This window comes from Natrix helvetica (genome assembly GCF_964273705.1).
Source record: "Natrix helvetica genome assembly, chromosome: 7".
Lineage (NCBI taxonomy): Eukaryota > Metazoa > Chordata > Lepidosauria > Squamata > Natricidae > Natrix > Natrix helvetica.
The window spans coordinates 30,258,683-30,530,985 of record NC_138558.1 but is presented as its reverse complement, the minus strand read 5'-3'; the positions used below and the strand labels follow the sequence as shown (position 1 = coordinate 30,530,985).

The 272,303-nt window shown below is 40.4% G+C and overlaps 3 protein-coding genes across 7 annotated transcripts; 2 read left to right on the top strand and 1 right to left on the bottom strand.

The window, feature by feature from the left end:
* The first annotated feature begins 40,357 nt into the window (after positions 1-40,357).
* Positions 40,358-86,343, top strand: SMAD1 (SMAD family member 1). Its single transcript, XM_081959951.1, has 7 exons — positions 40,358-40,741; positions 55,031-55,610; positions 72,440-72,697; positions 75,151-75,267; positions 79,464-79,685; positions 83,006-83,262; positions 85,120-86,343. The coding sequence occupies exons 2-7, from the start codon at positions 55,211-55,213 to the stop codon at positions 85,261-85,263; spliced, it is 1,398 nt and encodes a 465-aa protein (XP_081816077.1). The 5' UTR covers positions 40,358-40,741; positions 55,031-55,210; the 3' UTR covers positions 85,264-86,343.
* A 6,154-nt stretch (positions 86,344-92,497) lies between these two features.
* Positions 92,498-101,287, top strand: MMAA (metabolism of cobalamin associated A). The gene is made up of 7 exons (XM_081959952.1): positions 92,498-92,633; positions 94,455-94,923; positions 96,504-96,626; positions 97,301-97,471; positions 98,314-98,399; positions 99,481-99,630; positions 100,930-101,287. Exons 2-7 carry the CDS (start codon positions 94,491-94,493, stop codon positions 101,215-101,217), a joined length of 1,251 nt encoding a protein of 416 aa, XP_081816078.1. The 5' UTR covers positions 92,498-92,633; positions 94,455-94,490; the 3' UTR covers positions 101,218-101,287.
* A 30,429-nt stretch (positions 101,288-131,716) lies between these two features.
* ZNF827 (zinc finger protein 827) lies at positions 131,717-267,970 on the bottom strand. 5 transcript variants are annotated; one of them, XM_081959338.1, is made up of 14 exons: positions 267,517-267,970; positions 218,724-219,740; positions 200,188-200,360; positions 198,793-199,273; positions 193,003-193,236; positions 170,997-171,236; positions 169,786-169,843; positions 166,913-167,013; positions 149,775-149,912; positions 147,690-147,861; positions 145,456-145,646; positions 142,077-142,268; positions 141,802-141,979; positions 131,717-137,204 (listed from the first exon to the last, which is right to left on the bottom strand). In XM_081959338.1, the coding sequence occupies exons 1-14, from the start codon at positions 267,557-267,559 to the stop codon at positions 136,397-136,399; spliced, it is 4,026 nt and encodes a 1,341-aa protein (XP_081815464.1). In that variant the 5' UTR covers positions 267,560-267,970; the 3' UTR covers positions 131,717-136,396. The 5 variants fall into 5 exon arrangements, with proteins under 5 accessions (XP_081815464.1, XP_081815465.1, XP_081815466.1 ...); XM_081959339.1 differs by having other exon boundaries at positions 145,480-145,646; XM_081959341.1 differs by having other exon boundaries at positions 137,071-137,204; positions 141,793-141,979.
* Positions 267,971-272,303: the final 4,333 nt, after the last annotated feature.

Sequence of the window (272,303 nt, the reverse complement as noted above, 5' to 3'; positions counted from 1 at the left end):
TAAGGGACAAACACTTTTTGTGCTCATTGCTGGGGTGACTTCCAAAGTCACAAAAAGTGTAAGCTTTCATGATCCCCACATTTCTTAATCGCACAAAATGTTATAAAACATTTTGGAATGAGCAAAGCAGAAAGGAGAAAATAAATAAGAATTCCACCGGACACTATATGGCAGGGTGAGGACTCACTGTAGTACCCAGCAAGCAAAATAATTGGTGATGTGGGTGGCACAGCCTCACGGTTCCTGGCTACCCCCAACCTGCTGGCAGCCATGGCCCAGGAGCTGCAGAGAGTCCGGGGGGGGGGGGTTGCAAGATGCAGGCTGGGGGAGGGAGCTGAGCAATGGCTTGTTCTCCATGTGCTTGGGTTTTCCCCCATTCCAGCCTCCTGATTGTCTGCCTGAATCCGTGGAGGTGAGAGAAGCGGAGAGGGCTGGTTTTTTAACATGGGTTTGCCTGGCAGCGAGGGAGGAGCAGGAAAAGGGATGGCCACTAGCAGGGAGGGGAGAGTATGAAATTGGTGCTTCTGGGACGAGGGGAACCAGGAAGCATCTGGGTACAGCTTACCCAGCCTCTCTTCCTCTTGCAGCCACGTGTGTAGTTGCGAGGCGAACCCGTGTTCCCTGCCGCTGCCAGGCCTAGCTGCAGAGGCCAGTGTGCACCAGATGGCATTGATGCTAGGCCTGGCAGAAGCCGAAAAGGGGAGGAGGGTTGGAGACCTACCAGGAGCACAAGCCATGCCAGAACTTCCTAGGGTGGCTCCAGTACAGTTGTTGGTGGCTCGTGGCGTTAGTCACATGGCTCGGATGCTAAAAAATGAAAAAGAAAGGCTGAAAAGCACAGGCGCAGTGAAAGGGAGGGAGGGAGCCTCCCTGCTCCCGCTCCCCTCCCCTTGGGTGATGTCACAGCATGAAGCGGCTCTAGGAAACTCAAGTGAGCAACTGGGCAGCGAGATAAAGCGCCTGGCAAGGAGAGACTGGGAGGATGAGGCGAAGCTTCAGCCGGTTTTCCAAACTGAGTTAACAACTGGTTCTAGTGAACTGGTGTGAACCGGCTGCATATCAGAACAAATCATGCATTACAAGGATTGCTTGGAGGTGGGAGAAACTTCTAACGTAATTTACTGATTCCCTGCATGGACAGTCCCTGTGACAATGTGAGATAGACAAGTAGGAACCTCACCACCAGATTGCAGGAACAAGCATTAGACGAGAAGACCTGAACTCATTGGTAACCTCACATTGTAATGAAGAAGGACATACATTTGATTTCACCACTACTAAGACTGTTGGCCAAGCAGAGACAAAAATAGCCAGGGAAATTATTGAAGCCTGGGAAATGGGCCCCTTGTTAGTCAACAGGAATGCTGATTTACCCCCCAGCTTAACAACACTTAAGGCACAGCAATGCAAGGAAACAACAACCAAAGACTTAATAGCTGGCCACCCCAATTAACAACTAAAAGCCACACACAACCAGGCACTACTTAAATACTATACATGGAACAGCCCAGTGCATGCATTCTGGAGAAAAAGAGTGAGTGCATTCTAGAGAGAAAGAAGTTCCTTGAGGATGGGCTCAAGCATGAGTCCGAACGTTTGGAAGACTAAACCTCTGGCCCCGGTGACCGACTCAGACTGGATCCCACAACATTATCCTGGGAAACTAATATTTGCCTTCATTTGATAAAGGAGAAAGCTTGATTTCATGCTGAAGTAGGTATCATCAAGAACTTACCCCAAACTATGCTTTCCAGATTTGGACTACAATTCTATAATTCTGAGGCAGAAAAGTCATACTGGTAGGTTTAAGTATCTGTATCTTGCAGCTTAAAATGAAATATAGGAAAAGATTCATACATGCAAATTAAGACTGATATATGTTGATGTCACTTTTGTTTATGAATTTTTATTGTCATTCAAGCTGAGATATGCAAAAATACCCTTCCTGTTAAACATGCAATTGGCTCAGGCAGCCAACTCTGAGTGTCTTGAATGGCTGGTACCTCTGTACTTATTTAACTTTTATTTTTTATTACTAGGAAGTGGGAGACCTGTTTGTGAAATTTTCTCCTTGAATTTACCAAGCTAACTTTACTTCTTTTGCTTTTAATGAATGTTTTCATTGGAGGTGTCATTTAAATAAAACAACAATTGATTAAGGTTGGAGTTCATGTTTTGTTTTGTTTTGTTTTGTTGTTTCCTGTTAACAAGCAGAGAAAGGCTTGGGATTAGTTCTTTCTTGTGCCTTTTGTTTCTTTAGCCAGCACTGCTATCCCTGTACCCTACAACACAGTTTACCTCTGCATCTCTAGATGGGCTGCCTCAGCTCATTCTAAAAACTTTGTCCAGCTCGGATGGTTTAGTCCCGTGATGGCGGTCCTATGGAATGCGTGCCAGAGGTGGCATGCAGAGCCCTTTCTGTGGGCACGCGGGCCTTCGCCAACTGCTCTTCTGGTTTCCAGAATGCACCGGAGCCCTGGAAAACTGAAGACCAGCTGGTGGTGCGCATGCACATGCCAGAAACCAGAAGTCCAGGTGGCCGGCACATGCATGTGCACGGGCCAGCTGGTCTTTGAGTTCCTGGGGCTCCGGCGTGCATTCCGTGGTTTGGGCACTCGGTGCTGAAAAGGTTCCCCATCACTCTAGTCCATTGTATTTTGATTGTGGACCATGTGTAGAAGATGAACAGGCTCAGCTGGAGGGCGGGATTAAATGCATTATCAGTTTGGCATCCCTTGCACCACCACAAGAGACCCAAGATCAATACCCTCTCCCAGGACCATGATTGTAGAAGAGACAATTATTAAGGAAGCGGACAGTAAGAAAATGAAGACAAGCAGATCTTTTTTCTACTCTTTCTTCATCTATTGAGTTGATTAAAATTCCATGATATAGAAATCAAAATATATACAGTACAATAAGTACGAACACATTGCACTTAAACATAATTCAGTAAGAGCTGAAGCTCTGTATAAAAAAGCAACTAGTATATGTCTCTTACCTATGACTACCGGTATTTAAGAAAGTGAAAGAATTTATATTTTTAAATAGTCACACAATATTATTGAGAGTAAAAGATGCAAGCAGCCTAATTATTTTCATCACTGCATTGACTAAACTCCTTGGATGTACAAATATGCCAAACCAATCAGAGTTTTGCCTAGTTGTTTATTTAGCATAATACAAAATAACTTGCCTTTATTTTTTTATTTTTTAACAAAAAGTGAACTGGAAATGCAACAAAGTGGGGTTGGTTTGCTTTCTGTGGAGATGGCAGAATCTGCCAAGGATTTCCAGTAATTGTGGCCCTAAGCCTTGTTTTACTTTGAGAATCTTTCTTGGCTACCACTTCCACAGACTTCAAAATTTTCTTACAAAATTGAAATGTATTATTTGACCAAAGGAAATCCTGTTAAATATATGATTGCATACTATTGATAGCAACAAAATTTAATGACAATAATGCTAAAAAATAGTTTTTTGTTGGGTCCCAATTCAATACATTCTGGCTGGCCCTCAGTCAAAAAAGTTTATGCAACCTAACTGATTACATCTATGCTTTAGCATGATCTGTACAAAAGTTGTTTGCGGTTTCTTGAATTATCCCTGATCTGTTTCTGTGTCCTAACAAAGTTTCTAATAAGTTCAAGGCTAGAGAAGCTAAAAGAGAGAGAGAAACAAATGCAAGAATTACTCATACTAGCCATGTGAATTTTACTGCTCTGCAAAATTGTTTTATAAAGATGGGGAAAACAATTGCTTAGCATGACATATTAGCTCAGGGAAATGGATCTCGCATGCTGAGCTATTTCTGGTACTTACTTAGAGCCTTCAATAAATCTTTTTTTAATTATGGGATTATTGGTTTGATACATTATTATAGTTTCGATTTTAAATATTGGTTTTTTATAGAATTAGAAAGAGCTAATATGCACAAAAATCATCTTTAGATTCTTTATTCCAGTTTTAGATTTCAAATATTAATGGAGCAGAAATGGCATTCCAGACCTTTACATATAAGCACAGCTTGCAGGAGGAGAAGATAAAATAACTTGGGACTGACTTTCAATAGGTGTTTTTTCCCTATCTGCTGCATGAGAGGCATAGAGGAAGATGATGTAATGATGATATCAGTTGCACCATTTTCTCCCCGATGAATAACCTATCACACCATGAATGATCTCATTTTCCATTACTAGAATTGCATCTGTAAGCCACAAGATACCAATGAAAGTTTGAAGGATTTAATAATGCGTGATCCCACTTTGCGTAGCTAACAGTTAGTTTTTCAATAGCCAAATTACCATGTATATGAGCAAGATAACTACGTATTTTGATATGCTGATAGGGATTAGGATGAAAGCAATCGCATGTTTTCAGTTGCCTGTAATCTTGTAAGAAAGTCATACTTTAGGGTAGGGGTCACCAACCTTTCAGATCTCAGGGACCACTAAATTCATAATTTTAAATCCCGTGGACCACTAATATGATCTGCCTAATGACCAGATGGGAGGGTGAGGCTGGGGGGGTCATGTGACTGGGTGGATATGGCCAACTCGATGTCACACACATCAAGGGGCGCCTCCCCAGCCTCTACTCGCCCCTCCCCTCCCAGCCACTCCTCGCCTGCCCGCCCAGGCTCCTTAAGGCCCCAACAGGAAGCAGATGTTGGAGCTAAGCAGCCACCATGAGAAAGAGTTGGCAAAACAGCTGGCTCAGTTCAAATTGGATCTGACCAAGAAGGAGGCTCAACAGAAGCACCACACTGAGGACTACGAGCATAGGCTTTCCAAGCAGAGGGAAGACTTGCAGGAGTGCCAGGCCAGATACTGGCACCTTGAGGCTCAGCAGGCTGAGATGGTCAGCCAGTTCCAGGCCATGATGCAGTCCCACTGGAACAAGGCCCTCCAGCTCCTTGCCACCAGCAGCACTTCCCTCCAGCCTTCGGCCAAAGCCCCACACCAGGAGGCTGAAGCAGACCCGTCGGAATTTCTGCCCCCCCCCGACCCCTACAAAAAAATCCAGAAGGGCGAGAATCTCTGCAGCAACACAAATGTTCATTGCATGTATCTGGCCCAGGGACCATAATTTTATAATGCAATATAAAAATGCAAATAATTTTTCTGCAGACCACCAAAATGTTCTCGCGGACCACCACTGGTGGTGACCACTGCTTTAGGGGACATCTTTTATCTCTCAATCTTTTGGGAATACAACTCTGGGATTATTATTATTATAAAGATGTGATGTCTTTACTTTAGCTAAAACTCTGTGACAACATAAGAGGAAAAGCAAAACTTACATTTCAAATTAAGGATAGATGTTTCTATTCCTGTTCCATTTCTCACTTTCCAGGAAGACATTGTTTAAAAACAGGGCAGTGTTTCTCAACCTTGAACTTTAAGATGCATGGATTTCAACTCCTAGAATTCTGGCTGGGGAATTCTGAGAGTTGAAGTCCACACATCTTAAAGTCGCCAAGGTTGAGAAACACTGCATTAGGTTTTTTTTTTAAAAAAAAAAACTCCTTCTGCATTCTAACAACTCACACTACCTAAACATTTTCATATTTAAACCTAATCCCAAATAAAACTGATATGACGTGACTGAAAAGCAAATGCCACCAAGATTATTACTCAAGTATAAGTAGCTTTAAAGGTAGAACTGAGGTTTTTTTTTTGTAAAACCAAACACTTTTCCTGTGGTAGCTATTAATATGGAAATGTGGTATTCTTTTTTTAACTCTATAACTCCTCCCTCCCTCCCCCCCTCTCTCTTTCTTTCGTTTTATCTGACTTTTCAGTTTGCTTTGTCCCCTTCCCAAACTTGTAGTCATTTAAGATGTAGTTTCCCAGCTAGAAACACTTTATTCCAGTTGCTAAGCTACCAAAGAGCTTCTAAGTTCCTTTTCCTTGTTCCCTGCTTCCAGTAGGTCTGCATGCAATATTCAAAACTGTTCCAGAAATAAAATATTAGTAAAACTAGTTCTGATCATTGCAATATATGTTTTGACGTTGCAAACCACCCAAGAGTTGTTGGTACGAGTGGCAAATAAATTTCATAAATAAATTTTGGATTATCCCACAATACACAATGCTGATGTTAAAATAGCCCTATGATCGGCTTCTTTCTTTCTTCCAAAGCTCTTTCTAACAATGTCAGCTTTGGAAGTTCAACTGATGTTCCCACTCAATGCACAAACTGGAACTGTTGCTTCCTGCTTCATCCACTTTCGAACTAGTCTTACTTGAATCCACTTAAAAAAATAATTCCTGGGACTTAACAAATTTGTGGTTTGCTTAAGGGGGCAACTGACTGGCACTTATCCAAACAAATTAAAAGGTTCTCTGTATACCACTTTGTTGTGCTTCTTTCAAGCCTTTCTTCTTACCATGCCTGGCACCTCTTTCTTTGAAAGCTGCCAAAATTGTTTCTCTTACCTGTTTTTGGGTGCTAATTAATTCCTCACACATTCCAGGAACATAGCCCACAAGGATGAATTCAGTCTTAATGATGTGATTCTTGTGTGGGAAAAAGCTATTATGTCTCTCATTATTAGTCACTGAATAGCCCAGCTCACAGTTTAGCTTCCTTAAACTTGTGTCACATTTTGTAAAGTTGTGCCACATTAAACAGCTACCTAGGGAAGAAATAAGCTTTATATATATATATATATATATATATATATATATATATATATATATATATATATATATATATATATATATATATATATATATATATATATATATATATATATATATATATATATATATATATATATATATATATATATAGTATATGTACCAAACCAAAAATTGGAGACATTTTGTTTTCTTTCTTAACATGAGCTTAAAAAGTGAAATGTCTTCTTCATACTGAGTCAGGGGGTTGGTGGGTTCCCATGTAATTCTTTATTATTTCAGTCTATATGCCACTACATTTCCACATACTTTAAATCAGTCACAGTTAACCACATATAGCAATATAAAAATATAGAGGACAGTCACCATCTGGTTCACAGCCGAGTATGATTAATTTTTAGCTTAAATATCAGTGAACCTAACGGTTAGTGAAAGTTGGACGTTGAAGAAGCAAGGTAAGAATATTGATGCTTTTGAATACCATCACTAGCCAAGACAAATGACCAGGTTCAAATTATGTTCTGGACTCATGTAAAGACTGCTCTCTAGAAAAGGCAGTAATGCTAGGAAAAGTAGAAGGAAAGATCCATTCAAACTGTCTCTGATTATCTGTAATCTTCAGTAAATTTTGTTTATACAAATATTCAACCAATTTTTCCCAGGAAGTTTCTTGATTTTTGTATAAAGCAGTATAATGAAGATTTTTTTAACATATTTGTATTATCTGTTATTATTTCTTTTGTAAAATCACTTTCTTTTCTGAACATAATAGCTAATATGTATAAACCTTTGTGGAAATCAGAAATAGAGGAACAACTGATAAAAGAATGTAGGATAAAGTGGCCTAAGAATTTTGCTTATTATATACAGATGGACCAATGGGAAAATATGTGGTTAAAAGGGCTGAAATGTACATTATGATCTTAAACAGAATTTTAGTAAAATGATGTATCATTCGTATGGCATCAGAGAAATTTTCTAGAATGTATAAAGGCACTTCAAAGGTATGTTGACATTAAGGCACATTTTATCATGCTTAGTGGATATGTAAAAACAGCTTAAAATGGATTCAAATACATACTTTGTAACAGAAGATTGTAAAGATTAATATTCAATTGAAACCAGAACTTCCCTTTTAAAATTAATGGATAAACAGTTATAAAAAAGCTATGGAAGATTATTTCAGCATATGATTACTGCAGCAAGATTATTATATGCACAGAGGGAAAGATTCCACACTACCCACTATGGAGCAATGTTTGGTGAAGTTCACAGATTCAACCAAGATTGATAAATTTACTTCTCTAATTAGAGAAAAGACATTATCTACATTTATTGGTAACTGGAAGTCTCTCATCATTTTTTTTGCATAAAAATGAAAAAAAAATGAAGCATGATGGATAGATTCAGCTACAGTAGCAATGAGAAGCACTATTGGAAGAACTGAAGGAACAGATTGGCACAGATTATCATGGAGAAAATCTATGTGGTCACTAAGAGTCAACACCAGCTTGATGGCACATAATCAATCAATCAATTGGTGTCAACAGCATTCTCTGAGCAGAGGGTAGGAGATCAAAACAGATGAGATGGCAGTTATAGCAGAGTGTTTAAAGCCCCACTCCTTTGTGCATGCAATGCTGATACATGTACAAAAAATCACACAGCCACAACTACCATCTTGTCCTGGGCACTCCAGTTGATACCATTGCTTCTCTTGACATATATAAATATTAAGTTGGACATAATGCTGCTTTCTTAGTTTTTAGTTATGTGTTCTGTATATGTTTGACTTTACCCAGCTGTGTATTTGAGGGTAAACGTTAGTCTTATGTGACATTATAACTGTAAATTTTGTTTATAGATATTTTTAAAGGAATGTATGCTATATTAAATACATTTATAATCTTGCTAAAATGTAAATCTTGGGGCTATATCAAAAATTTTGAAATCAAAGTGTTTTCCATTGTACCTCTTTGGAAATTTTGTAGTGATGATGATATTTCAGAAGTAATAATGCTACATACATATATCCTACCTATAGACCCAAAGACAGGGCTGGTACAAAACCTGATTCCAAATTTTATGTTTAAGTGTAGGGAAATGGAAAATTATTAAATACATGGGGAATTACTGTAGAATTGTTTGGTGTGTGTCTGCATGTGTGTTTTACTCCTAGTAATTTCACGCACAATTCTGTGCAGTCTTCTTGTAGTGTGTGTTTTTTATCAGGGCAACCTGGTCTACCCAAATATGGGACAGAGCATACTGCTTCCACTTTTGCCTTTCAGCCCCAATCCAGGAGCCTTCGCAGGCAGTCGCTTTTGCAACAAACTATTTTTTGTGTTAAATGTATATTTACTGACAAAGAAATAAAGGGAGACTAGTATAGATCTATTTCAAGCTATTTAGCTCACATCAGCTAGCCATACCCTTCTGATTACTTTGATTAACATTAATTTTGAGTTTTTTTACTGAACATTTTTGGAATGCCATTCAATGTCTTTCAATGCTCATGCCATTCGAAGGTTAAAGTTGGCTATCGGCCCATATAAAGTTGTACCTCCCTGTTGTGTAGCAAATTAAATTTGCACATATGTACTCATTTGTACACCAGAGTAATTAATCTGAATAATTACAGCCCTTTTGTTAAGGAAATTGCTTAGGGATTTAGAACTCTTGACTCAACAGGTGGATGTGGACCAATAACCTTTCATACAGTTAGCCAATTTAGTCCCAAGCCTCCGCTTGTGGCCCAGGAACAAATTCTGTTATGTCTGATTTATCCATTGTGCTAAAATGTTCATTATGTTGTTTCTGTATCCATCCATTATGTCTTATCATTATGTGTAAATCTGGCAACTTTTGCCTGTTTCCCAAGGTAAAAAGCCTCCTCAAATCAAACTTGTCTTTTCACGATTGCATCTGTGCAGTTTTCTTGGCAGTATTATGGAAGTAATTTCCTTTGCCGCCTTTGGGATGTTTTTCAGATTACTAATCTACCGATAGTTCTCTAATTCCCAGGTGATTCCTACTAACCTGGTCCAAAAGCTATGATTTTAAAAAATCCTGGCTTAGCATTGTTATGAAGTCAGCCATTGTCTCTGACAAATGGCTGCAATTAGAGTATAATATATTGAGGAAGTCATACCTTTCTTTCCTTAATCATAAGTGCTGTTTTGGATCTCGGTCAAGACCCCTATCTATATATATTTACCTCTTGCCTTCATGAAGGGATTGGAATGTATTATTTTTCATTTGATTCATCTCTACAATTCTAAAGCATGTATTCAGTTCTGTACTTGCTGGCAGTGGAGCAAAGGAAGAATCAAAGGATTCAAAGGCATTAAAAAAAATACTCCTTGCATGTTTGCTTTTTCCTCAGTATCCAGTGGACTCAGTAGAAATGATGCAGCCAGATAGGTTCTACTTGGATTGATATTCTACTTCCTCCAGTGCAGAGCTGTCTCCAACTCTGATCCATGGACCAGATGCATCATGTGCTGGCCACACCCACGCCTAGTTTACAAAGGGGAAAAATGTCCTGATACATCATGTGATGCTGCCGTGATGACGTGAGTTTGACACCCCAGCTCTAGTGGATGGTACTCAATATGGCTATTCCAATAGCCTTTGTAAAAGTAAAAAAATAAATACATCCTTGAGTTGATCTTCAGTCCTGAAAACTTTGTTGATGACTTTATTGAAGTTTGAGACTTTTAAAAAAAATACAATCTGTTAGTCATCCCAAAATTTGTTTTGCAGGTTGTGCAGCCTGTAAATTCAAATGACTCTCCTTGTGTGGCAACCCTATAAACAACCTCCCATATATATAAGGTATCTCTCTTCCTCTCTTTTTCCTCTGGTAATTACTTAGGGGCAAAGTTGACCTTATTACCAATCTGTGAATTTGTAGGGGAGTAGTAACAGCAATTGAGCTAATAGAAAGACGTTTTGTAGGCAACCTTTCTTCCTAATCACAGCATAGGAATAAGTCATAGATCACATCATTGTATCTAAACATTAAAACACAAGTAGAAGGAAGGAAATAGCTTTGGGACCTATTATATCTATTCTGGAAGGGGAAAATTATTGATGCACAAATTAGTGTCCCACTAATTTAGGGATATGTGTAGCAACACACCTGGCAGGAAATCATCATGGAAAAAATGCAGAATATACTGTATACTGCACATAACTTGCTTATGACACAGTGGTTACAAATTACATAATTTGTATAATTGTCCTGATGACACCATGACACACTATGTCATCATGTTTCTGCCAGACATATATTTCACCAGGAAGAATTTATTTATCTATTGGATTTATCCTGCCAAATCTGAGCAGACTCCTGGCAGTTTATAGAATAATAATTAAAATATTCACAGTATATCATAAGTATCTGTAATATAAATTAAAATGAAAACAATAAAGCATCCATAATAGTCATAAGTAAAACTTTCATGTTAAAGAATGCATGCTGAAATTACCAGTAGTAATAATTAAAATCTATTATAATACTTTTATTCAAACATTAACAAATAACATTAGCACGCTGAAAAGTCCTTTACTAACACATGTAAACAAGTAAAAGTGTCCCTGTGGGTTTTACACAGCTAGTCATGCATGACTTTAGGGCTAGTACTGATCTCTGTTTCTTAAGCCAAACAACCAGCATTGTCTGGAGATGTTTCCAAGGTCCTGTGGCCGGCATGATATCACGTTGCAGCCTGTGGTGGGATCCTGCCAGTTTAACAACTGGTTCAGTGATTGTGTGTTGCGTGCGCATGCACACGTTTTGCGCGCCCCTGCACTGGATGCACCCAGCACATGCATAAACAATTTTACCAAAACTTACCTTCCACATTACTCCTTGCTGAGTAATACAGCTGAGGCGTGGCAATCCGCTCTGCTGCGCTAATCAGCTGAGAGGATATAGGTAAGTAAAATGCAAAGGCGGGTGGGCAGGCCAACCTGATCGTTGGAGCGAACCGGTTCGCTCTCAGCTGATTGTCAGAGCTACCGGTTCGCCCAAACTGGTCCAAACCGGCTGGATCCCACTCCTGGCACAAAGCATACGGCGAAACATAGAACACTGATAATAATACATGTATTAAAAGCATAACTTAAACAACTGCTTTAAAAATGGGATTCTGGTCTCAAACATCTTGCAAAACCTTTACTGCTTTTCCAGAAAGCCATCAGAGTTGGGACTAATTTGAGTCTGTGGGGGGACTGTTCCATGATTAAATTAGATCACTTTCAAGATTGCAGTCCCCTTACGCCATGAGCAAGCAGAGTTGTTAAAAGACTTATCCAGTGATGGCTGTACTAGTTGGAGGAAATAGTCACCTTCAGGACTATTTAACTTTCAGTCATCCAGATAGATCCTTAGAGATCAAAATCAGTTCTTTGATCTATACTCAAAGACCTGCTGGGGAGGCCTCAACTACAGATGTCATTTGCTTGCAGGGGTTAACATCGAGCAGCAAAGGGCATTTTGAACCAACTGTAGTTTCTGGTTGCCTTCAAAGCATATTGCAGTAGTCTAAGCATTTAATAAAGAGGGAGTTACTGTTATGCTGTTATTGGGTTAGACTTCCTCAAAAGAAACCAAATAAGATTTCCCTAGTCAGAAATATCATTGGTTATGCTAAGGAAGTAGGAGAAAAACATTTTGTTATATAAGTTAACATACATTCTGAAAATTCAGGTAGCTGTGAATTTTATACTTTATAATCATTGCTTTATTAACCATTTTCTTAAATTAAGAATAGCGATGCCCCAGACTAGTAAGAGAGAACGATCAGCGAATTAGGTGAGCAAAAAATTAAATGCTTCTGAACTTATATTTCTGCACATGAACAAACATTAGCTCTTCATACATATTACAGGGTGCCTGCCCAAACTGGAGACAATACAAGTTGTTGGAGTCATCTGTAGTATCCCCTGTTTTCGTTGACTAAAGCAGCATCATGCTGTTGTGACACAGTTCTTATGTACATGCATGCAACATTGCTATGCTTATACAAAAATGGCATTGTTGTTGTCAAACCAGCATAATGCTGCTTTTGTCATCTAATAACCTCTGGATCCCCCATGGATGGGAGTGAGATTATTAATTTAGTACCTTCTGTATAATCTAATGATTGCAAGGCTGCCTGCTGCTAAGGGGGCTTGCTGCCCATAAGAAGTGGGAATATAGAATTGTCTTGCATTCAGCAATTATACTGCAATACCTGTCTGATGCTATCTATGGATATCCATGCCCACAGCATATCTCAAGTAGGATATAAATTTGATGTTCCATATTTCTCTTTGAAGAGGCATTTGAACAATAGGCAAAGCCGTTGAGCTGGGATTGCTCCTTTTCAACTGCAGTGAGATTATCTTCCCAATTTATGTCTACCTGCCTCTGATCTTCTCATTAACATATGCTCTCTACTTTCGGTTTTTTTTTACTGTAGATCACTGTCCTCCTAACTTAATGGGAAACTTTGTTTGAGAAATATTATTGCAGGCAGAATATCTCAGAAGCCTATCTTTTCAAAAACTGCTTTCGGCCAGAATATCTACCCCCAAAAAGAGAGAATAGCAAACTATAAGTGACTATGGTATGCTGTATACTGCTGTGTCTTGCAATTAGTACTAAGCTACACCTACTGGTAGCTGATTAATACTAACACATACTGTAGCTAGCATATCATATTAATGCATTCCATGGCTGGATTTTCATGGGGTTTTGAAATATTTATTTATGTATGTATGTATGTATGTATGTATGTATGTATGTATGTATGTATTTATTTATTTATTTGGTGCCCACCTGAAATGTAAAATTGTGGGTGGCTAATACTAGTTTAAAATTATACAAAAAGTATCTAACAAAACCCCCCATATATTATCAGCATCAAGATAAAAACCAACAACAACCCCATACCTTGCTAGATAGGCCATAATAACCTGGCTCACACTTCAAACATAATTCCATCAAAAGAAAATATTTGCAATCAAACATGATTACATCATTGATTAGTATGATAGGCAAATGAATTACGTATATCCCATGCTTGTAGGACTTGTGTAAACAAAATCTACTTAAAACTCCATAGGGATGTATTAAAATAGCTACCTGAGTCTCTTCAAGACAAGTGGGTATCTATGGATGACATGGGAACAAGCTTATCTCTGAAGGCTTCAGCAGCACACCATTCACAAGGGACATGGTGGACACTAGCATTCAGAGGCCTTCCAAAGGTTTGTGACAGAAAAAAAACATAGTACTAAACTTGTAGGAAACAGAGGAATTAAGGAAGATCTATTCCAGTGATGGCTAATCTTTTCTGGGCCAAGTGCCCAAAGCGCAAGCGTGCCAGAACCCCCAAATTGCAATGCGCAGCCCCGCACATGCCATAACCCCCTTGCGCATGCGACCCCCTAGCACACCCCTGCATGCATGTGTGACCTCCCTGCATGCGCCCCACCCCCGCGCATAGGCGGTAGAGACCCAAAGGCCAGCTGGCCAGCGGGAGGCACGCACACATGCGCATCGGAACTGAACTGGGGCAATGGCTTACATGCCATCAGAGGATGCTGCGCGCCATAGGTTCACCATCACGGATCTATTCTAAACAATGCAAAGACAACCCAAGGGTAGGGAAGATGATTGCCAATGGTTTAAATTCACATGAAAGCTAAACCCAGGAGAATGGTGGACAAAGTGAGAATTTCCTGGAATAGAGGATCCCCTTGACTGCAGAAGTACAGCTAAAGCTGGTGAAACAACAGCACTGGATTTTAAATGTTTTTTTTAAATGTTTTTTTCTTAATAAAAGAAGTGACAGCAGGAAGACATATACCCTGTAGTAGACACAAGAAGGCTTTTGTATGGTGAAAATTTCCATAATGTATGACATTGGCTGGCAGACTAAAAAGAATGTCAGGAAAATCTTTTGGAAGCTGGCTAGCATGATAAATGATATTTGCTTCAGTGCTGTAGATGGTATAGTATTCTCCATTACACTTCAGCTAAAATGGACTTTCTTACATTTATGGCTTTTTTGACCTGTCCAACTGCTGTAATACTGAGGAAGATAAAATAACCCCACAATTCCAAAAAGCATAGTAATATCTAAATCTGGAAGTCCATGTTTTTTTCTAACATTTTCCTCACAAATGTAAGATCCCCTTTTTCAGATTAACCAGGTGTTCCATTTGTTATGACAGAAATTGAAGGCAAGACTACAACTCAGCCTCCTGGTTTCTAGCCTGGTGTCTTAAGCACTAGACCAAACTAGCTTTCTGATTGTTTTATTATTATTTAGTGATTTATTTATTATAGCCCCCCCATTGCAGAAGACTCTGGGTGGCCCACAAAACAAATAAAAACAATTAAAACTACACCACCATAGACAGCCCAGATTAAAACAATTATAGCAATGACAAATCAGATCAGGGGTATCCCAAATAGTCCTGGGATCAAAGCCAGATTTAAGAGTTTTGCAGAACCCATGGAAGGATGGCACTATTCATATATCTGGAGAAATGCTCTTCCAAAGGGTAGGGGCCACAATAGAGAAGGTGTGTTTTCTCAGTCTCATAAGATGACAACATGATACAAAAAAATAAGTCATGATGGATTGCGTGAAATGCTTATGTTGCAGATTTTACTTAAAGTTATAAGTCTAAATGAGTCTGAATACAATCAAACCAAAATATTTTCTACAAATATGAGACAGGGTGTTATTCATTACAAACGTACAGGACTAAACTATGTGGACTAGTTTGTGTAACAAACCCAGTTTGTGTTATAAAATATTCATTTGATGTAAGAATGTGAGACACTTATGAAGGCACAGGAAGGAATATATTCAGCATCTAGCACAATTTCTTGATACTGCTGCTAAAAATTATGGAAGGCTTGCTGTACATTCTGTCTTCCAAATGCTTTGTGATTTAATTTCAAGCAGTCTGGAACCTGAACTGACCTTGCCTTGACAATCCAGGATGTTAAGAGTTCCAAAATTTTCCAGCCAGGTTGCCATTCAGTATAATTCAGCATCAATGTGCCAGAACAAATGGAATAATCACAGATTGATTTTGGAAATTCTGGGTAAAGACAGATTTATGGCAGGAGAAGTGAACATGATAAGATGACTATTAGCACTGAAAGCCAGAAATTGAAGAAAGCAGCTACGTAGACTGGACTTTAAAATGTGGCCCAGAAAAAAGTAGAAAAAGGAAGATTATATCAGCCAAAGCAAAAGTTGTCTGTAAACTATAACCCTTGTCTATTAGGAATGGACACTGAAGACATGGAAATAATAATTGCCACTGAGCAGATTAAAATCCTGTTCTGTAGCCTTGTTCTCTTCTTTACTGTTCCACTTCCAAGTTTCTCAAATATGCCTTCCTTTCACTCCCCAGTTACACATATCATACTAAGCTATAGAGTGGCTTCTTTGATTTCACTTTAGCATGTTATATGAATCAAGGCACTGTTGTTTGCAAACTGTATTTGAAGTTTAGCCAGCCAGTTGTGATTTAGCCAGTATCCCAGTTTTAAGCATAAACCCAGCCAAAGAGTTTTTAATTTGGTTGCATGGGGGGGGGGGAGCCTAAAATTAAGATTGTTTTTTTAAAACCCTTAAAAACAAGTATTATTTGGTTCCCCAGCTAACCTTTTTATTTTTCTCCAAGCTATCCTCTGAATTAAAGCTTCGCCCTAATTAAACCACCTAATTCATGGGAATTACACTTCCTTATTAGTTTAGTCCAGTCTTTCCCAAGCTGATGCCCTCCAGATATTTTGGATTACAATGTTCAGAATTTCCAGCCAGCAAATTGAGACTTTCTCACATTGGTGTGAATACAGATAGTCCTCAATTTACAGCTGGTTGTTTAATAGAAAAAAAAAAAAGACCATTTGGGAGCATGGACTCAGACTTATGACATTGGGATTCACTTAACAACTGCTGTAAAATTAGTAAAAAAAAGTTGAGTATGCTCTTGTGGTGCCTCAAGTTATGCAATGATTTATGACTGGACTTCTGATCCCAATTGCGGGAATAAGTTGAGGACTGCCATTTTGTTATCAGTTATACCCCCACATCATTTTGTGATATCAGAATTCTAAAAATGGCCATATATCACATCCCTAGAAACAAGGTTATCCATCCCTGCTTCATGGAACAGAAGAATCTTCACTACTGCATTATTAGCAATTCCTTAACACAGAATATTTCACCAAAAATACATTTACCGGTAGTTCAGACTAAATGTGGAAAAGGCCGGACTAGACTGCTAAACAAATAATACAATTCTCAGGATCAATGATTTTGGAAAAAATGTAATATTGAAGGATTATTTTGTATTATTTTAAGGAAAATATTAAAGAACCAAAGGCCATTTTATCTAGAAATTATAAAGGTTGTAGTCTAGCACATTAGTGAAATCATCCAATATTACAATACAACATAGGAACATTTAGTTCATTGTACAAAATTTGAATGAATGGGAATGGCCCATTATTTGTAATCTAGCAATGTAATCTTATAAATATTACTCAGAAGTAAACCCCTTTATGTTTTTCATTATTTTATCTTATTAATCTTGATATATCTTTAGTTTGTTGCTAAAGTTACTTTAAAAAAACAAAGATAAACTATAAAAGTTCTCACAAAATATGAAGTTTGAATAGCATCTTGGAATCTAATCTACAGGCCCTTGACTTTGATATGATATTATGATATACTTAAATAAACATTATAAATGTCCCAAAAGTGCTTTTTCAAGAGGCAACTGAATGCAAATGAACGGCTGTCTGCAAGTAGTATAAATCATTCTATTCACCACCATTCAGTCAGAACTGAAGAAGCTTCTTGGATGGGAAGCGAAACTTCTTCAAAGAAAAACCAGAAAGTCCAGTTGCCTTTTGAAAAAGTACCTTTGGGACAACCATGACCTGGATGACTAAGAGTCTCCATAGAAACATCCCAAATGCATTATTGAAACCCTACTTATCCATAATAGAATATCTCAACAAATTCTCCATCATGTACACATGGAGAAGTACACAAAAGTGTCTGCTTGATGAGACTGTGATAATGGCACATATTTGCATTTGTTTAATAGAGCTCCTAGTATTTGGGGGGAATATCTCAAATCCACCAAATGCCTCAAGGTACTCCAATTTATCCTTTTATCTTTGATTTTGCATGCAGATGTGGAAAAACACATGGAGTTGAAGAACTCCCTAGGAACTTCACAGCTGCAGAGGCCTAAATGACTACAGTCAGCATAAACTTTATGTTCAGACGCTTCCTCCCTTTGGTTAAAAAAATACAATAAAGGACACACTCCAACAGGAAGCTTCATTTAAACATTTGCATGTTACTACTTTTGCATGGGTTCTATTCATAGGAGTATGGTTTGTGCAGGATAATTTTCTAATAGATAATCCAAACACAAATGATGTATTAACAATACTGATTTGTAATAACAATAAAGATTAAGAGTTAATTATAAACATACTACAACAATATTAGTAAGAAGAGGATGATATTGTTGATTTTATTATTTGTCTCTCCTATGGCCTGCTCCTTTTGTTTTAGAGAAATCTCATATTCTTCCCCATCATTCTTGATTCCATTTTATTGTTCTATTTCTTTTACACTTACATCTGTTGGACACCACGTTAGGCAAGGGTGATTTACTGCAGGAACAGCAAAGAAAAAATGGACTTTTCATGCAGAAACAGGTAGTATTCCAGTCAAAAACAAAAATGCTTAAACACAACTGCCTCATCCTAGCATTTCCAATTTCAGAAACAGGTAGAATTTTTCTCTTTTTAAAACATACTAAATAGATGGGTTTGCTTGTTGTTCTAAGACTTAATATGGTTTGTTATAGTATATGAGCCCAGACAATGTGGTTTATAAATCATGGTAAAGGGATGTGTGTAACCCAACTGATGGTAGCTTATTCTACCAAGCCTAACTTATCAAGTAGCATCTACTTATAGAACTCCCGCTCTTGAATTAAGTGCTGCTAGTTTTAATCCTCATCTACAGACTTCTTAGAAGCAGCTACACATTTTAGAGGACGCTCATAACATCCAGATACTCAACACATTGTGTTTTGAATCTCTGGATCACTCCTCTGCATGCTTTTGTGTAAATGTTATGAAGCACAAAAACGATAAGGAATTCTGTGGTTTCCTACCACGGAACCACTTCCTGAAACCAGCTACTCTTTTAATTTCTTAGGTGAGTGAATAGAAGATCTTCAAGGGTCATTTCTGGAAGGAATACTCAGAGGTGTCCTTTCACTCTACTTCATGCACTCCCTATTCCAACTGTGTATACACACACTTATATATTTATATCAGTTTTTACAGACATTGTACTGTGCATGTTAACTGACATAATTTAGAGGTTTACATTATTTGAAGATTATTTCATTAGATATTTCAAGCATCCTTGAATGAGGTGCAGCAGCGTTCCACATATTTTGGAAGACACAGATGACCTTCAACTATTATATTAAATATTGTTAAATAAATATTGTTGAAATTATACATTCAACAGGCATATAATTCACAATAGAATAAAAGTCTTGCATTGATGTTAGAAAAATAACACACACACACTCTTTGACCCCCCTACTTTTTAAAATCAAGTCATACAACAACCTCAACTATCTCGATCTACCGGCAACCTCAAATAAAGATACAGAGAAACTGTTTAAACATTTTTCCACTCGCATTTGACAATTGGGCTGCAATTGATTGAGCACACCTCTCCAGGAAGTCAGCTGACACCAGCAAATGATGCCACATCCCTCATAAAATTTCACACCAAGGGAGAGATTTACACATCTAAGATCACACACACCATCGGACAAAGAATGAACCTTCCTGTCCCAGACTTCAGACATTCCCAGGGCAGGAATATCTCAATTGGCACCTCTAACATATTTCATGTCAAAGTTCATTACCTCAAGTTCAAAGTCCATTTTTGCTATAAGTACTATCACTCTCAGTGATCTAATTTTGTAGTCTGTCTTCCGTCAACTCAGATTGTGCATTCATGGTTTTGCTGTCAAAATAAATCCTCCCTCCTTAAGAGGTGTCCCATGTCATTTACCCAGCCAACGAAATGGACTAGAATTTTCTTCTAACATTGGTTCAAGGGTTTTTGCTGCATGGAGGAGAGTATTAGTATTGTCCCTGTGGCTACTACTAAGTTAAACTCTTTTTTCTTATGAGGAAAAGAGAATTTTTTTTTAAAAAAAGAGAGAATTGGCTGATTAGAACAGCTGATAAGTGATGGTGAAAAGAAAAGGAATAGTCAATTTTGGTTCAGAAAAAGGACTGCGTTAAAAAAAAGCAAACAAAAAACCCCCCACCTATCAGTTATCATGGAGAGAAAAGACAACACCTGTAGTAGCTTAGCACAGAACCTGGGTGAAGAAGAACCAATCAGACAGATTATTTTTCCTTTTGTAATTGTTCTATTGTTTTTATAGACACTTTTGTAACTGCAACCTTGGGTTCACACACTGTAAAAGTATTTTTGTCATTTGGCTCAAATGCCCATTGAAATTACTCCTCTGAGTATCATGCCATAAGTTTCCCATCATTATCACAAGCGTAAAATTAAAAACAGAAACATTTCCTGTTTTTCCAGGAAACTAAAATGGCAGCCTGTCTTGGAAGAAGGAAACTGCTTGCACCAAAGCAGACACCTTCGAGATCTTTTGGTAAGCATTTGGTTGGGAAGAGCCTCATGGCATCAAGTAGGCAGGAAGAAGGGGTAAGAATGTGAGATGGGGAAGATACAGCTCTCTCACTTAGGAGCTATTCTTCTCCTACCCATAAATCAGTGGTTCTCAACCTGTGGGACGGGACCCCTTTGGGGGTTGAACGACCCTTCAACGACCCCTTAGGGGTCGCCTAAGACCATCGGAAAACACATATTTTCTATGGTGTTAGGAACCGAGACACCAATTTTATGGTTGGGGGTCACCACAACATGTGGAACTGTATTAAAGGGTCGCGGCATTGGGAAGGTTGAGAACCACTGCCCTAAATGAACATGACTGACATTAGGGGTGGGTGACGTAGACACTTTTGAAGGGTTTTAAACATACATAAGCATCACTGAACTAAAATGAAAAATGAAACATTCCCAAAACCTGCCCCTGGGTCCCAGTTACAAAATTTACTTTTCATCTAATAGTTCCAAATATTTTCTGATTTCTATTTTGATTCTGAACAGAAATGAACAAAATATGCCTTTCCTTTGAAGTGGTATTATCATGCACAGTTATATTCAGTCAGTCAGTCAGTCAGTCAATTTCTATAGCAGCCCTATATAAAAAGGAAGCTGCAAGCTTTGTTCCCAGAATCTCCAAGCTTAGAGAAGGGATGGGGAATCCGTAAGTCCTTGGTTCCTGAAATTATTACTACTAAAAACTGATTGCACAATTTTCTATTTTAATGAAAGAAATACGTGACAGCTGAGGTGTAACCTTAATATAGATTTTTGGAAGGGGTGGAACTATAACCTGAAAGCATACCCACCTTCATTTTTTATAATTGCTTACTAGGACACTCATGCTTTCAAATCAAGATTTTGGCATGAGAAACAGAAAACGCATAAAACATTAAGAATTTGCTTCCATTATAATCATGTTAAAGATGCTGCTATTCCCCCTTCAAACGTTCACCAAACATAAGAGAGAAAAAGTCACTAATATTTCAGGAGTGTGAGTCACCTTTCTCTCATATGCAATCTTTACCTTCAGTTTCAGAATAGTTATAAAACAGCAGGATCCATTTCTTTTAATTCATTTGGTTTGTTCCTAGTGCTTTAGCTTCAGTTTCAAGCAGCTGGTTGCTATTAGAATGGGGCAAACTGCAGATTTTGATTTCTCCTAGGATTGCAGAGAACTCAAGACATCAGGAAAAAAACATTTCTATCTAGATCATAGGCCAAAGAATCATGTACTTGTTCTATGATGTTAAAAAGCTACAGATTGATTTTCTGTTCAACAACAACTCCATACCATATGTTAGATTGGCGAGAAGCAGCAGGCGAGAGGCATGAGTGAGTTTCAGCACTTTTTATTGCAAGAGTAAGTGACTGTGCTCTGCTGGCCGGGCTGCTGGAGCTCGCCTTTTAAGGAACTCCAGCAGACCATCTGGCCAATGACAGTAGTTTAAACTTCCCGGGATTTGGGCAACCAATCCCTGGTGAGCATGTGAAAATTTAACAACGCCTATTCCGCTGTTGGCCAGGTCGTGGGTTGTTTTGTCTCCCCTGTGGAGCCGTGGGTCTTGGATGGGACGGGGTGGGCTGGGATGCTCTGTATGCCTCGGCAATGTGGCCTTTCCGCTGGCATCTACGGCAGATGACTTCCCAGAAATAGCACACCGCTCTTGAACGGAATCCCATGGAGGCTGGGCAATGTGGCTGTCTGCCCTCTATGTCCCTTGTGCTTTGTCTCCTCTCTGGGAACACACGGTGGATGGCGTCAACATCGTCTCCTTCATCGTCATACTCCAGAACTTCAGATGCCCAGTCGGGTTCCCTGAATGTTTGGTGTACCCCACTGGTTTTCCTTACATGCTTTGCCAAGTTATCTGACGACTCAGCTGCCCAGGCTTCCTCGACCACATCCTTGAATGAGACTCCCCTTCTGATTAGCAGTTTCTTTTGCAAGAAGAGATCTCTCAATCCTAGGATGATCTGGTCCTTCATCATTTCTTCTGGGTTGATGAATTCGCACCAGGTCACGATTTCTCGGAGGCTGGCCACGAAATCATTCACCGTCTCTCCTTCCTGTTGGCGCCAGTGGTTAAACTCGTTCTGGCTCACCATGGGAGAGGCGGATGGCGCGTAGTGGTCTTCCATGGCGCGTTGTAGGGTTGTCCATGTGACGGTCTCTACGTCTGCTGAGGCAATCAACATCTGTGCCATCTTATAGATTTTCGTTCCATGGTAAGTTAGGAATAATGCCTGCTTCCTATTGTCCAACCGGTCCTGGTAGTCGTTGGCTTCCAAGAACATCCGGAATCACCCATGTATGTGTGCCAGTTCTCACTCTGTGGGTCGAAGATCGCTGGTGCAGGGGATGCTTGTGATGCCATCTCTTGCTGTGGTGCAGGGTATTGGTCCTTGTGCAAAATGGCTGCTTGTCCAATGAGGGTTCTCATGTCTCTGTCCTTCATCGCCAGTGTTAGATCAGCCAGAAGCAGCAGGCGAGAGGCGGGAGTAAGTTTCAGCACTTTTTATTGCAAGAGTTAGTGACTGCACTCTGCCGGCTGGGCTTCTAGAGCTCGCCTTTTAAGGAGCTCCGGCAGACGAGCTGGCCAATGACAATAGTTTAAACTTCCCGGGGTTTGGGCAACCAATCCTTGGTGAGCATGTGAAAACATGTAAATTAAGGAGCTCCGGCAGCCCAGCCGGCCAATGACAGTTGTTTAAACTTCCCGGGGTTTGGGCAACCAATCCTCGGTGAGCATGTGAAAACATGTAAATTTAACAACGTACATCTGTACGTAACACCATACCTGCAAAATTTCAAGTGGCCAGCACTTTGAAACAGAAGAGTTTCCATAACATACATCCCTTCGGCCGATTCGCTCTCACAGGGAGGGACTCCTCCGGGTGCCATCCACTAGGCAATGCCAGCGGGCGACGCCCAGGAGTAGGGCCTTCTCTGTGATGGGCCCGACCCTTTGGAATGACCTCCCCCCAGATGTCAGGACTACCACCTACCTCCGCTCCTTCCGTAAGAAACTAAAGACCCACCTGTTCAATTTAGCCGGCCTGGCCTAATTCCTAATTCCCAATTTTAGTCCCTCAAGCCTGCATTTTTTAAATTTTCTAGGGGTATGCTTTTAGTTGTTTTTAATTTTTACTTTTTCTGTACAGTTGTATGAGGTTTAATTCGTTTTTAAGGGTATAGGATATTCGTCTTTTGTATTCGTTTTAATGAGACACCTGTACACTGCCCAGAGTCCCTTCAGGGAGAGGGGGCGGTCTATAAATCCTGAAAAATAAATAAATAAATAAACAGCTCATACTATGCCCACAGATGAATTGCTTCAAATGTGGGAGCGAGGTAAAGAAGAATTATAGCAGGCTAGCCCTTGTGTCAGTCTAGATCAGTGTTTCTCAAAGTTTTTTTAACCATCGCCCCCTTAAGACACAATTTGATTTGCCACCGCCCCCTAAAGATTATTTAATTGTATAATATACAAAATGTATTAAATTGCAAAATGTATTACATGTAAATAAATTTTTCACCGGTAGATCTATGAACATGATGTCATAGAAGTATTAGGAAATTCTATTGATAACTCTATGGCTTTTTCTTCATTCTCATCGATGAATCATAGAAAGGTGACTTTGCAAGCGCCTCCAGCTGCATGCAAATTTGCGAACGGCTTTGCAAGCGGATTGGAGGTTTATGTTACATTGCCAAAAGCAAGTGGTTGCATTTTTTACGTTTGCGTGTGGCTATGCAAGCAGTTGCAAGAAAAGACGTTTTATGTTACAGGAATGTTTGCAAGTGCTTGCTATATCCTAGTTTGCAAGCAGCTTAGCTTTTATGTTACGAGCCCCAGAAACAATAGGCCAGCTTTATGACTGAACTCTATTAATTTATAACAAGATATTGAAGCACGGATGTTGTAATCTTGTACATCGACTTATACAAAATATTTATTTAAATTCTATATCAATAACAATAGTTCTAACGGTTAGAATGACCATAGAGGTGGTCAAACACTCACCTTATCTTAGGATGGCTGATAGTACAATTAATTTGAAAATCCGTCGATTAACAACATCATCATCCCGGTGGAAAAAGCCATAGAGTTATCAATAGAATTTTACAATATTTCTATGGAAATCTATTCATAACTCTATGACTTTTTTCCACCGGGTATATGACTCAAATTTCTGAAAAATCCCAGTAAAAAAATATTCATAGAAATATCAATAGAATACCACAGAAATTTGATGAAATTCTATTCATAACTCTATGGTAGTAATTACTGGGCATCTCCGACGTCTGACACACAAATGACGATCTGTAACGTGATTGGCTGTTCAGACAGAAGGGAAGGACGTATCTGAAACTCTAGATAGAGAACATCATAATATTTTGGACTTCCATTATATCCGATTGCTGACCACAATTGGCTGATGATCATGGGAAGTGAAGATCAACAACCTCTGATGAGATGGTTGTTTCCCCCTTATATTTAATTCTTTAGATGTTAGAGTAGGAGACTATCCTCAATAATTTATTATATTTCAAGGAATATAAGGCTGTGGTATGTTGGTTCCCCTATTTTCTCTTTACATACCATACTTTCCCTGAAAAACCTATTAATGTGTTATAAGAATTGCCAATAGTTTAGATTTTAATATCTAGTTGTGAGGAGATGTCAGCACCCAAACTTGTAGTTTGAGATCAAAGCAATGAACATTATATTTATGAATTAACAAATGAATTGAATTATATTCTTAATTAAGTCCAGTTGGTTAAATTAACTGTTCTAAATCAGAATGGATACCTATAGATAAAAATGTAGTTACACGTCTATTTAAGTAATAATTCCGTATTTGTACTGGATCCATTAAATACTTAGGTATGGGTTACCAAAAAAATATAACTAGATCACTAGCATGTAACATAAATAAAAAAAATATAGAAATGTTTCTTTAGATATTAATAGATGAGAATTATTAAGCCAAATATATAAGTTTATTTAACTGGGAAATATTTTTTTAAATAAATTCTTTGTTTACGAAAAAAATATAGAGTTCTTTGATCCTAATGTTGGAAGAAATGTCCTTCTGGGTTCGGCTCCAAGTGGGGAAAAAGACACTGGAGACATGGAGGCTGCTTGGAAAGATGGTTTTAATGGTGGACAGGACCACATGGCTTGAGCCCTGAACAGAAAAGGTGATCACATGCTTCAATATTGGTGGAGAAGAAGAGAAGGGAAGAGAAGGGCAGAAGAGCAGGGCTTGCAGGGATTTTTATAATCTGTTCAGCCCCACCTATCTGTTTCCTGTTCCTGTGTAAGAAATGTATTCTGATTGGTTGCCAGACTCCCATGGGCCCGTGCAAGGGCAACCCTCTAAGGTGAGTTTTGAATTCAGGTTTGATTGAGTTCAGCTGCCATGTGGTCAGTTGAGTAAAAGGCAATATTATCCTGCCTTCATTGTCACTGCCAGAACTCTACACCCATCCCCCTGGAGCTGAACTCTTTATTATGTAAAGTGGACTAGCTTGGCCTTCTTAATGGCCCATTGACAAAGTGGGGATGGGCTGGAAGCTGTAGGAATTTACTTTGTGTAAAATGTGTTTCTCCCTTTTTCACATCCAGGAAAATATAATATTCTGCCTTTTCAATATTTCCCAGGATTTTTCATTTTTCTGGGAGAGGGCTAGGTGATAACTTCCTACACTAAGAATATTAAAAATTCAATTAGGGAGGATTCAGTTTTCCAAATTTGGAGCTATGTCATCATGTTCATCCATTGTCAATATTAAATAATTGAAACCAGAAATTGGTGTTAGTTTTCTGTTATATATGTTTGGTTGGATGGAAGTATTAAGATTCAAATGTACCAAAACTAATATCTCTGGAAACAATTACATCAGTTAGAAAATTATGGAATGGAATGTCTTTAAAAAATGACTCTTTTTTTCTATGTTAAATCACTTTTATGGGAAAACCCGATTTTAAAAATTGGGGGAAAGGTGATTGGAAAAATTGGATGGAACTGAAAATAGTGATTTTGGATCAATTGACAGATAATGAAGATGAGTTTTTAAATATTCTGAGTTAAAACACAAATATTACCTACCAGCTGTAACTTGATGCTAGTACTTATAGATGCAACATTTGTTAACAACATAGTTTGGACTAGCGGCACTTTCAGCTTCTCAGACACCAGAATCACAGAACAAGTGGTTAAATAATTTGAAATTAAAAACCTACTAATAGTTTCTCTAGATCAGGGGTGTCCAAACTTGGGAACTTTAAGACTTGTGGACTGGCATGGCTGGCTGGGGAATTCTGGGAGTCGAAGTCCACAAGTCTTAAAGTTCCCAAGTTTGGACACCCCTGCTCTAGATAGTTGTTATCAATATGATATGGAGATGCTGGGAAATAAATGGCATAAAGGACAGATGTCACTTTCTCTGTGTGTGTGTGTGTTTTCGCATTTCTTTAACAATGTATGAATTTTTATTTTGGGATTTTATTTTTTTCTGTTTCTCTGCAATTATTTTAAAAACAATAAATAAATAAATAATTCAGTTGTTTAAAGTGAAGGAGCTATAATTGATTTGTTCAAGATTCTGAAGGATATAGAAAGTATAATTGTCTAGTACCATTATAAATTTAATTTTAAACTCTTGCATACGTGTTAGTAGAGACATTTGTTTCATAGTCTCTTTACACGGGCTTTCTCCAACCTTACACTTTCCTTGGCTAGGAATTCCGGTCATTGTAATTCAGAAACTCAGAGGATACTACGTTGGAGAAGGCTCCTTTACCTGAAAACAAAAATGTAAGGTAAACAAATGTTAGATTGTTTCCCCCCAAATTCACCTCTGTTCTTTTGGGATTGCAAAAATCACACCAGCGTCTTCCTATAGAACCGTGATGGCGAACCTATGGCATGCATGCCAAAAGTGGCACGCGGAGCCATTTGTCAGGGCATGCGAGGCGCTGGCCAGCTGAGTTCACCTTTTTAAAAGCTATTGTTTGCCTTCCCCAGGCTCCAGAGGCTTTATAGGAGCCTGGGGAGGGCGAAAAGAGCCTCCCCTGCTCCCCCCAGAGGCTTCAGGGACCGTCCGGAGGCTTCCCTGACCCCTTCGGACCGCTTAAAACCACCCTCCGAGCAAACCGAAAGTGACTTCCGGGTTGCTCGGCGGGTCGTTTTAAGCGTTCCGAAGGCTCCGGAGGGCCTCGGGGGGGCGGGGGAGGCTCTTTTCGCCCTCCCCAGGCTCCTATAAAGCCTCTGGAGCCTGGGGAGAGCGAAAAAAGCATGTAAAAATTGGGGGAGGGGGCGTTGTGTGCGCATGCGCACTGGGGGGCGCATTGCATTATGGGTGCGACACGCCCGCACATGACCCCCCCGCGCTCCCCCCACTTGTGGCACGCGAGCCAAAAAAGGTTCGCCATCGCTGCTATAGAAGATTTTCCATGGCAGCTATTGCATATCCACTTATGAATGGCTGCATTCATCTGTATTGAGTCTGCTGATACGGGCCTAATACAATAACAATACACAGGCAAAACTGAGAGGAAGTATAGCAATTGGCCTCAGGAGTTTAACAAAGAGAAAATGCCAGTGGTTTTTCTTTTGATAACAGCCTTTTGCTATCATCAAGTCATAAGAGCTATGTTAGTAAAAGATAAGTTTCTGTTATAAATGGTAGCATGGCTGCTAGGAAACCAATTGACCTATCTTTGATTTGATTGTAACACTCAAATCAGTACTTCTTCTGCTAACAGAAAAAAATAAGAACTTGGGAGCTGATGACTGAATTTGCTCTTCTAAGAAAAGCACAACAGGAAGGTCAGAAATTAGAAAGTAAAAATTCAAATAATAGCCTGCCTGCTTTGTCTTGTAGCTCAGCTTCCAGTATACGTTGCATTTCTCTCTCTATGAATTTCAAAATGAGAGAACCCAGATTATTGTAATAAATACTTAGCATCCAAACTCCCTGCTCTAAAGGATATAAACACTGCAATGATGCTCTGACCTCCCACTATTTGCAAGATGTAGCATTTAGTAGTATGCTAATGAACCATTTAAGAACTTTTGTGTAGCTTGAAAAACAACCAGCTGTAAAACTAAATAAAATCAAAAGTAACCCATTCTGATATTTATTTACTAATGAAATTGAATAGCAAATATGACAAACATTTAACATAATCATTTAGAAATAATATTTAATTATTGTTTGGCTCTCTGAAGCAAAGGACAAGGGTGCTTGGAAAATTGGTTTCAAATGACAGCTCTATGGAGAGAAGTAGTCAACTTTTAAGAAAACCAGATTGTTTCTGTACAGCAGCCTTCTTCAACGTAGGATCCCTCAATCAGCTAGGTGTCAGTTTCCATAATGTCCCAATAAGTGGGGTTTATAGGAGTTTGTCCAATATTCTGGAGATTACTGGTTAAGGTTCATTTTTAGGCAGTCAAAAGTATATATTCTCAAAATGGATTGTCACAAATTCCTAAACTTTTTTTTTTCAGATTGATATTGGGCCTGACATAAGATTTCCACAGCTCCTTCACAGTATTTATATAACAATATACCCATGATGTTAAAGCTAAAATCAAGAGCTAGTCAAGATCACTTGGAGACCCTCATTGCACAAAATCCTATTCCTTCTCAAGACTTCTCTTTTCATTTCTAAGTCAGTTGGTGTTTATGAGTTGAAAAAAAAATATTTGGCTCTTATATGTCATACATGAATTCATTCATATTCATTGATTCATATGATTTTCACAAGCAAATAAAGCCTCTAACACACTGGCCTAAATACTGCATGTGGGATAGGCTTATTAGTTTCAAGGCTGAAATAATGCCTAAAGTCAATGCAGCATGAGTTCAGCAAGTCAATCGTGAATCATGGTCACCCTCATTTCCTGCACTACTCATGCCTACCTTTCAGTAATTCCCATCTAGCTACCAACCAGACTTGCTCTGCTACTCAACTGCAGACTTCTTAACTACAGTATATAAATACAAGCAACAAATTTTAGTTGTATTCCTCCTGTACATTATTCTGACTAATAGGTATTATGATTGAATTTAATGAGGATTTAGAGACTATTCATGTTCTGTATACTTCTGTGGTGTGAGTGTCTGTCTCCAGGTAACTTACTATGAGTAATCTATTTATTCAACAGATGTTAGAAATGCTACAAATAACATTCACTCATAAAGTCATCATATGCTGTGCCTACATATGCTCAAACTTTCAAGTCTCTGCTTTTTTTATTTCCTAGTTGTTTTGATGATTAGCTTTTGGCAATTATGGATCAGATAGAATAGAACAGAACTGAACAGAACAGAGTAGTTGGAAGGGACCTTGGAGGGCTTCTAGTCCAATCCCCTGCTTAGGCAAGAAACCTGATACCATTTCAGACAAATGGTTATCCAATCTCTTCTTAAAAACTTCCAGTGTTGGAGAATTCACAACTTCTGAAGGCAAGTTGTTCCACTGATTAATTGTTCTGACTGTCAGGAAATTCTTCCTTAGTTCTAGTTGTTTCTCTCCTTGATTAGTTTTCATCCATTGCTTCTTGTCCTGCCCTCAGATGCTTTAATGTGTTCCTGCATACAATAACCTTCAATACTAGGGTAGTATCGTTTTCATTTTGGGAGGTTACTAAGGAAGTATTAATGCTACTTCTACATGCAAGGGAAGTCAAACCAGGATATTTTCTATAAACATCACTCAACTTCAATAAAAGTGATTCAAAATTGATTAGAAGATTCTAAATTGACTTCTATAAGATTTTTTTAATGAAATTGACAAGAATTTCTTGAAGAACCAAGGAATTGGAGGACATTTGATTTATTTTTAAAAGAAGCTATTAAATGAACAGGTGTTCAAATATGCATAGTCACAAATGGAACATAGAATTAAAATAAAATATATACAACAATGGCATCTCTGCTTTTTAAAAAACTTCCATAGACCAACAAGCTACCTGGTGGAAAGGAATTAGCCTCATATTTACATTATGCACACAGTGGATATTTCACTATCCTGTTAGCTATGCGCCTATTAAGCAGCAACTGTACTGTGAGAAAATGCTGCAATTCTGTTGCCTTATAAATGAAAGGGACTCCTGTTCTCCTACAACTGTCTGTCGCAGGTAAAACCACATGCTCTTTGGATCTTAACTACAGCACCATGCAGCTTTCCATGGATGTGTCTCTGTCTGTGAGAGGGAAGGAGAAAAGAAGGAAAACTATGACCATACTTTGAGTTGTCCAGATAGTAGCCATTCTCCAGTATTCCTTAGATTAAGCCCTTGCGGGTTGTATGCCAGTATTTTCAGAATAGCATTGGTCAATATCCTGTCAATGAATGCCTTGAAGGAAGGATACATGATCAGGCCTAAAACACAGCTCTAAACATATTGCACAAAAATCCTTGCCTTCCTGAGTGCAGTGTTGTGATTCTTTCACAGCTGTGGTGAGACTTCGGCTGTTTTTAAAAACAAGAAGGATCAGCCTAAGATTAATTTCCAGACTGGGGACAAAATGAGGCTGGCCTTGTGTCACTGAGAGAAGATACTGGGGCTGATAAGGTAATCTGGTGCTGAAATAAATTGAAGAAAGGAAAAGGAGGTCTTAATAAGATGTTTCATCATTGAACTGACAAAGAATTTTGCCAGTAGTGAGGTTTGCTGTTTGAAACTGAATCCACATTCCCTACTTACTTTGTTCACACTATATCTAGATTTTTAACGTTGTGTAAACGTGAGCATGTCAGGATGCATGAAATCAGGAGTGCATTTTCCTCCAGGAGAACAACGGGAAGCAGATTTCTCTCAAGACCATCTGTCTTCAAGTACCTGCCAAAACGCCACTGCCCCAGGACAGATAGTTAGACAACCCACATTTTAACTTCTACTTAAAGTTTGGCTGCATCAAAGTTTGATACAAAGCCAAGGAGCCCTCTAAAGAGTAGGCACCTAGTCCCGAGTAAAATGAGTCAACGTGGGTGGGCAAGCTGTTTATATTGGCAGAGGACTGGTTCCCATATGCCTGTTGCTGGATACATTTATATCTTTGGGTGGGGAAGAAACCACTATTATAAGTGAAAAGTCAAAAGATTTGAATAGAATATGTAGTGCTATACAACAGACGCTAGAGACAGAGGAATATAAAGTAGTCTCTTAGTTTTCTGTGAAACCAAAAAAAAACCTGTTAACATTTTTCTGTATGGTATAAAACAGTGATGGCGAACCTTTTGCGGATGTGCCCTGGAAAACCCAAACTTCTGGGTTCTGGCGCGCATGTGCACCCAACAATCAGCTGGCCAGTGTGCATGCGCACACCGGTTTTCAGCACTGCCGTGCACGCAAAGAACAGCTGATCGTTGCACACACGTGCACCAGAAACCCAGAAAACAGACAAGGCTGTGCATGCCACTTTGGGCACACGGGCCACAGATTCATCATCATGGGTATATATAGACTGAAATTTTGCACACACAGTTACCTTACAGCAGAGAATTGTTGACCTTGAACTTAATATTCTTGCAGAATGCTCCTCTTGCACAAGGTTATGCATTTAGCACACACTCTAACTTGTGCTCTTTCCCATCAATTCATATTTCCTACCTTATTTATGCAAAAAGAAAAGAAAATCCTCTATTTGCTAACAAAGAAAAACCACCAAACATGTGATTTTGTTTGAAATTCATTAATGAGGAGGCCAGCAGGAAGTCAGAAGACGGTCCCGGTCAACTGCTTTTTCTGCCCACCTATGGTCATTTTGTTTCTCTACTTAAATAAGGAAAGCTCTCTGAAATGAGGAGCCAATGGGGGTATGATTGCCTAATATTAAGCTAAAACCAAATGAATAACTTTAGGGTAAGTGCAATTTGAAAAACCAATAACTATCAGAACCTTTAACTGGGATTTGGTAGGATGATGTAATTATCTATACTTTGGGTTGCCCCTTTTTATGACATTTATCCCAAAGACCTGATCACAATATTCTAGATTTACTTTGTTTTCTGTACTTCCTTTTGTGTACCATCTGTTTCAGTTGTCCTTAATATCAGATTGTACAGAAACGTGTCCAGTAAAGTTGGACAGGATACTACTAGCATAGCAGTAATTTCTGCCTCAGTAGAAATATGCTGAAATAATTTATGTTTGTTACTAGATATGTCTACAGCTACCCCAGTTTGTTAATGAGATATAATTAGAAGGGATTGTGTTATGTGGGAAAGCGCATTATTGAGATGTACAAACTGGACTAGTCCTTTAAAGTTGTCACCAAAGAGTGAAAGCAGAAAATGCCAAATGACTACTAAGAGAAAAACTTTAATTTGGTGTTTGCCATATGTTGAAATGCATTTTAATATATGACTTTGCAGTTTTTAATTAAATGTAAGTAGGACAGAGCTCATAAGAAATGAGAGAGTGTAATTAATGAGTCAAACTAGGTTTATAATACGGATGTTTTTCAGGTGAATAGAAGACCATGATAATCCAGTTATGTAAATAACTTTATATACAAAACTTACAAAGACATAATTTATTTGTATAGGCTCTCTGCAAAATTCTAGGTAATGTCATTTGGATTCTTACTCTATTTCAATTTAAATCCTATATCAGTCTTGCCACTCTGAATCAGATTAAATGAATCAAGTTCATCCAAGTCTATATCTTTTAATAACTTTTGTTAGTAAGAAAAAGTGCTGGCAGACTCCTGATTTCAAAATTAAGGTATGAGCTACAAGGAAAACAGGTTTGGTTTGGTTTACACATCATATCAAATTTAGGTCTACCAGATATGGGCTACAAAAATCTGGACAATTACGAAGATGAAAGCAAATAATTAGAATTTTCTTTTATTGAATTATAATAGGGAGGATCATATCAAGACCTCATTTAGTCATGAAAATGACTGCATTACTTTGGGCAAATCATTGAAATGTTTGTGCATTACACTGTAAAAGATTGAATCAGGGTAACAACTACAAAGGATAGATAATACATTTTAATCTGAATCTCATCAGTGGATAAAGACAAAATGAGTATGCAAGTCAAGCAAAAAAAATTTGGCATCTAGATTTCTACACAAGGATTATTTTATTCAGAGAAGTAAATGTTAGGTTGTTCAAATGAGTACAAGTTTATTCCATGCTAGATCTCTGCAAGAATCTATCTTGCAGACAGTCTGGGCAAATTGGCATTAGATAAGAGTCAACAGAATTCAAGGAAAGCTGGTCTTAGATCTCTTGTGAGACTAAAGTGACTCCAAATTGGTGACATGCTTGACCCCTCCCTGTTTTTATTTGTTCTTTGTTCTGTCTAACTCTTTAGAAACATACCATGTTCATGGATTATATGAGATGCTGATCCTGTGTGCTTTTGGTTATTTGGAACTTGCATCCAAGGGACCAGTTTTATTAGGTGTGTGTCACTCTTCTACAGATGATCTGATTAACTCTTAACATACTTCCTTGTTTCTCAACTATTCTGCTCACAGCATGATACCTTATTATCATTTCACCATAGTTTTTTAAATTGAGTGAACAGAATATTTTTTCCTCACCTCAGAAATACCATACAATGAGAATGGGTGGAGCCCTCATTAAAAGCCGATTTTTGCACTCCTCATTGATCAGCTGAGGGAGTGTAGCCAGCCTTTGTGCTCTCAAATATGCTAAGTATAAAATATATTTTCTAGAATTGAGATTCAGTGAGCCAGAGCTTAAATGTGTTGCCATTATTTCATAAGAATTCCCTTGCACCAGCGGTTCTCAACCTGTGGGTTGCGACCCCTTTGGGGGTCCAACGACGCTTTCACAGGGGTCGCCTAAGACCATCGGAAAACACGTATTTTCTAAAAAATACAGAAAACATAAAATAATTTTATGGTTGGGGGGTCACCACAATATGAGGAACTGTATTAAAGGGTCACAGCATTAAGAAGGTTGAGACCCACTGCCTTGCATTTTATATATCCAGGCTCAGGGCTGGTCAGGTATGATGCAAAGCCTTGAGAATTCTGGTATAGCATCATGCTTGCTTACTGCTGTTCCAATGTCTCTGGCTTAATTCCCTCAACCAGTAGAAACTATGCAAAATATGAACATATCTTCAGTGATTGTTTTAGTTTAAGACCTAAAGTAGTGCATCTGACTTTTGTTCTGACTTACCAAATCATAAAATTTGAGGCACTGGATAAATCTACAATTAACACTGCACACTTTGAAAATGGTGGTCAGAAAAAGTTTTTGGTATGTTATTACTATCTCCAGTGTCAACAATGGAATTATAAGTATGATTGCGATGGTTCTTATTTACTTATACAAATCTATATTGCTCCCCATTTTAAACAAAAACATCGTTTTACAATATGAGCCACAAGGACTATTTAAATATGGAAATAATGATCAAAGTAAAAGCTCAAACAACAATATGAATCATCACTACAGCAACAGTGGTGGGAATAATGCCAATATTGCTAACTCAGAGAATCATGCCAGGATAGGTTATGCCTCATTACAAAAGACAATCTTTCTCCTTTTTAACACAGAGGCAAACCCAGTTATTTTTGTCCATCATATTTGGATTTTTCTTATCACCCTTTTCCATAGAAAAATAGCATGGTGAGATAGGAAGCTTAACTTTTTAATACTTATATAAGAAGCATGACTACATTACTTTCTGAAAACAATTAGTGACGTGGAAGGCAGATTATTTGTGAACTCAAACTGAAGCAATGAATTCACTTTTTCTGAGCTTGATCTTCCTCAACATTAAATGAAAGCAAAATTGCTTCTCTTGGTCTCTACGATGCTTCAGTTCTGCTCAGAGACCAGTGTCCCATTCTTCCAATAATTTAAGGCTCCAAATAATACTATATTTCCACATGTACAAAGAAATATAAAGTATAATCTGAAGAATAGGGGACAGGGAATTGCTTAAGAGAATCAGAGGCGCCAATGCTAAAGTAAGCCGATATATATCTACAAAAGTAAAGCACAACATATACTCTCAAGTTAAGAGAATATATATTTATTTACATGCACAGCTGACTATTTAGAAATCGTTACTCAAAACAGAAATATAAAAACTTCTCCCTAGAGTGTGAGATTATGAACAGAAGATCTGTGCTTAATTTGTAGTTCAGGTCCTGTTGATGAGCATCTTTATTTTCTCTCCATTCTTTTGGAGTAGGCTAAACCAGATTAGGACATACTGGTAGTAGCCATTCAAACAGAACAGGGCATGGTAGTTTGCTCTGAGTCTAAGGAAACACGGGACAGACAGGTAAGTTCTGATCCTTAAAGAGTCCTGTTCTTGAGCTGCAGGAAAGTCTCACTCACTTCTGGATGAAACTAGAACCCTGCCCACTCCTAAGGAATACAGGTTGACATGGACAGTAACTCTTCAGATAAAGCTCAGCTAATAGAGGTGACTTCTGAATATTAGTCCATTTAGAAAGCAACTAGCACTGAAAAAACAGAACAGAACAACAGAGCTGGAAGGGATCTTGGAGGTCTTCTAGTCCAACCTACTGCTCAGGCAGGAAACCCTACCATTTCAGACAAATGGTTGTCCAATCTCTTCTTAAAAACTTTCACTGTTGGAGCATCCACAACTTCTGGAGGCAAGTCGTTCCACTGATTAATTGTTCTAACTGTCAGGAAATTTCTCCTTAGTTCTAGGTTGCTTCTCTCCTTGAGAGAAAGTAAAGCAGATTTTCTTGAAGCTGGCACAGCTTTTCCAACAGAGAACTTTCCTCTATGGACAGGGAAAGCTTCATAGCTTCAAAGTTTTTCTTAATCATCCTAATATTGATTATAAACAACAATGACAAAACACACACACAAAATGGCACCAACAGTCTTTATTCAATACAACTGGGTTCCACTTATAAAGTTTACCATTAGACTAATCTTCCAAATAAAGGGATGTGGTGGCTTGGTGGCTAAGATGCCGAGTTTGTTGATCAGAAAGGTCAGCAGTTCAGCGGTTCAAATCCCTAGCAATGGTTAACGGAGTGAGCTCCAATTACTTGTCCCAGCTTCTGCCAACCTAGCAGGTTTGAAAGCATATAAAAATGCAAGTAGAAAAATAGGAACCACCTTTGGTGGGAAGGTAACAGCATTCCATGTGCCTTTGGCGTTTAGTCACATGACCACGGAGACGTCTTTTGACAGATGGCTTTTCGGCTTTGAAATGGAGATGAGCACCGCCCCCTAGAGTCAGGAACGACTAGCACATATGTGCAAGTTTTTAATCTTTTAATCTTCCAAATATTTTTTAATCTTTTGATGTTAAACAGTAAAACCTTTATGTCATTCCAATTTTATCTCTCCACTTCCATGTTCAATATTCATATTAGTATAACACCTAGTTTAAGAAATCACAATTGGTGGATTCATGTAAAATGCTAAGGTAAATCCAAATAAATCACACTGTAGCTTAGTGTACTATGAAGTAGACAGGTAGGTAATCAAATTCATCTACTGTACTGTATCAAATGGGAACGTGGTTTAGTTGACGGCTTAAGATATTGTGAGCTAGTTAATTGTGGTTAACTCAATAAAACATGATTTTAAAAGTTTTGTAATTTGTTTCCTAGTTACTAAACTTTACCAAAGTGTGGAAATCTAATCTCCATTTGGCAAGATGGGCCAATACTGAGCAAGATGATATGCCTCCTGTATAAAACAAAAAGTAATTTATCTTCATGCCTACAAATCCTTCCAAACTTATAAACCTATGTTGAAATACTACAAGACCATTATATACAATTTCAAGGGCCTATTGAGTTATTGAATGACTCTAGTAATATAATATTTACAAATATACTGTTGTATATTTGGACAAATCCTTTTATTATTTTGTATCCTTTTCCTAATTTTTTTGTACTGGATTTGATTGTCTTCAGTTTTCTCTTCCTTTTCTATCAGAAATATAGGTTGATTACACAATTTCCTGGCAATGGTCTTTCCTTAAGGCTGCATGACTATTTGTTTTTAATTATTTTCTGAAGCTCATTGCCTTTATTCCTTACATAATGGAACGTATGTAACTGAAAGTAAGAAATAATTCATAACATGCTAAGTTATATCACAGGAGTGCCAAATTTGCACCTTTCCTAGGCCAGGAAAAGTAAATTCTCACACAGAACTCTTGAATTCATATCTCTTTTTCATCTCCCAGAGTAGTTGCAATATTGCATGGGAAGGACAGTAAAATATTTTTAGACAAGAAAAAGATGTTATTATTAATTTTGCAGATTGTCAATGCCAGTCCAGTTGCCTCTTGAAAAGGCACCTTTGGGATTTTATCTGTTACATTTCAGTGGTCCTTTTAAAAATTCTGCCTTAATATATTACAGTACATATGATGTTGGTAATTATTTCAAAAACAGGATTAAAAAACAATGCAAACCTGTAGACCTGCCTTTCTTCAATATTTGGGACTGCAACTGCCCAAATTCCCAGGTTTTGCTCAAAGTGGCTGGTGATTTGGGAGCTGATGTTCAAGCACATTCTGAGGAATCAGCTTTGAGACAGATCCAAAACCTTCTTGGCACATGGAGACACTTTCTTCCCTCTTCATCTCACCACTACTACCATGCTTATGCTTGTCAGCCAAACTATTTGGGGGCAAGAATTTAGTATTTTTTTCAAAAGAGCTCGAGTTTTTGGATTCTGAAATCACCGCTATTTGCCTGATAGTTTGGTAACTTGAATAGACTTCAGTAGGACTTGACATATGGCTTAATCTGCCATTCAAAGCACCTACTATATTTGCACAGCTTTGCTCCTTACCCATCCACATTAAGGAGACCAGTTGGTAGTAGTTTTCATGTTGCCAGGTGGTTCTTGGTAAGAGGGGAAAAAGCCAGGGAATCCATCACTTTCTATAACATATCTTGGATTAAAATTGTGAAGATAGTACCACGTTCAATTATTAAGGCACAATAGTATCCACCATCAATCAGCAAATGTTGACATTCAAAACCTTGTGGATTGCGTTTTAATATAACCATCTAACTGTCTGTAGGATAAAAATATACATTAGGAAAAACAAATTCTAGAGATGGATGGAATATTGGCTAGCAGAGGAATATTAAAGAAACGATTGTAGAAAAGATGAAATAATTCTTTGCATGTCCTTGAAGGTTGAGCAAATAGTGGGAAGATTTCATAATTTGTTGCTAATAACAAATTACGAGTCTTTTTTCTATCATTCTTCTTCACTTAATATGAGCTCTCCTATTAAGGAGAAAGGAGGCTTAAGAGCAGCAATAGTGGCAGTGACGGGAGGCTCTGTCCACCTGTCTGGACGCTTCTGCATGCGTGCCTGAGCAAACCTGTAGTAAACCGGTTAGAAACCCACCACTGCCTGTCTTTTAAGATTGGAGAAATTCTGGAATATTGTTCTAATCCCATGCCAAATTCAGTCCATTTTTAAACTGGCTTTCTTTTGCCTGCTTCTACCACAATACCAAATTCCAATCTGTTCTGTTTTCAGAGAATTATCCTCCTGCCAGATGACTGGACAAAATCCTAAATCGTTACATAATTTATTTCAAGTATGCCATTGAGGTGGAATTAATTAAGAAATGTTGGAAGATCTAGAACATTATGGAAAGGTCCGTGCAATATCTGTACTGTGCAAACTGGTAGAAAGTGTGATGAAAGAAATTACCACTGTAAAAAATAACACTTATAAGAACAATCCTAACAGTTTCTGCAAAGGCAAAAACTCCTAGAAACATATGGTGGGTGTCTCATAGGATGAGTAAAATGTTGTGCTTAGATGAAACTTTGACCTAATCAAGTACAACTCATCTGATTTCTTAGAAGCAAATTGACTCATGTAGCTTTTAAAGTATTTTAAGAGTGTAAACAAATACATGGGCCAGGGATCATTGATCGTTTACTTACATTTTCAAAAGGTGTTCCATATGTAAACAAAATCCTGAGCAAATCTAGCTATCAATGAGAAAAAAGGAAGCACTATCATGAATTCTGATTACGAAATGTAAATGAAAAGTAATAGATCCGCACAAAAAAGTTGATGACATGTTTAGTTTGTGAATGAAGGGTTTGTCCAGATTTGAACCTCAAAGCTGCAAAGCAGCTATAGTTGCTGAAGGGGGTCAGAGAAGTTGCTTGGACCTTTATGGAGACTTTTGAACCCAAGAACCAGAAGACGGCTTGGCCAGAATGTTAGACACTCATACAGAAGAAAAAGCATTTTGGAGGGGAGTATTTCTCTGAATGATAGTTTTGGCTAATAGGAAGCTATGATGCCTCCTGTTCTCCTTGTGATCCTCCTAGAAGCATATGATGTCCCATGAGTAAAATGCTGTGATTAAATTTTGGCCTAATCCAGGACAACTCATTTGATGTCTCTGAAGCAAGTTCTGAACCTATTTCAGCAGAATGGCACCTATACTTGTGTGCACACCGATGCGTGAAATTATCTGTCTTTGGCGGTGTATGTGTGTGTGTGTGTGTGTGTGTCAAACGAAACAAATTGCATTTCTGGGAAAATGGGAAATCTGGCGATAGCACCATATGGATGCCGGTCCATATAGACAAACTCCTGAACTTCACATAAACACCAATTTTACCAGCTCGGAACCCACTGCTTTTTCTGATCCAGGGCCCTCTCGGGATACATACAGCTCCCAGGCTTGCCACCGAAGCCGCGCCCGAGTTCCAGAGAACTGGAAGCGAAATCCTCTGCCCGTGTCTTTGATAGCCCTTGGCAAATGGCTCCGCCGAAGTTGCACTCCCGCTGCAGGCCGCCGCTCCGCTCCGCTCCATGGCTGCGAGTCCTCCTGCGGGCGGGCCGGGGAGCGGAGCAGGAAAGAGGGAGGGAAAAGTCGTGAAGCGGTTTCTCCAGCCGAACCAGCCATGCCTTCTTTGTCGACGCGGGGGCGGGCATTTGGAGAAGATCCCTAACTTGGCCGACAGGCAGAGCGTGTGCATGTGTGTGTGTGTGTGTATATATATATATATATATATATGTATGTATGTATGTTGTGTATTGGCAGTGTGGGGTAAGTGGAGGTTGGGTGGCTCCGACTCTCTGACGCCAGCGAGACCAGATCAATCCAGGCGCAGCGGCGGAGCGAGCGCTGGGCTGCTCAACGGCGGCGGCTCTGGAAGCGAGAGCGAAAAAGCAGCAGCAGCAGCCGCGGCGGCAGCGGGTGGGACTTTGCCCGCCTGTCCAAGCAGCTGCGACGCGCTGCCCGGACGCTTTGCATGATCTTTTCCCTTATTCCCTCGCCTCGCCCCTCGCGGACAGCTGGTAAGAGCTGGGCTTTTTTTGGCGACTCTCTCTGCCGCTCCGAGCTTGCCTTCCTTGGGGAGTCATCCTCCCCCCCCACCGGCTTTTGTGTCCTTTCTCCTCCCTTATTATTTTTTATTTATTTATTCTTTTTTGGGGTGTGGGGGGGGAAGCCTCCATCCCTCCTCTTTTGTCTTTTCTGCCGTTTCCTTGCGGGCCTTTATTATTATTATTTTTAACACCATGCGGCTGCCGGAGTGGAAGAGGGGCAGGCAGGGTGAGGCTGAGCGGCGACGATCTTGAATCGCGCGCGTGTGCGGAGCGATTAGGGCAAAGGAGAGCTTTCGTTGCTCTCATGATGGCGGCTGTGCTGTTTAGAGGAGCCGAAAAGAGCGAGGCGGTTTGCAGCGGCGGCGGTTTTAACGCTGTAGAAAGTTTCCTCTCCTCCTCCAGAGGAGGTGGTGGTGGAGGTGGGGAGACCTTTTTTAGCTCCAGAGGTAAAATAGACCCTCCACCCACCCACCCCCTCCGCCTTCTCTGCTTTCCACTTCCTTTCGGCTGCCACTTCTCAAGTGGGGGAGAGGAGAGGAAAAGCAATGGAAAAGCCAGAGTCTGGTTGGTTCCCAGTCAGGAGATCCTCTCGGTATTCCGAGCCAAAGTGAAGAAATTGGCCTTCCAATTGGGCTTCAGTAGTTAAGATGAACCAACACAATGGATTTACCCTCTGCTTTGCAATTCAGCATTTTTCCTTTTCTTGTCTGATGCGCTCTCTCTCTCTCTCTCTCTCTCTCTCTCCCTCTCTCTCTCTCTCTGTCTGTCTCTGTCTCTCTGTGTGTGTGTGTCCTCTGTATGTGTGAAGGGAGACGCTTCCCAAGCCCGATTTCTTTCCTTTCTAAGTGGCAGGTTTCTCTGCCCAAACTTCCCTTTTTGACGTTATTAGTGATGACCCACTCGGGAGTTTTTTGTTTGCTCACAGTAGAAACCTGGCTTTCTCCTCACACCCATCCTCCGGGTTTATTTGGTGAGGTTTATGGGAATTCGTAGCGGAAAGCTATGATAAACGGAGGATAGCCATTTCTTTCTGCCCTTTGTTAATAGTGGATGAGGCTGCGTGTGTGGGCTGGCTTAGAATTTCTCAATACAGGGTATGAATATGAAAAGCTGCTTTAATTTGAGGAGTGGCTTCATGCTTAAGGATAAGACAACAGATCTTTACTGTGGCTAAATGTATACAGATACCAACCAGGTTTAATCCACATTTATTTTCATTATACTGGGGAACAACTGTTTGTCTTAGGAAGGAAAAGCAGATATAAACTCATGGAAGAGTTCCATGGTGGAAATGGCCAAAGTCTAATTGGGTCTAGGACAAGTCACTCCAGCATTGTAACAAAAAGAGTTGGTGCTTGAATTGCAGCCATAAAAAAGCTCAATCCCCTTTAAAAATAACTGGCAGAGGCTTTGTTCTGTCTAACCTGCTGCCCCTTCAATTGCGTGTCTTTATTTAAGAATTTAAAATGAACTGGAACTGCGGAGGTTCACTTCCAAGCAGGATCCCAAAGGGGCTTTTTCAAAAGGCAACTGGAGTGGAAAGTCCAGGTGCCTTTTGAAAAAAACACCTTTAGGACAATGGGGATATGGATGACTTGAGGATCTCCATAGACTTCCAAGAACTAGTTGTTTAGTTCCAGCAACAATGAGACAGCCTTCCTCTAGGCACTTGCCACTTTAAACCTATGTAATTCTTATTTTTATAGGTGTGCTTTGCATCCAGAAAGGGTTGAGGATGACCTGCTGAGGGTTGAAGAGGCCATTTAGCATAACTATTGTGGCTTCTATTTGAAAAGCTTTTGGAAATGCCTAAGTCCTCTTGATAATAGGAATACTTGGGTCCTTCTTTTCTCAAAGTATAACTAAGTTTTCAGGGCATGATTGCAAAAGCTAAAACAGCCTAAAACTTCCTAGCCATGGTCCTTGATAAGATCACTTTGGTTCAAGGCCAGATTGTGTTACAAGGGTACTGATTTGTCCTTGTTTTAATTCTGACCCTTTCAACCCCCTCCACATAATCAAATACAGTTCTCTTCTGCAGTGTCCTTCTCTTTACTTGTGGAGGGGGGGCGAGGTTTGTGCATATCCTTGATCAGATGACTCCACTGTTTACAGAGGCTAAGACAATAGCGATTTGAGATAAGCATACTGATGTTGAGAATCTCTAAGGTTACAATTCCATTGAAGGAAAGTAGAATATATATTTACGGATGAAAACATTTGTATTTTTCTGCTTTTTCCCCCGACATCACCCCTCCTTCTTTGTTAATGCATATTTGCCATTCGCAAAGGATGCTTTTTTTGGATGCTGCCTTCAGACTCTCCAGTGAAATACATATTTGTGTATGTATTTCCATAGCTATAGATTATCTCACCCATCATTTAATTGTACTTGTCTTTTCAGTAAAATTGATTGTGGGAGAACTCTGTGCAATGTCTCTAATAATGCTATATACATTCCCTATTGCAGTTATAAGGAAGGGAGAGGTGGAAAGGGGTGGCCGAGATTTTAATTTTTTTAGCATTGATGAAACTGAGAAGGTGCTTCTCTCTTTCTCCTTCCCATGTGTGTGTGTATGGTTTGCTGGAAAGAGATATCCTAGGAAGAAATTGGTTCTCGATGTGCATAAGCTGTAGAAAATAATTCTGGTGGAGATATTCACATGTAATGAAGACATGTAGGAAAATTGAATTATTGATGGCTGTACAGCAACATAGGCAATAATTACCCTACTATCCACTTTAAATGACTTTGGTATTAGCTTTATAAAAATCCCAATGTTTTTCACATATACAGCATATGCTGGCAGAAAAAGAAGTGGCAGGTAACATTCTAATTCTCAAAAGAAAGGCATGAACTTGTAAATTGACAGTGATTATTTTCAAATAAATCTCTCATTGCATTCCTGCTTAATGTGTGTAAACAGAAGGCAAGATCGGTCTAGGGAGTAGGTAAACCTGAATTAAGTTGTGCTGGTAATGCAGTGTAGCCTGTCTTGTCAAGTATAAGTGGTTTCTCTTGGTGTGTAATCTTGCAGGGCTAATGGAGGCATCATCCAACTTTATAAATAATGTACGCTGTGTATAATTTGGACTCTCTAGAGACTGCAGAGAGCATCATTACTAGCCTCTCCAACCTGCTGTAGATCTCAAATTGACTTACAGCAGTAAAATGCCAAGTGATATCTCAGGATAACGTGAGGCAGTCAACTTGTGAGTGTGTTAGTTCAGTTATCATAATTAAATATATTAAGAGATCAAATATTAAAATTGTTACCTTATTTATTTGTAGGCAATATAGGGGTGAAGAATTTTAAAAATACAAAGAGAATATTGTTTGCTTCTGCAATACTTTTCTCTTTTGTTCCCCAAAACAGAGCAGGTAGTAAGTTATTAAATAATAAACAAGAGAAAACCATTGAGTATGACTAAAGGCATTTCTGAAAAGTTGCTGTATCTTAATTTTCCAGTGGATTACCACATGTTCAATAGCTTTGTAACACTAAAAATAGAACATTGGGGAACTTAGCTTTAAGTCCTTGGTCAGCTACAGAATTTAAGTTTAGCTTTTGTCAAGTACTCTATCCACTGTGTTTGGCTCTAAACTGTATATTTGAAGAGTTGCTCTAAGGGGATTAAAGTGCAACAAATCTGCTAATGAAAGCAGCTTTGTCCTTAGGTAGATATTTTGTACTTAATTCAGATTGCGACTGCAACAAACTTCCTGGCAATTATGAAATTGTAGTATCAAATAACACGCATGCAAAACTAAACTCTGTGTTACTCTTTTGTGTTTGCAGTTCAGTTCGTGTCACTGGTAGATTCTTTGTACACAACAGATCCATCAAGGTTTCTGCTAACCAAGAAAGATTTGCATCAACAATAATTATGTGGGCCACTACAAATTTGTTAATGAGGTTGGAAAAGAGAAAATTGAATTACCAGAAGGCCCTAGAATGTACTTTCACTTGAATTAGGAGAGTTTGTTTTTCAGTCTTGGTCAGGAAATGATTGTACTGAATGAAGGACGGAAATCTTTCTCTAACAGATTTCTTTCTGGTAAGCATGTGACTAATCACACATCCAGATTGGTATGAGATCAAAAGGAATGAAAAGCTGTTCTATCAGCTGCTTTAGCACATGTCCAGCAGCTAAGGTTTTAGGGAAAGGCAGATGCGAGTTTAAGTCCACCCTCAATCATGGAAGGTCTCTAGTGACTTTAGGTCAGTCTTCCTCTCTGTCTAAACCAACATTAATAAAGCCACTGTTTCTTTAGACTCCTAGGAAGAAAGGCAAAATATGGCTATGTGAGTAGAAAATAAAAGACATATTTACTTATTTGGCTATGGAATCCCAAGCTGGGCTATACAATCCGCATCTTATGTGTACACACAGATGGGTGGTGTATAACCAAACATTCTTGAATTCAGGGCTTTATAAGATGCCGAAAATGTATTTCCAAGTATACATCTGGGAGCTAACATAGAGAAGCCCTGCTTCCTAGTCTATGACTCATTTTTGGGGGGAGCATTATCCTCAGGCCTTTCTAGATCTCTGCCAAACAGAATTACAAGAAGGCCTCTAATATCTCTGGAGTTGCTCCAGTTGGGGCTCTATATGATCTGCAGGTAACCTTCGATTTATAACTCTAATAGAGCTCAAAATTTACACCATATGTCCGTTTTTAAATTTTGGTCTTAGGCTAAGTTTTTAATTTTTATAAATTTGTACAGGGGTTTAAAGTTTAATTCAATTTTAACTATATTTATGATTATTTGTAAGGTTTTTAATTTGGTATCTGTACACCGCCCCGAGTCCCTTCGGGGAGAGGGGGCGGTCTAGAAATCAAATCAAATCAAATAAATAAATAAATAAGTGATGGCAAACCTATGGCACGTGTGGCACGCAGAGCCCTATCTGCTGGCATGCGTGCCATCACCCCAGGTGAGATCTCCGTGGCGTTTCTTTCGTGAGCTTCTCCTTGCAAACGACGAAACAGAAGTTCACAAAAGAAAAAGATCTGAACTCTTGCTGCACTGCTGATGTTGGGATGCCCAGCCTTCCACCAGCCAGCTGGCCTTTGGGTCTCTGCTGTGCATGCATGCATGTCTGCGTGTTTGTACCCATGCGCACCTTTCAGTTTGGGGATGCAGGCACGCAGTTTGGGCACTCAGAGTCTAAAAGGTTCACCATTGCTGCCGTATGTCATGACAGTCATAAGTTGAGGCACCTGTTTGACCGACCCAATTTTATGACATTTTTTGAGTCTCTCATTAAGCAAACACCACAGTCACAATGTGAACCCATTGCACTTTTTTTATCAGAAACTGGAAACAAAATATTGGTTTGCAGCAAAAAAAAAAAGAAGTAAATTGCATTCATGTGATCACAGGATGTTACAAATAGCCATAAATTCAATCTGGTTGTCAAACAAATAAGTTCAATCTGGTTGTCAAACAACCAAAATGTGACATGTGACAGCATTGACATTGTCTATGAACAGAAATTTTAGACCATCGCTACCTGTCCAGCTGGAAGTTACACTTAAAACTTTTTGTAGATTGATTTGATGGCAATCATAATAACTTGTCTTTCTTTCAGATGGTTTGCTGAAATCCCCTTTTTTCTATCCCACAATATTTATAATGTTTTAGAATCTGCAGCTTTAATTGTATTTGACTCTTTATCAACCACAGTTATAATCTAATAAAATCCTAATTGATTTAGGCATATATATAATATATATTAGATGCCTGGATGGTCTCCTGCAATGAGCCGATAGACAGAAAGAGGGAGTCGTGAGTTCCCTCCCATATTTGGGCATACCAGGGGTTGTAACACAAATACATACCTATTTCCCTCACTCAGCTGATAAGGAGGAGAGCCTGTGGCTTAGTGGCTAATACATCTGCCTAATATGTAATACAGCCCGGTAAGGGTATCGCTAGCTGATGAGAGCTAAATAGCTTGAAATAGATCTATACTAGTCTCCCTTTATTTATTTATCAGTACAAATACAACATATATATATATATATATATATATATATATATATATATATATATATATGTATGTATGTATGTATGTATGTATGTATGTATGTATGTATGTATACACACACACATACATACATACATACATACAAGTATAAGTCAATTAGGATTTGGATTTTATATAGAGAGTTGTAATTATGAAGCATATTCTATTGTTTTTAAATGTTATATATAGAAAATATGATTATTTTAATGCAAATACTTCTCCAAAGTACCTGGAATTGGATTCCAAGATGTCACATAATATATTTTAAAAAACTAAATTAATAAAATGAATAGAGGATCTATCTGAAAGTTTAGACAGTTGAAAATGCTGAGCACAGTACATGACTCCAAACTAAAGAACCCTTGAAGGATAGACATTACCTGTTCTTGAACACATTCAGTGAAGCACAGACCACACCTTTAGGTGTTTTTTCTGATGTTCAATCAGAATCTATCTTCGTGTAACAGAAAATTCAAGTCCTGCCCTTTGGAGAACTGGAAAATAGGACCTGTCTTTTTCTGTGAGTCAACCTTTCAGTTCTTTTTCTAGTAAGGCTAGTTATGGCCAGCTCTTTAACTTTCTTTTCATAGGAGTTTCTTATTCCCTGATCATACACTTGCCCTTTATTAAACCTGTTTTAATTTCTTGTTTAACTATTTTTAAAATATTGTGCACAGAATATTGGGTTAAGGCCTGATCACCATCAAATGGAATGGTATTAAAACCTCCTTTTTGTTGGGAGCTTCACTTCTGTTAATGCAGACTAAAGGTTCACATGTATTTTTTTGTAGCTAAATCAGACTGCTGAGTCATGGTTGATTTGTAATGGGCTACTATTCAGAACAAAACAAAAATTAACAACCACTATTACTGTGCATTTGATTTTTATTTCTTAACCAAGAACATCCCTTTTTTGGTTAAATTTCATACTGTTACTTATAAACCTTTATAAAATTATTATAAATTATAATTTTTTCTTATTTAATGGAACAAAATTTCACAGTAATATTGTATCTTTTGCAAATTAGATAAGCATTTCTATATCCTTACTGAAGCAGAACTAAGATTGAAGAGTCAGCATCTCTGTTCGTGTACCATAAAGTATAAATTCTGCCCTTCGGAGAAATAGAAAGTGAGACTTGGCTTTTACCGTGAGTTGTCCTTTGAATTCTTTTTCAGAATTTTGCCTTATCAGATCTGATTGGATACCTCAGTTTGATTTGATGAGCACTTTTTATTTCATTGCAGTAATAATCTAATGACAAAAAAGTAAATACAAAAGAACATATCTTTAAAAATACCCCCCCCCCAAAAAAAAAAAAACCTAAGAGGAAAAAAATTCATATATGGACATAAATTTTAAAAAAACCAGAATAGATACATAATGGCAACTCCATTTTTAAGCAACAAATTAAAACCTTGCTCATACAGAATCATATTGATAAGTTTTTTCCCAATTTCATCAATAAAAAGCCGGTTTAAGAACTGAAAGCAAACATGTATCTTCATTCTAGGATTTTAAGTAGTTTTTTTTCCCAACAAAGGAAAACCATAAATTGACTATACACCAAGGTCTCTAAATCTGATGTTTAAAATAAATTCTAATTTTAGGTACACAATTTAACATTACACCAATCTATTTAAATCATATGAACAGTGATTTGAGTATCAGACTAAATGAAAGTCACGCAAACCCAGTTTGTCTTCAAATAATTAATGGGTAGCATAAAAAGGAGGATACCCAATATTCTCCAAACTTTTTGACATCTTCACTTATTGCAATTTCTTTTTCCTTAGCCTGCTGAAATATTTATATTTAATACTTTTACTTAATAGGATTCAAAATAGAATAGATTTGTTTTAACTTCTATTTCTGTCCTGTTAGTTCAAAACTTGGTATCTTATTTCTGGAAAAATGCATTTTGATCCCTTTCCCTTGCTAAATTAACATTAGAAATGCTTTATGGAAGGATGCTGGGAGCTTTATGATGGATCAAATTGTAGATAATAACTTAGTTTTAAAGGTTTTTTTCTTTTAGGATAAATATCGTTTGTCAGTTGCTACATATTGGCAGTATTTACTGTTACAGCAGTGATTGAAATCTTGATTTGGATCAGTAGCATTTTCAGTTGTTATATGAGATAATTTATTTCTGTGAAATCAAAAAGCCTGTACTCATTCTTTATAAATATTTATTATAAATAACCTAATATGAAGCCTTTAAATACTGGATAGAATAAAGCATTGGAGAGCCCCATTTTCCATAAGCAGTGGGATAATGTTTTATCTTTAATATAAAAATCTTTTTAGATCCTGGATTACAGTATATGCAGCAACAATTATTTGGAAGTATTAGATTCCATTGTGTTTATACAAAAAGGTATGAATATATCACTGTTAATAAGTTACAAAAACAGGATATTGATTTATTAAGGTTTTACAAGTATATTCTAAAACTTTTAAGTTGTCTTAAAAAACATTTATATTTAGAAATCTTTCAAAACTTTTGAATAAAATGAGTAACTTGAGAGTTTCAAAATGCACTAATACAGCCAGGCAAATGGAGGAGAAAAAAATGATTTAAATCAGTATACTGCCAAATGTATCAGCCCACCCTTTATTACCAGAATACAAGGTACTTTCTTGAATAATTTATTGAATTCAAGAAATGTTACATCTAAAATGTCTGAAATCCAGTAAGGAATTAATTCAGTCATAAATAAGATACAATTAGTCTGGCAAGGCCTGTTCCTCCTAAATTTATGCTGGCTTTTGGTAATTATCAGATGGTTTTTAAGGTATTTGGATCTGCCGTAGAATTTTTTCAAGGATTTTCTCTGACTGGCTGGTACGGTATATAGTCCTCGACTTATGACCCAGATTTGAAATCCCCTCCCAGTCATATGACTGCATTTAGGGAGCTCAGCAACTGAGTCACATTTATAGCATAGCTGCTTGAAGTGTTCCATGGTCACTTGACCACATTTAATGATAGTTCTGCTGAAAACCAGCATTTACTTACGGCTTTTGACAAAACTGCCTCTGATGAGCCATTGTTTTGCTTAACGACTGCAACATTCACTTAACCACCACAGCAAAAAAGTTTGTAAAAGCAGGTTAGTCACATGATTAGCATGCTTTATAATTTGTCATGAGTTACGACCGTGATGGCAGGCTATATTATGGTGGTAATTCAAGGATCTGTAGTTCTCTATGATTTGTCAAAGATGTTATATAAGAATTCAGCCAGACATGATTTCAGAATATTGCTAAATTCATCTGAATTCTGAGCAGGTGAGGATACGTTTGGATTATAGTGCAACTTTTCATTCCTTTCTATTGCTTCTCTTTATGTTGAACTAATAATTTGAAATGTCTTATGCCATCAGAAGGATTTTGAAGGACACTGGTACAGGGGGCATCAGTAGTATGTGACAAAGTGCAGTGCCCCCAAAGGGCAGACATGGGGGAGAAGATAAGCAGGGCTGGAGGGGTGAAGCAAAGGCCAGTGTAGCAGAGCAGAAAAGCATAAGGTGCTTCCCTAAAGTCTGCATCTGGCATTACTGGAACTACCATTGTTAAACCGTGTGATCATGGATTTTTCACATAATAACTATAATGCTTAGCAACAAGTTCTGGTCTCAGTGGTGGTTGTAAGTTGAGGACTACTTGTAATATACTTTTACACTATATTAAGAAACCATCCCATTTACATTGAGAAACTTAATTAACCAATGTAAAAGATAAGTATAAATTCTTCTTCTATTTCAAAATTCACAAAATGTTGAATCTATGAAGCCATTGTTGAAACCTCTGCAGCTTATACTATCAAATTACTTTCCTTTTATAAGGAATTATTTTTGAAGCATGGTATAATTCCTAAACTTGGGAGAATCTTAACTGTGTAATGTAATATCCAATTCTATGCATTTAGCTATACGTATCCATTTTTGAAACTATATAAATTCAGGAGACAATCCTATTTTGTAAAATATATGCTTTAAAATATGGTTCTTCTGGCTGATAGAACCATTTCTCTGGTGTTGGATATGTTCAAAATATGGTTAATAATATGGTTAATTAATTAAGTTAATTAATTGTAATTAAAGATGATAGATAGATAGGTTAGGTAGGTAGGTAGATAGATAGATGATAGATAGATAGGTTAGGTAGGTAGGTAGATAGATGATAGATAGATGATAGATGATAGATAGATAGATGATAGATAGATAGATAGATAGATAGATAGATAGATAGATAGATAGATAGATAGATAGATAGATTAGATAGATAGGTAGAGTGTGTGCGTGCGTGTGTTATCTGATCAGAGATGCAACAGTTTTATATGCATGAAAACAAATAGGGAGAAACAGGCATTTACTGTCAGAAGTGTTTAGCTTACAATTTAACACTTGCTCATACTGGCATTTCATGAGGAAACCGTGAGCATGTCTAGTTCTGTCAGTATTCCAAACAGTTTGAAGATATGTAATGAAAATTTGATTAGAGACGAATGCACAAGTTATAGCTTGTTTCATTTTTCACTGAACAAAAATTAGGCTTTCAAAGTGAAAGAGCTATGGGATTTTTTTTCAGCATATTTTAGTATCCTTGGATTTAGGCTCAAGTGAAGGAGTTAATATAGTTTGGAGTAGGAAGCTTGGAGATGATATACTGTAATGATAATTCTGCAAATTTGGGAATCAGAAAAGGTTCTGATTTGGAGATGGCTTAATCAGATTATTGCCTACAGTCTTTCATTATAAAAAAAGTGCAACTTGATAAAATTAATGGTTAATGGTACATTAAAATTAGATACAGTCAGAGTCTAAGTGTACAGTTTATCTTCAGATAATATTAAGTGCTTGAATTTATATATGCTAGAATCAGAATTAGTGGGATGTTGTTTTTTGACTTATCAAATGGCTTGAAAGCAGCTGTGGTGAACTGTAAACTAGAGTTTATAAATTGCAAGATTTTGTTAATAGAACTTTACCACAGAATAGAAGTAGCTTATTTGGTCGTATTTCCTATCTGGTCTGCCTGATAATCTTGGGAGGAGAAATGTACTTTCGGATTCCATCTCCTTTACAGTCTGAGAAACTGGGGGGAGGGGGGGTCTTTTCTTAAGCTTCTTGCTCTGTCCACTATCCAGCCGAGAGCTATGCTATCTTTTATCTGATCTTACCCTAGGAAGCATCTCTTCCCCTGTCTCCCAAGGTCATTCCCAAATGCCATTACAGAAGTTAACTAATGACAAATGTCTGCCCTCTTTTTCTTCATTCCCCATCCCTTTTCACCTGTTTGCAAGGCTCCACCTTCCTTACTCTTCAGATCATAAAAGGAAATGTCTTTGGAATGGATAAAGAAATAAAATCCCCTGCCCTTCCTAAAGAAGATATTTAACAATTGGACAGAGTAGCATGAGACCATGTGTTGGTCTGTAAAAGGATATTGCTTGCAAAGATGTTTCCTTTGAATGCTGGATGAATATGGATGTATTTCCGTTTCAGAAGGTTCTGATGAAATTATGCAATTACAGCTGACCGGGCAGATCTAAATATAGATGGAAATGTCTGTTCTTTAGCCTGTGTGTTTCTTAATACACCTACACAGATTATGAGAAAACTGCTATTTTAAAAAGCAGATGTTTGTAATTGTTGCTGTCCAAAATGGAAATGGATCTTTGAAAAAGCAAAAGCACAACCTATTTTGGTACTCCTTTCTAAAAATATTTGCTATTGTGCCGTATTCTAATTTTGTAAAACTGTAAATTTGATTGTAAATTGTAAATATTCTGAAAATATTTGCTATTGTATCATATTTATATACTGAAGGAATGAATTATTAAGAATATAAATTGTGACTGAACTTGTTATGCTAAGGCAATAATTCTGAATTTGGTACCTCGAAATCTATAGGAATTACAACTCCATGCTAAACAGGAATTCTGGAAAGTGTAGCCTGGGCCCATTATATGAGGGACAACTGGTTAGGGAAATTTGCCTTGATACCATCTGCTCAAATGCTTGTGTGAGAAACTGGACTTAATAATGGCACCTGCCAAAACCATTACTTCTTGGTGTATTTGTACCATTGTTTCTGGGGTTCTAGACCAGGTATTACTCTTTTTTTAAAAATTCTAGTAATTGTAACATAGAAATTCTTATAGGCCAATTCTTAGTACTTAAGATATCAGTGCATTTGACTGTAGTATCTTGATTGTCTCTGCTAAAGCTCTAGGTCTAGGATAACATTTGGCAGCTCTTTTCAGATGTCCCATTATCCTTCCCTGGCATGGCCAATGGATAAGGATTTCTTAATGCAGTTTTGTAGCAAACTAGAGCAACCCAATTAGTTTTTGATATATGCCGCTAGTCTTCTTAGTCCCGGGGCCCAATTTAATTGAATGAATTCCTTCATGAATGCTATGCTCACAAACTGGGGGGGTTGCCTCCTCCTTCCTAACAAGTTAGACTGGGTTTTCTTCATTTATATATATATATACTTTAAAATTGACATTTCTTCCTTCCTTCCTGCAAGTCAGCTTTTCAAGCTTAACTGCAGTAAACAACAAATGCTGAAACAAACTCTTCAAAATGTTTTGCTTTCCACATGTCAATTATAGACATGTTTTGATCTCAGTAGGATTCATTTGGATGATTGCCCCTTTTGACACTACCCTAACACAAAATGATTTAGATTACCCCAAGAACCTTTCCAAGTATCAAGGTCAGAATATCAGAGTCTGTACTTTCCTGCTTTCTTTCTGTTCTTTAAAGACTGGAACATCAGTCATCTGACACTTGGTTCACTGGGTTTTCTTAATATGTGTTCAGCCAAACCATTTGTTAGTCCCTTCAGTAGGATGCATCTGGCTCCAGAGATTTAGACTTCTTGAGAATAAATATTTATATCCCATCTTTAATGTTTTTAGAAATATCTCAATGTGATTATTATACCCAACATACCTTCCTCCTCCTCCTCCTGCTTTCTCCATAACAGCTACCCTGTGAGGTGGGTTGGGTTGAAAAAGAGTGACTGACCCAATGTTACCCAGATGGCTTTCATCTCACAGTGTCTGGCCTTCTAGTATGGTTCTTTGAATTTATTGGGCAAGCTTTCTGAGCAATGAGATTGTGTTAGAACTCATGAAAATTAAATAAAAATCGATCAATTGTTTATACATTTCCTATCCTTACACCACCTTACTAAAAGTCTTCTGTCTGCTTGTTTGTAATTTTTGATTGGTCAAAATTAGTAGATATAGGAAGAGGGAAGGAAGGAAGGAATGGAGGGAAGGTAGGGAGGAAGGAAGCAAGGAGGGAGAAAAAGAAGGGAAGAGGGAGGGAGAGAAGGAAGAAAGAAATGAAGGGATATTTCCAAAACTCAATGGAGAAGCCAGCAGGAAGTCAGAAGTCTCTCCAATTCCCACTGATATTTTTGGCTGCTTATAGTCATTCTGTTTCTCTGTTTAAGTAAGAAAATATTTCTGAAACAAATGGGTCACAGGTTGTCTAGTATCCCAGTATATACAAAGACTGTATTTCTGAAAAAAGCAGTATAAATCCTTGTTAAGCCATTTTTTCCCTTTTGGTGTGAGATAGACAAACTGACTGGCTGACTGATTGACTTGTCTGAATATAATAATTCTTGGCTAGCTGGATGTTTAAAACTTATTCGCTGGTTCATAACAAGTAACAATATAATAAAATTAATTTTTCATAATTATGAGTGGCAGTTTTATAAGTGTATATGACTAAACTAAAAAGTTAATAGTTGTTCAGACAGTTAGAGTTTATTATTGTTGATTATAAACTACGAACAAATTCAGGTGTGGAATATCAGCCATCAATGTTCTGAATTGCTAACAAAAGGTTCAGACTAATTAACTGCTGATCAACTTCAAAGATCGTTAGAAATCACATTATATACTTTTAACACTTTCAGCTATCTAAATTAATGAAGACTGTTTTGAAAGAGGTATTTATAGTATATGAGGAGTAGAAAAATTGGCTTTATTTCACAATACAAAAGAACTACTATTATATGATGAATCTTCATATAACAATAATGTTCAGTAATAATAAAAAAATGTCCTGTCAGAATCAGAATTTTGCCAGTGTAGTAGAAAAGATATGCTGTCCATATTGGCAAAGTTATATTGTTTTAACAGAACTTCTTTTGTCATCCCCCCCTCCCAATTTTATGTTATGTAGGTACCTGCCTTAAGTCCTGGAAGCCCAAAGAGATCTATCAGACTGGAATGTTGGGTTCATTTTGCAAGAATTCGGAATTGGGAAAGATCATCTGAATTTACTCTGGACAGTTGTTGGAAGGAGATATAGGATTCCTTCACATAGAAATTGTGCTCCAATATTTCCTTCTAACTAATCACGATGAATGTAACAAGTTTGTTCTCCTTCACAAGCCCAGCTGTTAAAAGACTGCTGGGGTGGAAGCAAGGGGATGAAGAGGAAAAATGGGCAGAGAAAGCTGTTGATGCCTTAGTTAAAAAACTGAAGAAGAAGAAAGGAGCAATGGAAGAGTTGGAAAAAGCATTAAGTTGTCCTGGTCAGCCAAGCAACTGTGTTACAATTCCTCGTTCCTTAGATGGCAGACTTCAGGTTTCTCATCGCAAAGGGCTTCCCCATGTAATTTATTGTCGTGTGTGGCGCTGGCCCGATCTTCAGAGTCATCATGAACTTAAACCACTGGAATGCTGTGAATTTCCCTTTGGTTCAAAACAGAAGGAAGTCTGCATCAATCCCTATCATTACAAACGAGTGGAAAGCCCAGGTAGGAAATTTCATTATATGTTCGTTTCCCCTTCTTTCCACATTTACAATTGCTTTTAACAAGTCCGTAGTGCCAAGTGGGATTAATGGGGGAGGAGGGAGATTTTACTTTTCCTGTTCTACCACTACTAAACTGGAATAAGGTAACAATTTATTATTTTTATATTTCTTAAAGAACTAAGGCAGACTTTTAATGTGATTGGAATTGATAGCAATAATACAAAATACTTTGACACTTCCGGAGCTTGGTTTTTTTCTTGCAGATATTTCATTACCCAAACTAGGTAACATCCATCAGTGCTAGTAGGGAGTGGGGTTTCCTCTCCTTTTATATTCTAGTGCCGTGATGGCGAACCTATGGCACGTGTGCCACAGGTGGCATGCAAAGCCATTTCTGAGGGCACGCAAGGCGTTGCCCTGTCAGCTCCAGAAAAAGGGGCCAACAGGCAACCCAGAGGTCCGTTCCCAAACTTCTGGTTTGCTTGTTGGGCCATTTTTTGCCCTCCCCAGGCTCCTAGAAAGCTTCTGGAGCCTAGGGAAGGCGGAAAACGGACCTACCGGGCCACGAAAGTCAGAAAATGGGCTGTTTCCAGCCTCCAAGGGGGGGGAAGGCCGTTTTCACCCTCCCTGGGCTCCTAGAAAGCCTTGTGCGCATGTGCAGGGCAGCAGTGTGTGTGCGTCACGTGTGCATGCACAGGGCATGGCGTAGGGAGGCATTAAATTATGGGGGTGGGCAGATGCGTGCGTGCAATAGCGAGTGCATGCTTTTGGCACCCAAGGCGAAAAAGGTTCGCCACCACTATTCTAGTGGCTTGCCCTGTCAGGGTTACTGGGAGAGGTCTTGGTAGTACTTGGTTGGGAAGTTTACTGTTAGCTTTTTTGTAGTTCCTTTAGCAATTCATTTAAATCCTTCTCTCTCTCAGTACTTTGACTTCCTTTTAAAGCTTCCCTAAGGTAATTATGGCAGTTGTCTTGTGAAAGAGGAAATGGAAACATTAAAGCACCAATGTGTGATTTTCATCAGTGCCTTTTGCTGAGTTTGAAGTGAACTTGCTTAGGTGCGATAGTGCCTTGAGCAGTGACTTCCAAATTAGATTTGGGTGCATCCATTCTTTAAACATCTGCTGCACTTCATTTGGGAAAAGTCTTCTCTGAATTTACAGAAAAGGCTGTATAAGACATACTTTGTGAGTTCTTGTTTGTCATATGTTTTTGGTTTATAAGAAATTACACCCACTAAATTAATGAGCAAAACTTAGTTACATAATGTCTGAAGATTTGGGGCAGGTTGGCAAACAATACATAGAAACTGCTTTCTTTATAATCAGATTTAAAGAACTGTATTATAGGTCACAACAGTAAAGAAGTTGCTTGAATTGTTGAAGCATTGTTGTTACTGTATTTCTGATAGCAAGAGGAGAGACTGTTAGTCTTTGAAAGCAGTCAGCAGTCTGGTAAGTCAGCTGGAAATTGAAACAGCTAGAATCCGGTGAAACTTTAATGGGGAATTCAAAGCTTGGAGAGGCCACCCTTTGTCAGACTATTTCCTGATAGACTGCTGCATATGTGTGGTTATATGAGGAAGAAGAAATGATGGAGGAAGCTTGCCATCAGTTGGCAAACACTCCTGCACAATTGTCGGAAAGGAAGGCCTTGCACAGGCATTTCTGTAACAGCCAACTGTCATTGACTATATGAGACTATTTTTGTGCTCTGTATACAAAAGTATGGAAGCTTAAAGATGATGCCAAATCTATCTGGCACATTAAATGGGCTTTTGTATCTGAAGTAAGCATAACTTGTTTAAATAGCTCCACTAAAAGGAATAGGGAAAACTTAAGTTTAAGTGATGTAATGAGAACATCATAGTTCATTCCACACTATTGTGTTTCCCCGAAAATAAGACAAGGTCTTATTTTCTTTTTACACACAAAATATGTCTTGGGCCTTATTATGAGGGGAGGGTTTATTGCTTTGGGGTTACCGGGCAGCTGCTCTCTTGCGAGTGGGCTCCCAAAGAGCCGGGCATAGCTTCATGGAAGAATAGCTGTGTTGTGCTGTTGCAGCAGCACAACACAACAGCCACGAAGCGACCACGCTCACGAGCAGCCGCCTGGCAAACCCCCTTTCCAGCCGGGCACAGCACCATTCACTGACCTAGGGGTATCGCCAAGACACGTGGGCGCCTGTTCACCGCCGCCCAGCTCCCGTGGCTTGGCGCCTTTGAAATGCCAGTGAATAGCGCCCTGCATGGCTGGAGAGCGGGGTTGCACGAGCGGCTGTTCTGCTCTCGCTCATGCGCCTCCCAGCCTCACGATGCCCTGGCCCAGCTCTCCCTGCAGAGCCAGGGCACCTCTGCCACCACCGCCACCCCAGCATGGCTTTTTCGCGGCTTCCAAACCGTGTCGTCTGACGGCCGCTCTGGGCGTACTCTCTATGGTTGTACGCTCTGCTGAAAGCCACCCCACAACCATAGAGCATATGCCCAGAGCAGCCACTACCGGAAGACTCAGTCTGGAAGCTGCCGAAAAAGCCATGCTGGGATGGCGGTGGCGGCAGCGGAGGTGCCCTGGCTTTGCAGGGAAAGCTGGGACAGGGTATCGTGAGGCTGGGAGGCACGCGAGTGGGAGTGGAACAGCCGCTCGCGCAACCCCCTTCTCCAGCCGTGCAGAGTGCCATTCACTGACATTTCGAAGGTGCCAAGCCACGAGAGCCAGGCGGTGGCGAACAGGCCTTCATGTGGCTTGGCGATACCTCTAGGTCAGTGAATGGCACTCTGCATGGCTGGAAAGGGGGTTTGCCGGGTGGCTGCTGTGCCCAGCTCTTTGGGAGCCTGCTCGCAAGAGAGCAGCCGCCCGGCAACCCCCCCTCTTCAGCTGGGCACAGCGCCGCTCACCAACCTAGCGGTATCCCAAAAGCACCAAACAACGCGATCACCTTTGCCCTTCCCGGTTCCCGCGGCTTGGTACCTTCGGGATACCGCTAGGTTGGTGAGCGGTGCTCTGCCTGGTCGGAGGTGGGGAGTTGTCCAGGGGGCTTATTTGCGGGGGAGGGCTTATATTTTTGCCCACCAGAAAAATGTGGCATGGCCTTATTATTACGACATGTCATATTTTCGGGGAAACACGGTATTAAAGTTGATTCTAATTTCAATGTTTTTGTTTTGCAAAGTCTTTAGGAGGCCTTTTTATCCAAAATACTTTATATGGTTTACAAAGCAGAATACATTTTTCAGTTATTCAGGCACTTAAATTCTTCCCACGTCATATATTGTACACTATATTTTAAGTAGATGGGTAAGTAACATGTATAATTCCCAAATAATACTGTTTTTAACATTTTGAGGCTATTGGTACAATGGATAAATTTAGGTACGCTGCATTTCTTTTCTTTTTAAAAAAATATTAAAAAAGAAAGAAAAGTCAAGAGAAATTAATATGTAGAATAACGAAAAGAAAGTAGTAAATGAAAAGACAGACAAAAGTACAGAAAAAGGAAAGGAAATATAAAAAATGAGTTGTGATTTTCTTTTATAAGAACTATAACTGTAAATTAACCTCTTACTCTAGGTTCATTTTTAATCTATTTTATTTATCTATTAAAAGCATACATTATTTAAAAAAATATATTTCATGCACAGAGTCTATACAGGATTTTCTATTAGCAACAAACTTAGTTTAATGCCTTTTCTATGGTGAAAGATGTTAATTTGGTTATCCTAGCAAATTTTATCTTCATCAGCAATTTCTGCATTGTGGGTAATGCCAAGTCTTTCTATCTTTATGGCATCTAAAAGAATTAATGCAGCTTGTTTTTCATTTGTGCTACTCCAAATATTTTCCAGTAGAGTGGAGGGAGGGGTCACAGCAGGGTTAACACAGCCTGATTGGTCCATTTGACTGAGAGAAAACTTCTTAACCTTCGCCTTCTCCCGTTGGTTCCCAGTTTCCTCTCAGTCAAGGTCCAAGACACAGGTTTGGTTCCTAGTAGTAGAGTTTTAGTGGGTTTTATTAGTCAGTGTTAGTGTTGTTGGCACTTTGAATTTGAATTTTTTTTTTTTATATTTCAAAATTTTTTGTAGTGGTCCGCCTTGCAGGGCTGTTGTTCGACTGCCCTTAGGAGGCTGAGATAGTCAGTGGGGGGGGCGCTTCCTCCCCCTCTCTTAAGGGATCGCTCCGGACTGGTGCCTGGGGTCTCGGGTGTGCCGGGCGATCCTTTAATTTGTCCTTTTAAAACTTTCCGGTGAGGCTCGCAGCGCGCTGGGGCTTTTCGGCGCAAAAGCGGCTTTTCGGCTTCTAATTTGAACCGCTAGCTTCCCGGGCCGGTTACAGCCCACGGCAGCAGCGCGGAATCGTTTTTCTTGGTGTTGGAAGGCTCCTAGGGGCTTAGGAGCTCAGCAGTGATTTAGAGAGTGTTTTGGGAAAGGCGAGCTTGCAGCTGCAGGCATTGGCAATTAAGGGCGAGGTAAGCGGCCATTTTTAGGCGCGCTTTTGAAAGCACCGCCCAAAAGAAGCCGGCGGCCATTTTGAGTCACGTGTTTGGGGCTTGCAACACGGAGAGGCTGTGAAAAACGTGGCTGTGCTGTTTGCTACTTTACCGGAGGCCCGGAGCAGGCGATTCTCACCAGCTGAAGGGCAATTCCTACCAAAAAACTTCGTTCTGGAGCACGTGAGTGGGGATGGCAGATAGAACTGAGTCCCAGCAGGCCGCGCCAGCTCAGGCAGGCGAAGATCAGGTTGAGCCCACTCCCCCAGTTAGGCCTCGGGTTTCTAGGCCTTCAGCTGAGGACAGGCCTTCGAGAGCTCTGCAAAGGGATGAGCTCAGGCGATCCAGGGCCATCGAGAAGGTCATTGAAAGGGCTGAGAAGAGACAGGCCAGGGATCCTGGGCCCAGATCCAGATCCCCACACGCGGTGGCTTCCTGCCCTCCCCCACCGGTGGCTAGGGGGTTCAGCCCTTCCTCTTCCTCTTCCTCTGCTTCCCCATGCAGATCTGATAGGAGTCAGGAGCGGGGGGCGCCTCGCTCTCCTTCTGCTTTCCCGGGGATTAGGGAAGAAGATAGGGGGGATCCATTGGAAGGTACCTCTGCAGGTCCAGTTAGGGGTAGGAGATCCAGCAGGGCCTATGTGGCACCAGACTATGATTCAGAAGGAGATGAGGAGGATCTCGAAAACCTCCCTGAGAATCTCAAAAGGCTTATTTCTGCAGCCATTTCTAGGGGCATTTCCCAAAGGGACAGACCTTACCATCACAGTCGAGTTACTCCCTTTAGTAGGTCCAGATCTAGGGCTTCTTCGCCTTCCCTCATGAGTGAGGTCTCCTCTAGGGGGGAGGCACGGAGGGACGATTGGGGGTTCTCTGAGGAGGAGGATGCGGCTCCTGAGCCGCCTCGCTCTTCCAATCTTTTCCTCCAGGCCATGTTCAAACCATTGCTTAAGAAGGCTAGGAGGACCACCAAGGTGGGCACGGGGGACCCCACGGTCCCACCGCCCACGGATCCGGACATGGTCATGTTCTCAGCGACGGCCACGAATAAGGAGGAGATTCCTGCCCCTCCTCTTTTCTTAGAGGTAGCTACTAGCCAATGGGCCCGTCCTTCTAACTTTTCCCCACCTGGCAGCAACGACCGTCGCGCCTACAACATGGAAAAGTCTTTTGTGCAGGCTATTCAGCTTCCAGTTATAGATCAGCCCATAGCAGCTTTAGTCTCCTCCTCTCCAGTAGTTTCGGGGGACGCGGCTGACAAACTTAAGGCAGAGGACAAGAGGGCGGAGCTCACTTTACGTAAAAATTTTAAAGCCTCAGCATGGGCGGTGCGGGCAGCGGCTGCTGCCTCGTACTTTAACCGCACTACGGTCATGTGGCTCCGCCAGCTCCAGGAGCGCATTCCGATCCAGGAGGAGCGCGTACACCAGGATTTGGCTAAAATAATGGCAGCGTGTCAGTATTCGGCTGATGCGACCCTAGACGCAGTTAGATTTGGTTCAAGTGCTTTGGCCACCTCTGTGGCCTCTCGTAGACTTTTGTGGCTCAGGAACTGGCAGATGGACTATAAAGCCAAGTGGGACCTAGTAGCTGCCCCCTTTGAGGGTCCAAATTTGTTCGGGGCTTCCTTAGACCCGATTTTGGTGGAAAACAAAGATAAAAAGAAAGTTATGCCTACATCCACCAAGAAGGCGGAGTCCCGTAGTCATCCCTATCGCAGGCCCCAGTTCAAGTCTTATGACAGGGATCAGGACCAGCGATACCAACCGTACAGGCAGGACAGGTCATTTAATAGACAGAGTTTTCAGGACCGTTCTAGATATCAGCCGCAGTCCAAGCGGCCCTTTCGTGGGGGGGGCGGCCGCCCCTTCCGCAGAGGGAAATGACTCGAACCCGAGTCATCCCATCGGAGGCCGCCTGGCACTGTATGCGGACGAGTGGGATCGGATCACGTCAGACGGTTGGGTCAGGGCGACCGTTCGCCACGGCCTAAGGTTAGAATTCCTCTCCAAACCCCCAAGTTTTTTCAAAGTTTTTCCCCCGGCTCGGGACCCGAAGCAGCGTCGTCTCATGGACCTCGCGGTCGCCCATCTTCTAGAAATCAGGGCAGTGGAGGTCGTTCCGGAGCCGGAGAGGGGTCTGGGCTACTACTCCCATCTGTTCGTAGTTCCAAAATCCTCGGGGGGTTGGAGGGCAATCCTCAACCTGAAATGCCTAAACCGCTACCTAGTATACAGGCGGTTCAAGATGGCGTCCCTGAAATCCATTCTGCAGGGCATTCGGAAGGGGGATTACATGGCCTCAGTAGATTTGACGGAGGCCTATCTCCACGTCCCCATCCTTCAGTCTCACCGGCGTTATCTCAGGTTCTCTCACCGGGGCAGGCATTACCAGTACCGGGCTCTCCCGTTTGGTCTGGCCTCAGCTCCGCGGACGTTCACCAAGGTCCTGGCAGCACTGGCGGCTTACCTGCGTTCCATTCCGGTGAGACTTTAGTGCTACTTGGACGACGTCCTCGTTCAGGCAGGGTCCCTCCCCAGGGCCAAGTCGGATCTTCGGCTGACGATCCGTTGGCTTCAGGCGTTGGGGTTTTCAGTGAACTTTCCCAAGAGCCACCTGTCCCCATCCAGGCAGATCCTACATCTAGGGACAGTGATAGACTCCGAGTCAGGGAGGGTCCGCCTGTCTCCAGAGCGCTTGTCCAGCCTTCGCCGGCTGGTCTCCTCCGTACAAAAAAGACGGTCTGTTTCCATCCTGACCTTGTCTCAACTTCTGGGGAAGATGGTCTCTTGCATAGGGATAGTGCCCTGGGCCCGGCTCCACCTGCGACCTCTCCAGTGGGCCTTGATCCCGGTCCAGAGAAGGATGATGAGCAACTCCTTGCGTCCAGTTCCTCTACCGGTGGAGGTGAGACTCTCGTTTCGGTGGTGGTTGTCCCCAGCGCTGCAACAGGGGGCTTGTTTTTGGGAGCCCGAGAGAGTCACAGTGACGACGGATGCCAGCCTCTTCGGCTGGGGGGCCGTGATGGACTCCGACATGACCCAGGGACGTTGGTCTGCCTCGGATCTCCGCCACAACATCAATTGGCTGGAGCTGAAAGCCGCGCGGCTTGCCCTACGGACTTTTCGTCATCACCTGCGGAGGCGCCATGTCCTCCTGCTTACGGACAATGTGGCGACGAAGGCCCATGTCAATCGCCAGGGGGGCACCCACTCACGTTCTCTCTGGCGAGAGGCGCAGTCGTTGGGCTTGTGGGCGGAGAGACACTTGGCCTCCATAGTGGCGGAGCACATCTCAGGAGTGTCCAATCTTCAGGCGGATTGGCTGAGTCGCACAACCCTAGACGATGGCGAGTGGCAACTGGGCCCGGAGTTGTTTCGGAAGATATGCAGCAGGTTCGGCACACCTCGGGTGGATCTGTTCGCCTCCCCCGACAACGCTCAGCTGCCCCGGTTCTTTACCCGGTTCCAGTCTCCGTCGGCGGAAGGAGCGGATGCTCTCAGGAGCCGGTGGCCCCCGGGCCTCCTTTATGCCTTTCCTCCCCTTCCCCTCGTTCCCCGTACGATAGGGAAGATAGTCACAGAGAGGGCTCTCGTTATTCTGTTAGCACCATACTGGCCGAGGAGACCCTGGTTCGCGGACCTGGTCCAGCTGTCGGTAGCAGACCCCTGGAGGATTCCCCCGGGGGAGGTCGTTCTGAGTCAGGGGGCTTTACATCACCCAGGGCCTCAGTGGCTCCATCTGACCGCCTGGCTCTTGAACGGAGGATCCTGAGGGGGCAGAGACTTTCGTCAGGAGTTATAGCCACCTTAGAGGCGTCTAGGAGGCCGTCCACGGTTAGGATTTACAATGCCACATGGAAAGCGTTTGCGAAGTGGTGTATTCCTTTGGGGTTGGATCCTTCTAGGGCTACCGTCCCAAACGTGTTGGAGTTCCTCCAGAAGGGGTTGGAGGATGGCTTGTCGCATAATACGCTCCGGCGTCAAGTGGCGGCCTTGGCCACCGTTCTGGGGGGGGAGGGTTCCCCCGTCCTTTCCCGGTCTCCACTGATTAAGCGTTTTCTGAAGGGGGCGGCTAACATCCGTCCGCCTCCGGTTCATAGGTTTCCAACCTGGGATCTGACCCTGGTTCTCCAGGCTCTGACGAGCTCCCCGTTCGAACCACTTAGGACGGTACACATGCGTCTGCTTACCCTTAAGGTGGTGTTTTTAGTGGCCATTACATCGGCCAGGCGCATTTCAGAGTTGGGGGCCCTTTCTTCACGCAGTGACCTGTGTGTAATACACCAGGACAGGGTGGTCCTTCGCTTGGATCCTTCGTTCATTCCGAAGGTGAATTCACAGTTTCACAGGGCCCAGGAGGTCGTGCTCCCGAATTTTTGTCCCAATCCCTCGAGAGAGCGGGAGTTGGTGTGGCATAAGCTGGACGTTCGCCGGGCTGTTCGCATTTACCTAAAGCGAACTGAGGGCATTAGGAGGACGGAAGCGTTATTTGTTTCCTTTCGTCCAGGCTCGTTAGGATGTAAGGTGTCTTCTTCCACCATCGGACGATGGATTAGGTTGGCCATAGTTGAGGCTTACGGGGCTTCTGGGAAGACTCCCCCATCGGGGATCACTGCGCACTCCACCCGCAGTGCGGCTACTTCGGCGGCTTGGGCCACCAGGGCACCTTTCGAGGATATTTGTAGGGCGGCGGCCTGGGCTTCCCCCACACCTTTTATTAGGCACTATCGTTTGGATACTTATGCCTCGGCTGAGGCATCCTTTGGCCGGAGGGTCCTTCAGAGGGTGGTGGCCGATTCTTCACCTGGGACCCAGTCGGCCCGCCCGGGGACGTAGCGTGGGTATGTCCCTGCTGTGACCCCTCCCTCCACTCTACTGGAAAAAGAACGTTGGTCTTACCTGAACGTTTTTTTCTGGAGTAGTGGAGGGAGGGGTCACATTTCCCGCCCTAGTTAGTTAGTTAGACAGGGTCCGGGAGGTGTAGAATCGGGAGGCCCCGGGGGGGCTTGTTCTTGTTTGTGTTTGACTTGCAGTTGCTGGCCGTGACATCGCGGAAACTGGGAACCAACGGGAGAAGGCGAAGGTTAAGAAGTTTTCTCTCAGTCAAATGGACCAATCAGGCTGTGTTAACCCTGCTGTGACCCCTCCCTCCACTACTCCAGAAAAAAACGTTCAGGTAAGACCAACGTTCTTTTTAGAAAATCCCACACAGTTCAGATACAGCCTTCAATTATCTTTTAGGCAAAAAAAATTAATTAATCTTCATGAATAAATTATTGCAAGATTATTTTCAGTCTATCAGCTACAATCATTGTGAATAACTTATAATAATTCAATAATAATAATGGTCTGTATTTTCTTGTAAAGTTAGTCTTATCCCTTTTAGCCACTAGTGCTATATTACCTCTTTTCAAATTTCCAGCATCTTTCCTCTCTGTAAAATACAATTTATTGAATTTTGCAGCGGAATGGGACAACTTGCCGCTTTCACCTCACCCCGGCCAACTCGCCATGAGCCTGGACCTTCTACTCTGGTTCCCCAAACCAGCCTGGCTTAAGGAAGCCTACACTTCTTTTCCAAAGGCTTCCTCACCTCGCTTTCCAGCACCCCCATGCAAAAAACAGACTAAGCAGGAATTATTGTTCCACACATACACAGGCACACACCCCATTCTGAATGTGCAGACTTTTTTCCACACCCAAACTGGCAAGAGAAGAAGTTCCAGGCTTGCGAGAGTTGTCCCCACGGCGAGTTGTCCAGGGCAAGATGGCCAAGGTGAGGTGGTAGTGGCAAGTAGTCCTAGACTAGTGGTTTTCAACTTCCCCAATGCCGCGACCCTTTAATACAGTTCCTCATGTTGTGGTGACCCCCAACCATAAAATTGGTTTCTCGGTTCCTAAGACCATCAAAAATATGTGTTTTCCGATGGTCTTAGGCGACCCCTGTGAAAGGATCATTCGACCCCCAAAGGGGTCCCGACCCACAGACCCTTTATTTATTTTTTTGCTTTGTTTGGTTTTTTTATTTTCATTTTTCTTACTGTTAATGTTGGAAGCTGTTGCTGTAAAAATTTAATTTAAGAATAAATACTTATCCTCGCATCCAAAATAGCCTATGTTTTCCCGTGGCTCTTCCTTTTAAGTTTAATATTATGTTGCACAAAATAATCTCTAATAATATCTTTACTTGCATCCAAAAACCATTTTTAAATCAGTGTCTTTATTTAGGTTGCTTTTAAAAAGTACTATTTTTTTAATAGTCCTCCACTATTGCTTCTTTATGTAACATTGTTTCACTTAATCTCCATCTAAAAGAAGTAGTTTCTTTCATAAACCAGATTTAGCGGGTTATGATCAGAAAAAGTCTGGTAAAATCTCAACTTTAACAATCATAGTATGCATTTCTAAGACATAGATGATTTAAAACAGATCCTTTTGGTACTAGTTATACTGCACATGGAAGTAATGAGCAATTTACTCAATTTGTTGAAGTAGTGTGTGATACTTTATGCAATGTTTCATATTAATTGGATCCAGACATCATTTCTGAATTACTTTAGCAGTTTGATGATATTGAAAAGCCCAACAGTTTAAGCTCTTCATAAATTGTTTGAATCTTTGCATGTTGTACAAGCAAATATTGAAGGAACCAAGTGTTCAGGGATATATAAAAGAGCAGGAAATCTATTTGGAAATATGTATGTGCCATATTAACTTGCTTTCCACATCAGAAGACAACTTTTCAGATTTAAGAGAATAGTGCATTTTTAAAAAGAGGTCTGAGAACAGATTTTTTTCTAATCAAAACCCATCTGAGCAAAGAGCTAGTGGTGTTGGTAATGATTGTAAAATCCCTGTGCCTGTTGACTTCGAATTTTGCAAACCTTGACTAATATGTACTTTATGTAATAGTTATATCTCAGTTTTCATTCTGTAGTTCAGTGCAACACACACACACACACACACACACACACGTAAACCTTTTTATTATCTCCCACAGTAACAGACGTATGAGGTAGGTTGTAACTTGAACACAGCAATTATCTGTTTTTCTTGTGTATATTGATAACTGTGATAGCATTTTCCAAACTTGTGCCTTTGCCCAATTAGAATGAAACAACACTAATATATTTGGTGTTATCAATAAGAAGTCTTAATCCCAATTCATTTAGAAACAAAATTAAGAAAATTATACCAGAATACTTTTTATATGTTGACTTTTGCTTCTTGTTCTTTGGATTTCCCCGGTTGGGCACTTAGAGGAATGAATTTTCTGCCCTTGAAGTAAGTTAATTTAATTTTCTGATGGAATGATGGCAAATTTTGCGTTGTTACTGTTTCTTCTTGATTGATATGTTCTGAATTAATGAGGCAAAAACAAGCAGTCTCTTTTTTAAAAAAAATGCATTCTTTTTTTAAAAAGTTATCATCCAAATATAAATATTTGGAAGAAGCAATTTAAAGAAAAATATAGAAATAAGGGTCTTTATTTAGATGTCCCCAGAAGACCATTATATTACATAATAATAGAGGAAGTTGTCCTGTATTAGGTAAACTATTGGTCCATTGAATCTGCTAATGTCAGAGCATATTAAGATACCACTTCTTTTGAATTTTAGGTAGGAATTCCAGACCTTCCAGAAGAAGAGCAAATATTCTTTCTTGATGTGATTTTCCCAAGTAAAGACCTGTGGGAAATCCTTTGTTCTGGATGTGTCTGAATTCAGGATCCAGGATTTTTTAAATTTATTAAATTGATGTTTTTGATTTGTTGTTATAGCTCTGATAGTCTACTGTAATAATTAATTAAAACAATTTTCAAATGCATTTTCTTCTTGTGATATATGCGGTCTGGTGGAGTTTAACACAGTTTCACAGTTTACAATATTAAGAGCTGCCTTTTCAACTTCGCAGCATAGATAACAATTTTTGTTTGCGTGATGTACTACTATTCTGATAATTGTTGCTGAATTCCTGAATTAATCCTTCTAAAATGTTTAAAACCAGTTTCGCAGTTATAACATCAGTATTAATCTTCTACAAATCCAAGGGTGAATCTGCTCATCATACTAAATAATATGTACAGATTTTGGTATGATTTCACATATGATACGAAGTCAGTCAGTTGGAGCTTATTCAACAAACTATGGCATATATTTAAAAAGACATCCAATCTTCTAAAAACCCAGAGGAAACGTTTTCTCTGCCATCCTGAACCTTCCTGTTACAAAAGAATATGAAGAGGAAAGATGGACTGAGAAATACTTAGCAATACTTTGCCTTTGCCATTTGGAGTATACAGATATCTGTAAATCTGTTAATGGTTTTATGTTGATGAATTATGCTCTGTTTCTTGGATGTGGTTTGTAATTTAGTGAAATAGTTTGGCTATTCAGGGAGGGGGTGATTATTTTAGTCTCAGTTTATACTGAATTAAACAGGGTGAGTTATAACTAGCCCTTACAGTATATTATGAAACTTCATGGGCATATTTTTGTAGGACATACATTTGTTCATGTGTGTGAATGTGTAACCTACCTAAACACTGCAAGTGAACTCTCAGTGTATTCATTTTGGTTGCCTAATCACCATTTTAAACAAAATTAAAATGGGGTGGAGGGGGTATTTGCGTAGTCATGTTGAAGTTTAACATAAACACAGCTGGTGAGATTTAAGTTTTATTTCATTAAAGTAGCTTCAAATTTTAATTACATTTTGTGCCTCATATATTTCAGTGAGTTGCAGCTAACAAATTGTTAATAACATTGAAAATACAAGTAGTCTTGGCTTAATGACTACTACAACCACCATCAATAAGTTGATATGGTCATGTGCAATTGGGAGTGGCACATGACCATATCAACTTATTGATGGTGGTTGAAAGCAGTTCCGGTTATTTTGTCTTATTTTTAGCTGATCTCAGTTTTGCCGATAGAAAAAGAAGATCACCGTATATCAATACCTCTCATCTTGTGATTTTTAGGTCTTTTTGAAACTGTTCTCTAGCAGTCTAGCCTAGCCTGTTCAGATACTTCTTCCCCTTCCTCTTCTTTCCTTTTTCTTTCCTTCCCTTATTTATTATTTATTGACTACATTTATACCTCCCCCTTACTCTGCAAAAGACTCTTCTATTCCCTTCCTAAGGCAACCACTCCTCCCTTTTAGAATAATCTTCTTTCCGTTGTTTCAGCTTGGAAGCAGAACGGAAATGCTTGTGGGCTGGTGTAAAATTTATACATCTATGAAAGAAATGGGAATTAATTAATTTATAATTGGAGTATTTTACTGATATAAATAATTTTGATCAATACATTGATTTGGTTAATACCATTTTTTCCTTGTCTTGCCTTTTTCTGAAAATGTAGCTTCTAGTATTAAATTATACGTGTTCTCATACATATATATTTATTTATACAAATGTGTTGCACGTGTATTTTTCATTTCAATTGAAGTTGGCAAGATGGGCATTGTGCAACATTTTGATCTTGTGTTTATAATTTCGAAATGTCAGAGATAATACTTGGAAAGCCTGTATTATACATGAAGCAAAATCAGTAGGTTTATTTTTTTTAAACTATGATTTCTTGGGCAAAATATAATCTGGTTCACACATAACACTAAATGATAATGTGTGGTTTTTGCATATCATACTAGGTAAAACACCGTATGTGGTCATATATTAGATCTGGTTTTGTCTCAGATTGTTGAAATGCGATTTGAGGATCTGGGACATTAATATCTGTCCTTTGTCACAGTCTTTCTAGATCCATGGTCTAATATCCTTCAATTCCATTGGAATCAGTTTCCTAAATTCCTAGCTTGCATTTCTACCCTGTTTCCCCCAAAATAAGACCTCCCCGGATAATAAGCCCACTCGGACTTTTGAGTGCATGCACTAAAATAAGCCATCCCCTGAAAATAAGTCCTCCCCAAAAATATTCCATCAGAGCAGCAGCCAGGAGGTAGCCACACTCACCTCCTCCTGCACCTCAAAAATAATAAGACATCCCTGAAAATAGGGCCAAGTGCTTATTTCAGGGTTCAAAAGAAAATAAGACCCTGTCTTATTTTCGGGGAAATACGGTACCAGTTGAGAATTTTGGAAGTTCGTATTTGGAAAATACAGAGCTCCAGAAGATTGCTTAGGTCCAAGATATAATAGTGCTCTATACAGTGCAGTAGAGCATTTACTTTAGTCTAGGCAAGAGTTAACACCTCTACAGCTTTACCCTCCAGGGGCTCACAGCCTCTCCAAAGAGCAGATGTGGGCCTCTTGTTTGCTTTGTGGCAACAGGTGTGCTTGGCTGAATACAGCAGAAGTCTCATGCTGTCTCTTCAATTATATCTCTTCCCCTGGGCTGGCAGCAATTTCTGAAATTCAGCATTCTCCCCTGCTATGTGCATTTTTAGCCATTTATTTTTTACAGTGACGATTCTGAATCTGATCAAGCTTTACAATCTAAAAATGTGTATTTTCCTGAACACGGCTACTGTCATTGATCTAGTTCAAGCAACATTTCTGGTTTATTTTACAAACCACTATTGATGGGGTTTACATAAGACATTAAACCATAAGCAATGGTTTAACAAATGGTTGGGGTCACTCGTAATGTTCAGTGAAATTCAGAAAAATTATATTAAAGTTTAGCATAGCTAAACTTAGAGCATGTATATATAGAAGCATCACTTCTAGCATGTGTTTCCCATAATAGCTCATGCACTTAATGCCACTAATTTAGGCCCAATTATTATGCTGGGAAGCATCATGTTTTCCCCTTCATAAAAACTAAATTACAAAGATCTGGGTAAGACCACTTAAAATCTCGATAAGGTATGCAATGAGAAGAATTAGCAAATGGGAAGAGAGGTTCACACCCTAAAATGGGCATATTATTTAATATGGCCTGGCCTAAGAGGTTGACATGGGTTCCATTATGGCAGGGGTGTCCAACTTGGGAACTTTAAGACTTGTGGACTTCAACTCCCAGAATTCCCCAGCCAGCATAGCTGGCTGGGGAATTCTGGGAGTTGAAGTCCATAAGTCTTAAAGTTCCCAAGTTTGGACACCCCTGCATTATGGCATCTTTGAAGGAAAGTTTTCCCTTCTTTCTGCCCTTTGTAGTTTATATGGAGAATCCAGTGTCTTTTGCCCCTGGAAAATTTGATTAGGAAACCAAACATGTCTGCAGATATTCATTCAGCTTTTGTGGAAATTTGATAAAATTACTTGACTTGAAATGTCTTGCGTGCCTTTGCTTAAATGTTAGAGAAGTGGGAATATCTGACTGTTTCACTATGATGCAGTATTACTAGGCCTCAGGAAACACACACCCTGTCATCAGTCTTCCTTAGTGACTTGGAATAAGTTCTTGTCTCTCAGCTCAATCTACCCAGGTTGATTGTTGTGGATAAAAAATTTGGAGAAGGCAGCACTATATATATTGACTCAAAAAGAGGAAAAATGGGATACTAGTCATGTATAATGGAATAAACCTAAACCTGAACTATTATAGATTTAATCCAGAAGGTTCAGTTAGCACCCTTAGTAGCTAAGCTTAAATTGATGGGTGCCAGTACCCAATACTTTGTATATATTAAAGACTGGCCCGTCAGTTGTGGGTTCCTGCCGGATCGCACCGGATCGCGCGCGCTCCCGTTCGGCAAGGAACCCGGAAGTACGTTCCTGCCCCGCCCCTGGCGACGGGACGGCGCTTGCCTGCGCTCCACCAGCTCAGGCGCGACTGGAGACGTTTCTCTGCTCAGACGTGACTTCAGTGGAGCGGTGGGAGCCTGGCAGGCTGAGCCTGCGTCCCTTTCAGGAACTCCGCTCCGCTGAGAAAACGTCTCCGGTCCCAGCCGAGCTGGTGGAGCGCAGGCAAGCGCCGTCCCGTCGCCAGGGGCGGGGCAGGAACGTACTTCCGGGTTCCTTGCCGAACGGGAGCGCGCGCGATCCGGTGCGATCCGGCAGGAACCCACCACTGTGGCCCGTGTATACGTTTCTTTAGCTTCGGGAGTTGAAAATGAGGAAAGTTGAGGGTAGGTTATCTTTGCTACTCTTCTTAGTTGTGAATCCCAGGGCAGCTACACTACTCTGCGTGCAAACCTAACCATCTTTCTCCCCGTTGCTGTGAAAATTAAACTTCCCGTTTTGGGATCCTGGCAGTTGCTGCATCAAGCAAAAATTTAAGTTGTGTAGTAACTAATCACAAGGAAATATTTTTGCTTAGTTCCTGCTTGTTCCTAAAATAAGACCTCTTGATTAACTGCAAGTGAAATTATGATTGTACAGTTATCAAGTGTACTTGTTTTCAACCCTCCCCTTTCTCTTTCTCTTTCCTTTTCAGTTCTTCCTCCTGTGCTTGTTCCTAGACACAGTGAATACAACCCTCAGCACAGTCTCCTGGCACAATTTCGCAACTTGGGACAAAACGAGCCGCATATGCCACATAATGCTACTTTTCCAGACTCTTTCCAGCAACCCAACAGTCACCCATTTCCCCATTCACCAAACAGTAGCTATCCAAATTCGCCTGGAAGCAGCAGTGGTACCTACCCTCATTCACCTGCCAGCTCTGACCCAGGAAGCCCTTTTCAGATGCCAGGTAAAGCTTCCTCTGAGAAGTCTCAGCAGCAGCTTCTTAGCATTGACAATGGTCTTGCGACAGCACAGCAACCAGAGGGAGGCAAAGAGTGGAAATACAAAGGATTTGGTTCCAGTGGTTTTAGTGCATTTGTTAAACCAATGCACTAAATTTTTTGATAAAACATGCTTTCTAGTAACTGCATAGTTTTTTTGCAGTGGAACTAAAGCATTCTGAAGTGAATATATCCCTCACATTCCAGAAGTGGAACTAGAAAGGATTTGGACGTCCCTCCTAGTAGGATAGTTTTGGCCCTGCTTAGCTCAGGCTACTATCCTCCAGGCCAAGAAAGACTTGTTTATTTTTTCTTTCTTACCTCAGGTTTCCTTAATACTATCTAGGCTTTGTCAAGTCTACAAAATAACTATAAATATATACCGGTACATAGATTGCTTACACAAATCATATGGTCTTCCTCCAATTATGAGAGGGTATAGGATGAAGTGATATGTTGGCAGTTACTGTATATCACTAAGCTATTTGTGCTTAATTAAAGTTGAGAATAAGTCTCCCAAGATCATGAGGCATTAATGTGTTCTAGGCCCACCATCTCTTTGAAGGTAGATCTTCAATAAAATTAATTTTTTGGAAGTAATAATAATCATTCCTATTTATAACATACACCTTTGCAGTAAGCTTTATATGACTACTCAAGGCAGATTTTTTTTTTATAAATCTGACTTGAGACAGCATTACATTTCTGAATTTACGGGGAAAAAACCACTTAACTGCTTCTACTAAACTGTGATTTAGCCATGGGATCTCCAGAAACTGGATTTAAGCAACTAGAAGAAGGCAGTAGTCACTAAATAATGCTATAATATATGTACTATAGCAGGGGTGGCGAACACGCGGCTCTCGAGCCGCATGCGGCTCCTGGCCAAAATGAATGCGGCTCTTTGCCTCTTATCATTATTTTGTATACTGTGGCTCTTTGTCAAGTTTGGATTTTGTCCCTTTCGGCGCTAAACCCGGATCGCGCGCTCCCTTTCGGCGCTAAACCCGGAAGTACGGTCTTGCCCCGCCCCTGGCGACGCGACGACGCTTGCCTGCGCTCCACCAGCTCGGCTGGGAACGGAGACGTTTCTCTGCTCAGCAATGTCTTCAGTGGAGTGGTGGCAGCCTGGCAGGCTGAGCCTGCGTCCCTTTCAGGCGCTCTGCTCCGCTGAGGAAACGTCTCCGTTCCCAGCCGAGCTGGTGGAGCGCAGGCAAGCGTCGTCGCGTCGCCAGGGGCGGGGCAAGACCGTACTTCCGGGTTTAGCGCCGAAAGGGAGCGCGTGGTGTGGCTCTCTGACTCTCACAGTTTAAAATTTTGGCTCTTTTTGTCGAACTTGTTCGCCACCCCTGTACTATAGCATTATATTCTTCATTATTTCAGAAAAGAGATGTAATTTTATTTAGCCACCTTAATAGCAAAGGGCATCCTTTATAAAAAAATTAGGTGAACAAGAATGTCCTGGGAATGGGTATCTGTCCATTTCTTAAAATGGGAGAATGGCAATCTCCAAATTCCCCCACTAAAGTAAATGCCTAGTTCCTACAATTTGCTCTCTTAGATTTTGGGTCTAAGGATGAATTCCGTTGACAATAGCATACTAAACCTAAGGATGAATTCCGTTGACAATAGCATACTTTTGGTTTAAGAGAATGTTAGAAATAAACATCAGGGCAATATTAGCATAAAAATAATATGGAGATAATCACCCGTGGCTGAAAACCAGTAATATTAAAAGTAAGTCTTACATTGATGTTTTTTGCCATTGATTATTATATTTTAATGCCATCATCAATAAGTTGTGCTTTAAATTTGTTGTACATTAGGATGTACTTGTCTGCTGATAAATATATTGGAAAAGATGACCTGTATGCAGATAATCAGCACTTCTTTTTCATATACCCTGTTCCCTGAAAATAAGACCTCCCCAGATAATAAGCTCAATCAGGCTTTTGAGCGCATGCGCTAAAATAAGCCCTCCCCAAAAAAATAAGCCCTCCCTGAAAATATGGCAACACAGCAGCCGCCATGAGGTGACTACGCTCACTGCCTCCTGCACCTCGAAAATAATAAGATCTCTCCCAAAAAAAAGCCAAGCCGTTATTTCAGGGTTCAAAAGAAAATAAGACCTTGTCTTATTTTCAGGAAAACAAGGTATAGGAATTTGATCTGTTTGCACCAGAACTTTCCGAAACCTAATTCCCTCAAGAAAAAGTAAACTTAGGTATAATTAATCAAAGAATAATAATTTCTTTGTTAGCCATGTTAACAGAGATGAGTAAAAATGGATGGTTTTCTATTGTTGTTATTATTGTTATTGTTATTGTTGTTATTATTACATTGTAGTTTGCTTAGCTTAACACTATCCATAAAATGGATAAGTACAAAGATGAAATAACAGTATTTTGTTTTACCTCAGCTGATACTCCCCCTCCTGCTTACCTACCTCCAGAAGATCAGATGACCCAGGATGGTTCACAACCAATGGATACCAATATGATGGCACCTTCAATTTCTTCAGAAGTAAACAGAGGAGGTGACACTTCATATTTCAGTTATGAAAAATGTCTATATATGGCACTTCCCCCCTGTTTTATATTTTAATTGCATTAATTGTCTTATCTTCCTGCTAAAGAGACATGATAAAAATAACATATATCAACTGTAGGTGTTGCACTGAAAAACAGCAGTGGATATGCTCCGATTCTTACGTTAAAACTTGTGCAAAATGGTACAGCAGACAAAGTTGCGTTTAATGGAGCACTAGCATTCAATATATGTTCACACATTTTGCTTTACTTGGAGAAACTTCAATCACAATATGCGCTATCAAGCTGTTGTGACCACATATGCAACCACCTGGATAACTTGGCTGCTACCAGGCCTAGTAAGCAACTGAAAAGTACTTGAAAGACAAGAGTGAGCAACAATTTCTTCATGTTACTCTGCTTTAAAGCAGGTTTTTAGTAGATAAATGCAAACACTTGGTAATTTTGTTGATCTGTTTATTGTAGGCAGTCCTTGCAGTTGACAAAGGCAAATTTACCACTGTTTTGCTTTAACTATGATTTGCTGCATATTTTAATTTTTTTTATAAATTTACTATATCTCAACCCTAAAATATTTTCATTCCTTAGGACTGTCCCCCTCTTCTATTCATGTAAGCTGAGAGATTTGGTCCTTGGGGTTTTTAAGAAGTATGGTATAAGTTGCCACAAATTAGTAATGGGAGGGAAAGAGACAAGTGTGCATACCCTTTGGCATTTAATTGAATCGACTTTGAACTTAAGAATATGAACACATTACAGTTAGTCCATGGGTTAATAACTAGTTCCATTCCCTAACTGTCTTAACCCAAATTTGTCTTTTAAGTCGGGATGTACACAGAGGCAACGGGCCTATTACTAAAAGTGGAAAGCGGCATTGTCCCAGCAGATGAAAGCACTGAAGCAGTGCAATGTTTTTAGGAACCAATGAAAATGGCTGAAAACAGGCTATAGCTTAAAAACATTTGGCTTCAGCAGTTCTAGAAATATTGTGCAGCTTCAGTGCTTTGTGAGCTGGAGGAAAAGAATGCCATCCACCTTTTTCAGTAATGGGCAGCTTATTCGTATCCTTAAGGACAACCCCTGGTGGTTCTTAAGGATTAAGCCAAACATTAAACTGGGGTCTGGCAGTACATCTGCCACTAGGGCTATGTTGTATTGAGTTGGATGCCAGCTAGATCCCAATTACACCAGTTTCAGGGGAATATTATACATTTGCTAGAATTGGCATCAGGGTAAACTTCGATGTCTTTCTACTTGCTAATCTTGGATTCCCCATCATCCAGTCAGAGCTGAAGAAACTTCTTGAATGAGAAGCGAAACCTCTTCAAAGAAAAAACAGAAAGTCTAATTACTTCTTGAAAAAGCACTTTTGGGATTTGGGATTATATTGTTTGGCAGGGAGCAAATAAGATGAAGCAGATTGCAGTTAAGAATGCAGATTGAGTAAAGTTGTCAACCTGATTCCTACAAGTAATATTAGCAATTAAAACACTGTAATTAGAGTGGTACAATACCTTCTCTTCATTTTATGAAGGGGAAACAGACTCTTCTTTCCATTCATATTATTTTTTTCACACCTGTTTCCGCGAATTCAGCAAGCTCTTTATCTCTGCCCAATACCTCTACCTGATGTGCATGGTTACATCCTTTGTTTAATAGCCTTTCAAAAAGGTCTGCTGCAGTTCATGTTTATGAAGGGCCGGAGCAATAAACACAAACCCCGGTGCTCTCTGGCTACAGACATTTGGAGGCCTGTTCCTTGTGAAGATTTGTTAGTCTTAAGAGATTTTACTTAACAAGCTGCATCCTGTCAATGAAGTTGGGTAATTCCTATTGTTGGCTCATGCTGGGAATGGGGAGACAAAACGCACCTGCTCTGCATGACTTAAGGCAAATGTGAGGAAGTTCGTATGAAATCTGCCTCTGTGTGTGTGTGTGTGTGTGTGTGAGAGAGAGAGAGAGAGAGATGATTTCACTCTTCAGGAATGGCCAGCTGGCAGGATTTCTTCCTGAGTTTGAGAATTAGGGCAAAGCTGTGCAGCAGTAATAGTTACTGGCATCTTGCTGTGAAAAGTGCACTGAGTTACTAATAATTAAAGATTGCCTAACAGTGACTTGAAAGGATTAAAAATGCCGTGAATTGTTTGCATCAGCACTTGGCCTATCCTTAACATGTTGTGCCACCCCAGCCATCTGTAGTTTTTCCAATAAACCATTTTTAAGTGAACTGTGGCTCAGCATAGTGTTTGAACCCAGCTGTTCAATTTCATTTGGGAAAACCATATTGGGAATTCCTTTTTAAAATATTGAATCACATATTGGTAAATTGTTACCTATACCCCCCCCAAAAATGTCTGCGTTCACATATTGTGATGTGTCAAATAAATATGGGAGAGAAGGTGCAAACCCAGCTTGCTCATTAATGTCACTGAGTAATGGTGTTTTTATTCTGAAGCTACCTGATAGGATGGGTATGAGAATAAAATGCAAGGAAGCCCATGTCTCTTGCCTCAAGCTGCTTGGATAAAAATAACATTGTGTAAACAGGCATTATCAGTCATATACATGTGAATTACTCTGGGTAAAGATAACTATCAAAAAGGAAGGCAAGAGTTCCTGGAAGCAATCAGTTTCTTTAGCCAGAAAAAGCAAAAACATCTTTTTTAAATTTGTAGTTCAGTGGGTCAGGAAGAGGTTATTGTTGCCATTCATAACAAAGCAACACTTTCCCTCTTAACACTTTAATGAGATTGTAAATTAAAAACTCATCAAAAACAAATTGGCTGCATGAACACAACCTGAAAATTATAGTGCAGAATGAATGGATTCACTCCTCTTATATGAGTGCTCCCCCCCCCAAAAATGGACCTTGTGTATCTTTCTGTTTCATTACTCTTTGTTAAGATGTTTGAGTGTTCGTAGCAGAAAGTTGTGTAGTTGCATTAATATAGTTATGTCAATTTATTCCCTTGTTGAACAGGGGAGTAGGGATTTTTTTTCTGGCTAGAGTCAGTTCTGGTTGCTGAGAGGAAGGAATGGTTATTGTTGACTGGAATAATTCCTTAGTTGAAATCTGTAAAAAAAGAGAAAAGATTAATAAATGCATCTCTTAAATAAACATTCCAAAAACACAACTCCATTATATTTTGTTTAAAATAATTTACAAAGTTTGTATATTGCAGTAACCCATAACATAAAAGAATATATATAGCTCTTGTGGTTTATAAAACAAAGTCTATACTTACTTATTGTATGAATAGTCATTAAAAGTTATTCAATAAACCATGGTTAAACCAAATCTCCAGAACTATAATAATTGAGACATAATTATGTGTTCACTTTGTTACAGTAGACTAAATTTGGTAAATTAATTCTTAGGAAGAGAACTTACTGTCTATTCCATAAGAATTTACCATACAACATATGAAGAACTGTTGCAGGAACTGGGTATGTCTAGTTTAATGAAAAGAAGGACTAGGGGAGACATGATAGCAGTGTTTTGATATCTCAGGGGTTGCCACAAAGAAGAGGGAGTCAAGCTATTCTCCAAGGCACCTGAGGGCAGAACAAGAAGCAATGGGTGGAAACTAATCAAGGAGAGAAGCAACTTAGAACTGAGAAGAAATTTCCTGACAGTTAGAACAATTAATCAGTGGAACAGCTTGCCTCCAGAAGTAGTGAATGCCCAACACTGGAAGTCTTTAAGAAGATGTTGGATAGCCATTTGTCTGAAACGGAATAGGGTTTCCTGCCTAGGCAAGGGGTTGGACTAGAAGACCTCCAAGGTCCCTTCCAACTCTGCTATTGTATTGTATTGTATATCATAATGTATTTGTTGTCTTTAAGAACTATGCACCCTTTATTTTTGTAAGCAAACATGTAAAGCTGCTTAGAACTGTTCTTTTTTTAAAAAGAAATCCTCATTCAGCTTGCTCAAATATCTGTTCCACCTCCTTTCCATTTCTCAAAGCTTAGAATGCTTTGATTGAATTACTAATATGGTTTAAATATATTATATAATAGGACACTGTGGGAGAATTTCTAATTAAAAGCTACACCACCAGATTTTTTTCCCCATGATCTTAAGCCAAAGTCTACACAATGAATATAAATAAATTAAACTTTAAAGTCCAGGAACTGATTAATTCTAGGATTGCTGATTTCTGTTTTTCTTCTGTTGCAGATGTTCAGGCAGTTGCTTATGAAGAGCCAAAACACTGGTGCTCTATTGTCTATTATGAACTCAATAATCGTGTTGGGGAGGCATTTCATGCCTCTTCCACAAGTTTGTTGGTGGATGGCTTCACTGATCCCTCCAATAACAAGAACAGGTTTTGCCTGGGGCTCTTGTCAAATGTTAACCGGAATTCTACTATTGAGAATACTAGGCGGCATATTGGCAAAGGTATTGTTGGTTCTGATCATGTCTTGGGATGCAAGCTACATTTAACAGCTTTTAACAGGCTTCATTGCAAAACAATGTATTCAACAACATTATTTGGGGTTTGGGTTTTCTATAATCATTTTTTAATGATGAAGACTTGCGATGAATCCTATGGAAAAATAATTTTCTGAGTAATATTGATGAATGGCAAAGGTATTTGTTGAAAATGGAAGTATTAGCACGCAGTATACTTCAAATCAAATCAAATCAAATTTTATTTGATTAGCCGCAACCCTCTCCCGAAGGACTCGGGGCGGCGTACAATCAAAAGGATAAAATACACATAGGACACACATACATACGAAAAACAAGGACAATTACATTTGTGCATGGAGGAGAGTAGACTTGTAAGTGAAAGAAAATAAACACAGCTAAAAACACAGTTAAAACACAGTTTAAAATCCCCTAAATAAAATTGCTAAATTAAAAACCCCTCAGGAGCGTAACGAAGTTATGGTTGGGCCAGGCCAGATATTTGAAAAAGGTGGGTCTTGAGCTTAACACGGAAGGAGCGGAGGTCTGTAGTGGTCCTAATATCCGGGGGGAGGTCATTCCACAGGGCTGGGCCCGCCACAGAGAAGGCTCTGCTCCTAGGCGCCGCCCCATGGCATTGTCTAGTGGACGGCACCTGGAGAAGTCCCTCTCTGTGCGAGCGAAGAGGTCGTAGGGATGTATGGGGCAGAATACGGTCCCGCAGGTAACTAGGTCCTGAGCCATGGAGCGCTTTAAAGATCGTAATCAAAACCTTGAAACGCACTCGATAGACCACAGGAAGCCAGTGCAGCTCGCGCAGGTGTGGTGTCACATGGGAGTACCTGGTGCTCCCCATAATCACCCGCGCGGCCGCATTCTGGACCAACTGTAGTCTCCGAGTGCATTTCAAGGGAAGCCCCATGTAGAGAGCGTTACAGTAGTCCAGGCGAGACGTCACCAGCGCATGGGTGACTGTGCGTAGAGCGTCCCGGTCCAATAGGGGGCGCAATTGGCGCACCAGGCGAACCTGATGGAACGCCCCCCTGGCCACGGCTGTCACATGTTCATCCATGGACAGCTTGGCATCCAGGAGGACGCCCAAATTGCGCGCCCGCTCCACGGGGGCGAGTTGAATGCCCCCAATGGCCAGAGATGGAATTATCTGGTTGAACCGGGGAGCCGGAACCCACAGCCACTCCGTCTTGGAAGGGTTGAGCCTGAGTCGGTTGTCATCCATCCAGACCCGTACGGCTTCCACACACCGGGACATCACTTCGACGGCCTCGTTGGGGTGGTTCGGGGTGGAAATGTACAGCTGAGTATCATCAGCGTACAGGTGGTATCCCACCCCAAAACCACGGATGATCTCACCCAGCGGCTTCATATATGTGTTGAACAGGAGTGGCGAGAGGACCGACCCCTGTGGCACCCCACAGATGAGGGGGCTTAGGGTCGACCTCTGCTCTCCTGCCAACACACGTTGCGTCCTGCCGGAGAGGTAGGAGCCGAACCACCGCAAGACGGTGCCCCGGATCCCCAACCCCTCCAGTCGGTGCAACAGGATACCATGGTCGATGGTATCAAAAGCCGCCGAGAGGTCTAATAGGACCAGGATAGAGGAACAGCCCCTATCTCTGGCCCTCCAGAGATCATCTACCAACGCGACCAAGGCCGTCTCAGTGCTGTGCCCAGGGCGAAAGCCGGACTGGCGCGGGTCTAGATAATCATTCTCCTCCAGATGTCGTGGAAACTGAGAAGCCACCACACTCTCCACAACCTTCGCCAAAAAGGGAAGGTTGGAGACAGGACGATAATTGACCAGCTCCATAGGGTCCAGGGAAGGCTTCTTGAGCAAGGGTCTCACCACCGCCTCTTTCAAGGCAGCCGGGAGAGACCCCTCACCCAACGAAGCGTTCACTAGGTCCAGGAGCCAGTCGCGTGTAACCTCCCAGGATGCCAGTACAAGCCAGGAGGGACACGGGTCCAACAAACATGTGGTAGGTCGCAGTCGCCCACGCAATCTGTCCAAATCCTCGATGACAACCAAGTCAAACTCCTCCCAAAAAGGTTTCTCAAGACTCGCCACTGGCGTCTCGACTGGGCCACTGAAGGGGACCCAATCCTTCTGGATTTGAGCGACTTTATCCTGCAGGTATTTCCCAAACTCCTCTGCCCTGCCCTGTAAAGGGGCCTCCCGTGGCCTCTGAAACAGAAGAGAGCGGGACACCCGAAACAGGGCGGCAGGGCGGTTCTCTGCGGATACAATGAGAGCGGCACAATATTGACGTTTGGCCGTTCTCAATGCCACCAGGTACGTCCTTAAATGGGCTCGTACCTGTGCTCGGTCAAGTTCGGTTCGGGAGGATCTCCAACGACTCTCTAGGCATCTCTTGCGGCGCTTCATCACCCTTAGCTCCTCGGTAAACCAAGGGGCCAGGGTGGATCATTGCCGCCGGAGAGGCCGCAAAGGCGCCACCCGGTTCAAGGCCCCGGTAGTCGCATTATTCCACGCGGCCACCAGGTCCTCTACCCGAGGGCGGGTCAGGGCTGCAGGAGGTGGCCCAAGCTCCGTCTGGAACCTGTCTGGTTCCATCAAGCGCCTGGGGCGGAACCATCTAGTGTTCTCCGGTTCCGCCTCCCCGCAGCGAGGAGTAGCACCAGGGAAGTCAAGACGGAGGAGTGAGTGATCTGACCATGACAGAGGAGTGATGGTTAAATTCACTCCTCCCAGATCACTCAACCACTGGCGAGAGACAAAAACAAGGTCCAAGGTGTGACCTCCCTCGTGTGTCGGGCCCTGAATCATTTGAGTCAGGTCCATGGCTATCATGGAAGCCATGAACTCCCGAGCCCCCTCTGGGGGGTAGGGAACAAAGATCTCTTACTTGTAAAAAGCCAGGAGTATGTACAAGTAAGAGATCTTTGTTCCCTACCCCCCATTGCTAGTTAGGAGAGAAAGGGTTTTTTTCCAGATGTGTGCAAAACAATTACATCCCAGTTAGGCATCATAAAGAAGTAATTTTGACTAATTGCAAGCAGATTGGCTATATTACTGAATGTGAATTCATGAATTCTTGTCTTTTGATAGTTTTAGGCTGCCAAAACAAATATCTAGCAGTATTCTTGTAGTTCATAATTGGGGAAATACTTAGGTGTAAGAGTATATGCAGATGACTAAAACCTTACTTTTTATACGCGTCTACTAAGCGGATTGAGGTAAATGCAATTCCTCATTTATATTTTGTGTCAGAAATAGAATTCTCCTACAATTTCAGAGAAATTCTAACAATCTTCTGTCTCTTTTATAGGAGTTCATCTGTATTATGTGGGTGGAGAAGTCTATGCAGAATGCCTTAGTGACAGTAGTATATTTGTGCAAAGCCGAAATTGCAATTACCATCATGGCTTTCATCCAACTACCGTCTGCAAAATTCCGAGTGGCTGCAGCTTAAAAATTTTCAACAATCAAGAATTTGCTCAACTTTTAGCTCAGTCAGTGAACCACGGCTTTGAAACAGTGTATGAACTCACTAAGATGTGCACTATCCGTATGAGTTTTGTAAAGGTAAGCAAGGTTTTCCATCTGTGTGCGTGAAAGTGACTTTTTGAGCCAGCAAAACGAAAAGAATTCAAGTTGCTAACCGTTCACTTCCTGATCTCCAAACGCTGAAATTCAAAAGGCATTCATTTGCCTAAAATCTTAGAGCTCCGCTGAATTTCTCTCACATGTGTGCATGTATGAAGAAAGAGTTTCTCAAAACTGGATTGCGATCTGGATCTGTACTAAATGTGTTTGGGAAAGGAAATATTGCTGGTTGTGGCAGCTGAATATTCCTGACAGCAGTCACAAACAGCCCTCCAAGCAGATGTATGAGATTTCTAAAGGATACAGCTGCTCTTAATGCTTTGAAGAAAGATGTTTTGCTTATTCCAGTACCCCGTTGGAATGCTTTACATAGTTATTGAACCATATTTTGAGATAGAATCTTGATCAGAGTTTCAGATCAATTGAGTGTTGGATTCTTTGCCGTTCCGGTAGATACTTATTTATTTGTCAGATTTATATCCTGCTTTTCCTTTAGGAGTCCAAGCCAATGTACATAGCATTCCTTCCTCCTTTTTCTCCCGACAGGACTCACTTGCTGGGAAAGATGGGTTTCAAATACCCATGGTCACTCAGTAAGCCTCTGTGACTGGGGTGAATGGAATCTGGCTCTTCCCAGGGCTCGTCCCATACCTTGATTGTACCTAACTGGCTTCCTTGATAGTAAAGTGTATGACCCAATACAAATAATTGAAACTAAAACATGGACTAGTTTATACAGGTAGTCCTTGTCTTATACAACAGTTCATTTAGTTACAATGGCATTGGAAAAAGTGACTTTCAACTATTTTTCACACTTACAATCATTGTGGTTGTAAGTCAAGTACTACTTCTACATTGATGCATATTTTTCCCCGGGAAGTAGAAATGGAATACTTACTACAAATCCCACCAGTGATATGTTCTGAATTAATTAGAAAATTGCTTTCTTTCTGTTAAGCCATGCTTTAAGTCCATTACTGATAAACATGCAAAGAGTATAATATGGCAATACACCTTAATTCATTAAAAAAGAAATTTAACGGCGTGGAGCAGCGGCGAGGCTCTGCGCGGCCAGCGATGATTCCGGAGGCCATCCGGGAAGACAAGGAATGCGAGGGGGACCCTGCCCCCCACTGATGGCCTCCGGAATCATCGCTGGCCGCGCAGAGCCTCGCCGCTGCTCCACGCCATGGAAAACATAGGCGCAATTACAGCCCGGAACAGGAGCAAAGCCCCTTTCCCAACTGGCCCTTCCTCCCTCGGAAGGCTTCAGAGGGAAGCTTCTGCAGAAGCCCGGGCGAGTGACAACAAGTTCCCGCCGTTACGAAGTCTCGGAGGCTGTAATTTTCTCTGAGCTGTGCGCGTGCGCCTGTTTTCCAAGGCGTGGAGCAGCAGCGAGACAGTCTTCTGCTTGCCAATCAGAAGGAGGGCCGTGGGAGGGCCGCATTTACACAGAGCAGGGAGGGCTGTTAGAGGGCTGTATTAAACTGCCCCCCGGGCCACAAATGGCCCGCGGACCGGACTTTGGACATGCCTGCCCTACTGCCTTGTATAATAGCAACTATCCTATTGCGACGCTATGGCACCATATTTTGGTGATTTTATCATGGTTTTACTTTAATATTTTATCTCATATACTCATATGTATTATCCACATACCATATATATACTGATGGTTTATTTAAACTTATATTTGTGTGATTGCATGACCTCTGTAGTTACCAGATGCTAAATAAATAAAAACTGCCTTTCTATTATCATGATGCTAATATGGTCAGGATACTAGTATGTGTATCAGGACACATCTGCTAACATTAAGACTTTTCTATTTCCTAGGGTTGGGGAGCTGAATATCACCGGCAAGATGTCACAAGCACACCATGTTGGATTGAAATTCATTTGCATGGTCCCCTTCAGTGGCTGGATAAAGTTCTTACACAGATGGGCTCTCCTCATAACCCAATCTCTTCTGTGTCTTAAAAGAGTTCTGAATTTCAGAATCTAGTGAGCCTTGCATGTACTTGAAGGATGTTTGGGTCAGACACATGTACAAAACTGGCAGAAGCCTTTATACTTGATATCTGTGACCAATTGTTAGATCAGGAAGAAAGCTCCTACTAAGTTATTTTAATAAATTCAATTTTCACGAATAATAATCTCTTTCCAATCTTTAGGTTACGGATTGTAAAAAGTAGGGATGGCCAACTTAATGTCAATTAAACACTGTTCTCAAGCAGTGTTATTTAGCACACTAACATCACCATATGTGACTCATTCATTGTAATTTGTCCTGAAATGAATACCCAACACTGACAGTTATACACTCAAAGAAAGTTTGCATTGGTATTTGAAAGTCTCGGTAATAGTAGCTATCTTGGGGTGGGGGGGAAAGGCTTCTGTGTATCTTCTGGAAACTGTGTATTGACCATAATGCTGCAAGAATTTTTAGGTATGCTCTCTCCTAAATGTATGTACAGTGTAATTGGAATTTAGAGATGGACAAGAAATTAGATAGACGCGGGAAGTGGGTGGGAAGTGAAGCTGACAAAGGAAAGGTAGAATTATACTGTTAAACATAGCTTGTTAAAACAAGACCAAGTCTTTCTGTGTGCATTTCACTTTTAATAGTGGCTTCATCTTAATATTAACCAATATTTCTGCCATCTCCAGCTTCATAGAGAAAGGGTGGGTCAATGCTTTTGTCGTGTACTGCACGGTCTGTAGATTTCAAGACAAAACTGTACAGTCTTTAAAAAATTGGGCAGTTTTATGCAGTTCACCTAACAGAAGCAACTTTTTCATTTTGTAAAACGTTTGTGTTTTGCCAACTTAGCAGATATTAGCTTATGTTGGGAGGACTTAATCAACCTATTCAAGTGTTTCAAACTAAAAGGTTATTTTTTTTAACTATTTTAATTGTTTCTGCTAATGTTTTTATATTCATTCAAGCTGTAGTACTTTTTCAGTATTTTTTTTTTAATTCCAAAACGTAAGGGGGGAGGGGTTCATCCTTATTGAAGTTCAAATAAACATATTGCTTACTTTGATTAAAACAATCTCTTCTGCAACTTTGTTCATAATCAAGATGAAAAAGCCTATTAGTTTTCAGATAAATGAATGTGGATACCTGAAGAGTTGATAATGTTTGTTCGGGAGTTCAAAATATCACTATGCAAGTGGTAAATGGACACTTAAAAGTTCCCTTTATGATTACTTAACACTTGAATAATTTGTTCACTTTCATATTGTGAACTTAATGGGAAATAGTCATTTACAGTTTTGCACAAGCTGTTGTTATGTTATATTCATCATAGTTAGGAGAGAACCACATATTACCAGTTATGAGCTTAGGTATTATGGTCTGATGGTCACTGCTCTAAAAAAAAATCAGGAATGCCTGGTTTATACAACATATTAAGTATGGTCCTGCCTAAATATTTATCTACATCTAATCATTTCATTTATAAACTTTGTTGGGGGGGAACAATATATTCAAACTCACTTTTGCTTTATTTAGTAAAGGGCTGGTAAAATTATAATGTGCAAATCACTCAAAGCAACTGGGGACAAGGTATTGTAGCTAGATTCAAAACTAAAGGGAAGCATTAAAAAGTTCAAATCTCCTTTGAGTCAAACTCAAATTGTGGTAACTTCCAAAATCCTCTTGAAATCTCTTGTGATTGCTTTAGTAGATTAAAAAAAAATCCTTTCCAATATAGTATTCCCTCAGCGTCTTCTATCCAAATGCTTATCAGGCCGTAGAATCCAATTCTGGACAAGATCAGCCATCAGCTGTGATGAAGAAAAGCACATCTACACAAACATTTTAAAGTTCCATTTTCAAGGATATTGCAATATTTTTAGAATCATGGACACAATTTTATTTCAAAAGCATTTTTGTAGACGCTGGTCAATATTTCACTTGAAGATTCCAGGACCTGGTGCCCCTAGACTAAAAAGCATATTTTACTCACACTAAATATCATTAAAAGTTTCCATACTTTATACAAGAATTTTAAAAAAACGTTAGCCTGGAATAGTTTAATTAAAACACTATTTGTGTTTGTTCTCTTGGCTTTGAATAGAAACAAAGCCTTCCTGTCCCATTACAGCTGTTAATTTCCCTAACACATTAACATAATCTTATTATCAGTTCTTGTGTTTGTGAATTACCATTGCCTATTCTTCATAAGGTAAGCTCGAAGTGTCTTTAACTGCTGCTTACAAGTCTTTTCCTATTTTTAATCCCTTTGTTAACATTCTGCCTACCCATTGGCTCCAAACACATTTGTAATTTGTCAGTTTAAGATTAAATGTTCATGCCTATGAAATGGTTCTTTGACTTCAAGAGATCGCAATACTCAATTATATTAGCAGCTGATCCTTTCTATGAAGAATGACTTCCTTTTGTCCACTTGACTCCTTTTAATCAATTGTCAAATTGAATTATAATCTTCCAGAAGCAATCTTTCTATAGAATATTTTTTCTGGTCAGATATAACAGGGTCTGCCATTTGTTGTTGGGAAAAGGAGTGGATGGAAGAGACCTTTGATTATGACAGCCTAAATGTTGTACAAGTACACCTTGACTTACAACAGTTCATTTAGCGAGCATTCAAAGTTACAATGGAACTGAAAAAAGTGACATGACCATTTTTTACACTGTTGAGGATTCCTATGGTCACATTATTTACGTTCGGATGCTTGACAACTGATTCATATTTATGACGACTGCAGTGTCCTGAGGTCATGAGATCCCCCTTTGTGACATGACAAGCATTGACTTTCAATGGAAAAGCCAGATTCAATTAACAATGGTGTTACAATTTAACAAATGTGGCAAGAAAAGTAATAAAATAAGACAAAGCACACTTCACATATTTCTCACTTAATAACATAAATTTGGTGCTCAATTTTGGTCGTAAATTGAAGACTACCCTTATTCCCTTCAACATTATCTGAAAAATGATTGCCATGAGTGACATGCCTAATTACAAGGAATACATTCATCATAATATTATCTATGCCTCCTCCTAGCCATATGCTCCCCTCCTGCTTATGGTTATTTTTCAGATCAGCTGGGCAGACTCCCAGACAAAGCACTGGTTTCTGGTCTCCATCTCTTCTGTTGTCTAGAAGTAAACATTTGGCTTTGCAGTCTGCCAGGTTCAAATTTTTATAATTAAAACATTATTTTTAACATAAACGGTCAGGTGGGGTTAGAAAGTTGGCAGGGCAAAAGGAGGTGTTTGTGGGCATACATTGCGATGTTGTGAAACCTTGTTCTATTAAAATTATACCTCCTGGATTCAGGATACCATAGGAAGCAACTCAAAGTAATTCTAAACATTTATTCTTTATAGATTCACAGCAAATAAGCCAGGTGCCTCCATAAATTTGAGATGTATCGTGCCTACATGCTGTGACTAGGTAATTAAAATCTACTGGTTAGCAACAATATGTTGAAATTGTTTTGTGTAGGAAGCACAGTGAACTCAAAATGCTTTGTAAGTACATTACAAAGCAGCAAATAAGATATTTTTCCCCATTCTCTTTTTGTAAATTTGGGAATCCAAGAGGTTTTATGCCCAAGTTAATTTTGTTTTGGTTTTAGATTTTTACATTTTGAAGACTCAAATGGAACATCCGCATGCTGCAAAATAAAATAATCTTGATGCTAATAGAAAATACTTGTAGTTCAGTTTACTGAGGGGTCCTTGGTGCTCTCTGAGCTTACTTGTTTTCTTGCAGATTTTTCATTACCCAAACTAGCTAACATCATCAGGGCTAATATAATCTTGATGTCTGCAGATACTAGTGGGATCTTACATTTTAAAAGGCATTTACCAAAAAGCTGTACAGCCAAGAGGAGCTCTTAAAAACAAACACACACACACACCCCTCAGAGCTAAAGTGGGTGATGAGCTGCTTGGGTATTACATGGCTCTACTTAGAGACTGAATTCTTTTCCAGACATATTGTTGTTCTTACGTGTTTTTAAAGGCTTTTCATACTTCCTGGAGTTGCAATAGAGTCTGGTGGCCTTATGTATTTAATTAAACAAATAGTAAACAGGTGGTTTGTAACTAATCATGTCCATCATACCAGCTGTACATGTCCACAACATCCTCATAACATCCAAAATATTCAGTTTGTTTTACTTTCTGCTTTGACATTTTGTTAATCCAATAAATAAATAATAAAATTATACGCCAAAAGGATGGAGACAGTAGACGTTACACAGTAGTGTCAAATGTGTTTTTAGGATTGTGTTAAATTTATAAAGCCTTATCAAAGCATGGTTTGCTATCCAAGCAATGGTTTTGCATAATATGTGCATCTAATCAAAATCTTTAAATAGAATGAGAAAAGTAATTGCTCGCATTCAGATATGTTTCTAACAAGTGATGAGTGTACTTTACAGTTAAAATTATAAAACCTGCTGGAATAATAAAACAAGCAATGGTTGATTGTTCCTTTTTGAAAATGTAAAACCTACAATTCTGAACAATCTTAAATGTTGTTATGTATGCAAAAAGTGCAACATCATGAAAGAGCTCAGTTATAATGACATAAGGAACTTTAATAGTAACAGCATAATGAAATAAACATAAGAAACCGAGCCAATTCATATGAAAATGACATGGTAATCACTGTTCCTTTGGCATAAAAGAAGCAGTTCTGCTGTTGACAATTTTTATTTAACATTACTGTATTACAATAGTGGGTATAATGGGTATGTTTTGCCTTTTCATTGTACAAAGATTATTCTATAGGTGAAAAATGTCAATTGCTTTTAAGCACCATCAAGTGGCCAGAATGAATACTACTTTTAGACCAAAACAGTGCAATTATATGTATGTATAGTTTCAGTTTGCTTTCTTTCCCTTTAATTCTTTCTTTGATTCCTTCCTTTCTCCACAAATAATGCAGAATATTTAACTAAAAGTTCAATACCCTCTGGTACTTTTTTTTAAAAAAAGACTTGTTCTATATACACAGGCATGATGAATTGCACTCTAAGTTGTTTCAATTTGCAGGATGTAATTGAATAACTACAAATGGTGGTTAAGTGAACAATGCTGACTATGATATAGTGAGATGCTTCAGGTATGTTAATGTAAGTATGAACGCAGAAGGAATGATTTAAAACTGCAATTATATGCATACTTTTGGGGGGGGGGGAATCAACACATTCCATGTGATTTAGCTTAACATGTTGGCTGTGCCAACACATTAATCCATCAGTCCACTATTGACAAACCTCAGTGGCTATGTTCTCATTACATGCAAACCAGAACTAGGTATGTAATATGATTTTGGCATAGACAGTCTGGCTCCCAAACCTTGCTATATAGCACATTATCTTTCATAAATGTGCATGAGCATGGATTAAGATATGAGAACAAAAGAAAAAGGTCCTATAAATGTAGGATGTAGGTTTCTGCCCTGTCTTCAACAAAATGTAGAAGAATTAAGTTGGGATAATTACAATTAGTCATATGAAAGTAAGTCTTCTTCAGCATACTAATTTTCTGGTACAGAGTTACACATTTGCCAATTTGAGAAGCCAACATAACCTTTGATCAAGGTGATGGATTTCTAAATCAGAAAGTTTTTATTTAGCATATGAATAAAGATGCAGGTTTATAGCAATGTATGACTTTGGAGTTTTAAGATTTAGGCTAACACAATAAGGTAAGACTAAAATGTGATGTATGATTCATTGAAAATCTAGGCAAATGAGCCAAGGTGGTGTAGTGGTTAGAATGCAGTACTGCAGGCTAACTCTACCCACAGCCAGGAGCTCAATCCTGACTGCCTTGAAAGTTGACTCAGCATTCCATCCTTCCAAAGTTGGTTAAAATGAGGACCCAGATTGTTGGAGGCAATATGCTGATTCTATAAACTGCTTAGAGAGGGCTGTAAACCACTGTGAAGCGGTATATAAGTCTTAAGTGCTATTGCTAAATGAATGAATAAAGAAGAATATTTGTAGCTCAGAGTTGAAATGAGGGGTTAGGGTTAGGGTTGCTTTCTAGGAAACACCATCAGTGCTAGTAAGAGCAAACCCCACTCCTTATTAGTACTGATGTTATCTAGTTTGGGTAAAGAAATACCTGCAAGAAAACAACCAAGCTCAGAGAACATCAAAGGACCCCTCAAATAAATTAATTTAGTAAGCAATTATTCAATCGGCTATGACTGGTGTAACCAGGCAAATACATTAATATCTGCCATTGGGGGAGAAACCGCAAAGTAGAAATGCAAAATGCAGACTGGAAATTCCCTGAACCGATGAAACTTCTTGGATGACAGGCGAAACGGCTTCTTCCTTAGAAGGCAAAAAAACCAACAACCATTAACCCCAATCCAGTTGCCTTTTGAAAAAGCACATTTGAGATTCCTGCCTCATAGTATAGAGTTTCAAGTGCTAGGAAGAGATGGAAACCGAAGATTTGGAAGAAATAAAAGGTGAGAGAATATAAAGGGACATGGTCCTAAATTGTATGTACTGCATGTGTGCATGTGTCTCTGTGTATTATGCTGCTTCAGCTTATCTAGCCTTCTCCATCACTCCTCACTGTTATCGATTCTCTAGTCGCAAAAATTGCTCTCCCCCCCCCCTTATAGCCAGCTGCAGAGAGGGACGAGGGAAGGATGGAGCAACCCTGGGTCAGTTTCTTCAAAAGCGAGCAAAGGATGCAAGTCACGCCTGCTTGGAATCGAGTTCCGCGTCTGGTGATTTGAGGGGCACATCCGTACAATTTTGGGAAATAATGCAAAAAAAGGGTTTTGCTAGTCAGGCCTTCTCCCAAATGGCTGACTGCTGCGTCTGTTTAATACGTTTGGGATTTTAAAAATGACTTTCCAGTGTGGTGTTCTCGGATAGTTTCTCAGATAAATTCTAATTATGGCCATCACTGCTTAATTCTTGGAATAATCCGGTCCAAGTATAATTGCAAGTTTCCCAAAGCGAAAAAAAAATCTGCCCGTGAAGGTTTTTCTTTTTTTCCCCATCACTCATCCACCGACACAATTATTGAGAACCGGAAGTTTCCCTGGTGGTGAATCTCTCTCATTCTATGGAGTGGTTAAAGAGACCCAAACACCCGTTCTCAGCCCGGGAAGTGCGATCTGCAGACAAAAGAACTGTCCTCTAAGATTTCCTCATAGCGCGCTGCAAACGCCAATGAGAGTGAAGAGTTTGCTTGCGCTTGCGTAGTTGCTGCGCCGCCCTCCATCTCCCAGACTGTCACGCAGGCGCAGCCTGGTAGATTGTTTGCAGGTGGAAGAGTGGGGTGAACTCTGCGTGGATGTGACACTCGGGACGAGGTTGTTTCTATCTGGTGGGTGCACGTGTCCTTAAGGAGAGTGTCTGCCTAAGATTCCGGTGCTTTGGTTGGGTTATCGGGCAGTGGCGATCTTTGTTCCGTTTCAGTAATGGAGAACCGTCCTTAGTTGTTTTCTTATGTTTGAGAAGCAAAGAAATGTTAGCATAGGTCGAATGTACAGTGTTAGGGAAGGTCGCCTGGATTTTAATATAGCATTGCTCGTAAGATTGATTTTGCAATTGGGTTCTCATATCTCGTGTTAACTCACAATGAGTTTCCAACATTGTATCAAGGTAAACCTTTTTGGTTTACCTTGATAGGTGAATTCAGTTACTTGTGGGTTCGCACAGTCAGTATGTAGAAATCTTCTGCATATTTCTTTCCAAAGTAGAATTAAGCTATAATGAATGATAGACCGTAGCATTTATTTAAATTGAAATATTTTAGGATTAATTCATTCTGCAGTGAAAAAGCAGTGTTTCCCTTATACTCTTTAAAGGAATGCTCAAATCCTATTTTCTCCCCAACTCATTAGAATCGCAGTGCTGACATCCAGGTTAGAAAAAAATGTGTGCCAATATATAAACATTCTCTTTCTAGAACTGAATGTTCAGTTGTAAATGTTTAAAAAATTGTGTGTATTTAGGTTTAAGGCTAGATAACCAAGTTTCAAATAATCTAGTTTTATGTTTGAAGTTTAGTTATTAAATTTTACACTCTCAATGTATTCTGTAATATAACATCGTTACGTTATTTACATATTACCTTTTCAATAATCATCATAACATCTGCTCAAATATATATTCCATTATTTTAGTGAATGTCTTCTAAATAAGTATTTTAGACCACAATGTTTTCTGATAGGGAAAGCTTTTTGTTTACTGTGCCTTTATATACAGAGTAATTTTGCTTCCTTATAGAAATTTAATTATTGAAAAACAGAGTATCTCAACATTATGTTGTTTTTACATTTAGTTTATATTTCTGAGGTCTTCTAGATATACAGTATGACTGCAACTATGCTGCTGATGTCCTAGATAACATGATCAAGCAGTATTGCTGGCTGTAACTCCTGCAGTTTGTAGCCTGTAGATCTGGAAAGTATCAGACTGTAGACCATTCATTCTAAAAACATAGTAGTATGCATGTAAAGCATAATCACAGTGAACCATACTGACAAAGTACTGAAAATAATGGTTAGGTAGCTAATTTTTCAATAAAAGGTTCAAATGAACAAGGGTAGTAAGGATAGTATTATACAATATAAGATGTGGATGATCTTATATGTAGGTAATAATATAGAGTTGTCCCAAAGGTGCTTTTTCAAAAGGCAATTGGTCTTTATTTTCCCTTGAAGACGTTTCACTTCTCATCCAAGAAGCTTCTTCAGTTCTTCAGTCCAGTTGCCTTTTGAAAAAAAAAACACATTTGGGACAACTATGACCTGAATGACTGAGACTCTCCATAGACAAATATAGTATTGTATTATTTTTCTTCTTTCTTGGCCCTGTTACAAAAAAATTCAACTGATTTGTCTTAAATATTAACATTTTAGAAATCCACATTGTTTGAAAAACTTGCCAGCTGATTTTAAGGATTTCAAATCCAAGGATTATGGTTTGACAAAAAAGACTAACATTAAAAATAGAGACTTGGGCTGCAAAGAATCTTCCAGTGTTCATCTGATGATTGAAGCAGAACTGGAGAGGCTGAGGCTAAAGTCTACTCTTAAGTCATGAAAATTCAGATGAATCTCTCACTACTTCACAAAAGTTCTTATGGTGGTAGAATTAAGAGGAAAAAATGTGAAAAAATATGTTTTTCTTTTGTTATTAGGCTCTTTAAAAACAGGCTTTTCTGGCTCGAAACAAAATGAATAAATCAACGCTGCTGCGGTTTCCTCTCTACCAGCTTCTTAAGAACGTTAGGAAGCCTTCTTGGAGAAACTTCTGCTGGAAATCTAGCAGTGGCTTTACTTTTCCATATGGCCAGCAAGTTAATTCCCCACAATCCTTTTGTTCATGGAGGAGGATGTTTTCAAAGGGGTTGAGATCTGGGCTGGGGTGTCCAGCAGCAGCAGAACAGCAAACACCTGAGCTCTCTGCCAAGGAGCAAAGACTTCTGAGCAAGTTGTACACTGGACTGATCCAAGGACACAGGGCCTGTCTGGCAGAAGCCATTACACTCATAGAATCAACCCATAAGAGGAAAAAAGAAGTTGCTCAAGTTCTTCTTCAGAAGGTATTATCCCACCACCGAGAACAAGAACAGTTAAATAAAGGAAAGCCACTAGCCTTTAGAGTGGGTCAGTTCTTCCTTGTTTGTGCAGTTATTGCTATTCTGATTCAAAGCATTCTTATTTGCCTATAACAGTTTATTTAACTCCAAAGTTTACAAAGTTGATTATTATATGATGTAAGTTTGACAGTATTGAATTGTTGAATGTCTGCATTGTGAAATTTGCCTCTGGTAGCTAAGTAGAATGTCATACATCCCTGCGACCAATTCGCTCGCACAGAGAGGGCCTCCTCCAGGTGCCGTCCACTAGACAGTGTCGCGGGGCGGCGCCTAGGAGTAGAGCCTTCTCTGTGGAGGGCCCAGCCCTGTGGAATGACCTCCCTCCGGATATTAGGAATACCTCTGACCTCCGCTCCTTTCGTATTAAGCTTAAGACCCACCTATTCCAAGCAGCTGGCCTGGCTCAACTTTGATCTAACCATATCGCTCCTGACGGGTTTTTAACTGGGTATTTTAATTATATTTAATTATCTAGGAGTTTTTAAATACTGTATTTTAATTGTTTTTATTTATCAGCCGACCTCCTCCTTGTGTGTGTCTCGGTATATGTCTCTGTTATATGTTTGTTTTGTCCACATATTTATTTCATATGTTTCATTGTACGCCGCCCCGAGTCCTTCGGGAGAGGGTGCGGCTAAGAAATAAATATATTATTATTATTATTATTATTATTATTATTATTATTATTATTATTATTATTATTATTATTATTATTATTATTATTATTATTATCTCAAGACATCATACTTTCAAATGCTTCTAAATCATACTTTCAATTGCTCCCTCTGAACTGTCTTCTTTCTCTGAAAGGAAGTCTGTGTAGGACAGGGGTGTCCAAACTTGGGAAACTTGGGAAAGCATGGCTGGCTGGGGAATTCTGAGAGTTGAAGTCCACAAGTCTTAAAGTTCCCAAGTTTGGACACCCCTGGTGTAGGAGCTGCTGAGCTTGCTGCTGGTTGGTTTCCTTTAACGCCAGAAAACTTTGTTAACATTTCTATAAAACGTGCTTCTGTATAATATGTTTCTAGACAGAGAGGGGGGGAAATCATGGCAGGTTTATTTTGCAAATGTGACTCCTTGAATTCAATCTGTGAATTCAATTTTTATTTGTGGGATGGATTAGTTCTTAGCTCCTGCTTTGCCATCTCGTGTGCCCTTCCATACCTGGCAGAAAATTAGCAAACAACAATGCAGCAATGTTACGCTTTATTTTCAAGATATGAAGAAATCTAAATGATTGGAGTATCCAGTTATGAAAAATCTAAAACCCTGAAAGGAAGAATGAAAGGCCAGTCCTTTTTCCTCTGGTGGCTTCATTGCCTCTCAGCCCTTGACACATAATAATAACAACTCCCTTTTGATGACCCCGTAGTCCTTATTCAGGGTAGAGTTGGTCTGCACGAAGGATGCCAGATGTACATAAATCGACAAACTATAAATACATGTGTAACTTTGGAGAAAGTGTTTTGCTTAAAACAGACCATGGAATATTGGTAGCAAATACGTTGCTTACCTACTTGAAATGTATCAGTCTGCTCATTATTTTTATGAAATCAAATAGATATTGATGATGTTGCTGCCGTTTAGGATTATCTGGCCCCCCTGGTGCTGGAAAATCAACATTCATTGAATGTTTTGGGAAAATGCTGACTGAAAGAAGACACAAAGTATCTGTCTTGGCAGTAGATCCTTCCTCTAGTACTACTGGTGGTGAGTATGTTTGCAAAAGCATTATCTGCCTTTCATTCTTTTTATAATGAATATGGAATTTATTATATAGGCAGTATGTATTTAATGGAGTATTTTTTAACCAAATCAAATAGTTCCATTCTTTTTGTTGAAAATAGAATTATATTTTAAGTTTATTTTAAAAGCTCAGTGAGTGTCTTCGCTGAAGATAGATACAAGATTCTTCAACAGTATTATACTGGCTACTATTATTAATAAAGAAACATTATGAAATGAATTGCATTAAGTTCTCTTCTGAAATTACATGATTGTCTGATAAAGTTTGTTCCAACTGTATCAATTAGGATAAGGTGGTGGAAAAATTCAGTAGATATGTTTTCTGTATTAGTGAAAACATCTTAAATACTTCTTGTCCAAGAGCTTTCATCTGCAAGGGATTTCCACAACAAGCTGCAAAAATAGAAAATGTGTACTGTAACAGCAGTAGACAAGCTCTACCCTTTTGTACTCATGTTGGAAGTACATTGGTCATGATGGAAGTACGGAAGAGGTGATGGTTAAAGCATGGTGTATGTTTTATTATTTTCTCCCTTTACAGATAGCCATATTATAGCTTAGTTGTTTTGGAATAATAAGACTGTTGTCTTAGGCAGAAGCCTTGAATGGGTGGTCTTTCCTTTTGTGTAATGCTTAAGGCTCCCTCTTGGGTGATAAAACACGAATGACTGAGTTGTCAAGAGATCTGAATGCTTACATCAGACCATCTCCAACCAGAGGAACATTGGGCGGAGTAACACGGACTACAAATGAAGCCATTTTGCTGTGTGAAGGAGGAGGTTATGATATTGTTCTTGTTGAAACAGTAGGTGAGTTAAATTCCTTGTCAGTTTTAACTATCATGCTCTATAGCTCAAGGTGGGTAACCTATAGGTAGTGTGTATTCCTTCAACGATTTCTGTGGACACCGTAGTCCTCCAAATTACATCATAAAAATTCAGCAAATGAAATAGATTTTTTTAAAATGTTGCATTCTTTTATGAAAAAACCACATAAAATTTTCTTGTTGAAGTTCTACCTTTTCCCCACCGTATCTGCCGTATGCGCCACCACAGTTCACGCAGCAAAGCTATCATGACATCATGTGACACGTTTGTGTAGATGTGTTTCAACTGGCTTGTAACAACCCAGTGCTGATTAGAACTTATTGGGAGTGACTGGCCCAGCGTCACTAACTGGCTTCTGTGCCTGAAGAAGGACTTGAATCTGGGTGGCCCCACTTTTTGTCCAGTACGTTAACCATCACAAAATATTGGCTGCCTTAAGGAGAGGGAGGGTGACTAATGTACATGGAATAATTATTAGGTTAGCTTATCTGGCTTTTTAATGTAATAACTACAGGATAAAAATATAGGCCCTTGACCAGTATCCCTGCAGCCCTCAGAAGCTGCACAAATAAGAAGTGTGGCCAAAAATACGACCCATCTCTGCTGAAGTGGTTGAACAAGAAGGTTGCTGAAGCTTCTTGTGGAATTCAAATCGGCAACTCTATAGTAATATGCTATTAGAACCAGGGACAAAGTACCAGTAGTCTTTCATCAGCCCTCAGGGCATTGTTCAGTCTTCATGCAGATCTCTTTAGGGGGAGGGTCTCTACATTTACAATTTAAATTTTGATCCTGAACAATCTACTTCTGTTCTTCATTCTCAGGAGTGGGTCAGTCAGAGTTTGCAGTTGCCGATATGGTGGATATGTTTGTATTGCTGCTGCCACCAGCAGGAGGTGATGAGTTACAGGTACTGAGGTTGCATTCCATGAAAATTTGAGTTAAACAAAACCTTATCCCAGGTTTTGTCAACCTTAACAACTTTTATGTCCTGTGGACTTCAAGTCAAGGACTGGATTTCCCAGCATGCTGGCTAGGGAATTCTGGGAGTTGAAGTCCACATGTCTTAAAGTTACCAAGGTTGAGAAATCCTGCTTTAACCTGTAAGAGCTATTTGCTACCAGCTCATATCAAGCTGGTCTACCAGAAATGATAAGCAAAATATAGCGGTCAGTTCTACCAGTCTTTGCTATTGTAGTTTTAAATGAGGGTTTTGTCTTTTTCACTATTGTACATTCCCCAGGGGAATACAACTTTCAGTGGACAATTGTTCATTATTTATAATAATAATTTTGTTTGCTTTTTAATGCTCCTTATATGCCCTGAAAACAATTCATCTAATAATAAGTGGTGCTTTTATATGTTGAATACTTGGTTTTACATAATTTAATTTAAATTATTCAATTTAAATGTTGCCTGACTCCAAGCGACTCCAGGTGGCTCACAGTGTAACAATAATAAAATGCAATATAGGTAATCAGAAAGAAAGTAAAAAAATAAAACAACAAAAATAAAAAATAAAACAGACTAAAAACAAAAATAAAAAGGTGTACAGTTGCAGTATGCTATTAAATACAGTGTTTAGCATATTAAACAGATAGTTCTGAATGGTTTTCTGTACCATATTTTTATTAATATGTTGCCTGACACCTGATTAAATAGATAATCTAAAATATTTGAAATAAATATACCACATGAGGATTAGCAGCACTAATTCTGATTTTTAGAAATGCATCTGAGTTATTTAAGCACATGACAAAAGTTTTATCTATATTCAGTTCTGGTACAGTTTTTCTTTTGAAATCTTTTTAATGCAAATATGTTCTATGTTTTTTATATATTAGATAAACCATTTCATAATTTACATTTCCCCTCCAGAAAGTAATTGTTAAAAAAATTGGTTCTTTTTAAACTCTATATAAAAATGAAGAGTTCCTTTTAAAAGTTATTTAGTCTCATTTGGTTATTAAGTCTCATTTTTATTTTTTCAGGGTATCAAACGAGGTATCATTGAAATGGCAGATCTTGTTGTTATAACCAAAGCAGATGGAGACCTCATTGTGCCAGCACGGAGGATTCAAGCAGAATATGTTAGTGCTTTAAAATTGCTTCATAAGCGCTCAAAAGTTTGGAGACCAAAGGTTAGTATATTCAAATAGTTTAGGGAATATATAAAGAATATGTAAATAATTGCCACACGTATTTATATTTGTCCTTAATATTTATCAAGTGTGCTGATAAGTGCACTATATATCTCCCCCAAAGTAATTTGTAATAAAACCCAAATGCTATTTGTCCTACGTGAAATTAATTATTTTACTATTTTATGTTTAAGAGAAGTGCTAAGAAGTGGGGCATACACATTTGCATATAAAAGCTTTTCTCCTGGGAATATAATTAATCTGTATACTTCCAAAGCTACTGTTTCCTCTTAATACAAAAGATTATCTAACTCTCCTAGTGTTAATATTCTAGTGTCCTATCCAACTACAAGTTGAACCTACTGAATGATGTCTTTTTTTTTCAAAGTATTTTAACAGCAAAATTAACTTTTATATTAAATTCATATGTCATTCTGCAAAACTATAAAACATATACTTATAAAACTATAAAATAGGCAAGCTTAAAATCAGAAGCAATAACAGACCATTCAAACAAAGGAACGTCAGTTTCTAAAAAGTCAGATTAAATGATGGGAATATATCATCTGAACTTTAAGGATTTTGTTAGCTAGTAACTTATAGTGCAGTTTTAGACAAGCCTACTAAAATGAATCTCATACATATTTATTTATTAGATGTTTATCCCGCCTTTGTTACTTTATAAGTAACTTGAGGCAGCAAACATACATAATTTCCCTTCCTTTTCCTACTCAGTAGGATAAACTCAAAAGAAGGCAAATATATAAAATTGTAGTTAGGAGGCAGTAATTATATAGTCCACGTGGGGCTTACCTTGAAAAATCAACATCTTGAATTAAACCTGGTTATAAATGGATAAACTCTGTAGAGGTACCAGTACATGTATCAGTTATTCTATTAACATTACATAGTTTAAATGTGTTTTTAGAGGTGGCAATTTTTTCTGAAGCTGAACCATTTCAAATTCAGTGTGTCCTGTTTCCATTTAAAAATGGCTTCCTTAAACACTTCTGAACAGCTCAAACAAGCCCATTATAAATTTAAAATAACTAGATTGAATTCCAAACTCAGAACAAAGTTTTCAATTCCACAATTCAATTCTAAATGTTTTGCACAGGCTTGATATTTTGTAGTGGTCAATTATTGTTAGTATTTCATTCTGTGGCCTGGGTGAAATTGTTAATGAATAATTGCCCCTTGAAAGATAGTGTTAATTTGGATCAGGGAAATTTTCTCCGCCAGTTCTACAAAGGTGATTGACATTGCTTGGTAAGTAGAGTTATCTTCTCGATCTAATAGGTAATGCGCATCTCTGCCAGAACCGGAGAAGGCATTTCGGATGTATGGGATAAGATGACAGAATTCCAAGAGCTCATGCTTAGAAGTGGTGAGTTGCTTGCCAAACGCAGGAGGCAGCAAAAAGTGTGGATGTGGAACGTAATCCAAGAAAGCATGCTGGACCATTTCCGGCAACACTCAGAAGTGAAGGATCAAATTCCTCTCCTGGAAGACAAGGTTGTTGATGGGATCCTAACTCCTGGGCTAGCTGCAGATCTCCTGCTCAGGGCTTTTAAAGAGAAACCCTGATTCTTTTCTGTACACGGCCTAATGATATGAAATAAATGATATAAATGTATATAGCAGGTTTTTTTAAAAAGGTCTGAGCCGTGAACTTCTTTATTATTAAATTTCTACCTGTACATTTCCAGCAATGCCTGCCTAGATTTGCAAACAATGATTAACAATAAAAACTTACACCCACGATATTACAGCGGCTATTGTTGCCCGATATAACATGCCAGCTTATAAAAACAAGCTTTCAAATTGCCATGGGAAGTGGGCATAAAGGCAAAGGCCATTAACCAGAGAAGAGAGAATTTGATAGCATTGCAGCTGCCACAGATTAAGTCCTGCATCCATCTGATTTTTGTTGGACCTCCTTCCTGACCATCACCCCATAGACCTTAGCTCGGGGGCGGGGGGGCAAACTGGCAGCCCATGGCCGGATGCGTCATGCCCAGGCCACATTCACCCCAGCTCCACGAAGGGGAAACACGTGACAACAATGTGACACTGTGAGTTTGACACACATGCCTCAGTTGAGCAGAGCTCGTTTGTCATGTAGGATATGTAGACAAGTCCTGAAATGTGTGTTCTTTCTGTGTAAGAACAATCACTCCAAATTTGATTTGGAGAAGAGCTTGTCGCCCATGGTGTCACTGGCTTCAAAAGCCAGTGACTTCTCAAAAGCCTGACCTCTGCATCCTGTATTTACTAGCTTCCAACTTCTTTTCAGAGGCTTCCCATATAAGGCACATTATGTGGGAGGTAACCGTAGTATGGATCACAGTTGGGTCAGCACTATTCAAGAAGCAGTGAAAGTGATAAATTTGCTTCAGCTGGTAGAAGGCATCTCTCACCATCGCAGTCACCTGTTTTCTGTCCCTGAATTAGCTTACCTAAACTGATAACTATTGTTTTAGAAATATTTATCTTTTAGTATTTTAATGTTTTCATGCTGTAAGCTACCCAGAGTTGTTTCAATACAAGATAGGCAGCAAATAAATAAATAAATAAAATGTGAATATATATGAGGCCAGCATATTTAGGGACATGTAGAGGAAGGGGCAGTGATTCAAATAATTTAACAACCGGTTCTCTGCCCTAATGATTTCTTCCAACAACCAGTTCACCAAACTGCTCAGAAAGTTAGCAACCGGTTCTCCCAAGTGGTGCTAACTGGCTGAATCCCACCACTGGGAATGGGGTAATTACAGTGTGCTAGTGCGAAAATGAGGAATTGCAGTTTCAGTTTCTATTTAATCTGCAGAGAACTCTAGCAACATATTAAGATGCATTGCATGCGAAATTGAACTGATTTGTACATGAGTCCTTAACTAATTTTATTTCTACAGTATCACTAAATTACTGGAAGTTAAAGATGGTTGAAATCTTTCCCTATGCAACATAAAAAAATTTGCAATTGCCACATTATTGTATAACTGAATTAGTTCAAGAACATCTTAGTTATGACATATAAGTTGTAAGTTGTACATATAAGTTGATGAAGCATAATTACCTATGCTTCACCGTCCTATGGATCCATGGAGTTGCGCATATGCTTTATACATATGTTAAACTCTGTATGCAGAATTACTTCTGACTGTGAAAGCATACATTTTATTTGACATTGAGGTCTCCATCTTCTGCAAAGATTCAAAGAAGAGATCACACAGACCATGATAGGTTTAAGAACAGAAATTATAAATGTGATCAGATTATATAAAATATATATGTGCTGGTCCTCATTCTTATAATCCTATTGCAGGCTATGTGTAATATATTTGAAATACTAGTGGATAAGTTTCAAGACAGTAATTGAGGCTAATTTAAAACCAAACCTAATGATACAAATATATGGAAATCATCCACAGAGATATGAGGGACACTTTAAATCTCACAACACTGTTGTTGCTACTTCTGAATTGTATTTAGTAGATTCTACAATCTGATTTTTTGGTACAAATTTAGCAGCTTGAGAGAACTACCACACTTTGGCAACAGTATTGTTACTCTTATTGCTCTTATTAGGAAGTTTCTCCCTGTATATCTAATCTACACTGCTCCTTTGTAATAAATTCCTTCCTGTAATACAAGTTGAGTGGCCTTTAATATGCATAGCCCTTCTGCATATTGCTTCCTTTCTCTGTATTGCTGCCATCTACTCAGCTGTTCTTTCTAAACGGTTATGTAGTAAATAGATATTTCTCCTGCTTTGCATGGTTTTATGCATTTAATATGCTTTGCTGAAATTATGCTTAGCTAAATAAAATGAAATAGAATACATTTTCAGATTTAAAAAGTGATACAAATATTACTTGGGAATGTTTCATTTTTCATTTTTAAAATAATGTTAGGGCAATTTTATTGCTGATCATTCTCTTTTACATAGAAGTAGTAGAATCAAGTAATTAGAATAAGGGGACACATTGGCTCAGTGGCTAAGACATTGAGCTTGTCGATCAGAAAGGTTCAAATCCCTACCGTCATGTAATGGAGTGAGCTCCAATTACTTGTCCCAGCTTCTGCCAACCTAGCAGTTCAAAAGCATGTAAAAATGTAAGTAGAAAAATAGGGACCACCTTTGGTGGGAAGGTAACAGCGTTCCATGCACCTTCAGCCACATGACCACGGAATTGTCATCAGACAGTGCTGGCTCTTCGGCTTAGAAACAGAAATGAGCACCCCTGCCTAGAGTTGGGAACGACTAGCATGTATGTAAGAGGGGAACCTTTATCTTAATAGAATCAAAGACGTTTTAAAAGTTGTAATCAGATGGCCTTCCTTTGATTCCTTCAAGTCATTGTTGACTCCTGTTAACTGCCTGATGAAGTCTCTGCAGTTTCTTTGCAAGATTTCAGAAGTGGTTTGCCATTGCCTTTTTGCTAGGCTGAGAGAAAGTGACCGACATAAATTTACACAGCTGGCTTTGTGCCTAAGGTAGGATTAGAACTCAGAGTCTACCGGTTTCTAGCCTGATATCTTAACCACTACACCAAAATTGGGTCTCAGTCAAATAATATATCCTGCTAAAAAGCAGCCCTAAATATGGGGAGGGGGAAAAATGGAAGTAGAAAGGATAGTACAGGTAGTCTTCAATTTATGACCACAATTGAGCCCAAAATTTCTGTTGCTAAGCGAAACATTTATGAAGTGTACTTTGCCTCATTTTACTACCTTCCTTGCCACAAGTTTGAAAAATGGTCATAAGTTATTGTAAAGTTACACTGCCATTGTAACTTTGAACCATTAACTGTTGTAAGTCAAGGACTACCTCAGGAGGAGCAGAAATCTAGAATTCATGTTGTTAGAAGGTCTCCACTTCCTTGGCATCTGGTGGATCAAATGCATTCTAAATGATTTTGCAGGATGTCATTCCAGTCACCAGATTCTGCCCAGAAGGTGCCAAGCTCAAGTACGTACGAGTGATTTATGTTTGAAATGGTTCTGAACAAGTCAGAGCACTCTCCAGGAATGTGAAAGGATGGGTCATCTTAAGCAAGCACATCTCAGCCACAATTATGGCAGAGAAGTACTGGTGTTTTTCTGCCCTTACTGTCACAGTGTATGGCTCATTTGGATGTATAAATTACCATGTTTGATCCTCATTTTTTCCTATTTTTGTTCATAATGACGTTTATTGGATTTTGAATATATATGATGTATGGATCAAGAAATTGCACATTTATAAATCTCCATGCCTTATATGAATTCAGCTACTTGTGGTTTATTCAACAAACAATTCAAGTATAGCTTGATGCAATGTATGAACTAGGTTAGCACATAAAAGGAAATGGAACAGTGACACCTCCAAATGAACTCACAGCGCCATGTGTACTAGCATGAAAAGTTAGAGCTTTTCTAGAGTACGCTGATTAAATCTCAAATCCCTATTTAACATGGTGGGACTTAAACTTAAGCCAGGGGTGTCCAAACTTGGGAACTTTAAGACTTGTGGACTTCAACTCCCAGAATTCCCCAGCCAGCCAGCTATGAAGTCCACAAGTCTTAAAGTTCCCAAGTTTGGACACCCCTGACTTAAGCTAACAGGCAAAATATGACTAGCCCTTTAACTTGCCCTTAACCCTTTTGCCTTTTATGCTGTTCACAATGCTTGTGATCTGTCACGTTGTTGCTTAGCAACGTTTATGAACAAGGACAAGGCTATGCTTTCCCCTTTCCTTCCTCTTTGTGCGATTTTGTAGACCAGGCCATAAGAGTCTATTGGCAGGAGTGTGGAAAGAGGTGTTTAAAACTTGCTATTGTCTTTGAACAAAAACTTTTCATGGCCGAGTATCTGTTTTTGGCACCCAGGTTGCCTGTGCCATATAGCCCTCTTTCTCCTGAAACTTTTGAAGAGATCAAATGTCTTGCGGGCAAAACCTGGACACAACACGCCCAGGAATATGACCGTAGCTCCACTTCCTTTGCTGCTGCTTTTGGAAATAAAAGATTGGATGCTGTTACACGGGGTTGGGTCACTCCCCTCCTCTCCTACCAGAGTACACAAACGTCATCCACCAGAGTAAGTTAGCTACGGTGTTATTAATAAGCAAACGGGTGTCTGTGCAGATTGGTGTATGCGTGTGAGAGAGATCAGCCTAAATGTAGGAACTGATAACTGTTACTGAAACCACCCAGAGTCACTGGGAGTCAGGTAGCACAGTCAGACTGATGTTTAGAAAGGGATTGGGCATTTTTATCCACCTATTGAATCATTTCCAGGAATAGGCAGATATTGTTTGATGGTATTAAAGGTATTGCTGCAGGGTGTCAACCAGGGGTGCCAAATTGGCGGCCCATGGGCCAGATGCGTGAGGCAAAAAATATCACGATACGTCACATGACTTGATCGAGTTTGACACCCTTGAAGTAAAACTGCCTTTTGCAAATGACTGCTCGTGATTCTACCAGTGCCGATGATGTTCAAGTGATCCTCCAGGCGCTTTGGGATTGCACCCAAGGTGCCTATCACTATTGATACTCTCCTCCCTTTCTTTTGCCGCCGACATTCTGTTTGCAGATCTATTTTGTAATTTTCTCCAGTTCTTTCTCTCCTATTTTGCTGTCTCCAGGTACTGCCATGTCTGTTGTCAAGATTTTTTTGTCTTTCTTACTGAAAATTATTGAGTCTGGTATGTTGCGTGGCAGGTGCTTGTCTGTTTGAAATGCTATGTTATATTGCATTGTGTGGTGTTGTATTAATATATTTATTGTATTATAATGTTATAAATATATCTATTTTATTTGGGTTTGGAACAATTGTTTTATTAGAAAACCAAAAGAAATTTGAAGTATCAAAAGTGGGAGCATAAATTTTAAAAAGCAGATGCTATTTTATATTTAACTGATATTTATGAAAAAAACATTCCCCTAAATTTTGGGATGTTTTCAGCCATTTAGTAAATGATTGGGCAGTTGAAATGTCTTATATACTTCCAATTGTATTGTATTGTATTATAATGTTATACTCAACAGGTATGGACAAGTTCACTGCACTTACCTAGGAACACCTGAATGTTAGATACTGTTTATATTTATATCCTACCTTTCCTACAAAAGTAGTACTCATGTATAACCCAATTGCAGCCAACATAGATAATGGGATATCCAATGGTTGACTGTACTGAGATAGCATTATGACTTCACACTGTTTGAAGCTGACATTCAATAAATACTGCTTTTATGAAAAACATTCAACTCAAAAGTATTTCTTGTGCAAAACTCTTGATAGATTTATTTTATTTATTTATTTATTTGAACTTGTTAGTCGCCCCCTCTCCCCACGGGGACTCGGGGCGACGTACAAAGGCAACAATCAAAACAGTATCATATAGAGGAGGTAAAAATAAATAAATAAATTACAGTGCTTAGAAAAAGTTAAAACCCCAATAACAGTAAAAATTTAAAACTAAAATTAACAGTTAAAAAATGCCCAAGGGGTGGAGAAGCTGTAGATTTATGCCAGGCCGGCTAGTCGAAACAGGTGGGTCTTCAGTTTCATACGGAAGGAACGGAGGTCAGTTGTTGTCCTAATGTCTGGGGGGAGGTCATTCCAAAGGGTAGGGCCCACCACAGAGAAGGCCCTACTCCTGGGCACCGCCCTCTGACACTCTCTGGAGGACGGCACCCGGAGTAGTCCCTCTCTGTGTGAGCGAATGGGTCGCAGGGATGTATGGGGCAGGACACAGATGAGTGGCCTCATGAAATTGTCCTCAGAACATTCAAATTAATACAGTTTGCATCATTCTTTCCAATGGGGTATCCTTCAAATATGTTGGACTTCAACTATTAACAGTTCTAGAAAACATTGTTCAAGAAACCTGCCTTACTTTCAGCTGCCTTGATGGATGGGCATTCTTTACATCTTACAATCTTTGTGTTTTAGGAATTCATGATCTGAAGCACAGCTTATATATTCTTCTTGATCCAAAATTTAAAACCAAAGCAAATTTCCTGAATAGAATGGGGGAAACACATATCAGACTAGAGAAAATAATGTAAAAATGGTAAAATATATCACTGGAAAGCAGCTATGTCCAAGGGACAGAAGGCGGTGTGGGAGAATTTTTGGAACTTGGTTCTCCCTATATACAATGCTTAGGAATTAACGTTCCTCCCAAGGCTCTTCAATTTATACATTCCCAAATCTCTCTTTAAAAAAAGAGGAACAAGTAAATTATGGCTAATCCCTTGGTTTCGAAAAGATGAATTTCAGCTGTTAAAAGTCAAAAGTGTGTCTATCCTGTAAATAAGAAGACTGCTTAGTTTTATGTCAGCTTTCATCAGCCAAAGGATCTGTGAATAATTTGATTTTGTAACCTAGCATTATAATTTAATCAAAGCCAAAGTAGATAGGATTACATAAATAATAGAACTATTTATATGGAAATAAAGTCTCAAATAATAATAGAATCTCAGCAAAGGTGATGCAAAATTCTTCTTGGCAGAATCCTGAAGTTGAACAGCTGAATTCAATTATTTTACAAATTCTAAGTTATCTTAGCCACAAAAAGAAAAGAAAAAAAATGCAAATTACAGGAAAAAATACTTATATTAAGTCAGTGGAATTTCTAAAATAATTACACCCAGAATTTTTTAAATAATAGCACTCTTTTGAGTTTCTTAGAATTTTTCATCTATTCTGTTTTTAAATTAAAATACTGTTAAGCATAATTCTGCATGAGGCAGCATCTGTTATTAGAGGAAATCAGATAGCATATATAAATCTCAACTACAGAGTCAACTTTACACAGGTAACTAGTAGTTTCAGGTTTATGTGATTTATTCACAGAACCATCGTTAACTTGTGGCTTAGCATGATGATGAATTAGCCTTTTCTTTTTCAGAATTTGCTGAGGCTATAAAACGTGTAGTCCAAAACATCTTATCAGATGAGAAAAGTCAAATTAGAGCATTTTTCTGTTTTTCATATTACTTCTGCCCAACAAGTCTACAGTACAGTGACACTAATGGCTAATGCAGATACAGAAATCTATTTCTCTTTAATCTTGCCCTGCCATTGTCAGTAGTTACAAGACAATCTTGATATGTCAGCAATGAAATGTCTCCTTTTGGCCCAGGCTGTCTTTGGTTTGCCCTTCTGTAAAGTTACCTTTATCCCAAAGGATTGCAAGCTACAATTTCTTCTCTCATTATTCTTCCATATCATCTGTGGCCAAACTGAAACCTGAAGCAGAAAATATCTCTCGGCAGCATTCTAGATGAAGATGAACATTATATATATTATATATAATGTTCATATGTATGTTTGTATGTATGTATGCATGCATGTATGTATGTATTGTGTCACAACCCCTGGTATGCCCAAATATGGGAGGGAGCATACTGCTTCCCTTTTTCGGTCTATCGATTCACCCTAGGAGCCATCCAGGCAGAAAGCCATTTTTTAAATGTTGCTTTGTTACATATATATGTTCATGGTTGCAATTTTTGAGATTTTATTAAAAATTAACGTAGGTTTCTGGAAGCCTGAGTTGGCTGATGCTAGTTAGAATTTTAAACATTACTATTGAGTGTCATTCTACACATTATACTTATTTCCCATCATTTTATCATGTGTCTTTAATTGCTATAGACCCAGACTCCAGACAACTGTAACAAATGAGCCTGTGAGGTTGAAAGACAGGATGCTGTTGGGGGACGTAAGTCCAGCCACCCTGTCACGTCATCAGGTTCAAGAGAGGGAACTGAGGTTCAGATCCCACATGGTGGGATGAGCCTGCTCGATGAGGAGGGGTCCAGTGACCCAATCCAGAGCCTCCTCCATCCTTGGAAGAGGAGGAGGAGAACAGCAATGAGGATGGGGACTGTATGAACTGGTGGCCTCTGATCACATTGAGGTGGATATAGGACCAGGGGAGTTTAAGCCATAAGCCCCCCCCCACGTGTTTCTCAAGGTCAGGAGCAAAGAGAAGTCCTTGGAGAACATGCAGTAGAGGCCAGTGAACATTCATCACAGCAGCCAGAACTAGAGAATGAGCCACCAACCTCAGAGACCCCTGGACCTGATAAGTTCCCAGAGGAAGACGCATACATCCCAGCCGAGCTGAGACTGACATGTGGTACTTTCGGCCATAGCACAAAGGAGGTGGTACCACTAGGAAAACCTCAGAAGTCCAAATGCAGCTCACTGAGACAACTAGGAAGGAGGACCCATTCCCAGAGCAAAGAATTTTGGTGAGGAAGACAGCAAAGACCAGCAGAGAATAAGACAAAGTAAGTAGAAGAGGAGGCAAGAGGAGAATAAGAGGTGGGAGAATATAATACAGAGCCAGGAAGGAGAGAAAAGAGAAGGGAGGAAAGGCTTATCTGCTGATGTAGGTGAATGGGCAAGTCAGTGGTCAGAGCGGGTGTGCCAGATGGCAGAGGTGAGATGGTCCAGATGAATGGGCAAGCCATTCAAGAGGGAGCACCATTGTCACTAGCAGATGGTGGAAATAATTTTATCTAGGGGAGCAGGCCAACCAGTGACAAGAAGAGGCAGCAGACGCAAAAGACAGTGGCGACAAGCAGATCCAGGTGAGTGGGTGAACCAGTGACCAAAAGGGGGGGGTAGAAGTATATAGACGGCAGAGATGAGCTGATCTAGGTAAGTGGGTGACCCAGGGACCAGAGACAGTCTCAGACACACGGCAGATGTTGAACACAAGCTATTCTCCATAGCGCTGCTTGGAGAGTCCAAGGATGGGTTAACACAGCCTGTTTGCCCATGGACTGAGTAGATTTTTCCCCTCTGGCCACGCCTACTTTGCCTCTTCTGGCTCAGTTTTAAAAACTCAGTCCGCCCGATAGGACGAGTTTTGGGGAACACTCAGCTTTGAGCAAATAGGCTGGGTTCTCCAATAGTAATTTTAGAGTATTTTATGTGTTGATATTTAGTTGTTATTAGGATTTTTCCCCAGGTTTATTATTTTGACTTTTTATTTTCCTTTTTTCTATTTTTACCAAGAAGAGGATTTACTAAGGTAAGGCTGAGGCAGCGATCGGTTCCACAGCTGCTTAGTCGCAGCTGGGGGAACAAGCGAGGCCGCTTGTCCGGCGTCTGCTGGCGAGCGCAGGGAAGGACGGCAATCCCCGTGTTTCCCTGGTCGTTTGGGAGGAGAGGCTTTTAAAAAAGCCCTTGCTTCTCCAAACGGCGTCTTTTGCCGATCGGGAGAGCGGCGGCCATTTTGAAAAGCGCTGCTTTGGCGCGCTTTTCGGCTGCAGCCAATGGGAAGCGCCTGGCCCTTAAGTGAGGCTTTTGGCGCGCAGAAGAACCGGCGGCCATTTTTTTGAGACTTTTTTACCTTCCGGAAGCAGCAGCAAGCAGCAGAGCCTCTCCGCCTCAAGCAGACAGCCGCAGAGGATTGTGAGGGCTTGCCTGGGTCTCCAGCAAGCCTGAAGTTCCCCAGCCAACTAAGGGGAAGCGGCAAGGAGTGTCCTGGTGCCTGATCCAGCCTCCCAACTGAATCTGCAGACGCTTCTGGAGCCGTCGGGCCAGCGTCCACTGCCCTTCCCTCAGCAGCGACCTCTTCGACTCAAGATCAACCAAGGATGGCTGATGAAGGTTTGGAGCGAAGGGAGGAGCTGGCAGGGCCATCTGCAAAGCGCAGTAGGCCAGATCCCTCAGGCCAGGGGAGAAAGGGAAACAAGGGCGCTGGGGGGAAAGCTTCCCACTCTTCAGCTGGGAGCAAGGCCCCCAAAATTCAAGGGGACAAGGGGCAGGACTCCCTAAAGGACAAGTCTGCTAGGCCCCAGGTTCCCTCTGCACCCTTACCAAGTGAGGCTGGGCCAGTTCCTTCCCCACCCATCCAGAGGGAGATAGAGCAGGGGGAGGAAATGGGGGATAGATCCCCATCCTTCTGTGATAGGGATTCCATGTCAGGATCCCCTGCAGCCTCTCTGGGCTACCCAGGTTCTCCTAGCTCTTCAGTCAGGGAGGATATCCCCTCCTTTCAATGCTGTTTTCATGCAGAGGATCAGAGAGATCCTCCTAGGGGGGCCAGGGGACAGGCCTATGACCAATCCAGGCCTGTAGAGGACAAGGGCCCAGCTATGTCAGCAGAAATGAGGGATCTCATCACGCAGGCTATTTCCCAGGGTGTGGTAGAAGCCATGAGGCTACAGGAAGGCAGGGGTGGCAAGGCCTCTAGGCCTGCTCACCCCCTGGGGGAAAAGAGGACCAGAGTACTCGATTCCCCGAGCACTTCTATCACCACAGTGGTGTCTACGTGGGAGGAGGAGACTGCTGAGGACTTTGCTCTCTCGGAGGATGAGGATATGCCTCCAGACAAGCCCTCCTTCACTGGTCTCTTTAAGCCATCCTTATTCAAGTCCATCTTACACAAGGCCAGAGCCTCTACTGAGCTTGGTGCCAAACCTAAGGACAAGGAAGTCCCCTCTACTTCCCAGGACCTCATGGCAGGGCTGTTCAGCGAAACAACCCCTGACCCAGAACTGATACCAGTCCCTGACATGTTCATGGAGGTTATCCAGCGCCAATGGGCACAGCCAGGTACCCTGGCCAACCCCAGTGGCGCAGACAAATCACTGTATCCCTTAGAACCTAGGCTGGAGGATGTATTGAAGCCTCCAGAAGTGGATGCCCCTGTGGTCTCTCTGACCTCTAATTTTAATCTCCCGGCCGAGTTATTAGAAGGGTTAAAGGCAGAGGATAAGAGGGCAGAAAAGGCTTGTCTCAAAACGCACCAGGCGGCTGCCTGGGCGATCAAAACCTCCACTTCTGCCTCGTTCTTTACGAGGGCATCCCTATTATGGCTGCGCCAACTCAGATCTCAGCCCACATCTGAAGCATCTCGTTGGCGACATGATCTTAACAAGATCATTACGGCTGTGGAATATGCCTCTGATGCATCCCTGCATGCAGCGAAATTCGCCTCCAGGGCACTAGTGTCCAACATCACTTCTCGCCGCCTGCTTTGGCTTCGGCACTGGCAGGCGGACATGAAGGCTAAGTGGAAGCTGGCTTCAGCTCCATTCAAGGGAGAGAACCTCTTTGGGGATTCCCTAGAGAAATTCCTAATTGAGACAAAGGATAAGAGGAAGGTCCTTCCTTCCACCTTCAGGAAGCATGACAGGAAAGGTCAGGGCTCGTTCAGGAAACAGGCCTTTCGGGCACAGGAAGGTGCCCAGACCTCCTCTCTTCATATTCCTCCCAAAGACAGTTTAACCAGTCCTCTGACAGGTCCCAGGAACGAAACAACTTTTCTTCCAGGGGCAGACAATCCAATCAGGGGTCCTTTCGGAAGCCCTTTCGTGGGGGATCCCACAACCGTCAGTTTAGACGTGGGAAGTGACCGTCTGGGGTCTCCTCCCATCGGGGGCCGCCTGCAATTCTATGCAGACCGTTGGGAGGAAACAACCTCGGACAAGTGGGTCTTAAATACCATCAGGAGGGCTCTAACCTTGGAGTTTCTATCCTCTCCTCCGTGGACCTTTGTTCGCTGCCCACTATCCAAGAACCCTGTAAAGAGGGCTCTCATGCAGGCAGAGATAGATCATCTTCTGCAGATCAACGCAATAGAGGCAGTTCCTCCAAAACAGGAAGGGAGAGGGTTCTATTCCATTCTCTTCCTGGTCCCCAAGAATTCAGGGGGGTGGAGGGCCATTTTAGATCTGAAGCGCCTGAACAGACATCTGGCCTACAAGCGCTTCAAAATGCAGTCTCTTCAGTCGATCCTAAGCTGCATGCGACAAGGGGATCTGCTCACCTCCATCGATCTCAAGGAGGCGTACCTGCATGTGCCCATCCATCCTGCACACAGGAAGTTCCTGCGCTTGTGTTACAACGGAAAGCACTTCCAATACAGGGCGCTTCCGTTCGGACTTTCTTCTGCACCCAGAACGTTCACGAAGCTTCTTGCAGCTGTGGCGGCCCACCTGCGCAAGCTTCCAGTCCGCCTGGAGTGCTATCTGGACGACATCATCATCCACTCAAGGACTCAGCAGCAAGCGGTGAGAGATGTAAACGTCATAGTTCACACCTTACAGGACCACGGTTTTTCCGTAAACATGGAAAAAAGCAACCTGACTCCTGCCACACGCATACAACACCTGGGCGCCATAATAGACTCAGTATCTTGCCAGGTGTCCCTGTCTCCGGAAAGAATCCGCAACCTCAGGAGCAGGATCCGGTTGTGTCGCAGGAACAGGTCCTGGCAGGTAGTGCAGCTATCCCAACTGTTAGGGATCATGATTTCTTGCCTCAACATAGTTCCCTGGGCACGTCTTCATGCAAGGGAACTGCAATGGTTCTTGCTTCCAATGCAAAGAGCAAAGATCAGCAACTCCACCAGGAAAGTTCGCATCCCACCAAGAGTGACTCGGTCTCTGAGTTGGTGGCAGTCTCGAGCAGTGGAGAAGGGCTGCCTATTCAGAGAACCCGACAGGATCATGGTAACGACCAACGCCAGTCTCTACGGTTGGGGGGCACATTGCCAAGGTCAGCTGGCGCAAGGCAGGTGGTCCAGCGCGGAGGCAGCCCGGAGCATCAATTGGCTAGAACTCAGGGCAGCCCGGCTTGCGCTGAGGAGATTTGCAGAACAGCTGAAGGGGCACCACGTTCTGCTACTGACCGACAATGTGGCCACAAAGGCTCACGTGAACCGACAAGGAGGGACCCACTCCAAAAGACTCATGTCAGAGGCGGAGGCCATAGGACGATGGGCAGAGATCCACTTAGCGTCGCTGAGGGCGGATCACATCTCTGGAACCAGCAACGTAAGTGCGGATTGGTTGAGCCATCAGACCATCGACAACTCGGAGTGGCAACTTCATCCGGACCTGTTCGCACAGGTGGTAAGGAGGTTTGGTCTCCCACAGGTCGACCTGTTTGCCTCGGCGGCAAACACACAACTCCAGCGGTTCTTCTCCTGCTACAAGTCAGCACAAGCGGAGGGGACGGATGCCCTGAGGTCCAGCTGGCCTCCAGGGCTTCTATACGCGTTTCCGCCCCTCCCTCTGATCCCGCAGATGATCTACAAGCTGCTGAAGGAGGGGGCGGAGCTCATTCTGGTGGCTCCACATTGGCCCAGGAGATCCTGGTTCGCGGACCTGGTCGATCTGTCTGTGGAGCAACCGTGGAAAATTCCTCCAGACCAGGTATCCTTGTGTCAGGGGGCCATCAACCATCCAGAGCCCCAATGGTTGCAGTTAGCCGTCTGGCACTTGAGGGGCAGCTCCTGAAGGACCAGAGCCTCTCAGACAACGTCATTAAAACCATCCAAGCTTCCAGACGTCCGGCCACTACTCGCATTTATGACGTGACTTGGGCTGCCTTTTCTTCCTGGTGCAGCAAACGGGACATTGACAGTGTGGAAGCGTCCATCCCTCAGTTATTGGACTTCCTACAAGAGGGCTTGGACAAAGGACTGGCACCAGCCACTCTCAGGCGCCAGGTTGCTGCATTATCCACCATCTTAGCCAAACACCAACTTCAATCCCTGAGTCACCATCCTCAGGTCAAGAGCTTCTTGAAGGGGGCCTACAACATCCGACCCCAGGTGGTGCACAGGTACCCGACCTGGAACCTACCCTTTGTCCTGCAGGCATTGACAGCGGCTCCCTTCGAACCTTTGAGGAAGGTATCTCTTCGACATCTGACTCTTAAGACTGCCTTCCTCATAGCCATTACTTCAGCCAGAAGGGTATCTGAGATTGCGGCCTTCTCGGCCAAGGAAGAGCTGTGCATCATCCACCCAGACAGGGTCATCCTACGGTTAGACCCCGCCTTCATGCCGAAGGTGAATTCTCATTTTCACAGGTCTCAGGAGGTCCTCCTCCCGAATTTCTGTCCCAGCCCTCAACACTCCAAGGAGCGCAGGTGGCACAAATTGGACGTGCGAAGGGTAGTCCGCATTTACCTGAAACGAACTAAGGACATCAGGCACTCCGAGGCCTTCTTTGTGTCTTTTCAACCAGGCTCGCTGGGTCACAAGGTGTCATCTTCAACCATAGGTCGGTGGCTGCGAGCTTGCATTAAGATGACATATGACCTTCAGGGCAAGCCGGTTCCACCTCGTGTAACGGCACATTCCACCAGAAGTGCGGCCACGACCGTGGCCTGGGCGACTCAAGCATCTATTCTGGACATTTGCAGAGGGGCCACGTGGGCGTCTCCCACGGCTTTCATTAGAAACTACAAGATCGATTCCTTTGCCTCTGCCGAAGCCTCTTTTGGCCGTAGAGTATTACAGAAGGTTATTGAGGCTCCGGACAATGTCACTTCTTCCCGCCCTGGGACACAATAGCTTGGGCATGTCCCATCCTTGGACTCTCCAAGCAGCGCTATGGAGAATGACCGTTGACTTACCTGAACGGTCGTTCTCATGGCGCTGCGGAGAGTACAAGACCCACCTAGGGTGATTGTTTAGCTCCGAGATTGTATCTTTACACAGGTGTGAGCTGAGGACGTCTTCGTCGGACAAGACCTCGTTTTTAAAACTGAGCCAGAAGAGGCAAAGGAGGCGTGGCCAGAGGGGAAAAATCTACTCAGTCCATGGGCAAACAGGCTGTGTTAACCCATCCTTGTACTCTCCGCAGCGCCATGAGAACGACCGTTCAGGTAAGTCAACGGTCAATCTAGGTAAGTGAATGAACCAGTGACCAGAGAGGGCACCATACACACCAGAACATGGCAGGGAAAAGCTAATGTAGTGAGTACTCGAACCAGTGACCAGATGCATCCACAGATGGCATAGATGAGCTGATCCAGGTGAGTGGATGAGCCAGTGACAAGAGGAGGTACCAGATGCACTGCCAGGGGATATCAGCAGTCAGCAAAGACAAGGCTATCTAGGTGAGTGGTTGAACCAGTGAACAGAGGGTGCTCCAGATGCATCGGTGGATGGGGAAGACAACCTGATTTGGGGGAGTGGTGATCCAGTGAGTAGAAAGGGTGCCAGACGAATGACAGATAATGGAGAAAAGCTGACCAAAGTGAGTGAGCAAGCTTGTCACCAGAGAGGGTGCCAGACAACAGAGATACGCTGATCCAGGTGAGTGGTTGATCCATGACCCGAGGGTACACCAGATGCACCAAAAGTCAGCAAAGACAAGGTTATCTAGGTAATTGGTTGAACTAGTGAATAGAGGAGGCACCAGATGCACAGCAGATGATGGAGATAAGGTAATCCAGGTGAGTAGATGAGCCAGTGACCACAAGGTGTATCAACTACACTGGCAGGGGGAGATAAGCTGATCTAGGTGAGTGGCAGCAGATGAATGGCATACAACAGAGATGAACTGATTAGGTGACTGGGTGAGCCAGTGATCAGAGGAAGCACCAGACGCATCAGCAGATGGCAGAGATGAGTTGATACAGGTGAATGGATGAGCCAGTGACCAGAGGGGGTACCAGATGCACAGCAGATGGTAGAGACAAACTAATCCAGGTGAGTGGGTGAGCCAGAGCGCTAGATAGCTAATCAAGTTAATCTAGGTGAGTGGGTGTGTCAGTGACCAGAGCAGTCTCCAGACACAGATCAGATGGTTGAGAGAAGCTGATCAAGGTGAATGGATGAGCCAGTGACCAGAGGGGGCACCAGATACACAGCAGATGGTAGAGAGAAGCTAATCCAGGTGAGTGAGTGAATCAGTGACCAGAAGGTGTGCCAGACACACTAGAAGATGGCAGAGACAAGCCGATCTAGAAGAATGCTTGAGCCAGTGACCACAGGGGTCACTACATGCACAGCAGACAGTGAAGACAAACTGATATGGGTGAGTGGGCGAGCTAGTGACTAGAATGGGCACTGGACACATGGCAGGCAGCACAGGTGAAATGATCCAGGTGAGTGGTTGAACCAGTGAACAGAGGGTACTCCAGATGCACCGGTGGATGGGGAAGACAACCTGATTTTGGTGAGTGGTGATCCAGTGAATAGAGAGGGTACCAGACGAATGACAGATAATGGAGAAAAGCTGACCAAGGTGAGTGGGCAAGCCTGTCACCAGAGTGGGTGCCAGACACTCCACCAACAGCAGAGATGCGTTGATGCAGGTGAGTTGACAAGCCAGTGTCTTCAGAGGGTGTGAGGCACACAGCAGAAGGTGAAGCCAACCTGCTCCAGGTGAGTGGGTGAGGCAGTTACCACAAGGGGCACCAGACAAACCAGGAGACAGTGGAGAAGAGCTGATAAGGTGAGTGCATGAGCCAGTGATCAGAGGAGGCACCAGACACACTGATTGTAGGTGAGTTGGCAAGCTAGTGATCAGAGGTGGTGGCAAATACACCGGCAGATGGCGAAGATAAGGTTATCTAGGTGAATGGGTGAATCAGCAATCAAAGCAGGTGTAAGATGCAGATCCAGATGAGTGAGCGAGAAAGTGACCAGAGGTGGTGCCAGATGCACCAGTAGATAGAGTATTCTAGGTGAGTTTTTGAGCCAATGATAAAGAGGGTGGTCCAGACTCACCAAAAGAAAGTGGAGATGAACTGATCCAGGTAAGTGCTCGAGCCACTGACTAGAGGGGTCGCCACATGCACCGGCAGACAGTGAAGACAAGCTGATGTGGGTGAGTGGGCGAGCTAGTGACTAGAGTGGGTACTGGACACATGGCAGGTGGCAGAGGTGAACTGATCCAGGTGAGTGGGTAATTGGAGAGGGCACCAGATGCCAACACAGACAACAGAGCCAAACTGATCCAGTTGAGTGGATGAGTCAAGGACCAAAAGGGGCACCAGACGCACCAGGAGACAGTGGAGAAGAGCTGATAAGGTGAGCGGTTGAGCCAGTGATTAGAGCCAGCATCAGACACACCAGCAGATAGCAAATGGGTGAGTGGGTTAGCTAGTGATCAGAGAGGGTGACAAAAGTACCAGCAGATGGAGGAGAGAAACTGATCTGGGTGAGTGAGTGAGCCAGTGACTAGACAGGGCACCAGACACAGCAGGCAGTGGAAATGAGCTGATCAAGTGAGGGGGGGGGGACAGTGACCAGAGCAGGAGTGTCAAACTCAATTTCATTGAGGACCGCATCAGGGTTGTGTTTGATCTTGGGGGGTCCCCCGTGGGTGTGACCAGGGGCCCACTTATCCTTTGTTTTAGGGGCTGCTGTGGTGACCTTAGTGATCTGGTCCCCAGGCCTCAAGTTTGACACCTCTGGACCACTCTGCTCCAGATGCACCAGAAGACAGTGGAGATCAGCTGATCTAGGTAAGCACTCGAGCCAGTGACCAGAGATGGAGTCAGACACACCGGGAAATGGCGAAGTCAAGATGACCTAGGAGATGGGAAATTATTTTGCGACTAAATGCACATTCCTAACCACATGTGATACAATGAAGATACAGCCTAACTTTCACCAGTTGCCTCACTGTATAAAGGGAGAAGCTTTTGGAAGAAAGCAGAAACTTCATCCCACATACTGCTCACATGAGGTTAATTTATCATACACTTTACAGGGCATTCTCATGCCATATTGAAAGTGGAGGTTTGTCACATGTTTGTTAGCCAGTGATACATTTATTCATGTATCTTTCCTTATTAATAAAGTCAGAGTATCAATGCTGAAAAAAGTCACAAAAACCTTTTCCTGGCGGTTTGGTGAGCAGAGTAGTCTGAAACGGGACCACTTTTTTCAAGTTCTCTTCCTTCTTCCCCAGAAAAGGAAATGAAATAATTTCAGAGAACGCTTTCATTGGCCAAAGTATTCCAGTTTTACTGGCTTAATGCTGATATAAAATTGAACTGAGTTCTTCACTGACAATAATTTAATATGCCACAGTATTGGTTTCTAGCCAAAGTCTGACTGAAGTGATCTTTATAAAGAAAGGCATCGTATGTATTTAACTTCTTAACTGTTTTTAATCAAAAAACAGACTGAAGTCATACAATACCAAATTAGAGTTAGAGTTATGAATAGCTGCCATGCAATCATAAATGAGACAATATTGCCAATTATTTTTGGAGAAGGTTGCTGTTTTTCATTATTTCCATCTTGTCTGCTGTAGCATTGTGGGCATAGTGTCAACTGTGGAAGAGAGAAACTTCAAGAAAAATGATGTCCCAAATTTCTATAGAAACCTTTAATATCCTTTAATAGCTCTGTTCTTTTTCAGAATGCTTGTTTGAGGACAATATCATTTATTATTGAATTGCTGATTCAACAACTATCCAGACTGGATATTATCAAGTATCGTCTTTGCTGTTTAGCTGGTTTATGTCTCTCTTTCCCTACCAAACTTTTCTGGTTAGAATAAAGTATTCTTTAAATTCTGTTGGGGCTTCTGGATATATTCTTTTCTTTGGATTCAATAACTATGTTCCCATCTGTTCACAAGTCAAGGAGAAGATATATGCACAAAGAAAAGGATATACAGTCTTCCGCCTTCATTCTTTAAGCTTCCTCTGTTTACCAAAAGGTATTATTAGCTTATAAGATAGCCACAATATATACTAAGTAATTCATATGTAAAATTAGCTCAGTACTCTTCCTTCTAGTGATATGAATTATACCCTACGCCGTATAAGAGACTAAACAAATTTTAAAATGGACTTCATAAATTAAAATTAGTTAAATAAGACATCTCATTTTGTGTTTTCTCCAGAGTATTTTTGGTAAAGCAGCTTCACAATCTCTCTGGACATTATGGAAATAGAAAAGGTACTGCAGAAATGAAAAATGATGAAATATAACAACCACTGTTTAAAGATATGAAAACTGGATAACTATATATATTATTGATCGCAGCTTCAAAACAGGATCGATTTAATGAGCTTTGATTTGTTAGCAACATCCAGAGAATCTAATAAAGTAAGTTTCATTCCAAAGCAGATGAGTGCAGTTGCTCCATTCACCCCATGAAGCTTGATGAATGAGTTCATAAATGGAGGAAGAGGAGGTCATGGTGGAGGAGGAGGAAGAAGAAGAGGAGGAGGGGAAAAAAAAGCATCTCCAACATGGCCAGGCATGTCAACACTGCCAATTTTACCTGTAAAAATGATTTATTTGTGCTGTTTCTTATAGGCAAGACTGTCCCTGTCTGCCCCTCGCCAAGTCTTAGCACCCCAACTAATCGCCATAAGCTATCTTGTTCTGAGTAGAAGATGATGTTAAAGTGCACATTTTAATTAAAATACGAAAACATAAAGTTAATCTAGCCATTATTTGGCAAAAGAAGAAAGTCTTAGGAGCATATAAGAGAATATAAGAGAAACGTTCATTAATTCAGTCTGAAAGATCAATACTTGTTAGATTTAAACACTTTTTAAGATAATATGCTGTAACTGCCCAATCTTATTTAGAAAGAAAACATTCACAGGGAAATCATTCCCCCAAATATTCTTCCGTTCCTTACATGAAACCCATTTTTTCATACGATACAGAATTCTGTGGCTTACCATTCCTGAGATTTGCACAGTTACATAGCTCTTATTTAGTAACTCATGCAGCATATCAGAGAGAGGTAACAGCATCACAGGATTAGTTCCCTAATTGTAACCAATAGTGGTTCCTAAGGAAGTGCACCTTGACAGATAATGTTCATTCCTCATCTAGCAATACCAATGCTAGAACCTGTAATAAATATTACATGCAGTAGAGCAGATAGCAATAGCACGTAGACTTACATACCGCTTCACAGTGCTTCACAGTGCTTTACAGCCCTCTCTAAGCGATTTACAGAGTCAGCATATTGCCCCCAATAATCTGGGTCCTCATTTTACCGACCTCAGAAGGATGGAAGGCTGAGTCAACCTTGACTCGGGTAATTCACACCTGAGTTGCATCCCTATCTACAAGGTCCGCCAGCTTGGTCAGAATGGGGACACCGCCACATGTGCTCAGGGACAGTCATTTACATCAGCGGTCCCCAACCTTTCTGGCTTCATGGATTGGAAGCAGCGGCAGCAATGGGAGAGAGGATGGTTTCACGCAGCCAACCCAGCTCCTGCACAGATGAAGCTTTGCGTACTCTCCTTCCGCTTGTGTGGACCAGTTCCCAATAGACTGGGGACTGGTACCAGTCCACAGACCGGAGATTTGGGACCCCTATTTTCCATGATTTCCTGATCTGACTTGAAATAAAAATAATACGAGACAAGCATTGATTCTGTAGCATAGGTATAATTAGAAAAAAGCAGGTGTCTTCAGATTTTGGTTGGAAAAGTGCATCGTTGTCTCCCCCCACCCTCAAAAAAAGTAAAAAATAGCTTTTTTTAACATTTTTTTTAAAAATTAAAAAATAGTAAGGGATTCTGCAAAGTCTTAAATGTTCCTAAGTTTCTACCACTGTTAAAATAGTGCCTATCCTTGTTATAAATTCTTCCTATAGCTTTCCTGGAGAGGATTTATAGAATTTTATACATACTGTATTTCTCTGAAGAGCTAAAATACATTGGGTGCAAGAAACATCATAGAAAATCTTAGCACATCACAACCTTCTTAATTTGCAAGTAATTTCCAATTTACTGCAAGCCAAAGCCACTTCTCCTTTGTTTTGTCCTCCCCAAATGCATATCTACATTGATTGGGTGAACATACAATGTGAGTAAAGAAGGAGGGAGTGCAACAGATAGTATGTCTAATGAAGAATGAAAGCACAGGGAAATGTATACTCTACTGAAAATATAGGTTCAGATAAAAGGAGGAAAGGCAGAATGTCTAAAACATTTTGATGCTTACAATACGCCAGGACTGGTTTGCAGCCAATGTTTTGCAATTGGGAGTTAAGTAACCTATAGCAGATGTGGGGGAAATCCTCTTGTGGTTGAGCTCAGAATTCCCCCCCCCCCATGCTATTGAGACATACTACATATCTTCTTAATGGAAAAAAGACCTACAACAACACCAAATAGAAAAATCAAGTGCCAAAGAATTAAGACAATGATAAGTGAAATACTTTTCACTGGATTATATTTGCATATTATCAACTGAGTGATTTTTTTCATTTACAATTGATAATAAATTGAGTGCCTCAGGGTGTTTTTTTAAAGATTTGGATTTGAAAGTACCGTAATTCATAAAATGAAGGGAGAAAGAGGTTTTCATTTTCTCTTTTATGCCCCCAGGAATTCATCTAATTTTGTAGAGGATTCAACTGTCATGAAAAAGTTCCTAGTTTGTCCAGAGAAAGTAAGTAGAAAACAAGTCAAGCATTAGATATTGGAACATGTGTTGGATTCAAGAACTATTTCTTTTTATATGCATATATGTGTAGGAAATTACAAGTAGTCAGTAGATAGAAAAAATAATTTGGACTGGAAGTGACCCTAAAAAATAATGAGATGTTTTTTGGTATAAGTTTCTTTCTCCCCAGGATGTTTAATTAATATTATTTTATTTTAGCAAAGCTGGGCATGAGAAGGAGTTCCATGGGAAACAGTTACAAAATATATAATGGCTACAGATATTCTTAAATTAATTTTTGTAAACCTTGCTATAGGTAGTAGCTTCTTTGAGCTATAAGAACTGGGAAGAATGTGTTTGGATATGGTAGATCTATAGATCTTAGATTTGTAGACGAGCATTTTAACCTCCTACTAAATTAAGAATGTAATGACAGAATGCATAGTGTATGAGACAAATCCAGTCATTATTCTTCTCCTTTTCACATGTCCGATTACAAATAACCAATCTTGTGACAGAATACATCTGTGTCTAAGGGAGATGGGCTAGTGAAATATGCATAGATAGAAGAAAGGATAAAAATAAAGAACAAATGAGTAAAGGTAAAGGTAAAGATTCCCCTCGCACATATGTGCTAGTTGTTCCCGACTCTAGGGGGCGGTACTCATCTCCGTTTCAAAGCTGAAGAGCCAGCACTGTTTGAAGACGTCTCAGTGGTCATGTGGCTGGCATGACTAAATGACGAAGGCGCATGGAACGCTGTTACCTTCCCACCAAAGGTGGTTCCTATTTTTCTACTTGCATTTTTACATGCTTTCGAACTGCTAGGTTGACAGAAGCTGGGACAAGTAACAAGAGTGAGCTCCTGTTACATGATGCTAGAGATTCAAACCACTGAACTGCTGATCTTTCTGATCAACAAGCTCAGTGTCTTAGCCACTGAGCCACCACGTGCATAGATAGAAAAAAGGGTAAAAACAAAGAACAAATGATTGGTTTTGTAATATCTCAGTCTTAATTAGAAATCCCTGGCTCACTATTCAGACAGCGATATTGTTGCAGAAAATCAGGAGATTCGGACTGCGAGATCAAGAAAAAAAGCTTTATTTTGGCCCAAAGGCTCAGACCGTGTAAACCCACATCTGATGTCAGAGCGAGGTTCTTAGGGAGAAGCGTGTTCTTATAACTTCCTCAAAACAGCTAACACGGAAATGTGCTAAATCATTCCTATTGGCTAGGCTCCTTATTACTAGGCAGAGAAGCATGCAGGAAACACTAGTTTCATTCTGACATATGTGGTTAAGCCCGATGTCTGACTCGCAAGCGAGACCTCCAACTGGCTCGACCTACTTACACAGCAAGTGTTAGCTTTTGCGGTTTGACATTCAAGTTTCCTGAGTTCAAGCTTCCTGTCTCAAAGATGCTTTTTGTACCTTACAAAGCGCTAAGATAAAAATGACTAAAGATCATCTAACCTGACCCCAACTCATCACACTCTTATGTCCAAATCTCACTTTACGTCCTACTTTAATATAGATATATTTGAGTGGTACGTGGGAAGCTATCAAATGTGGCTTTAATAACAATACGTACTGCTCTCCCTGCTTCCTTTAGCCAATTTGCTAGGCGAGTCTTGTTCACTTCAGCCCATCCACTTCTGTAACCTGTAAATGGGAGGCGGGGTGAGAAGGCATTGACTTACCCAAATTAAAATGACCCTGAATTATGAATCCCCTTCAGAGGAAGTGAAGCTAGAGATCCTCCTGTGCTCCTATATTCTTAGTAAATGCAAGCTGTCCCTTCCATTTTATAGATAAAATTTGGTGGTGGAAATATTTTTCATTTCTAACAATAATATATATTCCTTGCTTACATACCACTTTAAAGAAATAACTACATTTCGCCTTACTGCAATACTATGGTTGAGTTCACACATTGTAGTCAACACTATTGTGTGGTTAGCTATATAGGTTGTTGAATAAACTACCATTGTCTGGATTCACCCAGCATATTAAACCATGTTTACCGCAATCGTAGTCCGTATTATTAGGTTATGTAAATCAGGCCTATTTTCTTCTGCATAGAAACAGAAATAAAACAATGATTAGAGCACAAAATATTTCAGTAAAAATCAAGGGGCTGTTATCTTTACTGTTCTACGGGATTTTAATTTTAAATATTTGAAAGCCAAACTGTTGGCTCATTATGCCTGAGCTGCAGTAATGGGGACAGCCAGTAGATGGCAGCAAGGAAATTCAGAAAATTGTCTTTTTGCTATCATTTAATGATCATTTAGATTTCTGCAACCCAGATCTGGTACCCCTACATTTTGAAATAGTTTCTGGATAGACTAATCATCAGTCTTGGGTAAGGGTCCTTTAGAAAGGTAGGTCAATGTATTATTACCCCCTTTAGAAATGTTTAGACTGTGTTTTCTGTGGGGCTGAGATCTGATCTTTTGCACTGCATAACACAACAGGATAACGAAAAAGGCACAGTATGTAATTCCTGGCATAGCAGGATGGGGACCATGTTCCTAGTGAGCCGCATTTCAAATTAAATTCTGACAAGAGAAAGGGTGTTTCAGCCAGGGTAATAATTACTGTTTTCTCTCTGTGAGGAGGAAGCTGAACATGGAAACAATGGTGAGTGTTTGCATTCAGTGTTCTGCTTTTTCAGCTTCAGCACTGCAGTTATGATTCTTTGGAGAAAGTGAGGCTTCTATTTAACCCATCCTGTTAACAGGGGAATAAAGAATAACCCTGAATATGTACAGAGTGAATGTTCTAAATCAGAGGTCCTCCAACTATGCCCCACAAACCAGATACGGCCCGCCGAAGCCATTAATCTGGCCCACGCGGAATCACGAGGCTGCCACACCCACATTGCCCCACCTACTTGCCTGCCCCCACTTGCCTTTTGGAGGGAGGGAGGGAGAGGGAGGGGGAGAGAGGGAGGGAGAGAGAGAGAGAGAGAGTGTTCACGTGACCACCTAGCCATGCCCACCGAGTGACATGACAACCTAGTCATGCCCGCCCAGCGGATCTGGCCACCCGATAGTCTGAGGGACTGTGAATTGGCCCCGTTTTAAAAGTTTGAGGACCCATGTTCTACATCGCTAAGTAAACTATCAGTGATTTCTTATGCAGATATTTTAATAAATGTAGATGATCCAGATGCTGCACTAGTGTCTGATTCTTTATTTTACAGTCTAGGACCAAAAAGAAATCTCATAAATACTGTGTGCAGTGGCAGAAATAGATATTTTACTTTTTTAAAAAAATGTGAGTTTTAGAGGCTCACTACCATCTGTTTCTTTTTTCTTTTTGGGAAAAAACCCACTCCTAGATTAAACACAATGCAGTTGCCGCTGTATCTCCATTAGTACCACTTGAGACATTTCAGAAGAGGATAAACTATGCCACTTTAAAGGGCGAGCACTCCAATGCACCTTGTCTGAGGTTTCTTCTATTTTCCAGGATAATGTCTTCATTTTAAAGAATTATTTTTCATTCACGACAGGAAGACAAACTGGGAACAAAACTTTGCTTCATCATTGTGCAGCCAGGATATGCTGAGCGGATGGCATGTCACAGGAAAAACTCAAGTTTCTGGTAAATGCAGACCCCTGCAGTAAAAGATTTTTAAGATGATTTTTTTTTTACTCTGCATCAGGGTTTTTCAAAATTGGCAGGTTTAGATGTGCGGACTTAAGATGTGTGAATCTCTGTTTGGGGAATTCTGGAAGTTGAAGTCCACACATTTTAAAGTTGCCACCTTTCAAAAATACTGTTCTTATTATTGACTGGCTTGTAGCGATCCTAGACATCACTTAATTTACAAGTGACTGAAACTACTTTTGCCTGAAGTTTTATGAAGCATAGCTACAATGGGTCTGGAGTAAGGAGCCAGAGATGCTCCTGCATTCTGTGTAGGGCTGACAGAGAATATGAAGACTGACAGGATTCCTGTGTCTTATTTCAATTGCACAAAAGGTTATCCAAGTATGAAAAAAATATCAAAGAAGCCCCCCCCCAAATGATCTGTGCAAATTTCAAAACTGATTTGAATCAGTATAATAAAAAGTCCAGGCATCCCATACATACTGTCTTCCATGGGATAGTTACAATTCAAATTGAAAACTGAACAGTACCTTCTTTCTCTTCTCTTGCAGCTGTTGGAAATGGAGAAGTGAATAAATCTCAGTCTTGACTATCGCAGTGCCAAGACCAGAGCGAATGCTTATTTACTTTCTTAGACTTATCCACTGACTTTTGGAGAAAGAGGATTCGAAGAGGGGTGGAGTAGAGATGGTATAAATTGTTTTCTGTGAAATGTGCTTTCGATGATATCCCCAAATGGAATTTGTTTACTTGAGGAAAAATGACATAAAAATCCTACACTGCAGAAACATGTGGACCACACATCTTGACCAGGGTAAAACAATAGACACAGTTTACATAGACTTCTGCAAAGCCTTGGATTCAGTGGTGCATGACAAACTACAGTTAAAACTAAGCTCTTACAGCAATTCCGGATCCCTGCACAAGTGGATAGCCGTGTTCCTGTCAAACAGGCAACAAGTAGTCAAAATAAGGAGCACCCTATCAAACCTGGCACCAGTCAACAGTGATCTCCCCCAACTCAGTGTTTTAGGACCCACACGCTTTCTGCTTTACATAAATGACCTTTGCGATCATATTATAAGCAACTGCATCCTCTTTGCTGATGAAGTAAAATTATTTAACACCACCGACAATGCCGCTGCCTTACAAAGAGACCTCGACTACGTGTCAGAATGGTCGCGCATTTGGTAACTCCAAATCTCAACTAACAAATGCTCTGTCCTACACATCAGCAATAAAAATCAGAACACCAAATACAAGTTGGGCAGAAACAACCTTGTAGACAACTCACATTCTGTCAAGGAGTACTAGGAGTACTCATTTCAAACGATCTAAGCCCCAGAGCTCATTGCAACAGCATTGCCAAAAAGGCACTAATTTTCCAAAGCTTCTTCTCCGGTAACACTGTACCGCTGACTAGGGCATATAAAACCTTTGCCAGGCCAATTCTCGAATACAGCTCGCCTGCCTGGAATCCACACTGTATATCGGACATTAATACAATCGAGCGGGTCCAGAGCTATTTTATGAGGAGTACTCATAAACTCCTCTGCCCACAATAGAATCCTAGATTCCTTCCACCAGACTGATTGTAGCAAACAGCAGAGAAATACTGTGTCCCAAAACTCACTTTCTGAATCACTTTCATAGCAAGCAGAGCAAAAGTAATTAAATTGTGGCCTTCTAGGTGTTGCTGAACTGCAATTCTTCAATTCCTTTACACTTTGCACGCTGGTTCAGCTGTTGGGAGTGCAGTTCAGACTACCTTTGCAGGTACATTGTTAGAGCCTTTTCAAGACAGCCCATGAATTCCTGTAAAGCCTCCCATGATAAATTCCTTTGGAGGATGAATCACTGGATTAAAGTCAACTTGAGAAGTGCAGATTTTATCTTTTCTAAAATCTGGATTTAAAAACTGGTAGGCTGTTCTACTTTGAAAGATAATAAAAAGATGTTTTTTTTAAGAAAATTCTCTAAATATAAAAATATGTAAATGTGCTAAGAGAGGTAGTAGAATTATCTGCAATCTTATTATGCAGAATTCAGGAAAGCCTAGGGTTCTTAAATTAAAAAGAGGACTTGTGAGAGATGCATCTCATAAAAGCAAGCAAAAATCCACTTACCCATGAGTGAGATTGAAGTGTATGCAACTCCTGATTTCATGAGACAAGATAAAATATTCAGAAGGGAGCTTCATATATTGCATGGGTTCTTGCAAGTATCAATCTCTTACTTTATAATCCCTGTGTTGCTCAAATGCAAATCAGGTTCCAAACTGTATTTACAAAGTTAGATGGATTGCATGAACGAGGGAAAGAAATCTGCATGATAATGATGTCAGAGATACGTTAGAAATAAAGGAATAAAAAGGGACAAATATTTAAGATTGGCCCCAATGCATTGTTTTAAGATCCAAAAGGAAATTAATGCAAAGTACTTGTTCAATTGTCTACTTCTATTACAGTGTCCTATTACTCCCTGTGCAATTCAGAGCTCTATCAGCATGCAAAAATTCTCTCACTGCTTTGTTTCCCCTTAAAAGTGTTTAGCATCAACCCTACGTTTTAGTTCTGCATGGAGATGAGGCCAGCTATTGCCATCAAGAAAGATTATACAAGCAATACAAACTGTTAAAAATCATTAAAACCCACTTTTCTTTTTCTCTTCTTGTGTAAAGAAAAGAGGTGGAGAGAAAAGAGGGAAACAGGTCACTTTTTCCCACTCCTCCTCTAGCCATGGTTGGCACGAGAAGCAGGGAGCAGAGGGCAGAAGGCAGGAGAGAAATGAGAAGGAACAGCTCCTTTGGTGCCAAACGCCTAATCCCACAGAACGAATACTTCAGTCTCCATGGACACTCCATGTCTTCTGTTGCCAGCCACTGGTGCCAAAGAAGGCACTTCCCATTCCACTCCTATTCTGCTTTCTAGCTAAGGCATGATTGCTTTGGGAAGTGTGGGCAGCCCTTTCAATAAGCTAGCAAGTGTTTTCTGTTGGCTCCTGCATTGGATAGCAGCATTTTCATGCTACCATACTGAATAACCCTAGGGTTATTCGCATATTTAGACAAAGTAGAAATTGATTCCATTGACAGGATCAATACACTTTTAGAAACCGTAAAACTCAACAGTCCATAGGGCAGGCACTGTAGCTTTAGCGCAGGGGTCCTCAAACTTTTTAAAGAGAGGGTTGATTCACGGTCCCTCAGACTGTTGGGGGGCCGGACCAGCTGGGTGGGCACGGCTAGGTGGCCATGTGATTGGGTGGGCGTGACCAATTTAGCAGTCCATTTTGACTTTGTCCTTGCCCCCCCCCCCTCACCCACTGGCCCTGGATCATATGGCTGCGAAAAATATCCTGAAAGGCTGTTTTTAAAGACTTTTAAAGCACTATTTTTCAAGCTGGCAGTAGAGCTGCTTTTCAAGCCAGCAGCAGCCCCTCCCCTACTCACCCCTCAGTCAGCTGGCCCTCCCCCGCACCCTTTGGCCTTACCTTTGGCAGCAGCTGTGTGATCAGAAGTACAGCTCAACACCAGAAGTGCAGTTGCAGTGGATGCTTGCTGGAAGATTAGGCTGACGGGGAGGGGACAGGCTGAATCCCACCACTCCGCGGGCTGGATACTTTGCACTGGTGGGCTGTAGTTTGAGGATCTATGCTTTAGTGACATCCTCCCCCACCCCATATATGTATGAAATAAGAATAGCGTAATAACATTCTAAAGTCAAGTATCCATCAACAAGCTAGACAGAATTCACCACCAACCTTTTGTCAGGTCTCCAGAATCCCAAGAGTTTATAAGCTAGCAATGCCTCCATAGCTCATGGAAATCATGCAGGTAAATTAGACTTTAAAATTACCTCAGCTTTTGGACTGCTGGAGTTAATATCCAATAAAGTATAATTCTCAGATTACATCAGACTCACTCTTAGTGTTATCTATTACTGCAGGGTTAATGACAGATCTCTTGCCCTTACACTGTTTAGATATACATAAAAGCTTTCAAGATTTCATTAGGCTTTTGTTTTTAAATCTAAACTAACTGAAAAAAAGGATATGAATCATTAAAACCATCTTTTCCTATGTACCAAATCTTGACAGCTACAATTAGGGTTAATAGTTGATTTTCAATAAAAAAATAAAAAAAAATCTAGCAAGGCACCACACAAGAATGCTCATTTATTCTTACTGCTTTTATTCTACCAATGGAATCTCTTAGCAAAAATATCTCAGAAAAACATAATCTTGTAGGATTCAGATCAGGAGAGAGGAACTTCTAGTCTTCAGATTATGTTGAACTACAACTTCCAGAAGCTTCAGAAAAGATAAAAGCTGTCTTCTCCTTTTCGGGGAATTATCTTAGGAGGGGGAAAGCTACCTCCTGAATGGGTTTTTGGTGTTTGATTTTTCCAACTGTGTGTTCCCTTTATAATAAGGATAAAGTCAATGTTCAATTTATTGTTGCAGGAACTAAACTCTTGGAGAAGAATTTCTCCACATTCACTACATCCCCTATTTCATGGAAACCCAAGAAAAAAGGAGATTCTACAGTCATAGGCTTACAGAAATAAGTCCTCCAGTCATATCTTTAAGGAATATTCTTGCAGGATTGCATCCTAAATAAAATGATATAAACAAAAAATAATACGTGAAATGTTAAAAGTCAGGTGATCTTAAATTCAGAGTTTCTTTTAGACACATTTTGAATGTGGGATATTTGCTAGGAACATTCTCAGCCAATGACAGACATTATGGGTGTAATCAATCACGCCATTTACCTTCACCATATGGCAAACTGGTTAGTTTGTTCCTTACCACCCTGTTCTCTTGGGCAGGTGAGTCTTTTTTTCTAGTAAAACAATATATTACTATTTTTATTTTCTAAGAATGCATCAGGGCTAGGATTTTTTTGGGGGAAATAAAGGTTGTTTGGGGTTTGGCAGTTTCTTTTGCAGCATCCTAGCTTCCCATACATTATATTACACCTTTTAATTTTAAAAAATACTAAAGAAACTCTGTATTATATATTCAGGTGGAGAATAGAGCTTAGTGAACAGGTGTCAAAAGAAGTACAGCAGGCAACATTGATCATTTAGTTACAACATAATCTATAGCTCCATTTTGACCAACCTCAGATCTCCTCTGCTGCCCAATGACATTCAAACAACAGGTCTTTATAGATTAAATAGTGCATAAAATAAAAAAATAACAGAAAAAGACAGCAACAGCCTTCACTAATCTACTTTGATCTGAACTAAGGAATTGGAAGCATAAGCATAACTTCATTATGGAACGTAGAATCAATCTCTATACATGTAAATAATAAAACAATGCTGAAAGAAAAACAAAGCTGGTGGCAGAGTATAGACAACTTTGCTTTAATTTGAGTATATATACTTCCAAACTGGATACACTAGAAATTGGCAATGCAACGTAAGATGCAGAGAAATATACTAATTACTGTCAAAATGACCCTGTACAGCCTTATAATGCAAAAAAAGCTTTATACATTACAAATTTCTATTAATGTACACAAACCTTGACAGTGTGATATTTGAATATGATACAGCAAGTTAAAAGAAAAAGGGAAAGCAAGAAAGGTGCTGAGAATCTAACCAATTGAAAACAAGAAGCCAGCCTATTTTAAGGAGTGCATAGTGGGGAAAAACAGGTACAAAGTGAACTGTTGGTACAAACATTACGTTTTTTTTTAACAAGCAAAAGGTATATTAGTGAGCATTCCTAGTTTTAGCGTCAAACAGCAAACCAATTCTTGGGTATGCAAGGGCTTTGATAAATACTGTATATTTTTTTCTTAAAAAAATAAAAACACCTCAAATTCTTTTTTTTCTTCTTAAACAGAAACAATGCATAATTAACTTTCCAGAAATAATCAGTGGTCAAAGTGCTAAATAAAGCTGCCCAATTACATTAAGCATTACCATGACAAACAAATACAAATGGAAACTGGTTAAACCCAAGGCATTAAATTGCTCATAGCATCGTAATACTTTCATTCCTTGAAATCCCCTATGTATATTGCACTATTTGGTTTACAGAAAAAAAATGTTTATAACATTCCTATGCATGCGTAGCTTACTTGCTGACACAATATTATATTTTATCTTTTTTATAGGGTCGCTGGTTGTTTGGAAGTTATCTTAAAACATCTTGAATATATGTAGTTAACTGCAGTAGCCACTTGTAGGAAGAAATCTCCATATATATATATTTGCCACAAATTGTTAGCATTCTAAATTATTATGCTCCCTAATGAGCATGACATTAACTTTATTTCTTCCAAAATCATCAGAGAGATTTATGAAGCTTATAATTTAATGGCAACTGCAGCTGAATTAATTGCTTCAAGATTACTCCCAAAACAAGTTCCCCAAACCTCCAGAGCTTAGGTTGCTCCAGTCTGGTACCGTCCACATGAACTGATGCATAACTTTAATCACGGCCAAAGTACGCTGTCTTGAGATGGAAGAAAGCTGTAATCCAACATGCATGGAAGGTACTGGGTTGGGGCAGGCAGGATTAGATAATTGAGCTCAAACTCTTGTTCACTATTTGTCAATGCTGTTGCAGCCACATTCTGGGTAAGGGAAATTGGCCAGATCATTTGTTTATTGCAAAATCCCACCTGCACTATTAGAACACCATTACTGTTGTACAGCTGGATCTGCCACTGCTCTACTCCCATATGACAGAGTACTAGGTAGCTTTCACATTCCAGATCACATCTCATTCTTTACTAGTCTTCTGTTGCCAGGCTTCAGGAGTCATGAGGTTGTTAGGGTGCGCAGGAGCCCTATTCCCCAAGATGCGCATCGCTGGAAACAAGTAAAGGAGGGGGTTATTAATGACCATTTTCCCATGACACTTATCTGGCCAAGAGGGTTAACCTAAGGGTTAACTGAGATAGCAACCGGATAGGAGGGACTTAGAACTAGCCATAAACAACTTTGCGAAGAATAAATTAAATCCCTCTGGTTAGCCATGCTGCCGCTGGCCATGGGCTTAACATTGATCTTGCCTAGGGTAGGATGAAATTCTAGAGAGGCCTGTGAAGGGTTTTTTTCCCCTAGGCATTCCATCTATATGGCTGATTTGGTTTCCACCCTCTTGTGACTGCACAGCAGGGTGGAGGGGAGAAGGAAATGGATAAAAATACCCTTCTCTGAATTTAATTTTTCACTCTGATGCAAGGTGAAAAAAAAGGAAAAGGAATCGTTTCTGGCCCCTCAACAGGGGCCCAATTTAAAACATTAGCTCCCATCCCATGGACCGATCCATCCTTGATTGTTGCTTGCACACGATGGATGGTGACTATAATTTGGCACATGGATGAGGTTAATCATGTCATGGGAACAGGATCAGAAACTCAGCCTTCCTCTATTTTGTGTCTTCCGGGTGCATTGGGTTTCCACAACGAAGCAGCCTCTGCCAGCACGATGAATGGCTGGGGAAGGCTCCAAGAAGTGATGCTGACTCTTGCATAGTATTGCAATGCCACCTCAGTGGCACTGCAATGTTACAGTTAGTTCATCACATTACATCAACCTTATCTTAATCATCCTTTTGATGAATAGTTCCCAAAATTTCTGAAAGTATTATTTATCAGAATTTAGTGCAATAAACAGGGTCCCAAAACTTTTCTTAGGAGATTTAAAACAATGACTTATTTTACCGTAAATTAGCCAGGTAAGGCCCTACATTGGTTAAACCTCTTCATGAACTTTCATTATTTTGACTATGATTACGTTAATTCAGTGTTATCAATGGCTAGTATTTAGGCTTCCTCCTTCTTTGTTCTCTGTAGTAAGATCTTTGAACATCCCCTCCCTCATATTTCTTTAGTGGGGAAAACATTTATGATAGTGATTTATAATAAATGTTCAGTGCATGAGCATTTTTTTTAAATCTTAGGAAATGTTAATATTTTAGAATCAACCACTAGGAATGCAACATTTGCTTCTACTGCAATAAAGTGCAATATTTATGTCATTTTAATGACTAAAAATAAGAGCCTTAAGAAAATATAAAGTTACCTTCCTAGAAGAGTATACTTGAGTAAGCCTTAGCAAATGTTATAAAGGAATACAAATAACGTGAAGGGGATAGAACACAAAGTTGCCAGTATAGTTGAATAGTTGGACATATAAAAGAGAATTCTATAATTAAACAGCACCTTTTTCTCCTTCCATTTGAAAGAACTTGCACTTACTTTTCAAATGTACATATTTTTCAGTAAAAAAAAGAAACATTATCTTTGATATGTTTCTTACTTTTACTTTTTTTTTTGCTAGTGAGAAACATACTAGTGCAAGACTCAACCACTGTGCAAAACCTGCCTTTATTTAGTCTGAGCCCTAATGCCCAGAATTTAAGAAATCTTTCCTTTTTAAAATTCCTTCTTCTGGATTTAATCATTTCTAAATGTGCATCCTTGCCCTCACAATCTGCATTCAGACCAAGTGAGAATGTGTAGATGTGATTTTGTGGCCTGAAGGCTGTTTGCTCTATTTTTCTGTAGTCGCCTTGGTCAAATTTAAATAGTGCACATATTTTCGAATCAAGCTATTTTTCTTTGTTGACTAGAAGAAGCGAGTTGGCAAAATGATCAGGTTTCTGCCTCCAGTTATCTGACCAAGGAAAGCAGCAATTTAAATGTAATGTGTTATGTCCAGTCTAAAACAAATGCCTTATCATATGTACCTTGCTCTTGGGTATTTGTATCCAAAAGTATTTTTTAAAAAGGACCAAGTCACATGAATGTAACCAAACAATCAAATTGGGGGCACGTATGCAACACACTTGTTTATAAATCTAGCTGCCTTCTCGTACATCACTGTTATGTATTCAGGACTGCTTTAAACATTATCTTTTTTCCTTCATAGAGATAATCACATTGACTGTATTATTTCAAGGGTAATAGGAGTGTTTTCTTTGCTGGGAAGGGTCAGAACATGAATAAATCCACTGAGCAGCAGGTATGAAAACTTGGCTACCCAAATGTGTACACAGAGAAAAAGCCCTTCATATTACATGTATACATGCACTGGCCATACAGAATATCTCCATGTAAGAAAAAAGTTACTATCTGAAATAGCATCATCTTGCAAGGCTAAAGTAATTTCCCCTCTCCTGCTTTTGCTCTGATCATCAAACTCTAAGATGTGAGACTAACCTAGCCCGCGATTAACATAGCAAATTCCCAGCAGGACTGACTGCCATGCTAGTTTCTTCTTGATTGCTGTTCTTACATTCCATAACTGAGCAGTAAAAGAGAAGCAGGCAAGGTGAGCAAGCCTGGACGACTGCAATGTTTCACAGGGGTGGGGCTACAGCTCAGTGGTAGAGCACATGCTTTGTACGTATAAAGATCCCAGATTCAGCCACCAGCATGTCTCGCTAAGAAATCTCAGGAAGCAGCTGCTAGAAATGACTTCTATCCTGGAGAACTGGTGTCAATCATAAACAGACAAAACTGGGCTTGATGGACTGTCTGATGCAGCATAAGGCAGCTTAAGTTCATATTAAATAAGCCAGTACAAAAGGATGTGCAAAAGCAATGCCATGGCACACAGACTCTTTTTTTTTTTTTTTTTTTAGAAACGCTCAGATTCACAACCCAAAGTCAAATGCATCAAAGGGTCATCTTAGCTAGTGCTGACTGCCATTAAGGACACTCTTGTTCAGCTTAAAAGAGACAAAAATGTTTCTCAGGTAGATGAGAGTACGGAAACATGCCTCTGAAGAAATATGCAGGAGGTCGTCTGTCTGAAGGTTTAACAAAGCAGCCTTCATGGCCATGTATTAAGGAGACGAGTGGCGCCATTTTCTTGGCTGTAACTTACCACTAACGATAAATTGTACAATTGGTTGGGCAGCCAAACTCTTGGATCTATGGTTTGAAATAAAACCTGCTTGGAGTCTGGTGGGCGTGTCAAGGGTGCGGTGTGGAGGATTTTTGGTACAGAGGAGGCTGTCCTAGAGAGCTTCTGGTCTTTCTGTTAGTCCGAGATAGGCAAGGAAGGAGTGCTTCGGCGAAGTGTCATCCAAGCATAGGGTCTGTGGTTGAGGTGAATGGAATGTGATTTCAAAGTGGTTTTTGGGGAAAAACATGGTCAAGGGAATGAGGTGGGCAAACTCAGAGTTCCGATATTTATCAAAGCACAGGGAAGTGCCGTTTATGCTCAAGGCCCTCAACGCCAGATTTGGCTCTGTCCCGCCACTTTGAGCAGCTGACATGGCCACTGTCTGTAGAGCATGGGAGGCTGACATGACTGAGAGAGGGGACAAGAGGCTGCGGGAACTGTTGGCCATGAGCAGGGGGCTGGCTTCTGTGGAATTCACACCCTGACCTTTTTTTTCCTCTTCAGAACAGCCTCCATTTTGATGTTTCTTCACATGGCGGCTGAAGACAAATGGGTGGGTGGTCTTGAAGAGGCACTCTTCGCAGCTGAAGGTTTGCCGGGGCGCATGCTTGAGTTTCTTGTGCAGGTTGAGATTGTCTTTGCGTTTGCAGCTGTAGCTGCACTGGTCACAGTGAAAAGGGCGTTCTCCTGTATGCACACGCACATGCTCTATCAGCTTGTTGGCAGTCTTTGAAAGATAGCCACACTGATCGCACTTGTAGTGGTTGCCAAGGCGATGCTCTCGAACGTGCATTTCCAGCTCGAGCTGATTGGCTTTCACTGCTTGGCAGATCCGGCACTTGTACTCCATTTTGTAGTGGGTTTTCAAATGGCATTCCATTGCTGCTGGACGGTTTGTGGAATAAATGCAGAAGGGACACCTGTGAAAATGTAAAATATAGATTGATACATGGATCTAGATCAGCTGGGAGCAACTTACACCACATATAGAGTTCCCAGAATCTTTGTGAGCCCCTCAGAGTGGGCAGGGCTGGTTTCTATAACATGTTTTTAGTTTTTTTAGGGATGACAAATTTGGTGACTAAAGTTTTGCAGAAATTTAAGCTACTCACTTCACTATATTATTCTTCTCTCTGTACAATCAGGCTGATTTTTTTCTCCCCTTTGGGAGCGACAGATGAGGGGGGAAAGAAGCTTGCCGTTAAGGCCCTTAAAAGGTCAGGTTCCAAAAGACCAAACCAGGACAAAATGATGACCATATATTTCACTGCCCTCCCCAAATCCCTCAAAGGGCTACAATTCAGTTTAGTTGTTCATATAACTGATGATATCACTGATCAAATCCCTTGAAAGCTTGAAGGGGCAGGGTGTAAAGTGCAAGGCCTACTAACTAATTTTTAAACTATTGTCTTTTTTGTTTTCAGCATCTGACTACTTAGAAAATGGGAAGATTTACCCAGCAACACATTTTAAATTACAATATTGATAAAACCAGAATATAAAGTAGGAATGAAGCTTTTAATTCAGCTTTAGTCTAATCGCTAATGTTTTATTAATAAATAAACATTTACTGAGTTTGGTGTAACCATATTGCTACTTAAGATCTTCTCTACTGCAACATTTACCTTTCACATCTACCTCTCAACCTGCTTTAAAAAATTTTACCTTGATAAATGCCAGCTCTCTTCTTCTATCTTAAAAAAAAAACCTTACACATTATTTGTCTCAATAGGGTGATATAATAATGTCTATGGTAACTTTGCCCCTCAATGCCTCTTGGAGAAAAGAGTTCTTTTCCAGATGAGTCAGTGACTTTGGTGCAAAAGAAGCAAATGCCTTTGCAAAATTCAAAACTAAATAGCAAGTGAACTGTGGGTTGAGCTTGTAAGGGAGACTTCAGGAGAATGCCAGCTGCTTTTTTTGCAATGCCAAGTAATATTTAAAATTAAACAGTAGGTGCTGAAGCAGCAAAAGCCTTCCATGACTTGCTGGTTGGCAGCAGCTGGAGAAACAAAGGGCAATCCTGATGGCCACAACAGGGACACAATCTGCCACTCCTTCCAACCTGCTGGTTGAGCCATAGGTCTCATGTGGCATGTGCTCCTTAGGGGCTCTAATTCCAGATTTTGTTTTAATATCTTTTCTCTGCTACAGTGCTGCCTGGAGTGATTATTTTCCCCTCTTGTATGACATGGACTTTCTGGGGCTGCTTAATAGATCTGTTCAGCAGTTCAACCTTACAAGGCAAATAGGAGCATTGGAAGTATAAGGTGCTTATGTGCAGCATCTGTCTGCCTTCCTAAACATCACTCCAACAAACCCCAAGAAAAGAGAGGAGCTATACTATACTTCGTCACACTCTACAGAGTCTCCTTGCCTTCCATCCCAAAGGGATGCTCACTCCTACTGCTGAACACATGAAATCACATTACAATCTAAGAATACACAAAACCGACTCATGTAGATGGATGAACCCTTTTCATCTGCTGTATTTCTTCAATTTAAAGACAAGAGGGATGAGGGCCATAAAATATTCCAGGATCAAACCTTTTTTTTTTTTTTTTTTGCAAAATGTTCTCCCACTTCAAGCATATTTGGAAGTTTTAAAGTTGTACCTTATTTTCAGGAGAATAATCCAAAAATTGAGAATCTGATAGGATGTTGCAATTGCTTATTTATCTTACTGCCTATCCCTTTTCCCAATATTCTAGTAAAATGTTTTCTCTATAGATTAAAGTATTTTAATTATTTTAAAAGTAATTTTCAAACTTCATAAAGTAGCGTAGATTTAACTTTATTCACATCAGATAACGCAGCCCAAGTACTTTTGCAAACTACAGATAGTGAGATAAATAGGCTAATTGGAATAGTGAATTGCTTGGTATCTGCATATAGTCACCCTGATTCAGCAGCAGATAAATCCATTTCACAGGGTGCATTAACTATTTTTTGAACTTGATACTGACTTTGATCATATACCACCCCCACCCTCCAAAAATGCCTGGGCTCCCACTGCTCTTAATATACCCCTACAATTTCCTGGCAGTTTTGGGAGGGTAGTTAAATATTCATCCCATCCTGCCACATGGTTCTTTTCCTCTCGTGCACATCTGTGTGCAGAAGAAAATGCTTGCTTGTGCTGTTTTTAGTCTTTTGCAATTCCATTTCAGAGAAACCCAACTTTTGCTCTGTCCCTGCCTCTGCAAAAAGGTGAGATTTATACAGGCTGTGCTAAATTCTCGGTTAGCGACTATTGCAAATCCAGTGAAGAAGAGTGTGACAGAACTCTTTGGCTTCTGTGAGAGTACAGTCCTCTCATCCAAGAGATGCTAATGATGCTCAATGCTTTGGGAAAATTTAAAAGCAGTACGCTATATTTCACAATATTTCACAATGAAAGGAGTGCCTCATGGCACTATTTCATTTGATTCTAAATCTTGAAAGGAGCAATTCTAAACTTTTACAGGAAGAAGTTAAAAGTCACTGAAACTCTTGGAGGAAACACTTAAACCAGTTGTGTACAACCGTGGCAACTTTAAGACCCATGGATGTCAATTCCCAGAGTTCCCTAGCCAGCCACACTGACTGGGGAATTTTAGGAACTGAAGTCCACTAGTCTTAAAGTTGCCAAGATTAGTCACCCCTGACTTTCTCTGCACTGACCTTGTATAATGACCTTCTGCTTTTGATAAACCCCTTTTCAAGGTTGTTTGCTTTATGAGATATATACACTCTTACCAATTAGATCTGTTTTTACTACATTCACATTTTTCTTTGAAATTATTGTATTTTATTGAATTGTTATTGGTTGTACTAATGTATTTTTATATCAATAAATATAAAATCCCACCGAAAAAGCTCTGCCCTGATAGCAAACTGTACTACTAGCATTGGTTGTTTATTTCTGTACCAGTGGGGTCAGGGAGTACTACAGTAGGATAATTGTACAAAAGAACTGTTAAGCATGTACTTAATCTGCTGCTGAAATCGACGGAATTTCAACATGTTTACTATTATCCATAACGAGGGCTACAGCCTTGAAAATATCATCTTCCTTTTCAGTAGTATTAATATTTTTTAATTACTGGTATTCAAGAAACCATCACTGACAATTTGTTATTACCATTATTATTGATCATTTATATTTTATTGCATATTAAATTGTGGTTTGTCATCTAAAGTCTGTACAAATTGGGCAGTCTTTAAATACTTACATAAACATATCAATAATACAAATTTAGTGAGGCCCCAATTATCAGTTGAATAGAGTAAGACTTAGAAATATAACACTTACTTCTCAGAAATGCTTGTATTAGATTAATTATTAGTGACTTTTAATAGTGTAATGAAGTTAACAGTTTAGAGGTAATAGAAATTACTGAAAATACTTTACCATCAGTTATCATGTGGAAGTTCTAAAATGTTACAGATGTAAACATTTGAGCCATGAATGCTTTTGGTTCTATTATGAAAGCTTTGGTAAGCAGAAAAGTCTTTGTAATTCTTTGTAACTCATAAAAGTAGGCAAGAAAGATACAGCTGCTTTAATGAATCAGAGAATGCTGCATTTATACTTTCACACATTCCAGAGTATCTGTTCCCAATCGTATTTGATAAACATATCATTGAATATTAATATTTTATTCTAGTGATCTGATACTACTGATGTGCCTACTCCATTTCGACATAGATTATCATGTTGCTATAACATTTGTGTCTTTATTAGTCTGAAAACAATAGCTGAAATCTTCTAATATAAATCTGAAGCCATCATTGGTAACTGATGTTAAAAATTATCAAATAAGGATCAGTCAACCTAGCACTCTCCAGATACAGTGGGACTACATTCTAGAATTTCCAGCTATCCAGTACTTATAGGTAATGTAACATATCTCTGTAACATACCATGAAGGCCTATCAACAGTACATAATATTAACTTGTATCAACAATAATCCATTCAATGTTTGTCTATATTTCTTTGAATTATGGTAGTTAGTTTTGCAACTGTTAATGTCATTATCATAAGACAATCATAAGAATTTTCATATATCTGAAAATATTAGTCCCAGTCTGACCCTATGGAACTATTTTAGCTACAGAGATACGAAACATTTATGCCACTGTTGGTTAAAAATAAAAACAGTAATATTCAACACTGCTATTCCTGTTTAGTGCAGCATCAGCACACCTAAGAGACTAGGTGAGTTTGTTTTCTAGTAACCACTAGGTAACATGTGATGTTTGAAATGGCACTGAACTACAACTCCCACTATCACTATTAACCATGTTTCCCTGGGATGCTGAGAGATGTAGTTCACCAACATCAGAAGTGCCACACATTGCTGTATGTTGCCTATCCCTGATTCACAGCAACTTAAATTTGTTGTTCATAATAAGCTGTCTGGCTTTATCACTCCCAACATTTCCATGTTCTCCCACGCAAGTATCTCCGTTTCTACTTCCACAGTGATCAAGGTACTTAACACAATAAAAGTTTGTGTACTTGCTTTCCTTACTTGAGCCCACCAGTGGGGACAGTATGGCATTTCTTGTGCTCCAGTAATTGCTCAGGAGTCTTCATGAACTTGTGGCACACATCACATTCAAACATCCGTGTAATCAGGTGGATTTGCAAATGGCGCTCAAACATGGTTTTTGTTTTGCAGACAAAGTTACAGAAAACACATTCAAAACCTGCAGAAGGAAATTACAGACACTATTACCTAAGTCACGCACGACAGCCTTGAGAAAGTGGAGGGAGTCACTTTGCATTCCTTCGCCAACTTTTTACCTTTCTCTGATTTTTCTTCCGCATTTAATAGAGTCTGACTACCAGGCACTACGGAAATAACTAGCAGGTTATTGGATCCCTTGGGTTTGGGACTTATATCTGCATCTTCTTTACTATTGGCAGAATCACTAAGTGCTGACAAGGAAGAAGAAGAAGGACTGGTTGAATCACTGGGTGTTTTCCTTTCTTCACCTACAAAAATAAAAATAAAAATCAAAGGAATCAATGCTAAACATTAACCTCCTTATTGAAACCAGCATGCAAGCAATTCGGCTCAGAGATCCATACATAGAAGTATCTTTCTTTGTGCATCCCTACCTGCACTGCGCAAATCTAAGTGGATCGGGTTAAATTCAACTTCCTCTTTATTAAGCTAAACAAATTTAAGTTTTCCTGGGTACAACTGTATTTCCTTGTAACTCAGATCAAGCTATCACTTCTGTCTCTCAGTAAACTGAATAGCTCAATTTATCTTCACAATCCTTCCCACACCCTCTGCAAAAGGTCAGTTGATTTAAATACCAAACCAAACAGATTATGGATGGGTGGTGCACATTGGTGGATGCTGGTTTATTTTTGTCCTCCTACTGAGCAGCTGGAAAGTTGAAGAGTAGGTGTTCTGCAAAAGACATTTGCATTTTAAGGCGATAAAAAATTAATAAGGTGACCAAGTCAAATGGCCCTGTTTAACAGCATGTTATATTATATGGCTAGTGTTGGGGGTTAGGTTAAATTCGCCAGCAGTTTTGCACTAACGAGCTTTGACAAAACTTTGTTTTACAGTTAATATAAGGGAATGAAGCTGAAGCTGATTTGGGAGAGAAGGTTGCCTAGCTACCCTGAGAATGCAGCCAGAGCCCCCAGGCTGACCTTATCATCTATCTAAAACTAAGCTTTGAACTATTTATTGCACGGAGAACACTGATATAATTTTTGTGCTTTATTTTAGGAATACGCCATTTCTTGTACCACAGGTACCTATTAGATTTTAACGATTTCTTATAATTTCACTTGTTGGCAATGTTATTTTGGAACTGTCAGTATAAAAGCCAGCTTTGCTAAGGTAGTTAAATTTGCAACAGGAAAAATCAGAAGCAGTGGTACAAAACAGTTAAAAATGCCCTTAAGATATTTGCCAAGTGTGCTTTGGAGTTGCCTGGAGTCACTTCAGCAGTGTCATTATGTGGCCTGATTGAGCGCAGGGCTAAAGGAAATTATTGGCAGGAAGTTTTGATCTTTTAAAATATGATTTCCTTTTTGAAATGAAGTAGAACTTTTTGGGGGTATGTGTGTGTGTTAGTGTCCAATGTATATCTCATTCTAGATTTAAAACCCAACTGGATATCTCTCTTGCCTGCCTGATCTTACTTCCATGTACCTTTCTGTAGAAGGTTGTGTCCAGATTGTTTAAGATGAATCTGTGTATGGCACTTTGATAGACAATTTTAAATTTGGGAACAGTAATTGGATGAATTAGTGTTTGTTAATTGACTGAACAGTTCTATGCATCCCACTTATAGTAGTAGCATTTTTACATCAATGAGTTTTAAAATAGAGTTAGCTATATATGATGTTTATGTATCACTTGCACCAATTTACAGTTATTTTAAAGCAGCCTTTGAGTGACATGCCAGAGACTGCCCTCCCAAAAGCAATGGAGGTCAGAATACAGAGGTTGACAGGGTCCTGGCACAACTAAATCTAATTAATATACAGCTGATTGTAATTACAGCTGAACTACTTAAATACATTTAAGTTGATTAAATGTGCTTAATACCTTTCCAATTCTGTCATATTAAGCATTATCATTTCATGGTAACCTTTTGAAGGATCTTTGAGAGGGGCACATTGACAATATAGGGACTGCTACATTCATCTGTTTCCTTTATGTGCTTCCTCCTCAATCCAGAAAAAAATACTAGTTTGTTCCCTTCTAGTCCGCCTTATGCATATGTGGAATTCCAAGTAGGGTTAAAATACTTCATTTTTCTTTTATCAATGACAGTCTTGTATGACTAACTTTTCCAGGCACAGCCCACAGGAATTGGAGTGTTAATACAATGTTGGGATTCTAATTATTTTAATGTTTCAAATAATTACAATTGGAGAAATTATATTACATTATTCCTTAGGCAAAATGAAAATCAATGGGAAATTAAGCTGTGGAACCTATTAGCATCGTAACCAAAGTGGTTTGTGCCTGGCAAAAATCATTTTCACCAACACTAAAAATGCCTAAAGACCTTTATTAAATAATAGGGTTTGCAGTATATCTAGTAGAAGGGTCTTCTATTTTCAATCTGAATTAGAACTCCAAAGTATTTGGAAATAAAAGTAAAGGGAAGGATAGTGTCCTTAAAAAGGAGTTCCATTTTGAACAAGAACAAGTCTTTACTTGTCAAAAAGAAATAGGAAAGGGGGCATTGGGAGGGAATGGTTTTCCTTAACAATTTATTTAGCATCCAATGCACTTTTTTGCAGATAAAGAGAAGAAGGAAAACAAGTGTTGCTCTAGCAAACAGCCTTATTTTGGTTTGTATTTTAATAAAAATGTGTGTGGTTCACAGTTCAAAATTTTGAGACAAAAGCAAATGGAATTAGAAACCAATATATGCATTTTTCCAAATCTAATTATGCAGTTCTTAGCTCTAAAATGCCCTACAAAATATGTATTAGGACAGAAGCACAAGTATGTAGAACAAAACTGCTTGCCAAAATACATATACTATATATTAGGAAAACTGTAAACATGTGTACATTAGGAGAAATATACACAAATATGCAAATTTATTTTTTGCAGCATTTAAACAAATAAAATATAAATGTACATTGAAGCAGGAAAGGATCAAACAAAGCTACAGGCAGAATAATAAGAAAATGATAGGAAACTAATACAACAGATCATCCAGAAGGTGACATCATGAAGGTATGTCATAAGCAGTTCATTATGTTATTTTTAACATTTTTATTTATGATGGGGTACAATCAAGGTGCTTATGAAATCATACCCACACAAATGTGCAAGATTATTACTTGTGCCTGAAAAGAATTTATCTACATCTACATTCCATGTTACAAAGCATTTGCAAATGCAGTCAGAAATGTGAAGAGCTGCTCAGTGAATTCTTGCGTTCTCGTACCTAATGACAGCAATTAGCACTCAAAAACTCTTCACACGGTGCTGAACAGAATCCAAATAATGTACAATGTCATTTTTGCATGAGACAACATGGGTCAGAATATAAAATCCATTTGGCCATAATCACCCACTTTAGATTGCAGCTATAAGAATTTTGCAATGACTGGACCAAACTGGGATGGCATCAATAAACCTTGAAATAAAGTAGTAGGACAGAAGCAGCAGGAGGAGATGACAAACCTGGACACAGAGAGAGGTTATCACCTGCATGCTTGGTGGCAACATGTGCCTTCATCTCCGTCTCTTCCATGGTAACAAAATCACAGGCTGTGCAGCAAATAGAAAACATCCATTGCTCTTTATCCACATGAAGCGACATATGACTGACAAACTGGACATTCAGCTCTGTTTCAAATCCACACACATGACAACTGGAGGCAGGAGAAAGTTAGAAATATTAAAGAGTATGTTTTTATGGATCTTCTGTGATACCGATGAACATTGTTTTTTTTTTTTTAAATGATCCTGACCAGCTCCTGGTTTTACAACCTGTTCAGCTAAAATTGCACTGGGATGTTCTTTTGTCTGTTGAACTGCTTCTGAACTGACAGCCTTGCCAAGCTGATTAAGGGCAGGCACAAGGCAACAATCCCGAACATGCTATAATGATGCTAAATAATCATAAAGTTAATTAACAACTACAGGTTCCAGATGCTGCACATCACCTAGCTATTTCCTTTGGGCAATAAGATGTGCTGCAGCCTTGCCAAGATGTTCAGTCAGCTACTATGTGGATAAAGGGGGAGCTCACTCTGCTCTTTACAGCAATTCCCAAGCTTTGGAAATATCCAGTCAGCTTGAGATCTAACACAGAAAAAGTCTGGAATGCTTAATATAAGCAAGCCAAAATAGGCGCAGGAACTTTTTCTGCCTGATTAGGCAAAAGCTTAATACACAAATAGAAATAGTGGTATTTTGCAATCAAGTTCTTCTCTTATAGCACCGATTTGGCGTTTAAAGCCTCACATTTCCATAATTTAGTATTCTAGCTGCAAAGGATCACAATCCGCAGCAGCCCCATTTTCACAGTGGATAGAGAGAACAAGAATTGTGGTCCAGCATTTGGGTGAAAGTTGAAGATGTCTGGTCTAAATAGTCTTGGACCAGGGAATTTTAGGAGTCATCTCATGAAAATTGTCTCTGTTCTTGGGATAAGGAAAAATAAATTTATTTCCTGCCTTTTCTCTAGAAACATGATATAATATTTTAAAGGGAAAGTCATCCAATAAATTTCTATGATTTGAGGGTGGATAGATCTGGATCTGTGTGTTAAGCAGCGCACCAGACTCTTTTTGTTTGGATGACCAAATTATAAAACCCTTTCCAGAACTCTCTCTCTATACTTTAACTGAATAGTGAACATAAGGCTTTCTTTAGGCTAGGAGCAGTTAAGTAATCTCTTTTAATTGTGTTTACTACTGGATTTTAATTGTTTCATTATTTTTTTAAGTCCTAATTGTATGTTTTAATTTAACTGGTCTGTGGTGCCTTGATTGAGTCTTGCTTCAAAAGATAACATGCATATATTTATACTAACATTGTTTCTACACATGACACATTTTACACTGTTTTCTGCAATTTGTCTGAACATTAACAGACCAGATACTCAATTGCCAATTCATTCAACTAATCCAGAAATGACCACTTGGAATTGCAATAGTGATTAATTTTTTTGGCTACAGCAGCTTGCTATTTAGATCCATTAATTTAATCATGCTATTACTTCCAATACTGGGCAGTTTGTGATTTGGGGCTTTCCAGTAAGGTACTACCCATGATATAAATTCCAGGTTACCCACAGTTTGCATCCCAGGCAGACTTTCAGGCAAGACCTTGGTGCAGCAGACAAATGAGACAGTGCACTTATTCAGGACCAAATATGTTGTAGCATATTTTAGATAACTGGAAAAGTATAGCTCATATCCTAGTTTAATTCAGATATCAAAGGGTTTTCAGAAGATCAAAAGTCAAGATTTTACCCAGTAGACACAATTATGATGGTCAAAAAGTCACTAATATCAAAAGTGGCTTCAGTTCCAGCTGCTAGACCAATTCTTAAGTTAACAAATTTCAATTTGTTATTGCAGAATGTTCTAAGAAACATGAAATTTGTCCTAGCATACATATTTGGACATAAAAAATAGCTTCGGATGTAGGTTGGAAAGCATGATTTGGCAGAGCAATATCTGCAATAAAAGTGTAAAGAAGAGAATAATATTGTTTCAATTTACTTCATTTGTACAAAATGTGATGTTCTACTGTAAAATGGTAATTACTTTGATTGGAACCTTTTGCAAGCCATAACAAACTCATCATTTTCCTTAAATGTAAATAGTATGGTGGTTGCTCTTTTATAAGCTGAGAAGCCTAAACGGAAACTGAGCCCTGAGCTTGGTCTTTACCAGGATCCTCACCTGTAGTAATAAGGATGCTTCTTTCCATCATTGCCTTCAGATGTAACCGCGCTGACAATGTCCTCAGTGTCTGTACTCACCAACTTCACAGAATGCACAGTCAGGTGCTGGTTCAGATTAGCACGGCACTTAGCAGCATATGGGCACAAATGGCATTTATATTTTCTCTCTTCTGGAAAGAAATATTTAAAAAAAAAACAACTTTGAGTGGAGTTTCTTGTACGCATCTTTTATCACAAGTATGAGCCTGGGGCTTCCATCATTATGGAGAGTTGTTAAACCAGGTAAGCGAAAAGGAGGGATACCTGCTTAAATTTTCTTACAAAAGTTTATATTTATATAAAGTCTACATTTCTAAGGGGGGAAAAAACCATTGGGAACTTCCACAAAAAGGTTTTTGCACCTGTGGAATGTTGTATCTGTCTTGGCAGCTGAAGTGGCTCAGCTGCAGGATATTTGAGTAAGAAGTTGCTACTTTAAAAATAATAATAATTTTGTTTTGCTGCTGTCTTGTGGCTATCTAGATTTTTTGAAGCCCAGATATTGTGAGAATTATGAAGCTTTCAATTAATAGAAGAGACAAGTTTAAACTGAAATTCCCCGGGCTTCCAAAGGATTTGCTACTTTGATTTTATTTTAAAAAAATAAACAGTAAACTAAAACATTATTTCTTTCTGCAATTTAAAAGAGTGCAGACATGCTAGAACACCAAAGCAATTTTAAGTGCGAAGCAATGATCTAGAACAGTTTCCCCCAATGTGGAAAATTTCCTGGACCCCCAACTACAATTCCTAGGCAGAGTGACCCAAATCCAGTACATCACATTGAACCAGACTGGGAAAGTCTACTGTAGAAGAAATTGTTTGGGATACTTCAAAGAAACATAGCTGTACAAAACAAAATGATCATAAACTTTATTCTTATATTTCCATTTGATATTTTAACACTTTCTGCAAGAAAAAATATATAATAGTTTAATTGGATCCCATTAGTACATTTCTTCAATTGTTTTTCACCTGCAAATATAACGTTCATTAGTTATTTGGAATATTTTTAATAATCACATTTCTGTATGATTACAGAAGGGTACATGAGTTTTGAATGTACAGCTACAATAGAATAATGCAATGGGGCCAGATTTTCTAATAGAAACAGAAGATTCCAGATCCCATTCATCTGTGGAAGGAAATAAGCAAAGACGTTTCAGTGCAGAACTGAAGACATAAAGATATTTTGATTTTATTATTATTTACTTATTTATTAAACTTATGGTTATGATTAGTGAAAATCTCTTGATGGTTTACAACAGGGGTCTCCAACCTCTGGACTGTGGCATACTATCGGGCTGTGGTGTATTCGGAATTGGGCTGCATAAGTGGCTGGCTAGAGCATGTGCAAGTGCAGCTCAACTTGCATGAGCGGCAGGCCAGCAGGCACTCATGTGCATGCTTGGTGGCCCGCCACTGGTGCAAGGGCTGTGTCTGCTCATGCGGCCCAGTTTCACTCCCCAAGGCTGTCAAGCTGCAACAGTTATTAAAATGAACATTAAAAATTAAATTCTGAGTCAAAACCAAATATATTAACAAAGAAATCAAATCATAATAAATGGCAATTTTTAAAATTTATTTATTCCCTTAGCACAGTAGGGGCCATGTTCCAAAGATCTGACATGGCTACAGAAAAGGAAACATCTTTCTGTTCTTAAGCAATCGAATTCTTAAAAATGAGGAACGACAGCCCTACCTCTTATCTCCCATTACTAGACAAATGATTGCTTCTATAAATGTGGTTTTCTTTAGACCCATTTTCTCTTTAGATTTGCAACTGGATGGGGACAAGGAATTTTTATTACATAAATGGATTTAATGCAGAATATTCCAGTAACTGATCCTTATTTCATGGTTCTTCCAGACAATCACAGAAAGAGGAGAAGGGTATATTTTAATGATGGCTTTAAGTAATTGCCTATGATAACTGCAGTGATTCCAGTTCTATTCACTCTACTTGCTTTCAAAGAAATGTACTCTTGTTTCCCTAAAAAAAGAACAAATTCTATCCTATCTTGTTTTAGAAACAAAATATTACCTGTGTGCAGGGAGAGATGTCGGGACAACGTCTGTTGTCGGCCAAACACTTTTCCACATACATCACAAGGAAAGAGCTGGTCATTAAATTTCCAAGACGACAACCCATTTCCAGTTTCTAGTCCTATATTCTCCGTTTCTGTTCCCCCCAAAAAGAAAAAAAATGTCATTCTATTATTAGTAAGCCAAAGGCATTCTCAATTTTGTCTACTGTGTGTTGCTGGATATCCCATTGGCCACAAAAGGAAACTGTCCCACTCTCAGTGAATATGAATTAGACTTTGCAAAACTATCATTCCTATTAAGAATTTGTAAATAAGATTTCACTATTAAACAAATCATATTAATCTGAATCCCTAGACCAGGGCTGTCAAACTCCCGGCCCATGGGCTGGATGCATCACGTGCTGGCCTCACCCATGCCCGGTTTAGCGAAGGGGGAAAAAGTCCTGATATGTCACGTGGTGCTGCCATGATGACATGAGTTTGACACCCCTACTCTAGACAGAACAGGAACTTCCCCAAGTTATAATTTTAAAAGAAAGAAAGGTAAAATATAATTAAATGTCAGAATGTTTGGATAGCTGGCAGATTCAAGCCTTCTGCTCTATCTTTTGTTTATACAAACAATAATCTCTCTCGCGGACCATTTCCAAGTAGCTGGTACATAAACTTGGAATTTGCTTTTATTTATTAATTTAATTAATTAATGAATTTAATACTAAAGCTTATTGCTAGAGAACATCAAATTCAAGTTACAACAAAACTGGTTTTTTTGCATTTTAATATTTCCAGTTATCTTCTTCCTTTTGACTATTTTATAGTTCCCCAAGAGAGTTGGTAAGAAGGAATAGAAAGGAGGACAAATTTAAATTTATGTGAATCCCTATCCACTCTGAACTACAGAGAGAAAATTAGCTCAAACACCCCAAGTAATCCTTATTATTTGCCTAAGTAGTGTTCGTCTAAGTAGTATGCCAATTTCATCCAGACCAATCCAGAACTAAATCCAAATCTGGGCATTCCTCCACCCCCACTTCCAATAAAAAGTGCATATGATTCATCTTTATATGAGTATGTGTGTAACCGTTGGTTAAAATTGCCTAAATAATTAAACAAAATCACTTTTAAAAGTAATTCCTCTATCTGAATATTATCAGCCTCAAACACAGACCATTCTCACTTGCAGAAACACACAAGTACACTTAAAAACGTAAATGCATTTCAGAGGGGCAAAAAAAATAAGGAAAAACAACAGGATAGAGATCGGCTAAGGGGGAAGGGTTAGATATACAAAATTAGAGGGAGAATGGATGGAAAAAAGGAATGGAAAGGGAAGCCCAGTTCAGGCCTTATAAACAGGTTTAAAATTCAGAAGGCAAGCATTCCTTCTCATATGATGACTTTCAGCAACAAGGTCTGCAGTTATCTATTCTTCCTACCTTTTGTTTTGTCTGCTATACTCTGCTAATGTAAGAGTGAGGAGTCCTTGGTGCTCTCTAAGCTTGATTGTTTTGTTGCAGCTGTTTCATTAGCCAAACTAGGTAACATCACCAGGGCTGTCAGTGGCAAAGCACTAGAATATAAACTGAGAGCAAACCCACGCCTTAGTAGCACTGGCGATGTTACTTAGTTTAAGTAATGAAATGTCTGCAAGAAAACAACCAAACTCAGAGAGCACTAAGGATTTTAGTGCTGAGATACAAATGTGCTCTTTTATTAATATTACAACTCTCTTGCATTCCCTGCCCCGCTCTAATTTCAAGATGATTATTTGAGGGGGGGGGAGGGGGATCAGGATTTCCTTTCTTGAGCAGCACTGAATTCCTCTAGAACAGACTGTTTTGGGATAACAGGTGCATGAATGCATAAGCAGTTTGGGCAGGTAATATAAGTTGTGTCTGAAGGATAAATTATATGTTCTCGAGTCTTATATAATTCACAGCAAATTCTGTATATATGAAACTGTATAAAAGTGTCTTGAGCAGAATTCTTGTTGCTGTTCCCTCTGTTTACCAACCTATTTCAACAACCAAATCATTTCCTGAAGTGCTTGCCTTCACAACATCAAGGCCTACACAGTTCCAAATATAGAGAAATAATGCCTTTCCACAATAGTAATTTGCATGTTTTACCCCAATGTTGATAGGAAAAGCACTAGAAGAATTTTGCATATCCAAATAGTATCAGGCTCAGTTTTAATTTGAAGCCCTTTTCTTACAACCCCTTTTTGTTTTCTCTATTTAATTTCTTACTGCTATCAAGACATATTTGACATCCAAAAAAAGGCTCTCATTTCAGTTTTTGAGGAAAAAAAGGTTTATTATTTCTGCAGTTCAGCTTAAATGCATATTCTTGCTCTAGAGATCTTAATGGTTCTCAATGGTTCCCTCTTAATAATCAATATAGTTCCCAATAACTCCCATAATGCTTGCCAATGGCAAGCTTCTTTCTATCTTGGCTTCTTTCTGAGGCAAGCACTGAGTCCTGAATTGAAATGATTCTTTTATGCCAGTTTGTCCAATCCCCTGGTCAATGCAGTAATCAAAATTAAATGTATAGTATGTACAATTTAAATATTTAATGTAAGGCAGCTATTTTTCTTAGTGAAAAAGAGGTTTAATTAGATATCAGCCTGCCTAAATTATGACAAGTGGATTATTTTTTCACCAGTCAAGGTGTTTCATGAAAATGTTTTAGTAGACAATGTAAGGCTATTTCAGCTATAAAGCTGGCTGGATTTGAACATAAACTGTTATTACATTTAAATACTATTTTTGGTTTGATTCACAATTATCAATGTTCTATGGTAAAAGGTGTGAATATTATACAAGTTTGATAGTTTTGTTAGCCTATTAAAAAGATTAATTCATCAAAGATTAATTCATCGAAGCATTATTTTTCAAGGGCTTGTTTATCATCTTTTTCTCTTGTCCTTATACAATTTTTGAGTTTATAATCAGCTAATAATTAAGTTGTTTCAAATGGTCAAGTGTAAAAGTTAATACTGCATAAAAGTTCATACTATTGATGTAGGTTCATCCTACTAATATGTACTCATAGCTAATGCTATCTTCCTTGGTAAGAAACAAATCTTCCTGTTAAACTAGGAAGTAAATATAATGATCAAAATAGAATATGAACTTACTGAATTCCAGCTTTTTGCATTCTTTTTACTTTAATTCTTTTCTTTTTAATGGAGAAAAAAAGATAATTCAAAATCGGAAGCTTTTTTGTCCCCATATATTTTGTGATTAGTGGAGAAACAACATTAAAAGGTCTGGAAGTTGAGTCATGGCAACTGGACTTATTTTCTTGTTGGTTTGAAACGTTTTGGTGTTTATCTAAGCAACTTTTCAGATTGAGGAAGTTGGTTAGGGGAATCTGAGTAGCAGACAGGTCGTTGGAATGTACCAACTTCCAAAATACTTAGGGGTCATTAAGTGTAGCCTTGCTGGTGAACCTGTGAAGTGGTTTTAATTTTACTGGGGACTGATGAGACAGCAGCATAAGAAATGCCTAATCAGATTCCTCCTAACCAACTTGCACAGTTTGAAGAAACTACTTGGATAAGCAGCAAAACATTTCAACAATTTGCCATGACTCAGCTTCATGACAACTCTGCCTGGATAGCTGACAATCTTCACTGACAACATTGAAAGGTGGTAGGTAAATAGCATTTTGGATAGAAAAATAGTGTTTTTATGAAAATGTGTATTTGTGAAAAACACATTGAAAAAAGTAAGTTGGAATTCTTTGCAAACAAATAAGAAGAGAGTTCTAAAAAGAATTAACCTTAGTAGAGGTATTGTATGTCCTAGGCCAAAAGTGGGGAATATTGGCCCCTTCATGACTTGTGAACTTCAACTCCCAGAATTCCTAAGCCAGCATGGCTCAGGAATTCTGGGAATTGAAATCCACAAGAGAAGAGCCATGGTTTCCCACCCATCCTAGGCCTATATCACCAGTCACATTTAAAGCCAAATACAGCCTATCAAACATACTGTATATGTTGCCATTCAGCTTGGTAATTTCTAACTGTGCTACTATTTTACTAAGACTAACAAAATGATCAAGTATTTAGTGCACTACAATAACATGCATTACTGTACAGGAAGCATACAGACATATTATAAATACTTCAGCTAAGTATGATCAGATATATCTGTCCATATATCTTCCCTATATCATAATAATGAGACCACAAACAACAATTGTTATCCATAAGAAATCAAGTTCTCTCTCATCATTCTGTTTCACTTGTATGCATGCATGTATGTCTGACCTATTGGGAAGCGCGCTTTTTTGTATAAAGCCACAGCAATCTGGATAGATTACCAGTCAAAGAAAATACTGTATAAGCGAATTACTGTGATTAATTCAAGCAAGACCTGAAAGCTAGCTTAACTGAGCAACAAACAGCTATTCAGTCATTATCACAGGCTATTTATTATAAGCCCCATCTCTCAGAAAAGCCATGGTTCATATAGCACTTGAAACAACAAAAGCTTGCCACTTGATGGGTATCCTCTGGGTGCTACCATTATCTGCTATTTGTCTTATAATAATACAAATTATCTTTAATGTGTGATTAATCATGCATCTTCCAAATTAGCCCTTCTGCAAAGTTTAAAAGGCAGATGGAAAGAAATAGCTGAAGTATGTATAAAGCATTTAACTTCTCTGAAATCAATTGTGAACCATTCTTTCAATTATTAGTTTTGAGTTCAAGAGGATGGTCATTTGACTTGACAGCAACGACGTACGTTTTAGCAGAGCTTTTTGAGTATTTAATCAAATAGGCCTTGGACAGAAAAATATGGTAACGATTATAGGAAAATATCAAGTATAAGTTGTAACAAAAGCCTTATGCTGGTACATACAGATTATGGAATATTCATGGTATAATGCATTGGTGTAATATGTGGACATTTGCCCATTGAAATATCTAAGATTTGCCTCCTTTCTCAGTGGTTGCTTTCCACTGAGTATTGATGGCAGGGAAGAGATTGTGACTATTTGAGATTACTGTGAAATTTGCAGGCCTTCTTGAACTCATAAATACTACTAAAGAGTAGGTGGCAGTCATTCCCAATTAGGTACCTTGTAGGCTATAAGAACCAAAAAAATCTTTTCTTGTTTGGGAGGGAATAATGGGAATTGTATTTAAAAATTCTGGAAGTTACCAGCCCAGGATAGAATAAACTAAACAAATCCATCCTAGTGGATTTAGTTTCAAGGATCACAGGATCTCTTTTAGTAATAACTGCTTTTAGTGGATTTAATACATGCTGTTTTCAGACAGAAATGAGACTAAAATTAATCATGTTGCTGTTCTTCTAGAGTCAGAAGATTTAAGTTAGTTATGATTAAACTGTCCTATTTATAAACATACAATGAAAGCATTCCTAATTTAACTTGGATCTGAACTCCTGTCTTTGCATAAGGATAGGAGATAACTGGGGTCAGTTGCTTCAAAAGAAGATGTCATAAAATAGTTCAATAACTTCTACTGCCGTTTAATATAGCTTGTGCTTGCCAAATCGACAAGTGCAAGAAAGCACTGTTTTACAAGCCTTCCCAATCTGGTACAAGGAAGGAAAGTCAATTTTGTACTTTAGCTAGAAAATCATATATATTTCATACCACTATGAAACAGAAATCTGCTTCTCAGAAACCGAAGAAGTAGGAAGAACTGCAATTATCTGGATTTACTGGGGAAGTAAAGAGAGAGGAAAGAAATAACTTACCCAGAATATTGGTAATTTAGTTTAGAAATATAGGAACATGAAAGTAAGATAGATTTTTGAAATGAGATTCCAAGTTGTACTGGGCAAAAAACCTCAACTGTTAGGCAAAGATTCAATTCGATGACAGATCTAAGATCAAAGCAAGGTATTACCATCAATAACCATATTATACATGTACAAGCCCAGTGATGATAGATATTATTTCCATGCCTGTTCAGTTTGAAGAAATCAACTATTTGTTTGTTAAGATGAGGTCAAATGAACTAATGCTTTACCATAGCATCAGAAATGTGGCTAAGAACTTGGAATAAAATGTTGTTATAGCTACCAATTCTGAAGAAATTCAGCTATCATTATATACAGTATATAAAAGAAACCACTTCTTAGTTATAGCAAAACTTTAAAAAGCAAAGGAAATGTTTACATCTGACTTGGTATTTTCAAATTTTGTTGATGCGGATGTCAGTGCCTTAAAATTCAGAATGCATTCACAAGCCTTCCATCATTCTTGGCCTCTACAAAGCTATATCTTGCAGTACTGTTCTAATGTCAAAGCTTCTCTCCCTTCAGTGTTGTATTAGCAAATTGTATTAGTAATGTTGCTAATGCAAGTTGTGGTTGTTGTTATTGCCACACCACATATATGACTACATGGCTTACAAAAAAATAATTATATTAAATAGAAAATAAAACACATGACAGCTGGGCATCACTCAAATAATTATCAACCCAGCCTCAGGACATAGACTTTGTTACCCACACAGTCCCCAGACTTGGCCAAAAAGCCAAATTTTCAAGGCCTTATAGAAGACTGACAGGGCCAATTCAATTTTAGCGGGATGATGGCATGCACCAGGGCAGAAATGGCTCTCCTTCTAAGCCTTGGCAGGTGACCCTCTTCAGCCAACAATACTCAGAACATGTCCCTTCTGTCAGATTGGTAGGCTAGGTAAAGGTAATAGGGGAAGGACAGTCCCACAAGAAACCCGTGAATGGCTTTTTAAAGTGACAATTAGCACCTTGAATTGCACAGGGAAGCACACTAGAATTCCAAGTTAACCTCTCTCTGATTGCAATGGATCTTTATGATTTGCCTCTTCGATCTTCATTTGAGGGGAAATTCTCCAGTGAGGAATAACTGTTCAGCTAAACAGGGATATGACCATTCATGGTATCTGGAACTTGCAACTTAGGCGGTTTCCTATATCCCATTCAAGTCTATCTGTATTATTTGATTCAAACTGCAACATATTTTAATTAAACACAGCAATATGCTTCTAGATATTTCCCACATATTCAGGGTAATTTTTGAGTAAGACCTTTTGATCATGATTTGAGTGATCAAGTACTATCCTGAAGTATTAAATATTTCCATAGAGTGAATGTATGTGCGAGATGTGTATGTGTGTAGTATATATCATTCTAGTCTTTTCATGTAACATCAAATTGGTTACATAAAATTATTTCTAGATATATAACACATTTTAAAGTTACTGAAAGACTTTATTGCAACCATTAATCAGTACAAATTATTAAAGCTATCTTCAAGAAAAGCTTCTCTTCTTCCAACTGTCTGTGTGCCTCTAATGTGTCTTGGCAATTTTAGGCAAGATGCCAGCCTTTTCATTCTATACATTGGAAGAAATCCAGCTGGGTTCAGTGAAGCCTTCAACTTGTGTACTTCCCTCCTCAGAGTGAAAGAGGAAACAGGAAACTTTTGCTTCTGTTTTCAACTGATTGAATTACTTCTGAATATTATAAGTGGCTGATGTCAATTAATAAAATAACCCAACCCAGAAACCATAGTTAAAGCTCTACTGTTAAAGTTACAATAATTAAAAACAATCCATAAACCGTCTATATTCAGACATGATGCGAAACTGAAGTAGGTTAAAAATGCAAGCAAACATTTTAAACCTTTTCATGGCTTTACAAGAGGAGGAGTAGAAAGAATTTTTAAAGGCTTTCCAGTATTTTTCTAATTTTGGGTCGTTTATGGGAAACTGGCACAAAGTTAGTAAACTCCCCCCCCCAAGCAAACAAACCTCAGAGGGATAATTTCCCTCAAGCACTTGATTTTTCTCCTGCTTTTTAAAATCTTAATTTTTCTAATCAGTTAAAACAAAGCATTTTACATAAAAGGTATCTGATGAAGTGAGCTGCAGTCACAAAAGCTTATGCCTTTGAATGTAATCTGTTAGTTGGAAAAGTGCCCCCAGATTTCTGATTGTTTGCTACCATAGACCATAATGGCTCTCTTCCAACATAATTAATCTCATTAAGCCTTGGTTTTGTGTGTTTTCGTAGATTTTCACGGGTGTAGGTATGCTGGTCTTGTTGTATTCAGATCTTTTCCACTGTAAGATTAAGTTTGTCTTGGCAACGTTTCGGCGAGGTCTCACTTGCCATTCTCAGGCTGGTGTTTTCGGCTTAAAGCATGGCAGGAGCTGCCGTCCTTCTATAAATCTTGGTGGAGGTGTGTGGAGTGCTGGTTTTGTTTCAGTAAGTGGATTGATTAGATGTGTGGCTGTATCATGATTGGTAGATTGGTGCTGATTGTGAGTAGGTCCCAGTTGGTTTGGTCTAGTAGGAATCTTTTCCTGTGGAGTTCGTTTCTGATTAGGGCTAATTCAGTTCTTTTCAGGATCCTTTCGGTGGCTGAGGTTTTAGAATCGAATTTTAGTTGGAAGCATGTGGGGATCAGGCAGTTGCGTAGGAATGTGAGGTCACATAAGACACTCTCTCACAAACATATTAATCTCCATCGGATTCCAAAGAAAAACAATTATCAACCTAATCCAAAGGGAGACTCTCCCCAAAAATCGAGACACAGGACAGGACAACGGCATCGCCCTCCTCCCTTACATCAAAGGCACCACAGATAAAATCAGCAAATTCTCCACAAACACAATATCAAGACAACCTTCAACACTGACCAAAAAATAGCCAACATCTTAAGAAACCTCAAAGACAAAATCCAGTTAAAAAACCAAGGAGTCTATGAAATACCATGCAAAATCTGCCCTGCAACATACATAGGACAAACGAACAAGAGAATAAATGCACGCATTGCAGAACACAAGAACGCAGTAAGAACAAAAGAAAAAAACTTCCTCCCTTTCCCAGCACCTTAAAGCTACAGGACATGAAATTAATTTTGAAGGAACCAGGTTAATCTCCAAAACTGAACACTTCAACAAGAGAATAATTATAGAAGTTATCGAAATAGAGAAACACCCCCACAACATGAATAAATGTGACGATACCTCCCGCCTATCAGACATCTGGAAACCAGCCCTTGTCAACAAACAAGCCCCACCCACCACCCAGGCCGTTACAACACAAAACAACAACAGACACACAGCCAGCACCAATCAACCAATCATGATACAACCACACATCCAATCAATCCACTTACTGAAACAAAGCCAGCACTCCACACACCCCCACCAAGATTTATAGAAAAACGGCAGCTCCGACCACGCTTTAAGCCCAAAGCTCAGCCTGAAGATGGCAAGTGAGACCTCGCTGAAATGTTGCCAAGACAATCTCAATCTTACAGGGGAAAAGACCCGAATACAACAAGACCAGCGTATGTATGTATGTATGTATGTATGTATGTACGCATGCATGCATGCAGATACACACATACATGCACACATATATAAACTGCCACCAACTGTGAAAATGCTTCAGATTCAAAAGCAAAAAAAAAAAAGGCTTCAAAAGACTCAGGAACATACATGACATGTGTTTGCAATTCCTTAAACAAAATGTGTTTTAAAGGTCACCATTTTAAGTATTGCATTTGAGTGTTTGTGTCAGTGCAAATGGAAACAAACTGTCATCTTTTCTGCTGCTAGAGAAGTAGCTGCTTCTAATCACAAGATGTATACAGAGGCAGTGTTTAATGCTAACCTAGGATTCTTTTCTCCTTTAGCTAAATATACAGTACCTCAGCACAAACTATCAATATGCTTGAGTTGCAGTATCCACCCTAGAAAGTAAGAGTCATCTTTTTGATTTCCAAATCCACGATCATTTCTGGTAGTTAAGAATTCAGTCATATGTCCAAGGCTTTCCAGCTAATATAAAATTGTAGTGAAGTTTCTGCTGACCTTTATATTTCAAAGTGAATCTGTACTTTTTTTTCCTTATTTGATTTTTCTTAATATCTTTTGAGTCTTCATTATGTTTAATTCTTTTGTCTGCTTTCACTGAAATTTATTTAGTGTTCCTGGGGGATCCCACTTCATCACCATTATATTTATAAAAAATATAATACATTTTTTTTCAGGTGAATAGGAATACAAGCTATCCATTCTTTTCTCTGAACAGCCACTATGGACTGTGTGCCTATTTAGTTTGTATTATTTACCAGTACTTAGTCTGACAGAATCTGATTGGGCTCTCAGTAGTTTTTTTTTCATTACCCTAGTACTTGATTTTTCACAAAGCAGGTCCTGGATCTATTACCAAGAAATGCATGTTTTAATTCCATGTCATTCCAATGTCAGGTTGTTTTTCTATTAGTTTGAAAATGTTTATTTTATTTTATTTACATCTTTTAATCTGTTCCAATCCAGTCAACCCTGAACAGGATATGATTCCCCAATTCAATAACTGAGGTTAAAAACTAAGAGTTTTTCTGGTGGGACAGGTCTATCAGGGCAACCTATGGGATGGAGCATATTGCTTCCACTTTCGCCTTAGGTTAAAAACATACAAGATATAATGACTGTATCTAGCCAGGACTGTAAAGTTCTGCTTGTTACAGATTATGGATATTTCAGCTCTAGTAGAAAACAGGTTGAGAAAGTCTGGCCCAAAGGTCTGGCATTCAGAGATAAAACAGACCACGTCAAAGTTACATTAACATTTAAAAATTAAAGTTATTGTTAAATCAGCATTTTAACAGTGCTTCCCCCAGTGATCCCTCCAACAAGATTCCTCAGGTTTACAAGATATCATTTAACTCACAGGCCAAATAATTCCAACTAGTTCAGTCCTTGTTGTTTGGCACATACTCAAGTAAACTTGCTTCTTTGCAATTCAGTATTCTTATTTTTGCTAGAATATTCCAGCAAATCTATGTCAGAGCTAAACTAAGCTAGAAATGGTGGCAGAATTACTTTTAACACGGGCAGCCTCTTACAATACAATAGCAGAGTTGGAAGGGACCTTGGAAGTCTTCTAGTCCAACCCCCTGCCTGGGCAGGAAACACTATACCCGTGATGGCGAACCTATGGCACGCGTGCCACAAGTGGCACGCGGAGTCATTTGTCAGGGCACGCGAGGCGCTGCCCTGTCAGCTAGCCAGCGCGCATGCGCGCGCTGGCCACCTGAGTTCACCTTTTTAAAAGCTATTTTTCGCCTTCCCCAGGCTCCAGAGGCTTTATAGGAGCCTGGGGAGGGCGAAAAGAGCCTCCCCCCCGGAGTGACTTCCGGGTTGCTCGGAGCGTCATTTTAAGCGTTCCGAAGTCTTCAGGGACCGTCTGGATGGCGGAGGGAGGGGGGACTCTATAGCCTTCCTGCCATGCGTCCCGCACAGGAATCCGTCCCCTCGGGGCTTTGCGTGGGCGTCGCAAGGATTAAGCCAAAAGGGGGGGGGACAGGGAAAGCGAAGGGGGCTTTGTTGTCCTCCTTCTCCTTCTCCTCCTTTCCCCCTCCGGCTCGAACGCGGCGCCAGGGCCCGGCAGGCCGCGAACGAATCGGAGGCGATCCGGGCCCGGGCGATGGAGACGCACGTCTCGTGCCTGTTCAGGGACCGTCCCGAGGCTTCCCTGAAGCCTTCAGAGCGCTTAAAACGACCATCCAAGCAATCCGGAAGTCACTTCCGGGTTGCTCGGAGGGTGGTTTTAAGTGTTCCGAAGGCTTCAGGGAAGCCTCCGGATGTTCCCTGAAGCCTCTGGAGGGCCTCCGGGGGCGGCTCTTTTCGCCCTCTCCAGGCTCCTATAAAGTCTCTGGAGCCTGGGGAGGGCGAAAAAAGCATGCAAAAATGGGCGCATTGTGCGTGCATGCGCACTGGGGGGCGCATTGCATTATGGGTGCGGCACGCCCACACACGACCCCCCCGCGCTCCCCCCACTTATGGCACGCGAGCCAAAAAAGGTTCGCCATCGCTGCCCTATACCGTTTCAGACAAATGGCTATCCAACATCTTCTTAAAGACTTCCAGTGTTGGGGCATTCACAACTTCTGGAGGCAAGCTGTTCCACTGGTTAATTGTTCTAACTGTCAAGAAGTTTCTCCTCAGTTCTAAGTTGCTTTTCTCCTTGATTAGTTTCTACCCATTGCTTCTTGTTCTATCCTCAGGTGCTTTGGAAAATAGTTTGACTCCCTCTTCTTTGTGGCAACCCCTGAGATATTGGAACACTGCTCTTTCTTGCTATCATATGCCAGTATGTTTGCATTTTATCATTACTGGCACTGTCATATTCCTGTGTGATGTCCTCAAGATGCTGCCTCATGGATTGAAAGAATACCTCCCACTTGGTTTGTAAGTGCTTCGTTTTTACTTTCTTTTCAATCTAAGTGTCAGTGTTATACTGTTATGGATCTTTTTACAGTATTACAACTAAAACCATCATTTTTCTTACTGACGGTCATGAGTGAACTGTTTTCCAAGGTGTTGGAGGCTTTTAATATTAGCCTCAGTTCTAATGTAAATTTATTTTATGAAAATTAAGTTCTATTAAATTGCTTGGTGTAAATGTCAACTCAGTATGTTGGCATAAGCTACAGCGCTGAGTCCTCTCACTTGACTTTTCTGGATAGCAGGGACTGCTAAAAAAAACTTGGGCTTTTCTCTGCTCTAATTATGAAATAAGATGTTTGGTCCTATTATCAACAGTGACAACTTTTAAAGAGCAAATATATATATAAATATTAATGGACAATTTTTATAACAAAATGTTAGAAATACTAGAGATCAGTACTGGAGAACAAGAAATGAGCCAAATAAATATAGAATTAAAATTGTGGACCCTTTTGTACTAGTTAATGACTACACTTAAAAAAAATCTGAAATATGATTTTTGTCAATATCCTCATCTTTTAAAATCAACCTAACATAAATATAAAAGTTACTAGATATGCTGTGCTGTGTTTAGACTGAAAGCACATAGGTGTTCAAGTCATGCAGCACACGCTAACTATTCTTTAAAGCAACTGTATCTTTTCCTGGAATTGTACAGCTCCATTCATAGCTATGGAACAAGCTGTGGTAATATGTATTTAATTTAATAAGATGTTAAAAGATGTTACATGTATGCCCACACATGTTATAAAATATGTTTAAATTCAAGATTGATTTAAAATTATAAAGCAACTAGATGGGTCAGGTTCATCTAAGCATATCCTAAATATGTATGAAAGATCATGTCTCACCCCTCCCAACTGATACATCTTATGTTTATTTTGTATAATTAACAATCTGGCCTGTTCCCCCTGAGATATATTATAGCAGCTAATTCTTCTATTTTCTTTGCTTCTACAAAAAAACATTAATATTCCACAGCCACTACTAAGTTTTGCTTATAATCACACAGAGACTTTCTTCTGATGAGAATGAATCATTTGAATCTTCTTCGGTCTGGAGTCTTCTCCACAGAAATCCTGTTTTCCTTCCTATTTTCTTCTTTCCTGAGAGAATGGGAATTCTTGATTGGTCCTCTAATCCTATTTCCCCCCACTCCTTTTTTTACATTTTCCCACAAGTATAGGATCCACTTTTTTTCAGATCAACTGAGTGTTCATCCACTGCTTGTGACAGGAATTGACCAACCATCTTGTCATCCAAGCCCAAGTCATGAGCTGAGAGTCACTGGCCCAAAATCACCCAGTAATGTCTAAAGCAGGCCTGGAACAGAGATGGTATTCAGCAGGTTCTGACCAGTTCTGGAGAACCAGTAGCAGAAATTTGGAGTAGTTCAGAGAACCGGTAAATACCACCTCTGACTGGCCCCGCCCCCATCTATTCTCTGCCTTCCGAGTCCCAGCTGATCGGGAGGAAAAGGGGATTTTGCAATAACTTTCCCCTGCCACGCCCACCAAGCCATGCCACACCCACTAAGCCACACCCACAGAACCGGTAGTAAAAAAAATTGAATCCCACCACTGCCTGGAACCCACAGTCTCATGGTTTCTAGCCTGGTGCCTTAATCACTAGACCATACTGGTTCTCTTGGCCATTAATCCTATGATCTTTATAAATAAGGGAAAATGCATATTGTAGGAATCCTAATTTTGCTTATTGGCAAAATATTAGGAGAGCGAATTGGGTTGTTTTAGCCAAGCTGACTCCACTCCCAATTTTCTGAAATTTTCATGTTTGCAGGATTACAAAAGAATAAAACAAAACAAAACAAACATTGCAAATAGTAATCAGGTAGAAAGCCTTAACTCTGCAATTCTGTTAACACCGAATTATGACTGATGACTATAAATTGATTGAATATAATAATGCTTTGTTAGTGTATTTGAAAGGCCCACCTTAATTGTATAGTAACCTTCCATATTTGTAAGAAACATGAATTAAAACCAATATTAATCACTGCACTGCACTGCTACTATCTAGATAAATATTTAAAGGGGGAAAATGAAGACAACACTTTTGCCCCACCTAGCATCAGCAGGTAAAAAGGTCTGGAAAATGCCAAGCCCATGTTGCAGCTGATGCAATGTTTCTTTATTTCACTGGCATGAAATCAGGACTTGACCTAGAAAGTGAAAAAATTGGGCAAATGGCTGCAAACTGATCATCTTCCTTCCTTGTCTCTCAAAATAGCCTCATTTGGAGGCACTGAGTCCAGAACCTATTGCTGAATGTGATGGTAATTAGACCAATGTTTGTCAATTTTGGCAACTTTAAGATACGTGGATTTCAATTCCCACAAATCCCCATGGCTGCTGGGGAATTCTGGATATTGAAGTCCACACATATTAAAATTGCTAAGGTTGAAGAAACATTGGCCTAGAAAAATAAAATGCAGTTTCTGCATCACTATGCAAAGATACTGAGTACAAACATGAAATGTTCCATATATTGCTCAGTATCATGATGCCACTGGGCATCTTAAATTGTGTCACAAAAATTACTACACAGCTTACCATTTTTCTATTTCTGCCCTTCCAGAAGGTGCATATGTGAACTTTTCTAATGCCAGATTTTAGCTGCATCTTACTGAGATATTTCTCATTTCTGACACAAAGTTGGAAGCTGAAGTGTGCAAAATGTTTTGAATTTATAATGTTCTGTTTTGAATTCAAAACAGCCATTTCAAGTTTAAATAGTTGTTTTATGTTAGAAACTGCTCTGAGTGACTGAGCTCTATTTATGGCATAAAACACAGAATGGCAAGGACAACCAGTTCCAAATAAAATGACTATTTCAAATTTGAAACTTTTCAGATTCAAAATGTTTTCCATTCTTCTAGCTTGAAGCCCTTGGATATGTCATTTATATTCTTTATTTCATAGATAAAAATCTAATTTACTTATTTATTAGTTTTGTTTATTTATTAAATTTGTATGCCCCTGGATCATTCTGATTCCTGGCCCCCTAAAACAAAATAAAATAGAATAAAAACATCTAGTATAAGAAAAAAAAAAAGTATAAAAAATCTCCATGACAAGAAAAGGAGAAAAATATTATTTTAATTAAAACCTTCAGAATATCAGTGCCTAGAATATCTAAAAATTCCAAAGCAAAGCCAATAGTAAGAAATAGGAATAAAAAGTTAAATAAAGAAAAATGATGATAGTTATATTGGAACAGTTCTGTATTTGCTGGCTTCCAAAAAACATTACTTGTGGGAACCAATCTGAGTTCTAGAGAGAATATTTCAAAGTATAGGCACCATGAATGAACAGTAATGCTTTCTAGTCTCCATCCCTTACCTCACATAATTTGTACTTTTAAGCTTATTTTCTTATTATTTCTACTTTTTAGTTTATTTTCTTATTATTTCCCTGGACATAGAAGGGCCAGGGGCAAAACAAGGAAAATGTGAAGATAGGAAATATTATGCTCACTAATATAGCTCTGTTTTTCCTGAATTTTCTAATACATAATATAGGTAGCTGACTTACAATAACAAAATTTATGTTGTTAAGTAAGAATTTTGTTAAGTGAGTTTTGACCCATTTTGCAACCTTTCCTGCCACAGTGGTTAAGTGAATCATTGCAATTGTTAAGTTGGTAATAACATGGCTGTGAAGTGATTCTGGTTTCTCCATTGACTTTGCTTCTCAGAAGGTTGAAAAGGGGATCATATGACACTACAACCATCATAAATATGAGACAGTTACCTACTGTGTGAATTTTATCAAGTGACCATGGAGATGCTGCAACTGTTGTGTGAAAAATGGTCATAACTCACTTTTTTCAGTGACATTGTAACTTTGAACAGTCACCAAATAAACTGTTGTAAGTCAAGGACTAGCTGTATTTAAATTTTTAGACAGGTTTTTCTCTTAGCTGTGGCCAAACAGCAAGAAAACAATGGCTAGTGTTTGAGTATATTCTTTCTCTCAGTCATGTATGCCTTTTGGATAAATATGAAAGGTGACTAACCAGATTATGACTAGACTTATGTTTTACCCATGCTTCAAAATGGAGTTAATAGCAATTGCAAAGAATATTAAATCTGAATAGAATCTTAAACAGCATGGCATCCATAATACTTTATTTCTGCAAAGTGGTGATCTCATACTGTTCCATACTGCAACAATAAAAGAATAAACTAAACCTTTCAGGAGCTGCAAGAGATTCCAAATATCTGTGTTAGCTTGGTTAACCTTGGATGCAGGAAACACTATAGCAGAAGGACTAAATATTTTATGGATTAAATTATCTTGGCCAATATGCCCAACCAAAGCCCAGTTTAATACAAACATATTCTTTGGAATCTTTAATCTAATCTAATCTAATCTAATCTAATCTAATCTAAATGGTAACCATGGCTTCGTGCAATGTACACTTGAACTAGACATTTTTAATTTGGTCATGACAATATTGCAACTGAATCAATCAATCAATCAATCAATCAATCTACCTATCTATCCTATCTCAGAAAAACAATCCAGAAAAATAAAATAATTGCTATGGAGCAACATTTTTCCCAGCATTCTAATTAGGAAATCTCTAATTAACATTCTTTTTTACATTTTATCCTAGAATTGATATATTAGTGATAATGCCACTCTCTCCATGCAATTAATCATTCTTTTTCTCCAACTCCCCAACACATTATAACTAATACCAATACTTGCTAAACCAAGTAAAAACCAACACACTATTTTTACTTGACATATTACATTATGTTTAGCATTTTTTACCATAATATCTGAAACATGGTGTTACTATAGTATCATTAATGTTCCATACCTAGAACTGATGTCCTTCCCTGAACAGCACTCTCATTAGACAGATCTTTTGAGTTCGAAGTGAATGGTGATTGTCTAAAAGTATCTTCAGAAAAAAATGGGCTGAGGAAAAATGATTTTTAAAACAGAAATATATGTTAATTACTAAATAAATCCTATTAATGCACAGTTTTATCACATGGTGCATCTGATTAGAATTTTATGGTTTAGAGGTATCAAAGATTGAAAACATGTTTTGGATAAACTTTTGCAACAATTATTATAAAATAATATTATGAAATTCATATTATCAAACTATGTCCCAATCCTAAATGCTGTCTAAAATATTTTGAAAATAATTCAAAGCACGCCAACCCGTCGTTAAAAGAATTTAATTTTACTGCCAAAATCTCAAGGTATTCTCAATATAACTCTGGAGTATTGTTCAGAAAAGTAGTATTAGTGGGCTGCACACTCATGAGCCTCAGTTATGTTTGTGTAGTAGAGGAATTTCAGGACATATGACAGTTTATATGAGGTTTATAGAGCACTACACTGCAAAGACATACTATATATACCAGAAGCAGGTTCCAGCTAAGTAATTTAGTTGGTCTGGATAAAGTAAAAGTTAGTATGAAGACTGACACTACTATCTTAATATTTTTTTATATGAAGCACGTTTATTTCTAATATAACCTTTAATAAGCGCTATTTTTTTTTTGAAAAATGTATTTGTAATTAAGGAATCTTTTGAAGCTCAGTTATTTCCCTCCTCTTTGGCTGAGCCAACACATTCTGTCTGTGCTTAAGGAAGATGTTTAGGTAGTGATAGTACTATTAGCGCTCCCAGTTTCTTATAGCTTGTTTAAATTTTATATCATATAATAATGCTATTTGTTTTTGCTCCCTAACACTACCTGAATGGCTTGTTTAAATAATAAGCACCTGTCTTAATTTACTAGCTAATTTCCATATAGACAATAAAAGCAATTGTTTAAGGTCAATCCAACAAGTCAAAGTGAACTCTTGCCTGATTATTGAATGATAAATTCAAAGGAAGGAATACAATTTGGAAAAAGATTACAATGACATTTGAATGTAAATAGGTGAGCATTATATCAAAAGGACTTGCACATGATTTTCCATGTATTTGATCCCCCCCCCCTCATGATTGCAATCCATCTAAATGGATTTTTGAAGATCCAAGAGGCCTGATTGTAATTTTACAAATGGCAAACACTGTAATTTTTTGAAACGGTATCTTAACTAAGTTAATAGGTCAGTCCAGAAAAATAATCTTGCAGTATCATTTATTTAGCAGCTAAAGACAATTTGGGCACGTTTTGTTTCTGCCTTCCAAAAATTCTTCTTGGCTGCACCATCATTACTGTCCCTCTGTACAGAGGTTGAAGTTGCTTACTTTTAGACTATAATGACTAATTTCAATATGAGTCTTTTCAGGATCACCCGAGAGCAACTTCTTAACTTGTTGGATTAAATAAGGTAAAAAATTTGATATCATACTCAGGTTTTTTTTTGCCAAACTGAACAAGTGAGATTTTAGGAAGAAATCTGAGAAATCATGCCAAGTTAAAACAAAAATCCTCAACAACCACATATCTATTTTTTCTTAATTAATTGCAAGCATGAGAGAAAGTATTTTTATTTTCTCTCCAATAGTGATCTAAAAAGAGAGTTTCCCTGCCTCCGCAACCCGGTACAATAGGAGGCTTATAAAGAAAAGTTCCCACTGATACAAATAAAAACTTTGTTAAGACTACTAGGGTGGGGCAGGGTGTTTTATTTTCTTTCAGATCCAAGCTGGAGAAGACAAGTATTAAACTGCCCTTCTTACACTCACATAGACATAAGCAGTTCTGAGAGTAATCCACATGACATCAGTGGTTAAGTAAGAAAAAGTAAAGCAATGTGTTGGTCAGCAGTTTGCTTTAAGATGATGAGGTTTCACATCCATGGTGACTGACAACAGTGAGCATAGAAAATAATCATTTGGGTGCATGGTATAAATACAATTTTATAATTTATATGCTCATCAAGAATTTATTTCATTAGCTGGCTTCATGATTGACTTGCATTTTTAATTAGTTACACAGTATTAGTCAATAACATTAATAGAAACAGGATATTCTATAATCCAGCCATAGTTAATTCACAGTTTCAATAGGAAATCAAAGGGATTTCACTGTACTCAATTCTTGCTAGATTGTGGATCATGCATAGAGATGTGAAGGCTTGGTTAAAAAAGGAGGAGATTTTAGCAAACCTGACATTTTGTTTTATTTTTTTCAGTAAAAAAAAAGAAAAGAAAAAAGTATAATATTTTTGTAATATTAACAAAATAGAGAACATTTAAAAATGCAAATAAAAAGATAAAATTATATAAAGTATCAGAATTAAGGAGATTATCTCAAATTCAGAAAATGAGATTAGTTAAACATTAATTAACAGCTTTGATCCTCCCTCCATTTCCCATTAATAGTATTTTTTGAAAAAAAGCATGATATATTGCCTATTTTTCTTTGATGTATTTTGTTGTTGATAGTTTCTTCTATTTCATATTATTTTTTGCATAAAAAAGATTAAATCAATACATTTGTAATTATATCTGGAAAAGTTACATTTTCATTTTTTATTTATTTATATTTTTATGAGGAAATCAAATCTATCTATCTATCTATCATCTATCTATCTATCTATCTATCTATCTATCTATCTAATTTGATATATATGAAAATTTATTTTAAAAACCCTTTATTTTATGCCTATAAAATATGAAGTAATATATTTGCTGGACATCTCGGCCAAATATCTATAAAACTGATGTTACACTGAACTTTATCAGGCCTACTATTCTCTACCATCGGTAGTACTTACCTAGTTGAAATAGTGATGGTATTATCTTTAGAGTGATTGTGCTCTTTGCTCACTTTTTCTGTGGAAAAATAAATTATTATTTTAAGCAAAATAAGATACTCATGAAAGTATTACTTTTTTAATAAGAAAAAATAATATTTATATAGATTTATAACCTATTGTAATATTTCCTCAAGCTTCTCATTGAAATGATAAATGTATTTACCATGAGTCATACTGTGGAGTTCTACATTTCCTTTTTTAGAATAATTGGGGCCTAAATGACAGTTTCTGTGTGCTCTCTTTTGTATGCAAGAAGAATAAGATAAAGCAAACAAATAGGAAAAAGATATGCTGAGAATATAGACATATATTGTATAGCGCTATGGAAACAATGAACTCTAGAGGTAATCTAAGGCTTAGATAAACCTTCCAAACTGCAATTCACGCAATGCAGAAAAAGTAGAAAAAAAGCAGATTATATGGATACTTTTTTCTATTTCTAGATAATTAAACACTTGCTTAGAAAATTGTTAGGGGTAAGTTGTCTCCTATATTTTCTTTTACGAAAAATTTATTGGAAAAATATAGAATATGCAACAGTAGCTTCTGCTATACTGCTAACAAAGTTAGCAACACCTGACTAGTCTTGGCTAATTTTTAAAATAGGAATCAATAGTGAAAGAAGGCTATTTTTCTAATTGAATTGTAGTCTAAAGCTTAGATATACCTTCCAAATTGCAATTCACGCAATGCAGAAAAAGTAGAAAAAAAGCAGATGATATCGATACTTTTTTCTATTTCTAGATAATTAAACACTTGCTTAGGAAATTGTTAGGGGTAAGTTGTCTCCTATATTTTATTTTACGAAAAATTTATTGGAAAAATATAGAATATGCAACAGTAGCTTCTGCTATACTGCTAACAAAGTTAGCAACACCTGACTAGTCTTGGCTAATTTTTTAAATAGGAATCAATAGTGAAAGAAGGCTATTTTTCTAATTGAATTGTAGCCATATTAACAACCATGTTTATTTATTATGGTCTTTAATAGGACTTCAAGCGCCATTCTATACATACCATGCTTTCCCCAAAAATAAGACAGATTGTAACTATTTTAAATACCTATAAGACTGCAGGTCTTAAATTCTTAAAAAAAAATCAACACACAGCAAATTCAGACAAGACAAATCTGAAAAAGTATATTGTGGATCTTTAGATATAATACTTACCTGACAATTGAAAAAGTAATTCTGAAGCCATTTTCACGGATATATCTTGGCTAAAGAGGTTTCTCTCTGGAACTACACGGCTTTCAGGGATCTTTTGTACCTGTTCAGTTATTTCTTGCCTAAGTAAAGTGCTGTAACTGACATTTTGGCTAGGTGAAACAGAGGCATGGGAGTCATGAATCTCAACTTCCATTGGCTCTTCTTTAATCTTTGTTGTCTGGGATTCCTTGCAACTTTCCGCTGCAGATGTATAAGTTTAAAAAGAAAATGAAAAAAAAAGCAGAAAATCAATCAATGTCCAAGTTTAAAAAGGACACAAATTAGCAAGAATTTAAAAATTAAATATTTTAGCAAATTTTATGAATAGAGAAATAACCAAACTGAAATTATAAAACTTCATTAATTATGCCCCAATATTGATTTTTAAAATAAATAGAGATTATATTTCAAAAAGGTCTGAACCATAAATATTTACCCTAGAAAGCCATGAATTTTGGGGAAAACATCACAGAATGTTTTTCAAAGCAGAAATAATCTCAGAGATCCTGAAAGAAAAAACTACTATGTATATTTACTTAAAGGCCCCCCTCCCAAAAACCAGATAATTAAAAAATTAGATTCCAGTGAAAAATTATTAGTTTAATTTGCGTCAACAATTGAAAATCTTTCACTTTCTCTTTTTTCTTCTTTTCTCTCTTTTTGTAATAAAATGTCTTATTTATTAGTGAGAATCATCTTGTTTGTCACATGGTAATTAAATGAAAATGTAATTTCCCCCCACATTTCCTCTCTTGAATTTCATATATTTGTTTGATTAATAGAAATAAATTTTCTAAACAAATGATGTTGTAATTATAAAGTTATACTTATTTTGGCTCCCATTAGATTTTTCTGCACTCATTTCTACTATAGTTCCGTCAGAATTTTGAACATTTTGATTTAAGAAAAGGCTTTTCATTCTATAACAGTAACTACCCCCATAAAAAACAGCTTTCCCACTTCTTGAACTGTTGTCTCTTTCAGAAAAAATGCTTTAGTTATGAGTACAAATTAAATGACCACTTTCTTTTGAAATATTAGCTCTTTTTCCATTCAAAGAGATCTCAAAGGCTGCACTTCAAGGAAACTTTACCTCACTACTTATGATTTCCTTTCCCTATCAGACAGACAAATACATTTTCTTTAAGAAGGAAGTACTGGATTATTTTGTTCAAGATGCTTCAATAAACAGCCAATTAAAAACAATAATGAAAGAGCTTAGGCAATGACAGTTAGAATACTGTATATGAAGAGAGAGAAATAAAGCACTTACAGAACCTCTACAGATTTTCAAACAAGAAACCTATTTGAGGCCATTTATTATTAAAATTAACTCATTGTTTTTCATGGTTTTGTATTGATAAGTCCCTCAAGGAAAGAGTGGTAATCTCATAGGAGTAATAAGTGATGCAAAGGTATTATTATTTATATTTGTAATGACTATTTTGCAGCAGTATCTTGACTGAAAATATCTTAATTGCTTTAGGCACTACAGAAACAGGATGTCATTGAAAGAAAAATGGTATAGGTTCACCACCCACAATTAACTGTGCTAACTGTGGTTTCAAGTTGGCTTGAAACTCAACATTAAGAAAACTAAGATCATGGCATCTGGCCCTCTCAATTCCTGGCAAATAAATGGGAAAGAAATGGAGGTAGTGACAGATTTTATTTCTCTGGGCTCCAAGATCACTGCAAATGGGGACTGCAGCCAAGAAATTAAAAGATGCTTGCTCCTGGGGAGGAAAGCTATGGCAAATCTAGACAGCATACTAAAAAGTAGAGACATCACACTGCTACCAAAAGTGCGTATAGTCATGGGTATGGTTTTTCCTGTTGCAATGTATGGCAATGAATGTTGGACCATAAGAAAGGCTGAGAGCCAAAGAATTGAGGCCTTTGAACTATGGTGCTGGAGAAGACTCCTGTGAGTCCCTTGGACTGCAAGGCAATCAAACCGGTCAGTCTTAGAGGAGATCAACCCTGATGACTGTTCTTTAAAGGCCAGATCTGGAAGATGAAACTCAAATACTTTGGCCACCTAATGAGAATGAAGGACTCACTGGAGAAGAGCCTAATGCTGGGAAAAATTGAGGGCAAAAGAGAAGGGGACGACAGAGAATGAGGTAGATGGATGGATTCACTGAAGGCATGAGCTTAAATGGACTCCAGAGGTTGGTAGAGGACTGGAGGAAAAGTGCCTGGAGGACTGTTGTCCATGGAGTCGCGATGTGTCGGACCCGACTTCACAACTAACAACAAGAAGTCTTTTTAGAGCTTTGGCTCTTCTGATAATGACATTCTTTGCATATAAGCCTATAAATGGTATCAATTTTAGCTGCTGGGACTGGTTCTGAAGAGAAATAGCTTTATAGATGGCTTGGTGTTTTATAGGCTTTATTGCTCTAAAGAAAAAATCTAATGTGGATCTGTCAAGTACAAAATGAAATTTAACAATAGTCTGATAAGGATTGTTCAAAGATATTTTGTCATAAGATTCTATCCTGACTATCACTGGAACTTCATTAAAAGGTAAAGGTCAGGGTTCCCCTCACACGTATGTGCTAGTCGTTCCCGATTCTAGGGGGCAGTGCTCATCTCCGTTACAAAGCTGAAGAGCCAGCACTGTCCGAAGACATCTCTGTTGTCATGTGGCCAGGCATGACTAAATGCCTAAGGCGCATGGAATGCTGTTACCTTCCCACCAAAGGTGATTCCTATTTTTCTACTTGCATTTTTACATGCTTTCGAACCGCTAAGTTGGCAGAAGCTGCGGTAAGTAAAGGGAGCTCACTCCATTACATGGCACTAAAGATTCAAATCGCCAATCTTTCTGATCGACAAGCTCAGCGTCTTAGCCACTGAGCCACCCTTTGTAACTTCATTATTAATATTTAATTATATACAGAATTAAGTATAAGCAATACAGCACAAGTAGTAAACATGAGGAAAAATAGACCTTATAAAATCTGGATTGAAAACAATTAGCTCTGATTTTTTTGCCCATTCTTGGCAAATTGTAAAATATAAATAATGGTTGTGAGGAGATGAAAGAATGCTACCACAACAGCACTCCTGTTCTAGCACTCCTAGATTAACACGCCTAGAATAGGTACAAATATACTTTACAGCTTTTTGTTATTAGCAGGTTTGGAGGGAGTGTTTACAGGTTGTCCCGAAAAGGCTAATAATGATTTCAGACATTAATTCTTTCTAAGTACTACCAAATTCCCACAAAATGTGGAAACTATGGATCTACATATATTTCAATGACATTATGATGTTTCTGGCCTGTAGCCCCTGAAGACTACATACCGTATTTTTTGGAGTATCAGACACACTTTTTTTTCCTCTAAAAAGAGGCTGAAAATCTGGGTGCGTCTTTACACTGAATACAGTATTTTTTGTCACCTGAAGCCCCACTCCCTTCACCAAAATGGCCGTGCGTAGCATTTTGGAGGCTTCTAGAGAGCTGCTGGGGAGGGAAGAAATGAGCAAAAAATGGGCTGTTTTTTGCCCCCGCAGCCCCCAGCAGCACTCTATAAGCCTCCATAAGGCTATGCATGCATTTTTTTTTTTGACAAAAACCGGCTCGTTTTTGTGAAAAATGGGCCATTTTTTTGCTCGTTTTTGGCCTCCCCCAGGAGCACTCTGCAAGCCCCCCCCCAAGGCTATTCATACCTTTTTAAAAAAACTGGGTCCATTTTCACGAAAAATGGACCGTTTTGGGGAGGTTTGCAGAGTGCAAAAACTTTTTTTTCCTTTCGGAAAGCTGTTTAGTTAGAGTGGTTGATGAGAATTACATTGATCAAGTGCTGTCCTAGCAGAAACAAAGTCTTAGGTGCTACAGGTTGTCAGCGCTTTCCTTCTCCAGCACATGGATAAATACACCTGGAAACATCTACCTTCCTACCTACCTATCTACCCTCTCTCTCCCCCCTCTATCTACTGTATTTCTCTCTTTCTCCCTCTTTTTCTCTATCCCTCTACCTACCAATCTACCTACTCTCTCTCTCTCTCCCTACCTATCTACTGTATTCATCTCTCCCTCTCTATTTCTCTCTCTATCCCTCTACCTACCTACCTATCTACACACTCTCTCTCCCTACCTAATCTCTCTCTCTCTCTATTTCTCCCTCTCTCCCTCTCTCCCTTTATCTACCTACCTACCTATTCTCTCTCTATCTATCTACTGCATTTCTCTCTCTCTCTCCCTCTATCTACCTACCTACTTTTTAAAAAAAATGCCTCTTCAAAACCTGGGTGCGTCTAATCTCCGGTGCATCTTATACTCCAAAAAATACGGTAACTATATGCATTTCACCTCATACATATAAACATGGAAGAGAGAAAGAGGGGAGGGGGAGAGAGAGAAAGAAAGAATAAATTATTTAGACCACAGGTGTCTAACTCGCGGCATCATATTGCCGTCATGTTTCTCCCCTTTACAGAGTTGGAGTGGGCGTGGCCTGCACGTGAAGCATCTGGCCTGCAGGCCCCCAGTTTGACACCCGATTTAGAGATCGGATTTTTTAAGCTGAGTATTCATCATATATTATTAACCCAAAGATGGTTATTGAAATACTGAATATTAACTAAATATATACATTTAGAGTTAAACTGTAATGATTAATTACAATATTTTACAATGGGAATGTACTGAAAATTCAGTGTCATTTGATCATCACTTACATCTACAAATTATGAGTCAGTTTATCATGACGTTATTTGTTAACTATACCAAATATTTGAACAATCAATGAAATTAATTATTAAGTCAACATCACAGACATGGAAATTATCTCTGCTATAAGCAATCTAATGCTGATTCACACATGCACTTGACATTTACAGATCATAATCTAGAGACATGCATTTATAAATTGGGTCTAATGCTAAGGTCAAAAGAGATGGTTAATATTGTTCAAATGGATTATTGATAAATATTTACAAATGATAGCAAGGTTTTAAACATGGAGGATATAGAAATTAATATTAGAAAATGACTTGAATGCTTGCTCGAAAATTTCTGGCCTCCAATTAAAATTGTAGCTATTTCTTTGATGTTTTGTTTATATTCTAAGTCATTTGTTCTTTATACTTATTGTAATAGTTTTGGCACCAGTTATTTTATGTGCACAGAAGATACCGAAACCTATGATATCTCAGACACAAATTGCTGGCAGGATACTTGTCATGACTGCCCCCCACTCCCAGCTGGGAATTGTTGAAGTTGCACAACAATAGCAATACTCGGCATTTACTTTTAGAAAGTGTAAATGTTAGCAGCATAGTTTAGATAAGGGGAACTTGCTGCCATAACATTTTTGAAAGGATGGGAAGGGAATCATTATTTCAGCTTCGAGAATCCGGTGTACTTTATTATGTCAAAGGGAGCTGACAGATGAAATAGCACCTTCATTTGTTTCACTTTTGCAGTGGGCCATGAAGTTGTCCATCCATGTTGCGATACCTTACAGTGCTGCGACCTGTTTTCAAGGCTGACTGGAAGAGGTGAAATGCTAACAGATCAGTTCACATTCCTTCTCTTGCTTTAGAACAGGTGATAGGCTGTGAGACAGCAAATTAATCTCAGTGGTTTCAAGCTGGAGAAATGGACCCTTTTTTTTATCACCAGTGACTCAAGAGAGCAACCTCTTCACTTCCCCAGAGTAGAACAGATCGGCAGAAAAGAAAATGATAGCAGGGAGTATGCAAGTGATTGATTACAACAAAAACTACAGCAGAGATGAAATTTATACCTGCTAAAAAAATAATAGTTTTGCTTTATACCAAATAGGACTAACCAAATTAATTAGGTGGCATATATCCTTTAAAGGCCTAGGGTTAGAAGCTGTGTTTGAGCACATCACACTTTCTCCTATGTTGAGGTAACACTTTTCCTCTATTTCTTTTCTTCACAGAAATTCATTTAGTATTCTGAAATAATGTTCAAATAATATTGAAGAACTAAATTCTCCCTTGATAAGGATTAAGAATAAAGTCCATTGAAACTGAAAAACAATTACATCTAATTTACATAGTATCTATGTCATTTATTGTTATTTGGCAAGTCTATTGCTTGGCTAAGCAGTCCAAATTCACATTTTGTTTATATCTATACCTTAAATCTGATAAAAAGGAGACGAAACCATTGGGGTTTTGGAATAATTCTTGGCATGATATAATTTATTAATTTTTCTGGTTTTTATTTGGGCATTCATGTTAAAAGTTCTGTGCTAATGTTGTTTTTATACCACTTTTTCACATGGTGAGATTCTTCTTCTCAGAAGCATTGAGAGTGAAAGGTAAACCTCCCAAATATTCATTAAGAATGAACTTGGCTCCTTGGAGGTACACACTGAGTATCTCTATCTATGAAAATCTCAGATAACAGAAAGAACAAATGTCTACTTCAGATGTTTGACCTCTAGAGTTCCGGCACTGGACTCCAAATTTAGGTGTAAGTGTCAAGATGACCTTTGCTGCTCAGCTTTTCTTTCAAAACATTCTTTCTATTTCTGTTTCTGCTGCATGCACAGCTTAATCCTTGGCTCAGCTAATACTTCTGGCAGGCACACATAGACATGACCAGAGTAGAAGAAAACTTGCAACTGTGTGTTTCTTTTCTTGTGGCCAACTCAGATGCTTATATCTTGAACTCTTTTTATCTAGTTCAACTTGGCATCTCACAAATGAGAATGAAATGCTACAGTGTTTTCCTGAAAATAAGACAGGGTCTTATTTTCTTTTCACCTCCCCCCCAAATAAACACTTGGCCTTATTTTCAGGGAGGTCTTATTATTTTTGAGGTTCAGGAGGCAGTGAGCCTATTGACTGATTGGTCTTATTATCCAGGGAGGTCTTATTTTCAGTAAAACAGGGTAGAATTTTAAAGGGGTGGAGTAGATTGTGGGTCTGGCATATAGAAATGCAATGAGTGAAGCGTGCTGTCATGCTATCACCTGAACATGTTCAAATCAGACCTAATTCCCTTTTTTTATTTTATCAATTTGTGTAAGATCTGATTAATTGGAAATTAGTGGCTCCAGGTAAGAAGGAATTATATATGTGCATTTCGGACTTCATGTTCACCAACCAAACTGTGAAGTATTGCTTCACTTAGAAAGGATAAAAAGGTATCTGAAAAATAGATATAAAGGCCCTGAAATCTATTCTTGTCAGAAAGCAATCAATTGTTTTATTTAAGGCTTTATTCTCATCTGTATTAAAGATTCTAATCCAGCCAAATCATGTCTTTGCCACACTAAAACATGCTGAGTAGAGGACGATATCAGATCAGGGAAGTGAAGTCTCACAACTTACCTACAGCCAGAAAAGAAATAGTTTTCAATTGTTAACTTTTCACTCTCACTGACAACTAATCACACATGTGTACATATACATATGACATACAAAGAAACAAAGGAATGAGTAGCAGGAGCCTCCAAAATTCCACAATGATTTTTCACAAACTGAAAAACAATTCCTTTTCATGATTCAGGTAGGTTAATGATACTCAATGGTATTCAAAGGATAGGGAACATAGAAAGTGGGCTATGTAGTGAAATATCAAGACTATGTAATATTTTAGAACATCATAAAGTGATACATTTGTAAGAACCTATATCTTATTAAATGTGAGCTGGATAGCATGACAATTAAGGGGACATGTGCTGGCTTAAAAATCATATTCAAGGAATGCTCGTGGATAGCTTTTTATCCAACTGAAATGAGGTGACCAGAGAAATGCCATAATATTAGGCCTTGAGGCCTGTTCTTTTCAATACTTTTATTAATAGCATGACATGATTGAGGAGGGGAAAGCAATGCTTATCACATTTTTAGATGGCCCAAACTGGATTGCTACTACCTTAGAAGGAAGAAATAGCATTCAAAATAATCTTCATAAATTATAGAAATAAACCAAAAATAATAGAATTAAAAACAAATTATGCATTTACACAAATTCTGCATATAAGAAAATGCAAAATTATGCACTTAGGAAACAGAAGGCAAGCGAAAGTATAAGAGGACCACTTTTTAGCTTCTCAGCAATACTTGTGAGAAAAACATAGAATAGTCAATTACAAATGTGACTCAGCAGTGTGACATAACTGTAAAAAGTAAAAAAAGTTTGACATTATTAATTGCAGTGGAGATATGCTTTCATTCACTAAAGGTGTTCAAGCAGATACGGAATGAATTACTTAGTATGTCTGTACAGATTACTGAAGATTTAATTTGAATTCCTGCATTTAGCACATGCTCAACTACCAATATGGACCCAGTTCCATCTCTATTGAGTAAACAATTCTATGCTTATACTACCTCTTAGCAGAAATTCTCAGGATGATTTCAAAAAAACATTTAAGAAATGATCTTTCAGAATATTTACAGCACTCCTAACTTCAAAATTACCAGAATATAGTGATTGAATTTTAAACTATTGGAAATTATAGTGGTGTTAGAAGTATTACTGTGTAAATGTTTCGTTTACATCATGACCTTGGGCTTCATTCAGGTAGTGTCTCTATCTATTATAGCTTGGGTTTGAGTATAAATAATTACTCTGTTTCTGATGCCCTTGTGTACCAAAATAAAACCTTATGATTTCCTTCTCTTCTTTCTCTCCCCTCCCCCCAGGTTTGATTCTCATTTTGGAACCATTTCTGCTTTGTTCCAAACTTCCTGAACTGATTTCCTCTGCAGTCAGACAAAAGGGTACGTATTCGCACTGTTGTTTTGAAAGGGAGGTTAAAAAAGTTCAGGATCATCCTGTATTTTAGAACAAAAATAGATTGTAATATGAAATTACTTTGATCTATGTAGAGCCAATGATGGGCAAGGGCCACAGATTATAATTTCAGATGCATACAACCCCAAACAATTTTCTGCCTGAGATAAAGGTGGTGTCATGGATGCCCTCGAAGTGGGCTCAGATGACAAGGAAAAGTCTGCTTGGGAAACTTGGAAGGAGAGTGTGGCAGAGTGACTAAAAGAAGCAGGGGACTCTGAACCAAGAGGGGATGAGCAAGAATAGAAAAGACCAAAAACAGAAGGCCAGAGCAGTGATTGGACAAGTGGCTGGCTGACAATGGGAAGGAAGAAATGCAGCTGTAGCCAAGAAGCTTGGAAGGCTAGCCAGAAACAGAAGGAAGAGAAGGGGCACAGCTGCAACCAATGAGCGGGAACTGTCTCCTCTGTCAGATCCTGTGGCACACAGGACCGAAAGAAGAGAGGCACACAGGAGGTTGGCGAGGCTACTTGCAAGGAGGCAGCCTCATCCCTCCTAATGAGTTGCACCAGCCAGCAGCTATTTATCTCAGCAGTGCAGAGTGGGACTGAACAATTGTTCCATTTTGGATTATACATTTGTTCAGCCTTGGAACAAACTTGGTATCTTGCCTTGGAACTTTGCCCCTGATTCTGTTTCTGGACATTGGACTTGGGCCTTGGAATTGGATTTTGGCTTGAGGTCTTTGTGTTTTGGACCATGGACTTGTCTTTGTTAGACTTGCTGGACAGATGGATGTAACAAGGATGACAGTTCCTCAAATAAGCCACTCTCATGCCTTGTAAGGTTTAAAGGTAAAAACCAGCATCTTGAATTAGACTCATAAACCAATTGGTGACCAAGACAGCTCATGGAGCAGAGATTTAACCTGTGTTCTTCTAAAAACATATACAACTACCCATACTGCTGAATTCTGCACCTGCTGAAGCTTCCAGATATTCTGCAATGGCAGCCCCATGTACAGAACATTACATTACTGGAAAGAATGACAGAATCAGAGGGAGGGACGGAAGAAGGAAGGAATTATGATGCTCCTGGCCAGCTTCTCAAAAGGAAACTCAATAGGGAAGTTGGCAAGAAATTGAAAATCACTTTCCCTTCCACTGCTCTTTTGCCCATTCATGATCATTCTGTTTAGAAATAGAATAGAAGAGAATTCAGTTATTTATTGGCCACACAAGGAATTTGTGTGGAATAAAAAGACAAGATACATTCATCAAAAATCATGAGGTACAACACTTAATGATAATTATAGGGTACAAATAAGCAATCAGGAAACAATCAGTATCAATATAAGTAAGGATGCAAGCAACAAAGTTACAGTTATGCAGTCATAAGTGGGAGGAGATGGGTGATAGAACGATGAGAAGACTAATAGTAATGCAGCTTTTGTGAATAGTTTGACATTGGTAAGGGAATTATTTCTTTAGCAGAGTGATGGTGTTTGGGAAAAATCTGTTCTTGTGTCTAGTTGTCTTGATGTGCAATGTTCTATAGCATCATTTTGAGGGTAGGAGCTGAAACAATTTAGGATGCGAGGATAAGGAAATATCTCTGAAAAATTATCTAATAGGTTGTCTAATCTGTCATAAAATCTTGTAAAAACAGTGGGCAACAGGAAGGGTGGAGTAGAAATTATTCATGTGATCAAGACTGGACAACCATCAGATACCTAGAAGAGCAGGTACTGAGTAATAAGAGTGAAAGTAAACTGATACGGTATATGTGTAACCTTTTTATTAATCCTTTACATTTGTTAATCATTGTTTGGATTTATTTTATAAGTTTTATTTATATAGTATTATATTTAATTATATACTTTATTTTTTATTAATCCTTGTTTGAAACATTTGAAACATTTCCGGTGAGAAAGCAGATTAGGATAGAGTTTTTTTAAACTATTACATTTCCATAGCATTGTGAAACTGCAAGAAACATGAATCTGAGCAGAAAAAAGAAGACTTACTATATTTGCAGTGACTATTCTGACCTCCTCCTATAATAACCTATATGGGATTTCCACAAAGTAGTTAATTCACAACAGTAATTTGAAAATGGAAATTGGAACCCATGCAAATTACATTTCTTCCCTCACTTTCTAGTGATAAAGTTGTGGTTTATAGTAGGATTTCTAGAATAATAGTTAATATTTAATTCCATGACAACTGCCATTATCCAGTGGTATGAGTTTGATGGAGTTGTAGAACTGGAAAGCAACTGGAAAGTAGCTTCCCAATTTGTATCATCATTTTAGTAAAGGACAGTGATGGCAAACTTTTTTTGCTCGGTTGCAAAAGGGCGGGTTTGTGTATGGGTACGCATGCACACATCCATAATGTGCACACACCCCCCCCCTCCCGCATGCGTGCAGGCCTCACTGAAGCCTACGGACTTCCAGTAGGCCTGTTGGGCCATTTTTTGCCCTCCCTAGGCTTTGGGAAGCCACCTGAAGCACGGGGAGGGCAAAAAATAGCTCAAAGGGCCTACCGGAAGTTCTTTTCTGAACTTTGGGTAGGCCTGTTTTTCACCATCCATAGGCTCTGGAGGCTTTTCTGAAGTCTGGGAAGGGAGAAAAATGGACTCCCCCTGCACTCTAGAAGGCTGAAAATCAGCTGACCAGTGCGAGCATGCACGTTGAAGCTGACATACGGCAACGCCTCGCATGCCCTTAGATATGGCTCCGTGTGCCGCCAGTGGCACGTGTGCCATAGGTATAGGACTTTAATGCAAGAATTGGCAGGGGATGGGTGGGAACCAACAGGAGCTTGCAAACTGTCTAAATATTAGGTGAATAAAATTACTAATATCATTTCCATTTAAATTGAGGGGTGCAATTCATCATCATATATTGTTTTTGATGTTCTTTATAAACAGAAAGATCAAATTTTGAATAGGTCCTTCCCTGCCTAGAAACAACTCAAGAAATTATACATTTTTAATCCTGAATGGACTAAGATAATCAGCAACAAGTTCAGTCTTAAAACTCTAGCAATTTTTTAAATTTGGAGAACATTTAAGGGAGTTTGTAATGACTGCAAACCCCTGACATTCTAATGGTTCAGCCCTAATCACAGTAATCCACTAAGAGAGCACAATGAAATATAACAGAGCTTGAATTAATCAGTAATAGGAGAGTTAAGTGGTCAGTTAAAGTTACAGATGAAGTCCATTCTACATTTGTGTAGACTAAAAAAAACCATAACAAATTTCTATATAGGCAGGTTTTTTTTTGTCTGACATCTTAAATCTTTCCTTCCAAATTTAAGGATGCTTTAAACCAAGCAGCAAATTGAGCAAGGTCAGGTCCCTGGCTCAATGCAAAGTGCAAACCTTCCCATTTTAACATACAGTGTGCACAAAAGGCCTAAAATAATTACTCATCTAAAACAATATTTTGGGCTCAATTGTGGTTTAAAGTTGAGTGTTACCTGTACATAGAAAAGCAGCACTCTAAAATCAAAGCAAGGCCTGAAACACTATATGTAGACTTCCAATTGGATGTCATCTAACTGAGGAAACATACCCAATCAGAAAATAGCACATTCATTATTTTTTTAACGTACTTAATGCTGACTATGACAAATGTAACAAGTTAGGGTTTATGTAGCTGACTACATAAACACACATACAACCAATGTGTACAGAGAATACATAAATAAAATAGCTTTCTTGCACCCAAACCCATTTGTTTCAGTAGGACTTATGTCAATGCAGCCTGTTGAATCCATTGCTTTCCATCTTTCTTTGCACTCTGTAGCATAACTAAATATCTGTATTGTTGGTATTTGGACAGTTAAATATTTATATCTTTTAAAAATAATTTAGCTACAACAGGAATTATAAATGCTCAATATATCTATTATTAATTTTAATAATGCATCTGTCTTACACCATCTGAGGAAATAAAGCTTTTTTTTAAATTGTACATTGAAAAGGTTAGGCTGAGACTTGGTAAGTGGCCCAAGGTCATCCAGGGAGTTTCATGGCTCAGCAGACATTCAAACCTGGTCGAAATCCAACATGGGAGGACGGAGATTAGGTATCATTAAACTGACTTTCTCTAGGGCTCATGTTATTTTGGGTTTCTATGATTGTCATGGAAAGATCTGTTACATTAAATTCCTGAAACAAACTTTCTGCTCTAACTCTTTGCCAGGAATAAATCACACATATACCACCCACTACCTTGGCATAATCTTTGGTAGCTATAGGTTACTAACAAGGTAATTAAATCTATGTAAATAACAGGAAAAAGAGAATATACCATATAGCTAATTGTTAACAGATGTCAGTTGCAGTATGATATGATACTAAATGAAACCAGCATTTTATTGTTACATGCACAATATATTATTACATTTATATTTTTAATAGACCTCCCCCCCATGGAAGTTATCAGGATTTATTTATTGGCTGTCTGAGCTAATTGAGAAAAGGCTGAATAGGTTATTCATTGTATGAGTGTCATATGCATATGAAAAGGAAGATACACTGTACAATATTTATGAAAAGGAAAAGGTTGTGCTACCTGCCAAACAATTGCTATCCCTGATCTTAAATGTATTATGGCAAAATATATCTTTTTCACCTTAACCTTTTGTTTCAGTTTTGCCAAAGCTTTTTCTCAGCTATATCTTTTATAGTAAAATCATTATACAGGTAGTCCTTGCGTTAAGAATGTAGTAGAACTTGGCCATTCTATTCATAAACCAAGAATTTGTGGGAGTGAATCTCATACCTTGAATGAGATCACTCCCTGCTTTTGCCCACATATTCAATAATCAAATGTATGGCTTGTTAAGAGCACAAGGTATCTTGGGGTGGGGAAGGCAATGGGGGGGGGGGCTAGTGATGGAACAGGCCACCTGCTTAAGGCCACCCAAGGCATCCCCCAATGCACAAATACACAAATATCCTACCATGTTGAGTCACTTACCTTATGAAGATCTGTCTCATCTCCAGCCTGTTTCCTTACGTGCTTCCTCCTTTCTCATCAGCAAAGGGCTTGACAAGGCCTCTAGCAACAAAAAGGAGGCCCGAGGCCCGCGTGTGGCTTTCTAGGCCTCTTTTCTCATTGGAGATCCACTTGACAAGGCCTCCACCAACAAAGAAAAGAGGTCTAGAGGCCTATACCCAGCTTTCTGGCCTCCTTTTTTGTTAGCAAAGCGCTTGAGGATTGCATCCCTTTAAGGTTTGGCAGCCCTTTTCAAAAAGCCTTTGCCGGTAAGAACAGAGCTTCAGAGGGAAGCATCCACTCCTCCCAAGCTCCACTGTTGCCGACAAAAGCTTTTTGCAAAGGCTGCCGAAGCCTACAGGAACACCATCTCCCTGCATGCTTCGGCAAGAAAATGGCAAACGGAAGGCCTGAAGCCTTCCCTCCGTTTGCAAAGGTCCAGGCCTCAATTCACAGAGAATAGAGGCCTAAAGTGCGAGATCACACAAGATCAGAAGCACAACATCTTGCACTATTGACTTTGCATGATCTCGAAATATGTTAGGCCTCTGTTATCTGCAAATGCACTGAAAGGCTGAAGCAATGAAGCAGGCAAAAAATCTGTGACAGAGAGGAGATCTTTAGAAGATGAGTTTCCACAGGTGAAGTGCCTGTAAAGACCTGCCCGGGGTGGCGGAATAGGCTGGGCAAATGTGCAGGGCCTCTGTGGTCGTTCATAAGAGCGAACAACTGCCATGGTGCTATAATATTCACTATTTCAGGACTTGTTCATAAACATTAAGGCGTGTTTATCACATAACTTCAAAAGTTCACTAAGGGAATGCTCATAACCCAGGGATTACCTGTAATATTTAATTATTTTAATTTATTACAATTTTCTCTTCTAGTAAATTATAGTAAGCTCAACTGGTTCCAGAATCAACACCATTAAATCCAACAAAAATCCAGAAAATTGTAGACAATTTCTAGATATATGAATTGTAACTATTGAAAAAAAGTAACAAAGCAGAAATGAGGAAAAGATTAGTCGTTTATTACTTCTATATGAATTCAAGTATGTCCTTCACTTTTAAAACACTTTGCCTGATGAAGAAATCTAGAGACCTTGAAAGTTTTCCCATTATTTTGTGCATTTTCACTGATCCCAATTATGGCATTGTGAGATTTTGCATTTCTTCTGTCCTAAATTTCTCACTATTTATCATTATTACTAAGAACATCAGAAAGCCCAAGATTGTTTCCTCCTTACAGAGCTCAAAGGTCACTTCACCTGCAAAAGGATTGTTCACTTCACACAGAATTTCTATTTGATTAGTTTAGTAGTACATCCCCTTCTGAACAATCTTTGTCAAGTGAAGCAGAAAAGCTTTTTCACCTTCTTTAAGTAGACATCAGGGAACAATGTATTTTGTAATCTTCAAAGATTACAAACAATAAATGACCAGTTGAACATTCCCTTGCAGTTAGAACAGCAGTTGGTCAAAACTCTATTTTATTTTCCTTTTAACCTGTTTGAAATCTAGTTGCTTTCTTATGGCTTATTACTTTTTTGTGCTCCCAGGAAGCACAAATTTTTAGAAAATCAAATGGACTTGTCTAAATACTAGGCAAGATTCATTTGACAGGATATGAACAAAAAGATAGATTTAAGCCTTTGTGTAAAAATAAATGGACACATGAAAGAACCTATGCTTCTCTGAAAAAACCCTGGAACTTTTACAACTGGTAGCTATTGCTTGAGTTAGGGCACAGATAATGCAATATTTAACTGTATTAACTTTTTTCAAGAAATGGCAGCTTAATTCTATATTTATCTAGTCCAGGGGTGTCCAAACCTGGGAACTTTAAGACTTGTGGACTTTAACTCCCAGAATTCTGGGAGTTGAAGTCCACAAATCTTAAAGTTCCCAAGTTTGGACACCCCTGATCTAGTCAGAAGCAAATCTCTCTGTTACAGTGGATTTATTCCCAAATAAATGAACATAAGATTGAACACAGGATTTAAGGCACTATGCTATTTTGGAAAATTAGGAGTTACCCATATATCTGATTCATATGAATAAGAGAACAAAGTTCTTAACTTAAAGTTGTGATGGCAACCTTCTCCATTTTGATCATTTCCAGAAGTGGAGCACCGGTTGCTTTATTTACATATTGAGATCAAGCTGCAGATTCACTACTATTAATACTTACTCAAAACAGAATTGTTTATTATGGAATCTATATGGTCTGTTTCCAAAGATGACGTCAGTCAATTGTATCTAAGCTTAAACAGCATTAAATAGTCATCTTTGAATGAATTGAACTAACTCCAATCAACAGGTCATGTTTAAACATTGTATATAAACATTGCTTAAGTCATTAATCAATTTCAAATACCTTTTAGATATAGAAATTGACAATATTAATTTTAAATTTCTTACTTAGGATGAGAAAACTGAACACAAAGGAACTTAATATAAGAGATATGAAATGAACCGGCCTTAACTCAGAGTGTAATCCAGCCAAAGTAGCTGCAATATTAATGACCCTGTAAAAATTTTTCTCCCTCCTTTCACTGTGCCAGATACTCTTGGAATATTAGTTTCTTTTGCATGAAAAAGTTTTGTCAGGTTCATTAATTAATCTCTAGATTATTAGTTGATGCTTCTTTCCATTCCATGTTCATAATTACATTAGGGGAAATTCAAGTAAACTAGGACTATTTTCAATAAATATTTGCTGCAACAGTTGCAAGTGTGAAACATAGTCATAAGTCACTTTTTTCAGTAATGTTGTAACTTCGAAGTGTCACTAAATGAACTATTGTGAGTAAAGAACTACCTGTACTAAGTTCATTGTATTTGGACAGAAGTCAACTAACTTTACAAACTAAGAATTGTGGTTCTTTGTAGTTTCACAGTTGTGTTACTGTCTGCAAAATACTATTTAAAAAAAACTATGAAAAAATTGCATAAGAAATGTTTGATCTTCCTACCTTGCATTTCCATTATTTTTATATCCTTTTTCATATTTGTTGAACCTTAACCTTAACTTTGACTGTATTTGCATTTGCATACAGCTGCTGTATTAGATTTTTCCCCCTATAGTAAGAATTATAATCTTTCAAGAAATAATCACAAATATGGGAAATTTATTAAAGAATGAATGCTGTGTTTGTCCTCTTTGTCTGATCATGAACTCCAAGCATAATAGTATAATCACAAATAATTCAATAAGTAAATATTTAAAAAACCACACAATCAAAAATGTTTGAAAATGTGACATTAACCTTACCTTCCTTGTGAGACTATTAGAATCTGGGATGCTACTGACCAATAAACCTAGAAATAGCAAATCCAACTATTGAAGTTCATGATAGTAGTTCAATTGGAAAAAGATGAAAAGAAATGAGAAAGGAAATACTTCCTGGAAAACAGAAAACATCTGGATTTACAGCTGCTGAGATTTTAAAAGCATTTAAATAATCAAATGAAATCCAGAAGATTGGCTCAGACAAATTATCTTTAAAAATTCCCAACAATTTGTCTTGCAAGTTTAATACTATATACTCTTTTAAAGCAGAATATGCTCTTTCCAAGTTATTCATAAAGAAAGTACCACAAATCATTAGTACAGCATGTTCTACAGCAGGGGTTTCAAACTGGGTGTGACCAGCTTGATGTCACTCGTGCAGGAGATGCCTGTGGTCTGGTGGCCTGAGAGCTCTGCCAGTGAAAAAGGACTCCTGAGTTCCATTTTCAGCTGCAACGGCCTCCTGTAACCCTTTGCCAATGAAAATGGAACTTGGGAGGGCTGCGCACGGCCTTTACAAGCTGTTTTTGCTAGCAGAGGCACCATGGGCCGGTCCTTTGCTGTTGTCAGGGCAGCTCCATGGCTAGATATAAGCATCCTGTGGGTCACATCTAACCTGTGGGCCTTGAGTCTAACTTTTGGTACTTCCTTTGTAGGTGGGGTAGGTGGATGGAGAGATGGAACAGATGGATCTTCATATCAGTCTTGACTATTGGCTACTAACATGGTCAAGTCTGTGCAATTTTTTTCTGAAACATTTTCTGAAATGGTCTACTATTGTCTTCTTCATAGGATCGAGAGGGAGTGACAGGCTCAGAGACACCTACTTGGCTGTATTTGGCTCTACTTGCACTAGAGCAGGGGTGTCAAACTGGTGGCCTGTGGGCTAGATGTGTCAAGCGCAGGCCACACCCACCCCAGCTCTGCAAATGAGAAAAATATCACGAAAAGTCACATGATGGCAACATAACGCTGTGAGTTTGACACCTACGCATTAGAGGAACACTTGATGATTTGGCTCACAGACACCCTGAAAAGAAGCTACATCCTAAAAACTAACATCATTGCTTATATTACCTCTACTTCTTACAACTTAAGAGGATGGCAAACAAGCAGATAGCCAATTGCTTAGCAATTGCTTAAATCCTTGCAGGAGTAGTTGAATAAAGATGTAAAGACCAAATGTATAAGCAGCAGCAGCATGTGCATTTTTCATGCTTGTTGACTTTCTTGGTTTCCATAGGACACAGAAACATGCTGTGATGCTGCTCCTTCTTTTTGCACAGTGGGATCAATCATGGCTAGGCATCCTATGCCTGGCTGGCTCATTTCTTTTAAAAGGTCTGATGGCTGCTTACTCTGATTACTGCCTCTCCCCCCAGCTGATTACCACCTCTCCCACATAACCAAGATGATGGCTATGTTTTTGGCACAAGGATCTGTGGATCACAGCTGACTCATGCTCTGGCCAATTCTGTATAAAGGGTATTGGTGGGGAAGGATTGGGGACTGTTTCCTGAGCCAGGTATATATAGTAACCAATTCTCTTCAATCAACTTCTTCAATATTATACTCTAAGAACCAGCTTTGTCCCCTATTTCCCTTTATAACCAGTGCATTTTAGAAAGAAAAAGAATATGTAGTCATGTGAATACAGAACTTAATATTGTCCCTAGAATTAAATTTCTGTTGAACAATCATTCGGGACCCTCAACCAGTTCTTCTTAAGTTGTGGGTGATCAAAATAAACTAGAAGCCATCAAGACTTTTTATTTCTTTATAACTAAATGCACAAGAATTAGTAAAACTTCCTTGCCAAAAACAAGCCCTTAATATTCATGACTTCAAAATGTGTGCTTTCTTCTTCATACTATATGCTTCAACATTTGTATTCTGAACATTACCCACAAACACATGTGCTTTCTCAATGAAAAACAAATTCTATGCCACTAGGTATGGTGCAGAAAATGTTATCAAAATCTCAATTTCCTATAATTACATGCTGAATATTTTATATAGGGTGCAACCTAATATTTCTGTAAAGCCTAGGAGGCATATAGCACTATCTGCACAAAAGTAGTTTATCTACCCAAGTGAGCTGTTTGCAAATATCATAGTATAATTACATAGCATACACAGTGCATTTAAAGAGCAGACAAATAAACAGAATGCTATAGGCAGCATTGGGGAACTTTATTCAAATGCATGTGGACTCTGAGCTATTATTAAGCAGTATTTATTTAATTTTACTTCTATTATTTCCAGCTTCTGGATTGAACTGAATTAACTAATGACTGGTATACCTACCGTAGTTATATAACAAACATGCAGGGATGGAGTAGTTCCCATAGAAGATTATAACTTCAATTATAATTTCCAGTTATCAATGTTCAGACTTTTTTAATGATCTTTCCACCTATTTCAAAACTAATTTTTAAAAGAAATACACTTGCATCCAGTGGTGTATTCAACAGAAAATGTAGATTCATATAGTACTTCATAGACAGTATATTAATGGTTTCTTTGTGTGAAGATGTTTATGCATCTATGTATCCAAAACAGCACTATATACACACAAGATAATAGTTTAAGAAGACCTGCAGGAAAACCTATATTTTCAGAATTTGTTAATGGTGAGACAAAAACCAAATAGTAAGGATTGCATGTGCTCAGTTGGAGGACTTTTTAGGAAGGGAATCTATAATTCAACATATTATGCTGAAAGAGATAGAAGAGATAGAAAGAGATGAAATCCAAAAAACTGGTACAGAAGAAACAGGATGTTCTAGAATGTAAGGTTGTGAACATTTTGAAATCTGAATAAAGTGTTCAATAAAGAATAAAGTCTGTCATTCCTAAGCATCGACAATGACACTCTCTGAAAAAATACCCAGTGAGTCCCCCCCATTTCTTTTTAACTGTACTGATAAAGATATAAAATGAGGCCAAACCACCCAAGTAAAATATAGAACCATGATGGCGAACCTTTTGGAGGGTCGAGGGAGGCCATTTTTGCCCTCCCCAGGCTTCAGGAAAGCCTCCAGGGCCTGGGGAGGATGAAAAGCAGGCCCAACAGGCCTACCGGAAGTTTGGAAACGATCCATTTCCGGCTTTTGGAGGACCTCCACAGGGCGGGGGGAGGCCGTTTTCACCCTCTCCAGGCTTCAGGAATGTGTGGGGGGAGCATGGTGGTGGGGTTGTGCGTACATGCGCGTGTGGGGTGCTGGCACACACGTCCGCTATTGCGTGCACGACCTCACATTTTTGGCACCCAACAACAAAAAGGTTAGCCAACACTGACATAGAATAACAGAGCATTTAAGTATATGGTACAACCCTCCCCAATCATCCATTTTTCCAGATACATGATGCAGGTCATGACACAAATTATGTATGATCATGTAATTTTTTTTATTTAAAACCTTTTATAAAAAATCAAGAGTAAACAGTCTGTGGCATCCAGGAATTGTTAGGAGTACACTGGTATCTGTAGGAACAACCTTATTTAATTCTGTTGTACTTGCAAAGATTTTGTACACAGCCTTTCATACAAATTAAGAGATTTTCAGCCAATTACATAATAGCTCTGAAAATTAAAATTATGTGAGCATTGCAGTATCAGTGCCAAAGTAACTGCTGGGTTAAGAGGATTCAAAAGGAGGGGGGATTTCTGGATAGCAGGGATAAGGGTGATGTTACTCCTTTTACATGACTACATAGTTAATGTACCCATGCCTTTCAAAAATAAACCAAACTTATACAACATACCGAACATAAACTACCATGGAATAGAATAGAATAGCAGAGTTGGAAGGGACCTTGGAGGTCTTCTAGTCCAACCCCCTGCTCAGGCAGGAAACTCCACACCACCATCACAGGCAGGATTAAATAATACACTGCCTCAAAATGTGATCAGCTAGTTTGTGGCTCCAGATGCTCTTGGACAGTCGAAGTATTAACACTAATATGATGAGACTCCCCCAATTTTTTTCCTTATGACAACAATACAGATAACAGTACAGACTGAATCCAAGAGTTTCTCTCTTCAACCTTCTATGACAAAACATGGTGGTTATAATCCCAGTATATCCAGGTGTCACTTGACTGGGAGGGCTGTTTAATAGCATTTTAAAATTGTATCAATATTAGTTAATGCACAAATGCACCAATTAAGAAATGAACAGGTTTTCCAATAATTTAGCATATTTTTAGGAGTATAAGAAACACCGGAGAATAAGACGCACCTTAGTTTTTGGGGAGGAAAATAGGGGGGGAAAGTCTGCGTACCGGGTATTCATCTGGCTAGTCCTTAGCCTGGTTAGCTTCAGCACATTAGTTTGCTCGCTGGTTTTGAGGTTGGGGATGGAGGGGCCTGTGCTTCTAAGGCACACCTGATTGTCGGAGGGAGCAGCAATTAGAAAAGCAGGCAAAGCAATGAAGATTGCTTAGCTCATGCTTGGGCTGAAAAACAGCTTCAAAAGCACAGCTGATCTTCGGATTGAGCTCCAGTGACTAAACCAGGCAAAGGGTAAGAGAAGGCAGCAGCAGTTCCGGATAGCCATTTTGGGCACCGCACGTCAAGCATTTGGAGGCTGAAAACGCAACACGCAGAGCCCAAAAAACCCAAGCCATTGTCAGTGGCAATCTCTACAGACAGGAAAGGATGCATGGAGGCTGAAGGGTAGGGATGGGAGAGGGCTACATTTGGAGTATAAGACACACCCAAATTTTCAGCCTCTTTTAGGAGGGAAAAAGTGTGTTTTTATACTCAGAAAAATACGGTAATAAAATGTATAACTTTGTGCATTCCAGTAATGAGAACTTGGTACCCATAAAACAAAATAATAAGGGAATGGTAGGCAATTTCAAACAAACAAAACAAAAATGCAAGAAGCTAGATTCATGTTCAAATAACTAATTACCTGATAATTTCATGAGAAGTTCAGATGCTGCTTTGACTGACATATCCTGTTGCAGTACATTTGCTGGCGCTTCTTGTGGTTTGGGATTCTCCTTAGGAATACTTGGGGCAGATATTTCAGGTTCATGACTAAAACCATAACTGGTTTTAGACAATGTGGAGCTTGCACTGTCCTCATCTTTCGGTTCTTCTTTCACTTTAAATGTAGGTGTCAAGGGTTCTTTTTGATTTGCAGCTATTAGAAAAAGGGGGGAACAGTGAAAGGAAATGCATGAATACAAAATCAGTTCACAAGAGAAAGCTAAACATGGGCAACCACTGGGAAAATCGTATGCCATGAAATCAAGTCAAGAGATCCCGAAATGTGATATATTTCTCCAATATTTTTTTCTTTTTTCAAAAATATATCTTCATTAAATTTAAAAAAACGTGTTTTTCCTAGTATTCCGTTCTTTGTTTAACTCGAGTAAACTAATCACATGGCTTTAACAGTTTAAATGTTTTAAATGCTTCTAACAGCATTTGTTTTTAATTTTAAAACTAGTTGATTAGTTTATGATCCAATGTTATGAAACATACTGCAGAAGATTCTCTATTTGTTGGTTCTATTGTCATTTCCTTGACTCTACTGCTTCTACTTCTAACCAGTTGAAACTTCCATTGCTAAGCACGACAGTTTTTATATAAATTGCAGCCAATTTCACAACTGTTTTTGCTGCCGTTGTTAAACGAAGTAGCCCAGTGGATAAATGAATCATGCGGACGTTAAGCAAATCTAGATTTCCCTCATTGAATTTGCTTGTCAGAAGTCGACTGGGTAAGGTCATAAACAGTGATCATGTGACCCTCCCCACATGCTAAAACTATCATAAATAAATGCTGGTTACCAAATACCTGAACTTGGATTATGAAGGGAAATGCTGCGATGATCATAAGTATGAGGATTTATCATGTCACTTTTTCAGTTCTGTGGAAACTTTGAACAGTTGCTAAACAAATGGTTATAAGTCAAAGACTCCCTGTATAGTCCTTCCTTTCCAAACAATGATCTGAATCTAAGGCAATTTTCTAACATATTCAGGGGTTAGAAAAAAGCTGCTCTAGAACCTCATAAAGGTTCATTACCATGAAATTCATCCAATTTAGAATTTATGACCCTGAACAGGGGTTACAGGTTCATAAAAAAGGAATGAATATGTATGTCTGTGTGTATATATACATATACGTATACATTTTTTGTCCGAGTGCTTTGAACTTTTGTGACTGAAGATCCCCAACACTAACCACTATAAATCCATATAAATAAAATAAAATGGAGCTCCATACAGGTTATTCCTACACAAAGATAGCACACTGAAATAATTTGCCAATTTTTCTTATCATCCATTCCTGACATTCTTACAAAAATAATAAAAAGCCTTTCTACTCTTTTGTCCAGCAGAACAAAAGTAACACTTTGTGCTGATTGATAGCAATAAATATATCTTAGATGTTGTAACTGAAATACTTTAAAAGGCATTTATGACTATCTCATTCAACACATCTTTATTTCATAAATTAAAAGAGAGGTGTCCAGCTCACAAGAATCTTCAATATCAGCACTCAAGCTCAATCAAGTTACTCTTATTACCATACCTATAGCACGGAAATAACAGATTGATGATTTTCAGCTTCCAATACTTGAATATAGATTTAATAGACATTTATAGAAGAAAAAAGAAGTATTTCAACATCTGGTGTTTTATAAAATTATGAACCTTACAGGATGGCTGTGCCTGAAATTGCCTTCAGAGTCCCCAATTACTCACAAAACTGACAGAACATATACATGTCCTTTGGGACAAGAACTATCAATGACCCATCTGTGGATTCCTCAAGCAATGCCTTCAGGGCAGTCTAAACAGACTGTCCCAATCTGACTTGGCCCTGGCATTTTTTTTTCTTTTTCATTTCTTTCATTGCCCTTGCCCTTTTGCTCATTTGCAGAGCAGCCTGCAGTGCATTGATCTGGGCCAAAGCAAGTACTTTCCCGCAAAAAGCTGACAGAGAGCTATCCTCAGAGTCTTTCTCCTAATTCATATTTTTGTTTGTTCATTTTATAATAAATGGAAATGTTTCCTTTAAAACATTGCTAGTAAATCTCTCAAGTCCACTAAATAAAACATTTGTTTTATGGAACGGATCTGTTTAAGTACTGCCATGTTGGTTCAATGCATAATTCCATAAGTTATTTTAGATGCACATTGTTCTGATCAATGGTTTTAATTTTTTCCTTAACATAACATCTCTCCCTTGTGTGGCATTGACACATCTACCTAGTTTAGATTTTCATCTAAGAGATGTATCTCGCTCCTTCAGTAACTTTATAACATGTTGCTAGGTAACAGTGCACACAAGTTCAAGTTTGAGGACCTTTTTGTTAAAGACACTATAAAATAAATGCTTTGGTCCTTTTTGCATGAAAGATCTCATCTGGGTCCTTAACATTTGTTTGCTAAACACTACAGAACTGCTTATCAATTTCTGAATTTTAAAAAAAACAGGCATCAAAAGAGAAGATATATTCAGGTTTTGGTCCCTCTTTTTCTCTCGCCCTACAAAACTTAGGTTTGCGTCAATTTCAAGCGTTCGTCTTTATTTCATTCATATAAGGCACAACCTAATATCATATATATTTAATTTATGACATGAACTTCACACAACATAATCTAAAATATTGGGTAAAAAGAAGGTAAAAAGTGATTATAGGTATAATCCTGGCTTTAAAAAAGATCAACATCTTAAGAGAAATCATTTCTCTTTCTTTCAAACCAGTATGTTTTAACAGAGGAAAACTATCAGCATATTTCTAGCTGTCTCTAATATATATTTATAATAGTTTTTCTCTAAGTATATTTCACTATGGAATTTACTCTTTGCAGGTATTTTATAAGATTGTACCTCGAAAAAGCTAGAAAAGAATATTTCATTAATTCCATCATTTTCATGTTTCTCAGAACTGCATTCATTCGGTTTCTTTTATTCTTGGTTTTTCTTTCCATCCTATATTTATTCCACCCCGGAGTAAAAGGATTAAGAACATATTGAAAGACTCAACCAAATTCCTATGTGATCACCACTACTTTGTGTACTTGGCAGTTACTGGGGAAAGGGCCTTCCCAGAATGCTGAGGAATGCTTTCACTACAAAGGTTAGCAAAGCACCTACTCAGATGTCATTTTTCAAATGTCAGGCAAATAGTTTTGCAAGTTCTTACATCCTGTAAATCAGTTTAAGCAGTTTCATTTTGCTAGTTGTTTCTATTATAGATTTTCTGTTTTCATTGTATTTTTGACGTGCTTTAAACCACCCAAGCATTTTAAATGATCAGATTATAAATATAGAACAGAACAATCTTAACAAGACAAGGAAGAAAACATTTGCTCCTTCAGCCAAGCAAATGGGAGAAGGCTGTTCACGGTGAAGGAGCTGAAGACTACAGTTTATTTATTTGGTTTGTCAAACATGTACAAGATAACAAATATAAGTATAAACATAGACATGAACAAAGAAAGTGAGTACAAATAAATGGGGACAGTAGGACAGGACGGTAGGCCTGCTGGTGCGCTTATGCACACCCCCTTTACGGACCTCTTAGGAATGGGGTAAGGTCCACGATAGGCAGTTACTTATGTTTAGCAGTAGCCCATAGAAGTAGAAGAGCTTAGATCAGTGGTTCTCAACCTGTGGGTCGGGACCCCTTTGGGGATCGAGCGACCCTTTCACAGGGATCGCTTAAGACCATCAGAAAACACATATTTTCGATGGTCTTAGGAACCAAGACACCAATTTTATGGTTAGGGATCACCACAACATGAGGAACTGTATTAAAGGGTCGCGGCATTGGGAAGGTTGAGAACCATTGGCTTAGATACTGCGGATCAAACATTTCCTTAAGCCTACCCCGGAATGTCCATTTTTTTCGTTCACTGCTGGTAAGCATTGCAATTTTTCTTCCCTGGTGGTGGTAAGAAGAGTCATGAAAATACTTCTTATAACCATCACTTTATTCTGGAATTAGGGAAGAAAGGGGAAGATATCCCATACTGCAGCTCCCTGAGAAACTTTTCTCATCCTCAGGACATAAAACTGCATTTAAAAGTGAATTAATAGATATAAAATATCAGTGAGGAATTACCAAGGAAAGGATGGCATACATTCTGCTGATCCTTGTTCATTTAGCACTCGCATTTACTGAGATACAACACACATAGGTGATCAATTAATGTCCACTGAAAAGGGCACTGTCAGTCTCCAAAAGGCTGAAGAGCTACAGATCACACTTGCCAAACATCTTTTCTCTATAGCAGCTTCTGAAAATTCTTCGGCCTTAAATCACAGTAAAGTAGCTGCCAGATTTTTATTTTTTCTTTCTTTAGTAAATGTTGAGTGAGGGAATAGTAAGAAAAACTCTGACCGTGGGGGCACAGAGAACATTATAGCTTTTTTAAAAAAGTAACATAAATATCAAGTAAAAGTTTTGAATATGTCAAGAAACAATGTATGCACCTAACAGTGTTCTAATAACAGATATGCTGTATGCCATCGGCGATACCCTGATATGTGTCAGTGATCTTTCTGGCTGTAGCTTCAGGATTCACCTAAGATTATTAGTATAAGTGCTGCTGTGTTGTTATAGCAATCAAGAATAAAACTATTTGTTTTAAAAAGTGCTCAGATGCAAAATCTATCCACTGTTTCGTTTCCAAAGCAGTATTACAGAGCAGCCTGAATCTAAGTAGCCAGCATGATTAGACATTGTCTGAACCCAGTTGAAATTGTACTACTGTACATCATAACCTCAGTAATATCTGCAACCAGATTAATTGGGAGATTAGGAAATAGATTTCTTTTAGAGTGGCTTCAAACTGGACAAGTCTATGCTCCCATTGTGATATCCCTTTTACATGTAAAAAATTAGGAGTAGATAAAAGTCAATTAAAGCTTACTCAACTAGTTTCAGAAGTGAATTAGTTCAACTTTCAATGCAGAGGAGCCAGCGCAACAAAAATGTTGCAGAATTTCCTTTGGAACTGCAGGGTAAAGTAGTTTCCTATTGGTAGAACTTTTGTTTTATGCTGTTCTAAGTTATCCCCCTTTTCAAAAGCCAAGATATCATGGTGCCTTGACTTCAGAGGAATAATTTTGCTACAAATTTCTTTTTTAAAAAAAATGCTTTTAAATACAACCCACAGTGTAGAGAACCTTTTGGGCACAAAGTGTCTACCACAGTGCACAACTAACTTAACTACCAAAATAGTTATGTTAATTGATAGGATCAGTCATAGAGACTGATTTGGCAAACAATGACCTATACTCCTAAGAAACTCTCTCCTAGTGCTGTGGGACACTGGTGGCATCCAAAGGCAATCCTGAAAATAATTATGTATGCATAATGCATAGTTTCATTATGCATTTAAATGCATTATTTTGAGAGAAAACAACATTTAAGGTATGAGTATCCAACATTTTGACTTACCTGAATCACATTGAATGAAGAGTAACCTTTTTGGGCTTCATATAAAATACATAATATAATTTTATATTATAAAATCAAATAATAATGTTAAAAGTTTGTGGGACCACATTACTAGCTGTCTAAGCTGCATGAGGCCCCCAGACCACAGGTTGGATTTAAGATGCCTGGAAATATATTTTAATATCTTGAAGAGGCTATTATTTTCATGGTATTAAAAAAAAGCATAAGAAAATGGCCCAAACCCAAAGAGAAAAAAGTTTGGTTTATCTTTACCTGAAAGCTTCATAAGAAAATCTGAAGCCATCTTGACTGATATATCCTGACTGAAAAGTGCTGATGCTGTATTGGTCACAAAGTCAATGGAATCTTTTAGCTTTGTACTGTTGGCAATTCTGTCAATAACATTGAGGGCTAAAGAGGGGCTGGGGGCACTGCTGTCATCTTTGGGTTCTTCTTTGACTAGCAGAGGTGGGATGGTAGTTCCCATCTGCCCAAGTGCATCAGGAGATCTAGAGACAGCAGTAGTCCCTACATGATCTGTTCGTCCATCTACCTCCTGACCCATTCTGGAGTTGTCACTCAGTAGTGGTGAGACCTTGACATCCATTTCTGGAATCTCTTCCTTCACTTTGGCTTCTGTCCTCAGAAAATGTTGGTGGCAACGCATGTGGAGTTTCAGACTGAAATGGCGAGAGGAAGTAAATGGACACAGCTGGCACTGAAATGTCTCTCCCCGGTCCTGATGTTGGTGAACCTAATTCAGTAATAATAACAACAGGGATAATAGCATATCTCTCAAATAAATACAAATCCCTTGTTAAGATCATAGAGATCTGCAAATGAATTATATAGATAGAACCTTATAAGGGCTGCAAGAAGGTAGAAAGAGAGTCAGTAGAAGATATGTATATTCAGTAAACTGACATTCTGTATATTACAATTCTCATAAGATTCAATTGACAAAGCCATTGATAAGAGATTATGGGAGTTATCATCTAAGTTACATATATAGAGCATCAGGCTAATTACCACTTACTGATTTATCAACTCCCTTCCTGCCCTGATTTTTCTTTATTTATAATGTACTGTACATCTTATTTGAGGATCTCAATGATTTTAAAAGAGAAGGTCAGCATACAGAGCTCAAAGTTGTCCTTCTATATATAAGAATTTAATGATGAATATTTGGCTACATGAACATTTGTCCAAGAGTCACTGAATAAAAATCATCAAATTATTAAACACCTGGCTATAAAGCTCATTGATTCCCAAGTTATATCCAAAACCAAGTATTTCCTAGGATTGCCCGTGTACACACATACATATCCATTTTATTTGATGATTGCTCAAAATTAACAAATATTTTTTCAAAGATAGTAGTAGTTAGATTATAAAATCATAGAGTTGGAAAGGCAATTTAGATACCAAGTCAAGTTCTTTGCTCAGTGTAAAAATTCACATTAGAACAATCTTGAGAAGCACCTATCTACCCTCTGCTTGAACAAATCCAACCAAGTGAATAACCCAGTATCTCTCAATTCTTCTGGTGGATAAAATGAATTTATAACAATCACATTATAAAAAATATACTGCTTTTCATTTAGAGTTTCTTTAAAATCCCCAACAACAATTTTAGATTTCTTAAATGCTAGACTTTACCAGCCTTACCTTCATATGTGACTTCAAATTGTCTTTTCGTGCACAACGAAATGGACACAAAGGACACTGATGACTTTTTAAGCCTGTATGGATCACCATGTGCCGTTTCCAGTAGCTCTTCCTTTTTATAACCAAGCCACAGATTGGACATTGGAAAGGTTTCCCACTTTCTTCTTCTGAGGCTTAGTGAAAAGAAAAGAAGGAATTTATCATGAATTTATTTCCATTTTACAGTTTTTCAACTTTATGAAAAACTGAATATTTTTTACCTTTACCTTTGGATACAGAACTTTGAAGCCACAACTTTATACATATTATAATCTTTTAAATCTGACTAAAGGCTGTGGACCTCCCCCCCCCTTTTTTTTTTGACATGGAAATCAAATGGTCCAAAAAAAAAACACCACACCCCACAACCCAATACTAAACGGTACAGGACAGGGCCCAATCATACTTTGGACAACCAGCAGAGGATGCTACTGTTCTTTACCTAATCTTATAATTCACAGTTAATTTGTCAGCTCTTGATCTATGTAACAGTACAAAAGTGCCTTTTTTCACTTTAGTATTTGTAACACACTAAGAAACAATAAAACAACATTATTAGGTACCCCCCAAATCTGACTTAAGATCAGGGTTAAGACAGTGATATATTCCATGCCTAGTATTGAGAGATTCCAAAAGCACTCTTGATGACTGGTTTCATGCTGAAAAATCTAAGACTTCACTTTCACTTCAGACAAAGGTATTTTTTAGTTTTTGTTCAACTGTTTTGTCACTGCAGTAATCATACAGAAATTAACTTGACCCAACACAATACAACCCAAAAATCCAATCTCTTTATGTGTAGGTAGATATAAAAAAATATTTTAGAGTAACTTAAGCAAGTTAAATTTAGCATCTGTAGCTAAGGGGGAATATAGAAATTGCTGCATCTTTTTCCATGGACAAAGGTGATAAAATCACAAAGATTTATATCAGAGGAAATTTTCCTTCTCCTCTTTGTTGGTGTATTGAAAATCTAGAACAAAATCCTGTAAGTTGCCCCTTATCTAATATAACAGAAGATTCACTTCACCCAAATTAAGAATTAATTTTTATATTTTAATGTAATGAAATCTCACCAAACACTAGTTTCTACAACAATGCTTACAGTGTCAAGCTTAACCCAGAACGGTATTCTATGTACTTCCTGGATAACTTAAAAATAAAGTTCTTTGAAGATATTCCAATAAAAGCAAATTTGAAGTGTCTCTCTCTCTCTAGTTTATTACAAAGCAAAACTTGAAATTTTAACTTTTTTGTCTCACATACAAAGGCAAAAGAAAACCATGATATGCCTTTTCTTTTAGCTCTGGACAAATTGTGATTTTCACTCATATTGTGCCCAATACATCACGAATGGACTGAATTAAGTAGTGTGTAATACTAATCTAGACTGTAGTATAAGCAAAACAAACCATAACACCTAACTGCTTATGTTAACTGTAAACCACAATGTAATCCATTTTTGACTTAGCATGTTATGGAACAGTAATGAGGATGTTGATACATAATATTGATCTCTAATATAATCATCATGAAAATATCAAATTCATATGGAATGTTCATACTCTTGCTCTGAGATGTTATAAAATTTGGGTATGAATTTGCTGTAAGATTTTGCCACCCCACAGGGGGATTTTATGCCATTGTGTAATATTGTAGCATAGTATCTGGGGTCAGAAGGAGTTGCTGATTTATGTATCAATTAACCATTTAATTGGGCACATTTGAATTACATGAATTAAAATAAAAAACAGAAGGAAAAGTTTCCAAACTCTTGTTTCAACAGGTTGATTTGCATAGTATTATAATTTATTTCCAATTCTATTTCTACAAATAGAACCTATCTACTAAGTTTTGCCTTTATATATGAGGCTATTAGATACCATTGCTACAAACGTTATCAAGGCAAAGGATAGTTTTGGAACTAGATGAAAAAGCGTAATAACTTTATGAGATAATCATCAGGTTAAGTCTTGGCACCTAAAGAGATGTGAGGATTCTACCCACTACATTGACATAATTAACCATCTGACATTACACTGCACATTTCTAGTTCTGTTATGTTTAAGTTTACAATGTTACTGTAGCAACAGAAAATATTTCTGTGACTGCTGAAAGGATATCTGATTATTTTCAAAACTGCCAAAATCAGTGGCATACTCTCAGAATACTTAAATCCAATGCTTAATGCATTCATCAGCTGTTGGTCTTATTTGAAAAACTGAAATGTTACTAGTTCTATTGTTCTGGAATCAATAGCAATAGCACCAGTGATGGCTCAAATTTTTGGCACCCAATGCTGAAACTGGAGTGTCGCGTGCCAGAGCACCGGAACCCGGAAGAGAACAGCTTTATAGGGATGCTGACTTCATTTTCCAGCTGCCCATACTGCCAAAAGCACCAAAACCTGGTTCAATGACTGTGGGATTACTGTGCTTGATTGGCCAGCAAACTCGTCTGACCTCAACCCCATAGAGAATCTATGGGGCATTGCCAAGAGAAAGATGAGAGACATGAGACTGAACAATGCAGAAGAGCTGAAGGCCGTTATGGAAGCATCCTGGTCTTCCATAACACCTTAGCAGTGCCACAGGCTGATAGCTTCCATGCCACGCCGCATTGAGGCAGTAATTGCTGCAAAAGGGACCCAAACCAAGTACTGAGTACATATGCATGCTTATACTTTTCAGAGGTCCAATATTGTTCTATGTACAATCCTTGTTTTATTGATTGCATGTAATATTCTAATTTTCTGAGGTGGTGGATTTGGGGTTTTCATGAGCTGTATGCTATAATTATCACAATTATGACAAATCACGGCTTGAACTATCTTGCTTTGCCTGTAATGAGTCATATCTCATATATTAGTTTCACCTTTTAAGTTGCATTACTGAAATAAATGAACTTTTGCACGATATTCGAATTTTTCAAGTTTCACCTGTATAAAACTCACCTAAATTCGTATGCATAATAATATATTAAAAATATATTAAGCAACCCCCACAAAGTTAGTTCTCTATGTATGAATATGTGTATGAGTATATGTACACACACAAATACCACATACACACATGGAAATCATTAGGCAATACTAGACACAGCCTTCCAGTAAATCTATACTAATAATTTGAAAGTAATGCATGAGAGCATGTAAAGGCACTGTCAGTTTTGGAAGCCATTTTTTCCCCTTTTTGCAGCTTCCTGACTGCCACATATGTTAGCCTGGGAATTTGGGAGGGGGTTTGCTTGGAGTGGTAGAATTTTAGCCGTAACAACATTCTTTCTTCTGGGAATCAAGGACACGTGCCTGCATCTGGATGGGAGTGATTGAAGATTGTCTTCAGTTGCATTGGAGTATTGGATTGGACCATGTGATAAACTTGTGGGTGTGGGGCAAGGGCTGTGAAATTTCAACTGGGTAGGGAAAACCTGGAAGCTTTCAGATTTGGATTTTCCCAGATGTGCCAACATGACATCTCTAATAAATTGGAACTTGGGAGGAACTTCAGGTCTTGAAGTTTTATTTTATTGGGACTGTTTCCTGGAACTCTGACAGACACACTTTTGAAACACAGGTAGTCCTCAACTTAACAAAAGTTCATTTAGTGACCAAAGTTACAAATTGAAAAAAGTGACTTATGAGAGTCTTTCCACATTTATGATCATTGCAGCATCCCCGTGATCATGTGACAAAAATTCAGATGCTTGACAACTGACTCACAACAGTTGTAATATCCCTGGGATCATGTGCTCATCTTTTGCAATCTTCTGAGTCGCCATTGGCGCATAGGCGGCAATATAAATTCAATAAATAAATAAAATAAAAAAATCAATGGAAAAGCCCAATTCATTTAACAATCATGTTACTAACTTAACAGCTGCAGTTATTCACTTAACAACTGTGGCAAGAAAGATCATAAAATGGGGCAAAATTCATTTAACAACTGTCCTGCTCACAGATATTTTGGGCTCAATCATGGTAATAAATTGGGGACCACCTGTAGTTAAGCTTGTCTTATTTCAAGCCACTCTTAAGGTGTTTCAGCATATGTAAACAGCTGCACAAGATCGGAAAAAGACACAGCTTGCTTTAACAATTCAAAGAGCAATGCATCGCGCTCACTATATGCATTTTGAAAGACCCATTTGAAAAGATTTCCACAGCCTTGTATCTTGCCAATATGAAAAACATATCATATAACCTCATAATTTCTTATTTCATAACCTTTAGACATGCCTGACTTTACAATCTAGATCTGAAAGCTTTTGAGAGCTTTACTCATGGTCTCGTAGTTCAGGTTTGATTACCCTGAAACCTGAGATGATTTATGAAAGTGAGGAGAAAGCCATCTACTAATGGGTATATGCTATAATAGACAACTAAAGTAGAGCCATCTATCAGCTATAAACCAAGTACTTGGGGCAGCTCCTTACAGACTCCATGAACAGAGCCCCACTTATGAAACACAAAAGGTATATTCTACTTGGACCTCCATATAGCAGTTTTCCTAAAAGCTCTATTTTTCCTCTAATTTTGTCATGTCTCACAGGTGACTGCAGTTCAGTGCAAGAGTACTGTACTAGTCTTACATGTAAGAGTGATTACAAAGAGAGGCTTCATGGAGGGACAGAGCATGCTGACTGAATGGTTGGTTGCAATTCATTCACATAGTGCAGGGGTGTCCAAACTTGGGAACTTTAAGACTTGTGGACTTCAACTCTCAGAATTCCCCAGCCAGCCATGCTGGCTGGGGAATTCTGGGAGTTGAAGTCCACAAGTCTTAAAGTTCCCAAGTTTGGACACCCCTGATATAGTGCAATCAGGGTCACAATCGTTTGCAATCAAACACACACTCAGTTAATAAATAGTTATTTAAAGAAAAATATATAGAAGCCACACACACACACACACACACACACTCTTCCGGGTGGGAAAAATGGCGAGTTGATGCATCTTGAAAGAATAGTGATGATGCTGAGGCCAAGATCAGTGACCTGGCAGCAAGCCCAGACCAGTTAGTTATCACGCCCCTGTCATGGTCAGACCACTCATCCCTCCGGCTGGACTTCCCTGGCGCTATCCCCCACCGCGAGGAGGCGGAACCAGACTCTATAAACTGGTACCGCCCCAGGCACCTGATGGAATCTGATAGATTCCTGACGGAGCTTGGGCCAATACCTGTAGCCTTGTCCCGCTCCCGTTCCGAGGACCTAGTGACTGCCTGGAATAGGGCGACGACTGGGGCCTTGGACCGGGTTGCGCCGTTGCGACCTCTCCTGCGGCATCGACCCACCCGGGCTCCTTGGTTTACTGAGGAGCTCAGGGTGATGAAGCGCCACAGGAGACGTCTAGAGAGCAGGTGGAGATCCTCGCGCTCCGAATCTGACCGAACACAGGTAAGAGCCTATTTGCGGACTTACCTTGTGGCAATAAGAGCGGCCAAACGTAGACATTGTGCTGCTCTTATTGCGTCCGCGGATAACCGCCCTGCCGCCCTGTTTAGGGTGACTCGCTCCCTCTTATCGCAGGGGGCGCGGGAGACACCCTTACAGGGTAGAGCAGAGGAGTTTGGGGAATATCTTCAGGACAAAATCGATCAGATCCGGAGCGGGTGGACCTCCGTCAGTGGACCAGACGAGCCGCCAACAGCGAGTCTTGAGAGACCATTCTGGGAGGAGTTTGACTCTGTTGCCCCCGAGGATTTGGACAGGCTGCGTGGACGGCTGCGACCCACCACTTGTTTAACGGACCCGTGCCCCTCCTGGCTGGTACTGGCAGCCTGGGAGGTGACACGAGGCTGGCTCCTGGGCCTGGTGAGCGCCTCACTGAGTGAGGGATACTTACCAACCGCCTTGAAAGAGGCGGTGGTGAGACCCTTGCTCAAGAGGCCTGCGCTCGACCCAACGGAGCTAGCTAACTATCGTCCAGTCTCCAACCTTCCCTTTCTGGCGAAGGTTGTCGAGAATGTGGTGGCGCAGCAGCTCCCGCGACACCTAGACGAATCCGACTATCTAGACCCACGCCAGTCCGGCTTCCGACCCGGGCACAGCACTGAGACAGCCTTGGTCGCGTTGGTCGATGATCTCTGGAGGGCCAGAGATAGGGGCTGCTCCTCTATCCTGGTCCTATTAGACCTCTCGGCGGCTTTTGATACCATCGACCATGGTATCCTATTGCGCCGGTTGGAGGGGATGGGAGTCGGAGGCACCGTTTTGCGGTGGTTCGGCTCCTACCTCTCCGACCGGAAGCAATGTGTGTTGACAGGGGGGCAGAGATCGTCCCTGAGGCCACTCACTTGTGGGGTGCCACAGGGGTCGGTCCTCTCGCCTCTCCTGTTCAACGCATATGTGAAGCCGCTGGGTGAGATCATCCGTGGTTTTGGGGTTGAGTACCATCTTTACGCTGATGATACTCAGCTGTATATTTCAACCCCAAACCACCCCAACGAGGTTGTCGAAGTGATGTCCCGGTGTTTGGAAGCCGTCGGGGTCTGGATGGGGGACAACAGACTTAAACTCAACCCCTCCAAGACCGAGTGGCTGTGGTTACCGGCGCCTCGGTTCAGCCAGCTGACTCCATCGCTGGCCATAGGGGGCGAACAATTGTCCCCTGTGGAGCGGGCGCGCAATTTGGGCGTCCTCCTTGATGCCCGGCTGTCAATGGAGGACCATGTGGCAGCCGTGGCGAGGGGGGCGTTCCACCAGGTTCGCCTGGTGCGCCAATTGCGCCCCCTACTGGACCGGAGTGCCCTGCGCACGGTCACTCATGCGCTGGTGACGTCTCGCCTGGACTACTGCAATGCTCTCTACATGGGGCTTCCCTTGGGACGCATCCGGAGACTGCAGCTAGTTCAGAACGCAGCCGCGCGGGTTATTATGGGAAGTACACGTTACTCCCACGTAACACCTCTCCTGCGCGAGCTGCACTGGCTACCTGTGGCCTTTCGGGTGCGTTTCAAGGTATTGATCACCATCTTTAAAGCGCTCCGTGGCAGTGGGCCTAGTTACCTGCAGGATCGCATCCTACCACACACGTCCCTGCGGCCTATCCGCTCACACAGAGAGGGGCTCCTCCTGGTGCCGTCTGCTGGTCAATGCCAGCGGGCGACACCTAGGAGTAGATCCTTCTCTGTGATGGGCCCAACCCTCTGGAATGACCTCCCCCCTGACATTCGAACTACCACCGACCTCCGTTCCTTCCGGCAAAAGTTAAAGACTCACCTATTTCAATCAGCTGGCCTGGCACTTTCTTAGTTTTACCTCCCGGGGATTTATTCATTTTAATTGGGTTTGGGGTTTTAAAAGTTTTTATTATGCTATATACTATATTTAATATTTATTATTCCATGTACAGTCTTGCAACCTCCTCCACCTACCTACTTATTTAATTATTTAACTGTTTTGCATGTATTTTATAACGTATTTTAGTGACTGTACACCGCCCCGAGTCCCTTTCGGGAGAGGGGGCGGTCTATAAATATGAATAATAAATAAAATAAAATAAATAAAATAAAGCAGAGTTTTTCTGGATAGAAACCAAAAAGTTGCCCACATGTGCTCCTAAGGCTCCTCCTCATGAGGATGCCAAGAGGAGAATCTGTCAGTGAATTGCAAATAAAGGGCCAGGAACCAAGGAAAAAACATCAAGCTCTCGTTCTGAAACATCAAGCTCTCGTTCTGAAGCAGAGTCTGCCTGAAGGACATTGGATTTGACCCAAACCCTATTTCTGAGTACATATTTAGAGCTACAAAGAGAAGCTAGATCACCTGGTGAGTGTTCTTTCAATCTGGGACAATATCACAAGGAAAGGTAACAAAATAATTAAAAACAAAACCTTTTAAAGAAAAGAAAAAGTGCATATTAATAAAAAAAAGATAATTAAAGAAGCAACCTCTGATGTTCTGTACAGCAATTACAAATAGAGTTAATATCACTCCATCACCTTTAGTATTACATTACGTAGTTCAGTTCTTCCCATATTTAACCATTTCAATTGGCAAATCGAGAAATCATCAATAAATCCTTCCATTCTCCATGGATTCAGGACAGCTCAGGCATGATTGGTCAGCTCAGACAGCTTATGCCCTGATTGGTCCAGAGACTGAGGCAATAATTCTGAAGCCACGCCTCTGACTCTCCTCTTCCTTGGCCCCCGTTTAACTCAGTCTGTTCCAAGAGAGGATTATTTTTCCCTTGGCTCCACTTCTGAATTATTTCTCTGTCTTTGGATTTTAACTGGACTATTTACAGAAAATTGGATTAATTGGCTATTTTAAATGAAATTGGGAGCTTTCTATAAGGGCCGTATAACGCAGCCTCCTGGTCTGTGGGGGTCTCCTTACCTCAAGGGAGAATTTCCTTGCCTCCTTTGACTTCTTGGAGCTGAGGAATCCCCTGGACTAGTGGAGGTTGTGAGGCTCTTTCAAACAGACCGTCTGCCTTTTCCTACCGACAAGAATGAACAGTGGAGTGTTGGAAACCCTGCAACTTGATGTGTGGCCATTTTAGAGCACTGGCAGCCCTACCACCTCATGGCGGCTATTTTAAGCGACCGCCACGTGGAGTACTTTGCAATCAGCTTGGAGGTAAGCCGATCGCTTTGAACTTGCTGAGGAAGCCGATTGCGAAGAGATAGAGACGCGGAAGGCTGCCACAGTCCTGAATTACTGTTTGGAGCACTGCAAGCTGCGTAGAGGGCCGGGTCATGGCCAACAACAGCCCTGCAAAGGAGGCAGGTCCCTCTAGCACCCAGAGCCAGTGCAGCCCTCCTAGGAAGGCTAAGGCCAAGAGCAAGAGAGGCAGGGCGCCTGCTGTTCAGCACCAATCCAGAGCAGTGGAGAGGGACGAACAATGCAGGAAGAAGGCCTAGGAGAAGAGAGTAGCCAGGGATGAGACAGTTGGCCATTGCAGCACAAAGCATCAGCTCATCTCCCACTAGGTCCAGGTCTCCCAATAGGGGGCAGGCGGCTTCTCCTCCTCCTCCCTACCCCATGTTCCAGGAGGGGAATGGAAATTTCTTTATCTCCCCTCTGTCTGGGAGAGATATGGGGGAGCTGCAGGGGGATCCTTTCGGCTGTTTCACAGCTACCATGGCTGATATGGTCCCACATGTGCCTTTGGCTCCCCAGGGGTCCCTAGTCTCTAGGGATGAATCTCCTCCTGGGGATTTTATGCAGGGCATTCCTGAACGCATGCAGCATATCATTGCGCAGGCTATATCACATGGTATTGCCTCAGGCCTACGCCAGAAGGACAAGGAACCAACTAAACAGGCTGGGAGCAAGGGGCATAGATCGAATCACATCAGGTAGGCCCCAGTTTCCCTGGATTCTAGGCTTGTTTCATCTTCTGTGGCTAGTGAAGGTTCCTTGCTGGGGGAGAAGCCACAGAGGAATCTTGATTTATCGGAGGATGAGGAGTCCTCTAAACTGGATCCTCCTGCTGTCAGGCCTGTAATTCTGTTCCTTTTAGGATCTTTGGCCTGTCACATAATTAAAACATATATATTATGCTGTTTCATTGGTATAGTAGTTGGGAGGGGGGAATAGAAAGGAGTAGGATTGTGGAATGTATTGTTATGGATTTCTTAGAAGCTCAAGGTCGTCTTTTGTCTCTGCACCTCGACACCTGGCCGGAAGAAGAGGGGTGTACATGCCAGCGTGGAAGATGAAGATTGGACCATGTGATGAATTATGGGGTGTGGGGATAGATGATGAACTTTTAACTTGGGGAATTCACCGGATGTACCTTAGAGTTGAAATTTCAACAGCATAATGCCAACATGCCTGTCTTATTAAATTGGAGTTTTAAGGACTACTTTGCCTTGGACAATGATTTAATTCTGCATGATATTTGGAACGCTGACACCTGCCTTTTTGGGTTGTTTTCCTCCCTCACTTTTTAAGTTCCTCCTTCGTAAGGCATGAGCAACCACTAGCCTGGAGACAGCTGTCCAGGTTCCACCCAACCAGGCTCCAGTGTCCCAACCATCCCAACTGGTTCGGGGCGGTACACTCTTTTCTCAGCCCTAACAGGACAAGAAGATTCCTGCCCCCCAGTTATTTTCGGAGGTGGGGAAGAACCATTGAGCCCGTCCTGGGATATTTCCAAATCCGGGAGGGAACGACTGCAGGTTCTATAACAATGATCAGGCCTTTTCTCAGATTCTGCAGGTCCCAACCGTCCATGCGCCAGTGGCGACGCTTGCGATGTCCTCCGCCCTAGTGGTGGGTGACATAGTGGACAACCTTAAGGCAGAGCTGACCCTCCAGAAGAATTTCCAATTGGATGCTTGGGGCATAAAAGCTGCCCCTGATGCTTCATTCCTTAATAGAACCCCTCTGTTGTGGCTACAACAAATACAGGAAACAATTTCCCTGCAGGATGTCCTCCTCCAGCAGAATTTTAATAAGCTGCTGGCCGCGACTCAGTTCTCGGATGCCACCCTTACAGTGGTGTCATTTGCGTCCTGGGCTTTGTCTTCATCAGTTGCCATCAGGAAACTTGTATGGTTGCACAACTGGCAGGCGGATGCAAAATCCAAGTGGAAGTTAGCGGCAGCGCCTTATTCAGGGGGATCCTTATTTGGGAGTCCCTTGAACCCATATTAAGGACCCCCAAAAAGTAGTTCCCACTTCTGCCACCAAGCATTCGGAGCAGCAGCCGATGCCCTACTACCACAGATCGGAGGCTCCATCTCAGAGGTATTATCAGCCCCACTCGGATAGGCAGGCGGATAGGGGTTTCAACAGGGATAGATGTAGATACCAGTCTCAGTATCAGCCCCAATATCAATCCCAAATTAGGAGGTCCTTTCGAGGGGACGGCGGCTGAGCCTTCTGCAGGGGGAAGTGATTCCTTCTGGGATCCTCCCATTGGCAGTCACCTTGCAATCTTTGCGGGATCCTGGGCAGCGGTCACCAGGGACACCTTGATACTTAGCACGGTGCATGAAGGGCCTAGGCTCGAATTCTTCTTCCCCCCAAATTGTTTTAGAGCTGCGATGGCGAACCTGTGGCACGCGTGCCACATGTGGCATGCGGAGCCATTTGTCATGACACGCAAGGCGTTGCCCTGTCAGCTGGCCAGCATGCATGCGTGTGCTGACCAGCTGACTTCGGCCTTCTTTTGAGGACATTTTTCACCCTCGGGAGGCTTCCCTGAAGCCTCCAAAGGGCAAAAAACCGCCCCTACGGGCAAACCAGAAATCACCATTCCTGAACTTCCGGGTTTCCTGTAGATCCATTTTTTTGCCCTCAGGAGGCTTCAGGGAAGCTCTTGAGGCCTCCAGAGGGTGTCGGAGGCTGTTTTCGTCCTCCCCAGGTTTCTAGAAAGCCTCTGGAGCCTGGGGAAGGCGAAAAAAATCATGGCAAAAGTGGGGGAGTGTTGCTGATTGCACGCACGCGTGGGCACCTGGGGGCAGTTTCATGCACATAGCATTATGGGTGTGGCACGCCGACACATGCCCCTCCTGTGTTCCCCCTACTTTTGGCACATCAGCCAAAAAAGATTTGCCATCACTGTTTTAGGGTGTTCCCAATCTCCAATGTCAAGGAGAAGTGTAAGCTTATGAGAACCACCATCTCACACCTCCTTGATATTCATGCAATAGAACCGGTTCCGGATGCAGAAAAGGGGTTGGGGTCATACTCCAAACTTTTTGTGGTTCTCAAGGGTTCGGGGGATTGGAGGGGGATTTTAGACCTAAAATCCCTTAACTGTCATCTAGTGAACCATAGATTCAAGATGTCATCATTAAAATTGATTCTAGCAGGCATTAGGAAGTGAGACTACCTAGCTTCTATTGACCTTACCCAGGCATACTTGTATATCATGATCCTCCCAGATCATAGGAAATTTCTCAGATTTTCATATGCAGGCATGCATTACCAATACAGAGCGCTCCCATTTGGTATAGGGTTGGTGAACAGGACCTTCATAAAGTTGCGGCTTACCTTCGGGCCGTTCCAGTGAGGATCCAGTGCTACTTGGACGATATCCTGGTTCAAGCAACACCTGCAGCCCAGGCATGGCAAGATCTGCAACTGACGGTCCAGACATTGCAATATCTGGGCTTCTCAGTGAATTTTCAAAAGAGTCATCTGTAACCCGTCACAAGTCTTCAGCACATGGGGGTAATCATCGACACTGTGCAGGGACAAGCCTTCCTGTCGCCAGATCGGTGAGATAGCCTCGTCCAGCTGATGTCCGTCAAGCGCAGTCGGTGTCAGTCTTCCTGTTGTCCAGCCTCCTAGGGAAGATGATTTCCTGTATTTGCATCATGCCTTGGGCTCGCTTGCACGCCAGAACCCTGCAATGGGTGTTGATTCCGCGCCGGGGCACCAGCGCATCCACAGCACTGGTGTGGGTCTCATCTCAAGTTCTTCAATCCCTGCGCTAGTGGCTGTCCCCTGCTCTGAACGAGGGATCTGAGATTTGGGACCTGCCACACTTCACACTCACCACAGGCACAAGTCTCTACAGCTGGGGAGCGGTGCTGAAGAACCAGTTGGCACAGGGCCGGTGGACGGAGACTGATCTCCTCCACAACATCAACTGGCTTGAGTGCAAGGTGGCCCGTCTAGCACTCCATCACTTCAAAGACCGCCTGAGGGGGCAGCACGTGCTCCTCCTAACAGACAATGCGGCGGTAAAGGCCCAAGTCAATTGTCAGGGGGGGCACCCACTCCAAAGCCTTATGGATCAAGTCCCAAAAGCTGAGCACATGAGAGGAGCAGCACCTGGCGTCGATCATGGCGGAGCATATCTCAGGGATGGCGAACCTACAGGCCAACTGGCTCAGCAGGGCCATAGTGGACCACAGGGAGTAGCAGTTGCAACCTGAGCTGTTCCGGAGGATCTATCAGAGGTTCGGGATGCCAGAGGTGCACCTCTTTGCGACACTGGAAAACGCCCAGCTGCCCTGATTCATCTCCCGGTTCCTGGGAGCAGAGGACACAGACGCCCTCGGATGGCGCTGGCTGCCAGGCCTTCTCTACATCTCCCCTCCCACTCCTTCCTGGAGTCATCAGGAAGCTAGAGATAGAAGGGACGGAAGTGGTACTGGTAGCTCCACATTGGCCCAGGAGGGCTGGTTTGCGGACCTTGTCCACTTGTCAGTGTCTCCACCGTGAAGAATTCCTCGGAATTGGATTATCCTGTGCCAGGGGATCGTAGTCCATCCAGAGCCCCAGTGGATTGCCAGGCACTTGAAAGGTGGATCCTGAGGACAACCAACATTTCGACCATCGAGGTGGCCAGAAGGCCCTCGACATCACACATCTACAACACGACTTGGTCGGTGTTTGCTGGGTGGTGCGTGGGGTCTGGCATTGATCCCATATCAGCACCCCTACCCCAGGTCCTGGAGTTTCTGCAGGATGGACTCGAGAGAGGCCTGTCTCACAGCATGCTCCGTTGCCAAGTGGCAGCATTATCCATGGTCCTAAGGGACAGTCATCTTCCTCCCTTAGTCCAGCAGCCAGTCATCATACGTTTCCAAAAAGGGACTTCCAACCTGCGGCCCCCTGTGGTTCATAGATTTCCCTCCTGGGATCTCCCTACAGTTCTGCAGGCCCTAGTGGGCGAACCGTTTAAACCACTTAGTTCTGTCTCACTTCAGTTCCTCACACTTAAGGTGGCCTTCTTAGTGGCGGTCACTTAAGCCAGGCGCATCTCGGAGCACTATCTTCCTGGCCTGACTTCTGCACCTTTCACGATAACAGAGTGGTCCTACGTTTAGACCCAACTTTCCTACCAAAGGTCAATTCCCTTTGCCATAGATTTCAGGAGGTGGTCCTTCCGGACTTCTGTCTGTGGCCATGTAGGGATAGGGAGGCATAGGTTAGATGTCCATAGGGCCCTAAGAATCTACCTAAAAGGGACAGCTTCTTTCTGTAGATCGGAGGCTCTCTTTGTCTCTTTTCAGCCTTCCTCACTGTGGGCTAGGGTGTCCCCGTCTACCACTGGAAGGTGGCTAAGAAGAGTGATTGTCAGTGCCTACGAGCCCACCACCTTCCAGTTCAGTTTCTAACAGTTTTTTCCAATAGATGCATATCTATGACATGTTCCTTCAAGTTGTATATCTTTGTAACAGATTGACTGTTACAGAGCATTATGTGTTTCAACAGCAGCATCTCACCTCTTTTACAGACAGTAATTCTTAAATCATAAGTTCCAATTCTTCCATATATTTTTCCAAAAACATTATCAATTTTTTATGAGTAAAAAACACAAAATATACCAAAAATGAATAAAACCCTCCTAATACCCTGCTAAAGTGAAAGGGAACGTGGTTTTAAAGGAGCAACAAACGCTCTCTTCAGCTGTGCTCGTGACATGACTTCCTGTTGACTTGAGTGCCACCGTTTATGCAAATGTAGAAATAATTGCAACAGGTGGAACAGTGAACAATTTGGAAGGGGCCAGGGGCACAATCTTGTTATCTCTGAAAGCTGTTTGGGTCTTTGTGCAAATAGCATAATGTGGACAGTTTGCATTTAAAAAATGGTTTTTTATGAAAGCTATGCCAATTTTTAATGGTTAGCTTATGGATCATGAAATATTCCTTTTTGTATCCTTAAAACGTAGTCTTTCAGAAGTTCTTCAATTTCCATTAGCCCTTTTTAGAATTTAGAATAATACTGAGAGATAATGGGAATCTCATAGTACCTGGAATGCCATATGTTTTGCTTGACCTTCTTTTTTCATTATGTTTGATTATATTTTGTTTTACCTATTACATTTAGCCTGTATAAAGTCATCTTAACAGGGTAAAAACATTACATATATTATACATTATGGATGGTACTGTTTCATCTTGTCAATATAGATTATCAGATTTCACTGCAGGATGTCAGATTTTATTACTTTCATACATGTTTTTCCAAGATTTATGCAGGATGTCCAAAAGTCTGTGGCAATCCACTTTCTTGCTAATCTTGGGGAAAAAAGTTATGGTTATTAAAATGTTTGTATAGCAGACCAGACTTAAACTGGCAATGCTCAAAAATCATTCCTTTGTGTAATCAGCATACTAACTTTAAAAAATAAATTCTGGAGAAATTTCTTTAAAATTTTCCCTTTTCACAATAACACCAAACAATATATCTAAAATTTTATGAAAACAATGTTAAACAATTAAATGTTAAAACAATCTGAATCATAAGAAGGAATAAATTCATACTTTATGGAAGACATTAGAATATGTTCACCTTTTTCCATTATTTATTATATTATTATTCCATATATTTATTGCTTAACAGTTTTACCTTCTATTTAAATAAGGGAGTATTATTCAGAGTAAAATGAGATAAATGGATTCTATAGAGCAGTGATGGCGAACCGTTTTGGCTCACGTGCCATAAGTGGGGGGAGCGTAGGGTGGTGGTGTGTGGGCGTGCCGCACCCATAATGCAATGCACGACCCCTAGTGCGCATGCGCGCATTATAGGCGCGACCCCCCATTTTTACATGCTTTTTTCTCCTATAAAGCCTCTGGAGCCTGGGGAGGGTGATAACAGCCTCCCGCGCCCACCCCCAGACGCCCTCCGGAGGTGTCAGGGAAGCCTCCGGACAGTCCCTGAAGCCTTCGGAGCGCTCAAAACGATCCTCCGAGCAAACCGGAAGTTGCTCGGAGGATCGTTTTGAGCGCTCCGAAGGCTTCAGGGACCGTCCGGTTTGCTCGGAGGGTCGTTTTAAGCATTCCGAAGGCTTCAGGGAAGCCTCCGGATGGTCCCTGAAGCCTTCGGAGCACTCAAAATGATTCTCCGAGTGTTTTGAGCGCTCCGAAAGCTTCAGGGACTGTCCGGAGGCTTCCCTGATGCCTCTGGAGGGCGTCCGGGGGGCAGGGAGGCTGTTTTCGCCCTCCCCAGGCTCCTATAAAGCCTCTGCAGCCTGGGGAGGGCGAAAAATGGCTTTAAAAAAGGGTGAACACAGCTGGCCAGCGCGCGCATGCGTGCTGGCCAGCTGACAGGGCACGACCTCGTGTGCCCTGACAAATGGCTATGCGTGCCACCTGTGGAACGCGTGCCATAGGTTCGCCATCACTGCTATAGAGCATACTCTACAAAATTCTATTTTCCCCTTTAGTATGATGATACCATAATTCATCTTTGCCATGAACATGATCTGTATTTCTATTTGAGGCGCTAGCAGGTATCTCGTGTTTAAAGGTATATCATACATCTCACCCCTCTGAGATAAAGCCAATGATTGGCATGTCCCAGACAACTGATGGACCCAGAGGCAGTTAAGGTATTTCCTGAAGATGTAATGGATAGTTTAGCCAACACTTAACTGTTGCTTGGAATGGGTGGGTGGCTCTTGGTTAACTGAGGAGCTTCAGGAGATGAAGCACCAAAAGAAATGCTTAAGCATCCCTTGAGGAAGATTGGGAGCAAGTCTGATCAAACATCTAGAATTATCTCATGGCAACAAGGGCACCAAAAGGCAAGTATTTCTCCACCCTACTGCATATGGGAATAGCTATCCAATAACCCACTTTAGGTTAACTCAGTCCCTGCTGGAAAAGACAGGTCAGAAAATCTGTAGGGCTACTTGCAATATATTCTGAATATCTGGCAGATAAAATTGCTTAGAACCACTCTTAGATTCCAGCTGGTCAAGTTAACCAACAACTCCAACTTGTGAAGTGACCTGGGATGAGTTTGAGTTGGTAACTCTTGAGGAAGCTGAGCCCTGGTGGCACACTGGTTAGAATGCAGTATTTCAGGCTAACTCTGCCCAGTTTGGAGTTTGATCTCGACAGCTCAAGGTTGGCTCAGCCTTCCATCATTCTGAGATGAGTAAAATGACAACCCAGATTGTTGATGACAAAATGTCAACACTGTAAACCGTTCAGAGTGCTGTAAAGCACTATAGAGCAATATATAAGCTTAAGTGCATCAGCACAAGTATTTTATTGTATAGAGACAATGGGCAAGGAAAATAGTTAATATATCAAGATTTGCTAGTACAGGAAAATGGAGAACATAAGTGGAAATTGAGAAAATAATTGACTGCAGAGGGATTTAATTGTCAATGGTTTTCACATGCACAATTAAGAGAAAGATTAATATGTATTTAAAGATTCCAGATATATATCATAAAATAAATTTGAAAATGAATTATGTATAAATGTTGAGCACATGATTGCTAAAGAAAAAATAGGTTCAAGGGTGTATGACAACATGGGGAAGAACTTTGGTTTTAATAAGAGAGGAAGTAGTTAAAAAGTTTAGAATTAACACCGTCCTATAATTTAAAAGAGAATTGTTATAGAATGATGAACCAGAGATACAGGTCATTGGAGAAATTTTCCCAGATGTATAAAGGGACTAATTACTTTGGAAATATGAAACATGAAGGGACATTTTATCATGCATGCTGGACATGTGAAAAAGCAAAAAAAAAGGACTGGAAACAAATGCATACAATGATGCAATACATTTATAAAAATTAATATCATATGAAACCATATTTTAAAATTAGGATTTAGACAATTAGAAAGAACTCGTGGAAAACTGACTTTACATACATGCTCCTATATGTACAAAGATGGGAGAACACAGAAGTTCCCACAATAGAGAAGTGGACTGTTAGATTAGGAACAAAACAATAAGTATTTTATAAAAGACTAGAAATCTTTTTGTGGACATTTTTGCTGAAAATGGAAAGAAAATGAGCTGATTATTTCTGGATTTAAAATGCATTAAATGGGGGGGAGTATATAATGTAGGTCTAATGGGGGGAATGATAGAATGTTTATTTCTAACTGCTGTAAAGATGATCAGAAGCTGCTCCTTTAACTTTTCTTTTTTATCTCTCTCTGTTTTTAGCATTTTTTTTCTTTTATCTTTACCTGCTTACCTTTTATTTATGTAAAAACCTTTCAATGAAATTTATAAAAAAGAAACACTTCGTACATCATCATTTTTGTAGCAGTTATGCCCTTTCTGGATTGAAAGGCTGCTTAGGCAGTTGTTACTGCTCTGGTTACCTCATGGCAATATGCTCCACTACATAGCAATACTTGAAGCTCACTTGGAAAATTCAAATGGTCAAAAATGCAGTGTGGCCGACAGTGATGGGCATGGCCTAGTATGTTTGCAAGCTTCATGAGTGGCTAGCATGCTTTTGGGCACAATGCATTGTAGAAAACCATATAAGTGTGAGAAAATAAAGCAGAAATAGCATGTTGTTAGGGCAAAACAATCTGATAAATTGTCTCTTTAAAACATAATATTCTGTACTGTAAAACATAAAGTTATTTGAGTTCCCCTATTAAATTTCATACAGGATTTTCCTGATACGTTTTTTTGTCCCTAATACAAAAACTATTTGAAACAATAGTTCCCTTTCAGACATCAAGATGCTGGAGTGTTTGTTGTGAATACAGTATTTTTGCTGTTTTCTGTTTAGTAATATTTTCTGTATAATGTAAATGAAACAGAGATGAAGAAGTATAGAGAACTTAGAGCAAAATGAGAACTCCTACCTGAATTTGTGGTTTTAGAAGCTCTTCCTTTAGGGGCTGGGAGTAACAATAGTTCCAAAGACTGTGGTGGAATTAATTTCTCTTGCTTCATGTCTGAAAGCTGCAGGGGATCTTCTACAATCAGTGACTTTTTCTTTTCAGCCAAAAGGCTGCCTGCAGCTCTTGCAGCCACCTCCTTGAGTAGGGCTGCTGAAGAAGTCATTGAGGTGAGAGAAAGGAAAGAATTTGCGGGAGGTGAATGGTCCTGCCCAGGAGTCATGCTTCTTTCACTGACCTTCTTTGATAATGCAGCTAAGGTGGAGCTTGCTGATTGAGAACTAAATGGTGAGGGGAAGGTTTCAAACCTTATTGTTGGATCTTCAATCCGAGAAAGAGACTTGTCCTGAAGGACTGCATTGGCAGCGGCTTTCAATTTTAGGATGGCTGAATCTGGAGACAAGCTGCAAGAGGGCATTGAGTTAGGCAACCATTTGCCTTGATTCCATATGAAACCTGTGTTTGGGCCATACTGATCGTTTTGTTCCTGTTTTTCAGCTAGCTTTCTTGCAAGGACACTTAGCTGCTGGGCATGATGTGTAGCTGGAGAAAAAGAGATATTTGAGCCAAGATTTACTGGCGACTCAACCCGGCCATTAACTGTGATAGTTGTGTCTAGCTTGAGAGAACCAGCCTCCAGCAGACGTCTCAAATTACTACTCAATGGCTTGTTTGACCCAGGATTATCATCATCACAAATAGAAGAAGATACGCTAGAAGACAGATGTTCCCTGTTCTGTAATACATCTCTTATGGCCTCATTCTCAACAGCCACCAATTCCAATGTGTTGCTACTAGGAGTCCCGCTCCCCAAAGAAGTGTCTGGAGATGTGGATTGCTCTTGGATCCTGTCCTCAAAGGATAATTTGAAGTTCTCCTGGACTTCTCCATAAGATGCTTCTGATGGGGTTTCTGAAGAGTTCCCAAACCAATGCTCTTCCTCACTAAGTTCCTCTTCGGCTTCTTCCTGTCTAGTACCATCTGTGAAGAACCAAGGTGAATATATTTCATTTTAAATTCTATCCATGTTATGTAAATAGTAAACTAATTGACTCAAATATACCACTAGTGACATAGTAACTAAGTAAATATTAAATTTATCAATAAATGTTAGTTTAATTTTAGTAACACATCACAACACGGTAGTTCTATGGTAATAAAATGTGTAACATGAAGTATAAACAAACAGAATTCTTATCAACTAACTTCAGAATATTCTTGTCCAGGACTTCACAAGAAGCGGGGATAAAACGTGATATTCTAGAAACCCAATATTAACCCAATATTAAGAAATCTGGTATAAGAGAAGCCTTACATATATGACATAGTTAAAGAAGATTTTTTTATTGTAAACAAGAAGCAATATACATATAATTTACATGCTACAGAAAACAGAAATTGTTACAGATCATGCACATGCAAACACACACACTTTGCTCCTGGTTTAAATTCTAAGTTTTTTCCTCCCTTTTTCTCTACTTAATGGATCTTTTGCTGTTTTCTTGATCTTGACAGCGAAGAGACATTTGCTTCCAAAATATAAAGAGCTCTACTTAGCCAGGTCCATCTGGATTTGTTTTGAGGAACTATAGTACCCCAAATAATCCAGCACAGGTATATCAAAGCCTTTAATTTATAGTAGAGACTATAATCACAAAGCCACTGAAAAATTACCTGAAGGCTCCAGTATTGACAGCAAGATTCTCAGAATCAATGAGCAAACTGTCCAAACACACTATTAAAACTTACCCAAAATTTATGAAAATTGGTCATAAATTACATGAACACTGATGGTATATTTAACAAATCTATACATTGCTGGCTGTTTATTTCTTTTTTGTTCAATTTATGTAGCTGACCACTTCACATATGCAACTCTCACTGTTCAAGTAATAAGAATAAAAATCAGCTAAACATTTATCTCCTTGAGTTAAAATGTTAACTTCCTTCAGTCAAATAAGGTGAAGAAGATAATTATCCTTAATTGTTGTAGAGTTCAAAGCCAATAATCAAGGACAACTATATGGGAAACTATCCTTATTAGTAAAAATGATATAAACACTGGAAGGGGGAAGGAAGAAGATGGGCAAATGAAGCCTTTCTGTAAACTCTTCATCAATAAATACTTTTAGGTGTGCTATCTCTATATTTGATATCAAATTGTGATTTTTCATGGGGCTCTGATTTTCAGGAATGAGAACAAATGGGGGTGAGTGGGTGTTGCACTTTCCTCTTTGCTCCTTTTTTTTTTTGCCAAGCAAGATTATTGTGGAACAGATTGCATGGATATTTGAGGCCTTGCCGGCTGTGAACTTTGTGTGACAAAGCAGCAAAGGTTTCATTATCCTAATGAATATGTGGGTTATTCATTTGAACCCAATACATTCTTCTATTGATGCTCTGGAAGGAAAGAGGCTTTGGACGGCATTACATGGTCAGATTCTTCATAATAAAAATGCAAGCCTTTTGTGGCTCAATGCAAGTTTTCTCAGACAGATGATGAAACTCAGTTCTCAGCTTCATGGATTCAACTTCTCAAATCTGTGGCATATACATGTGAATGGGGGTGATGGAGGAAACACAGTCAGAAGAACAGTGACATCTTCTTTAACCCTCTTGTACTCTTATCACAACTTAAGTCTCCCATCTATAGCCAAACAGATCTAGAAATCCTCAAATGTCCTGATAAATGAGTCCCATATTTCACCTGACAATTGCTCTTTTAAATGGTCTCTTAAGGTTCTTTCATTATAGTTGAACCCTGAGTTAACAGCATAAAGTCAGTGGTATTCTCTCACCTGGCACTTACTCTGTCAGAGATGATAGTTTCAACAACTGGGAGCCTCTTGTTTGATTGAATCATTAAAGTTAGCCCTTATGAGTGTCATAAAATTGATGCAGTTGTCCAAGCCTATGTTGTTCTGCACTAAAATAGGAGGTGCCAATTTTGCAACTATGGCTATTTTGCATTTGTCTTTCATTATTAGACTAATTGCATATAACATCTGAGACTGATTCATGGAAAAAATCTTGAAGTTTATAGAAATCTAGAATTCAGAAAGGTAACAAATTTGTCAGGATTCCCACCATATTTATCAGGTAGCAGATGAGCACATAGCATCAGAAAGTTGCTGTTCCAGCAGCTGACAAATCTTGGGCCAAAACTGATAAAGCGACCACTGGTTATAGTAGACTCTGCCCCACTTGCTGAGCTAGCTGGTCTATCTTGATCCAGGCAGCTGAACTTACTGGTCCATCTGGTCCACTTGCTGAAAACCTGGTCCTGATAAGGCACAGGTGATTTGATGTATACTTAATGGGTTTCAAAGTGATATGTAATCATTATTAAAGCTGTTGAAGTATCGGATTTCTTCCATTAATACTATGAGTAGGAACAGGCAGATCTTGCTATTAGATTTCACACTAGACATACAAATAAATCTTGATAATGAATACAACCAACTCTGAACAGTATTTAGGAATTTGCTTATAGCAGAAGCTTCCAAATATGACATGCCAGCCAAAAAAAGTACATGTGTAGATATAACTTTCACACAATATAGAAATCAATCTGTTTCTCTCTCCATCCTACACATCCACCTTTCCACCCACCCACCTATTCCTCGATTCATCCATCCATCCTTCCTATAACATTCACACAATCTCATAACACCCGGCTCTCTGATTACTTACAATGCTTAATGTCTCAGAACTTTGGGAACTTTTGCATATACTTCCCTCTTGCTTTTATAACCGTATAACTGGTTTTGGTTATTGTACTCAATTTACCTTTTTATTCTTTGTTCATACAGTCAATGTTTCCTTAATGTTAGATGCCAAATTTAAGCTCTTTTTCAATCTCATTAATGCCATGTGTATAGCTTTCCAGGCACAATTCTTATGTGGATTTTTGGATAGGAAAATATAGGCAATATTCACTCTACTTTGAAACTAACTTCCACACTGCTTAGTCCAGTTGCAGAACAACTAAATCTGCAGCTAATTGAACCCATGACAATATTCTTTTTTATACTTCCAACTGAAGAGTATCTTTTCAGAGATTTGTTTTCGGAAGTATTGAAAAATCCATGAATGCACATATAGAGGCTCTAGAACAACTTGCCATGGCCAATTTACTGTAGGACAATTCACCGCAGCCAACTCTCCACGGGACAACTGGCTGGAGGACAATTCAATGTTGTATTAATCATTTCCTTCAGTTGCTTTTACTATTGGTGACCATGTTGTTGTCAAAATAATTGTAACTTTATTTAATTATTACGGGCCACAGTTCTGTTGAAATTAATTTAAGTTTGTATTTGTTGAGTTGTCCTCCGGATAGTTGTCCCGCAACAAGTCGGTTACGGCAAGTTGTCCCGTAGAGAGTTGGCCGTGGAAGCTCGCCATAGCAAGTTGCCCCATTCCACATAAAAAAGAGGTTAACTTATTCATCTCACGTTTTTTCAAATTCTAACTAGAAATTTTAAATAGCCCTTTATGTCACTTATCTTTGAAATATTAATGATAATTCAGAATATAATTTAAAATAATATTAGGCTTAAAGAAAATGAACAACTCTTCTCCTAAGATTCCCCAGAAACAGAATAGTTCTTTCATAAGAATGTATTCTAAAATAGCAAGGTAAAATGAACACTTCTCATAGAATTCTATTTTTTTTCAACTGAAAACATGCTTCTATAACTACTTTTTCGTACGACTAGCAACTCTAACATATCTTTTGAGATGTTTCTGGCAGTGTTTAAAAAGTGACCCTAGGTAGCTCCTCCTCACCATAGGCATTCAAAGGGTGGTAGATATGATCAAAGATTTTTTTGTGCATCTTTGGCTGGCCAACCCTGAAGTAATCTAGAACAGTGGCAATGTCAGTATAAAATGGAATCCTCCTTGCCAAATACCTTTCATTAGCATGACTGCTTTGAAAAATGAATGTTCCAAAGCACAGTAAGTTACAAAAAGATGATTAGACTTAATACCAAAAGCAGTAATGAAAAATAACCCAATTACATGGACATTCAGAGGGAACTGTAAACCAAAAATGGATTGTAGTGAATTGGATTGGTTGAACTTCCAATTATCTGGTGAAACAAACGTATGAACAGAATTCTTATTTGAGTTTGTATCTGCTATAATATACAAAGCATCAATCAATTACTTGTTTAATGATTAATAGCGGAACACTGCATCTATGTGCTGAGTGAACATGAAAAACTGTTACAGGCATGACCATTTGACACCTGCCTAATTGTAATTTAGATTCAGCTCCTGCTTTTCAGACATGCTGAGATGGCTGATAGTAATAATTGTTTTAGTCTAATACAATTTGATGATTAAAGCTTTAGGAAGATACAATTCCGGTGAAAAGTCCAGGTAGAAAAACAGGATTTTCTTTTGGATGTTATGGTATTATTAGCAATTTGTCTCATATACATTTTTTATTACAGTGTTTTCTTATTTTTGTCCTGGATTCTTCAAAACACTAGCATCTATAGAAAAGTATCTTCTGGAAACATTTTGTTGTTTAATTCACCACATCTGTAGGTATGGATGACGTTATTATACAAGGTATCGGTGGTGGGATTTAATTTTTTTTACTACTGGTTCTGTGGCTTGGTGGGTGTGGCATGGCTTGATGGGCATGTTTGGTGGGTGTAGGAGGGGAATGACCGTTGGCTTACCTGGATGGTCGTTCTCTAGGCGCTGCGGGAGTGTCCAAGCATGGGTTAACTCCAGCTTGCTGCCCAAGGACTGAGTTTAAATCTTTAGTGTAGCCACGCCTCCAGCTCCCCTTGGAGGTCAGTTTGAAAAACGATGATGTGGAGTCCAGAAATATGTCATAAGAAGGTGAACTATGTTGTCAGGAGAGGTGACTTGGCTCCGCCAGATTACCCCAGGGTGGGGTTGGACACTCCTGCAGCGCCTAGAGAACGACCATTCAGGTAAGCCAATGGTCATTGTCCTAGGCGCTGCTTAGAGTGTCCAAGTATGGGACATACCCAAGCTATATACTCCTAGGGTGGGAAGCAGAGGAATTTCATTGGTCTGGAGCTGGCAGGACCTGCTGCAGGATTCTTCTCCCAAAGGAGGCCTCCAAAGCTGCAAAGGAGTCCAATTTGTAGTTACGAATAAACGGGGACGGCGAGGTCTAAGTAGCTGCCCTGCATATTTCCTTGATGGGCGCCTGCGTTGCCCATGCAGCTGTGGTCGTGGTGCTTCTCGTGGAGTGGGCGGTGATGTGAGAAGGAACTGGCCAGGCCTGATGTTCGTAGGCCAGCTTTATGCAGGCATGCAGCCAATGTCCAATAGTCAAGGAGGAAACCTTCCTGCCCATCGAGGCGGGGTGGAAGGAAACCAAGGATTCGGACTTGCGGAAAAGGCTATCCTTTTCCTGTCTATGCGTATTGCCCGTCTTATGTCCAGCTTGTGCCAAATTCGCTCCCTGAGATGTCTGGGATACAGGCAAAAATCCAGGAGAATCACCTCCTGTGACCTGTGAAACAAGGAGTTAACTTTTGGGAGGAAGGAAAGGTAAAGACGAAGAATGAATCTATCCGGATGCACAACGCAGAGGTCCTCTCTGACAGAAAGAACCGCCAATTCAGAGATTCTGCGAACCAAAGTGATTGCAATTAGAAAGGCAGTCTTAAATGATAAGTGGCGTAAGGTGATGGAACGAAGTGGTTCAAATGGAGCAGAGGTCAATGTCTGCAGAACAACTGCCAGGTCCCAAGTCGGGTACCGGTGGACAGTCGGGGGATATAAGTTGTTAGCTCCCTTCAGGAAGCTGCGAACCCTGGAGTGTCTGCTGAGTGGAGTAGAGTCGTCTCTGGACAAGATGGTGACCAATGCGGACGTCTGCCTCTGAAGGGTGTTAGGGACAAGACCTTTGTCCAATCTGTCCTGAAGGAAGTCAAGAATTTGTGGAATAGTTGTTGCAGTGGCGACAATTTGACGCGATAGGCACCAGGATGAAAAGGCAGTCCAGGCCGCGTCATAGATGCGCACCGTGGAGGGACGTCTGGATGCCTGGATGGTATGAATGACCTTGTCCGAGAAATTGTCTTGCCTCATGAGGTTCCCCTCAAGTGCCAGATGGCCAACTGGAGCCGTTGAGGGTCCAGGTGCTGAATGGCCCCCTGGCTGAGGGAGATCTGCTCTTGAGGAATGCGCCAGCATTTGGTCACTGACAGTTCGACAAGGTCGGCGAACCAGGATTGTCTCAGCCAATGAGGTGCGACCAGCAGCACCTCGGCACCTTCCAATAGGATCTTCTTGATCACCTAAGGAATGAGGTTGAGAGGCAGGAAGGCGTAAAGATTTGGAGGCCAGCGGCATCAAAGGGCGTCCACCCCTTCCGCTCCAGAGCTCTAGAATTGCGAAAAGAATCGGGGAAGCTGCGTGTTCGACGGACTGGCAAACAGATCTATTGCCAGAAGGCCGAATCTCTCGGACAGTTGGTGAAAAAGAGATGGATGAAATCGCCATTCCGAGTTGCTGATCATCAATCTGCTCAGCCAGTCTGCAGTTACGTTCTCCTCCCCTGAGATGTGATCCGCCTTCAGTGACCCGAGGTGGCGTTCGGCCCAATGCCCGAGGGCCTCTGCCTCCAACATCAGGGTCTTCGGTCAAGTGCCACCCTGATGGTTTACGTATGTTTTGGTGGCAATGTTGTCCATCAGTATTAGTACGTGTGCGCCCTCGACATGCTGGCCGAAGTGGCGAAGCGCCAACCTGGCCACCCTGAGATCCAGCCAATTTATATTGTGGACGAGCTTTGCTGGCGACCATCTGGGATTGAGTCACGATGGAGGCTGACCTTGATGTCCTGATGCATCGTGCAAGGGAGATTATGCTGTCCGCTCGTTGCTGCATGAGGAAGACTTTGCAAATGTTGGAGTCGATCACCGTGCCCAGATGTTGAATTCTGGAGGTTGGAGTCAGGTGACTTTTCTCCCAGTTGACGGAAAAGCCGTTCGAGGGTGCGAATGGTGAGGTTGACAACAGTAGAAGTATGTCGTCCAGGTAGCAGATGAGTCATACAGATCAGGATCAGAGATTCGCTGCAACTGCGGCCAGGAGCTTTGTGAATGTCCTTGGGGCCGATGAGAGGCCGAAGGGAAGGGCCCTGTACTGGTAATAATGGTCTGCAAACTGGAATATCAAGAACTGGTGATGCGCTGGGTGAATGGGGACGTGCAAGTACACCTCCTTCAAGTTGATCGATGTCATGTGATCGCCCTGTCTGATGCAACTCAAGATGGTCTGGAGCAATTGCATCTTGAAGTGCCTGTATACTTGGTGGATGTTGAGCTTCTTAAGGTCCAGTATTGCTGTCACCCCCCCCCCCCATCCCGATGCTTTGGGAACCAGGAATAGGATCAAGTAAAAACCCCTGCCTTCCTGACCGGGGTGTACTTGCTTGATGGCCGCTATCTGCAGCAAATGTCTGATCTCTGCCTGCATCAGCTGGCGTATGAGGGGCGATTTAGGGATGGGAAGCGGATGAAGGTCCGTGGGGGTATTGAAATGAACTCTAGGGTCAGACCGTACCAAACCGTGTTCCGAACCCAAATGCCCGTCGTTGCCTCCTCCCATTGGTTGCCATACAACTGTAGATGACCCCCGACGGGAGGGGACCGATGATGGTCACTTAGTCCGCCAAAAGGAACAGTTGGAATACCCCCCTCGGAAGGCTCTGCGGTTCCCCTGCTGCCTATTCATGTCCCTGAATGACGACCTCTCGTAGGGGCAGTCCTGCAACTGGTTGTAAGGCCTAGTGTATTCCCCAGAGGTAGAAAGGGCGTCTACATTACGAAAAGCTGCCTACGAAAAAACGGCTGCCCTTTCCAGTCCGGCATTTTGGTAACAGCCGGCAAGACCTTGTGCTTATCCTTGGACTCAATTAAAACAGAGTCTAAGGCCTCCCCAAAAAGCTTGCCTCTATTGAGGCTCTAGGTGGGAATTTGGTGAAGTTAAGCGAAGCATTGGCCAAGTACTTGACCGCTGCAATTATCTTGTTCACATCCTGGCGTGACCTAACATCGCCAGCCGGGATGGCCCGAAACATAGAGGGCTTGAATAACCCCGAGAAAGTGGGAATGTCAGGGGTCGGGTTCTCGTCCTCCGACAGAACTGGGGCATCCTGACCGCCCTCCACGTCAGATGCTTTGTTGAGCTCCCTTCCTGCTGTGGGGGCTCAACAACCTTCACTTTGGCTTTGATTCGGCCTGGGAGAGGCAAGGAAAGACCCAATTGCTGGATACCATCAGCAATCCCCTGAGAGATAGCCCTTGCACCTCCTTCATGGCTGGGGTCAGCTCCAGAGTGGAATCTTGGTTCTGGGGCAAAGCCCTGGTTACAGACCCAGGAGGGGAAATTTCCTCTTCCAACAGGGAACAAGCCTCCTCCATGTATTCCTCCTCTAGAGATGAGCCAAGGACCTGGGAGATGCCCTAGAGGGGTTAGGGGAGAACCCAAAATCGCCCTCCTCCCCTACAGATGGAGAGTCTTCTGGTGGAAGATCTAAAGTAGGGGAATTTGCAGGAACCTCAGCAGGTGGGGGGAGATCATTTTCAAATCCCTAGTTGCTCTGAGCCTTCTGAAATTGTTTTTCTAGGGCTCTTGATGCTTCTCTGTCACCCTCTCTCCTGCCTTGAACACCTTCCTTGCTTTGGGCTGTTTGCCTTTAGTGGGGCATGCTGCACTAACACCCTTAGCTGCAGGATTGGGCTTGTTGAGCTTACTGATGGTAGGCCCTGCCTGCTCTGTAACCTTCTCCACACTTTTGCTGGTCATGGTGGAACTTCCAGCCCCAAACCTCATTATCCAGAGAAGGTTGCTTGGAGAAATGGAGTCCCAAGTTGCAATGAAATTCTGAAGCAATGGCTCCAGCAGGTGAGGCAGCAACAAAATGGCGCCAAGAGGAAGCTCTTAGGATGCTCGCAGAGGTGCACTGGTAGCAGACACAGAATGGCCAGGAAAGCCAAAGTCCCTGTAGCCGCCAATCAAGGTCTTCAGGGGAAGGGGAGACCTGCCTGGAGATCCAGAGCAAGGCCACTTGACCAACACCCCTCCCAGTGGCATCTGCTAAGTGACCAGGCTGCAGCACAAGAAAAGAGAAAAAAAGGGCTTGGATTTAAAGCACGTTTTTCTCTTCCAAAATGACCACCGCACGTTAGAAGCTACACCGGGCTTCCGTCGGTGATCCGGAGTGCTCAGTAGAGCCTCTGGAGCTAAGAGGGACCTTCCAACGGCTCGCAGGGGCACCTGACCTCCCTACCTGGCCCCTAAGCTCACCAGCGGCCGCTGATGAGCCTCCCGGCGCTGCCAGAACTGCATGGAAGCGCGGGAGGCTGGAAACACTCCAGCAGCCTGATCAGCGCGTGGGGAAGGCTATTTAGATGAATAAACTTCTTGTAATGGGAAAAAACAAAAAACCTAGGTCTATCTAAGGCTACAACTGTGGAAGAAATTAAAAAAGGCTACACTAAACTAATTGGGAGAAATCCAGCTTGCTATCCAGGGACTGGACATCTCAAATACATCCTTTCAAACTGACCTCCAAGGGGAGCTGGAGGCGTGGCTACACTAAAGATTTAAACTCAGTCCTTGGGCAGCAAGCTGAAGTTAACCCATGCTTGGACATTCCAAGCAGCGCCTAGGAGAAAGATACTGTAAAATCTCCATTCCCTCCCCACTCCAGGGGAAAGTTATTGCAAAATCCCCATTTCCTCCCAATCAGCTGGGACTCGGGAGGCAGAAAATAGATGGGGGCGGGGCTAGTCAGAGGTGGTATTTACCGATTCTCCGAACTACTCAAAATTTCCACTACCAGTTCTCCAGAACTGGTCAGAACCTTTTGAATACCACTTCTGATTGATATTCTAATGTCAGATGTTGTGATGCAATGATTATGTTAGTGTAAATGTGGTTGCATGTGTGTCATTTTGAAATCACTAATGTTGTGGAGACTACTGGAAATGTTATTTTATGAAAAAGTAATAAATAGGGCGATATCATAAACCAGTGTTACATTGTTTCTTGGAAATGATTAGGAAAGAGGTTCAAATGGACAGTTTGTCTGATAAAGGTTTAATCTATCTGATTCTACCTTTACTTTTACTAAAATAGCTAACAATCATATTCTCCATAATCAGCCATTTTGCCAATGTTGGCAGTAATCTCAGGGGATGCAAAATGAGAAGAGGAGCTATGCAACCTCTCCTAATCTAGAGTCATTGGGTAGATAATCGGTCATAATCAACTGAGATTCTTCTAACTCTATGTAGAACTACAACCATTATTTTAAAAGACTCTTGAAAAACATGGAATTGAAAAACAAGTCTATCTACATACAGTAGAATGTCAGTGAGATATTTCTGAATAAATTTGTGTAAGAGTGAACTACAAAAATTCTTCAGTTGTAAAAAGCTATCTCTCTCTGTGTTATGCAATTATTTTTAACTAAGCAAAACAGTGTCAGGGTTCCAAAAAACACCTCCAATGAAATAAAACTCCGAGGCTTGCATTTCCTCAAAGTTCCACTTTATTAGAGATGTCACGTTGGCACATCTGGGAAAACCCAAATCTCAAAGCTTCCAGGTTTTCCCACCCAGTTGAAAGTTCACACCCACAAGTCCATCACATGGTGAAAATCCTTCACTGCCACGAAGACAGATTCCTCCCATCCACATCTGCCCAGGTACAGGGACAAAAGCAACCTTGACTTTCTGAGAAAGAATGTTATTATGGCTACACATCACCCAACTCCGTATAATTCCCCCCTCCCATTTTCCTACAATAGAAACTGTGGCAGGCCTGAAATAAAAAAAAGATGGCTTGCAGGTCTGACAAACTGATTCTTAAACTTTGTCACTTTCTAGCTGTTTCTGATTTTGTTCCCTGCTAAAAGTTCTAAGATCCAAATAAACCAAACCAAACCAATCTGCTTACATCTAAGATTTTCCTCCTGGATTGGAATTACTGGACTGCTTAATTACATGATGATGCCATGTAGCAGGTTTCCTAATTACCCAGTGTCACTGAAGTCACTGAATATTTTTATCCAATAACTTGCAATACCAGAAAATATTTACGCTCACATATTGTAGGATACCCAATTTCAATCAGTCGTTTCCCATTATTGTAGTAGATATAGTCAGCAAAAATTGGATTTCCTAAATTGCATTTTTCTGCCAACAAATTCTATCAAAGGGCATCAACTGAAAATACTAGGACAACAACAAAAAATAATAACATTAAAGTACGAGATTGCCATATGTCCTGATTTCTGACATTTCTCTATTTTGGAAGCATTCTTTGAAGAATAATTTAGTTTAAGACTAGTTTGTAGATAAACAAAGAAAGGAAAACTGGAACTTTGAAAACTGTCCAACCACCTTTTGGACAGTAGAAAGGGTGTTGGTACTTACTGATACGCTTCTTCTAATAAGGTGGATTTAGCATCCATGTATGGGTTAACCTGGTCCGTGCTCTGATTGAGTCTGATTAATAATTAATTATTATCCTATATAACCCGCCCCTGTGAGTGGCTCCACCCAGCTTTCGGCGAATAAAAGAAGACAGACTCAACGTGTTATCCAAACATCAACTTTACTATAAATTCAATGGTTAAACATAGGTATCCCTCCATCCATAAACAACAGGTAATTCACCCTGAAAAACATCAAAGGTTGCGGAAAATGGTTTGGAACAGTCACCCAATACGGGTGGGGGCGGATGCTGTCTCCACCTTATTAGAAGAGGCGTATCAGGTAAGTACCAACGCCCTTTCTCAATAAGGATGGAGATAGCATCCATGTATAGGACATACCCAAGCCTGCCTATTCTCAAGGGTGGGATCCTGACTGTTCCGAATGTGACCCGTCAGTACGAACCCTGCGGCCAAATACTGCGTCAGCCAATGCAAATTTATCTAACTTATAGGACCTAATAAAAGGCAAGGGAGATGCCCATGCTGCGGCCCTGCAGATTTTGTCTAGGGAAGCTTGTGCAGCCCACGCCGTGGTAGTGGCTGCGGTCCTCCTGGAATGGGCAGTGATGCCTCCTGGAGCTGTCTCCTGAGGTGACTCATATGCAGCGGCTATGCACCGCCTTACCCACCTACAGATGGTGGCCACCGAAACCCTTTCACCTAAGGAAGCGGGCTGAAATGAAACAAAAAGCACCTCCAATTGCCTGATATCTGACGTACGTTGGAAGCATATTTTAAGCACCCTAAGCACGTCTAATTTGTGCCATTGTCTTTGTAATTGATGCATTGGTGTGGGGCAGAAATTAGGCAGTACCACCTCCAGGGCCCAATGGAACCAATATCCTACCTTCGGCACAAACAAAGGATCTAGCCTAAAAACCACTCAGTCTGTGTGGAATTTACACAGGTCTTCCCAAACCGATAGGGCATGTAGTTCTGATATCCTTCTAGTGGAGCTTACCGCTACCAAGAAGGTGACCTTTCAGGTAAGGAACTGCATGGAGGCCTTGTGCAGGGGTTCAAAGGGTGGACCAATGAGGCCCTCCAGGACCAAGTTGGGTACTGGTATACGACCTGTGGCCTTAGATTGGCAGCCCTCTTCAAGAATCTCCTCACTGTGGGGTGATTCAAGAGGGATAGTCTCCCCCCCAGGTAAATATGATACTCAAGGCGGCCACCTTTCTCCTAATGGTGGACCTCTTTTCGAGTCCATCCTGGAGGAACTCCAGGACCTGTGGAATAGAGGACTCCGCTGGAGTGACCTGTCTGACCAAGCATCAGGTGCAGATGATCTTCCAGGTCGCGTTGTAAATATGGACAGTCGAGAGTTGCCTGGAGGCCTGAATGGTGTCTATTACCCTGGTCAAAAAGTTGCCCCCCCTGAGAGCAAGCCGCTCAATCACCAGGTGGTCAGCTGGAGCCACTGGCGCTCCGGGTGCTCCAGTGACCCCTGACTGAGGGTGATCATGCCCGGTGGAATTCTCCAGGGTTTCTCAGCCACAACCTCTGAAGGTCGGCAAACCACGGCCATCGTGGCCAGTAGGGGACCAGAAGAATGATCTCCACTCTGATACTGATAATCTTGCGGATAACCCTGGGTAGAAGCAGCACCGGAGGGAAGGCATACAGAGACCCCTGGGCCCGGGGCAGCAAAGGGCATCCACTCCTTCTGCACCCAGTGTGTGGAACCTTGTGAAGAACCTGGGGAGTTGAGTGCTGGACGGGGTGGCAAAAAGATCCACAATCAGGACCACGAAGCGCCGTGTGATGCCCTGGAAAAGAGAAGGATGCAGTCGCCATTCGGCCTGATCTATTCTGGTCTTACTGAGCCAATCGGCTCTCACATTATCCACCCCTGAAATGTCTTCTGCTGCAATGGAAAGAAGGTTGTGTTCCGCCCAGGTGCCCAGGGTACCAGCCTCCAGCATGAGATCCCTAGATCTAGTGCTGCCCTGCCTATTTATATGGGCCTTAGCTGTTATATTATCCGTTAGAATCAAGATGTGCTGACCCGTGATGAAGCGTTGGAAGCTCTACAACGCTAACCTTATAGCCCTGAGCTCCAACCAGTTAATACTCTTTTCTGTCTCTTGCTGGGTCCACTGGCCCTGCGCCACCTGTGACCTCATGTGCGCTCCCCAACCATACAGGCTAGTATCTGTGGTGATGGTGATTGTTGACTACCCTAAAATGGTACCCTTTCTCTATGGCCAGAGACCTCTACCAATGGAGAGATTGATGAACTTCCCTGGGCAAAGAAACCCTAGCCAAAGAAGTGCTGTTTTGCTCCTTCTGGAATGGCAGCAGGAACCACTGTAGGTCCCTTGTGTGAAGCCTGGCCCAGGGTACTATGGCGATGGCTGACACCATCTTTCCCAGCAGTTTAGATAGAGTAGCGAGTGACACCCTGTGGCCCTTCTCCACCTAAGTCACGAGTAGCCTAATGCCATGGACTCGTTCCTCGGAAAGGAAAACCTGCCCGCCCACCGAGTCTGTCCAGGCTCCCAGGTGGAGAATTCTGGTGGTTGGTATAAAGTGACTCTTAGTTTCATTAATGGAGAAACCATGGGACCAGAGCACGTGGATTGTTGTGTCGAGGTCATCCCTGGCGGTTTCATGTGAAACTGACTGCACCAATATGTCATCGAGGTAGAGCTGTACCCTGACGGTTATGGTATGCAAATGGGCTGCCAGGGCAGGCAAAACCTTAGTAAAGACATGGGGTGCAGAAGAAAGGCCAAAAGGCAAAGCCGTGTATTGATAATGACAAGAATTATAACAAAAACGGAGATACTGACGGTGCTCCTACAGAATGGGTACGTGCAAGTACGCCTCCGTTAGGTCAATTAAGGAAATCGCCCTCACACACCCCTTCCAAAATTGTGTGTAACGAATGCATTTTGAATATTTATAACAGATACAACTGTTCAATCTCTTTAAATCAAGGATGGCTCTCCACCCTCCCGAGGCCTTGGGGATGACAAACAAAATAGAATAGAATCCCTGGCGGATCTGGGCAGCCAGAACCTCCTGGATGGCTCTAATGTCCAGGAGATGCTGGATGGCCAACCGTATCAGGAGTCTCCTCTGCGGGTTGCCAGAGATGGGGCACCGAATAAAAAACTTTTTTTTTGGGGGGGGGGAAATGAATTCCAAGGTCAGATCAAATCTGACCATGGCTCTAACCCAGCTGTGAGATGTTGTGGCCTCCCACTGGTTGGCAAAATACTGTAACCTCCCCTCAATGGGAAACTAGTCCTGAGACGGGTTAGGGTTTGCGGTAGTATCAGTTACCACCCCCCCGAAAGGGCCGTTTAGATTGGTTCCCGCTCTGTTGCCTATATTACTGTTGTCTTGGGTGCTGGCCAAAACCTCCTTGCTGACGGAACCCTGAGTGGTGGTGGTGTGTAGGGCAGCAATGGGGGTGTCAATAATAGGCCACAGAAGGGTCGTGTCAAGCTGTTCAGTGACATTGTAGAAACATCTGTCATTGGTGGAGGGTGCTGGGCCAGAGGTTGGTGATGACCACTGCCTCTGCACCATGTCAATGAACAGCTGTGGGGCCGGGATGGTGTCGGCCTCCAGTTTGTGCTCCTTGAACAGGATGGTGGCCGATGCTGGTTGAACTGGGGTGATGGTAGCTTCTGTTTGGACCCTGAGGTTGGAGGCCGTCTTGGCCTTACACAACAGAGGTTTCAACAGGACAGGCGGAAAGAGTCCCATGCAGGTGGGCTTATCCAGAGTTGCCCCTTCCTCCTCCAAGAGTTCGGCATCCCTGATCTCCCCCTCCTCGGAGGTGGGGGAAGGGCTGAGGTGGGGCTCAACTGGTGACAGATGTCCAAGGAACCCCTGCTGGCATCGCCTGGTTCCTTTCCTGGAGCCCCACCATGATCCCTTGCCTAATTGCTATGGCTATGACGTTCTGGAAACTGCAAGCCATGGCGGGAACCCAGGCATGGGATACAAGGTAGGCAAGGGTCCAACTGCCCCTCTGGACGAAGCCCAGCTGAAGGTGGAGTGAAAGTGGCCTCCGTAGTCCTGTTTTGCGACCGCAAGGCAGTGTTGCCCCAGAGCCCTAATGTGTTGATGGGCAACATGGGGCTAAATGGCCCCTGGGATACTTCCAGCTGCAGCAGGGGCAATGGGCGAGGATCATTAGGCAAGGCTGGATCCCTATAAGAGTGGTACTGCGCAGGCCCTGGCTTCTCCAGGTGTTTAGTCTTAGAGGCTGATATGGAGGCCTTCTTGGGCTTCAAGCTCTTATGGAATGATGAGCTCTTACTGGTGGCCTTTCCACCCATATGGCCCTGCTGCTGTCGGCCATGCTGCCTGGACAAATGCAGGAGGTAAAATGGCAGCCACGACTCTCTCGCTCGGCTCCCCCCCCACCAAAATGGCGTTCGCGCATTTTGTGCTCTCCCAGGCCTTCGCGCCTCTTCTTGTAATGTCCTGGGATTGCTGAGTGGCGCTGGGTCGCTGGAGGATCACTCGTTCCCGGCGCCAATCTTGCCTCCATCTGCCCTCCTCGCGGGAAGCTTGCTTTTGGCTGAGGGAGCCTAGAGGAGCTGGCTGCGCTACAGGCGATCCCCCACCCGCTGTCAATGCTGATGCGTGCTTCAGAACGTCCGGCCCTTGTGAATACCTGGCTCCACGGCTCGCCACGTCAAGCCTTGCAGCCGGAGCTGTGAAACAGCTATCAAAGATGAGGGCACAGATAGAGCATGAGTGCGTAAGGGTCAAAGTCCAGCAGCCAATGGGTGCCAGTTCCTGTCACAATGCTGTCCAAATACGTCAATACAAGCCACTTCGTAGAATAATATGGAATATAATCAGTAGTAAGGAATGACAAGGTAAGAGAACAACGGATAACATGACCATCCTAGAGTGCACTGAGTCGAAAGCTGGGTGGAGCCACTCAGAGGGGCGGATTATATAGGATAATAATTAATTATTAATCAGTCCAATTAGAGCACGGAGCAGGTTAACCCATACATGGATGCTATCTCCACCCTTATTGAGAATAAGCAGGTTACAACACCTCATAATTTTCTACATTGTGTGCAATACACATTTTTTTTATCAGAAGCAGTGTAATGTTATAATATAGTATAATTAATTTTGATACATTCTATTGTAAAAAATGCGAACATGCATACATTGAAAATGCCTGCTTGCCTATATTCTTTATAAATAATACAAAGGTAGGTAGATTTTCTCCATGACAATCAGTCCCTAACTTAGACTTTCAAATCTTCCAACTTAGTAGTCATTGCCACTATAATTCACCTTGCTGCTGGTCTTTCTATCAATCTTTCCCAAAGTGAAAGCCTTCCCAAAGAACTAGGTCTTTGCATAATGTGTCCAAAATGCACTTAAAGTACTTTAAATTTATTTACCTGCAACTGTTTTTCAATATAGTTAATATCAATGCTAGTCAGTTTCCAAGACACATTAGGAAAAGGTAATGAAGAGAACTGGAAAAAGTGGAAGAGTTGTACTTCAGGATACTACAAAGTGATGAACTATTAGCAGATATTTAAACAGACTTTCAGCAAAATGAAAGCATTCTTTTTTAGTTCAAAGGATGAGATCAGATTGGTTTATTGCTTGGATTGATGTAGCCTCCCTATGGACAAAGTCCCCAATAGATCATATCTCCTCTTAACAAAGGGCACAAAGTAATGTAATTACCTTGAAAACTTCTATAAAATCAAATGAAATAAGTGAAAACTTTTTTAAAAAATGAAAAAGTCTTCCTCCAATAAGAAAAAGAATGCCGACAAAATAGATTGCTAAACTTTCAGCTGAAAGTTTACATAACTTAACGGACATTGCAGCTCAACATTTCAACAGCCTCTAGTACAGTGGTTCTCAACCTGTGGGTCAAGACCCCTTTGGGGGTCGAACGACCCTTTCACAGGGGTCGCCTAAGACCATAGGAAAACACATATTTTTGATGGTCTTAGGAACTGAGACACCAATTTTATGGTTGGGGGTCACCACAACATGAGGAGCTGTATTAAAGGGTTGCGGCATTGGGAAGGTTGAGAACCACTGCTCTAGTAACACCTATCCATTCTTAATCCTCCAAGTGACCTAAAGAACCAGCTCATCTTCAAGCATACACTGGAAAACATGCTTGTGCCTGTGAGTGGGCGCAAGAGTCTTAATTTTCCTAAGAATTTATAAGCCCTTACAATGCCCTTGCTAATTTTTTAAGACCATTCCGATTAAAACATCAGTGCACTTTAATGCAAGCAACATTTTTTTAGTGCTGCAATTTATTTCAACCTGTGAAGGTCACCAAGGCAACCAGCTTTCAGATTGTTCCAGGAGGCAAAAAAGATACAGAGAACATTTTGAAAAAATATATACTTAAGGACATTTGATCATAAAAGTGCAGGTTTCAGTACAGCTGAAGAATTATTTTACCATAACTATGAAACCCCAACCCACACGTTTTTTTAAAAAAATGAAACACCTCATAGGTTTTCCATGTGGATAGGGGAAAAAAATCAAGGTGCCAACTGTACTGAAAACTTGAGTGGATTAATTGATTCTTCTAACAGAATGGAGGACACAGTAATCAATATTATGTACATGACAGTTTTCTACCATCATTTAAAGCCATAGAATCTGGCCATTCTGATGTTGAATTTCTGCCATCAATCTTAGCCAATTATGAGGAACGATGACAATTTTACACCAAATACTGAAGATCTCACTGGTCACTCCTGTAGTAGCTCTCGATAGGCTCACAGGCTTATTTCAGCATTTTAACTAGAAATGGAATACATTTAGTCAACCTGAGACACTACTTGCAATGAGTTCTCCTCAAAGTCAGTCTGTGGGGAACTGATAAGTGGAACCCCCCTTTTTTGGCAAGAGAATCTATTTTCTGTCCCTAATGTCAGCAAAACAATTCCAAGAGTGTTATATTAAAATAGCACAGGTGAAGAATTTGACCCTTCCTTCTTCCTTCCTCCCACCCTCCCTTAAGCAATATACCACTTTTTTCTTAGCAGAAAGAGGAGCAGTAACCTAGGAAGAATATTTTGCCAAACATGGAAAGATAATAAATTGCTAGTAAATTCACCATAAAAGAAATGAAGAGCAATGGGAAAACAATGGCAAAAGAGTATTTCTAAATTTATATGGCAAGGTGGAAATGATAATTAGATACAAATTACTGTAAGATACCAAGAAAGAAGAGGTTTAGGTTTACCAGATTTAAAATTGAAAGTGTTGAATGCTAGGAACATATTATATGTGCTATGCCTAATGTCCTACATTAGTTGCCAATAGATATAATTTAAACTTCTGAAAATAATTTTTAATGTACTATATGGCAATAATGTACTATATGGCCAATACTTTTGTCCTAAGAAAATTTGCTATTATTCTCCATTTTCATGAAATGACAGTTGGCGCACCTGAATGGTCGTTCTGTAGGTGCTGCAGAAGTGTCCATGCTTGGGTTAACTTCAGCTTGCTGCCCAAGGACTGAGTTCAAAGATTGTATAACCACGCCTCCTGCTTCCTTCAAAGGCTCAGTTTAAAAAACGAAGATATGAGACCCAGAAGGATGCTGTATGGAGAAAAGTCTATGCCATAGAGATGATAAGTCACGCACCCTCAGGCGACCCCAGGCGGGGTTGGACACTCCTGCAGCGCCTAGAGAACGACCATTCAGGTAAGCCAACGGTCATTCTCCTAGGCGTTACTTGGAGTGTCCCAGGGTGGGAAGAAGGAATGTCCTGGTTAGCAGGAGTCGCAAGGACCCACTGTAAGTCCCTCCTTCCAAATGAAGCCTGTGCAGAGGCAAAGGAGTCCAGTCTATAATTCCAAATGAACGGTGACAGCGAGGACAAGGTATGCCCTGCAGATCTCTTCAATAGGCACTTGAGTTGCCCAAGAGGCAGTAGCCGCGGCGCTCTTCGTGGAGTGTGCTGTGATATGAAGAGGAACAGGTCTGGATTGTTGCTTGTAAGCCAGCTTAATGCAAGCGTGCAGCCAACATCCTATAGTGGAAGATGATACCTTCCTGCCCATGGAAGTGGGCTGAGCGATATAAAGAACGATTCCGACTTGCAAAAAGAGGCTGTCCTCTTTTTGTATATCCGCACAGCGTGGTGCACATCCAATTTGTGCCAGATGTGCTCCCTGGGATGACTGGGGTGCGGGCAGAAGTCGGGGAGGATGACCTCTTGCGTTCTGTGAATAACCTGTTAATTTTTGGTAGAAATGCTGGATCCAATCGCAGAATGACTCTGTCCGAATGTATAATACAAAGGTCCTCCCTAACTGATAGTGCAGCTAGTTCTGAAATTCTGCGCGTTGAGGTGATGGCTATAATAAAGGTGGTTTTGAACGATAAATGTCGTAGGCTAATAGAACAAATTGGTTCGAATGGCAGCGATGTTAAGGCCTGTAACAATCGATAAGTCCTAAGTTGGGTGACGGAGTACCGTTGGAGGGCGTAGGTTGGTAGCCCTCTCTAAGAAACTGCGGACTCTTGGGTGTCTGCTGAGTGGTTGAGAATTGTCTCTGGACAAGATAGTGGCCAGGGCTGCTGTCGGTCTCCAATGGGTGTTGGGGGTGAGACCCTTGTCCAACCCCTCCTGTAGGAAGTCTAGGATTTGTGGGATCATCACTGCTGTGGCATCGATGTGATGGGACTGACACCAAGAGGAGAAGATAGCCCAAGTAGCATCATAGATCCGCACGGTGGAAGGTTGCCTGGATGCCTGAATGGTTTGAATGACCTTGTCAGAAAAACTGTCTTGCCTCAGGAGGTCCCCCTCACATGCCAAACAGCTAACTGAAGCCATTGAGGGTCTGGGTAAGGTATGGCGCCCTGGCTGAGGGAGACCTGCTCCTGAGGTATGCACCAGTGCTTGGTCACTGACAGGCTGACAAGGTCGGCAAACCAGGACCTCCTTGGCCAGTGCAGGGCGACTAGCAGTACTTCGGCACCCTCCAGTAAGATCTTCCTGATCACCTGAGGTATCAGTGGGAGAGGCGGGAACACGTATAACAGTCCGGGAGGCCAGTGGCATTGAAGAGCGTCCGTCCCTTCCGCGCTGGAACATTGGAATCTTGAAAAGAACCAGGGGAGATGAGTGTTCTCGGGACTGGCAAACAGATCTATTGTCGGAAGACCAAATCTCTAGGTCAGCTGGTAGAACAGAGATGGATGAAGTTGCCATTCCGAGTTGCTGATGGTCGTTCTGCTCAGCCAGTCTGCTGTCGCGTTGTCCTCCCCCGAGATGTGGTCCCCTCTCAAGGACTTGAAGTGGCGCTCCGCCCATTGTCCTATGGCCTCTGCCTCCAACATTTATTATTATTTATTTTATTTGATTTCTAGACCGCCCCCTCTCCCCGAAGGGACTCGGGGCGGTGTACAGGTACCAAATTAAAAACCATACAAATAATCATAAATATAGTTAAAATCGGATTAAACTTTTAACCCCTGTACAAGTTTATAAAAATTAAAAACTTAGCCTAAGACCAACCCGTGAAATTTAAAAATACAGACTGAGGTGGGAGAGCTGGAAATTAGGCCAAGCCGGCTAGATTAAACAGGTGGGTTTTGAGCTTCTTATGGAAGGAGCGGAGGTCCGTGGTTGTTCTAATATCAGGGCCGTTGATTGAGTTCCGCCCTGGTGATTGGCGTAGGCCTTGGTGGCGATGTTGTCTGTCAGTATGAGGGCATGGGAACCCTCGATTAACAGACAGAAGTGGCGCAGGGCTAGTCTGGCGGCTCTGAGCTCCAGCCAGTTTATGTTGTGGGCAAGCTCTGCCTGTGACCATCTGCCCTGCGTCATGTGTCTGTAGGTGGGCGCCCCAGCCATACAAGCTGGCGTCTGTTGTTATGACCAGGCGTTCTGCTTCCTTGAAGAGGGACCCCCTTGTCAGCGCTGAAGATTGCTACCACCCGAGCGACCAGAGCACCTTTGGGGGAACACTGACCACCCTCCGGGATTTGCTGACCTTGCGCCGCTGAATGGGAAGAAGGAACCACTTAAGATCTCGTGCATGCAGCCGTGCCCAAGGAACTACAGTGATGTACGAGATCAGCTTCCCCAGTAGCTGGGATAGAGTAACTAGAAGTGCTGACCTGGATCTCCTGATCTGACGCACAAGGGATGTGATGCTGTCCCTCCGCTGTGTGAGCAACACCCTGCAAGTTCTGGAGTCGATCACAGTGCCCAGGTGTTGAATCCTGGAGGTAGGCTCCAAGTGACTCTTCTCCAGATTGACGGAGAAACCGTGTTGCTGTAGTGCATGGATGGTGACATTGAGATCTCGACACGCCCACTCCCTGGAGGACGACATCAACAGGATGTCATCCAGATAACAAACGATTCTTACTGGATGAGATCAGAGATGTGTGGTGACAGCAGCCAGAAGTTTGGTGAACGTCCTGGGACCGATGATAGGCCGAAGGGAAGAGCCTTGTATTGATAATGCTAGTTTGCAAACTGGAACCTCAGAAATTTTCAATGCGCTGGATGAATGGGAACGTGCAGGTACACCTCCTTCAGGTCGATTGATGTCAGGAAGTCGCCCTGCCTGATGCAATCCAAGATGGTCTGGAGTGATTGCATCTTGAAGCGCTTGTATGCTATATGGATGTTGAGTTTCTTGATGTCCAGTATGGCTCTCACCCCTCCCGAGGCTTTGGGGACTAGAAATCGAGTAAAATCCTCTGCCCTCTTGACCTTGGGGCACCTGTTCTATGGCCACTATGTCCAGTAGATGCTGGATCTCTGCCTGCATCAATTGTAGCTTGTGGGTTGATTTCGGGAGGGGGCAGCGGGTGAAGGTCTACGGAGGAATGGAAAGGAAGTCTAAGGTAAGGCCGTGACGGATCATGTTCAGTACCCAAGTATCCGTCATTGCCTCCTTCCACTGGGCAGTGTAGAGCTGTAGCCGACCCCCAATGGGAGGTGACCAGTGATGGTCACTTGGGTCTGCGAAAGGAGCTGTTGTAAAACCCTCCTCGAAAGGACCTGCAGTTACCCTGTTGTCTGGTTTTGTCCCTGAAGGATGTCATATCCTGAGAGGGGCCCTGGGTTTGGGGATAGGATCTGGTAAATCCCCCAGATGTGGAGGGGGAGTCAGTGTTCCGAAAGGGCTGCCTACAAAAAAAGGAACGACCCTTGGGGTCCGGTTTCTTGGTGACTGCTGGAAAGATTTTGCCCTTGGACTCAATTAAGACTGAGTCCAAGGCCTCATCAAAGAGCTTACCACCCTTGAAAGGGGCCGAGGCCAACTTTGTCATTTCTTTTCCTTCCTTTTCTTCATCTTCTTATTTCTATTTTATTTTAAAGTTAATATATTGTTATATTTGTTGTGGAAATTTTAATTTTCCCATGGAAATTGTAAGTTGGGTATGTTTTGTTATTCTTTTCACTAACTACTGGGAGTGGTCTGTAGAATTGGCTGAATATAAATGCAACAAATAAACCAAAACAACAAAGTAATCTTGCCTCAACAATGGCAGCCTCTGCATGACTTTATTTGAGCTCAGTTCCTAAGAATAGTTATGTTTGGCTATTAATTGAATGAGAGACTTCCAGAAACTACAAAATTGTAGAGTACACTAACTATTCTAGAAAGCAAAGAGAGGCTATTTTTGTTCTGTTGCCAAAAACCTTAATGGATCTGTCTGTGAAGTTTCCATATAATCAAGATTAACTCCTAGGAGGCTTGACTTCATGTGAATCTTTGAGCAGGAAAATAGGTAGGCCATTTATCCATCAATCTTAATCAGGAAAATAATTTGGGTTAGCCTGTGACTGAATATATAAATAATACTTTTATATAATTAATATTTTATAGATATAGAAATGAGATAAGAAGGCATAACTCTTCTTAGACTTGACTGATTACTTCTTCAGTTAGGTTTTTTTAATTGAAAGGTAATCTTAATCTATCTGTACATTAGCAGTACCCATTATAAGAAGACATTGCCATATCATTTGTTTTATCAGAAGTGTTAATTGAAAAGATCAAGACTGAGTCGAAAGTGGACATACAATGATAGGCTATGAGATTGACATGCAAAAAAAGGTTGCATTGGACACACAAAAGAAACAGGCTAATGGTATAATAATTAAAAAGCAATATAGAGAGTAAAGAGTAACCTGTACAATTTTCCTATATTAGAGTTACAAAACAGGCTTGTAACAATTTTGAAGACTTTCGTGAGAAGGGGCAAAGAAAAAAAATTCAAAAAGTCCTACAATATTATTTGAATGAACAAAAGATTAAAATTGTTAGAAATAAAAAGAAGGAATATAAAGTGGGTTTATTTGATTCTTTGATCAAGACAAAATAGAAATGTTATGTTTTAATAACCCTTACTGGACATTTCTGACAACAGGACTAAAATGACAATGCTTTATGGATCATAGAAAAGAGCTGGGACATGGGAAGAAGAGATCATAGCCAGTAAATGAAGAGGAAGTGAAAAGTTATTAAAACTGTTTATACTTGTCACTTCTTTAAATATTTATTCTTTCTTTTCTCTATTTTTCCTGTTTTTATTTTCTGGATTTGTATTTGTTTTGTATTTGTATTAGTCTTTGTTTTTGTAATTGTAATCCTTAAAAAAGTTACTACTTAAAAAGAGAGGTTACTCTGAGCTTATTTTTAAATATTCTGTAGACTGTGAATTTATTCTCTGGGTGATAAGGAACTCTAAGGAAAAATAAAATAAAACAGGCCCCCAAAGGTGAGAAAGACCACCGTTACAAAATATTGAAGATATTGTGAGGGAAAGGAAAGTAGCAAATGAAAAGAAGGGATTAAGTGGTGGTGGATAAAATGGATTATTTTGGGAATTTATACAGGTGCTGAACAGAAGCACTTTACACTACAAGCACTGCTGACATCCTGCTTGTCACAAAAATACTCATGACATATTGTCCAAATCCAAAGATTTCCAGCTGATCTTTGTGTTATTGCTTTCATCATCTTTTTTCCATTATTGAATAATTTATTATTAAACATGTATTTAGATAACTGTCTTTCATTGAAGTAAATGCTGAAGTGGCATGTTTCCATTGTTACCACACAAACAGTACCCAGGATATAAGTGTAATTTGAAATATCTTCAACCATCCCTTTTGAAACAAACATGTTGGTAAAAACGCAAAACATGGGATGTCACAGTCAGGGTATAACTTAAGAATTTAGTATAGTTCCTCAACCTTCACTTAACTTCAAGAGTCACTTCCCTGACCCTCCACAATGGCTCTACTGAGTTTTACTGCTGATTCAAACCCAGAAAAAAAGGAAGAAAATACATTGCAACACATTGTGTTATTGATAGAGGAATCAACTAGTGAGCTATACAAGCCAAATATTATCCTGACTTTTCTGCCATTTACTTCAATTAAAAAAGAAAGGAGATTTTAAATTATGGGGGGGAGGGAATCTGCAAAACAGGAAATATCTAGAAAAATATATAATTTTTAGGTGCACATCTGGTATGCCTGATATTACAAATCTGTATCACACACTGGCAACAAAACTGGGACTCTCAAATGCTGGGAAGGGTTTTGGTTGTGGATATATCATCAGCTAATGTCAACAACCAAGATTTTCCAACTTGGTACCTTAAATGTAAGAGACTACAATTTCTGAACTCCTCTTCAGGATTCAAAAATGTGTTGGATGACATCTAGAGGCTGCAAGAATATGTAAGTTATTCTCCATGCACAAATGCCAGGTATAAATAAGGAAAACACAAGAAAGGGAAGCTGCACACAAGTATCGTCAAACTCATCCCCAAGTCAGTAGACATACATACATACATGCATGCATACATACATACAATTATAATTTCAAGAGGACAGGTACCCAGATATTTGTTGACAACACTGACAGGTTTTCCAACTATTTTTCTGCTGCACAGTAATACATCCTAAAATTAGTTACATCCCATCCTTTTGTACTCGAATGGCAGGGAAGGGTAAAACAAAACACAACTTTACCCCCCAAAAAGAACTGCCGCAATCAGAGAAGTGGCACAAAATAATGTACTAATTTCTTTATTCTGCTGTGGCGCTAGGGCACCAATAGCTACAGCTGTCTGATGCCCAGTGGCTGAGTCTCTTTGTAAAAACAAAAAAGACAAAAATTCAAATTCAGCTTTAGCGGATGTGCACCTTTCAGTAAGCTAGAGAAAATTCAATGGGATTCTCTTCAAAGGTTAAACAGTCGGACCTCTCCCACTCTGAAAGCTCTGGGTGCTAAGTTTATTCTGTAATATTTTTAGGAACTATAAGACTGCTTTCTTTTGTGGCAACAAATAGCATGACTATGCCTCTGGAAATCAGAGCTATGTTGCCACAAAAAAGGCCAGGCTTGCCACTTAAAATTCTGAATCTTTAATTATTCCTACTGCATTTACATCAAAAGTCAGACAGAAAAAAACAGTTTCACATTCACATGTCATGTCTGTTGGCAGCCCTCAAGCAGTAACAGGTGACATAAGAAGCAAGATCTCAGAAATAATTTATTGTTGCTTTTAACTGGTTTGAGCCTAATTCTACAAGCTGCAGCATCCACTGTTATATTTAGTAAGCATTGTGCATCTGACTGGCCATTTATAATGCTTTTATGAACCTCCTCCTGCCCTGTTCATCATTGTACTTTAAATATGGCAGTGTTCCCAAGGCTTCAGTAGCCTTAAGTTTGCAAGCACATGTCCTTTCTATAATATAAAAGCAATTTTGCTTTTAATAATTCCTATGGCCGTTACAATTACATTTTTCTTCATTAGGAATTTTTCTCCCAACAAATGTCTTGCATTATAATGACAGTTGGTCTTACCTGAACTGTTGTTTTAGGTTTTGCAGGATTAGCTAGGATTGGGTACTGTGATGTCCAATTGGCCTCAAGACAAGAGTTAATTTGAAGCCACGCCTCTGTGCTCCTTGCTTCTGGTTTCCAGTTTCAACGACTCAAGACCACTGCAAAACACCTGAAAACAAGTCATAAGGGAACACACCCTACCCCCTGAACTCCCCCAACCTCTGGACCAACACTAGGGCGGGAACCTGGCTAATCCTGCAAAACCTCCTAAAACAACAGTTCAGGTAAGACCAACTGTCATTTTCCAGAGGAATTTTGCAGGATTAGCCAGGATTGGGATATACTCAAGTTAACATCCCTCGGGGGGGGCACTATTGGTCTTGGGCCCCTCATGCGCTACCACTGTTGTAACATCCTATGACCAAATGCTGCATCAGCCGATACAAATGCGTCTAATCTGTAGTGCCTGATAAAGGGAAATGGGGATGCCCACGTAGCCGCCCTGCAAATCTCCACGATAGGCTCCTGTGTGGCCCAGGGCGCCGAGGTAGCCGCACTCCTGGTGGAGTATGCTGTGATGCCCTGGGGCAACGGAAGGTGCTGAATCTCATAGGCCAATGCGAGGGCCAGTTTGATCCACCTCCCTATAGCCGAGGAGGACACCCTCTTGCCCAGGGAAGACGGATAAAAGGAAACGAAGAGTGCCTCAGACTTCCTGAGGCCCTCCGTGAGCCTCAGGTAAATGTACAAGGCACGCCTGATATCCAGCCGGTGTCAAAGGCACTCCCTATCATGAGATGGGTCCGGACAAAAATCCGGTAATACCACCTCCTGCGACCTGTGCAAAAGGAAGTTAACCTTTGGAACTAAAGTCGGATCCAGTCGCAAGACGACCCGATTATTGTGGAATGTACAAAGATCCGACCTGGAGGACAGTGCCCCCAGTTCGGAGATGTAACGGGCTGAGGTGACCGCCACAAGGAACACTACCTTAAGGGTTATGAACTTCAGGTCAACCGTCCTCAGAGGTTTGAATGGTGCTCCTATCATTGCTTGGAGAACCGTAGTGAGGCTCCACGTCAGAAACCTGTGGACTACCGTGGGACGGAGATTCCCCGCACCCTTCAAAAACCTCTTAATTAACGGGACCTGGGAAAGTGGAAGGAGCCCCTCTAATAATCGTGGAAGTGGAAGGAGCCCCGAATAATCGTGGAGAGGGCTGCCACCTGTCTCCTGAGGGTGCCATGTGAGAGCCCCCTATCCAATCCATCTTGGAGGAACTCCAAGACGTGCGGTACCGAAGCCTTGCGAGGATTCGCTCCCAAGACTTGGCACCACTCTGCAAAGACCCGCCAGGTAGAATCATAAATCCTAGTGGTGGAACCCCTGCGTGAAGCCTCAATTGTGGAGATTACCCTCTGTGAAAGCTGGGCGGCCCTTACGCACTCCACCTCAATTTCCACACGGCTAGCTGCAGCCACTGTGGCTCGGGATGCACCAGGTTCCCCTGTCTGAGGTCCACATCCCTCCCCGGGATCCTCCACGGGTGTGACACTGAATATTAGGTCTGCAAACCACGCCCGGCACAGCCAGTAGGGCGCCACTAAGATGAGCTCCGCCTTCTCTGATATCACTTTCCGAACTACCCCAGGGAGAAGAGGAAGGGGAGGAAAGGCGTAGAGCAGGCCATCTGGCCACGGAATCCGAAGCGCGTCGACTCCCTCCGTCCCCCGAGCCGGGAAACAAGAGAAGAACCGATCCACCTGATCATTCTGCGGTGTGGCAAACAGGTCCACCTCTGGATGGCCGAACCTGGAGCAGATGGCCTGGAACAGTTTCGGAGAAAGGTTGACCGTGGCCCGACTGAGCCAGTCGGCTTGATGGTTGTTCACTCCTGTGATGTGCTCTGTCCTGAGCGATCGAAGATGCCTCTCTGCTCAGGCGGCGAGTGCTTTTGGCTCGGTTCAAAGAGCCCTGGAGTGTGTGCCGCCCTGTCGGTTGACGTGGGACTTCGCTGCAACGTTGTCAGTCAGCACCACGACGTCTCGATCCCGAACATGGTCCTTGAAGTTCCACAATGCCAAGTGAATTGCTCACAGTTCCAGCCAATTTATATTGTGTTGGAGATCCAACCAGGTCCAACGCCCCTGTGCCATCCGGGACTCCAAGAGAGCTCCCGACCCCTACAAGCTGGCGTCCATTGTCAGGATGAGGTGCTCCGGCTCCCTGAACTCGCAGCCCTCGTGTAGCGCTGGGGAGAGCCACCACCTCAATGACAGCTGCACCTGGTGTCACTGGAACCTTTTCCTCGGAATTGCTGGAGTTTGACCTCTGATGCGGCAGGAGACGCCACTGGAGCAGCCTCACGTGTAGACGAGCCCAAGGCAAGAAATGAATTTCCCCAGCAAGCTGGAGAGCACTACTACAGGAACAAAACATGACTTCTACCTTGTCCATCTAAGGCTAACAAACTAACTTTACGGTTGTGGGACAGGAACACCTTCCCCAGCTTAGTCTATGATGGTCTCCAGGTGAGGAATTCTGGTGGCAGGAACGAGGGAACTCTTTCTAGGTTAACCGAAAAACCTAACTGCTGTAGTGTGGATATTCCCTCGCCCACTCAAATGATGCTGCTTTGACTAAGATGTCGAGGTTCCAGTGACACCACAGGTGCAGCTGTCATTGACCCTGACAGAGCACTCATGGAGGTAAGCCGCCACTGCGGCTAGGACCTTAGTGAAGGTCTGAGGCACCAACACCAAGCCAAACTGTAAGGCCCTATACTGGTAGTGGCTACCTAAATCGGAGAACCTGAAATACTTACGATGGCCAGGGAAGATGGGGATATGGAGGTAAGCTTCTGTCGGGTCGATGGAGGCCATGAAGTCATTGCGCCTGACCCCCGCCAAGATGGATTTAAGCAATGCCACCTTGAATCTTCTATAGACTAAGTGAAAATTTAGCAGTTTAAGATCCAGAATCGCACTCCCTCCCCCCGAACTCTTCGGAACAACAAAGAGGTTGGAATAGAAACCTGACCCCACTTGGTCCTGTGGAACCGGTTCCACCACCCTAATCTCTAGGAGGTGTCGGATCGCCTGCCTCATGAGAGAGCGATTATCTTTACTCTTGGCGACCGAAAACGTCCGAAAGTGGTTCAGCAGAATGGAGAGAAACTCTAGGCACAGGCCAAATCTGATGGTATTCAGAACCCAGGCATCAATGGTAATCTCAGTCCAGGTGTTGGCAAACAGAAGCAGTCTGCCACCTATGGGTGGGGTCGCTATTGACCTATCTGCCCCGGTGGAAGGGACAGCCACCTCCATCCCAATAGGGCCTCTTCCCCTGGGGTTGGAACCTAGGCCTATCCCTGGTGTAGTGCCTATCCGACTGCCTATTTGATCTCGGAAAATACCTGCTGCGCCTCCTGATCTGACTGACGATAGGACTGCTTCCGAAAGTAAGGCGCAGATTTTTGCATCTTCTTTGCGGGCGTAGGCATGACCTTTTTATTCTTGTCCTCAACGAGGATTGGGTCCAACGAGGTACCGAAAAGGGATCCCCCAGAATAAGGTGATGATGCCAGGTGCCACTTTGCCTTGTTCTCCACTTGCCACCCCCTCAGCCACAGGAGACGTCGGGAGGTCACCGAGGCCGCCATTGTCTGTGAGGCATACTTCATGGCATGCAGAGTGGCGTCCGCAGAGAATTGAGCAATGGCAACCAGCTTGTTGAGATCTTGATGAGTACGCACCTCCTCAGGTGGAATCCGTTCCTGCATCTGTTGTAGCCAAGGATAGCCGTGCGGCTGAAGAACAACGCAGAGGCAGCTGCCTTGATGGCCCACGCGGAAGACTGGAACGTTTTACGAAGGGTCAGCTCCGCCTTCTTGTCCTCGGCTTTCAAGTAATCAGCCACATCACCGGACACCACTGTTGAAGTGGATGCCAATGCCACCACTGGAGGGTCCACTGTGGGCACCTGCAATGCCTCAGAGAAACTAGGTTCCATGTTAAAGAACCTCCTATCACTGCTGCTGGGGTTTGGAAATGTTCCTAGCTTTTCCCACTGCTTTTTAACTACCTCTAGGAACAACTTTGGGGCAGGGATGTCTTCCTTCGTTGGAGGAGTCCTCCGGCTTTTTCTCCGGACCATCCTCCTTGCCACCCAACTTGGCACCCTCCGTCTCACCCAGTTGCGCTGTGGCCTGGCCTTGCGCAACAGTGACTTGAACAAATCCGGAGGAAACAGACCAGAGAATGCTGGTGCCTCAGATTTTGAGGGATCCTCATCATCAGACATATCTTCCTCTCTCTGAATCTGATCCCCCGCCATGGAACCCTCGCTAGCCAGAGGAGAAACAGGCCGGCGCACCTCCAAGGGGGAAGGCTCAGCCTGGCCTGAGCAGTGACACCCCCCCCAGGAACCTTTGCCACCATTGCGGGTCGCACAGACCTCTTTTGTAACGCAGCAGAAATTCCATGTGAAATTACAGAGGAGATAAACCTCTGAATGCTTGCTGGAAGCTGCTCCATGTCTCTAACGAAGGAATCTTCCTCCTCTTGTGCACAGCCTTCAGACTGTAGAGCCAATGATGGCCTGATGGGACTATCCCCCCTGACTCCCCTGCACTGAAAAAGATTTCTTAGATAGGGGCCCTGTTCCACCATGAAGAGTGGGGGGGGGGAGGTAAAATGTCCCTGAGATACACTGGGGAATCTTCCCTGTGAGGAGACCTAGACCTGGCTCTAATGGGCAATCTAGACCTTAAAGGAGAACTAGGCCTACCCCTCTGTTCAGCCCTGGACCCCTGCTTTTCCAGGGCGCTGTGCCTCCTTTCCTCATCCTTCTGCAAGGCCTTGGAGGATTTTCCAGCTGCTGTAGTTTTTCGCAGTCTCACAGAGGCTGTGGGCCTTACTCGGGCCCCACTGGAGGGGACAATGGGGGGGGGGAATCCGGCCTCTCCTCTGCATCTGCCATGGCATCAGGTCAGGGCTCCACCAGGCTCAGCCCATCAGAAATAGCAGCAAACAAAAAGCAGCTTACCCCAATCACTCATGGCCTCCACGCGAAGAAATCAGCCTCTGGTAGGCCTTACTTGCCCCTTTTGCAAGCCACACGGCTGCTAGCAGCACCACGCAGCGCGCCACGCGGTCCTCGCTGTCCCATGCCGCTCCGGGCCTCCTAGCATCGATCTGGGCCTGCAGGGCCTTGCAACTGCCACCGGTACAGATACACTGGGGAATCTTCCCTGTGAGGAGACCTAGACCTGGATCTAATGGGCGATCTAGACCTTAAAGGAGAACTAGGCCTACCCCCGTAAGGCAGGGATGAAAACGAGGCTTCGTAGTAGCCTCTGCCCCAGCCCATGTGGCCCGCAGGAATTGAGGCCCCCAAATGGCCACCGTAATGGCATCCTGCCTCTAAAGCCCCAAGAAGCAACTTTTAAATCCCTTACTGGCAGCCAGGAGTGAGCCACACCAAGGGAAGGCTTCCAGGTATCAGATGGAGGCAAGGGGAAAAAGGCAGGGAGAAAGAATTTGCAGGATGGCACTGGATTGTTTTTGGAAGAATAAGGAACCAAAAGCAACCTGTCTTTCTTCGGCCAGGCAGAGTTGAAACTGGGAACCAGAAGCAAGGAGCACAAAGGCGTGGCTTCAAATTAACTCTGTCTTGAGGCCAATTGGACATCACAATACCCAATCCTGGCTAATCCTGCAAAGTTCTTCCAGAAAACATCAATGGGGAAACTCAGTGAGTGTTTGTTTTCCAGTACTGCGTTTCCTTCACCAAAGACAGCTGCATTCTCAGCCCTGAGAGAGTTATTTGGGGTTAACAAGTAGAGTCAAAATAAAAGAGGATGAGGAAACTACCAATACTCCTAGGCTAATGTGATAAAAGAGAACACGCTGGGTGGAGTGGGCATTGCTCACTCCAAGGTAGATCCTTTCTAGGCATTGCCACAGCTTCTGACCCACGAAAAAGTCAAAGGTTATATAATCAATGCAGCAAGGTTAAATACAGACCCTCATTTTTTTCTTGAAAGCAGGATAAAATTGAGATTCAACAACATTTCTAGCAATTACCATAAAAATGAGTTTTGTGACCAATTAATTTGTTATGGGTAAAAGCTTGACTCGACTACTGTCCATGATTTATTGATCATATTTTATACCAACCAATTACAAGGGCTATACAGCACAATAATGAGACATCAGTGCCTCAGCCTCACTATATGTATGAACTGGAGACATCTGTATTTAAGAATATTATTTCTCCATAGGACAGTGCCAAAAAGAATCCATAAAAACACTGCTGGACTTCTAGAACTGCATCAGATACAGCTGATGAAAATAACTTCAACTATGAATATGAATCTTTAGACTGCTGCAAGACGCTTTGGGATTAGCAGACCAGATTAAAATGGCTTCCCCACTAGTAAATAAATTTGCAAAATTTGTAATTCCATTAATCTAACTCATCCCATCATTATTTATTGCTTTGCTAATCCCCAGCAAATACCAAAAGCAGGAGGTTAATTGAGCCCATAGTGGGTTGGGTCCCTGATTGCTCAGGTCTACAGATTAGTATTTCCTAGGCGACCTAGAAAAATAAATTAATACTAGAAAAATAAATTCAGAGTGGCTAAGTAGATAAGCAAGCATTATAGACTACATCATCTGTTTATGATATAGGGCTTTTTCTTTTGCCAATCAAATGATGTAATTTCACATCAAGTGAAGACAGAGAGAGACATGGACTTTTTATAGGGAAAAGGTAAAGGTTTCTGGGTCCAATTGTTTCCAACTCTAGGGGGCGGTGCTCAACTCCATTTCTTAGCCAAGGGAACCAGCATTGTCCAAAAACATCTCCATGGTCATGTGGGCAGCATGATTATATGCCGTGGTGCACAGAACATTGTTATCCTCCCACCAAAGAGATACCTGTTTATCTACTTGCATGTGCATATTTTCGAACTGCTAGTGGGCAAGAAGTGGAGCAAGTAATAGGTCAACCCATCGCACGGCACTCAGGTCTTGAACTCAGGCTGTCAGCTTTGCAGCTGACAAAAACAAGCTCAGCGTCTTTAACTGATGAGCCATCAAGGACCACTTAGGAAAACATAACCAAACAGCAAATCCCCTTGTAGTATTTATTAATTTATAGCCTGTTTTCCCCCAAGAAGCTCAGTATAATATTCACAATGGTATCTTGAGCAGAAGAATTTAGTTGGTTTCTTTTCTAGGTGGTCTGATCCATACCATATTTCCCAGACTAACAGAGGAAAATTGGAACATAATGTAACTTTTAAACTGTGGTGCAATTCTTGGCTTAAAAACTGCATAGAAAAAATGTTTATTAGGACAAATTATTATAAGAGAGATAGCTACATATATAGCTCCATATGGTAGATAAATTTATATACCGTAGCTAATTTTCTCTGCAGTTTTTTAAAATTCAAAGATAAATGGGGTGAAAATAAGTTATGATTAATACAGACATAAATTATACCAACTCATTTGTTCACCCATGATTATCTTGCAGTTATCTATTTTATAAATAGAATTAACTTAATTTTCAAACAGTAAGATTGACCTTGTACCCAGAGAACTTTATGACCAAATGGAGTTTTGAATTTAAGACTTGTTGTCTTAGCACAATAATTAGACAAACAATACTGTACCTAGAAATCACCTGTGTTTTAAAAATAACTCTTATTTTATGCTGTTCTAAGTTGAAAGAGTAGCTTGTGCTTTGAAATATGAATGAAATTTATCAAATTATACATACGCACACTCAGTCACTCACTTTGAGGAATCTTAATGTTTGGATTTCTAAAGGCCACTTTTTCTGTATGTATTATCTACTTCACATAGTAAATTAGAGGCAAGTCTAGATGGTGTTAAACTTGGCTAACATGTAGACCACAAAAAAACTGCTACAATAAGAAACATAACTTCTGACTATCTGCTTCTAATAGTTAACTAGTCAAAGTTTCTGTATACCTTATTTATTTAAGCTTCTATGCCATTCCACTTCAACAGGAATTAATTGGACTGCGTTTACTAAAAATTTAAAATCCTTTCAATCTCAAAAGAGGCTACTATCTACTCTACTACACTTTAATTTTATATTTATGTTTACATAAAGCTTATATTTATGCTTTCACCCATCCTTCAGATTTTTAGAACTACATGAAAGGAAAAGAATGAATTTTGATGTCTGTACCATACAAAGTAGGCTTAAAGTTAGTGGAAACAGAATCATAATGGAATCCTTTCTTATACCTCACAAAAACTGGCATTAATTTTGTGTTTTTCATCAAACTCTTGTGGGACAGCAAACATAAGTACTGTATTGGAGGAAAGACTTCCTTTAAAATGTTTTGCTTAAAAAAGAAAACAAAAAGGATCTTAAACTTTAGAAAAAGAAATGCAAGTAATTAGTGAAAAAGCACATATACAAAGACTTGTTAGGGCATAAATGAAAGAATAAACATAAAATCAACATAAAATGATTAATACATTTTAAGAAGAAAATGAAACAAGAGGACTAGGGATCTACTGGGTGAAAAGGCATTGAAGTTATGCTATAAGAGTACAGACTTAAAGAGTCCCCAAGTCCACACAGCGTTACAATAAATACAGGTCCAGAATGTAAGGAACTCAGACACAAAATTGCTGAATCTCTTATAAAAGCACAATTTATCTTTAACAAAGATAACTTACTTAACTTATTCCTTATAATTAGAAAAAAGTTTATTAAGTATCTATTTTTAAAAAGTGAGTGGAAGGCTAGAAGAAATTAAAGGTCACAGTATTAGTTGTTTTGTGCTATGAGTTATTCAAAAGCAATTGTAGTCAGGTGACATCCAAGTCAAAAAAAATTAAATAAATAAACAAACAAATCCATCCTGGACAAAGTAGTAGAAAGTATTGTTAAAGAAAGAAAATCACCCAACATGAGAAAAATAAGTCTTAGGAGGCTTCTGCCAAACTAAATCTTTTTGTCTCACAAATCTTCAGGTTTTTCTAAGAGGGACAGCAAACACATAGACAGAAGTGCTGTAACAGATTTAAGACATTTGAACTGTCAAAAGTATTTGATGAAGTCTGTTACTAAAGTGTCCTAAGCTAACTCAACAGCTATGGCATTAAGTTATTCTCATAGACTGGTAATTGTTTAAAGTTCAGAAACAGTGAATAGGTACCAATGGATAATAAATTTAACATTGAAAAGATTCTAGCATAAGCACATTTTAGTATAAGGTGTACTGGTTCTAAAAACTCAAATGTTTTAATATATAATGGGATCCGATTGGTCTGATCAGTATTTGATAAAGATACCCTGTTTCCCTGAAAATAAGACCTCCCTGGATAAGCCCAATCGGGCTTTTGAGCACATGCGCTAAAATAAGCCCCCCCCAAAATAAGTCCTTGCTGATAATAGCAGCCATGAGGTGACCACACTTGCCGCCACTCCTGCACCTCAAAAATAATAAGACCTCCCCAAAAATAACGCTAAGCGGTTATTTTGGGGGTCAAAAGAAAATAAGACCCAGTCTTATTTTCAGCGAAACACAGTAGCTATATATAATATTCTGATTCATAGGAAATTGTCCTTAAAACTAGATTCTAGGAAGCATGCCCTATAGCAGTAATGGTGAACATTTTTGACACTAAGTGCCGAAAAGGGAGTGAGTGCATGCACGCTTGTCGGGGCCGCAACCTGGAAAAGGAGCAGCCCAGGAGGCATGCGCACGCTAGAAAATGAACTTCAGTTTCCGGCGATCACATGCATGCTGACCAACTACTCTTTCGGTTACTGACACGCATGTGCATGAGATAATTAGCTGGCTGGCATGCATGCTCACTTCGGAAAACGGAAGACCAGCTCTTCCAGTTTCCAGCAGTGCTGCACGCCAGAAAGCCAGTTAATCGTCACATGTGCAAGCACGCCAGAAATCCAAAATAGGAACGGGTGATGCCATGCGTGCCAGGCAACATGGCTCCATGTGCCACTTTGGGCATAGGTGCCATAGGTTCACCATCATGGCCCTATAGTAAGCTTCTAGTTGCCCACTATAGCCAATAACAATGAAACAGGTTATACAACCATAGCTAACTTTTTTATTTACATTGCTTAGCAAATCACGCAGTATAAACTGGACACACTGAACAACCAAGCCATCATTTTTATTTACATTACATGTTATTTACAAAATGAAAACATAACTTTATGAATCTTTTCTGCTGGAAACCCTTTGATCTTCCAAAAAGCCTTTAGTCATGCTCTTATTACCCAGTTCTGAGGTCTGTTCTAATTCAATTACATAAATTAATAATAGTTAATTCCATTTGACTAATATTTCTATTTTATATTATTTCTTAATCTGCCCTCCCATGTCCCATTCTGACATGGAGGGGGGGCTTTTAAAAATTGAGTGATGATTTTGTCATTCATTTAAGAATACATTCTGTTCCCCGTTTCCCTGGACACAGTTGTGGCTCTTACTAAAGTTGTTTATAGAGTCAGTACTTGAACTTTACCTTCATTTGCATCTCTACCATGTCCCAAATGTCACTCAAAGGAAACTAAGAATCTTACAAGGTGAATAACAGCAGGAGGCACATTACACTCTGACATTTGTTAAAACATAAACTATTACTCAATTTGGGACAAAATTATACTAAAAATGTTTCAAAAATAAAACTTTCTTTACAAATTAATTTACAAATTAATTAATGTTTTCAAAACTTGCAATACAAAGAAGTCTAATATAAAAATACATGCTTTTTTCAAAATGTGGATTTATTATATTAATTGTTTTAAACATAAGAATCAGATAGACATATGAGAATCAATCATTTAAAAAGCATATAGATATCATTTGAACATGTGATAATATTAAATAATTAACTGTTTCATATTCATGATTGCAGAATATACTTTTTGTATTATATTAAGGCACCCCAAAAAAGTGAAATGATAAAATAGGAAATGTGTCAAGCATGAAAGAGCTGCACATTTCAAAAATGATTTGAATGTGATCTTGTAAGAACATAGTACCATTAGGGTGATCGTTAAAACAGCTACATTTTAATTCAGACTCATGCAGATGCCAGGAAAAGTACACGCTTTAATGAATAGCAGATACTTTGTCCATGAGAGAAATGTATCTACTAAGCAATTTTCAAAACATATTAGCTTATCAAAGTTTTACCTTTTATAAATAAATTTTAATATATCTGAGCAGGATATTATAAAATATAAAGAACTGAGGATATTGGTTTTTCTTTGGGAATACTGAAATCCTAAATGAAAGTTCAACAGGCACATGCAATTTTGTAAAGTTCTATTAATCAATGTCTTTACTCTTGGGTGGGTGACTGTCCACAATTCTGCATCATTTTGACATTAGCTTCATTCTTACTTATTTACTTATACCACACCTTTGTTATTTTACTCAAAGAGACGATCAAATTCAAAACACAAATTCCTTCTATTTTCCTCACAACAACCCTGTGAGATAATTTGGGCTGAGAGTGAATGACTGGCCCAAGGTCACCTAACAAGCTTTCAGGACTTGATGGTCTCTTGGTTTCTAGCCAGGAGCCTTAACCACTAGACTAAAATGGCTCTCAATATTCAATATTTTCATATTTAAAAAATGACTCTCATATTTGTTCAAACAAAACTCATTAAGTTGATTGAAACTTCCTAGATTTGGAAAACACTGAAGAAGAGACAACACTGTGCAATCTGCATATGCAGAGTTTTGAAAAATATAATGAAAATACAGGGCAATGTTCTTCTTGTTGTATGTCTTCAAGTCAGTGTTGAGTTCTTACAACTATCTTGACCAGGGGTGTCAAACTCAAGACCCGCGGGCTGGCGGGGGAGGCAGGGAGAGGAGGGGAGATGTGATGGATGCCTCCTGCAGCACTCTGCTGCGCAAAACGGGAATGGGGGGGACTGAGCACACACCCCCACATCCCATTTTCTGCCTGAACAGCTTCCTGCAGCACTTTGCCAGCCAAAATGTGGCATGGAAGTGCTGCCCACAGCTCACCCACGCCTTGTTTTCAGCTCCATGGCCTCCTGCAGCACTCTACCGGCCAAAACCTAGCCCCACATATGCTTCATGAGGTCTGTGTTTGGCCAGCATAGTGCTGCACAAGTCCAAAAATGGGCTGCATGGGGGCCTAATGGGGCCTCAATGCAACATGTTTTTGGCCAGCAGAGTGCTGCAAGAGGCCATGAAGGCCAAAAAAGAGTTGCAGGAGGACCGGATGCAGACCCACTTTCCGTTTTGGCTGGCAAAGTGCTGCAGGAGGCACCCATCCTGTCTCTCCCTACAATGCTGATCCGGCCCTCAAAGAAATCCAGTTTGACACCCCTGATCTTGACCAATCCCTGCCTTTTCTTGGCAAGATTTTGGAAGTGATTTGCATTGCCTGCTTCCTAGGGTTGAGAGTGTGTGGCCCAAGGTCATCTAGCTGGCTTCACATTCTTCTGATTTCTAGCTATAAACATCAAAATATAACACCAAACTATAACACCAAACTGGCTCTATTGAGCAATAAACTTTATCTATGTCACAAAACATCACAAGGCCATAACTCTGCAGTATAGGAATAGTAAGGCTCCACTTTGAGGCTTTTCTACCAAGAGAAATAACGTATGTATGTATGTATGTATGTATGTATGTATGTATGTATGTATGTATGTATGTATATGTGTGTGTGTGTGTTTGTAGATTTTCATGGGTGTAGGTAAGCTGGTCTTATTGTATTCGGGTCTTTTCCCGTGTAAGATTTAGATTGTCTTGGCAATGTTTCGGCGAGGTCTCACTCGCCATCGTCATAAGAACGCAGTAAGGAAAAAGAAAAAACTTACTCCCTTTTCCTGCACCTTAAAGCTACAGGACATGAAATTAATTTTGAAGGAACCAGGTTAATCTCCAAAACTGAACACTTCAACAAGAGAATAATTATGGAAGCTATTGAAATAGAGAAATACCTCCACAACATGAATAAGCGTGATACCTCCCGCCTACCAGACATCTGGAAACCAGCCCTAATCAACAAACAAGCCCCACCCACCACCCAGGCCGTTACAACACGAAACAATGGACACACAGCCAGCACCACTCAGCACCAATCTACCAAACATGATACATCCACATAACCAATCATTCCACTTACTGAAACGCCAGCACTCCACACACCCCCATCAAGATTTGTAGAAAGACGGCAGCTCCGACTAGACTTTAAGCCCAAAACCCAGCCTGAAGATGGCGAGTGAGACCTCGCCGAAACGTTGCCAATCTCAATCATACACGGAAAAAGACCCAAATACATATGCTGGTCTTATATTTGGGTCTTTTCCCATACACACACACACACACACCTGAAATTAGTTTACATGTCTAGTTGCAACTAGTCTCTCACTACATCAGCCTAGCCCACTTTTAACATATGTATCCATATTTCCTATTTGCTACACTTTAATATGGTGCTCACTACTCAAGTACAGTATAATGGGCTTATACATATGAACATAGAGATGAAGATAAACAGAAATATAATTAGTAAAATAAATACGATCTAGCACTTCCAATAGTGTACTAAAACAGGGAAAATAGTATATAGTATAAATTATTTCTACTTACTATAACTGCTGCATACCAAGCTGCTTGCTTACATACTTCATCATTCTGTTTTTTCTCTGTGAGAACCGTTTAAAACTTGTAAAGTTAATATTTTTAGCTAGCCCAGTATTTTATTATGCATGAAAAAAGCCAACAGAATATAAGAGCATTTGTATGGCCCTAATAAGCAATCTGCTGTAAACTGTGATTCACAAAATTAGTAGATATTAGTAGCAAAGTTGTAACATAATATACCACAATCTTTTAATCCGATATCAATTTTCTAAGAATTAGCCCCATCATACTCAGTAGGATTTTTTTCTGAATATATATACATATGAATTAGTTTTTCTTATTAAAACCCATAAATTTAAACACTGGAATCCTGCATTCATTACTCAGCCATTAAACTCCACTGATTCTTTACTAATACATACATTGCTAAGATTTAGAAATCAAAGCTTAATCTTAACTAGAATAACTTGAAAGTTATCTTGTGTGACACTGCTAAACTTGCAAGCAATGATCAACTGTTTATGGTTTTTTGTTCCTATTTGCATCGCCACCACCATTCCAAAATGAAATTAAGTTCCTATGAATTATTGTTTCTTGTTCCTATGCATGCATCTCCACCATCATCTACAGCAGAGGTCCTCAAACTACAGCCCAATGAAGCCATTAATCCAGCCCTTGCGGGACCACAAGGCTGCCCTGCCCACATCGCCCCACCTACCCGCCTGCCCCCACCCGCCTTCTGGAGGCTGAGCTCAAAACAGGACACACGGAGGCCTCAGGTCTGTCTTTGGGCAGCAGAGTTGTACTGGAGGCCAAAGAGGCCAAAATTGAGATGTGTGGAGGACTCAGGAGGCCAAAAATGGGTCCTTTTTTGGCCTCCCCAGCAGAGAGAGAGAGAGAGAGAGGGAGGGAGGAAACACACACACACAAACAGAAGTCCCTCACACACTCCCCCCTTCCCCAAGGCAGCCAGATCCCTTCACTAACCTGCTTTCCATCCCCAGGAGCATAACAAATTAGTTTGTGTGTACTGTTTAATGGACTGCTAAATTGGCCATGCCCACCCAGTCACATGACCACCTAGCCACGCCCACCCACCCAGTCTGGCCTTCCAACAATCTGAGGGACCATGAATTGGCCCCATTTAAAAAGTTTGAGGACCCCTGATCTACAGCTAGAATATGTATCTGCAAATTCTCACTTCCCTGTTATAGGTTAGAGGGCTGTTCCAAGATATACTACATCAGTGATGGCGACCCTATGGCACGCGTGCCACAGGTAGCATGTGGAGCCAGCTGAGTTCACCCTTTTTTAAAGCCATTTTCCACCCTCCCCAGGCTTCAGAGCCTTTATAGGAGCCTGGGGAGGGCGAAAAGAGTCTCACCCCCCCCCCCGGAGGCCCTCCGGAGCGCAAAAAAACTGCCCTATAGGCAAACCGGAAGTTCAGGGACGGACTTCCGGTTTGCTCGGAGCGTCGTTTTGACTGCTCTGGAGGCTTCAGGGAAGCATCCTGAAGGTCCTCAAGCTTCCGGGGGGCAGGGGAGGCTGTTTTCGCCCTCCCCAGGCTCCTATAAAGCCTCTGGAGCCTGCGGAGGGCAAAAAAAGCATGCACAAAATGGGGGGAGCACCTGTAGTGTGCGCATGCGCACTGTGGGGTCGCGCATTGCAATATGGGTGTGGCACGCCTGCACATTACCCCCCTGCGCTTCCCCCACTTATGGCACGCGAGCCAAAAAAGGTTCGCCATCACTGCACTACATGATCATGAATGTATTTTGCAAATCTTTTGGATTTCTTCTTCTTTATACCATAAAATTTCTGAAGTCTCCAAACTTTCAGATTTCATTGGATATATTTAATTCACCTCTTCTATTTGTACTATTTCTTCCTTTTCTGCCCAGCTCCAATTACACCTTCATTTATACCTTCGGTCACTTGACAATTACTTTCCTAGAGCATCAATGGATAACCTACAACTGTCTGTAGTTTCAAAGAATCCTTTTTGTAACTTTAGCATCTTTTTGACTATGTTGCTGAAATTTGAAAGGACAATTTTCTTCCACTGTGAAGCAAGATGTAATATAGCTCTTAAAATAGAATGAACAGAATATAAAGAACTCATCTGAAACTTAGAAAAAATTCCAGCCCTTCTCATTGTATGTCATTGCCTCAAACAATGACCCCCAGAGCCCCAAGGTTACAGAGCCCTTAAGCAATCTGAAGGCTGCCCTTCCATCCCTACAATTACCTCTTGCACACATACATTACTTCAATTCCTATTTTACAGAAGCAGAATCTAGCAGCCATTTACAACCCCATCATTCCTCACTGACTTTATGGGAATAACTTACTTAAGCAAAACTGGGATCTTGTATACAATAGTACCTTGGTACACAACTGCTTTGAAAGTCATCAAATTTGGTACTCAATGCATTTTGATGAGAAAATTTTGTCCCAGTACTCATCATTTGTTTTGTACTCAACACGCAAGCTAGAACTTGTCGGTGACAGTTGCCTTGTGACTCGCTACCCTTTCCAGTCAAAACAAAGTGTCATGCATTAGTCACCTGGTAGCTCTATGCATAACCCCTTGTGGTCTTATCTTAGCTTCTGTGGTCATTTTGTGTATTTTTGCACTTTTGCTCTCATCAGTACAGCTAAAATGAAGTATTTATTTATTTATTTATTTGGGACACAACAAGTTATAAATATGAACCATTGCCAAGCATCTGAATTTTGATCACAATTATGGTGATGCTGCAAAGGTTGTAACTGTGAAAAAGAGTCATTAAGTCACTTTTTTCAGTGCCGTTGTAACAATCACTATTGAATTGTTAGAAATTAAGGACTACCTGTACTTCATTGCTACTCATACCCTATCTGATTCCAAGTACGAAGATGGTATAATATCAAACTGATTTATCAACAAGTAAGAATAAAATTAGAACAAGCAACTTTTGATTTCGTGTTGAAAATCATTTCTGATCACACGATGATCTAAGTGGGAACTTTTAGCCTAGACCAGTGATGGCTAACCTTTTTGTTGTTGGGTGCCAAAAATGCCAGGGCACGCACACAATAGCACGTGTGTGGGCACCCATAATGCAAAGCGCCCCCCACATGCACATGCATGTACAACCCCACACACGGGCTGCACTGCTTGCTTCCAAGTTGAGCTTGGTATTTCCTCCAGGTGGTCGGGGGAGGTCCCCCTGAGAAAATTTCCTCGGAGGGGCGGAAGTTAGGCCCATTGGACTATTTTTTGCCCTCCCCAGGCTCTGGAGGCTTTCCCCTGGCCCTCCGGAAGGCTGAAAATCAGCTGGCTGGCATGTGTATGCGCGCTGGAAATGACAGCTCACGTGCCAGCAAATATGGCTACATGTGCCACCTGTGGAACATGTGCCATAGGTTCACCATCACTAGACTCTAGAGCATAGTTTTAATTCCCTATCCATTTTTGCTAACTTTATGAATGAAAATGACTTGAAAATCTTAGTTCATAACCTCAAAATTCTAAGCAATAATACCAATTCACTCTTCCTAGTTAAAAGATGTATCAAATACTTTTTATAAATTCTAAATATTGTGGCGGTGTGTGTGTGTGTGTGTTATATTTTTAGGTACATTTTTGGGTGAGACAGTCATAAATTGAAGAAGGTTCAAAGTAAGTTATTAGTGGAAACATCATACATTATCAAATGTTTCATTAAAAATAGTAAATACAATTTAAATACATAGCTGTAAAATAAACATACGCACAAAAGAACACACTATTACTCATTCCCCAATCCTTTCAATTCTTATCCCACAATCTCCTTCAATTCTGACAAAATACAAAGAACATACTTTCAACTCTTGGTCCTCTCTCTTGCTAATAAATAGTAACAAAATTCCCTGCCTCATATTTTTAGTATAGGATATGTGAACTGGTTTAGCCAATTGAATTTTAAAAAAATTCTGGTTGTTTCAAGGGGAGCCTTTCTGGCTGCAAGGATGCCATTCCTTCTGTTTCTATTTAAAAGCAAATGTGATTTGTAAAGTCAAGAGGTTAGCATTTCAGTATTCTTTGCAACCAAGCACTTTTCACAGTAGAACCTGGCTGCTTGCTACTGCAGCTGCAAAACTGCAAATATTTGCAACTTTCCCCAGGTTTGCAGAGTTGCAGTGAAATTGACAGGAGTGTACGTTTCCCTCATTTCTTCAGAGAACCAGAAATAAGGCTTTCTAGATTTTCGTTCAATAACTGCCTTGTTACTGGATTAATTCATTTGATCCCAGGAGATGAAGTTGCAAAAGAAAACCTTTGCTCTGACTGTCCATCTATATATCTATCTAAATAGCATATTATATAATGTTCTCTACTCCTATGATTAAGCATTGTATATTTTATGCTATATAAAACATTTTTTCCTCAAGACATATATTTAGATCAAAAATTTCCTCATGTATTTATCTCAACTTTTTACAAAGTAAATGAACTTATTTTTTAGCACTTACAAGTCCAGCACAATCATATGGTAGCATTTTATTTCAATTAATATCACAACATTTCTGAAATGCGATATTGCAGGAATAAATACTGTATCTTAAGAACATATATATATATATATATATATATATATATATATATATATATATATATATATATATATATATATATATATATATATATATATATATATATATAGTTTATTTGCTCACAAATAAAGTCAAACTATGCTCACATGTTTAAACATACTAGCATTGGATTTGCTTGTTAATTTCTCTTGCTTAAAAATAATCATTGATTAAAATATACACTGATTTTTAAAACACATCTGTTCAGAAATAAGTTTTTTCAACTTCAGTATAGCTAGTTTTTGAGAAGCAAGCTCAATTTATCACTTATAATGAGGTGTAGAATACTACTTAGGTTCTTTTCAAAGAACACATTTATCTAAATTTCCCACTGAAAACAAACATTACAAAGGTTTCACATACACATAAACAAATTCTCCTTTTTTATGGAAGCCTCAATAACAAATTAACGTTTTTATTTTCTAAAATATACTGATGATAAAAGCAGAACAAAGGCAAGTTCACATTTCATCAGAAATGAGGCTAAATACAACTCTTCCCTTCTGAGGCATGCATGTCTGAAAATCATTAATGTATTAAAACTAAGCATGAAAACTGGAGAAATATGATACATTTTTTAAAAAACTCTCAATGTTTCCAAACGCCAGTGCACCTTGTAGTTTAAATAATGTTCACTTTTCTACAAGCAGCTGGCCTGAGTGAGCAATAAAACTTGCAATTCTGGGGAGGGAGATAAAGTTAAAATTCAGATACACCTAAAAGCAAAACTAGAAACTGCCTAGTTTTGTTGCAAGACAAATCCTTCCTGAATGAGCTAAAATGGAGACAGAATTTCATCTCTGCCCTGGAGAAACAGACAGAAAGGGCAGGAGAGCCAGGGCCAGGTCAAGGTCGCTAGCAGGGCAGTTTGCAGCTGCTTGCATTGCTCTTTAACAGCAAGCACAACGGGCCTTCCAAACTCTACGCCCAGACTTTCTGCGCGCGCGCGCACACACACACACACCAGTTAGAAACAAAACAACTTTATATTTCAAATTATAATTTGCTGTTATGTTGTCTTGTATGGTATTTCACAACTAGGCACTTTTAAAACACAAACGTGTCTCTCCCCCCGCCCTCTCTGTTTCTTGCAAAGCATCACTATCACCACCACCACCACCCCGAGAATAGGGAAACGGCAATAGGAGTCCCTTGCGGGTTCAGGAAACTCACTTATACAAGCTTCCTGAATTCGGTTTTCATAGGTGCACGATTCTTGGCTTTATAACTATAAATATATCCCTTTTTAAAACCGCGAGGCCGACTGCAGGGTGGCCGGGGGGGGGGGGGGGGAAGGGAGGTGAATGTGGAATCGAGCCCTGTGCTGGGAGGGGTCAAACAGGAAGCCCTTCAGCCCCGAGTTTACGCGGCAAGGAAAAGGAAGGCTGTGCGCGCGCGCTCCCCCAAGTGCCATGCCGTGCCCTTCCTTTTCCCTACCTCAGCCCCGGATCATGTGTGCCAGGCTGATTCTGTATTCTGGGCGGCAGGAGGGAGAGGAAGAAGTGGCTACCAGACTAGGACAGGGCGGCGGAGGGGGGGGGGGGAGAAAGTGGGAGGGGGCGGGGTTGGTAGCCCAGGGAATCGTTCCCTCTATCAACTCTCATTAATTATACATGTGAACCAGTAATCGATCGCCTCTTCCCCTGCGATGAGGGCAGGCTCGCTCACCCCCCCGCACACACGAGCACCCCCTCATCAGCCACCCGCCACAATCTTCGCTTTGCCTTCCTCTCGCTCCCCCTCCCGGGTGAACTTCAGGTGACCGACCGTGGCTTTGACACATAAGCAGTTCAGCCTGCCGACAACGAACCTCGGGGCGCAGCCAGGGAGGGGCCAAGCGAGGCTGCACTGAACGTCTGTGCGGGGGCAGGGAGGAAAGGCGGGGGGGGTGACCCCTCCAATCCACCCCCGCCTTCATTCCTCTTTTCTTTGGAGGCCAACCAAAAAGGAGCCCCGAGTGGCTTTAAAGGTCTTTTTCAAATGTGTTCTCTTATTCGCCCGGAGATATTCCCCTTCCTTCTCTGTAAAGAACGCCCGGCCACTTCTCCATTCCAGAGAGAAGCAGAAGAAAAAAGTTAACTGCTTTGCGAAGAATTGAGGAGGGGGGCTGGGGTGGAGGGGGGCTGGGGTGGAGGGGGGGCGCAAACCGTCGGGGAAGGTGGTGGGGGGGGGAGAGAGAACTGCGGTGTTGTATGTGCGCTGCCCGCACCGGGTGGGGAGAAGTGGGGGCGATGCGCGCTCTCTAGCCCTTCCTTCTGCTGGTCTGCTCTGGGGCAGGGACGCGGAAACCTCTGGCTCGCCGAGGCTGCATCTGACCCTTCATTTTATTGCAGCGAGGAGGCGAAGAAGACTCCAGCTCGCCTGGCACCGCCGCTGCTATGCCGCCGCCTCCGCCACCCCCTCTGCTCTGCAGGGACCTCGCATGCCACGATCTCCCTCTCGCCCTCCCCGCACTTCTCGGCGGCGGCAAAGCGGCAGACCCACAGGACTCTCCTGTGTCCCTCTATCCTATCCCCCCCTCCACTGCCTCGCCCTCCCCGCTGCTCTTCGCCTTCTCCCGCCTCCTCCCCGGCTCCCGAGGCCGACCAGCCCAGCCGCAACCTTTAGCCGGAGACGGACCTCGCAATCGATTCCGCACAAGACACCAGAAAACCCTTCCAGTTGCGACTCCCCACCCCAATAAAAAAAAAAACACCCCCTTCATACTACAGGGGAGAAACCCGTCCGTACACGCACACAAATGCACAATCAAAAGAAAGGGGAGGGGAAAGAGCTAGAAGAGCGAAGAAAGAGAGGAGGGAAAGCCACACACACACACACATACACACGCACTCCCTCTCTCGCGCTCACACAGACGCACTCAGACACACAGGGAGAGAGAGAGAGACGGGGAGAGAGGAGAAAAAAAATTAAAAGGGCACAAGGCTGTTCATCACCAACATGGCTGCCTTAGCTCAGACCTAAAAGAGGCATAACCCGGGTGCTGTCTTTGTCAGTTTCACCTCTGTAACCCTAAACTAATGCACAAAACAACGGAGGAGGCTGCAGAGGGGAAGGACGGGGACAGGCAGAGAAGGAAAAAGGGGGGAGGTAGGGGGGACAGAGAAGAGGGGGGAAAAGGGAGCACTTACGTGAAGAGAGGCGCTTGGGTTGCTCCTGCTTCCTCCTGGGCATTTTCCCCCCTTTTCACATTCTCCTCCTTGGTTTAATGGGAGACCAAAGGAAAAAAAAATCCCAAAGAGTGACAGAGGCAGGCACAAAGCGGGGCAAGGGGAGCTGCCCAGCAGAGGTTGCTTTTCTTCTCGTGGGCAAGGGGGGGGGGGGGAGGCGGTTAGAAAGCCGCTTTTCCTGGAGCCAAGGGGAAGGGATTCCCCGCTCCCCTTTTCCTTGCCCTTCCTCCCCCACCTTTTCTTTTTCTGCCCCCCGGTCGTGCACCTGGTTTGTCCCCGGTCGCAATATTCCTCAATGGAAATGGATCTAATGGACGAGGGGAAGAGTGTGTGCTCATATGCGGTGCCAATAATGAGGGCTGGTGCGGCGGTGTCTATGGCTGCTCCCTGTGTGTCTCCAAGCCCCTAACTAACACTAATGCAGGGATCAAAGGGCAGCGGCGGCGGCGGTGCTCGCAGCTCACACACAGGCTGGGGAGGGAGAGGGAGAAAAGGAGAGAGAGAGGAGACGAGACACACACACGCACACAAGGCAGAGCGAAGAAGGAAGGTGCCCCCAGGCTCTTAGGCTGTACTTTACACACCGAACTGCGAGCGCTCTTCCTCGCGAGGTTCAAGGGGGGACAAAGGCGGTCGCCGCCAGGATGCGCCCCCATTCCCCCCCTCTTAAGAACCGTTGGGAAAAGGAACGGGGGGGGGGAAGTCCCACGTCGATTGCAAAATAAAATGGTCTGAGAAAATACTATAAAGGTCAAGTCGGTGCGATAATATTTTGGGCGTGGAGAAACGAAGGTGATCACATAACTAAACTGAATTACGCCAACTATGTATGCAAATACAGTCTCCTTTAATAAATCAAAGCGTCGGGGGAGGCAAGCATAGGAACATTAACCTTATAATTTCTGGGTGTAAAGAATGGAAGTGGAGGGGTGGAGCAAGATTAGGTCAGCCCTAATAGTTGATTCTGGAGTATACTCACTCACATTGACTTCTGAGTTTATAGTTTATTTCTGCATAAATGCGGGTTTGGAGAAACACGATTGAAACCTTCCCAATGAATAGCACGAAGCCTGGAATGCATTTATTAACCGATACGGGGCTTTCATTGCCGTAAAAAACCATACATTTTTCTATCCAGACAAAACATGAAGAGAGGGTGGGTGCGGGTGGAGGGATGGAGAAAGGATTGAAACCACCCCCAAAAAGTATTGGAAAAGAGAAAGGTTCTTTTTGTGTTCAACTTCCAGTCAATTGGACAGAGATTAATGCTGAGGTACTTGATTTCAACTCTAAAACGTGTTAATAACAATGGAAGTGAAATGATTGGAGGCACAAGTGGCTTCTCAGAACCCTCACTAACTTTGAACTTGGTAGCTGACATAAAGTGAATAATGACTCAGATATTTTTTACATAAAGTGTTTTAATGGACTATTCTCTCTTTTTATATTCTTGCTTTTGGCGACCTTACTCAACATTGCACTAGTTCGGAGTTATTCTTGCCAGTGGTAGTCATTTCTTTTACCAAAAGAACAATATTGTCGATGTATTGTATAAAGACTGAATGGTACTAGTCAGCAGTCCATATTTAGGCCTATATAAATGCCCTAATCACCATGAGAGTAGGCAGCAAATACTGTTCAATAAAATTACATTCCTTGATACTTTCAATTTTCATCCTCTCACCTTTTATTTCGTTTTTAACTCTTCTTTTAATTATCACATTTTATATTATACATTATGTAGAACTTTAGATATAGATGCTGATGCCAGTCAAGCACCGCATTAAAATTTACCTACCTACCAAATACATATCCATCCAAGAGAAGCCCAGCCAAGCTTGATTTGTCACTTCATTGATGGCTCATCATATATGATGGTTTCCTGATGCATATTCCTATGAAGAAATGTCATTTGAGTAGAACAGGCATGTCCTGGGGGCCAATTGCGGCCCTTTTTCAAATTTTGAGCATCCCGAAGCCCCTTCTCTCCGCCGGAATTATTTGTTTAGTCTTTCATAAAATAAGTTCACTTGCATTTAATGTTAATGGTTCAAAGAATGTCAGGCTGAATGGTCGGCCCCACACATTTTCACCTCACCAAATCTGGCCCTCCTTGCAAAAGGTTTGGACACCCCTGGAGTAGAACAAGTATGTTTTCAAAGGTGATCCTAGTTCATTAAAATTAAATAGGAATGGAAAAATTATAGGTATGTGTGCATTTCAAAGAACAACAAATATAATAGCTCTTTCTATTACGTATAAACTATTTGTATGAAACAGTGCTGTAAAGTCATGCAAACTCCAATACGCTTGAGTCAGGAATTGTGTATAGTTTTTGCTCCATTAAATTCATATCCTGTGAGTTGTTTCCACATTATTCTATTTTAATTACCAAATAAGTCATTTCTACAAATGAGAAAAGGACTTGGTTCTCATGCCCGGTATCCTACAGCAACGTTTAGTGGGTTTCTTGCATTTTGCAGGAATGCTTAAAACAAACTGAAATCTAGTTCAAATAGATAATACAAAAAACAAAACACTTTTATGAAATAGTCTTAATAGAATAGATTTAGAAATCCTCTTAAAAGTACTGAAATATACATTTTGCCTTTTAAACGGTAGAGATTTATGAATTCAAATAAATTTACGTTCATAAGTTTATGTTCAGCTAAACCTTTTAAAATGAACTGAAGATAGTTTGAACTGCTGCTTTATCTGTATCATGTTAGATGATTGGAATTGTCTGTCTGTGAGCTATTTGGATTGACCTTGTAATAAAAGATGGAAATTAACTTGAATAATCACATGTACAATAGAACATTCTTACAACTACTTTTAAAGTAACTAAAATGTTACATTTTGGAGCTAATTGATTGCTTTAAGGAAGCTACAGTATAAATGCTGATGCCCTTTATTATTAAATTATTAAATTAATTTTTATTGAATGTTTTAATCTTTAAAAACAGTAAAAAAGACACAAGGAAAAAAACACAATAAAACAAAACAAAACACGGAACATACATAACAATATAGAGTAATTTTACAGCTTTCAATATCGGCTTTCCTGCCTAGCTTTTATAATTCTCCCTTCTGCATTGCCTTCCTATTACTATAACCTTGTCCTATGATGTAACAAGCATAATATAAACACTTATAGTAATATTCATTATTTGTATCTCCATCTATTTGTATTCTCTATCTCCTGTTTTGGCTTCTGATTTCTAGCCACTTGTATATTTTATTCCATACATTATAGAAGTCCGATTCTTCTCTTTCTTTTAGTTCTATTGTCATTTTGTCCATTTCTGCACATTCAAGTATTTTCCTGATTGTAGTTTCATCTGAGGGTGTATTAATTTTTTTTCCAATTTTGTGCGAAGGGAATCCTGGCTGCAGTGAGCATATGTATGATTATGTATTGAGATTGTTTGTCCATTTTTTGATCCAGTAGTCCTAATAAGAATGCTTATGGTTTGAGTTCTATTTTTCGCTCAGTAATTTCTTCTAACCACTTTCGAATTTTGCACCAGTACTTCCTTGTGATAGGGCACGTCCACCACATATGATAAAATGTTCCAGGCTTGTAATTGCATCTCCAAAAATTAGGGGATAAATTTGGGTACATTTTGGCCAATTTCGCTGGAGGCAAAAACCATCTATAAAACATTTTATAGAGATTTTCTTTGTAAGCTGCTGCCTTTGTAAATTTATAATTTCTTTCCCACAGTTTATCCCATTTTTCTAACTCTATATTGTGGCCAAAATTTCTTCCTCAGCCAATCATTGTCTCCTTTACCGTCTCTTCCTCCATTTTATATTTTAAAAGAAAATTGTATAATCTAGTGATCATTTTTCCTCCCATTCCTAGTAATATTTTATCTAATTCCACTTGTGTCTCATATATTCCGTATTGTTCCCGATCTTTTTTAAATCTTGTTTTAATTTGTAGGTAGGGCCACCATTCCATATTTATTCTCTGCTTTCAGATCTTGTACTGATTTTACGTCTCCTTTTTCATCTAAGAGGTCTGCATATCTTATCATTTTACTAAGGTCTATAGTAAATAGATATGTCATTGCCTCCATGGTTGATAACCAGCCTGAGATTTTCAGGTAGTGGGTTTTTTTTATTTTTCCCCAGACCCTAAACAAAGCATCCCTTATTATATGTCTCTGAAAGTAGGAGTGGGATTTAGTCTTTCCCTCCCAGAGGAAGCCGTGCCAGCCTAGTTGGAGATCATGTCCTAGGATAAGGATTGTTTTATTTTTTAATTGGATCCAGTCTTTTAACCATGTTAGGGCTGCCGCCTGGTAATATAGCTCCCAATCTGGGAGTCCAAAACCGCCTCTGTTTCTACTATCTTGTAGAAGTTTGTATTTGATACACGGTTTTTTCCCTGACCAAATAAATTTGGATATCATTTTATTTAGTTGTTCGGGGGAAAAAATCTCTAATTTAATCAGTATTGTTTGAAAAAGATAGAGTAATTTGGGTAGTATATTCATTTTGATTGTTGAGATTCTGTTAATTAGTGATATCTGTAGTTTAGTCCAATTGTCCAAATCTTTTTTGTATCTGTCGTAGCAGTTTGTTGTAATTATCTTCTTTTATTGTAATACATTTTGCTGATAGCCATATTCCCAAATATTTAATTTTCTTGGTCCTCGAAATTCCCAGTTTCTCCTCCAGTTCTTCATTTTGTCTTTTGGTTAAATTCTTAGTTAATATTTTAGTTTTTTCTTTATTTA

Bases quoted from the DNA above. Each gene is read 5' to 3' on its own strand.
- SMAD1 (XM_081959951.1), top strand. From the start codon at position 55,211: ATGAATGTAACAAGTTTGTTCTCCTTCACAAGCCCAGCTGTTAAAAGA. The intron at 72,698-75,150 runs GTAAAGCTTCCT...GTTTTACCTCAG, and splicing joins AAGCCCTTTTCAGATGCCAG to CTGATACTCCCCCTCCTGCT. The intron at 79,686-83,005 runs GTATTGTTGGTT...TCTCTTTTATAG, and splicing joins TAGGCGGCATATTGGCAAAG to GAGTTCATCTGTATTATGTG.
- MMAA (XM_081959952.1), top strand. From the start codon at position 94,491: ATGAATAAATCAACGCTGCTGCGGTTTCCTCTCTACCAGCTTCTTAAG. The intron at 97,472-98,313 runs GTGAGTTAAATT...CTTCATTCTCAG, and splicing joins TGTTCTTGTTGAAACAGTAG to GAGTGGGTCAGTCAGAGTTT. The intron at 98,400-99,480 runs GTACTGAGGTTG...TTATTTTTTCAG, and splicing joins CAGGAGGTGATGAGTTACAG to GGTATCAAACGAGGTATCAT.
- ZNF827 (XM_081959338.1), bottom strand. From the start codon at position 267,559: ATGCCCAGGAGGAAGCAGGAGCAACCCAAGCGCCTCTCTTCAC. The intron at 167,014-169,785 runs GTAAGTACTACC...ATTTTTCCTCAG, and splicing joins ACCATCACTATTTCAACTAG to CCCATTTTTTTCTGAAGATA. The intron at 149,913-166,912 runs GTATGGAACATT...TGGGGGGAACAG, and splicing joins GGGAAGGACATCAGTTCTAG to AAACGGAGAATATAGGACTA.